The 243,858-nt window shown below is 50.9% G+C and overlaps 11 protein-coding genes, 1 long non-coding RNA gene and 1 other non-coding gene across 20 annotated transcripts; 7 read left to right on the forward strand and 6 right to left on the reverse strand.

Moving 5' to 3' along the window:
* Positions 1–6,301: 6,301 nt before the first annotated feature.
* DELE1 (DAP3 binding cell death enhancer 1) lies at positions 6,302–22,808 on the forward strand. The gene is made up of 11 exons (XM_088173910.1): positions 6,302–6,417; positions 6,508–6,619; positions 6,911–7,031; positions 7,332–7,475; positions 13,681–13,736; positions 15,350–15,443; positions 16,162–16,304; positions 17,156–17,314; positions 18,116–18,208; positions 21,445–21,601; positions 22,409–22,808. The coding sequence occupies exons 1-11, from the start codon at positions 6,317–6,319 to the stop codon at positions 22,663–22,665; spliced, it is 1,437 nt and encodes a 478-aa protein (XP_088030036.1). The 5' UTR covers positions 6,302–6,316; the 3' UTR covers positions 22,666–22,808.
* A 2,304-nt stretch (positions 22,809–25,112) lies between these two features.
* On the reverse strand, positions 25,113–37,848 carry PCDH12 (protocadherin 12). Its single transcript, XM_014889598.2, has 5 exons — positions 37,800–37,848; positions 32,862–35,608; positions 32,346–32,440; positions 31,098–31,309; positions 25,113–26,279 (listed from the first exon to the last, which is right to left on the reverse strand). The coding sequence occupies exons 1-5, from the start codon at positions 37,846–37,848 to the stop codon at positions 25,915–25,917; spliced, it is 3,468 nt and encodes a 1,155-aa protein (XP_014745084.2). The 3' UTR covers positions 25,113–25,914.
* Positions 37,849–43,406: 5,558 nt separating this feature from the next.
* On the reverse strand, positions 43,407–44,458 carry SMIM33 (small integral membrane protein 33). The gene has a single exon (XM_088173911.1). The coding sequence runs from the start codon at positions 44,448–44,450 to the stop codon at positions 44,073–44,075; it is 378 nt and encodes a 125-aa protein (XP_088030037.1). The 5' UTR covers positions 44,451–44,458; the 3' UTR covers positions 43,407–44,072.
* A 2,669-nt stretch (positions 44,459–47,127) lies between these two features.
* On the forward strand, positions 47,128–65,288 carry ECSCR (endothelial cell surface expressed chemotaxis and apoptosis regulator). Its single transcript, XM_088173966.1, has 11 exons — positions 47,128–47,227; positions 56,113–56,154; positions 57,084–57,146; positions 58,426–58,542; positions 58,982–59,035; positions 60,795–60,842; positions 61,422–61,520; positions 62,292–62,390; positions 62,919–62,955; positions 64,040–64,139; positions 64,646–65,288. Exons 1-11 carry the CDS (start codon positions 47,176–47,178, stop codon positions 64,652–64,654), a joined length of 720 nt encoding a protein of 239 aa, XP_088030092.1. The 5' UTR covers positions 47,128–47,175; the 3' UTR covers positions 64,655–65,288.
* A 1,970-nt stretch (positions 65,289–67,258) lies between these two features.
* Positions 67,259–82,391, forward strand: DNAJC18 (DnaJ heat shock protein family (Hsp40) member C18). The gene is made up of 7 exons (XM_014889609.2): positions 67,259–67,382; positions 67,486–67,631; positions 68,898–69,083; positions 72,759–72,871; positions 74,585–74,694; positions 76,339–76,511; positions 79,955–82,391. The coding sequence occupies exons 1-7, from the start codon at positions 67,345–67,347 to the stop codon at positions 80,077–80,079; spliced, it is 891 nt and encodes a 296-aa protein (XP_014745095.1). The 5' UTR covers positions 67,259–67,344; the 3' UTR covers positions 80,080–82,391.
* Positions 82,392–86,057: 3,666 nt separating this feature from the next.
* Positions 86,058–90,842, forward strand: PROB1 (proline rich basic protein 1). Its single transcript, XM_088173927.1, has 4 exons — positions 86,058–89,095; positions 89,288–89,560; positions 89,639–89,946; positions 90,022–90,842. Exons 1-4 carry the CDS (start codon positions 86,058–86,060, stop codon positions 90,840–90,842), a joined length of 4,440 nt encoding a protein of 1,479 aa, XP_088030053.1.
* Positions 90,843–91,863: 1,021 nt separating this feature from the next.
* On the forward strand, positions 91,864–93,235 carry MZB1 (marginal zone B and B1 cell specific protein). The gene is made up of 4 exons (XM_014889610.2): positions 91,864–92,134; positions 92,396–92,502; positions 92,620–92,724; positions 92,802–93,235. The coding sequence occupies exons 1-4, from the start codon at positions 91,937–91,939 to the stop codon at positions 92,974–92,976; spliced, it is 585 nt and encodes a 194-aa protein (XP_014745096.2). The 5' UTR covers positions 91,864–91,936; the 3' UTR covers positions 92,977–93,235.
* A 56-nt stretch (positions 93,236–93,291) lies between these two features.
* Positions 93,292–97,558, forward strand: SLC23A1 (solute carrier family 23 member 1). Of its 2 annotated transcripts, none has more exons than XM_014889608.2 (15): positions 93,292–93,443; positions 93,882–93,953; positions 94,099–94,203; positions 94,295–94,452; positions 94,527–94,615; positions 94,692–94,759; positions 94,913–95,094; positions 95,195–95,315; positions 95,417–95,573; positions 95,711–95,858; positions 95,976–96,081; positions 96,159–96,288; positions 96,453–96,596; positions 96,702–96,797; positions 96,902–97,558. In XM_014889608.2, the coding sequence occupies exons 1-15, from the start codon at positions 93,408–93,410 to the stop codon at positions 97,147–97,149; spliced, it is 1,860 nt and encodes a 619-aa protein (XP_014745094.2). In that variant the 5' UTR covers positions 93,292–93,407; the 3' UTR covers positions 97,150–97,558. The 2 variants fall into 2 exon arrangements, with proteins under 2 accessions (XP_014745094.2, XP_088030038.1); XM_088173912.1 differs by having other exon boundaries at positions 94,102–94,203.
* Positions 97,559–99,122: 1,564 nt separating this feature from the next.
* On the reverse strand, positions 99,123–107,161 carry PAIP2 (poly(A) binding protein interacting protein 2). The gene is made up of 4 exons (XM_014889613.2): positions 107,026–107,161; positions 103,535–103,700; positions 101,349–101,528; positions 99,123–100,245 (listed from the first exon to the last, which is right to left on the reverse strand). Exons 2-4 carry the CDS (start codon positions 103,670–103,672, stop codon positions 100,180–100,182), a joined length of 384 nt encoding a protein of 127 aa, XP_014745099.1. The 5' UTR covers positions 103,673–103,700; positions 107,026–107,161; the 3' UTR covers positions 99,123–100,179.
* A 1,749-nt stretch (positions 107,162–108,910) lies between these two features.
* Positions 108,911–134,410, reverse strand: MATR3 (matrin 3). 4 transcript variants are annotated; one of them, XM_014889607.2, is made up of 15 exons: positions 134,323–134,410; positions 125,590–126,689; positions 121,280–121,341; positions 120,741–120,782; positions 120,387–120,490; positions 119,195–119,247; positions 118,602–118,727; positions 117,894–118,019; positions 117,520–117,690; positions 116,157–116,288; positions 114,943–114,986; positions 114,078–114,468; positions 112,159–112,552; positions 111,447–111,568; positions 108,911–109,982 (listed from the first exon to the last, which is right to left on the reverse strand). In XM_014889607.2, exons 2-15 carry the CDS (start codon positions 126,478–126,480, stop codon positions 109,932–109,934), a joined length of 2,709 nt encoding a protein of 902 aa, XP_014745093.2. In that variant the 5' UTR covers positions 126,481–126,689; positions 134,323–134,410; the 3' UTR covers positions 108,911–109,931. The 4 variants fall into 4 exon arrangements, with proteins under 4 accessions (XP_014745093.2, XP_088030040.1, XP_014745092.2 ...); XM_088173914.1 differs by lacking the exon at positions 134,323–134,410 and adding an exon at positions 134,155–134,245; XM_014889606.2 differs by lacking the exon at positions 134,323–134,410 and adding an exon at positions 133,958–134,108.
* Positions 134,411–136,709: 2,299 nt separating this feature from the next.
* On the reverse strand, positions 136,710–138,166 carry LOC148222064 (uncharacterized). The gene is made up of 3 exons (XR_015807042.1): positions 138,034–138,166; positions 137,549–137,730; positions 136,710–136,952 (listed from the first exon to the last, which is right to left on the reverse strand). It is a non-coding gene; the product is annotated as an uncharacterized LOC148222064 (long non-coding RNA).
* Positions 137,095–137,298, reverse strand: LOC148222065 (small nucleolar RNA SNORA74). The gene has a single exon (XR_015807130.1). It is a non-coding gene; the product is annotated as a small nucleolar RNA SNORA74 (small nucleolar RNA).
* A 10,180-nt stretch (positions 138,167–148,346) lies between the features above and the next one.
* Positions 148,347–240,843, forward strand: SIL1 (SIL1 nucleotide exchange factor). Of its 4 annotated transcripts, none has more exons than XM_088173916.1 (11): positions 148,347–148,408; positions 155,922–155,994; positions 169,531–169,645; positions 171,761–171,896; positions 198,156–198,279; positions 201,930–202,026; positions 206,655–206,846; positions 211,981–212,102; positions 236,335–236,431; positions 238,580–238,744; positions 240,392–240,843. In XM_088173916.1, exons 3-11 carry the CDS (start codon positions 169,541–169,543, stop codon positions 240,740–240,742), a joined length of 1,389 nt encoding a protein of 462 aa, XP_088030042.1. In that variant the 5' UTR covers positions 148,347–148,408; positions 155,922–155,994; positions 169,531–169,540; the 3' UTR covers positions 240,743–240,843. The 4 variants fall into 4 exon arrangements, with proteins under 4 accessions (XP_088030042.1, XP_088030041.1, XP_014745103.2 ...); XM_088173915.1 differs by having other exon boundaries at positions 148,352–148,408; positions 155,922–156,231; XM_014889617.2 differs by lacking the exon at positions 155,922–155,994 and having other exon boundaries at positions 148,353–148,408.
* Positions 240,844–243,858: the final 3,015 nt, after the last annotated feature.

The following is a 243,858-nucleotide window of genomic DNA, read 5'->3' on the forward strand; positions in this document are numbered from 1 at the left end:
CTGTCACCAACATCCCACGGCCCAGACAAGAGGAGAGGCACTAAAAAGGAGGCAGAAGCTGACAGAGGAACGTTCCTAAAGGTAATGGCAGGATTGACCATGTCCACGTGCTGCTTGTTTCATTACAGCTCTGGGCACGCAGCTAAGAGAGGGCTGTTAAGTTTTAAAGCCTGACTTAACAAGGACTTGCTGAGCACCTCAGCCTGAATTCACAGCCCTCCCTTGTGAAAAGTCTCCAGGAGTGTTTGTGGAAGCCCAGAAATAACTTTGGTGGACCATTCAATTAGAGAGAATCAGCAGGCAGGGCTCGCTGGCCTCGTGGCACGGCTCATCAATCAGGTTTGCTGTCACCGTGTCTCTTCTCATAGCAGTCACCAGAAGGCTCTGAGCTCCCTCCCAATCCATGTGACATTTACTGTCAGGGGCTGTCAACACCAAGAGATTCTCCCAGGGCCTCTGAGTTCATCACAAAGCAACGAGATCTATCCCCAGAGCTCTGGATTACAGTGACTGACTGAGGGGCTTTGCAGCTCTCAGGGAACAGGCAAGCAGCAGCACCAGCTACAGCCCAAATATCTTCGTTTTCTTCTTCTCTTTTCTTCCAGTACAACTGCTCCAAGAGAGGTCTCAGGCAATGTGATTAATTGGCCTTCCTCAAAAAATATCCCTTATAAACTTATTAAGAGAAAGCTGAGATTGTTTATTTGGAAATTTCGCCTTCCCATCTTTAGCATTGATCCTGCCTCCACTCTCTGTTTAACAACGTAGTGATCTAGTGGAATAAAATTTATAAAACTTAATAAATTGCAGTTGGCAGTATTGACAGAGTGTGTATATGCACATTTGGGTTTGTATGAACATATTATAAGAAATCTAATAAAGTAAAACAAACACATTTGCTTTGTCTGTGAGCTGTGAAACGAGATATCCCCTGTAATTACACTGGTTGAAGAATATCTGGTCAAAGGGGGATGGTGCGATTTTTGGCCATAAATTTCTGAGTTTAGATTAAAAAAACAACTATTATGTATCAAAGCTTACACGGTCCACTAAGTTACTTTGCTCGAGATGCAGAAAAATAAAAATGCAGATGAAACCTGAAGTTAGCAGGAGACCGCTACAAGACAAGAGGAACCAGCTCCAGAGAATAAAGTTCCAGTGCCAAATGTGCCTCAAAAAATAATCAACACCTTGGAAATACATTCATTTTTTCCGCACTTTGAGAGGGGATGGGCATTAATGAGTGTCCAAGCCAGTGACTGAAAGAGTGATTTCAGCTACAAAGGTTTTTAAAAGAACTCACAATGTGTTTAACCTTCTGGAACTTTCACTTCTATTTTTAGCTTCCTTTCCACAACCAGCCTGGTTCCCTCTTCCAACCAAAATAAATATATTTCTTAAGGAGCACGCTATTTATTTCCCTCAGGAGCAAAGTATTTATTTTCCTACAATTATCATGATAACAAGCAGAGTTTTCTCAGCCCCTTCTGGTGTGCTCTGTGTGCTGCTGACCAGCAGCTGAGCCCAGCAATCCAGGCTGCCTTCCATCCAATTTACAGCTCATTTACCCCATGCTAAATACCCCAGCGTGGCAGAGCCCAGTAAATAACACCCATTGCTCTCCCCTTGTGCTCTGAGCCAGTCTCATCACAGAGGCAATCAGGTTCCTTTGGCATAATTGTCTTTAAATCCATCCTGACTCTTCCAGGTCTTGCTAAAAACAGCGTGCAGGAGAAAGCTCCCCATCACCTTCCAGACAGTCAGGTTAAATCAAATGGTTTAGAATTGTCCAATCCTTCTTCTTACCCTTCTTATAAAATCCCAGCATGGTTTGGGTGGGAAGGGACCCCAAAGCTCATCCAGTGCCACCCCTGCCATGGCAGGGACACCTTCCACTGTCCCAAGCCCTGTCCAACCTGGCCTTGGATGCTTCCAGGGATCCTCAGCTTCCCCAGGGCCTCACCCCCCTCTCAGGGAAGAATTCTGCAGCGAGTGGATGCTGTTTGCCCTTTCTCAGTCAGCAGAATCCTCTCCTGATTGCTGTGACCCTGCAGTGACATTGGCCACGTCCCCCACCGCCCCTGGGTGCACAGAGCAAAATCCCAGCACCAGCAGGCAGAAAAACTGCAGCAAGACACTGCACCTGCAGCCACCCCTCAGGGTGGTCACCTCCTCCTCCTCTTTAATGTCCTTTCCACTCTGCCTTCAAGCTGCAAGGACACAAACTGGCTGAGCTGGGCAAGCCCAGCAGCCCAGCTCAGGTGGAACAGTCTGAATATTCTCCTGCCTCAGCCTGAGCCACTCTCTCTTCAACATTTCCTCCTTCAGCCTCGTTCCTGCACAGCTCTGAGCTTTTCCAGCTCAGCTTTGTCTTGCTCAGGACAGGTCCCTTCATGGAGTCCCAGCCTGGCTCAGGTTGGGTCACCTGGTGCCACCTCCCTGCTCCAGCAGGGCCATCCCAGAGCTGAGGGCACAGGAATATCTGGAATGTCCCCAGGGAGGCAGGGACACTGCACAGCCTCTCTGCACACTCTGCCCAGGGCACAAGTTCTGCCTCCTGGGCAGGGGCAATTCCTGGGATCAGCCCCTGCCCCTTCCTCTGGTGCCACTGCTGGGACCTGGAGCAGAGCCTGGGACTGCTCTGACCCTCCCTGCACACGGGGACACACAGGGACAGACAGACAGACAGGGACAGACAGACAGGGACACACAGGGACACCCAGGGACACTCAGGGACACCCAGGGACACACAGGACTGGGGCCCCTCTCAGCTGGGGCTCCTCTCCAGGCTGAGCCCCCCCAGCTCCCTCAGCCTTTCCTGGGCACTCCAGGGAGATTCCAGCCCTTGCTCAGCTCCAGGAGCTCCTGTCCCTGCTGTGCTGAGGATCCAGGGCTGGGCACAGCACCCAGAGGTGTCCCCAGGCCTGGGCACAGGGACAGGATCACCCCTGACCTGGTGGAAAAGCACCCCAGGATCCCTCTGGCCTCCTTGGCCACTTGGTCCTTCCCTGCAGAGCTGCTTCCTCGTCTCTCAGCATCCCCTCACCATCCATCCATCCACCCATCCATCCATCCATCCATCCACCCATCCATCCATCCATCCATCCATCCTTGATTTTCCTTCTCCAGTGTCACAGACACAACCACACAAGAGCACCATGAGCACTGCAGCTCCCAGGGAATCCTCACAACAGGAATCCAAGCAGACCAACTCTGCTCCTGCCTTGTCACAGAAAAGACAGAGAGCATCCCTCACCACCTGCCTGGGGACTTGAAAGCAAACCAGGACCAAAGCATTAAAAATTCAGTGATCAGCTGAGAAGATGGTGGATGAACCAATATCAACAAATGCAGGTTCAGTTTTTGGAGCATTAATTAGTAGTATCAACCTGATGAGCGAGAAAATTAAGGCAAGATTATAGAGTGGAGATGCTGATATTTCTATTTTGCATGTAATTTTCATCCCCAAACAAACTGTAGTAGCTTAGCAAACACCAGTCTACTAACATGAGACAATTACAGACACATTTAGTGAAACAGGCAACTAAATGACTTTGTAATTACACTATTAAACCAAATCTGGGGTGAAAAGGATAAAGGATTTGTGTCCCATATGACACCAGAAAAACAAAACAAACAAAACAAAACAAAAAACTGAAAACAAAACAAAAAAAATTAAAAAGCTGTGGAACACCAAGAGAAATTTGGTGGTTTAAAGCAAGTGTTTAGGCTGATGAAGGAGAGCTGGAATTAAACCTGCAGCCATTCAAGCATAAACCACAGCTAATACTGAACAAGAATTCTGAGCTCATAACAGGAATTACCAGCACAGAAAACACCACATTCCACAAAGAGAGACAACTGCTGGAATGACCAAGAATGTCTGTGCTTATGGAACAAAGAAATAAATGAGAGTGTTCAGCTGGAATTAGCAGGGCAATATTCCTACTCCTGGTGGAAAACCAGGTTGAGGAGGACATGAAGCTGATTTTTTTTCTCAGGCTGGCATGGCGTGGTCTCTGTTGGGTGCAGCTCTGGGTAAGGAAAGGGCATTTTATTCAGTTTATAATGCAATAACAGAAATCCTTCAGCACTCCCCAATGTTAAGGTGTGGATAATATAAAATTCCTGTATTTTGTCACCCTCAGGGCTCAGGGAGCACTCACAGACACCCCAAAACTGCAGGAACAACCTGGCTATGACAAGCCTATCCATGTTTTCCAAGGAGGAGTTATCCCCCACCCCAAACGGCAGCAAATCCCCAGGGACTCTCCCTTTATCCCAAAATAGTTTCTTTCCCCCATGTGCAAGAGGCTGATCCAGACAGAGTCGAGGTATTTGATTTATTTACAGTTCCCACTTTAGCAAACAAAGGCATCAGTGTTCACTGGCTGCGTGTCACTTAGTTCTCCTATTAATTAGTATTCTATCTTCTGTTGGTTAATGAGTCTCTCGCTTCTCATGCTAATTAGTCCCACGCTCAGTCTTTCTTTTCTTTTGGGTCAGCGGTTTCTTGGGCTATGGGTCAGTGGCTGTGTCCTGCCCCTGCTGGAATTACCTTCTACCCACTCTGAGCTGATTTCAGCCCCGTTGCTGAATTGGCTTTATCAGTTTCTTCCTTATCTTGTGATCTATAAATTCTGCCATGTGCCCACCATAAGTGGCACATCCTTCTTGTCAAGATTTCTCAACCTCCCTGGGGGCTGAGGTCACTGAAAATTGTCCAGCACTTGATGCCGTGGGTTTAAGTTTTCTGTTTTTCACAATCTCTGCTGCTTAGTGTGGAACTCTGAAACTTCACATGAGGTGTTGGTGAGTTCTCTTCACAGGGGACTCAGACAAAACAATTCCTTTCTAGCTGGACAATCAAGGACAACTGGCACCCAAAAAGCAGAAACAGCAGCGAGGGAAAGGGGGCAAGGCAGGGGCTGAGACTTCATAGCCTGGGGCTGTGGGTGGATCATTGACCCCAATGTGCAGATGAACCAAAACTGATAAAAGTGTAAAACTCGTGCCCAGGATCCAGCTGGGATTTGATTTGGGTGTAGCCCTGGCCGGGCTTTTGCACTGCTCGAGGTGAATCCTTTCAATAAATCCCCATTTTATTCCTTTCAATAAATCCCCATTTTATTCCTTTTGCTCTCTCTGGTCTCTGTTCCAGCTCATTCTTTCCAGGCAATACCCTAAACCTCGGACATCACTTAGACCTTGTTAGGTGCTATTTGTTCCAGGGATTAAATCTCCCTTCTTGTTGATATGGCTTGAAAGCATACAAAGATGAAGCATCAATGAACATCCTTCCTTAATTTTAATTTATTCCACATTCTGCAACAATAAGGCAGCACGCTGTTCCATAACTCCCTTCTCATTCCCTGATACACTCTGGACAAATTGTTAACTCTGAAATATGTCAGCATCATTACCAAGGTGACCCCACCAACAAATCTTTCCAACACCTGGGCACCACGTAGAGCTTGTGAGCCGCTGTTTCACGGATTAAATCACCCTTCTTGATTAGGCCGGAAAGCAGACAGAGATCCAACACCCTTTCTTCAGAAACCTTTTATATATTCCGCATTTTGCAGATTTTCCCGCCGTGTCCTCACGGGACATCCCACGCGGGCGGCGCTGTGTGCGCTCCATGGCGGCGGGGCCGCTCTACCCGCGCTCTGTGGTGCTGCTGCCGCTCTATCCCCGTTCCACGCCGCTCTTTCCCTGCTCCGTGGCGGTGCTGCCGCTCTGCCCGCCCTACTTTTAGCCACCCTCACGCCCGTTGTCCGCCTGTGTGCCCGCTGTCCCCCTGTGTGCCCGCTGTCCCCCTGTGTGCCCTCTGTGCCCTCACGGGACCTCCCGTGCGGACGGCGCTGTGTGCGCTCCATGGCGGTGGAGCCGCTCTACCCGCACTCTATGGTGCTGCCGCCGCTCTTTTCTCGCTCCGTGCCACTCTATCCCCGTTCAGTGGCGGTGCAGCCGCTCCGCCCGCCCTCCCTTTAGCCGCCTTTCATCCCCGCTGTCCCCCCGTGTGCCCTCGGTGCCCTCACGGGACCTCCCGCGCGGGCGGCGCTGTGTGCGCTCCATGGCGGCGGGGCCGCTCTACCCGCGCTCTATGGTGCTTCTGCCGCTCTATCTCCGTTCCATGCCGCTCTTTCCCTGCTCCGTGCCGCCCGTGCCGCTCTATTCCCGCTCCGTGACCGTGCTGCCGCTCCGCCAGCCCTTCCTTTAGCCGCCTTTCATCCTCTGTGTGCCCGCTGTGCCCGGTGTGCCCGGCCGCTCCGCCCGTCTCTATGCCCCGCGCGTTGCCGGCGGGGCGGGGGGGATGTGGCGGCTGCTGCTGGGCCGGGGTCGCTGCGCTCCCACCCCCGCCCGTCCCGCCTGTGCCCCGGGGCTGAGCGGCGGCCGCGGGCACAGCCCCGAGCGGTGAGTGCGGCTCGGTGAGTGCGACTCGAGCGTTCCCCGGGCTGGCGGCGCGGCCTCACGGCTCCCGTCTGTGCGCGGTTGTTGTTACAGGGCGCCCGCGTGTCAGGATGGGCCGGAACGAGGAGGAGGAGGAGGAGGAGGACGGCGGCAGGCACTGCCAGGCCTGGTGCCCCGCTACTCCGTGCGGGAGGCCGTCACCTGGGTGAGCAGCAACACCTCGGGGCGACCCCCGAGCGGAGAAGGGGCCGGGTGGGAGCGGGACATTCCCCGCACGGTGTCCCGGTGGGAACGGGACATTCCCCTCACAGTGTCCCGGTGGGAACGGGACATTCCCCTCACAGTGTCCCGGTTTGGAACGGGACATTCCCCGCACGGTGTCCCGGTTTGGAGCGGGACATTCCCCGCACGGTGTCCCGGTTTGGAGCGGGACATTCCCCGCACGGTGTCCCGGTTTGGAGCGGGACATTCCCCTCACGGTGTCCGCTCTCCGCAGGGCGCTGTGGGCGCGCTGCTGCTGCAGCTGCTCCGGCAGATCGCCTGGCTCCGCTCGCTGCCGGAGTCCCGGACGGAGCGAAGGCTTCCCTGGTGTTCCTCGCTGCCCTCGCAGCCCTCAGGTCAGCGGCTGTGGCCCAGGGAGGGCGGCGGGTGGGATTCCTGCCTGGTGGTGTGTGCTCAGTGAGGCTGGGAGAGGCTGAGAGCCGCTCTGGGCCCTGGCAGAGTGTCAGGAGAATCTCTGCTTCTTAACAAGTTGATGCAATCCCACGCTATGTGCCTTGAAACCTTTGTTTTCCATTCTGGATTCTGCCGCACGAACTTTCCCCCCTGCTTGTCGGTGTGGTCAGAGGACACTGAGAACATGCACAGCCCCGTGTTGTCGCCTGGAGCAGACACGCTCTTTGTGCTCTGTGTTACAGCAGTGGCTGAAGCCTCATCCAGCTGTCCTGGCCAGCAGCTGGGCTCCCAGATCCTGCAGAAAGCAAGTGCAGAGGCTGTAGCAGAGAATTCCTCCTCGGGCATCCCCTCAGGGCGAGGAGAGAGCCAGCCCTGGGCAGAAGCAGGTATGTGCCATGTGCTGCAGGGCAGGATCCTCGTGGCACGAGGAGCTGGGAGCTCCTCCAAGGCAAGCTCAGAGCCAAGGAGTGTGTGCAACCATTTATTAACACCTGGGGAGGCAGGTGAGAGTGGAAAGGCAGAATTTCAGAGAGATGAATCAGAGTCCAGAGACAGGAGGAGAAAACCTCCTGGAGGCAGAGACAAGGTTGTGCTGTAACACAGGTGACAACAGCTTTGCCAGCACTGCTCTGCCTTAGCAGACTGATTGCAGCACCCAGTCTTGTTCTTTTATTGTGGACAGATGTTTGCAGCCAGAAGGATTCAGGAGGATGCTGCACCATTCATCTGGTGTCCATGATGTGAAACTGAAGGAATTATTCCCTTCCTGCAAGATGAGGATGCATTTCTGAGCTCTTCTGCCATAGATAAGACAGTGGAAGGAGGTATCAAAGACATTATTAAAATGAGTTTTATAAAAATAGAAAAGATAGACTCCAACAAAATTGAAGTCTCACCCAGGAAAGCTTGTCCTACATAGGGAATTTAAAGTCACACCAAGGAAGGTCACAGCTCAGCAGATACAGAAGCCCTGATAATGGCCTCAGGGAAGTTGTTGGGAGCAGGAAACCTGCTGGAACAGCTGGCAAGGGGACAACATTCAGTAGTGGTGTAGAAGAGGCACATCAGGAAACCACCCCCAGATGTTGGCTAAATCACAGGATCACAGACTGGTTTGGGTTGGAAGGGAAATTAAAGCTTTTCTTGTTCCCTGCCCATGGCATGGGCACCTTCCACAATCCCAGCCTGCTCCAGGCCCTGTCCAGCCTGGCCTTGGACACTTCAGGGATCCCTTCCAGCTTCTCTGTGCCAGAGCCTCAGCACCCTCACAAGGAGGAATTTAAATAATGAAGGTGCTGCAGAAAAGCTCAGAGCTGCTCCCCATTTTTTGCTTCCTTCAGAATTTTGGCTTCCTTCTGTGCTGATTTCAGCTACTGCCCATCACTGCTTATCAAACCTTCTCCTGCCAGAGGTTACCATTCCCATCAGTTGGCAAATGGGGCATTTTGTTTCCATGTCTCCTAATTAACTCCAGGAAAACAGCCAGGTTAATTTACCTAAACTGCCAATTAGACTGTTTAACCCATCTGCTTTAGCCTGGAGCATATTAAGAAGCACTCCAGCACTGGCAGGTGACTGGACAGGGACCTCTGGGAGGAGTGGTGGGAAGAAGGGGAGACAGCAATGCCTGCAGTTGGCACAGCTGAACATCCTGGAGTGAATGTGTGTCTGACAAACAGCTCCTGCTGAGAGTCAACAGGAAGAGCTTTTGGGCAAACTGATAAATTGAACAGTGACAAGTCACTAAGGCCACGTGGTCTTTGTTCAGCTGTTCTTCAGAAGCTGGGAGATCACTGAGCCTCCAAGGATCATCTGTAATCCCATGTTCAAACCTGCTCTGGGGCCAGGGGTGTGAGCACTGACAGATTGCACAGCTTGGCTCTTAAAAAGGGGTGGATGGGTGTTGGTTTGAGGCACAGAGCTGCAAAAAAGGTGATGCTGGTTTGATAGAAACTCTGCTACAGGATAGAGATGCTGGGATGAGTGGGCTATATCAAAGGTCTTGGAAGGATTTAGGAAGCCATTTCTCAGGCCAGCTCGCTCCCTTGCAGAGACTTGAGAGAGTTGTAAATCTATTAAGACTTCTTTGGAGAAGTCAACAGGCATGTGGAGCAAGATAATCCAGCTTTTAGCTTTCCCAAAATCATCCAGACAGGACCAGAGCCAAAGCTATCTAAAGAATTAAAGCTGATGTGAGGGAACATGGAGGGCTTACTCTTGGGCTGGTAACTCCTTAAAGCACAAGAAAGTTTTCACAGTGGAGAGCCATTACTGTAGGATTCCCCTGTCCTTTGTTAAACCTGTCCTGTTCAGCACAGTCAGCAGCGATTTGGAAAAAAAGAGGTGACAAACGAGGCAGCAGAAGCAGCAAATGACACAAAATTCTTCAGGACCGTCAAATGTGAAAGTCAGAGGCAAAGATTGCAGGAGAACCAAAGCCAGGGTAATCCCCAGGTAGGTTAAACAAATGTGCACAGGGGAGTGTGGCTGTAAATACACAGGCAGAGTGAGGAGTGTCAAATTAATAATTGTCTTGCAGAGGGAACATTTAAAGTCACTGTGGATGTGCTTTTGATAAGGTTAAGTCAGTGCTCGGCAGCAGTGAGGCCAATTAAATGTTAATTATGGTGAAGGAAGGAGCTGAGGACAAGGCAGTGCTGTGGGTTCATGTGAGTCTGGGATGCAGCCACGTCTTGAACACTTAAGGAGAAGACACTGCCTGAAAAACAGGGACAAAAATGCAGAGAAAAGATGACAGGGAGACAATTACATCCAAGCACAGACTGACTCTTCAGCTGAAAAAAAAAAAAAAAAAAGTGGCAGAGAATGTGCTGGGTGCTCTGTGAAACTAAAAGTGTTGAGAGAAAGAGAATAGGGACAGTCTTTTTCATAATCCTGATATCAAAAGGCAGCACAGAAGGGTCAGGTAGCAAGTTCAGAAAAAAGCAAAAGGCATTTTGTGTTTGGCCAGCACCCAGGTAAATTGTGGAACTCGCTGCCACAGGCCAGAAGTACAAACGGGTTCCAAGAAGTGATTAGGTAAAATTACACTTTGAAATGAGACTTAATTGGTCCAGCCAAGCCTCCTGCTCAGATCACAGAACAGCTGATTGCTGGAAAGTTCTGCCAGGGAGAGCGTGACTTTATAATCCCTGCTCCTCACCCTTTGTGCCCAAGCATCTCCAACTGTCACTTGTCAGAGATAATATATGTCAGAAATCATTTCATTTTGCTCCATACTGAAGTCCTCGGGTTACATTCCACATTATGTTGTGCATCCATTTTGTGGGAATTTATGGAGAAAAGTCAGGGAGGAAGAGATTTGGTAATCTGCACTGAAGAGCCTGAAAAAATGCAAGGTTTTGTCATGTGAGAAATCCTGGGAATCTTTCCGTGGAAAGTAAAGCTTGATGATCCCTTTCTTTCACTACATTTTGCTTTCTACAGAAAAACCTGCCTGAGGTACAGGATTTTTTTTTTTCCCCTGGTGTTTAGCTACTGAAAGAGGGCGAGGCTGACAAAACGAGGATGCAGCAGGAAGCTGGGGAGAGCAGAAGGAAGGGAAGGACAGGCACCTGGCAGAGGATGCAGGGGAATCTGGTGGCAAAGCCTTGCCATGAGAGCTCAGAGCTCAGGGTGCAGCAGAATGTCCCTCCCCTGCTCCAGTTTGCTGCTGCCAGCAATGGCAAAGGGATCTTCTGGAGAGAATTCCATGTCCTTCCCCCTTCTCTGGGTGTTCCAGTTCATTTCCACACTTGCTGGTGCTGCTCTCTCTGTGCAGTGACAATCTGCTGTTGTTGTGGCAAAGATCTGTGGGGTGGATCCCAACATCTCAGCTTTCCACAAGAGCCATTCCAATTTTATTGGAGCACAATAGAAGGAGGATGCTAGGATCAAAATAGTAGGATCAAAATCTGTTCCTTTGTTTAAAAAGCAAACTCCAGGAAATTAACTTAAAACTTGCTTTAAAAAGCATTCTGGATATTGCTGCAGCAAGTCCTCAGCTCTGTGTTCACATCTTATTTTTTCCATGCAATTCCTGCCTCACTCAGAGGCTTTTTGCTGGGAGTTGAAGGCACAGAGTGAGCAAGCAGGTGATTACAGCCAGTCTCAGTGTTACAGCAGCTGAATGATGCCCTGGGGAGTTGTATTTTACCCCTGGCAGAACTGTAAAATTCGTTATTTCAATTCTGAGATTACAGACATTGCAAAAGTGTGTTTTCATTTCAAAGCACAATGAAACCAATTGGAAACAGTGAAATTTTCCACGAGGCAGAAACGCTGGATTTTGGCCAGCTCTTGTTGTGACTTCGTTCTCGTGGATGTTTTGGGATGAGCAATCTAGGCTGTCTAGGAGAAGATTATTAATTCCTCATTTGGAGCTAGCTGTGAGCAACACTTGATTAGTCCAGGATGAACAGTGAAGAGAGACAAAAATATTTATTAACTGCTGAAGATATGAGCGTTGGGCACCCAGAGCTCACTGCAAGCTGCAAGACTGCCTGGAAAAAAAAAAAAGAATGTGCAGTTAATGCTGCATCATAGCTTGGGTTTGAAGGAGGAGAAATAAAGTTGTACAAAAAAATTCCAGCTGTGATATTCCCATCTTTTTAACAGAAGCTGAAGAATAATTTGGCTTGCCCAGCCTCAGAGGTGATTCTGAGGGAATTCAGGTCTCCCAGAGAAGTTGGGGTTGCCCCAGATCTCTGGAAGGCTCCAAGGCCAGGTTGGAGCAGCCTGGGGTGGTGGAAGGTTTCCCTGCCATGGCACTGGGTGAGCTTTAAGTTCCCTTCCAACCCAAACCTGGTCTGGGACTCTCTGATCCTTCAGGAGCTGGGTGTCAGGATCAGTTGGTCCCTGTGCTTTTTTCCAGATGTTAACCCTGATCTGTGGGGATTTGAGTGAAGAGGGGTTTCCCATGGTAGAGGGCACAAGGTGCTTTGCAGGCTGAGAGAATTCAGAATTAGTGGCTGTTTATTTTTCATGGTTCAGTGGTTTGTCCAAATTACAACATTTTCACAGTAAACCAGGAGTCTCTGATTTAGGAGTAGACATCTGTGCAAAATGTACAGTTTCTTGAAAGTGTGGATGTACTAATGCTGTTTAAACAAGTAGTGGGAGAATTCTTAATACAGACCATTTTTTTTTCCATGGGATTTGCAGTTGTTTGTGTGGCAAAAACCCAAATTACATCACGAGGGAGATACACGATAGAGCCTTACAGTGAGAAATATCAGATAATTTGATGCCTGCTCTGCAAAGAAACAGCACAGCTAATAAATCCACAGATTATACTATTTTTGGTGGAATGCTGCATAGGAATTCTGTTTGCCACAGTGATCTTGCTTGTTGGGTGAGTGGGACCTGTCCACATAACACACATTTGAATAGAGCCAAGGGGGGAATTGTTTCTCTGGGAATAATGAGGCTGCAGCTGGCACGGTGTGGCACAGTGCAGGGAGCACTCCTGCCTGCTGCACACCTCATTGCTGCTGCTCATGGAGCCAAACTGTGCCAGGAATCCAGGAATCAGGCCCTAAAAGGACATTTTTTTTTTACTTTACTCACACAGCTTGAGAGGAAGAGACACCTCTGGCTCGGAATGATCAGGCTCCAGCACCTGGAGTTAAATGTCCAGTGGGATCCAGCTGCTTTATCCAGCAGGTTAAAAATCCTTGGCCTCAGGTTGTCATCTTTGTGCAGGTCATTGCCCTGTCACAGCAAATGCCACTGTAAGCAGTGCCAGCACAATCCTGCTCTGAGCAAGGTGGCTTAGCTCAGGCTGGAGATGCTCTGTCAGATAATTGTGATTGAAACTGGTCACAGAGTGGCTGTGTCAGTGAACCTGAGAGGGATGATCATGCCCTGGCACAAGCAGAGCTGTGCCCTGCAAGGAGAAGGAGCTGGGGAGGCAGCAGCTCAGCTGAGGGCTGGCTGGGATGCCCTGGGCAAGCTGGGAGCTGGATCAGTTCTGAGGGGACAATGTCACCCCTCCTGTGACACTGCTGAGAGGGGCTGCACCTCAGTAACCCTGTTGGAAATTCAGGAATAGCAGCAAAATGTCATAAAATTAACCAAGGCTGGCAGAAAAGTGCTGCAGTTGAAAGACATGAATGGTGCAGTCTTTTTAGAATCACAGACAGGAATCAAGAGGGGCTGATTAGTGGTGTCAGGACTTTCAAAAGGAGGAATTGGCTTTTTAGTAAAGAAGAAAAAACCTAGAAGAGCCAGTGCCTGGGAGCAGAAACCCAGAGTAGAAGTACTTTAATTTGAAATGAAGCACAGAGGTTTAAAGCAGTGATTACAAGTTACTGGAACATTTAGGAGAAGCAAGAGATTCTCTACTTCTGGTGTCTTCACATCAACACCAGGGGCCTTTCTGGAGGAGCTGCAGCCACACAGGGCTGGATTCCAGAGCTTGCTTTTGCTCCAGAGCTCAGATTATTTGGGATTCCTCCTGGTTCTGATGTCCCTCACTGAATGGGAGATCAGACCTTTAGGAAGGAGCTATGGAATAGGGAGGATGAGAAGAGGTAAAGATGCAGCACTGCTAAACTTTGCTTTTTTGTTGGATTTTTTTTTTTAATGCAGGGGAGTTCCAAATCCCTGTGAGCTCCAGGGTGGGGCCAGTTCTCCACAGTGCAAAGGTAAGGTTTCATTTTCCATCCCCTCTGTCTGCAGCTTCCCTGCAGGAACACATCCCAGAGCTACCCCAAGCACAGCCCTCACACACAAGGGGAAAAAAAAAAAAAAAAAGGGGAGATGGGATATACTGACCTCTGCTTTAGCCAGAATATTCCAGGATTTACAAACTGCCTTCCCCATCCTTTGAGGTATCTGTGGAGCAGCACTGCTGGCAGAGAAGCACTGAAAGAAAATGACAAGAAACACCAAACCAAGCAACCAAACAAAAAAATAAATTCAGCAGCACCAGTGTGTTCTGTGGATTTGCATTTTGATGCAATCTTTCACTAGGTGATTACATGCTGTTGCTATTTTGGTGTTTACCAGACAACCCATGACTGAGGAAGGTGGTGTCACTCCAAATGCTGCAAATCAGGGCTGGCTCTTGTCTGGTAAAGAGGGAAGCACTTGGGGCTTGAAGAGAGTGCATCAGCTCGAGAGTCACAAGGCCTTAAATTATATTATTGTTCTTGTTGTGATTAAACCTGCCAATTTTTTGCAATTCACATCTTAGATGGAGATAATTCCCTTTTTAAAAAAATTGCTCGGCTGAGCAATCGCTCAAGGACACTGTGAGCAGAGAGGAGGTAAATTCAGCTTTTACAGAGTGAGGAAAATTCAGTTTTTAGCAGAGTGACTTCCTGCAAAAGGCACCAAAGGGCAATTTGCTTGATCTGCTGAGGGGGTGAGCGTGGATCTCCCCATCCTGGGAGGTGCAGGGCTGGAGGAAGAGCCTGGAGCTGGGTCATGGAGCAGCCCCAATGGAGCTGTGGGTGCCAAGGGGCATTTTCCCCATTCCCCGTGGAGCTGGGCTGGGCTGAGCCCCCTCCCAGAGCCCAGGAGGGAAGGGTTTGGCTGTGCCCTGCAGAGTTTCAGCAGCACTGGGCACTGCTCAGTCCAGCTGGGGGCAGATCTCAGGTGGAATTGGGTCAGGCACATGCAAAAGTGTGAGGATGTTTTGGCAGGGACTCTGCTCTGGGTGTCATGTGGGGGAGGGAGCAAGGAGTAATGTTATTTTTGGAGTGGGGAGTTGTCTTAGAATCATGGAATATTCTCGTTTGGAAGGGATCCACAAGGATCATGAGTCCAGCTCCCAGCCCTGCACAGACACCCCAACAATCCCTGGCAGCAGTGTCCAAATGCTGCTCCTGGAGCTCTGGCAGCCTTGGGGAACCTGCTCAGTGTCCCAGCACCATCTGGAGGAAGAAACTCCCAAAATCCAGGCTGAGCCTGCTGGCTCAGCTCCAGCCATTACCTGGGTGCTGCCCCTGGGGAGGAGCTGCACTCTGCTGTGAGCAGGATCAGCTATTTACTGAATTCTCAAAGTCCTGATGATGCCTGAGAGGCTGCACCAAGTTCCCTGGCCAAGAGGGCAGGGCAGGAATGTCCACCCAGCTTCCCCAGCGAGGTGGCTGTGGAGGACAGGAAGGTTTTTGTGTGGGCACATGACCTCACCCTCCTGATGACTGAACTGCCATACAAACAGGTCTCACTTGCTTGTTTTCCAAGCAAGAATCTCCTCTAGGCTTGATATGATTTAGCTGTCTTTAATAGCTTTTTTTCTCTGACTCCTCAGGGTGACCCAGCTCAGCGAGGGCATTTAGAGGAAGCCGCTTTCCAATTGCAGCAGATTTTCCGAATTGATATTTCCATTGCCTTGAATATCCTTGGTAATGTGGAGTTGGTTTTGTTTTGCCCTTAAACCACAGGTTTCTCATCTTGGAGGACCTCCAAATGGTTGCAGGTCTTGTGAGAAGGCAGGGATGGCAAATACCCAAGCTGAAGCCTCCTTTCAGCAATTTTAACTGTGCTTGGAGAGATTTATTGCCCTTTGTCCCATCGTGCCACCTGATTTATCTCAGCATATTTCAATCCAGGCTTGCTTGAAGTCTGCACTGTTGTCCTGACATCTGTAGTTGGAAATTAAGCCATCTCTGTCTTTTTTGCAACACAAGATGTCATATCCTTGTATCCCTTCTTTTATTGTCTGAGCTCACAGTTTTCCTGGCAAGCTGAAAAAGCAATTGCAGGATTGCAACTCTAAGAAAAGCAGAAGGAAGATGCAATGAGCTAAGAAAAGTTCCCTGCCCTATATACACCACTAGTTGCAGCACTGAAAAGCAACTTGTTTCTGTGTGAGCCATACGTGGTGTTAGCCTGTGATCCTTCTCTGCCACGAGCCCAGAAAAATCCCTAAAATGCAGTGTTGCCATTTTTCTTAGAGAAACTGTGGAGTGAGGGTTGGTGAGCCAGCTGGAAATGGCCCAGAGCACTTGGTGTGAGCCAAGGAAGGCCCAGTGGCTGTGGGGGAGGTTGCTGCAGTGGAGGCTGGGTTGTGGCTGGGTGCTTTTCCCTGTTTTCCGTGGTTTTAGGCTGTGTTTTCCTCAGGCATCCAGAGCATGAGGGCGGGGCACTGCCGGGTGGCTTTCACCTGCTTCAAACTGGCAGCAGATCGAGGCTACAGCAAAGCCCAGTTCAACGTGGGGCTGTGCTATGAGCATGGCAGAGGCACAGAAAAGGACTTGGAAAAGGTATCCAGGGCCTGGGGGTCGGGTGTGGGCAGCACACAACAGCAGAGGGGTCTGTGCTGGGTGCTTGGAGCTGGGTGGGAAAGTCATGGGATAGCCTGAGCTGGAGGGAACCCACAGGGATCCCAGATCCAGCTCCTGGCCCTGCACAGACACCCCAACAATCCCACCCTGCATCCCTGGGGGTGTTACCCAAACCCCTCCTGGAGCTCTGGCAGCCTCAAGGCCGTGCCCATTCCCTGGGGGCTCTGAAGACTCAGTAGAAAATGCTGGAAATAATAAAAATTACAGCTTTGCAGAGCTGCTTTCAGTGTCACCAGTCCCCTCAGAGAGGTGCTCTGAGATCCCTTTCCTTCAGCTTCTGAGGGTTCTCCAGGTGCACAGGCTGTGCTACCAGCACCCAGCGGGGTTCCAAGGAGAAACCTGTCATGTTGCTGTATTTAAGACACCACTGCACATCCCAGGGCTGCTCAGATCTCCAGTTTGGCTCCTGCAACTGCAGCCTGCCACCTAGTGCAAGCTGGCCAGCAGCTGCTGGAGCTGGGAAAGAGCTGCAAAGGCAGCTTGGTTTGAGTCATGGCTGGCCCAGTGCCACCCCCTTCAGCTCAGGGTGTCTGAGTGGAGCAAGGCAGGGGTGGTTCCACTGTCCCACCTGACCCAGGTGATCTCCAGCAGGCAGGGTGGTTCCAGAGCTCTGAGATAGTCACAGTCCACTGTCACCTAACCCAGTTCTGGCATGGGAGGGCTCTGGGGAGGGATGCAGCTTGTGATGGGTGTAGCCAGGGAGGTGAAGCTCTAAGGGAGCCATGCCATGTTCAGGGCATGTTTTACCTGGGTTTCTCTCTCTCTCTCAGGCAGGTTTTTATTACTGCCAGGCAGCCAGCAGCCACCACCCCATGGCCCAGTACCGCTATGCCAGGTTCCTGCTCCAGCACGGCCCTGGCAGCCCCTGGGACAGGCAGCACAAGGCTGTGACACTCCTGGAGCAAGCAGCAGGGGCTGGGATCACAGAGGTTGGTGTCCACGGGTCAGAGAGCTCTGACTGAAGGCTGGGAGCCACATCCCAGCAAGCAGCATGTGGCACTGGGAGGAAAAACCTTCCAATGTATTTGTCCCTGCTCACAGCAGAGGGGTTGGAACTAAAGCAGCTTTAAAGTCCCTTCTGACCCAAACCATTCTCTGATTCTCTGTTGATATTCCTGGCAGTGTCTGGGAGACAGCCCTGCCTGCACACAGGGCCACCGAGCCATACATTGGTTGTCTGTTGTTAATGGAGCTCCTACATTAAACCTTTGGCTTGGGAGAGCTGTGAAAACACAGCTCAGTTTTCATCTCCTCTCAATTCCAAGAGTACAGGTCGCTGTGCTGGAGGAACTTGCAGTGCTTGAAGCAAGAACAGATCCTCATTTTGTATCTGTGACTTTCTGAGATGACTCATCTGTGCAGATCTGTGTCTCCTGCCCTCCTTTCCCACTGCAGGAGATGCATTTAGGCATGTGCCATCTCATCCTGGGAATGCCAGGCTGGCAGTGCCTGTGCCTCCTGGAGCTCAGGGGGTGCATGTGCTGGATCTTGGGGACAGGTCACCTCCCTGGCTCTGACTCCCACAGCCAGTTTGCAATGATACTCTGGGTCTCAAATGTGATTTCTTTGTGTTTACTGTGTCATGCTGATTTTTCTTCGGGCAGCCCTGCCCAGGCAGGGTCCTCACCACCTTGCCACAGTAACCCCAGCATTTGAGCAGCTTGAAAAATCAGTAAAAAAAACGAATAATTCAAATCCTGGCTGATCTGAACCGTGTGGTTTTGTTGCAGGCACAGGCTTATCTTGGAGTGTTCTACATGAGGGGGCTGAAGCCCCAGGAGAAGAGAGGTCTGAAGTACCTGCTGCAGGCAGCAAACAGTGGGGTAAGGGATCCTGCCAGGATTGTCTTCAGCTTGGGATCTGCAGGGTTTCAGGGTTTCTTTGGAATGGGAGTGAGTGTCAGGATTTTACTGCCCAGTGTGAAGGGACAGAGTGGAGCCTTGGTGCCTCTTGAAGAGGAGATAGGGCCTGGGCACAGACCCCACAGAGACAGCCCTGTTGGGCTGGAGGAGTTCCTACAGCACCAGTGCCTGTGTGCAGCTTCCAGAATTGTGCAGCTTTCCCATTATGGAGCATCTACACCCTCTTCAGTCAAAAGCTTTCACTACTGCATCACTGGGAGAACTTCATTGTGTTTATCTCATATCTGTTCTTCAGAATTGGCCCATTGTTTCTCTCCTTTTATAGAGAGGATGGAAAGACTATTTCTGGATTTATTTTTTTAATCCAGACACCTTTAACATACTTAACCTTTAACTGACTTAAACACTTGAATGTCCATTCAGCCTTCCCCCATTGTTGCTTTTGTCTTCACAGGTCGTGTTAGACCCCCAAGAATCTTGCTTGCACTTTCCCCAAGTGGCCCAGGCTTCTCTTTTTTGAAGGGCAGTGTCACAGTGTGGGCACAGCACTCTCCTGAACCCCCAGCAGCCTTTAGAGGAGCAGGAGTTTGGATCCCATGTCTTGCAGCCAGGCTTCTGCATCCCACAGTTCTCTTTCTTCCCATTGTCCCCTTGTTTTCAGCTGCATTGTAATGGCCAGAGTTTGTTGTTTTGTTTTTTTTTTTTCCTGAAGAACTTGTTCATTTTAACGTCAGTTCCCACAGCTTTTGTGCAATGGAAAATAATGAATAGCTATTGCCTGTTCTGCTGGCTAATAGTTGTGGTTGTGGTGCCCTTTAGTGTGTCCTTTCTGAGTCATTTCTTTTGCAGGCTGCACAGTGCTGGTTTAGTTTGTGTCTCTGTGTAGTTAAGCTGTTCTACTTTGCTTGTCAGTCTTCTGTCTATTTTTCTAATTCTCCTTTGACCATTTTAAGATGCTCAGACTAAAAGTGGACTCAGGATGGAGGTATGCTATGGATCTCACATAATGAGCTCCTCTGCTTTGTTCTGCATTCCCTTCCAATAATTCCTGGCCCTGCTTGCCCTTTTCCTGGCACTGAGCAGTGATGAGATGGTCTCAGGGAGCTGTCACAGTGTGAAACCCACATTTCTTGCTATAAGCACTACTTTGCATTTGGCAATACTGGTTCCTTTTTGTGTTGCCCACTCCTTAGTTGTGTGAGATCTTCTTTCATTAATTCTTTATAGTAAGTTTGACCATTTTGAATGGTGTGACATCATTGTAAACTTTCCCACTTGGGTTTTCACCCTCTTTCCAGCATGGAGACACCCTCAGTCTGTTGGGACAAGGCCTGACTTACCACAGCAGCTCAGACATCACAATACTCAGTATTTAGTTCTAAATCTGCTAAAGATCTCTCCTAAGCTTCATCCTTGGCTTCTTTTTTCCCAGCCTGAGGTTTATGCTGAACAGTGTCACACTGAGTTATCCCATTAAACAGATGATTGGCATTTACTGGTAATGCCTTAACAACCCCAGATCTGGCAGGTAACTGCAGGCCCTCAGGTGCACCCCTGCCTTGTTTTGGTCAAACTTCTCAGACCCCAAGCATCCTTCCCCATCTCTGCTGCTCAGTGGATGCTGCAGAGCCTCAGCCTTGAGGCCAAGGCTGATCGTGGGTCCCCTGATTGTCCCCATTTTCCTGGGAGAAGAGCTCCAAGGGCAGGTTCATTTCCCATTACCCTGGAGCTGGAATTTATGTTTCGTTGGCTGAAAGAACACTGGGTATGGATGAAGCAAGGACAGCACTGTTTAGAAGGAATCCAGGAAAAGGAAAACAGCACAAAAAGTCATGGATTCAGCATTTCTCTGGGTGTTCTCTCTGCTGGAGCCGAGCTGGGAGCTCTGACAAGTGTTTTTCCAACACCAGAAGCGTGTTCTACTTTGTTTCCCACTTTTTATCCTCCTGATTTCCTACATGCAGCCACAGAATATAAAGCCCTATTAAAGAGTTCTGTTTCTCATTTCCAAGGGTGTCACAGTCACTTCTGCCCTGCTAATTTGAGGATCTTTCCTGGCTCCAGTCTTGGCTCTGAGGTGTTCATCCTGGGAGAGATGGTGCTGCAGCTCTCCTGATTGAACCCTATCTCTTGTCACAGCTGAAGTGCCAATCCTTCAACTTGTTTATCTCATCTCCAAAGGAGTTTATTGCTGTCATAAACTGAGACTTGCAACATTTTGCAAAGCACCCACTCACTGAGTTCTTCACTTGTCTCTACCAGCTACATCCCAGACAGCAACACTTGCAATATGTTCTTTTCTCGTGGCTTTATTAAAACTTGCTACTTACTTGTTTTTTTTTTTTTTTCTTTTTCTTCCTTCTTCTTTTTTTTTTTTTTTTTTTTTGCAGAGCCTTGTTTAGATCATGTTTGTGGCAGTCACACTCTTCAGGTTGTGCTGCTGGAAAGGTCTGAGTGACCATGAGTCCATGCAATCTTTTTCATGTCTTCAGGAGTGACATCTTGCTTTCCTGCTCTCTGACACCCTTTGCCTCCCACTGGATCTCAAAGATAAAGTGCCCAGCTGACACATAAACATGTAATGGGTTTGGATTTGCCTTCACTGCAGTGCCAGCCTTTGCTTTCCAGTTCATTCCCAGCAGTTACATATGTCTGAGTGGTTCAGGTGCTTTTTCTCTGCTGCATATTTGCTTCATTTATTTCATCTCTGCTGCCTGAGATTTCTTCTGGACTAGAATGAGGTGGGGCTGAGCAGGAGAGTGCTGCACTCTTGTGTTAAAGGGGAATTTCCCAACCCTTGGCAGCAAGTGCCTCTGTGCCATTTGTGATGTTTTTCCAAGACTTGGGCTTGACCTCTCCTGGGGCAGTCTCAGGGTGTGCTCGGAGTTTGGGTGGGATCAGGATGTGACACTGCCCAGGACACCTCAGCTCTGACCTCTGAGACAACTGGGATGCTTTGCAGAGCCAGCTGCTCCTTTGTTGCCCTGCCACAGCCCTGGGTGTTGAAGGGAAATCACTGAATTTAATTGGAAAGGGATAAGAAGGAGCAGGGCAGAGATTCTGCTGCTCTCCAGGGGACTAAATTACTGAAGAGACAGAGCAGTAAACTTACCAAGATGACCAAAGACAGAGCAGTAAACTCTGAAGAAGGTGCTAAAGTCTCTCTGTTTGCTCTCCTGGGCTGGTGGCTGTGCCAGGATGCCCAGAGCAGGTTCCACGTGGGTGTTTGCTACGAGCAGGGGCTGGGAGTGCAGCAGAGCCTGGCAGAAGCACTCAGGCACTACCAGCAGTCGGCAGCTGCAGGGAACAGGCAGGCCCTGGAGAGACTGCAGGCCTGGGAGCAGGAGCTGCAAGGTACCAGGGGTAGGGGACTGCATGGGGAGGTGACCCCGTGAAAATGGGGCTTGTATTGCCAGGGGAGGGGTGGCACAGGGCCACAGAACAAAGGAGTTCTTTGTGTTGTAGGGAAGGCACCACTTCTCCTTCTCAGCTCTTCCCAGTGCAGCTGAGAAGCTGTTCCCATAGTGTGATGTGTCACAGAAGCATTTCTGTTGGAAAGACCAACTGTGTCCTGGGGGACACCAGGCCCACTATCACCAGCTGGGCCAGGAGGGGATTGTCCTGCTCTGCTCTGCTTTGCTCTGCCTCACCTCCAGTCCTGCAGGCACTTTTGGGCACCACAGACATTAAACCATTAGAGAGTGTCCAAAGGAGGCCACGGAGATGGGGAAGGGTCTGGAGGGGAAACCTTGTGAGGAGCAGCTGATGAGACTGAGGGCAGAGCTCATTGTGATTTTCAGCATCATCCTAAGGGACAGCACAGGGCCAGCTCCAGCATCTGCTCCCTGTGACCAGGGACAGGACCCTGGAATGGCTGGAGCTGTGTCAGGGGGGGTTCAGGTTGGACACCAGGAAAAGGTTTTTCACCCAGAGCATGGTTGAGCAGTGGAACAAGCTCCCCAGGGCAGTGGGTACAGTCTGAGTTCAGGAAGCATTTAGACATTTTAGGTCTCAGGTGGGATTGTTGGGGTGTCTGTGCAGGGCCAGGAGCTGGACTCAGTGATCCTTAGGGGTCCTTTCCAGCTCATTCAGTGGTTCTGTGGTATGATCATGTCCAGCCTTTGCCAATGTCACTAACACCTTGTTTGTCTGTACTTTCAGATGTGCACACAAAGCATCCGTTCCCTTCAGGATTAAGAGCCTCCTCCTCCAGCCCCAATTTCTGGACTATTGAGCCTGTGTCTGCAGGTCTCCAGAGCAGCCAGCCAGCACAGTGTGGCCTCAGGCTGCCCCAGTCCTGGAGCACAGGCAGGCTGCACGTGATGCTGCTCAGCAGTGCAGGGTGGAGCCACGCCCTGGGAGCCAGGACGGTGCCACTGGAGCTGCAGGGCTGGGAGCCCCAGCAGTGCTGGCACTAGAGCAGGCAGCAAGTGACACAAGCAGGCAAGAGGGCAAGGAACCAGGCTGGCAGTGAATGGAAAGAGAAAACTCTCTGTTCATGGAACAGGAGGTATTTTTAAATACCTGTGGTTTGAGAATAAACCTTGTGATATCTCCTCCATCACCAAGTCCTCTTCTCCTCTTACCTTCCACACTTCTGCACCTGCATTTCTGTATTAGAGCCAAGCTCTGGCTGCCCCTGGATCCCTTGAAGTGTCCCAGGCCAGGCTGGATGGGGACTTGGAGCAACCTGGGACAGTGGAAGGTGTCCCTGCCATGGCAGGGAGTGGCACAAGACGAGCTTTAAGGTCCTTCCAGCCCAAACCATTCACAGTGGTGTGATCTGGGGTTCTAATTCCAGTAGCCCTGCGTGTCCTGCTCATGGTCCCCCAGGGAGGTTTACAAGCCACCATATGGGGACATTGGCAACTAACCCTGGGATTGTCCTGGCCCACACCCTCTGAGGCAATTGTCTCTCTCCAAGTCCCCACAGTGCCCCTGCTAGCAGCACAGCGTGGGCTGGCTCTGTGTTGCCATCATGACAGTTTTAATCTGTTTTCAAACCTGGGCAAGCAAGAGAGTGAGTTCTCATCATTAGGGCCCAGTTTTTATGGGATGTGACAGATCCCACCTGTTGTAGCAGTGAGGTGACATCTGTCCAGGGCCATCCTGCACCGTGGCAGTGTCCTCCTGTCCCCACTGCTGCTCCTGCAGCCCTGGCAGGGAGCTGCTCCCAGGGGAACTCCTCTCTGAGACACACTGAGCAAGGTTTGCTTCACAATCCATCGTGTGCCTGTTTGCTGAGCACTTTGCCAGCTCGTTTTCAGCAGAGTGGATAAGGGATGCTCCCAGCGGGGAGGCACCGCTGGCAGCAGCAGCAGCAGGCAGCTGGTGTGCTAATTCCTTCCACTGGGGCAGCTGAATCCGGAAAAAGGCATTTGTTCACACCAGTCTGAACTGGTTCAAGGGCATCTGTGCAAACTGCCCAGCTTCCTGTGGCCCTGCTGCTCTTGTGGAGATCAGCCTTGGCAAAACAAAGGCAATGGCCCCATCCTGAACTTCTCCATGCAGCAAGGGAGGGGCACAGCCAGCCCTCAACACATCTGATTGTTCTCCTGGTCTGCTCTCTCCTTCTGCTCAGACCAAACTTTCTTAGACCATTTCCTTTATCAAGCAGGATACAAGGAGCAGGAATTTCCTGGGGTGGATTTCCTATGCTGTGATAATCCAGAGCCTGCTTACACATGGCTCAGGATGGGAGAGGGGCTGGGGGGGCTGGAAGCAGTTTGCAAAATCAGGAAATTGAACTAAGAGGGAGGAATTTGTCTCCTTTTAAACCTGCTTGTAATGAGGTATTTTTGTGTAAGGATTGTCTTCTAACAGGGACATCAAAGCAACTTTGCAGAGGGAGATGTGAGGTTGTGCTGGTGTTTGTCCCTTTGCCTGTGCTCCCAAGGTGCTGAGGAATCCCCCAGGGCTCAGTCACAGATTCCTCCCTCATGGTTTGCACAGCTGCATCTCAGTTAGAATCTGGCTCTCTGACATTGTTTTGGTGCAAGAACCTGTTCTGTTTGTAAAACAAACCAGCAAGAGATTTGTGTTAGCAGAGCAGCAGCACGAGCAGGCCAGGCCAAACCCATCCCTGGATGGATGCCAGACATGGGCTCATCTGTAAAAGCATTTTGGAGACTGGAAATAAAACACAACATTTGGGATATTAAAAAGTCCACCTGGGGAAATCTCACTCTATTCCTCTTGTCATTCAGTCCCAAGAGCAACAGGAAGGAGGAACTTTCTCATTTACTCTGCTTTAGATGATCTGTGTTTGTCTGGTGCTGTGGCTCAGGTGTGTGTACACCTAAAGCTGAGAGCTGTCACCTGCAGCTCCATGGGGAAGAACAGGGGTGGGATAGCTGAGATGGTCCAGGAGGGCCCAGAAACCTTTCCCTGCCATCCCCACACTGCATGAGCTCGTGGTTCACTGCCCTTCAGAGAGCACAAACACCTCTGTGCTTCCTCCTTTGTCACCAATATCTTGGTTTTCCCACCCGTGCTATTATCCCAAAACTGTCTTACAGCTCCCAGACAGACAGATCAAAGTGAAAACCCATAAAAAGGGTGAAACTCGTGACTGAATATTTCAAAACAGTGTTTTCACACTTCCCTTTTCCCAGGTTACCTTTGGCAGACTCCAGCCATCTGGTGTCTGCTTTTGGATAAGAACTGTGCTCCAAAATCCAATGGCCTCAAAGGAGAGAAGAGACTAGAATGGAACTGTTAAGGTTGGACAAGTCCAACCCGTGATTGATGCCCACATTGTCACCCAGCCCAGAGCAGAGTGCCACATCCAGTCCTTATGGAGAAGGAAGCTGTGGGCACTTGGAGCAGCCATAGGAAAGATGCCAGTGCTGATTTTGGGGTTTTTACAAAGTGCCATGTTCTCTGTGGCAGAACCACAGAAGCTGGAAGGACCCATGGGAGAGACAACAGGCACATCTCCCCTTCCCCAGCTGCCACTTCAGGCTTTCTGCACATACATTATGTCAGCTACAGTGCTGACAGAGAGGGTAGTGTTAGAAAAAAAAAGGGTTTTATTTAAATAACTGAAGCCCTGGAGCCCAGCTGCAGCCATGTCCATGACAGGTATTTTCACAGTCCGTGATCACATGGATGTTCTCACTGTGCTGTGCTTGTTCTCACAACCCCCTTGCCTGGGCCTGTCCTGGGAGGAAAGGGCTCTGCTGCTGCTGGCTGGGATGGGAGAGCAGGGTGGGAGAGGAGGAAGACAAGGCCAGGCAGGTGGAGGGCAACTAAAGCTGAAAATCAGAAATTCCATGAGGAGAGGCAGAGGAAAAAACACCTGTCTGGGCATGGGTCATGCAGTGACCCTGCTAGGGCTGGGGCTGGGGTTGTGCACCCCAAATCTCTGGCTGTTGTCTCCCTACTGGGGATGGGTTGTGCATCCCAAATCTCTGGCTGTTGTCTCCCTACTGGGGATGGGTTGTGCACCCCAAATCTCTGGCTGTTGTCTCCCTGCTGTAGATGGGGATGGGTTGTGCACCCCAAATTTCTGGCTGTTGTCTCCATGCTGGGGATGGGGTTGTGCACCCCAAATCTCTGGCTGTTCTCTCCCTACTGGGGATGGGTTGTGCACCCCAAATCTCTGGCTGTTGTCTCCATGCTGGGGATGGGTTGTGCACCCCAAATCTCTGGCTGTTGTCTCCCTGCTACATCCCTGGAGCAGCGTCCCCCAGGCCCAGGCTGTGCCCACGGGCTGAGAGCTGCCGCAGCAGCCCCGCGCTGCCCTCGCTGTGCACCTGCACCTTCTGGGACAGGATCATCTCAAACAGGCTGCTCATCTCCGACAGGAAAGTGCTGGCCAGCCTCGTCCCAGAGCCACCAGGGTCAGCCCCAGCACCTTTGCCAAAGGTCTCAAAGGTCCTCGGTTTCTCCTGCCTTGCAGCTTCCTCGTCCTCAGGTGAGCAGGGTGAGGCAGGGGTGAAGATGTTGTCCTTGTAGCTGCTGGTGAGGGGCAGGGACAGCCGAGCCACCCACGCTGGGTCTGCAGCTGTCAGCCTCTTGAGGGCCAGCTCTGGGGAGGGACAGCACAGCAGAGAAGAGGATGGAGGGAAAAAAAAAATAATAAAAATATTGATAAATGAAAATATCGACATTCAAATTGTAAGCAGATCACCGTGCAAACCAGCAGCTCAAAAAAGCCAAATAAAATAGAACTGGTTTGAAACTATTGGTTTTGGTTTTAGTGTAATAACCATTAGAATTGCAGTGCATTCTCATTTGTTGCAGTCTCAATTGGCACTTCACTAGATTGTTTGCAAAGCCTGAGAAGGGGAGGGTTTAGGACTGGCTGAAGGGGAGCAGACAATGAAAAGCTTTCCAGGGGGAAGTGTTGGACACAAAGATAGTGGAGTTCCCTTCAGGGTCACTCCAGGGTGGGAATTTGCTGCTAAGGAGGCAGATTGAGCCCGAAAAGAAATGGGTTATTGTGAAAACAATAATAGCAGAATGAAATTGTGGATTCTAATAAGCACAGCTGGATGGTTGGAGACTGGGACTGAACAATTGAGCTCTAAAGTAGTTGTTGGTGGATTGGAAACAGCTGAGGAGCAGGGGGAGCCTGGGCTGGGGGCTGGGGCAGCCTCCTTAGTGCACCAATAATTCGATTGTGGCCCAAAATGGGCAACTGGAATCACACAGAGGATTGGTCAGGGAGGCACAGCCACGGTGGATTGTTCCTGGGTCTGATTAGGGGAATTATACACAAATCTGATTATCCTGCTGTGGGAGAGGGAGCTGAAATGACACCAGCAGGGAAAAATCTGGAGATGAAACCAGGAGTGATCCAGGCTGACACAAAGGAGACCCCAAGAGCTGGCGGTTGCTGCTCCTGAGGAAGCAAATGCTCTCCAGGGATCTGCCTGCAACCTGTCATTATTTTGAGGAGACAAGCACCAGCAGAGGAAATCTTTGTGCTTAAAATAGTGCTGGCAAGAGAAGAAGTGATTATAGCTGTCCATGAATAAACATCTCCTGGAAAATAAAGGAAAGACCCCATAGCAGGGAGAGCCTGGAATAGCTTCCTCGGCAGACAGCAGGAAGGGGAACAGGGATTCTTGTTGTTTGAGGCAGCTGGTAAACAAAGAGTCCGTGCTGTGGTGCACAGAGGCTGCATTCCAGCCCCTCATTGTTCCTTCCCAAAGCACATCCAGACCCTCAGAGGGGGTTCAGAGCAATCCTCAGGTTTGGGAAAAGTGTTTGGAGCAGCAGAACCTCTCTGGGAACAAAACCCAGCAGTCCCAGGGTGGCGGGGGTTGGTGTCACTGTCATGATAATTGTGTGGGTGTGACGAAAAAGTGGCATCTGGAAGGAGGGTCCCCATTCCAATGCTCTTATCCTGTTAATTCCAGAGGGTGATCAACACCCTGCCACAGCTGGGAGCTGGGATGTGCAGTGAGACACTGGGACAAGGCTTTGCTCCTTTTTCTCCAGAAAACAACTGCCCCGGGGTGTGCTGGGGAGGAGAGCTGGCACTCCATCCTGAACAAGGAGAGAAGGGCAGGCACAGCCCTTCGATTTTTGTTTCAGCTGGAGCCACAAAATTCTTTTGCGTTGCTTCACATCCAGAGTTTCACATCTCAGTGTCTGAGTGGCAGTGACTGCTCCTGGAGACAGCACCTGAGTGTGCTGCAGGTTTTGCTGTCAAATGTGCAGTTCTCTCCTCCCCAGGCTGACAGAAGCCACTTCATTCCCTGAATATTTGTCTGCCTCAGCTCTGGAGTGGGGCACAACTGCTCTGCTCTCTGCAGGGAGAGCTGGGCCACGAAAACCTCATCATTAGGTATGTTTAATTTGACCAATAACTCTTTACTGCCTTGTTTTAATGGTGTTTGGGGAGCAGGGGTTGTTTTTATCATCCATAAACTTCTATCTCTCATCTGCTGCTGGGAGTGCTGTGGGATCAGAGCTAACAGACGGTGCTGGGAGTTCATCCCGCAGCATCAACAATCCCAGAGCTGCCTGGGACTGCAGTTCCCCTGCTGGGAGCAGCACAAAGGCCCAGCCAGCCTCAGCCAGCTGTTAGGATGCTCCTGAGCACCAGCAGGGCTTCCTTCCTCCCTCTCAGGATGCGAGGCCACGGCTCTGTTTGTGTTTGGGAGAGGAGGAAGGAGCCCAGCGGCTCCGGCTTGGTCGCCTTTGTGGGAAGGTCTGGGCTCCTGGGGAGGGTTTGGGGAAGGTTTGGGGAAGGTTTGGCAGGTCTGGGGTTTTGGGGATGGTTTGAGGAAGGTTTGGGGAAGCTTTGGGGAAGGTTTGGCAGGTCTGGGCTCCTGGAGAGGGTTTGGAGAAGGTTTGGCAGGTCTGGGGATTTGGGGATGGTTTGAGGAAGGTTTGGGGAAGGTTTGGGGAAGGTTTGAGGAAGGTTTGGCAGGTCTGGGGTTTTGGGGATGGTTTGAGGAAGGTTTGGGGAAGGTTTGGGGAAGGTTTGGCAGGTCTGGGGTTTTGGGGATGGTTTGAGGAAGCTTTGGGGAAGGTTTGGCAGGTCTGGGCTCCTGGGGAAGGTTTGGGGAAGGTTTGGCAGGTGTGGGCTCCTAGGGAAGGTTTGGGGAAGGTTTGGCAGGTGTGGGCTCCTAGGGAAGGTTTGGGGAAGGTTTGAGGATGGTTTGGGGTTTTGGTGATAGTTTGGCACCCTTGGAACAGAGCAGCCCCTGGGCATGGCCAGCAGGAATCCACACAGCCTCAGCATTCCCTGCTGGCATGGAGCAGGCTGCCCAGGAGAGTGGTGGAATCATCATCCCAAAAATGGGGATGTGGCACTGGGGACACGGGGCACTGGGGAACAATGGTCTGGGAGGGCTTTTCCAGCCCTATGGATCCTATGGAATTCCAGGACTTTGGCCAAATCAGCCTCAGCATAGCCCAGATTTTCTCTCCTTGTGTGGGCAGGGCTGGATCCAGGGCAGCTCCACCAGTGCCTTTTCTGGGATCAGGACATGTCAGTGCACTGGGATGGAGCTGGGCTCCTCTTTGCTCCCTGCTCTTGGCTGCAGCACCTTGGAATCCGAGGAAATTTTTAGGTCTCAGCCTTTCCTTTGTCTGCTCTTTAGTGGAATAAAAGAGCAAGGAGGCAAAGGGGGAGAAGCAGCAGGTTCTGTGCCTAAGGAAGAGCACCAGAAATGCCCAGCTCTGGAATTCAAACCACCCCAGCAGCAAAGCTCAATGAGTTTCCCTTCTGTGGAGGAGCACGGAGGCTCCACAATGAGATTTCTGCTACAGGACATGAGTCAGCCCAACTCTTTCAAATTGAAATGCCAGGAGAGGAGATTTTTAGAACAAATCAATAAAAGGAACATGTAGAAAATGTCAGGCCCAGATGGTATTCACCCCGGAGTGCCAGAGGAACTCAGATATGAAATTGCCTGGTTTATTAGCTGCTGTTCATTAACTACTGCTTCAAATGAATGCAGGATCAGAGGGAGGGGAGGTGGAAATGGTGACAGGAGTTTTTAAACACATGAAGGTGAATCCAGCCCAGGTAGATTTAGAGAAATCCTTCTGTGCAAGGCTCAGCAGAGAGAGCCACGGAGCTGCTGCTCCCAGAGGACGGACCTGACATTGTCACATGGGGAACTGTGGTCTGGAAATTTGGAAGGGCTGGATGGAGAGTCCTGGATGACTCTGGACAAAGGATGGAGGGACAGGACACAGGGAATGGCTTCCCACTGCCAGAGGGCAGGGTTAGATGGGATTTTGGGAGGGTGGGGAGGCCCTGGCACAGAGATCCCCCTGGATCCCTGGAAGTTGGGATTTTGGGACTTGGAGCAGCCTGGGATGATGGAAGGTGTCCCTGCCATGGCAAGGGGAGGAATGGGATGATGTTTAAGGTCCTTTTCAACCCAGACCATTCCAGAATTCAATTCTGTGAAGGCAGAGGCCACCTGAGCTGGTGGAACAGCACCAGCCAGGCTTGCAGGAGACCTGAGCCTGCCTGAATTTACAGCCAGGTTCTGTAGGGACTAATATGTGTTAAAAGCTGGGAAGTGAGGGCAGGAATAATTAATCTTCCTCATCAAGGGAGGTCATTAGCAGAGTCCCAGAGTATCTGCTCAACACAGTGATAAATGACACGAAAAGGGAACAATGTTGGTGTTGACGCCACTAAAACACCCAAGAGCAGAGGGTTACTGAAGGACCTGATAATGCTGAGTGCCATGAGCAAAACGTGGCTGGTGAGTTTCTGTGTCACCAACTCTCAGATAATTGTCCCAGGGAAGAAGAAGCTGTCATGTGTTGATGGCTCTCCCTCCACGCAGAGGGGGGATTTGGGAGTCACAACAAACAAGGCTCAGAGTGGAGCTTGGGCAGGACAGGAATGAGGAACAAACCAGAAAACCTCCTGGTGGAGAAAAGCAGAAAAGCCCCAGTGGATCCTAAACACCACACACAATTCTGGTCACACCTCCCAAAAAAGATAAAATTAGCAGCAGGTTGGTCAGGAGATGAAGAGGAAAGAGGAGCCCAGTGGGGCTCTGAGGGTAGAGAACATCTTGAGGGCTTTGACAAGGACAAGTGTCCACCTTTGTGTCCACCTTTCTCACTCTGCATGGACCAGGAGACCATAAAGAGAGAGCTCAGAAACTGGACCACAGAGACCAAGCCCACACATCACTAAACCCTAAACCCCAGCAGACACATCCATGGGAGGGAAGAGCAGCCATAAACACATGGCAAAATCCAACGTGAAGCTCAGCAAGTCCCTGGGCCTGGTACCAAAATCCTGGGATGCTCCAGACACGCTGCCCCAAGCACTGTGATGTGCCCTGGCTGCTGCACCCCCTGCATGGGGTTAGCCCGGCTTACCTGAGCCCCCCCAGCCCAGCAGAGGTCACCTCACCTGCCTGTGGCTCCAGGAGGGTCTCCAGCTCCTCTCCCACCAGCTGCTGCACCGAGAGCTCGAAGGCGCTGTCGCAGTCGCGGTCGCCGGCCTCGCTCTCGCCGTGCCCGCTGTCCTTGGTGCTCAGGCAGTCTGTGTCCACTCCTGTGTCCACTCCTGTGTCCACTCCTGTGTCCAGCCCCGTGTCCAGCCCCGTGTCCAGCCCTGCAGCCCTGCCAGGGGTCACGACACCCAGGTCACTGCAGCTCCCTGCCCCAGTGAGCTCCATGTCCCCAAAATGCCCCAGGAGCCCTCCCCGTGCATCACTCACAGAACCGAGGGCACTTTGAGTGCCCATCAATTAATGAGTTTTGGGGCTTTGCTCCATATTTCTTATCCAAAAAGGGTTTTTTATCCTTCTGCAGCAAGATCATAGAAGCACAGGAGGGTTGGAGGGACCTCAGAGCCCATCTCATCCCACCCCCTGCCATGGGCAGGGACACCCTCCACAACCCCAGGGATCCAGGGGCACATCCTGAGCAAACAGGGACCTGCTGCCTCCTCCCCATGAGTTCAGAGGAGCTTCCCTCCTGCAGGGCCAGGTGAGGAGCACCCCAGATACCCTGGAGCTGCTCTCTCTCCCTCTCCATCCTCTGCAGGTGACAAAGGTGGACAAAGCTGTGTCTGCCCATGGCCTGGCCAGGTGGGGACAGGGGCACGTGGCAAGGCAGTGATGAAGGCTCAGCATCCTCAGGAGTGTGCACCCAGAGCACACAGCAGCATTGAATGGGAACACCATGAAGTTTGGGGCTATTTTTGGCACACAGCTGGGATATCTCAATGTTTCCAGCCCTGCTGCAGTTGCTCACTCCTCTGCCCCCTGGCACAGGGTCAGGAGTCCCAAACATATTGCCAGGCACTAAGAAAGTGTCCAGAGCCATGAGAACACTCATCCTTGTGCTGCTGCCTCCAGAGCTGGGCCCCTCTGTGCTCCTGAGCACTCAGAAACACCGGAGTTCTTGGCGAGGGATGGTTCATGAGCACAGAGGAGCTCAGGTGAGGATGGAGGGACCTGCCAAAGGTGCCCCAGGAAGGAGGCAGAGAGCAGCTGGATACCACTGGGAGCCAGGACCAGAGGAGCACCACCAGCCCCTGCAGGGAGAGCCTCCAATCTCAGGGGTGAGGCTTTTCCTTGTGTGTCTCTGCCCTCAGAGGTTTTGGACTGGTGGGGCTGGAGCAGGGAAGGGAAGTGCAGGGAGCCAGCCTTACCTGCTGCCGTTCTTGGCCGTGTACTTGTTTCCCCTGTAGTTTGTTTTGGGCTGGAACTGGCCCTGGTGCAGCAGGGAGAGCAGCTGGGAGATTTGCTGCAAGGCAGGAAAAGCCTGTTGAGCCCCGGGCTGGCCACTCAAGCTGCTTCCTGCCAGGACATCCCTCCGAGCCCCACTCCCGGCCTTTTTATAGCGTTTCCTCCTCCTGCAGATGGCTCAGCATCCCCACACCGGGGGAAAAACAAGCCCTGGGCAGCCCACCTGGGCCTCTGAGCTTCCCCTGCAGCCCTCCTGCTGTTCCCTGCTGCCCAGAGGATTGTCCCTTCTCCCTGTGCCAGCCCCACTCCCGCGTGTCCTGCTGGGGTGACCCTGGCTGGGGAGGGTTGTTCAATCACTGCCCAGGATTGGGGGAAGAGAAGAACCAGAGACCATCAGGTTGCACATTCCCATCACGCCAGGGTGGGCAAGGCAGGGCTGGGGGTGCCCCCACCCCGGGAATGCCCCGAGCAGCTCCTACCTGCACTGGGGGCGACTCCATGGCGAACTCCCCGGTCGGGCTCTGCTCTGCCAGGGCCACCAGCGACAGCCGGACCAGGCTCCTGAGGATCTGCTGGTGGGGCTGGGGATGCCCCGGTCCCCCCACACCCAGAGGTGGCTCTGGTGGCACTTGGGGCTCTCCCATGGGTGGCTTCACCAAGCTCTTGCCGTGCAGTGATGCCTCGGGGGGGGTCACAGCCTCCTTCACCAGGTGTTTGGGTCGGTGGGGCTGGCACGGCCGGCGCTGCAGGATGGGCAGCTCCAAGGTGCCCTGCTGCTCCTCGGAGCCTTTTTGTGTCCTCTGGTTCCTCAGGGTCCTGTAGAGAGTGGGTGTGAGGTGGAGAGGAGCCTGTGGGGACGCAGGGCTGGATGTGCCAGGCTGCTCCTCCTGGCAGGGCTGGGGAGGCTCAGGATCCCGGGGGCGTCCCCGGAGCAGAGGGACCAGGTGGATGTCGGCCTTTTGGATCTGCCTGTGAGGCTTCTTGAGCTGGGGCTGCCTGCGGGCATCCTCTGCCTCCCTGCAGTTGTAGGCCATGCCCTCCTTCTTGTCCTTCTTGCGTAGGGACAGGGTCAGCGCCAGCAGCAGCAGGAACCCGCCCAGGAGAGCGGCCAGGCAGATCAGCAGCACCACGGGGAGACTGGGCCAGCCGGGATCCTGCCCTGACATCTTGGAGAAGGCTCCGTGACGCCGGAAAAGCAAACGGAGCCGAGCCAGGGAGTGCAGGGGGGTGTCCCCATGGTCACTCACCCGGACCAGCAGCTCCCGCTGGCTGCCAGCCAGGCTGCTGGCATTGCTGGCATTGAGGGACACCTGCCCCAGGAGGGGGTCCAGGATGAAGAGCCCAGCGTCTTCCCCACCCACCAGATCATAGCGGAGAGCCCCGTTGACGCCAGAGTCCACATCCCTGGCCACGATGGTGAAGAGGAGGGGGCTGCCAGGGCACGACACGAGAGTGGAATTGGTCACTGCCGCAGCCCCCTGGGTGCTCCCGTTCCCAGGGACCACCCAGCAGCACCCAGTGTCCACATTGACCAGCACAAAGAGCGTGGCCACCCCTCCCACCAGCGCTGGCGAGGTGATGACGGGTGCGTTGTCATTCCGGTCGAGCACAGCCAGCCTGACCGAGATGTTGGATGCCAGCTTGGGATGCCCTCCGTCCTCCGCTGTCACCAGGAACTCCAGGCTCCTCACCTGCTCATAATCAAAAGCTTGGAGGGCAAAAACATCCCCAGTGACGGGGTCGACCGAGACCAGCCCCAAAGCAGCGGGGTCCAGCATCCTGTAGGTGACCTTGCCGTTGAAGCCCAGGTCGGGGTCGGTGGCACGGACGGTGAGCAGGAAGGCGGGAGCCTCGCTGTTCTCAGCCACAGCAGCCTCGTAGGCGACCTCCTCGAAGGCAGGGGCATTGTCATTGACATCGCTGATGCAGATGGTGAGGTGTTTGAGCACGGCCAGCGACAGCTCCCCCATGTCCCTCACCAGCAGCGTCAGGTTGTACTCGGCGCGCCGCTCACGGTCCAGCGAGGCGTTGGTGAGCAGCGCGAAGCTGTGGCTGTTGGTCCTCATCAGCCTGAAGTGCTCGTAGCCCTGGCTCAGGGAGCAGAGCACCTGCCCGTTGCTCCCCGAGTCGGGGTCGCTGGCTGTCACCAGGGCCACGAAGCTGTCCTTGGGCAGGGCCTCGGACAGCACGGGCACGCGCGCGGCCCAGGTGACGTGCACGTCGGGAGCGTTGTCGTTGACGTCCAGGACCTTGACCAGGACCTTGCAGTGAGCTGGAATGGGGTTGGCGCCCAGGTCCCGCGCCTGCACGTCCAGCTCGTAGGCGTGGGTGTCCTCGTAGTCCAGAGGGAGCCTCAGGAGGACCCTGCCCGTGCGGGCGTCGACGCTGAAGGTGCTCAGCACCTCGGGGGGAGCGTGCCTGCTCAGGCTGTACTCGATCTCCCCGTTGGGACCCTGGTCGGGGTCGGTGGCCGTGACCGTCACCAGGAGGGTGCCGGGCTGCGCGTCCTCCGGAACCTCCACGCTCAGGGAGCTCTCCGCAAACACGGGGCTGTTGTCGTTGGAGTCGAGGACGGTGACTTTAATCAAAGCAGTCCCTGATTTTGGCGGCTCCCCGTGGTCAGTGGCCGTCAGCACGAGGTCGAAGGAGGAGTGCAGCTCCCTGTCCACCTCCTTCACCACCACGAGCTCGGCGTGCCTCGTCCCATCGGAGCCGGAGACGACCTCCAGAGCAAAGTGCTGGCTGGGGGAGAGGGCGTAGGAGCAGCGGGCGTTGGGGCCGGCGTCGGCATCCAGGGCTCGATCCAGCGGGATCCGAGTGCGCAGGGACGCGCTCTCCGAGATCTCCAGCTCCAGCTCGGCCGTGGGGAAGCGCGGAGCGTTGTCGTTGACGTCCAGCACCTGAACCTCCACGTGGATCAGGGCCGGGCTCTGAGAGGCCAGCACGTCGAAGGACACCCAGCAGGGATCACTGTGGCGGCACAGCTGCTCCCTGTCCACCCTCCCGGCCGTGCTGAGCACCCCATCCCCGCTGCCCACGCGCAGAGGGAACCTCCCGGGGGTCTCCATCAGCTGGAAGGTCTCAGCCACCTCGCCGCTCTCACCACCCTCGAAATGCTCGGCCAGGCTCCCTATGACGGTGCCCGGGGGCACCTCCTCCAGCAGCCGGTACCTCACGGTGAACGTGGCCACCTCCTGGGCGTCGGCGCTCAGGAACAGGTACCACCACCAGAGCGCCGGCAGCCGCAGCGCCGAGCGGCCGAGCCCCAGCACGCTGCGGGCAGAGCCCCCGCGGCCCCGCCGCGCTGCCACGGGCTGTCCCTCCGGCCACCGCATCCCCGCAGCCTCCTCAGGGCCACCGCAGCGCCTCGCCATCCTCTCCCATCGCCGGGTGAAGCGGGCTCCAGGTAGAGATGGCACAGGGGATGTCACAAGCAGAGCTGGTGGCTGTCCCCTGAGCTGCCATCACCGGAGATCCCCCGGGCAGGGACAGCCCGAAGCGGAGGGAGCGTCCCCGGAGCAGCCAGGCTGGCCGGGCTGGGGATGGACATCCTATGGAAACCACACCTACAGGAAAAGGGAGGACCGGGCTGGTACAATGCCGGGGCGGGGTGGGGGCTCGTGGGGGGGACGGTGTGGAAGCGCCCTCCGGTGCCGTCACCGCTGTCACCTGCAGAACACGCTGCCCAAAAAGCTGGGATTCCTGCGGTCCCCCACCCGCCACAATCCTGCTTCAGGAAGGGGTGATGGACTCCTGCTCTAGCACTGACCCAAAGCCTCGTTCCCCACACTTTTACATCTCAGGCTTTGACATATTCTCATTTCGCCTCAATCCGAGGGCAATCCCTGCTCCTTGCTCTGCCTTCGGAAGGCGATGTCCCCGAGTCACCTCACCCAGCGCAAAGGTGATGATGTCACCAGAGCCAGCGGGACACACCAAAATGAGCTGATGAATCAGCAGGAGCGCGGCCACACCGAACACGGCCGAGGGGAGGAGGGAGGTGCTGGCGGACACGACCTGTGGCCGTCCCCGCATCCGTCTGTCCTGGCTGCTCCTTGCCTTGGCACGGGCTCCATCCCCGCTTGGCTCAGCACTGATTTCCCTGGCGTCACTCCTGCACCGTCAGATCCCTGCTTGGCCTTATTTCAGCACCTCACCTCGAGCTCCCACCTTCAGGCTGCCCAGCTGTTGCACCGGTGTCACCACAGCTGGCCAGCTGTGCACACACAGGTAGAACAGCCTGGACGTGTTCCATGTGCTCCTCCCGAGCCTGCGGAGCCCCCGGACCCCAGGCTGGGTTTGCTTTGGTGTCCAGGTGGCTGAAGCCTTTCAGGACAGGGAATTTTCCTTATGGAGCAGCCTCAAGGTGTGGTTGGAGCCCCACCAGCCACAACATCTTCGCGTCCCCACACCCCCCAAGCATCCTCCAGCAGCCTTCGGTGTCCTGACCCCACCTCACCCTCCTCTCCTGCTTTCCCAGCGTTGACGGGCACCCCTTGTCCCCCCATCCTATTCCCATCCCTCCCACCTCCCCTCACCGCTCTGGTTTTCCCAGGTGAGGCTCCCCCATCCCCGCTGCCACCACTTTTCTTTGTCACGGTGGGTTTTGATTCCCCAAAGAGCAGCAACACCAAAACCACCGCAGTGCCAGGAGCTGGTGGGAGGAAGGGACGGTGCCACGGGGGGTGGCCGGATTTGGGGTGGTCGCTATTCCTGGGCTCGGCCCCAGCTCCAGGTGACCTTTGCCAACTCATTTCCCTGCTTTGTGTCGCGTTTCCTCCTGCGCAGCCCGGGGCTCTCCCGGAGGGATGATCCCGCTCGTGCCCCGTCGCTCCCGCTGCCCGCGGAGCTCCGGCTGGAGGAGCGGATGTCTCCCAAACCGTGCCCGATTTTGGGAGGGGAGGGGAGGTGGGAAGGCCACTTCCTTCTGCTGGGACTCTTATCCCTCCAGCTTGCTGGCTTTTTAATTTTTTTTTTAAATGCTTTTCCTTTTCAGGAGTGGAACAGAAGAACCGCTCTGGAACATCACAAGGGGAAGGAAATAAATAAAACCCCCAGGATTGTGGGGATTCCCCGAGGAGCCCCGCGTGGGGTTTCCTTCTCCCATCACTTCCCAGTCCGACTCAGAACAAGCCGATCTCCCCCAGTGCCCCGTGTTTAACCCATCACTGCCCACAGGAGGTGAATTCCCCACGACTCCTGCACCCACCTGCCAGACCTCACCTGCTGCCGTCCCCACCCCTCAGCTGGGAGGATCCCAATCCTCCAAAGCGCTCATTTTCCTCCCCAAAGACACGGCCCAGGTGGGATTTTGAGCGCCAGTTTGCTCAGGGAAAGGCTGGGAGGAGAAGTCGCTGTCACCAGGCTGTGACCCCCCCCTGAGCTCTGTCCCCAGCTTGGCTGTGCAGATTCCAGCCCTGGTGACAGGTCTGGCCTGTCCAGGAGGAGCCGGAGGAGCTCCTGCATGAATTATTTATGATTCTTCAGGAATAAATCCCTCCAGGCCCGGCCTGTGACCCCCAGCCATCAAAACACTCCCAGCTGGCAGGAGGATGCTGCAGAAACATCCCTGAGCTGCAAATCAGAGCCGTGGAGGAGCTGGATAAAGTAATTCTGCAGGAAAATGGGAAAGAAAAACGGGCTCGAGCTGAGACTTGCCAGCAGCACCGGCAGGGAAATGAGATCTGGTGCTAAAAACAAAACGTGTCTCCTCCTGTTTCCTGTTCACACCCCGCAGGCTCCCGACGTGCTTCAGGACCTCCGTGGTGGCTGTGAGCACAAAATTCCCCCTCTAAGGTTTAGGCTGCACTGATTCTTTCCGTTTAAAGCTCAGAAAGAGCCCCAGGTACACTGAATTCGTACAGCACTTCATGCATTCACTGTGTGCTTTCCTTCAGCTCCTGCCCATGGATTTCTGTGGCCCCCCAAAGGGGAGGAGGACATTTATCCTGGCTGGAAAAACTCCTCTGCTAATTTACCCAGAGCCTGATAGTTTTAAAACTTCTTTGCTACTCCTTCTCTGCTTATGCTTTTGGGGCAATCCCATATTTCAAAGTTACTCCAAGAGAAGATGAGGAAAACCCAAACCAGCCAAGGAAGGAGAACAGCAGTGACCAGCACAGAGCAGCACCACCCACACTCTGCTCTTTCCTTTCAGGTCCTGCTGCTCCCACAAACTCCTCCACCCCTGCTGGAACAGGTACCTGTGCCTTGTGATGTGCTTTATGTGTCTGTCTGCACGTGGGTGCACATGGAAATGGGGGGATGCAAATGGAGAGGCCCCAGACGGGACCCTGATCCCATCAGTGCCCAGAGCAGCTGGAAATGCCATTTTCAGGAGGGCAAACCTGGCTCCTCTGCAGCTCGGCTGCTCTCCAGGCTGCAGAGCAGGACGTGGGCACACCCTGAGCTCCCAGGGGTGCAGGGCTGTGCTGGAGGCACGGCTCTCCCTGCCCATCAGCTGGCAGAGAGCAGCACCACCAGGTGATTTCGAGCTCCACCGCACAGCTGGAGAGCTTCAAACGTTGTCATTTTGGGCTGACACGGTGCTAGCCTGGGAGCAGGAGCTGTGCCATGGCACAGCAGGGAGCAGAGGGCAGCTTCAAATGAGACTGAAGAGGCTTTTTCAAATCCAGACATTTTCTCTGATGAAGACAGGCTGAGAGCTGGACAAGAGGAGGCTCCAGGCAGATCTCAAAGCCCCTTCCAGTGCCTGAGGCTGCCAGAGCTCCAGGAGGGTTGGGACGCTGCTCCCAGGGATGCTCAGGGTGGGATTGTTGGGGCAGGACCGGGGGCTGGATTGCTGATCCTTCCAACCGTGGATATTCCGTGATTCTGTGACTTTTCAGCCCTTCAAAAAGAGCCTCTGCTCCTCTGGAAGTGTCACTCCCTTTTCAGCAGGACAGCAAAGAAAACGAGGAGGGTGAGGTGCAACTGCACAAAGGAGGTCCAGGGCTGAACCTGGGAGGCTCCTGTGGACCCTTTCTCAGGGAGAAGGAGGTGATTCCCCCTCCCACAGCACCTACAGAGGTGGAGGAACCTTCCCTTGGGGTGCTCTGGCTCTCCCTGAGCTCATCCCCATAAAACCAGCAGGTGACACCGGCTGAAGGCGACCTCGTGGTGCCACCTGCTCATCCTCCAGCACCACCACCAACCACCTGGGTGGCTCCTGGGTGGCTCCTGGGTGACTCCTGGGTGGCTCCTGGGTGTCCCCCAGCGGTTCCTCCCCGGAGCTCCGAGGCCATTCCTGCTCTCTGCAGTTGGATCTCTCCACCACGAGAGCCCACTGCTGCTCCGCGCTGCTCTCCGCCGCTGTCCCCGCCTGTCCCCGCCTCAGCCCGAGGGGCTGGGGGGTGCTGAGACCCCCAAAACCTCCCCACGGAGGGGCCGGGACCCCCCTTTCCCCGCCGCCCCCAGCCCTGCAGGTGATGCTGCCCTGGCTCCCCTCCATCCCAGCGCTCCCTCCCTCGGATCTCGGGTGTTTCCCTGGGTTTTACACGATTTTTTTGGGATGTTTCCCCCGTTTTTACACAGTTTCAGGGGTGTTTCCCCCGTTTTTACACACTTTTCGTGTATTCCCCGGGGTTTTACACCATTTTAGGGCGATTCCCCCGTTTTTGCAGTTTCAGGGTGTTTCCCTGAAATAGGGAAATTTTAGGGTGTTTCCCCCGTTTTTGCAGTTTCAGGGTGTTTCCCTAGGTTTCACACGATTTTAGGGTGTTTCCTCCGTTTTAAAAAACTTCTAGGTCGTTTCCCTGAGGTTTTACACGATTTTAGGGTGTTTACCCCGATTTTCTACATTTTTAGGATGTTTCCCTGGGGTTTCACACCATTTTAGGGCGATTCCCCCGTTTTTGCAGTTTCAGGGTGTTACCCTCGTTTTTACACATTTTTTTGGGTTTTTTTCCCCTGGGTTTTACATGATTTTAAGGTGATTCCCCCGTTTTTGCAGTTTCAGGGTGTTATCCTCACTTTTAGTCTATTTTAGGGTGTTCCCCCCCTTTTTACACACTTCTAGTGTATTTCCCTGAGTTTTACACGATTTTAGGGTGTTTACCCCGATTTCCCACACTTTTAGTGTATTTTCCTGGGGTTTTCACTCTTTCAGGGTGTTTCCCCCGATTTTGCACAGTTTCAGTGTCTTTCCCTCGTTTTTACACAATTTTATGTTTTTCCCTGTGTTTTAGGGTGTTTCCCCTGGGTTTTACACGATTTTATGGAGTTTACTCCGATTTTACACACTTTTAGGGTGTTTCCCTGGGATTTACACGATTTTGCACATTTTTAGGGTGTTTCCCCTGCGTTTTACACGTTTTTAGGCAGCTCTGCAGCATCACGAGTCCCCCCCAAATTCTGCTGTACCCCACTAAACCCTGCTCTAGGAGGGTCATAAATTCTCCTCCCCTCCTGCAGGGCAACACCTCAATGAGGAGGGAAATAAAACGGGGTGCAGGCGATCCTTGATGAGGACAGAGTTAATTATCGATTAAAGCAGCAGCTCCTGAAATCTTCCCCAAGCTAAAACCCGGTTTTGAGCAGAGCAGCTCCTGCCTGAGCAGAGGGGACGATAAGGAGAGTTATTGTCGCTCCCTGCTCATGAAAGGATTATTATTAAGGAGGGGAAGAAAGTTCTAAATGAAGTAAATTGGGCCAGGCTGGGAGTTTGAATAGACAGCAATAATGTTATGTTAATGTCATGCACGGCTCTGCTGCTCCAGGACCCTGAGGTGTTTTATAAAGGTAAAAAAAAGCAATTCTGCGAGCAGGCACAGGGAGAGCCGGCCAAAGAGAAACGAGGAGAAGCTGTAAAAATGATGTTTTATTGTGTGGGAGAAAGCAATGAGTTGAGATCTAACCCTTGATGTCCTTCTGGAGGAGAAAGCTGGCAGCACATTGTGTGATTTAATTGGCTGCTCTAAGTCTTACACTCATTTTTTTTTCCTGTGCTCCAATATCTAAATTTCTGGTTGCAAATGGAAGAACTCCCCAAGGCTGGGGTTTCAGGGCTGGATTTTCCCAGAGTGTAGAAGGGGCTGCTGACAGGATGGGGCATGGGACACCCAGCAGCAGCACCTTGGATTTGATTTTAGTTTGACAACCCAAAACACCTGAACAACACCCCCTGTGCTGCCCAGGGTGAGTGATGGAGCTGGGCCACAGCACACTGTGACATAAATCAGACCTTTACGAGGCCCCAGTGGCTGCAAATCAATTAAGTGCCAGCAATAATTACCCGTTTTGTCTTTCTCTTTATTAATATTTGGACTTTTTAAATCTTTTCTCTCCAAACACGATGTTTCCCTGCTGTGGGTGTCCTTCAGAGGGAGCTGCCAGGAAAGCTCCTGGTCCTCTAATTAAAGGATTTGTGCTGGATGGAGCTGCTCCCTGAGCAGGAATGACACAGCCACCAAAGCTGGGGATGGCTCTGCTGCCTCAGCCTGGGCAGGTGACACTGGCTTGGTGTCCCCAGGAGGAGGGTGCAGCCTCTCTGGGTGTCACTGTGATGGTCACAGGGGGGTTTCTCCAGCTCAGATGTCATTTAAAGAGATCATGGATTGGTTTGGGCTGTAAAGGACCTCAAACCCCACCCAGTGCCACCCCTGCCATGGCAGGGACACCTCCCACTGTCCCAGGCTGCTCCAAATCCCAGTGTCCAACCTGGCCTTGGGCACTGCCAGGGATCCAACAGCTCCCCTGGGCACCCTGTGCCAGGGCCCTAATTAATTCTTAATTAGGAGAAGTCCCTGGAGGTGAGGATCTCCTCAGGGGTGCTGTTAGGGATGCACACACTGCAGATGAAACCCTCTTTGGACATGGAAAGGGGAGCAGGACTCCATGATTTCCATTGGAAATGACAGCCCTTATCTCCTCTACCACAACTGTGGGAGGGCTGATAATGCCCTATCAGCCCTGGGAAACAAATGGGAGCAAATTCAAAACACAAAACAACGCTCCCAAAAGGTCATATAAATTATATTTGTTGTGGAGACAAAAAGTTTCCAGCAAATGCAACCACTACCCAGCTTTAAAACAAGGACAGGGCTGGAAAGGAGTGAGAGGAGGGATCCTGGAGCTGTGCCATGTCAGGAACACCCCCCAGCACCTGCAGGAACAGGTAAAGCCCATCCAGCTGTGCCCACAGGGATCTGTGCAGGGCTCTGGGGGCAGGCACAGTCCTGGCTTTTCCTCAGTGGGAGAGGTGGGAGCTGTGACTTTCTGGGGCTGTCCAGCAGAATAAATCCTTGTGGAGGATCTGCTGCTCCCTCCCCAGGCACTGCAGGCACCACGGGAGGAGAAACTGGGACTGGAGAGATCCCAGTGCCTGCAGCAGCAGAGAGCCCAGGGATGGACAGGGACCATGGTCTGACACCAGGGATGGACAGGGACAATGTCCTGACACTCCAGGGATGGACAGGGACCATGGTCTGACACCAGGGTTGGACAGGGACAATGTCCTGACACCCCAGGGATGGATAGGGACCATGGTCTGACACCCCAGGGATGGACAGGGACAATGCCCTGACATCAAGGAGGAACAGGGACCATGCTCTGATAGCCCCAGGAGCCTGCAGGGCTCTGTGTCCCTCTGTGCCACCCCAACAAGGTTCTCCCCAGGGTGACACAGCCACCTCAACACCACCCCACTGAGGGTGCCAACCTCACCTTGGGACATCCCAGTAGCCAGGGATGGGGACAGAGAGATGACCACAGTGAGAGTGACCACAGTGAGGGTGGCCTCAGGTCCCCCCATCCATTTGCACAGAGATGCTGCAGGCTCTTCCCCTCAGGTGCCAACACCCCCAGATGTTCATCCAGCTGTGATGTGCCATTATCACCCCTCTTGCCTCTGCTGTGTCACGTCCACTGGGGACAGGACACGTTGTCCTCTGTCACTGGCCCCACCCCACACGGAATCAGGATCTGCATCCTCTGCCCTGCTCTCCTCCGGCTGTGTGCCCGGGGGGCTGGGGGGTGGCAGGGGCAGGACGATGCTCCAGCCCCCCCGGGGTGGGAAAGGGGGCTGTGGCACGGAGCAAAGAGGGGCTGGAAGTTTCTCTGTGCCATATAAACAGTGGAACAAGGACGTTGTGAGTGTGGAAATATCTTTCACTGGAAAGCGATTCCAGATGATGCAACTTCCAGCAACTGCCAGGGGCTGAGCACGGCCCCAGAGCTCCCCAGCTGGGGCGAGGAGCGAGGCAGCTCTGCTGGCCACTCCCAGGAAGCGTGGGACAGGTGAAACCAGGACAGGTAAAACCAGAAGAGATGTTAAAACTGTCCCACGTAGGCTGAGCCGTCCCAGAGCCTGGGCTGAGATCCAGCTCCTGCCTGGGGACAGTGACACCTCTGGGCTGGGCTTTTGGGGGCCAGTGGTGGTCACTGAATGTCCTGGCTGAGCATTCCTGGGGTCAGACACAGCTCTGGGGTGGTGCAGCTTCCAGAGGGGCTCTGCAGGGACCCTGAATGTCCTCGATGAGCATTCCTGGGGTCAGACACAGCTCTGGGGTGGTGTGGCCTCCAGGGGGGCTCTGCAGGGACCCTGAATGTCCTGGCTGAGCATTCGTGGGGTCAGACACAGCTCTGGGGTGATGCAGCCTCCGTGTGTGAGCAGTGACGAGTCCCAGGACACACGAACATCCCATGGCAGCTTTTCCAGCAGGACACATCCCCTGAGCCCTGGCCGGGAGGTGTCACAGGTAGGTGATCTCGATGACATTGGGCTCAGCAGTGCCGTGGGGAAGGTGATGGCTGCAGGAGCAGTGGCAGGTGACCCCAGCCGAGGGCAGCTTCCCTCGGGGCTCCAGCTGCCTCCAGCGGGTGAGCAGCACGCTGTCCGTGCTCTGCCCCATGGGCTCGTGGTACAGCGTGACCTGCACGGTGCGCAGCTGGGGCCCGTAGTGCACGGCCAGGACGATGAGCACGGCCAGCAGCACGAACACCACCACGATACCGGAGATCACGGGCAGCGCGTCCGACCTGCGGCTCACGCTCCTGACGATGGACACGGGGGTGAAGGCGGCCACGTCGGGCGGCTGTCGCAGCTGGCTGCCCGTCACCGAGGCGTTCATGGCTCACAGGGCTCACCTGGCACAGGGACACCGGGTGACCACCGAGCACAGCCCGTCCCTGCCTCACCTCCCGCCCTGCTGGGATGATCCCTGAGTGTCCTCCGAAAGGGGAGATTTGGGGGTTTGTGGGATGCCCTGCATCCCCTCGTCCTGGGCTCTCCCCCTGCGCTCCCCTCTCCGCCCTCCAGCCCCACGGGGCTGATCCAGGAGCAAATCCCAGCGGGACCCACCCCCGTCAGTCATCCCTGCCGGGGACCAGGGTGGGGGCGACAGGAAAGGGAGGCAGGAGAGCCCTGCCAGCCCCTCGGGGTACCTGGCCGTCCCTGCTGCCTGGCAATCATCCTCTCCGGCGGCGGGCTTGCGAAGCTGCCGGCGGGGCGAGCGGGACGAGCCGCCCGATTCTCTCCGCTGAAGGTGCAGCCGGACTCACCTCGGAAGTTGCCACGTCACGGCCCGGCCCGGCCCGGCCCGGCCCCTCCGGGACTCCCCGGGCACGGGGGCAGAGCCCGCTCATCCCGCGGGCAGCGCTGCCGCCGTCCCTGCCCGCTGCCACATCAGCGCTGCCACCCTCCCGTCCCCGCTGCGGGACAAGGGCTCCTTGTCTGGGGACAACTCCCCTCCCTCCCTCCTTCCCCCTCTGGCTGCAGGAAACCTCCTGGCGGGGCGTGAAATTCGAATGTGGTGTAAAAAAATGTCCCGTCGTGCGTGTGAGCTGCTGGCACAGCCCGGCGCGGTGTCCCCAGGCTGTGTGTGTCCCCAAGGATGGCACAGCCCCGGGGGTGACGGTCCCTGCCGGGGGTCCCGCTGCTGCAGAACCAGCACGGCTGTGGGTGAGCCCACGGGGAGATCTGGATGCTCTGAGCCTCCGGTTCCAATCCTCGGGGATTTTGGGGGTTTTTCCAACCCAAAGGATTGTGTGAGCTGCTGGGGGTCACAGCGCCACGTCAGGGCTGGCACATCCCTCCCCTCACACAGGTACATCCCCCTGGCCCAGGGGGGCTGTGTGTCACACCCTCTGCCCCAGGAGTGACCTCGAGCACACCACAGGGCAGAAAACACGGATCCCTCAGAGTTCCAGCCGTTACAAAACAAATCTTCCCATCCTTCCACCCCAAAACACCGCTGTCCTTACCTGCAGGCTCGCAGCAGACAGGCTGGGGTGACTATTTGGGCTCTGTCCCTCCTGCACGTGGGGAGGACAGGGTAGGAAATGCCTTTTCCACCATCCAGCCGAGCATCCAGAAGAGATTTAACTGCGTGTGAGCTTCTGGGTATTTGTACTCATTTCAGGATTCAGTAAAACCTTAATCTACAGCATAATCTCTGAGCATCACATCTGTGCAAGGGACAAAAGCATGGTGGGGGAGCTGCTGGCAGGGGCTTTGTCCCAGCAAAGGCAGCTCTGGAGGAGCCTTGGGCCTGCTGGTTTTCCTGGGGGCTGGGAGGGGTTGGAAGAGACCCATGGAATGTGAGGAGCTGTGCCATGCACGGGGGATCAGTCCCTGCAGTCCTGCTGCTGTGTGCCAGCTGTGGGAATAAGGATCCTGCTGGCAGCACTCCACGCAGTGAAGGAGAATCTCCTTTGCTTTGGCTGAGGCTCTGTGGCTTTTGGGGGGCTGTGGAGGGGACCCCTCAGACCAGGAGACAGAATCCTCTGGGTTTGCATCCTGAACACCCCCACAGACCCCCCGAGAAGGACACGGGAGCCTTTCCTAGGTGGGGACACTAAAACTGCAAACGCCCCCTGACATCCATCAGAACCTGTGGAGTTCACCCTGGCACAGGCAGGACCAGCACAACACAAGGTCAGGGCCAAAAACCCAAATTCCTGAACCCCTCGGGCTGCATGGGGGCAGAACCTGCCCAGTTTTCCAGTTCCTCCCCTTCTCCAGGGACTGGGGATGGGGTGGGTCCCAGCCCAGAGTGTGCTGTGTGTCCTGCAGGGAGGGGAGGCTGTGCTGCCTGAAGGGGAGCATCCCAAAGCCACCATCCCAAAGCTGGCATGTCCTAAAGCCATCATCCTAAAGCCACCATTCCAAAGCTGGCACGTCCCAAAGCCACGACCCCAAAGCCACCACCTCAAAGCCACCATCCCAAAGCCACCATCCTGAAGCTGGCATGTCCCAAAGCCACCATCCCAAAGTCACCATCCCAAAGCTGGCACGTCCCAAAGTCACCATCCCAAAGCCACCATCCCAAAGCCACCACCTCAAAGCCACCATCCCAAAGTCACCATCCCAAAGCTGGAATGTCTCCAGACCCGCTGGAGCTGCCCAGGGGGGCACAGGGAACGGGGCCGGTGCAGCTGCTGAGCTGCCCTGACCCCACAAGGAGCAGTTATTCCTAAATCCCCCGTGGATGTGTAAGAAACCCTCTCTCAGGTGGCGGGGATGCTCCTCCAGCATCTCTCAGCCCAGCCAGGCTGATGTTGGGGGAATGGGACATTGGGGACACCCTCCCACACACAAAACCCAAAAATCGCCAGCACCCAGCAGAGCATCCCTCCGTGCCGGGAGCCGCATCCCCGGCAAAAACCCGGCGAGGTTTCCTCTGCGATGTCTCACATCCTCCCCGGCCATAAAGGGCTGAAAAACACAGTTCCCCTGTGGATTCAGCCCCGTTTCCTGCAATTCTTCCACAGGAAGCCGTGGCAGAGCCGGCGCGGGCAGGCGGATCGCGGCTCCGCTCGCTCCCGGCATGGCCAGAGGCTCGCAGCAGCGCCGAGATGCTGCTCCCGTCCGTCCATCCTCTGCTCGGGCTCCTCCTGCTGCTCCCAGGTGAGCCCCGGGGGGGTTTGGGGAGGGGGAGGAATCAGGAAAATTAATCCACCAACATCACAGGTTTATGTCCAAAAAGGAGTCAGAGGAGTCCTTTGTGCTTTATTCGAATAAAGGGAGAGGCCATGGGACATTCCCCTGGGGTCTCTCAGATTTTTGGAGCACTCACCTCCCTTTTTATCCCAATTTCCCTCTCTCTTTCCCCATGGGCTGAGGTACTGGAGAGGTCCAGAACTTCCCAGAACACCTGATACCTGAAATTCCCCTCTAATGTATAACCCTCCCTTTTAATTGTTAATTCTTACAGAATTCATAATTTTTCCCCATTGCTTCTTTCATCTTTTGCTATCCAATTTCACCTTTCAATATCCAATCTCATTTATCAGCAAACCTACAGTTTGTTTGTAAAGGCAAATATCTTTTTTTTCCATTCATCAACCAGTGGAATCCTTCCCATTGTTTCTTTTATGTCTCAGTGCTGGTTTTACCAGCAGACCCACACCTTGTTTGGAAAGACAAACCCATCATTCCTCTCCAAAATTAATTTTTCCTTTTAATTAATCCCCAAGGAACTGGGCAGAGGTTGGAAGGTGTGGGAGCTGCCATTGGGAATTCATTCAGCCTTCCAGCTCAGGGGTGGCAGGAGTCACCCTGAAATGTGAAAATGTGCCTTTGTCAAGTTTTCAGGGTTGGTTTGGCAGTGCTGAAAGATTTGTTTCCCGGTTAATGAGGGGAGTGTTGCTGCTGAGGCATTTGGACTAAGTGGCTTTTGTCAAATAAGGTGGAATGTCTCAATGTACAGGACCGTTTTTTTTCTTCAAAAATACTTTTTATTTGCGCTTTTCCCTCTCGTTCATAGAAATACAAAGCCCACGTGCAAGAGCACACCTCGTCCTTGCTGTAATAATTCTGCTGCTCTGGGGGAATTCTGCTTTAACTTCTCTCTCCCATATGAATCGAGGTGTGGGATGAAGGAGCTGCTTTCCTTCTCCAAAGGATGACAGGTTGCTTTTCCCTGCATTGTCAGGCCCCTCTTGCCTTGCTGACAGCTGTAGTAGCTGGGAGCTGGAATACATTCAAAGGAATATAAAATAATGTGTCTCCAACTCCGAGGTTTTATCATTAAACCATAGAAATTGCCTCGGGTTACAGCCACTGTGCTGGTAATAATGGGATTTCTTAAAAGGCAGAGAATCATAGAATGGTTTGTGTTGGAAAGGAAAGATCACCTCGTTCTGTAGAAAATAGAAAGCAATTCGGTTTGTAGCTGAATAATTCCAAGAAATAAGAGCACGTGGATTGGAAATTTTCTCTCTTCATTAGAGGACAACGCTGCTGCCTTTGTGCTGGGATCAGAGCAAGGATCACATCAAGGGGTTTGGCCACCCTGTGACCCTCCTTAGTGCCCACCCTGAACTCTGCTTGTCCTCTGAAAACTCTCTGGGATGGTTTTTATGGGACAGGAATGGCACAGAGGGGGTCAGGCCCGAGGCACTGCCCAAATTTCCAGCTCCCACCATGTGGAAGGGATGCCACCCTCCATCCTCCAGCCCCCACAGCATCACTCTGTCCCCCCAAAGCCACCTTTGAGTCTGAGACCAGGGGCAGGGACACAGCACTGCCACCAAACCAGCCTTGCCTCCCTCTTCTGCGCTCACCCAACAGCCCCAAAATGGATTTTTCATTTCATTTGTAATTTTACAGCCCCCGGGGAAGCTTCTGCAACAAGGCAAAGCAGCAGCTCAGTGAGAGGGGCAGTGATTTCCCAGCATGGGGAATTCCTGGAAAAGGAAATTAGGGGCTCTGGAACAAGGCTCCCCACCCTGGGGGAGGTGGAGGTGACCTGGAGGAGACAAAAAATCAGCACAAACACCTGCCTGGTCCCACACAGGCTTTTCTTGCTTTTGTTTGGTGCAAATTCAGTGTTTTATTAATTTATCCTTTCCTCAATTAAACTTCTCCGTTCTCATGGTTATTTCTGAAGGGACGTTCAGATAAGGGAGGTTCAAACTGTTATTTCGAAATTGCTGAAGTGAGAAGGTCTGGTACATTTCCAATTTGTTTTTCCTCCCCCCAGAAACACTTAGCAGAAAATTTATCCAAACAAACCTTTTCCTATGGACCCTTCCCATTACAATGGGCAGGCGTTTTTCCACACAAAAGATTTCCAGTGCAAAAATTCCTCCTCAAAGCTGGTGAAAACCCAGCAGGATTTCCCACTCTTGTTGTTGTTCCATCCACTGCTCCCCTTATCTGTGCCACAGCCTGTGGATGGATAATGCCACGAGAAATGTGGTATTTCCAAAGCAGAGACGTATTTTGAGATATATTTTTGAGAGATATTTTTGATATCATCAAAAAGAAGGGGCGCAGCTAAAGGACAGGCACCCACATTCCAGACTTCCATCCTCAAACCTGGGCATCCTAAAGCAAATTTCTCAGCCAAGCCCAGGCCTGGTGGTGAACAAGGAAGAGAAAGCAGGAGGTGGTTTGGAGAAATGTTTGTTCACACAACAAACTGCTCCCTCCGGTAACCTGAAACCCTTGGGTGACTCTGCAGATCCGACTGCAGCAGCTTCCAGGAATTCTGTCCCTTTTACAATCGGTGAGTCAACAACAGGTGTCCTTACAGGAATGCTCCTGGCTTGGGAATCCAGGCTGGAGAAGGGGGAGCTGGCGCTCCTGCAGCACCAGCAAAGCCCCAGCTCGGAGCTCTCCTGGCTCCAGTTCCACCCAGCACGACCCAAAACACCTCAATTAGGGAGAAGTTCCCATCTGAGCCCAGAGCAGGCACCAAGATGGGCAGAGGGGGAAGGCTGGGAAGGCTGGGGGTGCTCACCTGGACAAGGAAAAGATCCAGGGAGAGCTGGGGGTGCTCACCTGGATAAAGAAAAGCTCCAGGGAGAGCTGGGAGTGCTCACCTGGGGAAGAAAAAGCTCCAGGGGGGAGCTCAGAGCCCCTTGCAGTGCCCAAAGGAGCTCCAGGAGAGCTGGAGAGGGACTGGGGACAAGGCATGGAGGGACAGCACACAGGGAATGTCCTTAAGCTGGAGGTGAAGTCTCACCTGAGCAGGGCAGAGGGACAGAATCCTCGCTTGCCCTGCTGCCCACGCTGTGGGGATGTGAGATATGGGGGATACATGAAGAGTCAGGAAATGTGGGAATAAATTTTGGGTCACTCACCCAAAATCCGGCCTCAGGTGAATTGTCAGGCCAAGGTGATTTAACCTGGCTGCAGCTGTTGCTTCTGTGAGACTGGAACCTTTTCCAAGCAGGGTTATCCTTCAACTGCTCCCCTGGCTCTCAAGCCAGGACACTCAAGAAAAGCAGGTGGAAAGATCAGGAATGATGAGAAATCCCTTTAGGAATTTAGGAAGGAACCCTTTCACACCCTTGTGTCCTGAACCAGTCCCAGCAGATCAAATTCCTGCTTGCTGGTTCATAAACACCATGGAGCAGCACTCAAATAAACCTGGGGGATCTCACAATTACTGGAAAGAGTCATTAATTTGGGAAGAAACTTGGGAAGTCTCTTCTGTAAAATTCTTTGAGCTCTGCTAATAAATAATATTATTTTAAAAGTGTAGGTAGGCAAAGAGCACAGGCTGGGCTCTGGGCCTGGTGGTGCCCCCATTTTTCATCTGCACTGAGCATGGAGTGATTTCCCTTCCAAAATCCCAGCTCCAAACCTGAGGAGCAGCCCAGGAGAAGGACAGGACCCAGATGAGCAGGAGCAAACCCAGAGCTCTAAAATCAGCAGAGGAGGAGGAGAATGGAAGCAGGGGAGCAGCTGGGAGGGTGATGGAGCAGCAGCCTGGTGGAGCAGGAGAAAAGCCAGGCTGCTTTTCCTTCCAGGAACATCCCCTTCACATGGAAAAACCAGCACAGGGATGCACAGAGCTGCTCTGGGCTCGCTGCTTCCCCACATTGTTCATCTCCTGGGTTGTTTTCTACATCCAAGTGGGTTTGAATTGCCTCCCACTGAGATGTGCATCCATCCTGGCTCAGCAGAGAGGAGCATGGAATGTGGTGCTTGGAGAGGATGCTCAGGCCCAGCCCTTGAGGACGGGCAGAGGAAGGCAACGATTAATTCTAATTGCTGATGAGATCCGGGATTCATTCCTGGCTCTCTAAACTTTCCATAACACTGGGACTGAGTCATTGCAATTGAGAACAACTTGGCAGCCAGATGCCAACCCCCCCATGCCATTTGGGACTGAGGCACTTGAACATTTCTGTGGATGTGGCCCTGATTTGGGCTGTCAGTTTTGCATCCCTGCAGAACAACTCCTTTCCTCTCTCTCCACAATTCCCACTCCACCTGTTCTGCTGTGAGACCCTCAAGGCACAGACACCTTATTTAGGCACTTAATAAAACAGGACCTAGGTTTTGGCAGAGCTCTCTGCTTTCCAGATTTCCCAAATGAGGATTTTTTTTTTCCATGTGGAAATCCTAAGAACCGGGTGTTGCTCACTGCTGCTGTGTTTCACCCAGGAAACAGCTGCACCTGTGTTAAGTGGTTGGGTTTGGGTTTTTTTTTTGTCTTGGGTCACCTGACAGAAGTGCCAATATCTGAGTTTCAAAGCCTATTTTTAGCTTGCTGGGTCTCTTTTCTGAAAGTGTTTTCAAGCACAGAGGTGCAGCCCTGCCCCGTGGGCTCTGCAGGTGGGACACCCCCAAACCTGCCAGGGGAGGGTTCTCTGTCACTGGGGGTAGGTGCTCCCTCGCCATCAGCACTCGAGAGTGGACAGGAGCAGCTCCTGTGACTCCACACAGAGCCAGAGATCCCCCCCAGTGACTCCAGCCCTCTGTGAACACAGCCTGGACACCTTGAGCCTCATCTAGAAACCCTTCCAACAGCTGGCTCAGGTCTCTATAAGAGGCCCTGGCAAAGTTTGGGGGTTTAAAGAAGTTCCTCTCTTTGGTCAGCAGCTGGAAAAAAAACATGCTTTAAATGTCTACAATTGCCAAAAAGAATACCAAAGCAGAAATACCTAAAATTCACCTGTCTTTTGGTTGACTTCGCTCTCTTTGTGCTGAGGAGTGAGTGGGGTGAGCTGCTGGCTTTGGAAATAACTCAGCTGCCATGAGAGAAGACTCCAGATCAGTCTAAACACACCTAACCCCACAGAAAATCAACTGTCCAAACCAGAAATCCAAAATTCTCCTGTTTACCCTGCGGAAAAATAAGCCAGGAAGCAGCGAGCACCGGCTGGGAATTGCAGCTGCAGCTCCCAGGCTCACTGGGACTTCCCCATGACAGCACAAAGCCACATTTCCCATCATAAATCCCTCGGCCAGCTCCACCCAGGGCTGCACAATCCAGCTGTAAATCCTTTGCACCCAAACACGCAACAAACTCCTTGGCAGTGCTCGGCCTCGTGGCAGGGCTTTGATGTTTATTGCAATTCCAGCTGTGCCTGTGTGATTATTGCTGGGAGCTGTTTCTAGAGCCAGGCCTGTCCATGCTGGCAGGGGATGGTTTCCAGCTCCAAAATCCCCCCGGGATATCTGCAGGGAGCAGCCACACGTGCCTTTGTTCATCCCCATCCTGCTGCCCAGCCCCACAATGGGAGTTTGGTCTCATCCTGCTTTGCACTGATCCATCCTGCTCCTGATGATGCTGAGCACCGTCCCCAAAAGAAAACTGCCAATAGAACAGGATTTTTTGCTTATTTGAGTTGGCAGGGAAGGCAAAACAAGCAGCAGCAGCCAGAAGTCAGAGCCAGGACTGCTGTGCTTTGGAATGAAGCGTGGATGTGTTTAGAGAAGCCAGGGCTGTTTATTCCGGAGCAGAATGCCAGAAGGGGATTGTTGGAACCCTGACTGCAACCAGGGATCTCCATCCCTCAGCCTCTCCACAGCAAGAGCAGGGCGAGCATCAGCACAGCCACAGCAACTCTGGGGACTGAGCAGTGGGAAAAAAACCCTGCTTTTTTATCTTTTTTGTCTTTTTTTATCTCTTAACCACAAGGTTTAGGTTTGCAAACAGAGAACTTCATTGTGCCCCTCAGTGATGGGATGAGCTGCAGGGAAGAAAGTGTTGAGTTCAATCATTTCCTCCTGTCCAAGGGATGCTGGAGCTGGCCCGGGGATGGTCCCATCAGGGATGGCAGAACAGGGCAATGTCACCTCCTCACCCTCAGCTTCCTCCCATCCCCATCAAAGCTCTCAGATTTCTCCTCATCTGCACCAAAAAGTGGTGGAATGAATGTCCAGCTCAGCACCTTCATCCCCCTTTTCCTTTGGCAAAGGTTAAGTGCAGGCAGCAGCTCCTTCTCCAGTGATCCTGGGTGCTTCCACATGCCACGTCCATGAAAAACCTGGGAACATTTCCATAAATGTGCCACAGCTCGTTCTCCCCACAGGAAAACAAGACAATGGGTCCTGAAAAGGAATTTTGGAGAAAGAGGAACTGTTTGAGTCTGGCAGCTGCTGGAGGACATTGAACCCCCCATGATGATCTCAGCAATTCATTTTTTGTGCTGAATTAGAGAGTATCTTAAGGCATTTTCAAATCCACATCCAGAATCATCCCCCTTCCTCAAAAGAAGCATCTCCACTTCTTTAATTTTTCTGTGCCTAAACCACTCTTTTTTTCCCATGACATTAATTGATTTAGTAGGTGATGGCACAGCTGCCCAAATCCCTGTCTCGTTTAAGTTGTTCTTCAAAACTCCCAGGGAAGGATATCCCATAAATTCTCCAACACAAGCACTCCTAGCACCTCACTAGTCCTGTTCCTATTTCCCAGCCTCCTTTTTCCTTGCTGCACATAAGGATCCTTGTTTCCTGATCCTGCTGCAAATGGAGTTAGAAAATGTGTGATTAAAGATGTGATCCTGTCTCCTCTTTCATGGATTGAACAGGACAGTTTGCCCAGTAAATTAGAACAGAAAAACATGGAAAAGGTCTCAAAAGTCCAGTCTGATTTCCACAGCCAAGCCGTGTCTGGGAATAAACCACATTTTATTATGTATTCACCATGGTTTACACACTTCCTGTCTGGCTGGGATCGTTGTCATAAAGCCTCGGCCACAAAAACAATTCTGGCTCCAAAGCAATTCCATGAGGAAAATGAGATCAGTCAGATCTCAGTGCACCCAGAGGGAGCTGAGGGTGAGCTCTGAGCCAGGACCACCCTCAGTGCTCAGGGTCTCCTTCAGACACCCCTCCCTGCAGGGCTCAGCCTCCCCCAGCACCAGCAGCTCATGGACCTACCCCAAAATTCATCAACATCACCCCTACAGCATCAAATCCTGGAATCACAGAGGGCTTTGGGCAGGGAGGGACCCTAAAGTTCATCTCATCCCATCCAGGGACACCTCCCACCATCCCAGGCTGCTCCAAGCCCAGTGTCCAGCCTGGCCTTGGGCACTGCCAGGGATCCAGGGGCAGCCACAGCTGCTCTGGGCACCCTGTGCCAGCCCTGCCCACCCTGCCAGGAGAGAATTTCTTCTCTATATCCAAACTAACCCTGCTCTCTTTTGGTTTGGATCCATGGTGAGGTGTTGCAGGTGAGACAGGTCAGAGCCACAGGGTTTTCAAAGTTTCTGGTCCCCTCTTTGGTGAGAAAGGGGGCCTGGCAGGAGCTCTCTGGCAGCTGATCTCAGCCCAGGAGAGATGAGAAGCAGCCTCTGCCCCCAGGGGAGGGCAGGTTCTGGCTGGAAATGGGCACTGCTGTGCCCTGGCTGGTGCTGCCGGGCTGGACCCTGCCCTGCACCCTCTCCAAAGGCACAAGGGAACCGTGTGCTGGAAGGATTCCACCTTCCCTGCTGTCCCTTTCTGCCCAAATCCCTTTTGTCCCGTGGGACTCTGCTCAGAGGGATCACCAGGGGAGTCGGATTCTGCTGCTTTCTGTACCTGTGGTGTCATTTCTTTCATTAAACTTAACCACAGAGAGCACCAGGGTCACCAGCAATGACCGTTTTTAAATCCCAATTAGGATGTGCATTCCAGCAATGACACACTCAAAGTCACCTTCCCAAAGTTAAACCAGCTGGGTTGGATTTGAGCATTTAAAGTGTATTTACGTTTTCCAGGTCTTGTCCTTGAGCATGGGACATTTCTTTCTCCCATATTCAAGGGCAGCATTTTTAATTGGCATCTCATCTAAACCCTTAGACGACCTTGAAAGTTCCTTTCCAAACCAAAATATTCTTCTCTGTGATTCCATGAGCACAGGACTCTGGAGCTGGGGCTTAAAGGGAAACATCAGGGGTGCTGAGAGTGGGAAATGGGAGGGATTGGGGCAGGGATGCTTTGTCATGAATCCAGAAGAAAAGCAAAGAAATAAACCAAACAAAACCACCTTTCAGCTGAGGAAATGGGGACCCAGTGAAACTCCTACAAGCTTGTATGGACTCCAGGAACACCCAGCCCTACAGGGAAGGCAGCTCCTGAGGGCAGCAGCTCCCTCCAGACTCACAGCCCCAGGGTAGGAGAACAGTCCCATCAGCTCCTGAAGCTTTTACAAAACCTCATCCATCCATTCCTTAAGGTCTCAAGGGAACAAAGGGTTTAAATGTGAGTCTTAGCTCTGAAGAGCCCCAGAGCACAACTCACAAACCCTTCTGTGCCAGGGCTGAGCTGGGGCAAACAGCTCAGGGGAGGGAATGACCCCATGGATTTCTGTGGCCCCCCAAAGGGGAGGAGGACATTTATCCTGGCTGGAAAAACTCCTCTGCTAATTTACTCAGAGCCTGATTGTTTTAAAACTCCAGTAAAACTTCTTTGCTACTCCTTCTCTGCTAATGCTTTTGGGGCCATCCCATATTTCAAAGTTACCCCAAGAGAAGATGAGGAAAACCCAAACCAGCCAAGGAAGGAGAACAGCAGTGACCAGCACAGAGCAGCACCACCCACACTCTGCTCTTTCCTTTCAGGTCCTGCTGCTCCCACAAACTCCTCCACCCCTGCTGGAACAGGTACCTGTGCCTTGTGATGTGCTTTATGTGTCTGTCTGCACGTGGGTGCACATGGAAATGGGGGGATGCAAATGGAGAGGCCCCAGACGGGACCCTGATCCCAAACTCCCATCCTTTGAGGGATCTTCTCCCAGGATCCTGCTTCTGCCTGCCCCATCCATCACCACTCACCCCCAGATCTCCAGGGCACATGGAGGCCACTGTGCCTCAGTGTTGCCTGGAAAGGCTGAGCTGGAACAGAGACCAGACAGAGCAAAAGGAATAAAATCGGGATTTATTGAAAGGAATGAAATCGGGATTTATTGAAAGGATTCACCTCGGGCAGTGCAAGAGCCCGGCCAGGGCTACACCCAAATCAAATCCCAGCTGGATCCTGGGCACGAGTTTTACACTTTTATCACTTTTGGTTCATCTGCACATTGGGGTCAATGATCCACCCACAGCCCCAGGCTATGAAGTCTCAGCCCCTGCCTTGCCCCCTTTCCCTCGCTGCTGTTTCTGCTTTTTGGGTGCCAGTTGTCCTTGATTGTCCAGCTAGAAAGGAATTGTTTTGTCTGAGTCCCCTGTGAAGAGAACTCACTGACACCTCATGTGAAGTTTCAGAGTTCCACACTGAGCAGCAGAGATTCTGAAAAATAGAAAAGTTAAAACCCAAGGTATCAAGAGGGTGACCTGGCTTGGCTCCCTTTTGTGCAGAAGGAGCAGGGCTGTGTTCCAGGAAGCCTGGGGAAAGCAGAGGGATCCTTTGCTCCCTGTTTTTCCCCAGCTGTTTCCAGCATCAATGGAGCTGGTCCCTACAGCCACACCAGTGACAAAGCCTCTCCTCATCTCCTGTTCCCCTCTCACCCTTTCTGCTCCATCCTCCAACCCTCCTTGTGGGATCCCAGCAGCCTGGAAATGTCACCTCTGTGCCTCTGCTTGTGTTCCAGGTCAATCCCAGCCTGCAGCACCCAGCCCTGAAGCAAAGAACCCTGAAGCAAAGAACAGCTCAGGTAATGCTGGAGACTGGGGAGAGCAGCCTGGGGACACCCCAGTGTGGAACTGGTCTGACTGGGCCACCCCCCAGGGCTGTGCAGGGGACACTGGTGGGGAGGAAGGAAATGTTGTGGTGTCAGAGCTTCTGATCCAGCCAAGCCACCCCACAGGGATCAAGGTGTGAGCAAAGCCAGGGGGGGATAAAAGTCTTCAAATTGAATAGGGAGAATGAGATGATCACAGAGTGGAATCCCAGAATGGTTTGGGTTGGAGGAGACCTTAAAGCTCATCCCATTCCCTATGAGCAGGGACACCTTCCACCATCCTGGCTGATCTTTAAGATCCCTTCCAACCCAAGCTTTCCTGTGATTTTTGACATGTACAGAAAACCAATTACACAAGAAATTATCTCCCCAGCTCCAGATCCACATCTGTTAGTGTCCACTTGGATTTCTGGAGACAGATCTCTTCCTGCTATGTTTCAGGAAAAAAAAAATAAAAAATCTAAGCATAGCTACCCTTCCAAAAGATCCCAAAAATATCAAGGAATAAGATCTCAAAAAGATTTCTGCTTCTAAGCCTTGCAGAAAAAAAGAAACTTATACTTAATCCTAAATTCCGATATTTCAGTGAAGCATTTGGATAAAGGGAGGGAAAAAACCCATCATAGAAACCTTGAAATCATTTCACCATTTTCTCAATTTATTGGAAAGCCAGGAGCAGTCTAGACAAAGAATTTGCCTGTAAATTCCCAGCTGGTGATCCACCCTTTCCTGCAGAGGGATTATTGAAAACTTTTCCCCTCACCTCTTGCTGTGGATCAGGGGCAGTTTGGAACAGGTTGAGGCAGAGGATGGAGCCTCCAAACCATTTCCAGAGCTGAATTATTTGTGCTTGGAGACTCTCACTGAAATGGAAGGTGAAAGTTGGCATTTCAGAACACGAGGAAATCATCACGTGGCTGCCAGGCAGGTCAAGTGTCTGGTGACAAAAAAACTTTTCAAGTTTTTCACCTTCACTTTTCAAGGCAGGGAAAAGCAGCAGTGGCCAAGCCTGACTTTCTCCAAGTGTTTGCTGAGCTCTGCCAGCTCAGCATCTCCTCACAGTGAAAAGAGCAAAAGGAAATTCCAAAGTGCAAGAGCTCCTTGACTCTGGGCAGGATGGAGGCTATTTCCCTGCTTTCCCTAGCAGGTTATTCCTAACTCTGGAGGAATTTGAGGGCTCTGCAATGGCTGTGCCCTCTCCAAGCAGTTTCTGAGCTGACTTTTTTAAAGTGACACCTCCGTTTCCCTACAGAGCCATCAGTAACAACAGCATCACTGACCGACCTGAACCTCATCTCTGGGGGCCAAAATACGACAGCCAAAACCTCCCCCACCCCTACAACAACCCTGGCAGCAACCACTGAGCGAGGTAAGGATGGAAAACTCAAATATTTGCTCAGGCAGGACCTGTCTGTGCCTCCCTCTTTATCCAAGCCAAACTGCAGGCATCAGAATATTGGGCTAGTCCACGTTGTGCTGGTTGTTCAGCAATTCTGCAAATATTGAATTTTTGCTGAAAGAGCAGCTCATTGCAGCTGCCCAGATGGACACAGCCAGGCCAAGGCTATAGCAGAAAATCCAGATCATGCTTTATCAAATATTGGAGCAGCTCCAGCCTCCCCAGGCTCACCTGTCAGGTACACTCTGAGCACTCACACCTGGCTGATTGGGCAGCCTGATGTCTGTCTGGAGAAAAAGTTATCATGCAAATAAAGATTTTTACACCATGGACACCCAACAGCTCTCCACAGTAGAATTTTTAGTGGCTTCCCAAATTAATTGTCCTTTCCCATGTTTTCTTTATCTAGATGATAAATCCAGTGGAAACAGAAGCACAGCAGCTCCTCCTCCAACACCTCAAGGTACTTTGTCCTTTTAGAGACTAATAATAAGATCAGGTAATTTGGTGGCAAATCAAAGAGGTTCTCCAAGCACAAGTCATTTTTTGGGGGGTGAGCCATCCAAAATCGTGTCTGGTGTCTTTATCAGCAGTGATAACACATGAGATAAATGCTCTTAACATCATTTGCTGGGATGAACTTGAGCAGCTGAACAATGGATCTATGTTTAGGAGAGGGGAACTCTTTTAAAATCTTCTTAAATAAATAGAATTTTGCTTTTGACTGTTTGCTTAACCCAGCCTGTAAGCACAAACTGGAGAATTCAATAAGAGTTTTCTCAGAATAAGGGCAGAATCCAAGCGACTGGAAAACTGAAATCTGACACTGAGCTCATCCTCCATTAAAAATTCGGCCTCAAAAACCTGCAATGGTCAAGAAACTGCTCTGCCTCTCCAAGTCCCTCTCAGATATTTAACACAAGAAGGTGAGGAAGCTGTGGTCAGCTGTGCCCACACAGATGCCCACCCAGCAGGGCTGTGCCCAGCCAAGCTCTTTGCTCAGAGCAGATTTGCTGCTCATGCCAGCCCTGATTTACCACTCAGAAGCTCCACACATCTTTGCCTAAAAGTGCTGATGCTTCCAAAAGCCAGGTCTGCCCTTGTGTGAGACCCAACGTTTTCCAGGGATGGGGTATCCATGCCAGGCTTGGCAAACCACTGTGGCTAGAGGAACAATTTCAGAATGAAACAAAGAATTCGATGAGTGGAGAAAAAAATTGTACAGCAGCAGACCCTGCTTCTCCAGACTGTTCTGCTCCTTGTGGCTTCTAGATTTATTGTTTCATGCCTTTTCTCCTTTTTCTTCTGGCTTTTGGCAAAATCCCATTCCAAATCAGGGATGTTTGCTGTGGGACAGCACCTGGGTTCAGTGTCACACCTCTCCAGGCACCTCATCCCCTCTGGCAGCCCTGCTGCTGGAATGTGGGGATGGGAAAACAGGCAAGAAGATCCTACCTGACCTCCAGATGATCTTTCTGAAGCTCTGAAATATCACTTTGAGTCTCCTGGCAGGGCCTGTAGCTGCTCATTAAGGTCGATGCAGACACTCTGGCTGTTCAACAACAGCCTGGAGGCAGCAAAGGATGTTTTTCCTCTGTACAAGGGAAACACAGAGCCACACTTGGGCTGGTTTTACATTTCCTTGCACAGGCACTGGAAGCAGCTGTCACAAAGCAAGCAGCTTCACACAAGCCAGTTTATCCCACTGAGAACTGGAGTCCTTGCTGGGACAAAGCTCTGTGCATACACACATGGGGTACAAGTTAATTTATTGGTTGGTTTAATTACTTCTAGATAACCCAGCGTATCAAATCCATTCATTTCAAGCCCAGAGACAAGCCAAACACTCAATCCACACCCACACTCTGCAATATTTTTCCCCCTAATCAGACTTAAAGTCTCAGTGTTTATGACCTACAGCACATCCATCACTTTCCCAGCTCAGTCTTCCAGCCTTGTTTTGCTGTTTCTGCCTCAAACCTGGGACTGCAGACCCTAAAGAGTTTACAAAGGGTATTTGAATTTTGGTTCTCTAGGTTTCCATGGAAAATAGTACAAAGTAGGTTTGGTGGGAAGCTTTTAGTATGGAGGTGGGAGTATTAATTCCATGTTTCCCCAGGTATCACCAGCATTACTGTGAATCCATTCTCCTCTCCATTAATTCCTTTGGTTCCTGGATGTCACTGGAGGTCAAGACTCACATTCTGTGTCTCTCTGTGCAGGTCAGGATCCCGTGAGGAACGAGAGCATCACCACATCAGCAACTCAAGGTGCTTCCTCCTCACACATTTCATATTCCACATTTGACATTCCTCTGCACAGCCAGCAGCAAGGCCATCACAAAGCTGGCTTCAAGGCAGTGTGGACACCAGAGATTTCCTGAGGGGTGATGAACATCCCAAGCAGCCCTAGAGAGGCTCTGCAGGAACAGCACTTCAGGGCAACCTCTCGAGCCTGGGAACAGCAGGAAAGGTGCCAGCGATGGCAAAAGGTTCTAAAAGGAGGGAGGCTGGAAAAATTCCCTCCTCAGATGAAGTGCCAGCACTGACTTTGACCTTTCCCCACCGGGGTCCCAGAAGGAAACGCTGTGGGTGCTCTCAGCTTGTCCATAAAAGGGGCCCCACCCCAATGATTCCACACAGGTCTCGCTTATTTTGCTCTTAAGATTGATGAGCCTGGCCAGGATCCAAACTTGGATCTTCAGTGAAGTGCAAGTGAGAGTTAGGGCCTCTAGCAATGCTAGGAATGCTCTTCCCAGCTGTGGGAGAATTTTAATATAAAATATATAAAAATAATATTAATCTATCCATAGACTCTTTTATATAAATCTACCTTTCTCTTCTCTGTAGGCACCTCCAAACCCATCACCCCAACACCCAACTCCTCCAGCCACTTGCCTGAGCCCACCCCAACAGATGAGAAATCACCACTGACAGTGGCAGCTTTTGGTAAGGATTTGGGGCAGCTTTTGGTAAGGATTTGGGGCAGCTTTTGGTGAGGACTTGTGTCACCCAGGGAGAGGAGGGGGCTTTCTTTCACCAGGCTTTGGACACCCCAATTCATGAGACCCTGGCACAGAGTGCCCAGAGCAGCTGTGGCTGCCCCTGGCAGTGTCCAAGGCCAGGTTGGATGGGGTTTGGAGCAGCCTGGAACAGTGGAAAGTGTCCCTGCCATGGAATAGGGAGGAATGGGATGAGCTTTAAGGTCCCTCCCAACCCAAACCATTCCAGGATTCTAAGTCTGAGGGATTCTTAGCAGGACAAATTTCCTGTGCAAAGAATTGTTTGATTGATCGAGGCCTGATGTCAGTATCAAATCTACGCTTGATTTAAAGTGTCCAAAAGTGGTTTATGGGACAGATAACATCACCCACAGCTCCAGCTTGTCTCCCCCTGTTACATGACTTATTTATCTGGCTTTACACACTTTTGGGATAAGATTTACCAACTGTAGCAGGAACACACGGACTCTTATCAATCCCCAGTGTAATCAGCTGACTTCTGCCTTCCTGGCACTGCCTTACCAATTAATTATTTATTGATTAAGTATTCATAGCAGCCCTTTGAGGTTAAAACACAGGAGGATAAAGCTATTTGTTCTAACAACTGTTTGCTTCTCTGCCTATTAGGAACCGTGCTCACATTAATGAAAATATTGATTTTTTTAGCCATGTTTTGATGTTTCTCTGCTACTCAGACGGTTCTTTCCTCCACCCCCAGGTGTCATCAGTTTTGTTGTTATCCTGATAGTGGTGGTCATCATCCTGGTCAGCGTGGTCAGCCTGAGGTTCAAGTGCAACCACTCCAAGGACTCGGAAGGTATTTGTCTGGGGGAATCTGTGCCTCCCCAATCAACAAGTCACCAGTTTCCATGTGGATCTGGCAATTCCTAAAAGATGAAAAATTTGAAAAGCTTACACAGTGGTGGGGAGGTTTGGAAGGTGGACTGGAACATGGATTGAGCAGTCAGGAAGGCAATGTGACCTGAGCCCCAGCCCAGCCTGGTCTGGATGTGGTCTCAAATTTCCTGCAGCTCAAATTCCAAGAGGTGGGCGGCTCTTCCAGCAAAAATCGTGGAGTTTGACACTCCTTTTCCTCAGGAATCCCATTTCCCACGGAGCAGTGCCCAGCACAGGGCAAGGCAGAATCTTTCCTAAAGCCCAGCAGATCCTGCCTGTACATCCCCTTAGCTGAAGGGTTTTCCCGAATAAACTCCCAAGTTTCCCCCATGGTGTCTCAAATCTCATTCCCATTTCATTTATATCCCTGCACCAAGTAATTCAGAATAGAGCTGATCGATTTGATGATTTCTCACCTCTACATCACCACCTGCTTTTCTCCCCCCAGACAAACAGAAACCAGGAAGCTCCATGGTGTCAGAGAGGTAAGGCTGCTCACACCACCCACATCTGACTGAGAGTGCCTGTTTCATCTCAGAGCTAATTTTAGCAAGGGAAAGAGTCTGCTTTGGTTATTTCAGGTGCAAGGAAGCTTGACAAGACATCTTTGAGAGAGTTAGAAAAGCAAAGTCAGCTTTGATAACACCTCATCCTCTGATAGAGACACAAATAGAAGACCAATATTTAGGGGGCTCTGCACTGAGAGAAGACTCAAGGCAGATTGATTGTTTTCCTTGTCTAAATAGAGCCTCGAGGTCTAAACTCGAGTTTCTGGATCTCAGAGCAGTCTTAGGTAAGCCCTAAGATGCCCATTAGTGTTTCCAGTGAGAGCAGGACAAAGGAGCCCCAGTTCAGAGACTTTTGGAAGAGAAACATGAAGCACAGAATGGTCCATCAGAAGCCCATGGTCCATCACTGCTATTCCAGAGAAGAGGCTGAACGTGGGAGAAGAGCAGGAAATAAGAGCTGGAAAGGACCAAAACATTTTTGCTCCTATTTTTCCATCTGATGGTTTCCCAAACCCTGCTTTGGAAAGGGACAAGGGGCACGGGGAGCAAAGTCTGTAAGATTTTAAGTGCCAAATTTGCATCAGCATCAGTGGTCACTAAATACTCTTAACCTGAAGGCACTGAGGCAGAACATGCCAGAAAATGGGACAGTACTCCCTAAAGTTCCCTGACCCCCAAAGTCATCCAGCCTCCACTGGCAAGGAATGCACATCCCAGCACTCAGGGTAGGAAAAAAGGGGAATTCCACCTTCCAAAGCCTTGTAACCCACTGTGGATGGGCCCAAATCAGGACAGCAGCTCAGTGGGTGGTGGAAAAACCAAATCTGGTCCCCCATACCAGCCCTGGCCTTGCCTCTTTGCCTCCAGTTCTTCTGTGCAAAGAAATTTTGTCCCTGAGGGTGTCTGAGGAACACCTGGACGTGGCACTCAGTGCTCTGGTCTGCTCAAAGGTCGGGTTTAGTGATCCTGGAGGTCTTTTCCAAGCTCAGTGACTCTGTGGTCCTGTGATTCCCTCTCTTGTTCCCCAGATTAATTAATTATCTCCTCCTCTCCTTGGCAGCTGCTCGGCAGACACAAGCCAGAAGGGGAACAGCATCACTCTGATCTCCATGAAGAACATCAACACCAACAACAGCATGAGCTACCCCCCGTCAGAAAAGGTTTTCCTTTTCAGCCTTGCTTTTTAGGGAATCAGCTGGGGATCATTTCTCTGGCTGGATAAGAGCATGCCTTGAGGGATTTCTTTGCTCTTTTATTCCTTCAGAAATATGACAAAAACCAGCTGTCACCAAACTTCTAAAGGTCCAAAGTGCTTTTCCAGTGAGTCTGGTGAAAAGTTTGAGTGCTCACCTCAGGTTTACCTGGGCTGGCTGAACTCGAGGTGCTGAGTTTACCTCATGTACCCAGGTGACATCACCTGTGGCCAGCTGCAAAGCTGGAGGGGTTTGCCATTAAAAATGAAGAGATTTGTGAGAAATCGAGGTCTCACCCTCCAGCCCAGCTTATCCACTCCTGCCCCACAGGTGGTTGAGTGCTCTCAGGTCCATCCCACATGAGAAATTTTCAGTTGTTTTGGAGCTGGGACTGATTTGGGAGAACACATTTCTCTATTCCTTTTGTCAGCCCAAGCAGGCTGCTGATGAACCACTTTTTGTTCTTTTGGCAGGTGCTATGAAGCCAAGAGCCCAGGGCTTGAAGCTGACACGTGACAACCAGCAGTGGCTTTCTAGGTTCTTTTTTTTTTTTTTTTTTTTTAATTTTTGTCCTTCGGGGAAAGAGCAAGGGTGGACTTTATATATAAATTATTATGTCCTTTCTGATCAGCACATTTACAGTAGTGTCCTACATAGCTTCCCCACCTGGGGCCTAAGGGCTTTCTCCAGTTACAGCCTGCCACGCTCGGTGCTTGATACTTAACTCTATTTTTGATATGCCTTCAAACACTCAGATAATTCCAGCAGCAAGAAGCACCAAAGCACCATCCACTCTGCTAATAAACCTCTGCCTTACATTAATGGCCTTTATAGTCAGTGCCAGGCAGTCACAGGCTCGTTAATCAGCATAGCCCCACGTCGAGCCAGACCCGAGGCTGGGAAAGCCTGATCCGAAGCTGAAGGCCTTAAATGCCCAAATTCTGGGTCAAATCCCAGCAGGGCTGCTCCAAGCCCCTTATCCCCAGTGCCCTCATTGTCCCCACAGCAGTGGGATGTCACATCCACCTACCTCACAGGGTTGTTGTGAGGCTTTGTTAATCCCTGTCTGTAAAGCGTTTGGAGAGCCGTGAATTAAAGGTGCTGCTGAAATGCAAATCACCATCTTAAACACTTTATTATTATTATTAATAATAATAATAATAACAACAGAGCTTCAGGAAGGCAATTCGTTATCTCCCCACGTGCTCAGAGGCTCAGCTGAAGTGTAAGGAACAAAGTCCCAGCTTAGAGCAGGGGTTTATCTCAGTCTACAATGAATGGTCACAAGCAAAATGCTGAGCTCCTTCAGCTCCTGGATTGTGGCAGCCCAAGTTTGCCAGGAGAGCTTCCAGCATCTTCCACCACTGCTTTCCCAAAGCTTCCCAGCACCAGGAAGAGCAGCATCCCCCTGTGCAATGCAAGAGGCAGCTGTGCTTTGCAGCTGGCAAGGAAAAAAATTCAGCAAGAAAAAAAAAAAAAAAAGCAACATTTTCAAAGCTCCTGTTAAGAGCCAACGCACTTTTAACCTCTGAAATCTGCGCCGGGTAGTTTGATAAGTTGTTTCTTAATAAATGAAGCTTTTCTGGTAATATTTATGAAAAGCCAAATGTTGTCATTCACCCAAGCTCCATCAGACTGATGAATTTGTTTAACACAGAATTCCAGATAATTCCCAGTTGGATGGACCCAGACAGCCCCAGTTCCCAGAGACCTGTGACTCCACATGGAGCACAAGAAGAAGATTTTGAGTGAAAGCAAAGCTTTAACAAATCTCCCCGGACCTCTGAGATTCCAAAGGATCTCAGCACTGCTTTACTTTTCCTTCCTTTGACCTCCTTTTTCCTTCTTGAGGGTCTATAAATGAGGGTGGGTAGGGCTGGCACAGGGTGCCCAGTGCCCCTGGATCCCTGGCAGTGCCCAGGGCCAGGCTGGACATTGGGACAGTGGGAGGTGACCCTGGCAGGTGGGATGAGGGGAAAACACCAACAGCATTTCAATGATGAAGAAAATCAGGAAATGTTTTGCAGTGTGGAGCTGGAACAGGACACAGCCCTTGTTATAAATGAGAGACAAAAGTCTCGATATTCAGCAAAATTCAGATTGCTTTATTTGATATAAACAGAGCAAGCAGCGTTGGGGAACGTCCACGCTCCACCCAACCTCCGTTTGCAGCCTCTTCTTATACTGTGGGTTCTCGTTGTAATCAATAATCTTTGGTTTTTTGTTGTCATAAGCAGTGGTGGTTGAATAAACATCCTTGTAGATCACCACCAGAGAAGTTCTGGGAGTCTGGATTTTGGGATAGGCAGCACTGATCAGACAAAGGCAGGAAGGGATATTGGGAAGGCTGATTTTGCAAGCCGATACAACTTATTTGGAAAACATAACATAATATAATGTAATATAATACAACATAATATACCATAACAAGGTGATTTTAAACAGAATTATTTTATTATATAATTTCCTTTATCTAGTGTCCATACTTCACTTCAGAGCTTAGTATTCCGGTTTACACAAACCCCAATGCTTTTGTGATTAACACGAATCTTTTATCAATTACCACACTGATGTGCTGGGGTGATGAAGACAAAACAGTCCCGTTCTAGGTAAGAACTCAAGGACAGTTTCTCCAAACTTCAGGCCCTAAGCACAAACTCCTTGGAAAGGTGGAGGGTGGGTTCATGCAAATTAACCAGAACCTATAAAAGTGTAAGATTTGGTGACCAACCCTTTCCTTTCCTTCCATCTTGGAGCCATCCGGGCAGGGGCCACCACTGTGGCACTGATATTGCTGGGGTGTGGCTTCTGTAGGCCTTTCGTGGGCCTCACAATAAACATCCATTTTATTCTCCTTAACTCTGTGTGCAGCCTCTGTTCCAGCTCCTCAAGGCCTCACAATAAACATCCATTTTATTCCCCTTAACTCTGTGTGCAGCCTCTGTTCCAGCTCCTCAAGGCATCACTTTCCTGCTCGGAACATTCCACAGTTCCATGACATTCCACCGTTCCACCATTCCCTGACCTCCCGCTCCCCTCAGAAACCCCCCTCCCATGACGTCACCGCCCTTCGCCGTGACGTCACGGGCCCGCTCCCAGCAGCCCCCGCGCACAAGATGGCGGCGCGGGGCGGCGGGCGGTGAGCGAGGGGCGGCAGCGGCCGCGGGCCGCCATGACCTACACGGCCGAGCAGCTGGACGGGGTGCAGCGGTGAGCGGGCAAAGGAGGAGCTCGGGAGGACGGGGGGGAGGCGAGGGAGGAGCCCGGGGAAAGGCGGGGAGCGGGCCCGGGTTAACCCCGTGTGCGCCCTCAGGATCAAGCGGTGCCGGGATTACTACGAGATCCTGGGGGTGAGGCGGGACGCCGGCGAGGAGGAGCTGAAGCGGGCGTACCGCAGGCTGGCCCTCAAGTTCCACCCCGACAAGAACCGCGCGCCCGGAGCCACCGAGGCCTTCAAAGGTGAGGGGGGGGACAGCGCCGGAGCCGGGCGGGGTTCGGACACGGCGGCGTCTTCACAGAACCCTGCTGCGGCTCGTGCTGCAAAATACACATCTTCCCTTAGAAACAACGGGAAATGCATCCCAGGTCTCATTCCCTGATAGTTCTGAGGAGCTTTGCAAGGTTCTGGAGGGTCACAGGGAACGGTCTCTACACTGTCAGAAAGGATAGATGGGATATTAGGAAGCAATAATTCCCTGTGAAGATGCTGAGGCCCTGGTACAGGGTGCCCAGAGAAGCAGCTGATCCCCTGGATCCTTGGAAGTGTCCAAGGCCAGCTTGGATGGGGCTTGGAAGAACCTCGTCAAGTGGGAGCTGTCCCTGCCATGGCAGGGGGTTGGAATGAGGTGAACTCCGTTGTTCCTTCCAACCCAAACCATTCTGGGATTCCATGATGCTGAAGAAGGTTCAGAACTTGGAACTGACGCTGCCCATGCAGCAAAATTGGGTGTTTGTCATCAACTGCTCCTTGTCATGAATAAATTGTTATTTTTATATATATGTATGGGAGTATGAAATTGCATCCCATGTGCTGTGTCTGGAGTTCTCAGCTATGCTGCAGTGTCTACATCACCCATATTTCCCCTTTCCATGCAGCCCAGCAGGAGGAAAGCAGGTGATTCATTCACAGTGTGTTAAAACAAGGAGCTTCTGGAGGGCTCTTCTTTATTTGTTTGTGTTTGGGTTGTATTTCTTTATGAACTTGTTCTGTCAGAGATCAGAGAAGAAGATGAGCCAAACAAGCACTTCTGAGTGGCTGGATGTGAGATGTGAAATAGATGTGCCACACAGCTTCAGGAGCATCTCTGCCAGCAGGAAAAACTTGGGATAGCCCTGTAATTTTAATTGGTCCCTGCAGTTATTAACTTTGTGTTAATTGTATGTGGGACATGAAGGTGCACTCAGACCAAACTTGCATTTGACTTGAGCTGATAAAGGGCTCCATTCTCACCCAATTTCTTGGCTGAAGTGGAATTAGTTTTACAAATATTTCAAGTTTCTCCATGTACTGGGACACTTTTTCTCCTGGCATCAGTGACAGCAGGAAATGGTTTCCATCACAGGTAATGCCAGAGCTGTTACACATCCTTTGTAAAAGCAGCTCAATCTTTGGTCAAACACAAATTCCCTAGGCTTCTTTGGGCTTTTGTTTTGTTTTTTTTTGCTTCTCCACTTAGAAGAGTGTGAGCTGTGGGGATGTAACACTGGTTTTAATTCCCTCTCCAGCAATAGGCAACGCTTTTGCAGTTCTGAGCAACCCTGAGAAACGGCTCCGCTACGATGAGCTGGGCAGTGACCACGAGCACGTCAGCACTGGCCAGGCCAGGCACTACAATTACTACACAGAATTCGAAGCAGACATCACACCAGAAGAAATATTCAATGTGTTTTTTGGTGGGCACTTCCCTACAGGTCAGTACCTGTCTGCAGTGGTTTCCAGTGGACTGATAAAACTTGAGGGAACAGCTGGAGCTGGGATAAAGCAGGGCCAGGCTGGATTTTGGGAGAAGGTTCTTCCCTCACCCAGAGGGTGCTAGGCACTGCTCGGGTTCCCCAGGAATGGGCACGGCCCTGGGGCTGCCAGAGCTCCAGGAGGGTTTGGACACCACTCCAGGGATGCCCAGGGGGGATTGTTGAGGGGTCTGTGCAGGGCCAGAAGCTGTATGATCCTTGGGACTCAGCATATTCTCTGATTCCATAAACCATGAGGAAGTTCAGCTTCCCTTGGGATTGCTCAGGGAATACATCTGAAAAGAGCAGAAACCTTTTCACATTTGATTTCTGCCTTTCTTTTATTCCCTCCATCATCTGAAGCCAGTAATGGTATGGGAGGTAAAACAGGGTGTGAATGAGAAGGGATCAGAGTTGGTTTTGATGGTGGTTGGACTCATGACCTCGGAGGTCTTTTCCAGCATGAACAATTCCGTGACTTGAGGCACCTGACAGCATTCCAGGCCAGCATGGCCCAGCTCCTGGAGCTGTGGTCTCAGGGGAAGCAGGAGCTCCTGTGCCTCACAGCAGCCTGTGCTGTAATGAAATTACAGCCTGCCAGGAGAGGAGCCAGGATCAAGGGGATGTGCAGGATCCAAGAGATGTGCAGGATGAAGGGATGTGCAGGATCCAAGGGATGTGCAGGATGCAGGGATGTGCAGGATGCAGGGATGTGCAGGATCCAGGGGATGTGCAGGATGAAGGGATGTGCAGGATCCAGGGATGTGCAGGATCCAAGGGATGTGCAGGATCCAGGGGATGTGCAGGATGAAGGGATGTGCAGGATCCAAGGGATGTGCAGGATGCAGGGATGTGCAGGATCCAGGGGATGTGCAGGATGAAGGGATGTGCAGGATGCAGGAATGTGCAGGATGCAGGGATGTGCAGTGGGAGCTGTACCTGGAATAGCTCCATGCATGCCCCAGCCCAGCCTTGCCTCTTGGATTTGTAGGAAGAATTGATCCTGCAAGATCAGTGGATTAAAATGAAATCTGAAAGGTGTGAGGACTTCAAGGGCCTTCCTGGCAGCATCTAAGGATTTGCTTTAGCACTCTTGGGGATTTTCACCTCCAAAGTATCACACAAAGTGAGTTACACCCCAGTTACAATAGCCTGCAGACACACAGATGAGTAGTTACTTACTAACCCTTGCTGTGAGTGGTGCATTTGCAGCTAAGGGAACCTCAGATCCCAGACTTGCAGCAGGGGATTTGCAAAGCCAGCCTCAGCATGGTGTAATTCCAGCTGGAGTCTGCAGCTTTTCCATCTCTGACTGTGCAAGGAATTGCACCTGGATGTGCCCTTTGTGGGACATCACCCTCATGGAATGGGCCTGTGGGGAACAGGGATGCTTGGAGTGGAAGGTTTGGATTAGGGTTATTGGGTTTGGGTTAGGGTTATTGGGTTTGGGTTAGGGTTGTTTGGTTTGGCTTAGGGTTATTGGGTTTGGGTTAGGGTTGTTTGGTTTGGGTTAGGGTTGTTTGGTTTGGCTTAGGGTTATTGGGTTTGGGTTTGGGTTATTGGGTTTGGGTTAGGGTTATTGTCAGTCCAGTAGAATCTGGAGGAACCACCTCTGTCCAATAGGGCTTTGCAGTAATTTGTCCCCAGATTTGTGTGTAGAGTCAAGGGGGAGGCAGTTAGGGTTAGGATTAGGTCTAGGGTATGGGTTAGAGTTAGTGTTATGACTGGGGTTAGGGTTAGGGTTAGGGTTAGGGTTAGGGTTAGGGTTAGGGTTAGGGTTAGAGTTGGGTTAGGGTTTGGGTTTGGGTTAGGGTTATTGGGTTAGGGTTAGGTCTAGGGTTAGGTCTAGGGTATGGGTTAGGGTTAGGGCTAGGGTTAGGGTTAGGGTTAGGGTTAGGGTTAGGGTTAGGGTTAGGGTTGGGGTTAGGGTTGGGCTTAGGTTTAGGCTTAGGCTTAGGCTTAGGGCTAGGGCTAGCCTTAGGGTTGGGGTTAGCCTTAGGGTTAGGGTTTTTGTTTGGGTTAGGGTTAGGCTTAGGCTTAGGGTTAGGCTTAGGGTTAGGTTTAGGCTTAGGGTTAGGCTTAGGGCTAGGGCTAGCCTTAGGGTTGGGGTTAGCCTTAGGGTTAGGGTTTTTGTTTGGGTTAGGGTTAGGGTTAGGGTTAGGGTAGAAAATTGAGTTGCTGTGGGAGGAATTAGGGTGCTGAGTTTATTTGGCAGACTGGCATAAAAGAGATAATGGGAATTTTTGCCAAAGTAGCAAAGGCTTAGAAAATAAAAATAAATTTTTTTAGCAGTGGGTGTTGGCACTAAACATGAGTTCCCCTCTGGGCTTTGTGGGCATCTTTATGGCTTTGTTTTTACTGAACAGTTCTTCTCTATGTATATTCCATGGAAAAATAGTTAAATTTAATATGTTAAATGTGATTGGACTCAAAGGAATCTCCATGTGTCAGAGTCTTTCAGTTGTAGTGAAGAGAGAGTTCAAGTTCTTCTGTTAAAAAATAAATGCACATGGAACAAAAGAAACTGCTGCCTTAAATTCTTGGAGAAACTTAAAATTTGGGAATCTTTTTTTTTTCTAAGCACTCCTATAAAAGCCATTCTTCTTTTCCCACACTGGCTGCTTCTTTTCACAGCTTGATAAAACCCTGTCTGAGCAATGTTGAAGGATAGAAAGAAAGTTTCTTTTTTCCCTAAAGAAACTTTCCTCCTTGGAGCCAGCCTGTCTTGGCTCGCTGTTGGAGCTCTGACTGCACACATGCCTGGGGCTTGGAAAATCTTTGAACAAGCAATGGAACAGAGATTTTGATACAATAGCACGGGTCACCTTTGCCCAGGTTTCTTGCAGGATTCTTTGGGAAACTCAAAAATAAAGGACGGGATAAGAGTATAAAATAATGTGACATCTTCCCCAGGGCTTAAAAATAGTTTTGCATTTCTGTTGTGATGATAAGCCACAGATTTCAATTCTCTAACACAAAGACATTCTGAATTTCAAAAGAGGAGAGTACAGCTCTTATTAAGATATTCATATGGTGATAAAATCAGATCCTGAGCTTCACATTGAAGCAGCAAATGCTATTTTTCCCTCATTTTAGATTTTTTTAAAATAAATCAACTGCATTCCATGTGCAAGAAAGAAAATCCTGATTTGTTCTCCTTTTTTACTCTTTTTAAAACCTCTTTCTTTATTATGAAATAATTAAGTGAAATTATTAATGGCTTGGAGGCAGAGGACTTAGCAATGAGGGTAGAAGAAGACCACATTCAATAATTATGGGAGCCCATAATTCACAGCCTGAGCCTGGTGAAGCAAATTCATTGTCCTGCCACAGCCTTGCAAGTGAATGTGACAAGAACAGCATTAAAATATGAGATACAATCATAAAAATCAGAACATGTTTCTGCAGCTTGATTTAAATTAAGATGGATTGAAGCACGCTGCAATTTCTCTGGTAGGATTTTTGGAATAACATTGTCGTGGTGTTTTAATTCTGAAATGGTTTTTGTGCTTTTTACTCTGAGATGTCCCAGCTGTAATTCAGGCTGTATAAACCCGAATAATTGAATAGAAAGTGAGGAATTCAGGTGAGTAGCAGATGGGTGAAACGTGAGTGTGTGCTGCTTTGTTTTTACAGGGAATATCCACATGTTCTCCAATGTAGCCAGAGATGCTCACTATTACCCACGGAGGCACCGGGCTGAGAGGGCGTGGACACAGGAGCCAGAGGAGGAGGAGCACAGGCCACAGGTAGCCAGGAGGGGACATCTCCTCACTTTCAATATTTAAACACCTCAGCAGGGTGAGGGAACAAACCCTCCCAGGCTTGAGTGCTCAGTGTTTGTCCTCAAGCAGCCACAGGGATGTTTTCTTTGTCACCGGGTTGCTGTTGTTAATCACTGCTGTAAAGATCTTTTGTATTTGGAGCACCTCAGGCCTTTCTGTTTTCTGTCACTGAGGGTTTTGCTGCTTGCTTGCTTTTTGCAAGCTCCAGTGCTTGGTAATCCCAACAACAATTAGTCCAAATGAGGATTGGTGATGGATGTGGAAGCAGTGGTTTGTCCTCAAGGTGGATTTAATCCTTCAGTAAATGAGCAGCCAGGGGCTGCACAGGCCTCTTCCAGCTGGGGACAGGATGGGCTGGGACACATTTCTGCCAGCTGAGACTTCAGAGGAGACACAAGGTGTGCTTTGTTGTCAGTGCACATACACACCTGGCACCTGCCTTGGCAAGATCTTCCTCTGGAGACAGCCTGTTAACCTCCAGGGATCATTCTCCAAGGAAAATCAGTTTTTCCTTGTGGGTCTCAGGCTTAGAGAAAATAAAAATCTGATACAGCTGACAGACAGCTAAGCTGGGGGAAGTGAATCCAGCTCCTCACTTCAGGAAGGACACTGAGGGGCTGGGATGTGTCCAGGGCAGGGAATGGAGCTGGGAAGGGACTGGAGAATTCCTGAGGGAGCTGGGAAGGGGCTCAGCCTGGAGAAAAGGAGGCTCAGGGGGGCCCTTGTGGCTCTGCACAACTCCCTGACAGGAGGGGACAGCCGGGGGGATTTGGGATCTGGGAACAGGGAACAGGGACAGGAGGAGAGGGAACGGCCTCAGGCTGGGCCAGGGGAGCTCAGGGTGGATTTTAGGGAAAATTTCCCCATGGAAAGGGTGGTCAGGGATTGGAAGTGCCCAGGGAGGGTTGGATCCCCATCCCTGGAGGTGTCCCAGCAATTCCTGGAGGTGGCACCGAGTGCTCTGGGGACAAGGTAGGGATGGGCACAGCTGGGACTCCATGGGCTGGGAGAGCTTTTCCAGCTTCAGTGAATCCCACATCAGGAATCCTTGTTGCTATCCCATGGCAGAGGGCAAAACCTAAATAGCTGAATATTGTATTTTCCTCTGGATGAGAAAAGGCATTTAAAGGCAGTTTAGAAAGGAATGGAGGAGCAGAGGGAAAGATCAGTGCTTTATCTTTGATAGTTTCCACTCTTTTGTTCTGCTAAATTAATCCAATCAATGAAAAGCCCCAATGTCTGAAGTTATACTGCATGGGAGCTCTTAACCCTTCAGTGCTCAGCCATCAAATGCAGGGTTTGAGCAGAGGCTGAGATTTTTACAAATGAGAGCAAATTGGGAGGGTGCAGGAAAACCCTCTAAAAAAATAGGGAATTGCACATGGGAATTGCAGGGTGTTCCTGCAGGCTGGACACTGACAGGTACAATACTGCTCTGGGCACTGTGAAGGAAGGGGCAGAGGAGAAGATAATAGAAAGAAAATTGTGTTTAAGAGTGTTCTGATATTATTAAGAAAGGTTTCTTAAAAATTACAATGTCTTCCCTCTCAAAATCCTAGAGTACTTGCTCTTTTTTCTTTGAAGCTGTTGTTGATCTGTGATTGATAGCCTGGCTTCTGTGAACAGATGCCTTTTTCCATCTGTATTTTCTTGACTGCTAATCCTTGTACTTTTCAGAATTCATACTCTGCATTTATCCAGTTGATGCCAGTTTTTATCATCATAATAGTGTCAGTTATCACCCAGCTGATGGCCACCAACCCACCCTACAGCTTATTCTACAAATCGTAAGTCCTTCAAAACCACATTTTTTCTGCTCTTGCTGTTTGCAGTGTGGAGGCAGATGGAAGTTGGGTTTGATAGCAAAATTCCTGTTAATGTTCTGCTCTTTAGAGAAGGGATAGCAACAGATAAGGGAATAGCAACAGCCTGCACTGGTGAGTTCTGAGCACTGTGAAATTTGGGGAGCTTTAGTGCACAGGATGCTGAACTGAGCTGGCATGGAATGGTTTTGCACAGTTATACAACATGGGGAGTGTGGATGTCAGTCAGCCTCTGATCTGACCAACCCCCAGAATCTGTGGCAACTCTGAGGTTGCTCTGAAAAGCAGCTAAAAAATGAAACCTGTGGTTTGCAGTATAAATCCAAATCTTTTCTGGAGCACGAATTCCATTGGAAGCTCAGCAAATCATTAAAGCCTTGAAATGCTCTGGTTTAACCTCTCAGAGGAGCAGAGACCTGGGGGCTGGTGGGCTCTGGGAGCAGGAGGACCCCACCAGAGCTGCTGTACTGGGAGCTTGTGGGGCAGAGGAAAACCCCCTGCTCTCAGCATCCAGGGCTGCAGGAGGGACAGAGCTGACCTGGGCTGGCCCAGGCTGACACAGGAGAGGGATTGGGAGGTTTGGGACAAGCAGCAGCTCCAGACAGTCCCTTGTTCCCTTCCAGGACTAAAACTGCTCAGGCCCAGCCTTGCCCTCCTCCCATCTGCCAGAGCAGCCCAACACCCCTCAGCATTTTACCACACAATGTCAGTGTGAGGCCCTCAGAAAAGAACAGGAGGGTGGATTGGTGTTTTTAGGGTGGGTTGGTTTTTGGTCTTTTTTTCCCCCAGGGAGTGTTTTTGCTATCTGCCAGTCCCATGTGAAACCTCCCACGCTGCCCCCACAGCAGCTGAGCTGCTTTTCTTCACTCCCTCCCCTTCTCCTGGTGATGGGAGACAGAGCCTGGTTCAGAGTTAGGATCTTCATCTAAATCACAGCCTTCAAACAACTGAACAGCCTAAAAACTAAAAGAAATTGGGGACACCTCTGAGACACAGGGAAGGAGAAGGAAAAGAAGAATCCAGGCAAAAGGGGCAAGCAGGATTCCTTTGAGTAGAATGTAACCTTTGTGTTTTGGCTGCCTGCCTCTCTCTGTGGGCAGTGATTCGAGCAGAGGCCTGGGTATTTTGGCTCAAATAAGGAAATGAACTCCAGGAGTGTGGTTTAACCCAGTGACTGTGTCAGAGGGGCTCATTCTTCCTACAGGGTATTTTCCAGCCTGTTCCATGCTTCTCTTTGTTTCCTGGTGATTATAAAACCCTGAAGAAAAGTGTAACTGGAATCTCCCCTGCTAAATTTTATTTCTGCTAAAGGATCCAAATAATTGGAAAATCCAGATCCAACTGCATTGTGCCCTAAGTTTTTATAAACCCTGGGATATTTTCCAATGGTTGTGGCAGGAGGGTGGATTCTGTTTGTACTGCTCATGCTGTTCACCAGATTGTAATTTCCTGACTGGATGGTTGAGGGAGCCATAATCCTGCAGAAATGAACTGTACAAGCATTGCTGTAAATATTTTCCTCTGGAAATGCTAATATGGAGAAATAGCTCTTGATTTCTTGAGTTCTGAGCTGCTGAAACATCTGATTTCTCCCTGCTGCTCCCACAGGTCCATAGGCCACGTTGTCAGCAGAGAAACAGAGAACTTGCAGGTGCCTTACTATGTTGATAAAAACTTTGAAAAGAATTATCAAGGAGCAGAACTTCAAGAGCTTGAGAAAACAGTTGAGAAAGATTACATAGACTACATTCAGACCAGCTGCTGGAAGGAGAAACAGCAAAGTAAGTTATTTCTGTCCCAAGGGTGTTTCAGGGGCTGGGGGTGGTTGTGCCTCACAAAGCTCTGCTGTTTTTAAGCCTTAGTTTCCAATCCTTGTAACATCTCAGCCTTGCACTGGTTTAAGGTGTCTCACATCTGCTCTTAACACTGAACTTGCTATTCTTGAGATCTGTCAAAATCCATTTTAAGTGATTCTGAGAGATGAGTGAAAAGTAGACTTCACCATTCGAGACGCTTTTTTTCCGCTCAGGTTTTATGCTTGAACAACTCTTAGTGATGTTTTGAAACATTCAACCCACCACATTTATGTAGCCCTGACAGATTGCTAGGCTGGAAAAGATCTTGAGACATCACCTATTCCTATGTTTCCTTTGCTGGAGCAGAATCAGTTTTGCTTTGATTGGCTCCACAAGAAGTTCCTGTAACTTTTTCCTTCACATTTCTCCAGGAGAGTCCAGAGCGTGTCCAGGTGCTCTTGGCTCCCTGGGCTCTGTTCCTGGTGTCAGTTTTCAAAACATGCTTCCGTGGTTTGGGTGTTATTTGCATTTTCTATCTTTAGCTGAGTTGGAGATCATGTTTTTCACCATTTTCAACTCTTACAAAAACAAGAATTGAATTCAGAAAGGAAGAACACAGATGTGAGCATTCAAAATTGTTATTTTCACTCCGCCCCGAGTGGATCAGTGGCACAAATAAAGTCATGTTAACCCCATATTTTATTGCTTGTTAATTGCTACTCATCTGGTTCATTTGAAGAGACAGTAAATTCCTGCTGCTTGCAGGATGGTAAGAAATAACAGAAATCACAAGGAGGAGCTTAGGCTGGGATGTTGTGACTGGTTTTATTCACTGATTTTATTCACTTAAAGAACTCATCAACTTCAAATGAGTCAGCAGTGAGTAGTGCTGTGTGTAAAGGAAGATGGAACAAGTTGTGTCTGTGAATGCTCAGGAGCAGCATTTCACACACTGGTGGGGGTTTTCAATTGCTCTGTGCAATTATCAGAACAATCCTCAGCCCACTGCTGAAAAGTTTTGTTTTCAGTTTATCTAAAGAAGACTCATTTAATCCTAAAGGAGGGGTGACAATAGTGTTGCTGACTCCAGGTTCTTTACAGGTATTTGATGGGAAGGATTGTTTTTGGCTTATTTTACTATAAAAGTTACCAATCCTGCTTTTAAAAAGAAATAAAAAGATGTAGGCTCTGAGATTAGAAAGGAAAAGAAGATATAATATAAGACCATCAAAGTCTCGAAGTTTTTGATTTGTGAACTTTGAGTATGGCAGGAGCAGCCTCCAGGGATAATGGATGTTCATACTCATAAATGTACATTTGCTAAAAGGGGAGAGTTTATTTCTTACAGGAGATTCCCTTGAATTAACCTGGTGCAGCTGAAAGTCACCACACTGTGACTTTTCACAGAGAGCTGGAGCTGAGGAGAGCCCAGCCCCAGCGAGGGGACAGGGTTTGTGAGTCTGAGAGAGCCCAGGATCAGAGAGGGGAGATGATCCAGCCTGCAGTGCCAAGCCCTGCTCCTGCAGAGCTCTGTGCACTCAGGGACTGTGTTAGTCACCAGCTGCAAATACATTTACAACAGCCACAGTTAGCATAGCCTAAGGCCACAGTGTCATTTAAAAACTCACATTTTCAGAGTGCTTCCCATCCAGGCCATAGCTGAGACCGGCCTGACCTTAGGACAGTCATGTTTATAAAAATAACCCCTGAATACAGGATGGAGTGCTGGGGAAAAGGTTCTGCAGATGCTGAGGCAGTTCTTAGTCAGCTGTTGCTGCACAGTGTTGGTCCCTTAATCCTTGCTGAAGTGTTGGACTCGGTGTGGTGAGCTCTTTGTCAGTTGAATGTCTATTTATAGTGCATTTGTTGTGTTTACTGAGGGCACGTTTCCCTTGAGCACCAGCAAAACAGACAGAGCTGAGTAGTTCAGGAACAGTTTGGGGTTTAAAGTCCTTGATTTTAAGACTTGAAAAGCATTACCTGGTGTCCAACAACCTTGAGGAAAACCTTTAAAATATTGGTAACATAACCTTGGTAATAAGTGATATTGGATTGGTTGTACCTTGTTCAGCCAGTCAGTTTTATAGTGCTGCAGCAGACTCCTCAGCAGAGCAGAATGTGGAAGTTGGGTGTGCTGTGGCTTTGGGTCTTCTGAAATCTGTGGCACAGTTAAGTTCAAAAAGCACATCCCAGGTTTTACAGGAGATGGTTCAGCTGGGATGGCTCAGTTGTGAAGTGAGGCTGCAGAGAGGTCACAAGGAGGCAACTGAAAATCAGGATAAGTATCACAGAATTATGGAATGGTTTGGATTGGAAAGGGCCTCAAAGCTCATCCAGTGCCACCCCTGCCATGGCACCATCCCAGGCTGCTCCAAATCCCAAAGTCCAACCTTGGACATTTCCAGGGATCCAGGGGCAGCCACAGCTTCTCTGGGCACCCCGTGCCAGCCCTGCCCACCCTGCCAGGGAGGAATTTCTTCTGTAATATCCAATGTAAATACAGTTGGAATTCAGCACCTCCTTGAAGAAAAGGCTTCAAAGGAACTACTCTGGGAAAGATTGAAACCCACAAGGAGCAAATGTGATGGAATGAACGCTGTCAAAAGTGCAGGGAACAATTTTCCCCAATTGAATAAATGTAAACTGAGATTCTCTAGTGCACAACTCCAGGGACAATTTCTGGGCTCAGGGACAATTACCTGAGCCTGGATTTTACTGGAGGTTTGACAAGGCTGTGCCCAGCACTGCTTGAGTGGCATTTTGGTTATAAACCTGTAAATGGATTCCTGCTCTAAAATGAGCTCTTCCTGCCTGTCAGTTTGTGAAGCTTTTCAGTGAGTGGGAGGAGGGTTAAATGGCTTTAAATTTCAGTGGGACAGAGGACGGAAGGCATGAAAGGATCTATTGAAGTTCTTTCCACTCTGAATAATTTTGTAGAATGAGGGGCTTGTAAGGTGTATAAAAGCTCTTTGAAAAATGGAGTGTCATCAGGTAGCCTGTGCTTACGGAGATGTTGACCTTTTCAGAAGTAAATTACTGCTGTTCTCCTCGGTGCATCTAATCCTGCAGCCAAATTATTCTGCAGGGAGAAACTTATATTAAGACTTCCTCAGCTAATCAGCAAAAGAAACTTCTGTGAATTACTGGGAGGAAATAATTTAAACAATGGGATTATTTCGGTTGTATGTGGCTTTTGAGAAGGAAGGGGAACAAAATGCAAAGTACATTTGAGATTGTTAATGAAAGGGCAGGGAGGCCTTTCAGGCGAGTCCCTTGGGTAGCTGTTCACCTTCCTGGCTTCAGTACCCAGTACCCACCACAATTAAAATTTAAAAGTGCCACAAGGATAACAAAGCACTTAGAAACAGTTCTTTAAAGGAGAGGCTCAGGGCTTCACCCTAATGCATCTTTTTTCTTTCATTTTTCAGAGTCTGATTTGTCCAATTTGGCCAAGCTCTACAGAGATGAGAGGTTAAAACAGAAAGCAGAGTCCCTGAAACTTGAGCACTGTGAGAAGCTCTCCAGTCTGATTGGGATGCACAAAGGGGGCTGACCAGGACGCACACACACACCTTCTGTACTTTTATTTATTGCTGTTTTAACTTAAGTTTTTTTTTTTCCTCCGTGTGAAAAGGGAAGGAGTCTGTTGTAAAGAGTCTGGATATTGGAGTCCCTCCGCAGGGGCCAGCACGAGCTGCAGGGCTGCTGTTTGCTGTAATATATCCTGTACATTCGATTTGGTTCCAAGGACCAGTGGCACTTTGTAAATTCATTCCCCAGGGCACGCCCTGAGCTCGGACCCGTCTGCCTGGGTGCTTTGTGTGCCCTCCAGGCTTTGTGTGCTTCCCAGGAGAGCTGGCTCCTCTCGGCTTCCTGCCTTTCCCCGTGGATCTGCAGCTCCCTGGATCGCCGTGCTGGGGCTGGGTGTCACCTCCCCGTGTCCCTCGGGGCTGTGTCACAGAGCTGGGGTGGTTCCAGTGCAGGAGGGACAGTCCCTGCCCCAGGGGAGGCACATTCCCAGCTCTCCAAGGGAGGGCTGTGCCCATCCTGACACCAGCATGGCAGTCTGGGAATTGCACCCATTCTCCAGTGGCTGCCTGGAAGAACTGTGCTCATTCCCTCCTCTGTTTCCAGTGGCATATTTTGAAGCTGGCTGTTCCATTCTGATTTTTATCTGCACACTCCCCCAGCTCTCCCCAGGGCCCTGCTTTTTTCCAGTACAGTTCTCATGTAGCATATTTTTACTCTGTTGAGCAGCTATGAATGTTTCACTTTAGACATGATATTGTAAAGAAGAAGATCCATGTGGCAACGTCCTGGTTTTTCTTGATCCTCCTTCACACAGCCAGGCCTTGAAGGGCAGGTTGGTGCTGGGTTGTCTTTGTGAGCAGCAGACCAGAGTTAGGCCAGAGTTAGGCCAGAGTTAGGCCAGTGTTGCTCCAGCTGAGCACCCCCATGCAGGCTGGTGTTTGCCCTCCATGGAATGAGCTGATTTTCCAGGGAATTCCTGCCCAGGGTGGGGGCTCCCAGAGCAGCACTGCTCCCCTCTGGAATGGCAGTCAGGGACACCTGAGCAAGGCATGCCTGAAACTCGAGTCACACAGGATGCACAGGTGGCCTTGGCTGAAACCTAGGGAGCAAATGCTGAGAAGTTTGGGAAATGCCAGGATTAAACCTGCCTTTAAAGCTCAGAGTGTGCTGGGCACTGGTGCAATGGTGTAGGAGTCCCACTGGATGGACCTGGGAGTGTTGTCCCCTCCACGTCCCTGTCCCATCCATTCAGCTCTGAGAGGTTTGGCAGGAAAAAAGAAGCTGGAAAAAAAAATAAAAACTATTTTTCTGGGGTCTGCACAAAGGTGATGGGTTGGTTTGAGGTCTGGTGCTTCTGTACATGAGCCCTAAACATCCCAGCTGGGAGAACATTCCAGATACAGCAACAGTGCTGTGGTGGGATGTCATAAAAGAGAAAAAAAAACAACATAGTGACTCTGTAAATTGCATTTTTTTGCCCCATTTGTAGGAAACCTTGTTAGGAACATGGGGAAGTTAAGTAGAATTTTTTGAGGTAGCTGAAACAGGAGAAGCACCGAGAAAAGGGCATTTTGAGGGGGTTGGTGTGGAACATTCTTAGTGCCAGATTTTAAGGGCAAAAATTGGTGATGATTCCAGTTTGGTGGCTGGCAGAGCAGGCAGCCTTAATTCTGGTATTTCCCCACTTTTGAGCACGAGTGTACAAAAAGTGAAAATAATGTTGCTTTTTATATATTAAATAGCTTGTAGAATATCTTAGAAATCTACTAAAATGGTTGGACTTCGTTGCAGGGTTGGGATCTTCCCTGTCATTCCTGTGAGGCTGTAGAGGGATGCAGGTAGGGAGACAAAATCCAGCGAAAATCCAGCGACTTCCCGGACTCACAATGTCCTGCACGGAGCTCCAGCTCCTGCACAGCGTTTTGCACTGAAACCAGATTGTACCTTTCATCCAAAGACCTCGAGAACCTGATGGACACCTCCTGTGGGAAGCACAATCGGCTGGGAAATGCAGGAGGGAGGGAAAAACATCCCCAGAAGCAATAAGTGTTTTTTGTTCCTAAGCAGGGTCAGGGTGCTGTGAGGGAGGGATGTGGCGTGGGTGACAAACTGGACAAGTTGTGTTTGTGCTCCACAGGGAGAAGGAAAATCCTCTCAGGAGCCGCCGATGTGGAAACGCATCGCTAAAATAACCCAAAGGGTATTTGGGATTCTGTCTGTGGGGCTCTGACGGGAGGAGAGGGTGTTCCTGGCTGCACCAAGCGCTTGAACGCCGGTTTGTGTGTGTGTATATATATTTATTTATTTTTAAATTAAAGACGTGACATCGCTGTGCCTGTCCGTGTGCTCCGAGCCTGGCGCCGGCAGGGTTGAGGGGGATGGCGGGGACGGGTCGGGGCCTGCGAGGGGGAGGACATGGGGTATGGGACACGGCCGAGCAATTGGGGTCAGGATCGGGGCTGGGATTGGGATCGGGATGGAGATTGGGATCAGGATTGAGATGGGGATTGGGATTGGGATCGGGATGGGGATCGGGGACTGAGCCCCCCCCTCTGTGTGAGGGGAGGGAGGGCCCGTGTGGGCGGGGCCTCGCTGTGGGCGGGGCCTGTGTTCCCGCCTTCACTGTAGGGGCGGGGCCTGTGCGGGCTCCCAACGGGAACCTGAACGGGAATGAATGAGAATGAACGGGAATGGGGCTAAGGGCTGGGAATGGGAATGGGACCGAGGGTTGGGAATGGGAACGGGAACGGCAATGGGAATGGGACCGAGGGCTGGGAATAGGACTGGGAATGGGAATGGAAATGGGACACAGAACATGGGACATGGGACATGGGACATGGGACATGGGACATGGGACATGGGACTAGGAATGGGAATAGGACCGAAGACTGGGAATGGGACACAGGACAAGGGAATGGGAATGGGACATCAGACATGGGGCACAGGACTGGGAATAGGAATAGGACCGAAGACTGGGAATGGGACACAGGACAAAGGACTGGGAATGGGACATGGGACATGGGACACGGGACTAGGAATGGGACACAGGACAAGGGAATGGGACCAAGGGTTGGGAACAGGAACAAGGGCTGAGAATGGGACACAGGATTGGGAACGGCACTGAGGGTTGGGAACAGGACATGGGACTGGGACTCAGAATGGGAATGGGACAGAGGGCTGGGAACGGGACACAGGACTGGGAACAGGACTTGGAACGGGACTGAGGGCTGAGAACAGAGCAGGGAGTGAGCAGAGAGCTCCAAATGGAGCTTGGAATGGGACAGGTGCTGGGAACAGAACAGGGACATGGGACAGGGAATGGGGCGAGGGCAGGAGCAGGGGTCTGGGAGTGGGGCTTGGAACAGGACGGGGTCTGGGACAGCCCTGGGACAGCCTGGCACGGGTGGGTCCCTGTGTCACACAGCGCCTGGGGTGTCCCAGTGCCTGAGCTCTCAGGGGCTGCTGCCGTGTCCCGAATCCCCAAATCCCTCCTGAACCCCAGAGGTGGCTCTGGAAGCCCCTGCCAAGCTGGGCCGGTGTTTCCTGCTCCTCCAGAGTTACAAAAAGTAGCTCCAGCGTGGGCGAGGCACATCCTGCTTTCAGCAGCTAAAAGCAGCCTTCATCCTCCTCCTCCTCCTCCTCCTCACTGCCCGTGCCAGGCTTGCCTGCACTGAGGTGAGCACGTACCGAGCTGGCACGAAATCCAGGTTAATAAGCAAGTGCAGTGGTGAGGCCACAGGCAGTATCACACTGGCTTAAACATAAATCAGTGTTTAATGAGCAAGTCTGGCTCAGCCGGGGTCCACTCGCTGCTCTGCTCTGTGTTTGTGCTCCCACACACAGCCCGACCTGCCCGGGGTGCTGGCAGGGGCTGCTTGGGGCTGGCAGGAGGAGCCCGGGGGTCTCCCCATGGCCTCCAGACCGAGGGACAAACCCAGGAGCAGCCCGAGGAGCTGCAGGTGCTGAGCATGGCCTGGCTTGGCAGGTTGGTTCTGCTGCCATCCCACAGCACCCCCAGACAGGTTGTTCATGGCATCCTTGGGATCACAGAATCACAGATTGGTGTTGGAAAGAACCCCAAAGACCACCCCCTTCCACTCCCCTGCCATGGGCAGGGACACTTTCCACTATCCCAGGATGATCCAGGGATCATCATCACTTTCCACTATCCCAGGATGATTCACAGCTGCTCTGGGCACCCTGTGCCAGGGCCTCAGTGTCCTCACAGGGAACAATTCCTGCCCAATATCCCCCCTAACTCTGCCTTCTATCAGTATGAAGCCATTCCCTGTGTCCTGTCCTTCCATCCCTTGTCCCCAGTCCCTCTCCAGCTCTCCTGGAGCCCCTTGAGGCTCTGAGCTCTCCCTGGAGCCTTCTCTTGTCCAGGTGAGCCCCCCCCGGCTCTCCCAGCCTCACTCCAACACCGTGCTCAGCACAGTCCTTGCTGCTGCTTCTGACACCCAGGTCCTGCTAAAACCACAATGGTCACAATGACAACAGCTGTGACAAGTGACACAACAACACCGGAGGCTGCGAGGGTGGCAGCAAAGCAGCACCGGACACCCGGCTGTCTGTCCGGTGTCTGTCCACTGTCCATCCTCTGTCCATCCCCTGTCCACCCCCTGTCCATCCAGTGTCCATCCAGTGTCCATCCCCTTCCCAGCTCCCAGTGGGTGCTGTGGGAGGTTGGGATGGCCCAGACACGCCCGTGGAGAAGCCAGGTCAGGGACAGTGACTCCACCACTGCCCTGGGCAGTCTGTGCCAGTGCCTGTCCACCCTTTCCGTGAAGAAAGGGATTTGGGAGTTTGAAATCCCACATACACACTCTTTCTTGCACAAGGCCAGCCCACCAGTGAGCGCTGCCCATGGCAGGTCCCCTGTGGGCACAAATGCCACCTGCAAGCCCAGCCCAGCTGGGCAGTGAAGGGTTAAGTGCCAGCCCAGCTCTTGCGGGAAGCTTTCCTCTCATCCTTGCCAAGGTTTAAATTTAGTCCCTGCATGAACCCAGAGGACTTGGGCATCAGGTTGCTCCGGGGCTGGCAGTGCTGGGGAGCACCTGCTGCTGCTGTTTCAGGGCAGAAATTCCCCCAAAAGCTGGGACTGGGCTGCACCAGCAGCACTGGGGGTGGGCAAACTGCAGAGACCCTCGTGTCACCCCAGCCACCCCACCACTGGCTTCCCCAAAAAAGCCACATGGTCGCAGTCCTTTGGTCAGCTCCTGTGAATCCCATGGGTGCTCCATGCTCGGCTTTGCTCATCCCAAGCCTTGGGTTTGCTGCTGGCTGCTTGGATTAGCTATGGGGAGCTCCTGCTCGGGGTTTTGGGGAAAGCCCGGTGTGGATGCACCATTGCTGTGGCGCGGTGGCACCGGGAGAGGAGCCGTGGTGGGGATGGAGCTGCAGCTCGGGGTCCTGCCGTGCCCTCAGCACCGGGGATGGGACATCCCCAGAGGGCTTTGCAGGTCCCCCTGCCCCGGGGCAGCCCAGGCTGGTCCATGGGATCACACCCCCGGGAGCTGTGTGGGGTGTGGGGATGCCCTGTAGGATCTGTCCTGCGGTTTGGGGCGAGTGGAGTGGGATGAGGGACAGGGATAGGGGGCAAGGATGAGAGGAAGGGATGAGGAGCAGGGATGAGGAGCAGGGATGAGAGGCAGGGATGAGAGGAAGGGATGAGAGGAAGGGATGAGGAGCAGGGATGAGGGGCAGGGATGAGAGGCAGGGATGAGAGGAAGGGATGAGGAGCAGGGATGAGGGGCAGGGATGAGAGGCAGGGATGAGAGGAAGGGATGAGGAGCAGGGATGAGGGGCAGGGATGAGGGGCAGGGATGAGAGGCAGGGATGAGAGGAAGGGATGAGGAGCAGGGATGAGGAGGAGGGATAAGGGGCAGGGATGAGGAGCAGGGATGAGGGGCAGGGATGACGGGCAGGGATGAGGAGCAGGGATGAGCCGGCGGCCCCCGGCAGGTGCCCGAGGCTGGGGGCGGCGGTGGCATCCCTGCAATGCGCTTGGCACCGGCCGGCCCGGCTGGCGCTCGCCGAGTCCATGTGATCCGGGGCTTGCCCTGTGCCGCCGCCGCCGGGTCCCGCCGCCGGGACGGCGAGGGAGCCACAAGGTCGAGCCCGCGGCCCCGGCAGAGCGGCCCCAGCCCCGAGCGGGGCTCCCCGGCACCGGCTGAAGCCCCCGGGCTCCTCCGTGTCACCATGGCCCGCGGGAAGAGGGACCCGGTGCTGCTGTCCCCCGCCGAGGGCGAGGGTCTCCGCACGGCTGGGGACGGCCGGCGGTCCGCAGAGGAGGAGGAGGAGGAGGAGGAAGAAGACGGACACCTCCCGGGGCTGCCCCGCGACGACCTCACCAAGAGCATGTCGAGCTCCTCCGTGTCCTCCTACCACTCCGCCCTGTGCTCGGAAGGCACGGAGACCTTCAAGGACTGCCTGGAGTTCCTGGACGAGGAGGGATCGGCCGGCCGGGCTGCCCCGGGGCGCTGGGCTCCGGCGGGGGCCCCCGGCGTGGCCCCGCCGCCCGGCCCCCTCGCCCGCCCGCAGCGGGCTCAGCTGTCCAGCGCGGCTAAGAATAGCCCAGCTCCGGGCCAGGGGGGCAGGATGGGTCCCCTCGGTGGGGACCGGCAGCCCGTGCCGGCCGCGGCCGCCGCCGGAGAGCCGGCCGTGCCCCGGCAGCCCGGAGCGATGCTCGCCGGGGTTCCCAGCGACTCGGACGAGGTGGACGGCGAGGTGCAGGCGCTGACGGCCAGGGCTTTCCGCAGCCTCTCGGGGCTGCCCGGAGCTCGCCTGGACATGTGCAGCTCCCACACCTCCTCCAGCCTCTCCAACTCGCTGTCGGAGGACGGCGGGCGGCCGCGGCGGTGGGCGGCGGGCGCCGGGGAGCTCCGGGCAGCGGGGACAGCTCTGCACGGCAGGGTGGGCTGGCCTTTCCCCGGCGGCCTGGACGGGGAGCTGCTGGGCAAGGAGCAGTTCGAGTGCGTGGACGTGGAGCTGGAGAGCGGCGAGGCCAGGAAGGGCCACGGCAAGAAGAGGACGGTGCCCAAGCGGCAGATCCTGCTGAAGAGGAAGGAGAGGAAGGAGACGGGCTTTGGACCGCGGGGGGATGGCCCAGCACCGCAGCCCCCCGCCAGGAAGGAGCCCCCCGGCAAGGGCAGAGCAGTGGGAGAGGACTTCAGGCTCAACTACCAGCAGTTCATGAAAGCGGCGTCCCTGGGCACCGACAGGACCAGGGCGGCCTCGTGCCTGGTGAAAAACGTGCTGGCCAAGAAGATGCAGTACGAGCAGAGGATCAAGATGGAGCAGAAGGGGCTGCGGGGCAGCTCGACCTCCTCGGGGCCGTCTTCGGCCGGCACCGACCTGCTGGGGGATGGTCTGGAGGGCAAGTCCAGCTCGCTGTCCCGCTCCGACTGCAGCTTCTCGGCCGAGGACCTGCGGGCCGGAGCGATGCCGGTGGCCACGGCGTCCGCGGCCAACGCCACCACCACCACCAGCCATCCCACCAAAGGCGTGGTGCTCAGCGAGGCGACGAGGGAGACTGTCTGCAACCTGAGGAAGACGTTCAACGAGCTCAACCAGAGGATGAAGTACCAGGAGGTGCTGGAGGGCCGCTGGCTGCCCGCGGCGGCGGAGGAGGCCAAGTCGGAGAGGATCTGCTACCAGCGAGCCCGCGCCTTGTTCGAAGCCCAGCCTGGGGTGGGGAAGGTGCTGGATGTCGCCCCCCGGTTTGCCAGGGCTCCGAGACCGTGGCCCAGTTTGAAGGAGCGAGCCATCGGCCCCATCCATTCCCAAACCTTGCCCTTCAAGGCCGAGAGCCGGGCGCTCCCCGCAGCCCCGCCGCGCCGCCCCTTCGCCTCCTCCCGGGCGCAGGAGGCGAGGACCCTGCCGAGCCAGCCGGAGAAGCCACCATCAGTGCCCCGCCGGCCGCCCAGCCCCGACATCCCGGCCCCGCGGGGGTCCCCTCCAGCCGCGCCCCCCAAGCCAGAGGAGAAGGGGAAGGGGCGCGTCCCGCAGCCCCGGGACGTGCGCAAGCTGGTCAAGAGCAGCTACAGCCTCAAGTTCGGCACTGCCGGCGCCTCCCGCGGCACCGCGGCACCGGCGAGCAGCGGGGATCCTCCCGCGGCCACCCCTCTGGTCATCCACTGCACCTCGGTGCGCCGGGAGCCAGCCCCGGAGCCGGCGGCTGAGGAGGTGCTGGTAGCCCCCGGCAGAGAGGCAGCCCCGGCGTGTGCCCAGGGGCCAGCAAAGCCCCCCGGCAGCCGGGCCGCGCCCTCCCACAGCTCCCCCATCAACATCACCAGGGTCCAGGCCACGCGGAGGGGAGCGGAGCCGCCGGCATCGCCCCCGCGCCGGGAGCGCAGCGAGCTCCTGGTGCCACCGCGGGCCGAGCGGGTGCCACACGTGGAGACCCATCTGCACGTCCTGGTGGGCCGGCCCGCCCCGGCGGCCGCGGAGAGCCCCCCGGGTGCGAGCAGCGCGGTGCTGCGAGCAGAGAAGACCGTCCTGCTGCCTCCGCCAGCGAGCAGCCCCGCGGAGGGGAAGGAGCTGCGCGGCCGCGCCAGCACCGGAGCGCTCCGAGCTGCAGAGGGGCCGGAGCCGCTGGGACAGCGGAGCAGCAGCGGGGACAGCCGGGACAACCGGGACAGCCGGGACAGCCGGGAGCCCCGAGCCGGCGAGCAGCGGCAGCCCGGAGGCCGGCGGGTGTCGGTGGGCAGCAGCGGGGGCTCTGCCGGTGGCACCGGCCCCGCCGCCCCGCTCCGAGCCGGGGACAGCAGCACAGGCTCCCCTGGGCGGCTGCAGGAGCACAGGGAGGCCTGGGAGCGCTCGCCGCAGTGGCCGGCGGCTACAGAGCCCCACCCGCCCGCTGGCCCGGCAGAGAACTCCAACTACTTGGCGATGCCCGAGAGAGCCCCCAAATCCACGCTGATGCCAAAGCTGTCCTCGGTCCCCAACCCAGCCAGTGCATCCTTGGGGACCCCCTTTGTCCCCAGCCCGGCCAGCGCCTCTTTTAGGGCTCCCTCAGCCCCCAACCCAGCCAGTGCATCCTTTGGGACCTCTATGGTCACCAACGTGACCAGCTCATCCTTTGGCTTCCCATCAGCCTCCAGCCTGGCCAGCACATCATTTGGGACCCCCGTGGTTTCCAACTCCAACAAGTCTTTTGGGGCCCCTCTGGCCCCCAATGCATCCAGCACATCCCTTGGGAACTCCTTGGTCCCAAATCCACCCAGTACGTCCTTTGGGTCCCCTTTGGTCCCAAATCCATCCAGTGTGTCCTTTGGGGGCCCCTTGATCCCCAATCCATCCAGTGCATCTTTTGGGAACCCCTTGGTCCCAAATACATCCAGCACATCCTTTGGGAACCCCTTGGTCCCAAATCCATCCAGTGCATCCTTAGGGAACCCCTTGGTCCCAAATCTAGCCAGTGTGTCCTTTGGGTCCCCTGTGGTCCCAAATACATCCAGCACATCCTTTGGGAACCCCTTGGTCCCCAATCCATCCAGTGCATCCTTAGGGAACCCCTTGGTCCCAAATCCATCCAGTGTGTCCTTTGGGTCCCCTGTGGTCCCAAATGCATCCAGCACATCCTTTGGGAACCCCTTGGTCTCCAATCCATCCAGTGTGTCCTTAGGGAACCCCTTGGTCCCAAATCCATCCAGTGCATCCTTTGGGGGCCCCTTGATCCCAAATCCATCCAGTGCGTCCTTAGGGAACCCCTTGGTCCCAAATCCATCCAGTGCATCTTTTGGGAGCCCCTTGGTCCCCAATTCATTCAACACATCCTTTGGAAGCCCCTGGATCCCCAATCCATCCACTGCATCCTTTGGGTCTCCCTTGATGCCAACTCCATCTAATGTATCATTTGGGTCCCCCTTGGTCCCCAATCCTTCCAGTGCATCCTTTGGGAACCCTTTGATCTCCAATCCATCCAGTGCATCTTTTGGGAACCCCTTGATCCCCAACCCAGGCTCAACCTTTGGGTCCCCCTTGGTGAGCAACCCAGTCCCCACTTCCCTTGGGCATCCATCAGTCCCCAACGTAGCCGGCTCTTTCTTTGGATCCCCTTTTGTCCCCAACCCAGCCAGCGCCCTGCTGGGAACTGGTGCCTATCCCCTTCCAGGTGGGGAAGTGCCCTGGAGCAAGCCCAGCCCTGAGCCCCCCGTGCCCCGACCCCCCGAGGGCCCGGCTGCTGTGGATCCTCCGGCCCAGCCCCACCTGGAGGATGCTCCTCATTTCCTCCGGAGGAGCGATGGCCCCTCGCCGAGTGGGAGGAGCAGGCAGAGCCCCCCCAAGCCTTTCTCCGCCCCTCTGCCCGCCCAGCGGAGGATGCTCGTGGATCCCAGCAGCGGCAAGTGTTACTACATGGAACCGCCGCGGCAGCCCCAGATGAAAACGCTCTACGACCCCGAGACCGGGCAGTACCTGGAGGTGCTGGTCCCGCCGGTGGCATCACCCACCGGGCTCTACCAGGCACCTTTCAACCCCCTGCTCATGGCCCCGGGGGTCTGTAGCCCACCCTATGCACCCTACAGCGGCTTCCCGGGGCTGCCGGCACCGCCGCCCCCCGCCCCCTCCCCGCCGCGCCCCTCGCTGCCGGCTGCCGACACCCCCGGGACCCCCGGCTCGGCTCCCAAGGGCGAGGGGCCGTCCCCTGCCGGGGGTCCCGATTGTGGCTACCTGGAGAGCCTGTACTACATCCCCACGGGGATGCGAGCCAGCCCCGGCCCCGAGCAGCCCCCGGGCCAAGCCAGCCCCGCCGCGCCCGAGGGGTCTCTGCTCCGGATGTGACAGGAGGGACCCGCGGGGATGTCCCCTCCCCTCCCTCCCATGGTCGGGCTTAACCCAAAATGAGCATCACCCCCTGCCCACGGCTGAGCGGGCAAAGCCCCCGGGTGTAGCGAGCACTGGTTGGACTTCAGTGGCTTCTCATGGAAATGGGGACAAAAAAGGTTTTTTCCGGTGTGAGCACCTGGCAGCCCTAGGGGGACATGGGGGTGTGGGACCCGGGCAGCAAAGGCACCACACAGGCCCTGCTTGCCCCTGTCCTGCCACCCCAAGGATGACCCCGGCTTGGTTGGCACGGGGGTGGTGATGGCCTGGCCACCCCCAGCCCCGGCTGCAGCACAGACACCCCAAAATAGTAATAAAAATGCTGAAACAGCTTTAAATCTGCTTATTCATCCTGTGCTTGTGTGGTTTGTAAAGGGAGGTGAGGGGCTGACACACTTGGAACCTGCAGTCCGTCTGTCTGTCCTGGAGTGTTCACTAGAAAAAATCCCAGTCCCTGGAAGCAGGAGGGGACCCCAAAATCCAGACCAAACCCCAGCCCTGAGCGCCAAACCACAACCACGAGCCCCAAACCACAACCACAAGCCCCAAACCCCAAACCCCAGTCCTTAACCCCAAACACCAGCTCAGAACCCCAAATCCCAGCCCTGAGCCCCAAACCACAACCACGAGCCCCAAACCCCAGTCCTTAACCCCAAATCCCCAACCACGAGCCCCAAACCCCCACCCAGCCCCAGCTCCTATAGGCTCCCACCATCCCTACAAGGACTGAGGATGGGGAGAAGGGATCAGGCACTACAAGACCGAATTACAGCAAAAACCTCCTGGAGAGGTCGGGGACACCCCACTCACATCCCCCCTTCCTGCCACGACGCCCCAGCCGGATGCAGGTGTGTGCTGGCCGCGCCTCAGCGCCGCTCGCCAGCCCCGGGGGGTTTATAGCCACCACCCTGGGGGGTTTATAGCCACCACCCTGGGGGGTTTATCGCTTAATAGCCACCGCCCCGGGGGTTGTTAATAGCCCGCCCCGGGGGTTTATAGCCACCTCCCCGGGAGGTTTTAGCCACCACCCCGCAGTTTCGGAGCGCAGCAGGATGCGGGCGGCGCTGGCAGCGTGGCTGGTGCTGAGCCTGAGCCTGCTGGGGGCCACAGGGGCCCAGGGCATGTGCGGGGACCCCCCCGCAGCCCCGTCCCGCTCCATCCCCGCGCCCCAGCTCAGCCCCGAGGAGCGGCTCTCGCCCCACATGCCCCAATCCCTGCGCTGTGACGCCTGCCACGCCATCGCCTTCCAGGTGGGGACGAGGGGGACAGGACACCCCGAAAGCGACAGTGACAACTCTTGTGGGGTGGCTTCAGCCTGGGGAGATGCTGCTGCTCCTCTTGGGCACGCTGCTGGTGGATATTCCCCATCAGCAGCTTAAAAATGCTTTTTGGGGCTCCTCGCTCCTTTTGGGGCCGCACAGAAGGGGGTGCAGACCCCAGCCCCGTTCGGGAGCAGGGTCACGGACAGGCTGCCACCCTCACTGCCCGGATTCTGCATTTTTTCACCCCAGATCGAGGAGCAGCTGAACAAGGCAGAAGGGAAGGCGGGCAAGAAGGCTCTGAAGGAGTCGGACTACATAGAGGTGCTGGAGAGGAGCTGCTCACAGGACTGGGAGAGGTGAGCGGGGTGCCCCCAGGTACCAGGGGTCAGAATGTCCCTGGGTGCCCCAGGGATCAGAGTGCCCCGGGGGTGTCCCCAGGGACAATTTTCCCTCTTACCCCCCTCTCCCCGCAGTTACGGGGTGCTGGAGCTGGACGGGGAGAAGCGGCTGTCGGGGCCGGGGCTGCCGAGCCAGCATCCCCTGAGCGTGCTGGTGTCGGGGGGACCGTGGCCGAGCAGGTAAATCGGGGTTTGGGGGTACAGGTGAGCCGGGCACTGTCCCCTCGCCTCCAGGTGACCAGCGCGGCTCCTCGCAGGCTCTCCAAGCTGTGCCACGGCTACGTGGGCGAGCAGGGCGAGGCTCAGATCTACAGCGCGCACCGGCGGGGCTCGGCCGCGCTGCGCCAGCTGCTGTGCCACGGCGACAAGGGACCCTGTGCCAGCCAAAAGGAGCGGCCCGACCTCCCCAAGGCTCTGCAGAACGAGCTCTAGCCCGGCACGGTTAATGCTTAATGCCCCGGTGACCTTCGGAGCCGACTTCGTCCCCGGCCGACACGCGTGCCGGGAGGGAGGTGGGCGCCTTCCCCCTGTCGCCTGTCGCCGATGTCGCCGCTGTCGCTCGACGCCCGGCCCGGCCGTGCCCGCAGCAGCGCGGACTCGATCCGGGAGAGCTGGGAATTACTCTGTAACCCGTGGGCTCTAATGTTTCACCACCGCGCGGGTGCAGTCCTAATTAAAGGAGTTAATGGCTGATCCGTGCCGGGGCTGCGTTCGCCGGTTTCACAACCCCCAGCCAATGGTCGCCCTCCCGCCCGCCGCCCTTGCCACCGCCACCGCCCGGCCTTTGGGTGACTAAAGTCCTTCCCACGGCCATAAAACCGCCCCGAGCGGGGACATCGCCGCCGGGGACGCGTCGCCGGAGGATGGGGACCCGCTCGGGAGACCGGGCTCAGCCCCAGGTGAATGCAGGCGCCGTCCCTGTCCCCATCCCTGTCCCCATCCCTTGCCTTCCTCGGCGGCATCCCAGGGCGGTGGGGAGGGACGTGGCCAGTACAGGGTGAGGATGCCCCGCTGGGGTTGGCAAAGGCCAGGGTGAAACCGGGGACTGCGGGGAATCCCGGGACCGAGGGGACGCGCAGCGGCTGGGGCTGGCTGTGCCACCTTCCCCATCACCCGCAGGGGGATCCCCCTCCGCACTTTCCAGGAATAAAACATCATGTGGGGATCCGCGGGTTTGGGAGCCCAGAGCCCTCCCGGGGGTCAGAGCGGGCACAGACGGGGGACACGCCAGGCCATGGCCCGGTGTCACCCGAGCCCCTCAGAGCAGAGCCCGGCCCCTTTCCCGAGGGACACCTGGGTCCACACTGACCCAGCTCCCTCCTCATCCTCACTGCCAGAATGGGAATTTGGCTCTGGCCCCCGCGGGCTCCCCGCACGCCCCCGGGAAGGAGCTGCCTGCGGCGGGCAGGGTGAGTACCGGGGCACCCCGCGGGCAACCCCACACCCCAAATCCGTCTGTGACACACCTGGGGATGGAGCCCGGCCAGCCGGGACCCCTCCCACCCTGCGGGCACGGGGGGTCCCATGGGGCAGGGCTGAGCTGTGCCCCCGCAGCAGGACCCCGGGGCGGGCACCAGGCCCCCCCGGCCGGAGCTGGACATGCTCTACAAGATCGAGGACGTTCCCCCCTGGTACCTCTGCATCCTGCTCGGCTTCCAGGTACAGCCTGGGAAGTGGCAGACCCCAAATCCCCGTTCCCCGCGGTGTGGGGCACCCCCAGCCCCTCTGAGCCCCCCCCCCTCGCCCCCAGCACTACCTGACCTGCTTCAGCGGCACCATCGCCGTCCCCTTCCTGCTGGCCGAGAGCATGTGCGTGGGCAAGGACCAGCTCACCGTCAGCTACCTCATCGGCACCATCTTCACCTGCGTGGGCATCACCACCCTCATCCAGACCACCGTGGGCATCAGGTAGAGCCGCGGCCCCGGCGGGCGCCCCTGGCCAGCCCCGGGCCCGGGTGCAGGGGTCCCTCTGTCCCCCCCAGGCTGCCCCTCTTCCAGGCGAGCGCTCTGGCCTTCCTTGTCCCTGCCAAGTCCATCCTGGCCCTGGAGAAGTGGCGATGCCCTTCTGAAGGTGAGGGCAGGGGGGTGCAGGGGGTGTCCGGCTGCTCCCTGCCCGCCGGGACCACCTCACCGCCCTTCATCCCCAGAGCAGATCTACGGCAACTGGTCCCTGCCGCTCAACACGTCCCACATCTGGCATCCCCGCATGCGAGAGGTACATCCACCGTGCCACCGCCCTGTCACCATCCTGCCACCGCCCTGTCACCATCCTGCCATCTCCCTGTCACCTCCCTGCCACCGCCCCGCCACCGCCCCCGCGGCACCCAGGCTCCCTGGCAGGTTGCTGACTCCCTCTCCTGCCCCGCAGATCCAGGGGGCCATCATGGTGTCCAGCCTGGTGGAAGTGATCATCGGGCTGCTGGGGCTGCCCGGAGCCCTGCTCAGCTACATCGGGCCGCTGACTGTCACCCCCACCGTGTCCCTCATCGGACTCTCCGTTTTCCAGGCGGCTGGTGACCGGGCTGGCTCCCACTGGGGCATCTCTGTGCTGTATGGCGTGGGGACACGGGGGACAGGAGGGCAGGGGTGTCCAGCACGGAGGCGGGAGGATGTCAGGGCCACGAGGGATCCCGTCTGTCTCTCCCCCCAGGACCATCTTCCTGATTGTCCTGTTTGCCCAGTACCTGCGGCAGGTCGCCATCTGCGTGCCCGGCTACCGGCGGGGCCACGGCTTTGTCCTGCTCCGCGTCCAGATCTTCAAGATGTTCCCGGTAGGGACTGGCTGAGAGCATCCCGGGTGGCCCGAAATTCCCCCCGGTAGCCACACGTGGGCTCGGAGCGGTGCGGGAGGGAGCCGCTGTGTGCCCCGCAGATCATCCTGGCCATCATGCTGGTGTGGCTCATCTGTTACGTGCTGACCCGCACCGGAGTGTTCCCCAGCCGGCCCGAGGAGTACGGATACAAGGCCAGGACTGATGCCCGCGGGGAGATCCTGTCCGTGGCACCCTGGTTCCGCGTCCCCTACCCCTGTGAGTACCCGGCAGCCCCGGAGCCCCCCGATACCCCTTTGCCCCTGTGCGGACCTGGTGCAGCATCACCGGGGCTGGGGACACACCCGGGGGGACCCAAAGTGTCGCCAAGCCTGACCCGCTCTGTCCCCGGGCAGGCCAGTGGGGGCTGCCCACGGTGACCTCGGCAGCCGTGCTGGGCATGTTCAGCGCCACGCTGGCGGGCATCATCGAGTCCATCGGGGACTACTACTCCTGTGCCCGGCTGGCAGGAGCACCGCCGCCCCCTGTGCACGCCATTAACAGGTAGAGCCGGCTGATCCCCCTCCGTGGTACCTCCCTGCACCGCGGCATCCCTGGAGAGCGGGCAGGGATGCTGCAGGAGAGTGGGATGGGCGCCAGCCCGACCGTGCCGTTCCCCAGGGGCATTTTCATCGAGGGCATCTCCTGCATCATCGCGGGGCTCCTGGGAACCGGCAATGGCTCCACATCCTCCAGCCCTAACATCGGCGTCCTGGGCATCACCAAGGTACCGGGGCCGGGGAGGGCTCCCGGCTCTGCCGGGGGGCACGGGCACCATCACCCGCTGCCGGTGTCTCTGTGCAGGTGGGCAGCAGGAGGGTGATCCAGTACGGCGCCGGGATCATGCTCCTGCTGGGCACCATCGGCAAATTCACGGCGCTCTTCGCCTCCCTGCCCGACCCCGTGCTGGGCGGGATGTTCTGCACTTTATTCGGTAACTGCCTCCCCAAACCCGGAACGCTGCTCTGGGCAGCCCCGCAGCCCCTTGGAGAGCCCAGGGGTGCAGGGCGGGTTTGGGGGGGACGGGGGCTCCTGGCAGCCCCCCATGCCCAGCCCAGCGAGGGCACCTTCTCCTGCATCCCGCGTCTCTGCCGGCAGGAATGATCACGGCCGTCGGCCTCTCCAACCTGCAGTTCGTCGACATGAACTCCTCCCGAAACCTCTTCGTGCTGGGCTTTGCCATGTTTTTCGGGCTGACGCTGCCAAACTACCTGGATTCCCGCCCCGGGGCCATTAACACAGGTACTGTCCGCCACGGAGAGCCGCAATCTGGGGAGTTTGGGGACAGAGGAGGGCAGATCTGCCCCGCCCCGGGGGAAAATCCGGCTGCTCACAGCATCCCCGCAGGTGTCCCCGAGCTGGACCAGATCCTGACGGTGCTGCTGACCACGGAGATGTTCGTCGGGGGCACCATCGCCTTCATCCTGGACAACACCATCCCGGGTAAGGGCAGCACACGGGGAGGAGGAGGCAGCGGCTCTGGGGGAGATTCCTGTGGGTTTAGAGGGGATGGCAGGGCCGGAGAGTGACAGTGGACATCCCCGCAGGCACGCAGGAGGAGCGAGGGCTGGTGCAGTGGAAGGCAGGAGCGCACTCGGACAGCTCGAGCAGCGCCAGCCTGAGGAGCTACGACTTCCCCTGGGGCATGGGCGCCGTGCGGAGGAGCCGCTGGCTGAGAGCCGTGCCCATCTGCCCGGTGTTCACCGGGTTCCGAGCCCGGCCCGGGGCCAGGGGCACGGCGGCCGCGGAGGGCACGGAGGGCGCGGACGGGGGCTCGGTGTGCACCAAGGTCTGAGCCAGGGGAGGGTCCCCGGAGGTGCCGCCCCAGCGCCGGAGGAGCCGAGCCGAGCTCCCGGGGGGGTTCTCGGGGCTCGGGAGAGCCCAGCAAAGCCAAAGCCAAGACTGCGGGGCTGGGGAAAAGCAACGCTGCTCTTGGGGGACACCCCCAGCTCCGGGGTACAGCCGCGCCGTGCCATGCTCCACCTGAAGCTTTAGCGGACTCACAGCCAGCCCGTCAGCGAGAGCCCCGAGGCCACCAACTCCCCCTCGGGGCCACCAACTCCCACCCGGGGCCACGGATTTTGACGCTGTGCCCTCGGCTCCGGCGCGGTGACCCAGCGGCTGGCACGGGCTCTGCGTGGGGCAGTGTCCAGACCAGCGTTAGGAAGCCTAATTTAAGGTGATACATTAAAAAAGATAAAATATTCAAGAGCACGCTCCGCCAGTGTCTCTGCTGCCGTTCCCTTGTCCTTTGTGCTCCTTTCCCCGCGCTCCTCCCGAGTTAAGCTGGATTCCTTCCAGGTGGGCTCTGCCCGAACCCTGCGGGGGAGGCAGCTCAGCAAACCCTCCCTGCTCCGGGAGCGCTGGAGCGCTGGCTCTGTGCTGGTGACACTGCCCTGTGTCACCGGGGTGCTCTCAGCTGCAGGCACAGAGGTGGCTGACCCCCCCAGGCAGCGGGGTCAGGCCAGTCCTAGGCCTGGATTTAGCACCAAAGTTGAGCTGAGGTTGCATTGCACAAGCTTGTCACAGTGACACCGTCACACACTCACTCCTCAGCCTGGGCAGGGAGAGAAGTGAGAAAATCTGTTAGAAGTGAAAATGTGGGAAAAAAAAAAAACCCATCCAAACTTAAAATAAACCCCAAGGGATGCAAATACAACCAGTCCCCACCTCCCACGAGCACCAGCCAGGCTCTGAGCCCCCTCTGGCTGCTGTCCTGGTGCTGGGGCTGTCACAGTGTGTGACACCTCCCTGGCCAGCTGGGTCCCCTCTCATTTCCTTGTCCCCCAGCCCACCCAGCACCCAGCTGTGGCTGGAGCAGGACTGAGAGGAAGCCTGGGGGCAGTGCCAGTGCTGCTCAGCCCTGGGTGCCACCAGCTCTGCTGCAGTCACGGCCCAAAGACAGCAGGGACAGCAGCAACTCCTTCCCAGTGAACATCCCAGGGCTGTGGGACACAGGAGAGGAATGAACCCAGAGCCAGGAGAGGGATGAACTCCACATGCTGGCTCCTGGGCATCAGGTGCCACCAGCCTGGGGTGACGGTGGCCAGGCCAAAGCTCCTGGACGAGCTGCAGCCAGGCAGGAGTGGCTGGTGGAACTCCCACTGCAGACAGAAATCAGCTGTGTGTCACCTGCTGATCGTTTTCTTCAGGTGCTCGAGTCTGAACTCTCTCCATGTTAATGGAAATCCTGGAGGAGTTTTCCAGCTCCCGGCATGGGAAGGGAAGCAGCTGGGGTAACTTTTCTCATTTTGCAGAGCAGCAGCAGCAGGGTTGGAGCAGCTGAGCTCCCCCAGCAGGGAGAGGCTCCTCCCGGAGCACACAGAGCTCGTTCTGCTGCAGGGAAGGGCAGAACCTCACCCAGCTGGGCCCCTTTGGTTTAATCCCAGCTTAAAAAAGAGATATTAACAGCCAGGCCAGGGTTTGATCCTTGTGGGCCCAGCTCAGGATATTCCATGGAGTGGATGGGGCTGGAGAAGCACCAGCAGCAGCTCCTGAGAGCCCTCAGAGGCTGGGAACACCCACAGGGAAAATGATGGGACAGCAAGGAGAGGAATAAATCCCATCCCTGGAATGGATGGACAGGGCTTGGAGCAGCCTGGGACAGGGCAAGGTGTCCCTGCCCATGGAGCTGGAACTCTGAAGTCTCTTCCAACCCAGATTCCATGAAGAGTGCAGCCTCAGCCAGGATCCATCAGGTTCCCTGCTCTCCACATGCTGCCAAGTGAGTTCCCCTGCCAGATTCCCAGTTATGAGACAGCCACCACATCAGTTCTACTATTATTTATTTTTTTAAATATTTTTGAAAAAATATAATTTTTTTACAATATTTTCAACTTAAACACTATTCACACTGAACACGTATGGCAGCTTAACCTACCCAAATATGAAGTTTAAGAAGCCAAAACTGTTCTAGCTTTATTAAAAGAAGAAGAAAAAAAAAAAAAACAACCAAAAAAACCAAAAATAACAAAAAGTCGTTGTGCTGTAGACTATTGTGTAGTGATGATTAAACAAAGCAAGGGAAAAGCACCACTCAAATCACTAATGCTGGGGTTTGCCTGGTTAAATCCAGCTGTGGGAAGTGGGATGCTAAGGGTTCCATAGGCAGTGCTATGTAGGGCAGCTGCTCTCGGCAGGAACTGTGCTGGATCTCACAGCTCCCCGAGCTGCAGGGCAGGGAAGGTTTCTAAAATGACCACACACTGCAAAGGACAGGGAACTGCTTCTCCCAATTGCCTGCATGTTAGTTCAGGAGCTGAGATCTACGACTCTGTTCAGGTCTGTGAGATTTGGGTTAAGCTCACGCTGTTGCCCAGGATCATGATGTTTTGTAAGGGGGGGAAAATTAACATTAGTAACAACACTGATACCTCAAAGGAAAGTTAGCTAATTTGCATAACAATCAGATCTCCTCACTTTCACCTGGAAGTTAAGGCATTATCAGGTGCAAGCTAGCACCAGTTAACACATCTTTAGTTAAAAACAGACCATTCACCGCAAATTCCAAGTCCTGTTTAAAAAAAATCAGAGTCTGCAGAAGGTTTTATTAACGTGGTACTTTGTCTCAACTTGACTGGTGCTTCTTACCTCACTGCCTCCTTCGCACAGAGCCAGGGCCCAATTATGTTTCCATTAAACTTTTGACAGATTTACTTAATAACAGTCTCAGCACTTTTATTGAGCATGCAAGACTAACAAAACTTTGGCAATGCATAAGTGTAACACAGTGACAAGAAGAGAGAGCTTTTACAATTAAATCTTCTAATACTGGCTTCACAGTGTGGAAATTGTGCTACATCCACCAAAAGAGGGCCCAGTCTACTCAAATGTTTAAGTACTTCACCCCAGGAACAAACTCCTTTGCGTTTGGATTCAGATTACTCTTGACCTGAGGAAGGGAAGAACAGAAATCGAGGTGAATCATTATTTTCAGCTTCCATTTTCAAGCTGAAGACAATTAAAAGGCAAAGGTTTATGGATTTAGAGTAACAATCAGGTGTGCAACAGGCTTCTTACACTTAGCAGCAGTCAATAATCCCCAGAAAAGCCCACTCCTCTGTGCTACTCCCTGAGTTATCCAACCTTCCTCAGCTCCACCTGGAGTGAGGGCTCAGGGAATAAGCAGCAAACCACAGGCATGCACCAAACACAGCAGCTTCCCCTCATGCTGAAATAACCTTTTCTCAAGTTAAGCTGTTAAAACGTGCCATGAGGTTTTGAAATTTTGCTTATTTAAGCAAGAGGTGACTTGTTCCAGGAACTTGAGCCACTTCTGGGAATTTTCATGTGTATGAGCACTGTTATTGATTTTTGACATGTCTCCCCTTGGCAGGCTGCTGCTCCACATCCTGCAGTTCGAGGTGGGCACCAGCACCTTCCAAAGGAACTCTTTATCACAAAGAAATGGAGGATTAGGCTTTTCTGATCTTCACTGGGGCTGAAACTGCTGCCTGCAGCTGCTTCAGCTTGGAACAAGGTCTGGATCTGAATGTCAGAGCAGTTGTGTGACAGGATTGTGTGGGGTCTGTGCTCTGGATTCCGTGAGGGAAAATAAGCACAGGCTGCCCTTTCCTTGGAGCTGAGCTCTGCACACAAGTCAGATGGCAAAAAGAGGAAAATAATCACAGCTGGGCTGCTTTCCCCTTCCCTAAAACTGCTACAGGGACCTGCTGTGGTTCTCCCAGTCCCAAACAAACCCTGGGACAGGGCTCAGACAGCCCAACATCAGCGCTGACAGGTCCCAACGACCCTTTTGCAGCCCCAGCTGCACTCAGTGCCCTTCTTTCACAACATCCCACCCACTCCTGGAGCTGTGCCATGGGCTGGGAAAGGCTCCATGTGAGTAGGAAGAAAGGCACATCCCATGAGGACACATCCTGCCCTGCACAGCCAGGCAGGGTTTAACAAGGAAAGGAGCTTCTCCTGCCATAAGCAGCAGTAAGCCTTGCACAGAGACTCGAGCTTTAGAAAAAGGATGAGAACTGAGCTTACCACCAGGTCCTCCAGCGATGAGCTGTCACTGATAACAAGGTCATTGAACTGGTCCTGGATTTGATCCATTGTTTGTGGGAGATCACGGGCTGGAATAAACCATTCATGCTCCTCCTCCTCTTCCAGCATCTCCTGGAAACAGCGCTCGATAAATTCTTCTTCCCACAACTCCTCTTCGATCTGTGCAATGAAAAGAAACTGCTTCAGCACCAGAGCTGCTGTGGGCTCTGCTGTGGGGGTTTTCTTGCCAGCTGTGTGCACCCAGCTGAGCTTCCCAGCTCCCCAGCAGCACCCCAGCCATGCAGCAGGAGGGACATGAGTGCTTTGTCCCAGGGACAGGCAGGAAAACACCTCCAGCTCCAGCTGCTTTGTTTGCAGCTTGTTATGACCTAATGGAGAAGGAAAATGTAGGTCCTAAGCAAAAATTTCAGCTGTACCCACTGGTCTGGACTGAGCTCGCTGCAAGTATGAGGAAGGGAGCTGTGCCAACACACAGAGCCAGGAAACACTCCCCAGGAAAGTGTCCTGTGGGACTCCTGGGGAAAAAATAACCCCTGCCTGTCACCTGGAACAAGCAGCCTCTTGCTGTTGGTGTGTGCTCAGCCACAGTGCTCTCCTTGGGAACCCCAAGCTGTCAGGAATGCAACCCTGCTGTCCTGGGAGCAGCACAAACCAACCCATGCAGAACTGACACGCAGTGCAGAGATTAAAGCACTTCCCCTTGGTTGTTCAGTAAACGAGCTTTGCAGGGAGCTCATCCTACAAATTTTCCATGTCCTGCATCAGAGTGTTTGAGAGTGGAAAGCAGGGAAACAGAAGCTGGTGTGAAAGACTTGCCCAGACACAAGGGAATGGAAAAACGATTCAGGACAGATTTAGAAGTTCACTCAGCTTCAGTGGAAGCTCGAACAAGTTTTCCCATCTATCCTTTGCTCTGAAATCAAACACCTCCTCAACCCTGGAGTGGAAATTCAGCTACCACAAACACCAACTCAAAAACATGAACACCACATTATCAGGACAGCTGTGCAATCTGGGTCTTTGCCCTTGGGGCAAACACACCCACGAGCTCACCTGGTGCTCAGGGGAACAGGGACTCATCCCCACGTGCTCTGAGGCACCGCCCAGGCACTCCAGAGGCAGGGAAGGCTGACTCAGTGATTCCCCAGAGCAGCACTCCAGCCTGGGTGGCAGCTCCAGGAGGCACTGCCTCCCTCCTGCAGTGGGCACACAGCCACAGGTTCCTGTTACACAGGGCTTGCCCAGCTCCAGGGCCTTGGTTACAGGCCTGAACCCCTACAGGTGCCTCCATGGCAGCTCCAGCAGTACTAAATAACATTTCATTCCCCCAATAACTGGAAATTAGGACTGCCTGGTTTTGTTTTCCAGCTCCAGTTTAACCTGCACAGGCTCTCAGAGGGCTGTGTCTGCAGCAGCAGGTGAAAAGGCTGCCCCAAGTGTTTGTCTGTCTGAGCAGGACCCTTCTCCCCTCACACTCCCACTTTTCCTTTGCTGACAATGGAATCTGTGCCTGAAAAATCATGGCACAACTCAGCTCCTTCCCAGAGAACTACACCCCCAGTATGCTAACTGTGGGACAGTTCCCAAGTGGAAAAAGCCACCAAAACAATGCAGTGAGTGGGGAAGGGACTCTGAATGAGCTCAGTGCTGCTGGCACCCTGAGCATCCCATGCTGGTGGCTCAGCATTCAGCACAGGCAGCAGCTATGGATAGCACAGAGCAGGCTGGGAATGGGAAAGGGGTTTGGAAAGAGGTGAGCTGTTCCCAATCTCCAGAGCAGGAGAGAAAAGGTTGACAGAGGAAGGTTAAGGCTTCCTTTCCCAGCCGATGGGGAAGGGAGCTGTAAGCCTCAAGTATTAAATGAGCAGCTCTGTCACCCAGCAGTGCTGCTGCCAAGGCAGGTGTGCAGCTGGAATTCCCCAGCTCAGCACTGGGACACTCAGCATGTCTGCACATGAACACCTCCCAGGTGCCACATACTTCTGTCAACTCTCTCTTTTCCTGCAGAAGCAGGGAATTAATGGATACATTAGAATGTGCAGCACTTCTTGCATTTCCCACCAGGACTGCAGAGAAAGGGAGACCTGTTTGCTCCCCAGGATCACTCAGAGAGCAGATCTGAAACTGTCAGTGGTGGACCCAGCAGAAAGCAGGGGGTGACTTGCCTGCCTGTTGAACTCCTCCTCGTTCTCCATCCACATGTACTCAGCAAAGGGGTTGTCATCCTCGTGGGAGTGCCCGTTGATGATCACATCCTCGCTGATGATGCTGGGGCTGGTACTGCTGCGACTCGGGTCCTTCATGGCTGCCACGCCGATCCCAAAGCTGCAACTGAGGAGGGCAGCGATCAACACCTGCACATCCCTCACCTCTCCCCGAGCCCAGCCCAAGGCGAGGGAGGCCGCACCTGCATTTGGAGGCTCCAGGCAGCCTCTGAGATCACAGCGAGGAGCGGCCTCACAAGCACCGTGCCCATTGTGCACGGATCCCGGGGACAAAAGAATTCCCCAAAGCCAACCTCGCAAAGCCAAGCACCACGGCCAATGAAAAGTGACAGGAAAAAACAGGAAGCACACGTATTTGCCAGCAGGAAAATATTTAAACGTTCAAAAGGAGAATTTGTTTTCCAAAGCGCTTTTAAGTGTTGTGTGGGACGGCACGAGCCAGGTTTCACAGCCTTTTCCTGCTGGGAAACCTTGCAGGGAGCAGGAACCACGAGGAACTGACCCTGCACAGGGCCACCTGGAAATCTGTGTGTTCTGAGGTGACACAACACTGCTGCCCTCCCTGTGCCCAAATACACAGATCAACACGGGAAAAGCTCAGTATTTGTTGGACACTAACACCGATAGTATCAATTTTCTATAAACAGAATGCAAAGTGAGGCAACGTCTTCGAAAACCTGACCAAAAAATCCCTGAGTCAAAAGTCAAATTTGATTGTTTTTCTCATGCTAAAATTCACAATGGAAGTTGCAGCAGTGAGTGAAAATATTTTATTATGAAAACAACACTTCAGCCTGTTGTCTGCATATCAAAGAGTGACTTCTTTGGAGAAGTAGGTATCAAAATACAACCTTGTTGTTACTGAAGTACAAGGGCTTATCACCCAGCACCTCACATTTTCTCTTTGCATTCCAGTTGGTGCTGTTATCTACAGAATTAATGCAAGTTTTGGTTCAGAACTCTTGATAATACCAGCTAAAAAGCTGCCACATCTGAGTGACCAATGAAGAAAAGCACAAAGAAGAAAAAAGGAGCCTGCCTGGCTTACTCTGTCCCACGTTTTTCCAATCAAAGGCAAAGCTCAGCACGGAAGTCACTGCAGCTCCCTGGGAAGTGCCACAAATGGGAGCAGATCCTGAGTATTCCACGAGGGAAAGCAGCTTCTTTTTGATGTTCTTTCAAAACAAACTTGCTGAGGATTACTGGCAGCATTTACATAAAACAGGGAAGGACGCTGAGTTTAACACCCCAATACAAGCTTGAAATTGCTTTAAGCCACTTCAGCTGTTTCCAAGCCAACACATGGGATGGAGCACAGGAATAAAACCTAAAAAAAAAAATTAATTTCTTTTTCTCCTCTTTTACTGGCATGTGTTTTCACCTTCTCTTCTGTGAAGCTACTCTTGGTATTACTATTTTCCTGAAAGGAACTGCCTCAGCAGTGAGAAAGTCAGGCAGCTTCTACACGAGGGTGACTGTACCCAGACAAGTCCAGAATGGTAAAAATAATTTTAAAAACCAACCCAAACCCAGCAAACCAACCCTACTTGTTTGTGTAAAAGCTTGCAGGGTTAATTTGTTGAATCATGGGCCAGCTTTCCCATCTCTGAAGCGTTCCCACTGGACAGGAGCCCCAGCTTTAGGAGGGAGGGAGGGAGGGAGAGAAGCTCAGCTTGGACCAAACCAGCTTTGTCCACCACTCCCAAAAATGATGGGGATGATCTTCAAGAAGGAGCCAGGCTCAGCCTGAATATTTGAACTTTATCTGATGCAGCCCTCAGTCCATTCCTGCCTTTCCCACAGGGAAACATTCCCACACTCACTGATCCTGCAGGAACACGGAGGGAGCCCCAGGCTGGTCCCTCACTTGCAACACTCCTGGATTTAATTTTCTGCAGCTTCCAAGAGAACAAATAAACCATCCAGAACAAATAAACCTTCTCATTCCTCCACTCCAAGACACAGAGCAGGTTTCTGTGCTCACGTGTGGGGACAAGCTCAGTCTCGTTTTACCAGTACTGGGTACAAGCTTTCCAGTCAGGGAATTCTGAGGGGGAGAGCCAAATGCCACTTCAGCCTTGCAAAAAGTCCCAATCTAAGCAGGAAACAAGCCCCAGTGCCAGGCTACACTGCTGCTGGGAATAAAAATAACTCATTTTCCATCTGGGAGTAGGTGGGAAACACAGAGGAGCTCAAAGCTCCTCACTCTAGAAGAGGAAATGTAACAGTGGCAGTGCTAAGGAACAGAAAACAGGGAGAATTCTGCCACGGTGACACTGCGAGGTTCTGACCCAAGTTCCTCCGGGATTTTGGTGTGCAGTGGGGGTGGTGGAGCAAGCACACTGCAAGTGCATAAGACACTAATAAAAACCAGAATTTTTATCTAAGGAATGAAGACAGAAATTAAAAATCCTGTAACAACAGGCTTTCACTTAGCCTTGTTTTCTGTATGCAGCGTGGAGCTTGTTACTCCAGAACATCACTAAGGCCCATTAATTCACCCATTTCCCTGATTTTTGCTGCAGTTACAGCTATGGAGAGCCCCTGACCGACCATCATTAAAATTCAGAGCTTTGTGACTGAAGAGTCGCATTTAAAACCCAGTCACGAAAGAAGATTATCCACTGCCTTCTCTGGAGGTGAGGTCAGGTCTAATTCCATGCAGCAACCCCAGGCCCTTAAAGGCCACAGAAAAAAAAAAAGAGGCTAATTAAGTATAAAAATAACGATATTTGTTTTCAGCACCCAAAAATAACACGGGAATGGTTTTAGTGGGAGCTGAAGATTAAAGGAAGGTGTTCTAGAGCAACTAGGGCAGGAGTCAGCGACTTGTTTATCAGCCGATGATTCCTCCTGCGAGTCGGCAGCGCCGGCCCAGCTCCTCCTTATCTATGGAGATTAGCACACGGCTCTTATCAACGGAGCTGATTACAACCGTCTAATAATTATATTCGCCTAATAAACAGATTTCTTAATCAAATTCACGCGGGACGCCAGCGCTATCTGATTTAAACGCTTCCAAGTGCTGCGCTGGAGGTTACCGAACGCAGCCGCCTCCCCCGCGCGGGGCTGGGCCGGGGGTTGCGGGAGCAGCGCCCGGCACGGACGGGGCCCCTCGGCGGCGGCGGGCCCCGCTCCGGGGCCATGTTTCGGTAACAGCGGAGCGGTGCCGTCGGTAACCGCGGTGTCGGTAACCCCGGCCCCGCGCGGGCGGTAACGCCGCGGGGCCGCCTCCCCCCCGCCCCCGCTTTGTTCGGCACCAGCCGCCCCCGCAGGCCCCGGATGGCGCCGCAGACAATACCGAGGGGCGGCCCCGCCGCGGGGGGTGGAGGCCGCGGCCCGGCACCGCCTCAGGGGAGGGGGCGGCGCCCTGGAGCCCCCCGCGGCGGTGCCGGCGGTGCGTGGCCGGGATCACCCCCCCGCTTTCTCACCTGCGGTGCGCAGAGGAGCCGCCGCTCCGCCGTGACCCGCCCGGACCCCACCGGACCCACCGGCCCCGCTCCGCTCCGCCCGGTCCGCGCTCGGCCCGGCCCGCCCCGCTCTGCAACACACCGCCGGACCTGACGTCACTTCCGCCAACGCCGGGCTCCACCCCCTTTCCCCCGGAAGTGGCGGCGGCAGGAGCGCGCCAGGCCGCAGCACCGGCGGGGGGGCGGCGCGCTGCACGCCGGGATGCGTAGTTTTTTTCCCCGTCTCTCGGCGCGAGGTATGCTGGGAGCTATAGTCCCGCACGGCGCCTGGCGGCCATTTCGCGCGGCGGCGCGGGGCACGCCGGGAAGCGCAGTCCGGCGGGGCGGCCGCCATCTTGTGGCGCCGGTGGGGAGGAGGCGGAGGCCGAACAGCCCCGGTGCTCACAGAAAGATCACCGGACACCCCCGGTGCTCACAGAGGGGGCTGTAACATTCCCCGGTACCGGCACCCCCAGAGTCCCTCGGGACAGCGGCTGACCCGGGAGGCGCAGATCCCTCGCCACTCTGAGGGAGAGCACAATGGAACACCACTCCTGTTCACAAAGTGATGCAGTTTTATGGCTATCAGAAAATTGGACATAATAAATATTCCTTTGTAGTACGTGCCGAAGCTCCAGCCGCATTTACAAAACGGGTTCAAAAAGCCATTTTTATTCTCTTTTGCTTCTCTCCCTTTTCCTGAGGGGAAGGTCCATTCCCAACCTCAGAGACAGAAATCACACATGGACAGAGTTAAAGCTCATTGATCCATCTCAGGAACCCTCCTTCAGCTGGCAATGCAAAGGCCCAAGTGTGTGTTAGTTCATACTGATTTTATAAATCACCATTACCAACTTGTTTTCAGGGCCCCAGTCCCTCAAACACTGCAAAATACCCCAAAGCAAGCATTATTACTTTAAAAACTGAACGTAGTATTTCAATACGTTAATCTTAAATGACCTTTGAAATAAATTATCTGCCACCCTCAGAGAGAAGGGGTGCCTGGTCTGCAGCCAAGGCAGAGGAACTCGACAGCTTCTCAGTGACAGCAGAGTGACAAATGCCACTCTAAACGGGGCTCCAAGCCCATCCTTATGGCTTAAAGCAGAAATAAGTGCCTGTGATTTCTTTTAGGGGCCTCAGAAAGCTTTAAGATTCTGTCAGTGCCTGACATTTAATCCATTTCCTACAAACCCAAACACACTTTACATGCTAACGAGCGTGGTGTACAGAGCAGTAACTGCTCTGTGCACAGGGATGAGTCACTGCACGGTGAGACTTTAATTTGGATGTTTGTTTAAACAAACCCTGCACTGGAGCTGCTCCTCAGCACTTCTCCCCTCTCCAGGGTCTCACAGAACTTAAGTGAAGAACAAGTGGCTCAAGCTCTGTAAAGGACTGCACCCCCTTGGGTGAGGGTGCAATACAAAGTCACAGCTGGAAAAACGAGTTCTCGAGGCTTGACTTGCACACAAGCCTCTGTCCTGTGCCTGCTGGGTGTGTCTGTAATGAACAACATTGAAACTTCATCAACACTCAGCCTGCTGCATCCCAAAGCCAGGCTCAGGCTGGAAGAACTGGCCCCAGTTTGCTTTACCTGCATGATGAGAACACCCCAAAACTCCAGAAATAAAAGTGTCAGCAGAATATACCTACCAGGTTGTAACAAGTGATGTTTTAATTTGTTTGGAAATGCAAGGGGGTTTAGGGAAGAGAAAGAAGAGTTATGCAGGAAGCTGCTGAAGCACAGGTGTTAAAAACATGCACATTTTAAAAAGAGGTAAAAGTTTTGCTGTGGTGGTGTGACACAGGATAAAAAGTTCAGCAGACACACTGGTTAACATGCCAAACATCTCTAACAAATCACTGTGGTCTAGCTTTGTTTATTGGGAATCACTTTAGTAACCTGAAGTCACAAATAAGCAGTAAATAACAAAAACTACAGATAAACACAGGTTACACATGCAAATCCTGTTCACATCTCACATGTGCAGGTACATTAAGTGCACAGTTCTAAAGAGTCTTGACAAAACCAGGTTTTAACAAAAAAAAAAGGTGTTAAAATGCAGGTATGAAAACTTCCATGTGAAGAATATAAAGATACCTTTGTCCCTTTCAGGACTCCAATGCTGCTTTGATATACCAGAGATGTACAACAGCAACGAGATTCAAGTAAAAGCAGGAAGAGCTCAAGGAAATAATACTGGTCAGAGAATGGGCATTTACTTCTCACTAAAAATACACAGAATAGCTGAATAGGAAAGTCTAGCAAGAGCTTAGGAAAAAAAAAAAATCACAAAGTTGTAAAGCTGACTAATCACTAATTTTCCTATTTGCTATAGATAACAGCAGTGACATTAAAAGAAACTGCAATTCAACATTTAAAAATGCAACTTACATTGAAAGACTTTTCCAAAGTGAAATGCAATGACAGCCTTACACTCAAAATTAAATAGCTGCTAGGCTCAGACCAAAATACGGAATGTTCTAGATAAAATAAAAATACAGTATTACTTTTCATTTTTTATTCAGAATGGAATTGAAAGACAATTTCTGAAGCTTGAAAGTAGTAAGTTTCATTTAAATGCAGTTTTCTTCTCATAGATGAGCTTTCCACAAGGGTGCAGGATTTTTTTTTTTTCTGTAATAGCTTGAAGTGTCAAAACGAAAAGTTGTTGCCATTCTCACATTAAGAACAAATTGTTGTCATTAACTTAACTGCATATGCTTTTTGCTACAACATTTAACACATGAACAGACCTATAATGCCTACTGTATCTCACTAAAACAAAAAAGAATACAGTATTGCCATCTACTACTTGTACTGCTTTTAAAAAAGATTAACATTAAAAACAAAGCCACGTTTTCCTTACATCCTTCCTTCTTCTTTAAGCTTCTTTTTTTTGCCTGTAGTCTTCTGCCATTTTATCCAGAATTTTCTGTTGAAAGAAAGCAAGTTATATTTGGGATATATTTAAAGAGTTTCTCATAAGCACAACATAAAGAAGATAAATCCAATTTCCAAGTTTAAAATCTGTGACCATTGAGTGCAATTGCAAAGGTCATAACTAACAAGGCTGGCACTTGTCCCTGCCCTGGACTGGAGCTGTGCTTGGCAAGCCAAGGGAATTCCTTCCCCTTTTGTCATGGACTTGTGACATGATTGTGCCACTTACCTGGGTGGAATGTGCCCTCTACAGAGGCAGGGACACAACATCCCCCTCCCTGGAGAAGGGTTAATTTGGAAGTCTGAGCAATTTGGTATCACATCAATTCACTTTATTTCATTTTTCCTGCTCTCCAAGCAAAGGAAACTCCCCAGCTCCACAAGGGCCACTGTGAAACAGAAGCTGAATTTTCCCCTTCCCTCCCCAATTCCAAACCCCACCATTGTCACACAATCACTCACAAGCACCTCACTGAGCATTTCTGCCATGGAAAAAAGCAAAGCAAATCATGTTTCATTCAAATAATAAAGCTCAAAACTTGGCATCATTTCCCCCCCTTCCCTTTTTACATCAAAGATTTAATGTCCCATAAGCAGGTAATTTAATGGAAAAAAAAAAAAACAAAAACCAAAACAATGCTATGGTGATGGATGAGGTGGATTTTCTTCCTACAAGATCCTGCATGGGAACTGATTTTCTGATCTATTCCTTCACATGTTGTTTGTTTGGTGACAATTTTTGTGCCATCTGCCTTCCTGGGCTCTCTGTTTATTCAGGGGTTCCCTGCTACTGCAAGAAGGCAAATATTTGAATTATGAGGTGCCATATTCTCCTTCTCTGTGGAGCTCCTGGGTTTTGCTTTCAGCTCAGGGATCAGCTGCCCTGAAATGCATTAATGTGACACTGCAGGACTATCAGAATTCCTCTGGGATTGCTCTTTCCTGGAGGTCATGTTTGCAGCTCACAGTATGAGGTTACAGCAGCAGCATTGTCACTCATGCAATCATGTGATACCTCATCCAGTTAGAGAATGGAAAAAGTGCTCACAAAATCAGAAGTTGCAAAGGTTTTGGGGGTTTTTTTTAACATATAAAAACTTCATCTTAAGCTTTGTTGACTGGTTAAAAACACTCTCAGAAGGACAACTGGAAGGGATCTGGGCCATCTGGATTTACTCTGCATTGCTACTTTTAAGCCTGGCCTTATTCCAATTGGAATTCCCTCTTGAATCCAAATTTACAAGATAAAAAAATGCTGGAGCCCCTCTTTAAACTGTGTATTCTGCATATTATTTTAACAAGATGAAGTTTTGGAGAGGTCTATCTAGAGTTAGAAGTTACAGAGGAAGCCAATTTCCACTGCCTGAAAGGAATTTTTTATTCTCAGTCCAGTCTCGTTGAGCTCTATTCCCCAGAAAGAATCAAGCCATTTAAAATGAACAAGTTTTTGCCTTACCTTCAACTTTTGATAATGAGGAAGGCTGCTGCAATGGGTCTTTTTTGCAACATCTTCATTTGTGTAGAACAGGGAACACAATTTGCAATAAAACCCTGTTTTGGGTACCACATAATTCACACCTAGAGGAGTAAACACCACAAAATAAACTAAGAGATCTACTCTACATCATTTCTTTTAATGTTATATGTCATTTCAGCTAAATCTTAAAACCATAATTCACATTAAAAGCTGCTTTATCTTTAAAAATCTGTTTTAGTTTAGTCAAGCAGGGGCCTAGTAGTAACTAAATATGTGCAGGCTTTTTTTTTTTTAATTTAAAAATCAACCTTTCAGATTAAGGGTCCATTTTATTGGTTCTTTCAAGAACTCACAACGTTTTGTCATCAGTTTTGGAGTATTTAATATGACTCTGAACTATTATTATCACTGTTGTGCTTTGTGCTAGCAATTGAATTTGTGTTGCTAAAAGAAACCTCTTTCAATTTCTGCCTAAGGAAAGGGTTATGAAAAACGCTATGAAAATAAGGAAAAAAAGGAAGAAAATACTCAGTTTAGGGCAGGAGTGAAGAAGAAGAAGGGGAAGGAGGGGGAAGCCCTAAAATGAAAGGCTATGGGGCAATGCATTGCCAAAAATAAAAGTCAGATGAAATGAGAAATGCTACTGTGATGCACAGAGACATTTTTGGAGAAGAACTGCAAACAGCCTTACCCACAGGAATGTTTGGCTGGTATGGCCCAATCCTGAACTCATCTGGGACAAGAGCTTTCTCCAGGACACTCTTTGTTTCCTGCTCACCCTGGGGCTCTGTGTTTTCCTGGGTGTTTTTCTCACTATCCTGTGCTGTGGTAGCATCAGAACCTTCCACGTTTTCAGCCTTGGCGTTCTCTTCGCTTTTGGTGCCGTTTTCTAACGTTTCACTCTCCTGTTCTGCCTCCTCCATTTTGTCCACCTTGATCTCTGCCAGGCTGTCCTCGTTCTTGCCCGCAGCCTTGGCTGCCAGCCCCGATTTGCGCAGTTTCTGGTGGTCCGAATCCTCCTCGTCGCCCACCTCGTCCAGGGTGACAAATCCCTCCATGCTGCGGGGGAATCCGCCCACGTAGCGCTGCGGGGACAAGGGGCTGGGTCAGCTCAGCCTGCACCGCTCCCCCAACACCAACATCTGCTCCAAACTGCTCCTGCTACAGCTGCCTTGCTCACTCAAGCTGTCACTCGAGGTTTAACCTGCTCTTTTTGTACCTCACAATCAAAGATTTCCTTTCACAATAAATTTTTTTTTTTTTTGCATCAGGAGTGGTCACTGTTTCACTACAGCAACTTAAGAGCAGAGCCAAAACCACTTCAATTCTCAAGCTGAAAGTTCTTTTAAATGAGTTCCTTAAGTGAAAGTAGCTCTGGAGTGCACAAATTTTGTTTCTATTTGAGTACTGTAAAATCCTTGAATTCACGGCCTGAATAAAAGGTAAAACCTTACCAGAACTATTCTGTCCCTTCTAATAGTATGAAAGCATTAATGGTATCAAAGTTCATTAAAAAGAATTAAAAGCTCTTTTCAACCAGTAGAAAGCTTAGAGCATCCATATTAAAACCACTAAAACACAAGCAAAACCCAGCCCAAACCCACCAACCACCCAAAATGTGAAAGCTTCTGAAAAAATCTGGGTTTCATTAGAAGAGGGACTGTCGAAATTCTGAATTTTTGGAAATTCTCCTGCTGATATGGAGATATCACTACTCCACATACTTAACAGCAACTGTGAGTGGGACTGAGGCAGCATTAGCTTTGTGAACGTGGGTCTTCAAGGAATGAAATTTGGGTTTGAAGCAGTTTATCACAGCCCACATACTAATAAAGAACACAAAGAAAACTGGGAAATGCCATTTGCATGGCCAGTACCCATCTCAGCACCATTAACCACGTTCCTGACAAGGATCCCCCAGAACTGAGATCTCATTCATTAATCAGGAACATGTGTGTCTTGCAAAACAACATTCCAAGCCAACAAATTACTAAAACTTTGCACACTACTCCACAGAACCGAGTTTGATTAACAAAGCAGGTAGGACAAAAACCCCACAAGAGTGTGGGATGATGGGAAGGGAATTCACAGCAAGCAACTGGAAACACCTTGAATCCATTTCTTTTTTTCTCCAGTGGCTAACTGCACATGGCCCTAGCTGCCTCTCAGTGTAAGGTGTAGCTGTACATGCAGCTCTGCCCTAGCCCAGATTAGCCTCAAGTCCCCCAGTACATTATTTTTTCAACATCATTTCTGGGTTCATGGGTAACTACAGACAGCTCTCTGAGAAACTGCTCAGGAGAAGAGAGTCTCTGGCTAAGTATTAGCCAAAAAAAGGGTGAGGAGAAAAGCAAGCAAATCCCCAGCAAGCAACAAGGGTAGAAGCCCACAAGTTAAAGGCTCCTGTCAAAACACAACCAGGGACTTGTAAGTGAATCCATGTGCAAATGACATCCAGTGAGATCTTCCATTTTCTTCTTAGGAGCTTTAACTCCTCCACAGAGGTGTTTTAAGGACCCCCCCAGGGGAAGGTCTGCAACACAATGTACATGGTGTGCTCCCTGAGTTACACTGGGCTTCCCCCACTCAGCACCTCACTGTGTGAGTTACCTTTTTAAGCTTTTTCTTGGCTGCTGGAGTGGCTGCAACATTCCCCTCAGTTTTTACAGTTGCATCATCAGGTGTGTCCTTTTTTTCCTCAGTAGCCACATCAGTTAAATTGGCAACATCTGCATCCTCTCCTGCTGAGCTGCCACTTTCTAACAGTGCTGCTGCCTCCTCCTCATCCACCAGCAGCTCATCTTCAGACTCCAGCAGTAAACTGGGCTCATCTTGCTCTGCCTGTTCCCCACTTTTGGCACCTGAAGGTTCAGCAGTATCCTCCTGCTTCTCCTCTTTTGCTTTTTCTTCTGTATTGCCACTTTCAGGTTTCTGAGCAGGTTCTGTTTTGGACTTCTTATCGCTGGGAGAATCTTTGCTGTCTGGGGAATAGGTTCTCTTTCTGTGAAGAACAAAGAACATTGCTGCTTGTAAACCTGAAGAGAGCCCAGAAATGACTAAAGAAGATCATATTTCTTTAGGCAAACCTGGAAACTACTGTGGTAACTTCAGTTCAGAAAATGGAAGGCTGAGGGAAACCCTGAAGGACACCATTCATTCTTCAAACACACCAAAGGCTGCTCCAAGGAGAAATTACCCTTACAAGACAGGACAACTGCTTGTGGGTTTAAATTGCAGGAAGGCAAAGCTAATTAGGGACTGCAAAGGATTTCCTGAGGAGCCTGAAGAGGCTGTGAAATCTCCAGCACTAGAGGAAGAGGGTGGGTAGCATATTTGAAACATTTCATCTCTGGGAACAACCACCAGCCATTTGATCTCAAAGCTTGCCTGATTCTTTGGTATTGTTTCTATACTCTGAATAAGGTATTTTCACATTTCTTTTCAACAACATAATGCTTTAACAATAGGAAATTACCTGGTTTTATCTTTTTTCAGCAGCTCAACTCCTTTGTTTGGAATCTAAAATAAAATTTTAAAGAATCTGTGAGTCACAGCAGATTATGACTTCTACAACTGCTGCAGCATTAATTCAGACCAGGATCCAATCCAGCCAAGTGCTTCCAGCTACATTAATCCCCACAACTCTGCCACCCACCAACTGATCAGTAAACTTTTTATTTCATCTCAGACAGGACCTGACCAACCTAGAAATCCCCCTGCCATAATTCACAGTCATTATTCAACACAAAACAAACGGGATATCCTGCTCCAGAAAATTCACATACAACTCCTGGTATGTTTATGAACCAGAAGCTCGTAGTACTGGCACACATCAGCCCTAAGCTGTACTTTCCTCCCTGTCATTAGTGGAAAACCTTCAGCAGGCTGCCACCACTTCACCTGTTTCTGAATTAGTGACCAGGAAATGTCACCTGTAGGCATTAACAAGGAAAAATATTCCAACTGCCACCAAGTGCAGCAGTAAGATTTCTTCATGCTCCACAACAAAGCTGATGTTTCTAGGAGACAGCCTGACAGTTTAGATTTCTCCTGCTTTTATTATCCCAGAACTTTATTATTATCACAGAATATTCTGGGCTGGAAGGGACCCATAAGGATCATCAAGTCCAGTTCTTCAGTGAATGGCCCAAAAGGGTTGAACCCATAACCTTGGCATTATCAGCTGAGCTCGTATCAGTTTTCTACCAACTGTCCCAGTCTGATGAATAAACACCTATAATTGCAGGAATATTATCCTGGTGTTATGTAAAGAACTCCCTTCAGTCAACCTTTCCCTCCTTTATATATATGAGCTGCACAGGCAGAGGTGCAGTTCTGATATATTTTAAGTTTTCATAAACCTTCTTCATTTTCAAAGAGGGGGAAAAAACCCAAGGATCCCACATTAGAGAATGTTCTAAATGGAGTAATTTTCATTAAAATCTACATGATTTACTCCAAAATCTGAGTTACAGTAACTGTTTGGGTTTTGTTTCATCTGAAAGGAATATCCTTTAACTTTTCCTCATAACCACACTCGTGCCAAGAAACTGCACTTGAGGAGCCAGAAAAGATGAAAACCAACTGTTCAATTTTACATGCAACTCTTGAGTCTTCAACAAGCAGTGGCTGGCATCTACCTCCCTTTACATCTTCAACTACAATTAAAAAAATACCAACACTCCTTACCCTTAACACCAGCTTCTTGTACTTTTCAGATAAATCCACTTTCACACATCTGCCTTGGAACCAAAGGGCTTTGTTGGCACAGTGCTCAACCATGGCCAAAGCATCTTCTCTGGTCTCCATCTCAATAAAGGCCTGAAAAGATTAAAACATATTAAAAAGGACTCAGAATCACACAACACTTTTCAGGCAAAGTTATTTAACTTAAAACACAAATACTGAAACAAAATTATGAGGTTCAAACACTTGAACATTTACCCAAGTGCTCTACAAACCCCAGCTCTTCAATTCAGAACATCTCAGAGACAGTTCTGAAATTCAACAGGCATTTAAATAATCTGCCAAAAAAAGTCACCATAAAGTAAAATATGATTTAAATCAAAAAGTATCAGCACAATGAAACTTATTTAGGGCTGATGTACCTGGGAATTTCAGGGGAGCTGTGAGACTACCTCTTGTATTTTTTATTTTTGTTTTTTTTGAGAGAAGTCTGAAACAAAGGCAGCAACTGCTGCTCCTCCAGCTTTGTGAGGAGATGCTCTTGGGAACGAGCCTGTGGCACGCTGAGGTTGCTGAATGAGCTTTAAACAAACACATCTGGGCTGGAGCATCCTTGCCAAAAAACTGAAAGCTGTTTCAGCAGCCAACTTCAACAGTAAAGTGATTTTGTTTTTCCAGTGAAATAAGGTCGGGGAGGACTTCCTAGGGGTCACACAATAGTCTAGTAATTTTTCACTTCTCAAGTGTGGCATTAGGGGATTCAGGCACCCATCTCTTTGAAAAAGCAGTGGAACTTCCTATTTTACTCAAGGGAGAAATGAACTGGGACAGCAAAGCTTAAAAAAAAAAAAAGGAAGAGCTGAATAGTTTAAACTCCTGTGTATTTATAGAAATCATGCCCACACACATCCAAAGCATTTCACTATACACATGCAATAGTCTGACTTCAAACCTTTCTTTTCCAAGCTAGAAAAGCACAGCAGGACTGCTTTTGTTTAGTTTTAAAGAATGAAAAGTAGAGGGCAAATAAAAGAAACATGTAACAGTGGAATATATTTATGTTTCACAGGTAATGGTTTTTCAGCCCTAAAAAACCAATCCCAAGGCTCCACAAAATCTGCATAATCAAATAATTAAGCTTCCATGTTAAAATTCCTTTTTTTTTCTGGTTTTCTGGTTTTTTCTGTTTTTCCATGGACATTTCACAGGAGCCCCCAAAGCAAACCCCCACCTAGACAGACCCCAGGTTATTTCCAAACCTTTGTCAGAGCACAAAGTCCACACATGGCCCAGCTGAAGGGGGGGGGGGGTGACATTTCACAATGAAACCCCTTCAAAGCCTGTCCCAGGGGTTCCCTGCACTCACCTGGCTTTTCATTCTCATGAGGATGTAATTCTTGATCTTGCCATAGGGCTCAGCCAGTTTGAGCACAGCGTTGTCAGAGTAGCCAGAGTGGGGCAAGTTGCTCAGGTGGATCACACGACCAAGTTCTGGCTTTGGTGGTTCAGTTTTTTGGTCAGGTTTACCCTCAGGTTTCTAAAATTCAAAGGGAAAGACATTTTTTCTGGTTTTGGTGAGGTTGCTAAGATTAAAAGGAAAGCCATTTTTTAAGACCTATATATAAAATATACATGGGTGACTGTCCCTTGATTAATCTTAAACTTAAATGCAGCAGCCTCATAACACTGAGTGCCCCAGATTAAAAAAAGGCAATGCTAAAAAAAGCAGAAGTGTTTTACCTTTATTCTCTTGTATTTCTGTGACAAGTGGACTCTGACTGGTTTACCAAACACCAAGGCAGGTGTTGTTGAATAATATTCCACTGCAGCCTGGGCATCTTCAGTGGTTGACATTTCAATAAATGCCTGAAATCATACAGAATCAAATTAAGTGCTGCTTTTTTAGCAATCTAATTTTGTTTCAAATTTTCAAGCTCTTTCATGCTTCCTTTTAAAAATAACTGCATCAGAAATGAAAACTGCTTTTTGATTACAAGTTCTGACCCGCAGAATTTGGCACAAATTTCAGATACTTTACTTAGATGCACAAACAGAACTATTTTGTTTGTTGACATTCCACCTAGATTAGGATTCAAAACATTCAATTGCTTCCTGCTTTCCCCACTTCTTTGGGATTGCTTTATTTCACACTTCAAAATAAGACACTTCATAAACACAAAGTAAGACCAAGTAAGTTTTCAGATAGTTTTAAAACAAGAGCAGAATGTGGTGCTGTTGAGAAAGTAATGAAGAACCAACCAGGAGGATTTTTCAAGTGAAAATGCAGTAGTGCAGCATTTCTAGAAACACATTTCTCCTTCCCCACATGCCCCTGATGACAGATGTGCTATCTCACTGGTGGCTGAGCAAGTTCTGTTAAAAAAACAAAATTCAGACTGACACAAAGCCCAGCAGAGACACCAGCAGTGCCCTGGGACCCAAGCTTACCTCATTGATTTTGTTTAGAATCAGATGATTTGTGATTATCCCAAAGGGTTCAACGAGCTGAAGCAGTTGATATCTCAGGTTCTTTCCCCTCTGGAAATCCATGATGTGCACAACTCTGCTTGTTTCCTGTTGAAAACAATGCATGAAAAATCTGGGTACCAGCAAACCTAAAGTCTGCTTTACTCTGCTCTATTACTCTGTTTAAATTTTTTAAAATTTTCTTTTCTATCTTCACTAGTGACCAAAACAAGATCATCCAGAAAAGGCACAGAATTTCTAAGGATTTCCAGAGCAAGATGCCTGCCATGCCAAAGCTGCCTTTCCTTAAGTTCATTTTTCACAGCTTCATCATGAAAGGAATGTCTAAAGAAGTTCTGTGCAGTATTGGAGTAAATATTTTGTAGAGTAGTCAACAAAATAAACCCCCAGTCTCATGCCAAAGCTTCAGTACTTCCACACAAATTCTAAAATATCACAAAGACAATTGATTAAAAAACAACAACCCAAACAAAACCAACACCTTAAGAAAGCAGAGAAAAATAGAAAAATTATACAACAAAAATGTGAGTTAGAAGAAGAATTTCAATACTAACCACTCTGCCCTTCTGCATGTGCCTGGGTCCTTGCATATTCCCATTTCCAGCTCCTTTAAGAAATTAAAAAATGAACAAGCTTAGTTCAACCTGTAAGACTGGGATTAACATGTCTCATCACAAGTTCTTAAAAGAAATGTCACTTGTAAAACCAGAGTGAGATCAACTTCTAAAAACTAATTATTTCATTGCATTCTAAAAAGGCTTTTTATTTATTTCAGAGCTCTTGAAACTTGGGATCCTCATTCCTGCTCCTTCTCTTCACTCTAAGATTAGAAAAAAGAGCTGCATTTATTGCTGTTCAGGAACAGCAGAGAGCAAGCCCACTGGAAAAAAAAAATCGTGTTTTAAGTAAGATTTGCCAGAGGAAAACTTCTCTGTACACAAAGGATGTGAGATTTCTTTATTTAAGATTCTCTTTTTACAACTGAGAGTTTAGGTTCTAAAACATCACCAATTCAATCACAATATCCATTTAAAAAGCAACAGACATGTAAGTAAAACCCCCTTTCAAGTAATTTGGCCTACAGTTAAATCTGAGATATTTTGAAAAAATTAATTTCAATATTATTTTGAAAAATTAGGTGTTATTTTAATGTTACTAGGTATGAATGCATCTATCACCTAAAAAGTGTCTAGAACACTTGTACTCTGTCAGGATATCCAGGTAAATGAATTGGTTTTGCTCTTTTAGTCATTTGAACTGTCTAAAAGGTAGGAAATGAGCAGCAGGCAAGAATCTGATTCTCAGCCTAAGAGGCTTGCATCATCCATCTTCCCACTTCTCACTTGCTATTCCAATTTATTTCTCAAATTCACTTGAAAATAGGGGGGAAAAAACACTTAGGACACTGATTTCTTACCAGAAAACTCCACCAACATGTAGCTACTCAGAAGACAAAAACTTCCTACATAGGGGAAAAAAAAAATCCAAGTACTCAACACGAGTAGATTGATCTCAGTTAAAAATCACCAGCCAGAGGGAGTGGAAAGCTGGCACAAAGGTGAAGTGTGGCAACTCAGAATCAGTCTTTAGTCCCCTGGCCAAAATATTTCAGTTCTAATGCTGAGAAAAATATTTTGTTTCGTTGTTTTAAAACACTGGTAGCAAATTAAAACAAGGATTTAAAAAATATGGAAAAAACCTAGGAAGAAATGAAGGCTGGTGAAGTTAGGTGCCTGCTGAGGTTACCTCTGGGCCCAACAGGAGGTCCCCCAAGGTGGAATGGAGGTGGTGGTGGTCCCAAAATTCCTGGTGCAGGATTTGTAGATTGCTGCAACATAAAGGGATCACCCCTAGAAAGAGGAGAAAACACAGTGTCATTTTAAATCAACAAAATGTGAAACTTTCATTCACCAAACACCTGAATTTCTGCAGAGTTTCTATTCAGACAACTCAGGCTACTTTTACTGCTGCCCTTCAGCTGGAAAACAAAGGGAGGAATCCATGTGAACCAAAGGAAGTGTTTGTTTCATATAAAATGTTAGGAACATCCTCAGCTTCAAATGAACAATTATAAATATATCAAAATTAATTCCTACTTACATTCCATGTCCTGAATCACTGTCAGGATTCCATTCTGGGTATCTTAAAAGAAACAAAATTAAAAAGAAAATATAAGAAGGGTGCAATCTCCTGTAGCTGTGTAACACAAGCAGCAGTACCTGGAGGTGTAACACAGCTGCAGCACTGCAGCCCCAGTGCCAGAGCCGTGAGCAGCACTGACAGAAATGCTGCTCTTCAGGACAAACTCTCTACTGTCTGCAGAACTGCTCAAAAAATGCTCAAGTTGGTATCAATAATTAGCAGTTAAAAATCCATTGTAATTTTAAGTTATATATACACATCAGGATTCCACAGCTATGAACCCTTTTTGTCCTGAAGATGCTCCAAGCTGGTTTTATTCCCTCCACAGGCACAGTATGTTTTCTAAACCTTTGTGCATCACTCGTTTAGAACGAGGGAACATGGTGAGCTGGAAATGACCCCCAAGGATCATGCAGTCCAAGTGGTGGCCCTGCACAGGACACCCCAGAGTGGCAGGCTGTGCCCTCCTCCCCAGTTACTGTATTTCCAGTTCATACATTTCGAGCAGCAGCTGGCAGCGGCGGCTGTGAGTCGCTCCATTGATGTGATGGTTCCACTCCTGCAGCAAAGTAAACAAGGCACAATTAGCAGCCAAACACGGGAACCTTTCCCACAAAGGCCTGGCCTACAGCACAGTGTCTTTGCTAAGCTGGAGTTTGGCAGATCCAGAGAGAATTGAATCTGTTTGTGGTGCTTGGACGCTGACACTGGACCTGCCTCTTCCCTGCTAACCTGGCTCAAAAGGTGTTGGGCTGCTCCTGCCTCAAGAGTGCAAAACTCCCTGCAAAACTCCAGGCACACAGGGCCATGGCAGCCTTTGCAACTGAAGGCTTTTTTGTTTGTCTTCAGGCATTTCAGAATTTCCTCTACTCTGCTTCATTCCTCAGACTTCTATAGATTAATATGAAATAAACACTCCAATTTTTAGAACCGTAAAGAGGCCAAGAAATTGCACGGAATTCAGAAAGGAAAGACTAAAAGAAATCTAAGTGCATAGCTAGGACAAACTAGAAGTATACAGGTGAAATATAAAATATATAACCACTAGAGGGGAATAATAAAGGAAAAAAAGCAGATCTAAATCAAGATGGTATAAAGGAGAAATAATGAATTTAAAGCAAATTATCTAGGTAAAACTCCTCCCAGCTCTGGTTTTAGCACTAGAAAGAAATGAGGGATTTCTACTTTTTTTCTGCAGTTACTTATGTTAGTGCCTGATCTCTGTACCTTTATACTCTTACAAGTGAGAGCACAAGTCAGTGCTTTATTGAGGTCTGTGAAGTGACAGAAGCTCTGGAGTTTCCCTGCTGCCCATCTGGGAGGCACAGCCTGACCTTCACTCTGCTGCTCCTCAGGGAGCAAAGGGACCAGCAGAGATAAACGGGGGAGAACCATTCAAAAACCTTGGAGCTCAAGGTTTTCTCTAAATGAAGGTTTTTCTTATCAGCCACGATTTCAGCTATGAACACAAAGTGAACTGATAACTGCTTTATGTGGCTCTTCTTACATGTCTGTTCCTGCTCAGCACCCACAAAGGATTTCTGCCTAATCCATCATTCCAGGTTTTTGGTCCCTGCCACGCTACAGCCATCCTGGCTACAATAAGACATTCCCAAAGCTCACTGTAGTGTTTCCATATGTTAAATGCCTACCCTTCACTTCCTATAAAGGAGAAAAATCTGGATTTAAAGTCTCTCATAAAGTACTACAATATTACTCCATGATGCTCCTGACACAGAGCAAGATGAAGTCATCCCTTTTATCAAGATGTAAAATGAGAGCACCACTTTTTCTTGTCAACTGCACAAGATGTAGGCTCTGCAACTATAAATAGGCTGGCAATTAGGATGAAAAATACCCACCAAAAAAAAAATAAAAAATCTATGAACCATTCAATATGAAGTTTCTTCAGTTCAACACTTGCTAGCAAGTGTTAGCATTACACTCTAGGAGAGTCCTTTAAACCCCAAACCCCTCTGAATTTGGGGGCACGGTCAGTAAAGCCTCAGTGGCTGGTTCTGCCAGACATAGTATGCTTTGAAATCTGTCTCAACACAAAACTCATGTACAAGTTATCTGCAAACTACAGGCCAAGTTTGGGAGATTTAATTCTCATTCAAATGCTTTTAAATTAGCAAAAAAATGGGGATGTGATTATAACTCCAGATTTTTCTTGTCCCCAGCAAACAATGTCAGCTCATCTGCATGAACTTTTCATGACACAATTCCTAATCTGGATTCCCTTTGCTGCCTGCACCCATTTTGGAAGTGTCCCTTCCCCAGGGTTTTTGGGGCACCAGGTTATTTGTATTTACAGGAACTCATTAAAAAGCTAAGAGAGAAAAAGCTGAATTTCTGCAAACCCAGCTTCCCCTTTGGCTCAGTTGATGCAAGCCAGAGGACAAACTGTTCCTCAGAAAAATGAGGCCACACTCGAGCACCTAATTTTAGGCAGCCCTCCCCCAGGGCCACAGCCAGGTTCTCCCTCTGAGATGAACCAGGTTCAAGTGTTTCACCTCCAAATTCATCTGCTCGGGTTGCCTCAGCTTTTATCTCTGGCAGGAAAACAAATCCCTCCAAGTTTAACACCTCATTTCCTGATAAAGGGATCAGCATTGACAAAATGCCTGAAGTAACTGGGGCACAATTTACTTCTCAGATAGGAAATAAGCTCGGCCTTAAAATATTCGCACATCAAATTAAAGAAGCAATTAAGAACATCACTAAAATAAAAAAAAAAAACCACCAGAAGACTAATCTGCTAATTTAAGTTACACTAAGGATGTTTAACACCTTGCTTGCACTTAAAATACACATGGCTTGATCAAACACTTGTAAAAATCTCTGATATTTTTTTTTGGAGGTGGGGAAGATGAAGTTCTGTTACTACAGTAATGTATTTACATAGTCCCAGCTATGAAAAGCATTCCCTTTCTGCTTTCCATAAATTTCGGTTCAAATCAGGTTACTTTAAAAGTTTGATTGGATTTTGTGGGAGACATAAAATAAGGAGCTCTGTAATGGTTGGGTATGCAAAGCAGAGGAAAGAAGGAGAGAAAGAGAAAAATTCTTGTGGTGACATGATTTCTGAAATCAGAAATAAAGCCCCAACTTGGGTCATAAGAACCAGATGATCCAATCACAAATATTTTATTGTGTACTAGCAGTTTTTAAGTCAAAGTATATTCCTAAAAAAAAAAAAAAAAAGTTGTACATGTTACAGAAGAGGTCAGCCACTTAGGTTATGCTGTTAAAAAGAATTTGGTATTTCTCATACCTGGAAAGGCATTTCCATGTGGATATCCTTTCATTAGATCTGCACTCCAAAGCACACTAAGAGCCACGAGTCTTTAAAATAAAGAGCTAAAAAGACCCCTACTTACAGGATCACTGGTTGCCATCTTCAAGGGCCTCAGAAGTTAATGTTTTCAATCTAACCAAATGAAGTCCTTTTACAGACCTGAGCATGGCAGCTAAACTGTTAACACTCAAAACTTCAGTGAAAATACACGTCAAACACAGGAGACAAGAAACCTGGATTACTGTATTTTATATCAAAAGTAATTAAAGCAACACAAGTTCATAAACTGTCAGATCAGGTGGAGCCATACAGCGTGTGCTCTAGAAGTGGTTTGATCCTTTCCTTGCAGGGACAGAATAATTCTTGTGTTTCAAAAAAGATCAGATGTACAGAACAGCACTTTTTGAGAGGTAACTGTAAAGAAATGGTTAGTAACAGCAATTGCACATCGTATCAATTTTACAGTAATAGCAGGTATTACGTTTTCAATTGAAGGCCTTCGAGCTAATTAGCCACTAATTGTGACAAGAGGGGCACCGTATTAGCCAATTAGCCAATTAAATTGCCTAGTATCCTGGAAATCAGCAAGATGAGTACATTGGAAAAGGTGCAAGTGAGAAGGCTCTGGAAACACCATCTGAATCACGCTGGGTAAGCTGCTCCCTTGGCAGAGCTGCACTGGATAAACTAAGAGGGAAGTCTCAGCATCACCGAACACACCCCAAGATCCACTCTACTGTGAGCCAAGTAAAGAACACTACTAGGAACACAGAGCAGGATACTGCAACAGCAGACTGATTGCTGGGAGAGTCTACAGGGATAGATGCAACATGTGACAATAAAAAGTGAGTCTGAAGTGTTCTAAGAAAGTTGTGAAAAAAGGAGAAAAATGACGACAAATTTCAGCCATAGTATGAGATAGAGTGTTAAAGTGAAATTAAAAAGGCAAGAATGAGCTAATCTAAAACGTGGTTTTTTACTTTTGCAAATAAGTTCCAGGGCTCTACATTAACTCTTTCCCTCTGGACAGGGAAAAAGCAGAACTGTGCAAGAATGCATCTTAACTACATATAAATCAGCAATCAAGACAGATGTGGAGGAGAGCTGAAACTAGCTTCCGGAATGGCACAGCAGATACACTGCAAAAAAACCCCAAACCAACAAAAAAAAATACCAAAACCCACCCCAAAACTGCTTGAATGCCAGATGTTTGTGGTTAAGAGAACATGTAGATGTAAAATATAAACAAGATATCCCAGTAGATGATAGCTGTTTGACTTGAAGTTAAGCAATCTGGGCAAATAAAATACATTAATGTAAAGCCCTGGTTTACAATGTTTGTCAACAATTAACCTTGCAAATAAACCAAGTGCCTTTTTCACTCTCAAACCAACTTTCAGATCATTTCAAAAGCAACCAGGCCATAGAAATAATTAAAGAAATAGGTAAAAACAGAACAGATACTACAACGTAAAGGAAAATAGAAGCATCTGGTGCATAACTCACCTTATTAGAATGAACTGGCATATCACATATAGAGCACAGATGGGGATAACCCTTCGGTAAGAATCCATGGAAGTCTTCAATATTGCTATTTGGAGGAGCACCTCTCTTTTTCTCAAAGAGAGATCTCTCGGGACCAGGACCACGACCCATTCTGTCATACTCACTGTCAAATTTATGATAGTTATGCGAAGTCTCACCATAAAAAGATTCATCCCTACACCTTTCTCCATCTCTCAATCTGTCATCTTCATAATCCATTCTGTCATAATAACCAGATTCTTGAGAACGACTTCCATGGTCATAGTCAACCACTGGGTTGAGACTAGGACCACGATCATCAAAGCTATCTCTTCTAAAATGCCTTTTTTCTTCCCAATCATCCCTAGGTACTCTGTATGGTGGTTCCCGTGTGGATGATCTGCCATCTCTACCATAACCTTCTTCAGCTCTCCTCCTTTTAAGTTGTAGAAGGATCTGAGGCAAGTTTTCAGGAGTGATCTTGTCCTCGGGATAGCGACTCAGTTCATCTAAGTCTCTAGAAGACAGACCAAAGCTGGCCAAAATGTTTGTGGCCTGGTCTGCATCTCCACGGTGCTGAGAAGACAAAGGGAGCGGACCTCTACTTCCAAGGTTAAATATAGACTGCAAATTATGGGAAGAGGTACTACCAGAAGACAGTGCACTATGAGATCCTTGTTGGTTCAATGAAGAACTCATTCCAAGATTCATTAAGCTAGCAAGGCGTGCAGTACCCTGGTTCATCCTTCCAAGAGATGCTGGCATATTTAAAGACTGGGTAGCAGCAGCAAGAAGGCCTATTCCTGCAGAGAGGTCACGCCCATGACCTTGGGAATCCCTACTCAGAGATGACTGCTGGAATGACTTGGACATTGTAGAACTAGAGCTTGTCTACTTTATGGATCAAAAAAAAAATTTCTTTTGGCTTAGTGTTTTTTGGTTTTTTTTTTTTTTTTTAAGATGGCTGCAAAGAGAGCTCACACTAGAAAGCTAGGCAAACTTCACTTCAAAAACGGTAACGCCAAGAAAGAGGATCAATAATGACTGCAGATCTTCTTCAAGCTGAGAAACACCAGACAATTCTGTAGAAAAACAAGCAGTTTTAGTCATAAATCCCTTTAAACAGATGCAGTTTTAAACTTATGCATCATGTTGATCTAAAAAAACATTAAAGATCTCAATCTTACAAGGCTTTTATCACATAACAGATTCAAGAGGTACCCAGAGCCTACATATATTATTGCAGATAAAAATACAGCAGTGTTTCCTATACATGCTACTCTTCTTCCACAAAAAGCTACTTTCACACTGAAGAAAAGTGAATTTCAGAAGTTTGCGATGTCTGAAAGCATCTATAAAGTTTACTGACATGTAAGCCTTGATCTCTGGTTAATGGCTTTGTTCATACCCTACATTACTGTACTCTGTCTGTGAGAAGAACATAAAAAACTCAGGCCCATAGAATCCAAGATGACTTTGGCATATAACACATATTTGAAAATGAAACCTGTACCACCACAGAACAGGACGAAAGGAAGTTAAAAGTAACTGAAGGCTGGGCAAAAAGTTTCTGCTATAAGATCTGTAAATAAGACCAAACATAATATTCAATCTTTATGCAGTCAAATTCCAATTACTGATGTGAAGACAGATGTGAACAAGAAAAACAAGTTTTACATTTGGCAGGAAGTAAACAAGACCTCTTGTTCCAATTGCAGTTACGCTGCTAACAGCATTTCTGAAGGGAATCTTTACTCTGTTACATGGCAGCTGTGACATCAGCCTGCACTCTCAGACCTCAAACTAAACAAGGTCAGGCTTAGTGCTGGGATGGGAGAGCCAAGGAAAACCCTGCTCGTGCAGGAAGAGACCCCAGTGAGTCAGGAGATGGCACCACATCCCATGGCACTGCCTGCCTGGGGCTGGCACTGACACCGTGACCACCTGTGGGAGTTAAAGCTCCTAAAGCTCCTAAACTGCTCACAAGAGAGAGGTGACTCTTCAGTGTCCCACTAGAACATCAACCTAGCACTCCAATATTTGGTTCCACTGCACTTCCATGAAGTTTAAACTAAGCAGTCTATCAATCTCCACAGCACACTGCAACGAATATATTTCATAAAATGTTCTTTTAGGGCAGAGCAGAAATAACTGCAATACTTCACCCCATCCTTCTCCAGCCTTGGGACACACACACAAAGCTCAAAGCAATTCCACACGTGTGAAAATATCCCAGCAGGAATAATCTGTTCTCGGGTCCCTGATTCCCAGTGTGGGCAGAGCAGTTCTGCTGCTCCAGCACTGCCACTGAGGAGCACATCAAACACAGAATCACTTGGAAAAGAACCAGGCACAGACTGCACAGCTGCAAATGAAGTCAGCTCCCAAGAGAACAGGTAGTTTGGGGAGGAATGGAAAGGACAAAATGAAAGCAAGGACTTCTCCTTGAAGAGACCAGTTCTGCAGAAGGCAATGGCTCTTGTACTGGAAACAGAAGGAAAAAAGTCAAGGTTAGAGGTTTATCCCCACTGCCTGCTCAATCCACAGCCTGTTCCAACAGTGCACAAAGCTGAAAAGCACTTGGGTTTTCTTTCTCAGTAGCAGCATGTTACAAAATTATGCATTTATGGAAAAAAAACCAATGGATTCCCTAAAAAATACACAAAACACGTAACTCACACAACTCCACCTTTGCAAAGTAACTCCTTTATAAAATTTGCTACATACTCTGTCATCAATGCATCTAAACTCATTTCAGCTACGTTTTTAAAATTCACAAACACTGGAGTCACTTAAAAGGAAGCTTAACTGTGTGACATTTGTTAATAAGAGACTGAGAAACATGGGGATGAAAAGTTTGAGAGTTCTGAGGCAGAAGACAGAAAAAACACTGCAGAAAGCTTCAGAGGAAAACAGGAACACAGGGAGAGCATACCAGGTGAATTCTAAGGGAGATGTCCCAGAGAAGGGGCCACACTGGAGGGCACCTGAACAGAAAGCATTGAAGAAGTCTGTTGTAAAAATCAAGACACTTTTGAGTTTAAACAGAGAGGAACTCTAATATTCACATGGGTACTATGCTTTTATCTTACATTCATGCAGTGTTCTTCAAAGCACTTTTATGACAATTTTACAAGTTAATCCTTACTCACTCCATTTTTATACCTCAATTTCCTCCTAGTTCATTCACACACTTTCAGAAGGATTTGAAGCTGAACTTACTGGGTTCTTCATAAAATGAAGTATTCCAGAGAGCTTTCTGAGCCTGACCCTGCAGCAATTCCACAGACAGCCTTGTGGTCAGGACAGGCTCACTGTGTCCTGCTGGTAGTGCAAGGACTCACACTATTCAAGTTTCCACTAAATCAGGAAAGTTCTCCACTTTTCAAAAACACCCTTTATTTGAACAAATGCTCCCTAATCCTCTGGTCACAGCTGTCAGCTGGCAGTTCATTGTGTGCTGCTGCAGAGATTAACAGGGAACAAACGCCATGGCAGCCGTGCTGAGACCCCACAGCACAACCACACCCAGGGAAGGGCAAAGGGAAAAATAAAAATAGGAAAGATGGGAGAAAAACCAAGACAAAGACACAGACAGGGACAATCTTATGGAAAAGCATGAAGTGGGACAGGAAGACAAGTGTATGATGAAGACACAGCACACGGTGCTAGTCAGGAAATGCCCTACACTCAATTAGGTACTGAGTACTTTAATTAACAAGTTTGAATATCCTCATAAAGTCACTAATTATCACACCACTCGCTCCTAACCAAGCCCATCCAAGAAGTGGGGGAAGAGCTCTACCCTCACACCCAAAGGATGTTTAACTTCCACAGGGTCAGGTTGAAGGTGATGCTAAAGCAGCAGTGCCTGTGATTCCATGGCAGGATCTGCCAGGGACACGGTGCCATGGAGCAGGGCCAGCTTTGGAGAGAGGTGCCATCAACTGAGTCACAGCAACAAGATGGGTAGGACTGAACAGAGCTGCCTGAGAGCCAGACACGAGTCAGCTGAAAGTGTTAGCTAATTGTTCTCCACTTAATTCTGAAATTAAGGATTTACACTGGGAACTGATAGGCTTTCAAATACACCTTTAAGATCTGTGGACAGAAATTTGGCCGTATTAAGATTTGAAAATATATAATATCAAGCAATCTCGAAATAAGTTGAAAGTCAAAATGTTATTAGATTTCCAGACAAATGCAGACAATGAAAACAATTTGTATCTACAAGTTGCAAAAGAGTTTTCTTTCTATAAAGGCAGACAACAAAAATAAGGAATTTGAATCCTACAAAGCCCAAAATGAGGCTGATTTTCAAACACTATAGAAGGTTTTTCTCTTAGTGTAAAACTGAACAAATCTTTTCAGTAAAGCTTACAGAACTCTTGCTCCAATATTAAGTTTGACCTGAGAACAGTTTAATTCAGTGAATTCTTGCAATATATTGATTATGTTGAACACAATAACCTCAGCTTGTCACCTTTTATGGAACACAAATAGGCTGAAAATAAGTCCCCAGCTCCCTATTCCTTTTGCCACCTTCAGGGGGTTTTAACCTATTCATAGTTACTGTCATTTGAATGTTAATCTTGTTCTTTGAACAACTCATCTTTTACCCATTCCTCTTCCACTATTTACAGAAAAAAAGTGTTAAAAACGAAAAATAACTTTTCACTTTCTAGTCAGTTTCACTTCAAAACACATTGAATTAGAACAAATAAATTCAATTACGGTAAAAACATGAATTTATCTACAAGCTGAAAAGCACACCCTCATTTTTGTAAGAATGCAATGCTTTTGCAGACCATGCACCCTTGGGAAAAAAGTATCAGAGAAATTTTTGGAAGTCTGCTTTTTGCATAAACATCTCTAGGTCTTCCTCCTCCTCTCTTACACATCTTAATCAGCGTGGCAATTCTTTCTGCCACTGGAGAATTCTTCTGCTTCTTCTGGAATCTAGCTGCAGCACATCATGGCAAAAAGGGTTATTGAGGGAAGAGATGTGGAATTTGGACAGGCAGCCCCCCATGCTGCTCTGAGACTAATGGTAGCAAAAACAAGAACTTGTAAGGAAATTAGAAGCAGATGTTATCTAGTTGCTGAATGACCAAGTACAATGGATTTCAAATCCAAGGGATTAACTTTTGGACAATACAGAAAAGGCCACTGTCTTTGCAAAGCAAAGGAGGAATTGCCCAGCAGCTTTAGAGAAATGCAGATTTTGGCTCATTTCAGCTCCCAGTGTTCAGAGTGGTTATTTCATATTGCCCTTGAGAAAAGCACTCATCTTGTTCAAGCCACCCCAAAGGTCAAGCCCTCAGAAACTTCAGGAGCACCTGGCACACAGGACTCACACTTTTTCTGGGCACAGATTAACCAGTCTGTTTCAGGCACAACAACTGGAGGAGTTTCTGTTCTCAGGATTATGTTTAGCTTCATCCCAGGGACTTCTTTGATCAGAGGAACACAAAATAATCCGAGAGTTGAAGTGACTGGAACAGAGGATTTCTTCAGAACAGGGAAGTGTGACATCTGAACAGGCATATTTACAAATGGGAATTAAAATGACTGGTTTAGCAATCAAGAATCTTAAAAAGACTTCCAGTTTTCAACATCTGAATGCAAAAGGAACAGAAAAGAAGTTGGTTTCCTATTTCTGCTTATTATATAATTTAATATATTCAGCCAGCCCTCTTTTCTAAGAGGTGCATTTAAAAAGTGCATTTATTCCTTTGCAGAAACAGAAGTGGAAAAAAAAAAGATTCCAGGAACAGTAGAGAAAGAAGGCAAAACCCATGTATTTTTGGGAAGGGAAAGAAGCCACACCCAGAAACAACAGGTAACTGCTGGCACTGTGGTGACCACACCACAAACACCTACATGGCTTCCAGCCATTCCTTTCTATTGCTTTCAATCCCTGGCACCTTCAGAGCCCCCACTCTGCAGTAAAACAGAGGCACTCAGGTTCCTGCAGCTCCCAAAAGCTCCATGGAGCCAACAGCAGAGAGGCTCTGCCAAAGGCAGAGTGTGTGTGGAATGCTGTGGGATTTCACTGGGGAACTCTGCTAACACAACAAGGACACAATCCCCTTCATCCCCAGCTGCTGTGGGGACCAACAGCCCCCTCAGACACCAAAACTGTGACATCAACCCCTGAACAAATCACACCAATTTGATAAACAGGTCATACAGAAAGCGATTCAAATGCACATCAAACTTTACCATTAAAAAACCAAAACCCACACGAGTTCTGTGTTCTGATCTGGTAAACTGAATTTCTGCCTCCAGGCATTTCCAGGGCTGGGATAAAATCCTGTTCTTTCCCAGCTGAAATCCTGCTTGAGGTTGCAAGTAATATTCTAGCTGCAGAGAAAAATCAAGGAACTATTTCACTGGTTCGGTGCTCAAAATAAAAACCCTTTTGTTGAAATTATGACTGCACAATATGGTACTTAAACACTCACAAACTAAATTAGTTCAGAAATATCATGAAGTATTTGCTTTTGTTTTCAAGACTTGTTGACTCAGAGAGCTGATGAAGAAAGGAAGCAGCATTGAGGCTACAAAAAAAACCACTCATAAATTACCAAACTGAATGGAAATAATTTCATTGCAGCTCTGCTTGCAACAGCTTCTCTCCTAGATTGCTGAGCCACACGGAAGCCTGTCGAGCACCACATTAAAAAATACCTTTGTATTCACCAAATCTCTCAGCAGAGACACGTGCAAGTCACAGCAAAGGGCAGCACACAGCTTTTCCTAATTCCTCACCAAATTAATGAGTGTTTTTATTTAAGTGCAGTCCTGAGTAAACCAAGTGGCTAAAATATAACAGCTGAATGGAATTTCAGCCTGGAGTCCCAAACTCTGACTCTTCTTTCCCCTCCTTAATGGATTTTCGGTTTTTATCTTTACAAACACGGATATCCACATTTCAAGGGCCCATTTAGGAATTTCTCTGGGGTTCTTTTCACATCATTTAGTTCCAGGATGTAACACCAAGAGCACAATGCAGAAGTACAAACACTGGCTTATCACTTCACAAACACATCCAAGGCCTCAGAGCCAGTATCCTCACTCAGAATTCAGTCATGAATCATTCTGGGAAGTTCTTTTGATAAAATTCAAGACACAAGTTCACTAATTTCTTGGAGATACAATAAAAGTGTTAGTATGTTCCACTACATGTTATAAAAACAATTTACCATTTTGGCACACTTGAAAACATGTTTCAAAATGTGAGAAGATTAAACCACTGATCAACAGATTCTTTGTAATGAAGCTTCTGAAAACGCACCCTTTTCTTCTCCCCATGAAAACTACACAGACTGCTTTAAGAAACTTACATTTTCGACCAGAGCTGCTCCCTACTTATCTGACTCCACGAAGTCAGGACCACCTACAGTTCGAAAAAACTGAAGAATTTAAGGCTGAGCAAAAAGAATTAAGATCGTTCTGCAGTTTGAACCACTATCAGATACTTTTTCCCCAAAGGTCTGCATCGTGGAAAGAAAAACAGCCACACATTTGGAATCTGAGGGATGGTTCAGCTTTCCTTCAACAGCATAAATGCCTCATTTATCATTTAACAAGGCAGTTTTTCAGGCTCCCAGAAAGTTCTTTTCAACTTCTGCTTGTTTTCAGAATAGGTGAACTTTCTATCTCTTTCCTCAGGCTCTGGAAGCAGAGTATGTACATTAAAGAAACGGAACGTTATCAATCCACCACAGGAAAAAAGAAAAAAAACATCCCTGCAGCTTGATTTGTAACCACAGCCTGAATTATATGAAAGTGAAACTGAGTAGAAAGAGGGGTCAAACGGCTGCCTGCACTGGCAGGATTCTTGTCGCTCAATTCATTAATTCTTAAAGCCAGATGGGCATCAAAACCAGCGGTTTTAGACTCTAACGGCCTTCAGAGAGTTAAGGAAGGAGGGAGGAACGAGGCCGCCTGCAAGGCCCCGGCTGGCGCCAGCAGCGCTGGCGGAGCGCAGGGCAGAGCTCCGGGCACGGGGAAGCGCGGTGGAGCCGGGTCACGGCGGTGGAGCCGGGTCACGGCTGCGGGGCCGAGCGGCGGCCGCGCTCCCCGGGCTCGGGGGCAGCGGCGGCGGGGGGCGTCCGGGGCTTTGTTCGGGCCCGGCGCGGCCGCAGTTCCGGTTGGCGGCAGGCGGGGGCGCCCCGGGGGCCGCGGCACCGGCCGGGCCGGGCCTGCGCGTGACCGCCGCGCGCGCTCCCCCCACCCTCCCTCCCGCCCGCCATCCCCGCCGCGCCCCCCACCCCTCACGGCGGGGCGGCCGCCGCTGAGACACCGAGATGGCGGCGGGCAGGGGGCGCGGCGCCGCTCCTACCTGCGGGCCGGCGGGGACGGAGCGCGGCGGCGCCTCCCGCTCGGTGCGACGGGGGAATGGGAACGGACGGACGGCGGGACTGAGGGAGGGAGGGAAGGAGGGAGGGAGAGAGGGACTGAGGCGGCTGCGCGAGCCCCGCGCGCGCCTCGCCGCGCTCGCGAGAGCACGCCCGCCCGCTAGCCCGCCCGCTCACGTGCCCGGCGGCGGCCGCCCCGCTCGGCTCCGGTATCGCCGGTGAGTCCGCGCCGCTCCCGCCAATGGCCGGGACCGCCCGCCCCGCCCGCCGTGAGGGATGTGGGGTGTGGGATGGGGACGGGGAGGAGGCGCCGCCGGTACGGCTCTCGCGAGAGGTGGGGGCCGCTCACCCTGCTCTCGCGAGAGCGCCGCTGCACCGCGCGCCGCCAGCCCGCCGCCCGCGCCCCGCTCATTGTCCGCGCTCCCGCGGGGCAGCATGGGAAGGCGCGGGGGGCGGAGCGAGGCGGGGGCCACGCCCCCCGGGCGGGAGGAGTGCGGGGCGGCAGCGCGGGGTCGCGGGTTCGCGGCTCCCCTCAGCCGCTTCTGGGCCGCGGCAGCGCCGGCACCGGGGTATCCGGTGTGTCCTGGATATCCTGAGTATCCTCTGGTCCCCACGCTGCTCTCTGTGTCCCAGAGCACGCTAAGGGACACCCAGCCCAAGGCCGCTCTCCTCAGCACAACGCGAGTGTCACCGTCGCTAAAATATTCAAAATTGCGCTCTCGCTGGCTGTGAGGCGCGGTAGAAGATTCTGGTAAAAAAGCCTTGCAGCCGATGTGCGAGGCTGTGCTGTTCCTCTGATCCAACATTGCCACCTTGTGCTGGATGAGGAGAGGTCCCTGTGCTGCTGCACTCCTGAAATCCGTGAGTTGTCACCAACGTACTCCTACAGCCCCTCAGGTATATTCATTATTTGGATTTCTTTCGTAGTCGACATCTTTCTTCCCTATTTAATTTTGTGGCTAAGGAACCGGTCTCTCCATTAGCCTGGGAACCGCTGGGTTCCAGCACCTTTATGAAGGTGAGGGTGTGTACGTGAATTCAGGGAAAGCTCCAGGGGAAAGGAAAAATCTGCCTCTTTAATTCATCACAGGCTGGTTTTTCTTCTCTGTAAGTGGCTGGAGAGCACAAGGAAACAATAGGTATTTTAGAAAAATGGAAGTGGTGCACTATATGATTATAATAATAAGGAAATGCTCAGAGAACAATCACAAGAAATCCAGCTCTTAACAAGCTCAGGGTAAAAAAAACAATTAAGTGCTCAAAAACAAGCCCATCAATCTGAGTTAACAATCCTCCTGTGCTGTGGTGCTGCAGAGCAGTAAAAGCAGAGCAAATGTAAAGCAATCCAACCACTTTTGCCTGGTAGAAATCATATACAGATTGCAAAATGTATGGTGCTCCTAAACAGAACCATAAATCACTTGGACATTTCTCGAGTACAGATGCAGGTCCTGCTCCATTTCCTGGCTTTATTTCACTGCCAGTCCTGGACCTCATGAGTTCTCTCCCAATTCTCTTCTCTCGAGGCAGCAGAGCAGGGCTGAGGTCTATCATTCTAACCTTTATCAGTCACCCCCGTGCTGCAGAAGGAGCTGCACGGTGCTGACTGTCCCCTTCCTGCTGGAGGTGACACCCCAAGCTCCAGACTCCCAGCCTGTGCTTGTGCTGACCACAGGAGAACCTTCAGGACATCCCTATTTTTTATTTCCAGTTGTGCACAAAGCTGGAAGCTTGGACATGCCCCAGTCCAGAACCCCAGGGAGGAGCTGGAGCTGCTGGAGCCAGGCCAGAGGAGGCTCCAGGATGAGCAGAGGGATGGAGCAGCTCTGCTGGGAGGAAAGGCTGGCACAGCTGGGATTGTTCACCTGCACAGGAGAAGCTTTGGGCTGAGCTCAGGGTGGCCTTGAAGGAGCTGCAGGAAAGATGGAGAGAGATGATTGCCAGGGGATGGAGGGACAGGACACAGGGAATGGATGCCCACTGCCACAGGGCAGGGCTGGCTGGGATACTGGGAAAAGAGCCCATATTCTCCATTTTTTGCCACTTTTGGGAATACCTGGTCCACCAGCAGAGCCCCTTAACAGCGAGTGTTCCTTGGCTGCCAGCAGGCAGGAACCCCCACTGTAAGGGCATTGGGCACCCACCTGGGAAAGAGAAAAATTGCTGGGCACAACATAAATCCATGGGGAAACCTTGATCAGTTTCGCAGGTAGGATTTGTTCCTACAGGAACAACAGAACTCAGGCTTGAACCAGGAAAAAACCTTTCCCTAATGTTGAGTATTTTAGCAAGTATTCCCATGTGCAGTGTAAAAACTCTGCATTCAAAGCTCCGGGGATTCAGGTGGCAGAAGGGTTCATGGCTAAACATTTAGGCAGTCTCAAGATATTTAAGGATTGTTTCACAAACCCAGGGTTTCCCAGAAGACTGCATGGAATCCAAATGGATCTAAATCTCATCTTGGAGAGAGCAACACACTCCTTTGGTTCCAAGTTTTGCATTTAAACACCGTTTTTGTCTGAATCCCTGTCTTGCCCCTCCCCACCAGTTCTGATATATTTGCATCTAAATCAGCCTTTTCCAACCTTCCTTTGTGGGCTCACTTCCCCCCAGGCCTAGGGATGAGAGCTGGTGCCTCACTACAGCCTCTCCAGTCTCCCACAGGAATTCAACACCACTCTCAAATCCTGCTGCACCAACAGCCTTGGAAGACAATGAAAAACAAACTGAGCAAGCTTAAATATAAATACGTTTAATTGAGATCGTATAAAAATGTATTTTAAAGTAGTGAGAGATTAACAATAAATTGTACATATAATTCTTGTTCCTACATCCACATCCTGAAAACAAATTCTTCTCCAGATGCCCCGTTTAAGCTGTGGGCTTCAGGTTTCCATCTTCCCAACACCTTTCAAAGCAGCACTGACAGCTTTTCTTCCGACCACTCCTGCTGCTCCAGCAAGCCTCACACCGATTTACCTGTAATAAAAACCCAATAAAGACAGTTGAAAGGAGAAGCCCTGTTCAACCATTAGCACAAAGCAGTTAATTAGGTGATATTAACTTTTATATAAAAGATGCACACTAAAATATCTGCAACAGAGTTTTCCATTTTCTGCGAGTTGTCTGCATCCAGACTAGGCTGTTAACTCCACGGGCAGGAGTTACTCCACTCTCAGGCATGCAGAGTGCTGCCAAAACCCGGCACCACCGAGTGCCAGGACGGCCCTGCTGGTGCCAGGACAGCTCAGCAGCACCTTTCTCTCCCAGCAGCATAACACTGGCACAGGCACTGAGCAGCCACGGGCAGCTGACTACTGCTGGGAGAAAAAAAGAACAAAACTAGGGCCTTCACAGGGCAGAAATAAAGAGGCACCTCTCTGGTGATGCCTTCTCTCATCAAGCCTTTATCCAGCAAGAGCAATAGATAAGCTAAACCTGTTGCTGGATAAATCACGTTATTTCCACCTTGAGGACCTGAGGCTAGCACAGGAGGCAGCAGAGGCCTTTTAGTTAATTCAAGGCAGCAAAATAAACAGTTTTGCCCATTTCCACTTGTTGGTTCATGGTCACACCTCACCCACGTTGCTCCAGAGCTCTGCCTGTGCCTCACGGGCAGGATATCCCTTCACATCTCCTCTTCAAGGCTCCAGTGCCCTCCTGGAGAGGATTCCTTGGCTGTCCCAGCACAGCTCAGCTCAGGGGTTTCACACACGACGGGGCTGAGTCACCGCGATCTTCCACATCGGCTGAAGGCCTAAAGAGAGAACAGCAGAAACATCGTAAATAATCCGTTAATTCTATCTGTATTCATTCAGATCGACAGCAGCAACACGGCTTGTGGCAGAGGACAAAAGCCAGCAAACCGAGCAAAAGGCTGAGGAATCAGTGCTCGCAGCTGAGCAACACCCCCAGTCCCGGGGATGCAGAGTGGCCGGTAGGCAGAAACAACTAAATAAAAAAAAAGTGATTATTTCATGTGGTGCCTTCCGTCCCCAAAACCCCGGAGTCCAGCCCCGCTGTCCTCACCACCCGTCCCCTGTCTCTGTGCCCCCCTCACCTCATGGCGGCGGCGGCGCCTCATGGCGGCCCCGGCCCGAGCAGAGCCGCTCCTTCCCCTCACGGCAGGGATGGCAGAGAAGGGCTATGGCCGAGCAGAGCCATTCCTTCCCCTCACGGCGAGGGGCCATGGCCGAGCAGAGCCACTCCTTCCCCTCACGGCGAGGGGGCCATGGCCGAGCAGAGCCGCTCCTTCCCCTCACGATGGCGGAGCAGAGAAAGGCCGGGCGTGGCCGCGCTGCCGAGGTGATTCCGCAGGCACCGCCCCGCGGCTTCGGCCGCTCCCCCCGGGGCGGGGAAAAACCCTCCATAATCAGTCACAGACCGGTTTGGGTGGGATTTTAAAAATCATCGCGTCCCACCCCCTGTCATGGGCAGGGACACCTTCCACTATTTCAGGTTTTTCCAAGCCCCGTCCAGCCTGGCCTTGCACACTTGCAGCATTCCCGGCAGAGCCAGAGCAGGATCTGTGGAAGAACTGAACTCAAGCAGCAGCTCATGGGAAGCAGAGGGCTGGTGATTTGTTTCTCTGCTTTCCCCTGATGTGTCCCACTTCAGGCACAGGAGATACAAGTGTCAGCTCAGAAACAGCTGCCAGCAGCAAAAAACCCAGTTCTAAAATAAGCAGAGAATAAGTTGTGGTGCTGCTAAGTGCCTCGCTGGGAGAAACACAATTCCACACCTTCCCTGGCCTCCACTGGATGCCTTAACACCAGCCCAGTGCTCTGTGTATCCATGTCTGGGCACAGCAGTGTAACTGTGACCTCCCTCGCTGGGGATCCATTCAAAGGAAGTTTTTCTCTGGGCTTTGTGCTCCAGTGAGAGGCCTTTCCAGAGAGCCTGGCATCCCTCCCCCATGCTCCTCTTGTGCTTATGCTCTCAGAGCTCAGCAGTGAACTCAGCTGGAGCTGTGCCTTGCCTCAGGCAATCATCCACTCCAGCTCTGTCCTCTTCAAGTGCTTCACGGTCTATTTTCAGCCCAAGGCAGGCAGCTATTCTTCCTGGATGTGGGGTGCTCCTCCCTGGCTCAGCCTCATCCTGCCTTGTCCTGGGAAGCCCTGGACACGGCTGAGTGCAGGGAGAGAGGCTGGTGCTGAGCAGGACTTCGGTGCTTCCCCTGCCAGTGATGAAGCTGGGGAGGAACAGGGATGCCCAGTGCTGAGCACAGCACAAGCTGGCTGGTGGAGGGACAGGTAAGAGCAGACACAAAGCACTTCATGCTCTTGTTCCTGGAGGTCTCACTGCCCAGGGCAAGGGCACACAGGGATGGATGTGCCCTGTGCCCACACAGGGATGGATGATGACTCTGCTGAGACCCTAAGCCACAGCTTCAGTTTGGAAGTTGTTTAATTCATCAGCACAGCATGGGGCCCACATTAATATGCTTTGTCTCTTTTAACAAGACATTTTCAGCAGGATTGAGGAGATACTTCAAAAGCTTCCTGAATGCCAAATACCAGAACTCAGCAACTCTCAACTCAGGACCAGCCCCTCACTTCCCAGTATAATCCCCTCTGTGTGCACAGCTTCTCATCTGCTTGCTGGCCTTGGAGGGGGGCTCAAACAAAGGCCTGCACATCATTTGTGAATTTAGGGTGAAAAGCATCAAACCAGATGAAACACAGCAGCTCTGCCATGGGAATGAAGCCCTTTTCTGTCACAGGAATGTGCTCTCTGCAACAGTTGCAGCCAGTCCCTGTTGTTCATCTTGGCTTGGTGACAGCTAAACAGATCCTCCTTTTCTCCTGCAAGTGTTGTGATGGGGCTTGAAGAGACTGAGATGCTTTGTTCCAAGCCAGATCAGAGATATGAGTTACTACAAAACAAAAGCCCAGCTAGCCTTCAGGAGAGTTCCTCTAGTCTAGACACAGCCTCCCCTGAGCTCCCTGCATCCCAGCACAGCCCTGCAGCTTGTGTTCAAAGCAACTCAACAGGCTCCAGAAGCCTGAGTAACCCCTGTCGAGTGAGTGCTCTGTTACAGCATAAAGGAGGAATCACATCTGAGTGATTTGCTCCCATAAATTAGCAGGATGGGTTAAACCAGGACATGAGCACTGTCTGCTGGCACAGTGCATCCACTCAAGAGATCTGCACTGGCATGGAGCTATAGTGCTTCAAAATTCGTGTGCTCCAAGCCTGGGTTGGGACATGCCCCTGTGTAACCAATGTCTGCAGCTTCTGTGGCAGCCAGAGATCCTTTACTGTCACCTCAGCCCTGAACACAGCCGTGCCCAGGGCTCCCTGCCTGCCCCACCTCCAGCTCTGGCACTGCAGGCTTGGTGCTGTGATCCTTCTGTACTGAGCAGATTTTGGCTCAGATTTGGCCACACCATCAGTCACTGGAGAAAAAGACAGAGTGGTAGCATGGGAAGAGGAAGAAAATTCAGTAAACCTATGGAAGAAAAGATTTGTGGATTTACATCATCATTTAGCATGATGGTCACCTCCAGCCCCACAGCCAAGCAGGTTTGGACTCTGGTGAGAACTTGTGGTGTCTGTCACAGCTGGGACAGTGACAAACACTGCTGTGGTGTTTGTGCTCACACTGCACTGTGAGTGACACCAGCCTGGTGGGGCAGCCATGGCCTCCAGGCTGCCCTCTCCTCTCTGGGGAGATTCAGCACTCTCTGCACCCAGGCCAGGGCAATCCCAGGCATGAGCACAGACTGGGAGAAGAGCTCACTGACCAGCAGAGAAGGACTTGGAGATGCTCCATCTGCTCTGGAGCCAGGCTGGGAGAGCTGGGGGTGCTCATCTGGAGAGGACAAGGCTCCAGGGAGAGCTCAGAGCATAAAAGGGTTCCAGGAGAGCTGGAGAGGGGCTGGGGACAAGGATGGAGGGACAGGACACAGGGAATGGCAGGGCTGGATGGGATTTTGGGCAGGAATTGTTCCCTGGCAGGGTGGGCAGGGCTGGCACAGGGTGCCCAGAGCAGCTGTGGCTGCCCCTGGATCCCTGGCAGTGCCCAAGGCCAGGTTGGACATTGGGGCTTGGAGCAGCCTGGGACAGTGGAAGGTGTTCCCAGGCAGGAATAAAATTATTTTTATGGTCTCTTCTGACCCAACCCATTCTGTAATTCCATCATCTCCACAGAGGGCCCATTTCCACTTCCCCACTGCCATCACAAGATGGCATTCCAGACCTAAAAGCTGAGCTGGCTCAGCTCATACACAGAGATCTTTCCCAGGCCCTGGGGTATCCAACCCCAGAAGAAGCTGTGGATTTAACCCTGCCTGCTGAGCTCCTCTGCCAGGTCTCACCCTGACACTGCCTTTTAATCACATCCTAATGCCAGGGCTGTGCTTTAATCACCTGCACTGAAACACTGCTGCTGGTACTCCACAACCTCTGAGCCACCTAATTGCACTGCTTTAAGCCAGTTACACTTTTGACAGTGAATGGCATGCAGAGCACTTTAATCTTGACCTGCAACACCTCCAGCTCTTGCAGGGCCTCCTCTGCCCTCGAGGAGACACTGCTAATCAGACCAAGCCAGGATGTTTTTTAAAACATGGACAAAGGGAACCAAGGGCAAATCATGAGCGAAATGAATCTGAGTCATTTTGTTACAAAGCACTGTTGAAGGTAGAACTGCCTTTTCTTCCTTTTCTATGCCTGAGAATGATTTGGGAGAGTAGTGAGAAGCTTTTCAATAATTTTAAACTTCAAAATAATAACAAAAAAAAAAAAAAGAGAAATCATTCATCTTAGATAGGTTATTTTGAGTGATGTGCTTAAAGCCCTGGTGCAGTGTGTTATCCCCTGTGTCTGCTCCCACGTGTGAGTGGGTGCTCCAGGCTTCATCCACCAGTTGCTCCCTGCAAGAAGAGCCCATGATCCAACCATCTCCTTCCCTGGCTGGCCAAGGGCCTGCAGCCTCCCACCAGGGCTTGGTGCCATGTGCTGGGTGCCAGCTCTGCCAGCACAGCTCCTGGGGGTGGCAGTGGGGCAGGATGTGCTGCTCAGCTGTCCTGGAGGCTGAGGCTGTTCCCTTACCATGGAGCAACCTTGCTTGGTCTTGTCAGAAAAATTAATCTACAAACACCAGAGGTTAATGTCCAAAAATGAGACAGAGGAGTCCTTTTTCTTTATCTGAATAAAGGGAGAGGCCATGGGCCATTCCTCTGGGGTCTCTCAGATTTTTGGAGCACTCACCTCCCTTTTTATCCCAAGTTCCCTCTCTCTTTCCCCATGGGCTGAGGTACTTGAGAGGCACAGACTTCCCAGAACACCTGATACCTGAGATTCCCCTCTAATGCACAACCCTCCCTTTTAATTGTTAATTCTTATGGAATTCATGGTTTTTCTCCATTGCTTCTTTCATCTTTTAATATCCAGTTTCATTTATCAGCAGCCCTACAGTTTGTTTGTAAAAGCAAATATCTTTTTCCATTCATCAACCAGTGGAATCCATCCCATTGTTTCTTTTATGTCTCAGTGCTGGTTTTATCTACCAGCAGACCCACAGCTCGTTTGGAAAGACAAATCCCTCATTCCTCTCATTCTGGAGGAAGGAGCAGTGGGGAAAGGTGACAGACCCCCCAGTCAGGCTGCCAGAGGGGTGTGCACCAGTAAGGGCAGTGCCCCCCTGGATGTGGCTGGGCAGGGGTGTGCCCTGCCTGTGGGACCCTGCACCCCTCTCCCCTTTTCTCCCCCTCCAAGCCCACCTGGGTGTCCTGGCCCTGTCAGAGCCTGGTGTTTTTCTTGTTCAAAATGCACTCGAGGAGCCTGTGCAGCTCCCTCTGTTCTGGCCTGAAACTGCTGCACAGCAATTTCTTTTTCCATTTCATCTCTGGCAAAGCCCTTCAGCTTTGCTCCCTTCCTTTTCCACCCTCCTCTCCTCCTGCTGAGCTTCTCCCTGACCCAGTGTCCTTCCCTGGTGTCCCCTTCTGTTCCCATCTCCTCTTTAACTCTCATTTTTCTGCCCTCTCTCTCCTTCAATGCTCAAACCCAGAATACAGATCACAAACCACAAGCTCTGCTATTCATCTCCCAGCTCCTAAACCACTTTCTCAGTGTGATAAATGTGCTAATCCTGTGCAGAGGATCCTCTAGGATGCAAACCCTGCAGGGATCCGTGGCAATCTCATGGCATCAACCACAGGGTCAAACGTGCAAGGGGGGGTTGCAGCTGCCTTGCCCTGAGTGTGGGCACCACAATCAGCTCCCCTTAGGAATTCAGACCTGCCAAAGCTCACCAAACACTCCTGGGTGCTTCCAGTGCCCCACCAGCTCTCTTGGCAGCAAGGAATTTGCTTTAATTCTGTGAGTTTTATAAAGCCTGACTCAAATCCCAGGGATTTCAGGCAGTGCTGACACCCAGAGCCCTGGGATCAGGTGCTGGGGACACATGGGTGGGCACATCAACCCAGCATTTTAGAGCAGAGCTAACTAGGAACAGTTTATTCCATTAAGAAAAAAGGAAAAAAATATCATTCTTAATTAGGACAGAAACCCCCAGATAGGCTTTTTTAAAGAAAATGGCTAAATATACCATTTTTGCTTTGATTTGAAAATATTTTTTGCTCTTCAGACTGTAAAACACATTTGAATTGATGATGCATTTCACAGCAAAAATACATCCCTTTTCATCTTGAAAATGCTGAAATGAGTTGTTACAAAATTTTCAACATTTACCCCCTTTCTTAAAAAATAAAATTTTTAATTTAGATGAAATGTCTTTCTTTTTTTTTTCCTAATGGGAAACTCTTGATTACATTTTTACCCAACAGCTCTAATTAGAAATAACAATTACAGTTGATTCTTGGTGGGGTAATAAACAGCTGGACTGTGCAGCCCTCTCTACTCTGGGACTTTCAAACAAGCCCCAACCCTGGCAGTTTAGCTTTCTGCAACATTTTAGCCTTGTCTAGTCACTGGAATTTATTTTTCTTTCTTTTTTCCCCTACCCTTTCTCCTCTGAGGGTTAGTTTTTACCAGTGCAGCATCTCTAACAGTCAGGGAACTTCACAGTGAGTTGAGATCACATTGATTTCTTGAGGAAGAAGCTGCATACTAATTTTTTTCCTATTTTTCTCCCTCGAGGAAAGCAGGTAACAGCTCCAGGAAGGATTTATAGATATTATGTTCACCTGCTGCCTGACAGGGAAGTCTGAGGTCGGTGAGACCATCATGGACACGAGGAGACTTTGGCTGGTGTGCTGCAATGCTGGAATTGCTGGGAAAGCACGTGGGATTAAAGCAGAACAGGTAAACCTGACAGAAACATCAGGTGAGGATCAGGGGATGGATCAGTCCATGCCATGCTGCCAGAGCTTCCCCCTGCCTCCAGGATGATCCTCACAATCCCCCAGCTCTTGGGGCAAGTGGAGCAGTGTGACTGGAGAGGGATTGGGGTGGAGGGGAAAGAAAGATGTCAGGCTGCTCTTAAACCCTCAAACCCTCTGTTCCAGACACCCAGGCAGGTTTGTGCAGCCTTTGCAGGCAACCTCCAGAGAGCCAAGAGGCTCTGGGGTGTCCTCCTTCATGAAACCAGTGTCCCCAGTGCCACTGTGACTCCTGGGCTGCCTGTCCAGTGCTTTCCATCGCTGCTCATCCCTGTGCTGGCTGTGAAGGGCTGATCTTCTCTCCCTGGAAACGAGCCCACGACTTCAGCCTGTGCCACCTTGCCCCTCCCACTCCCCTGGCACGCAGTTATTACCTTCCTGTACAAACCTGAGGTAGTATTAAACGAGAGGGAGGTTTTCATACACAGATGTCCCTGTGATTAATGGATTAAGAGATTCTGTGCAAATTAAAGCCTTTCTTCATACTTCACACATCCAGCTTTTCAGCTGTTGCTCTTTCCCTTCTAGTCCTTTACAGAAGTCCCTGTGGGCCTTGTTTGCCCCATCCCTTTTGCTGCAGTTTTCTCCCCACAGTGACCCAGGGATGTGGCTGGCACTCATTTTCCCCAAAGCCTTCACCCCACTGAGTCCTGGGCAGTCCCTGCAGGCCCAGCTTGATTCCTATCCAGGAGAGACAACCTCTCTAATGGTGGCATCCTTTCAGAGGGAAAAGGGCAACTGAACCCTCTGGATGGCTCTGCCTTGCTGTGTTAAACAGCATCCCTGGCTTTTCTCTGGGTATTCCCCCAACTAAAACTACTTGCAGGTACTTTTAATATGAAAAAATCACTAAAAACAGAGAGTTACCTTTTGAGGGGCAGCACTGTGAGGCTTCACAGTAATGGCATCTTGTGACTAAATTTTGTTTTTTTAAATGTGCAGTTATGTCTCTGGGAGTGTTTAGCACCAGTCAGGTAATTTCATTTGTGACCAAATTTGGGACATGTTGCCACAGCTGAGCTACTGGAGAAGCCAAACAGCTTTGAGGAGAGGAGCCTGGTGGCTTCTAGATGAGCATGTGGAAGTCCTGGGCACAAACCCACACAGATTTTCCTGAAGAAAATCTGAATTCCTTCAAGGAAGGGGTTTAACCAAGAGGGAACAATTCTATGAGGAAAATCTGAATTCCTTCAAGGAAGGGATTTAACCAGGAGGGAGCAATTCTATGAGGAAAATCTGAATTCCTTAAAGGAAGGAGTTTAACCAGGAGGGATCAATTTCATGAAGGAAATCTGAATTCCTTCAAGGAAGGGGTTTAACCAGAGAGAACAATTCTATGAGGAAAATCTGAATCCTTAAAAGAAGGGGTTTAACCAGGAAGGATCAATTCCATGAAGAAAATCTGAATTCCTTAAAGGAAGGGGTTTAACCAGAAGGGATAAATTTCATGAAGAAAATCTGAATTCCTTAAAGGAAGGGGTTTAACCAGGAGGGATCAATTCCATGGAGTGCAGGACAGTGATGCTGTGGGACCAGGACAGGGACTCTGTGCTCATTAACACCCTTGGCACTAATGAAGCCCAGGAGCAGCTGCAAGCAGAGCCAGCTGAAGGATTCCTGCTGCCTCCCACCAAATCATCAATTACCTATCTGCTTAGTCCTTTTCTTCATCCTTTTACAATCTAAATAGCACATTTTATAGTTGCTGCTAAGTGATGTGATCAACATCAATTACCTACTAAAAGAGAATCAAGTCTTGATTTAAAATTAAGTGCTGCATTTTCCCATGTTCTTTATATGTAGCCAACAGAATAATTGCAGTGACATAAAAACTAATTACACAACTCCACAATTAGGCCTCCCTCCTAGTGCTGTGATTGTCTTTAAGTATACTGATGAAAAATTAGTCCCAGTCCCAAATTACTCTCTCACACCCATCTTCTCTAATACCTTTGGAAAAAGCCTTCCACCCCATCAGACCAAAGAGAGGAACTCGAGATGCAGAGGGTAATATATGCAGAGTGTATTTTCTTATCTCTTTGATACGGTTTCAGATGTGGGATTTGGTTGGGATTGCCCAGGGATGCAGCAGTGCTCCTCTCTGGATGGACTGAGCATCTCAGTGAGGCTTCCCAAACTCCCTGGTGGCTGCTGTGCCATCACCCTGAGACAAGCAGGGAGAAAATCCTCTTCCCAGTACCCCAGCTGACATTTGGGGCTCCTGGGCTGCAAGCAGAGAGCCCAGTCCAGCCTGGCTGCCAGCCTTGGGCTTGGTGTGTGGAGCCCAAAAGGAGAAGGAAGAGGCTGGAGTACAGCAAAGACCAGCAGTTACACCCAGGCAGCTGCCTGAGAAACCATAAACCCCAACAAAAATCATAAGCATCAATAAAGCTTTGGTACACTCCTGACAGGCTTTGAGGGATTTGATTCCAGATTATGTTTTTCAGATGTTTACAACCAACCTGGAAAGACTGAAAATATTCAATTACTGGCATGGAGAGCTGAGATTTGCTTACAGTCAATCTCCTGCCTCCTGGATCTCTGTGGGTGCCAGCAGTGAAACTCAGCATGGGTGAGCAGACCTGTGGGGACAGTGACCCAGGGACAGGTCCCCTGATGTCGCTGAGAATCTTTCACTGGATAATTAAACATTGCAGGTTTGATTTTGGGGCTGGCAGGTTGGCTTTGGCTGCTGTGCAGTGGATCCCATGGCCTGTTCCTCAGGCACAGCCCAGCCCTTGCCAGGGAGGGTTGCACAGCTCGTGGCTGTCGATTTTCCATCATTTCTGCAGTGCCATCACTCAGTCTCAGTCGGGAGAGGGGTGGGAAATGCTTTGGCATGATTTTAATCAGCAGAGTGCTTTGAGTGAATGAGGTGAGGGGACCAGTGAGCTCCCTGTGCCTTCTCTGACTTTCTCACCTCATTTCAGCATCAACCAGGGGTGCCAAGGCTGAGAATTTACACCCTTGTATTTACCTGAAACCTCACTACCTTCCTCAAAACCTGTGAAAAATAAACAGGGTGGTGAAGTAGCCTGTGGCAGGGACGATGTGATGTGTCTCCTGATCACTGTGAATATTCCCTCCTGATCCCCAGCACCCATCCCAGATATCCCCACCTTGTCCCCAGCCCAGAGCACTCAGTGCCACCACCAGGGATGGGGATCCAAACCTCCCTGGACAGTTCCAGTGCCTGACCACCTTTTCCATGGGGAAATTCCTCCAGAATTTCTCCTAACACGATGCAGAGAGGCGCCCCCAGCCAGGCAGTCCCATCAGTCCCTTCCTGAGGGACAGATCCTGCAGGGATCCTGCCTGCTGCCCGGGACACGCCGTTCCTACAGCCAGGGAGGCCAGAGCCCGCCCAGCACAGCCCAGGGCCAGACCTGGGACACGGCTGAGCCCGGCCTGGGACAAGGGACACGGCTGAGACTGGCCCGGGACAAGGGATGTGACTGAGCCCGGCCTGGGACAAGGGATACAGCTGAGCCTGGCCCTGGACAAGGGACGTGACTGAGACAGGCCAGGGACAAGGGACACAGCTGAGCCTGGCCCAGGACAAGGGACATGACTGAGACTGGCCCAGGACAAGGGACATGACTGAGACTGGCCCAGGACAAGGGACACAGCTGAGCCTGGCCCAGGACAAAGGACATGCCTGAACCCGGCCAGGGACAAGGGATACGGCTGACCCCAGCCCAGGACAAGGGACACAGCTGAGTCCAACCCAGGACATGGCTCAGACCGGCCCAGGACAAAGGACACGGCTCAGGCTCAGCCCGATCCGAGAAACGGGACACGGCTGAACCGAGCCCGGCGAACGCAGCCCAGGACACGGCCCGGCCGGGGCAGCGCTGCCTCCTCACGGGGCATGGGCGGGGCCAAAGCCAGGGGGCGGGGCCAAGGGCGGTGGTTACCGAACATACCAGGCCAGGGGGTGTGGCCAAGATTGAGGCTGTGCTGATTGGTCAGGGCTGGCCCGGGGGCGGGGCCAAGGGGGATGAGCAGGGTCAAAAGCGTCGTTGATTGGTCAGAGCGGCCCAGGGGGCGGGGCTGCTGGGTCGGGCGGAGCGTGCGCAGTGCGGAGCGGTGAGTCGGGGTGGGGGGGGTCGCGGTGGGAGGCGCTGCTGGAGCCCCGTCAGGGCCGGGCCGTGACTCCGGGTCGGGGACCCGCGGTCGGGGATGGAGCTCTGCTCCCGGCCCCGTGGGCTCCGGCCGCTGCCTCCTCTGAGCTGCCCTCGTGCGAGCGGAGCCGGTGGTGAGGCCTTGCCGGGCTGAGAGCGGCCGGGCCCGGGCCGGCAGGACAGGTCCCTGCCCGTGTTTGCAACAGCGACCGCAAACGCGCGCCCTGTGACGGGCACTAAGGCACACACTGAGGGCAGGACACGGATCCCTTACACATAAACATAAATATTTACACGTAAGTTTCCTCCAAAGGGCAGAGTTGGATCCTGCCTGGAGCACGAGTGTGCTCCAGCCTGCTGTGTGCCCAGGCTGCTGTGGAATAAAAACGTGCTGGAGTAGCTCTGGGATATTAAATTGGTTGTTTCTTCAGGGTGTGCGCTCTGTAACACGAGGTCTGAATTTTAAAACTGGTTTAATTGTTTTGGTACAAGCCTGCATATGGCTCTCTGGCTGGAGAACTGGTAAAACGATGCGTTGCACAAGGCCGGGAAGGGAACGCTGAGCAAATGGGATTTTGTATATAAACACTGTTTGGAATGTTGCCTTGAAATGTTTAAGTTCAGTGGTTGACTAACGCTTGCATTGGGAGAGATCTTTAACAGAGCTGTGCTGCCGCCCACCTCGGGAGGGTCTGGGTTTATACCACGTTCTGTAGACACAATTTCTTAGGTCCAAGTTACTAATTCTGCAGTGTTTTTTCGCTAGAACTAACCCAGTCCAAGTGCGGCACAGAGGCAGAGCTGCCTGCCCCGCTGTTGCTCAGCTTGCCTGCCAAGGGAGGAGAATCTGCAGGGGCATTTCTGTGCTGGAGCTGTCTGTGGAAGAGGCTGCTCCGTGCACAGCCCAGCAGGAACCTTTTAAGTGCAGATAAGTCTCCAGAGGACGTTAGAAGACGATGACACACCCTGTCATTTACAGAACGTGCTGCCGCAGTGTTCTGTGATGTTCGAATTCATTTGTTCTCTGGGAGTAGCATTGTTAAGGGATGGACTTCTAATTTTCTCTCTTTTCTTTTCCTCAACCCTGCCTTAAAATGACCCAGCCTGGGCCCACTTTGTTTTCCAGCAGCCTCTAGGGCGTTTCTATGGTGGAAATAACCAAAATACAGTCCCAGAAACTTCAGTGTAGGAGTCCATCTACCAGAGGTGAGAGAGCAGTGTTGTGATTTCCTGGAGACCGCTGTCTGTGTGACCATGTATTTATTAAATGTGAAGGGATACAAATACAATTCTTCGGAAGAAATCAGCTGGAAACAATTGCTGGTGAACTGTCAGGACAGCCTTTGAACCCACAGTGTTGTCCCTGTGTCCTGAAGCAGCACAAGAGCAGGGCTGGTGCTACTGCCACCATCATCTTCATTTTTACATGAGAATTCCTTTAGCCTGAGCAATAAAACACCTGGAAAACTCCAGCACCCCCAAACCTGTCTCTGTCTGCTTCTGCTTGGGTTGGGCAGGTGGGGTTGAAAGCACAGAAGCTATACCTTGAGAATTTGTGAGGTGGTGGATTATTGGGATAAATTTAGGGATAACAGTCATCCTTTCTATATGCTAATCCTCTCTGCTACGACTCCTCCGTGGCTTTTATAACCCACCTCAGCTCTTACACTCAGCATTCTCCTCTGAGAAGCAACGTTCCACTCGTGAGAGGTGAATCAGCTTTAATTAAGATTTGTCGAGCTCTTTGTTGATATGTTCTCAATAGCTGGTTGCTATTTTTTTTTTTATGAACACTCAGATATTCTTAGCACCTGAAGTGGGAAGTGACACAAAGCTGGGGATCTCTGGGAAGCAGCCCTGCAAAGGGAGACAGCCTGTTCACCGAGGCTTTGTCAAATCCATCCTGGCTACAGTTCGTGAGGCAGCTCAGCAAAACCCCAAATCCCTCGGAGTCTTTGGGAAATCTCAAATGTTCCTGAGAGCTAAGCCCTGCTTTTGCATGAGATTTGTAGCTTTTGCCCCCTTGCTGGATTTCTCCCAAGCTCTGCTGGTTGGGTTTGGTGCAGCTGTGTTGTGCTGGCACCAGCTGCTTTGTAACACCTTGTGGCAATGGCTTCAGTGGCTTTCAACAACTTCAAATTGGGGTGTCTGGGGTGGGCAGGGCTGGGTGATGGCCTTTGTGGGCTTCAGAGAGTTGCTGGGTGGGGTGGGGGACAGGAGGGAAGCAGGGCAGCATCCCATTCCCTGCTGGTTTCTCTGCTGTAGCAGCGAGCTGCAAATGAAGCTTGACGAGCTGAGCTTCATTTGTGAGGGATAAGGGAAATGGTCACGGTGCTGCTGGGTCTGTGTTTGTGTGGGTGCCCCTCAGCAGGATGAGGAGCTCTGTTGTATTTTGGAGAGGAGAATTTGTTCATTTGGCTTTGGCACTGCTGGAGGAGAGGAGATGGAGGATTCTAAAATGAAATGTGAGGCTGGAACAGCCTCCTTGTCCATGGCTCTGTCCTGAGCCAGGTGAGAGATCCTCAGCTCCAGGCTGGGCACTGGTGGATGATCTGTTCCCTCAAGTTCCCTCTGGGCCTTGATGGAATCCCAGGATGATGGAATGTCCTCAGAGAGCCTGACAGCTCATCTAACTTCCCCTTGCAGCAAACTGAGCTGCCAGTTTGTCTCTTGCCTTCATAGAACGAGGAGCCCCATGGCTGGCTGTTAAAATCTGAGAGCTGGTACCAGCCCTGGAGGGAGCAGGGATGGAGAAATCCCTCCCCAGCTGGTGTGGGGCAGCATTTTCTGTGCTGCTGAATGCTCTGCTGCCTGCCCAGACCCTCTGGTCAGTCTGTCACTCAGAGGTGACACCCAGCACAGAGGCCAGAACTGGGCATTTTCTGTTCTGGATCACAGAGTGATGTTCAGCTCTTTGGAGCTCTGGTGCCACAGCACTGGCACATTTAGTCTGGTCCCCAGGTTCCCTCTGCCTGAAGAGGTTTTTGTTTTGTTTGTGTACTTGATCTCTGTTTGTGCTGTTTCCAAGTGCATTTCTTTGCATTGTTTTCCTTGATTTTCTTTCTATTGATTTGTGGGTGTTTTGGGAACTTTTTTTCAGTTTATCAATTCTGATCATGACCTCCAGAGTGCTTCCAGCTCTTAACTCCTGGGCATCCTTTCAGGTTTTATAAAAGTGCCTTCTCTTTCGTTGTTCAAACCATTAATGGAAAGGATGAACAGAAGCAGACCTGGGCTGAGCTCCCAGGGCCCATAGACAGGGATTTCTCCTGTGGTGACAGGGAATTGCTGACAGCCACCCCCTCAAGTGCATGGGGTGGACTTGCTTTGGTTGTTCTTTTTTTTTTTTTTTTTTTTTTTTTTTTTTTCTTAGTTAATAATGAGCACTGGGCCTCATTAAGATGAGCTCACCCAGCCCCAGCTCCTCTGGCTTTTGAAAGCATCAGATGGATAGAGAGAAAAGCTCCTCTGTGCTGGTCAGGGTGTGATGGGCAGGTGTCTGTAGGGGAGGATTGTGCTCTCTTTCTGAAGGCTTAGGTCATTTTTAAGAGCTTTCATGACCATCCTTTACCTGGAGCTTCTTGCTGGGACTGGCACAGCTCTGAGGCAATCCTCAGCAGTGGGCTGGGCATGGGGGAAGTTGTGTCCAGCATCTCCTGCTCCCCTGTGTTTCTCCATAGGTCTCTCCTCAATAAGAGCTGAGTTTGTCTGTATGTGACAAAGGTAGTAAAAATACATTTTTCTCCTCAAGCAATTCCAAGTTCTTTGCGTGGTTGCTCTTCTCTGGAAAAGATAAAACTACTTGCTCTGGAGAAATGAATGACACTCATTTTTATTCCTAACTAGTGTGTGTCACGGTGGGAGTGGTTGCAGGATACCTCAGTGATGCTTCAGCAAGAGCAGTTACTTGAGCTGAAATAAATTTCATTGCCCAAGCAGGAGCAGCTCTGCCCTCCCTGAATTCTGTGAGTACTGAGCTGCTGGGCTCAGCTGCCTGAAGTTTTAGAATTTAGAATTTTCTCAAGTGCTCCTCCACCTGCTATTCCATCTTTCTTTGCACATGGGTGGCTGTGGGGTGAAATGTGGGCCCCACCAAATTTAAGGACAGCACAGATTCCCCTGTGGTGTTCACATCTTTCTCCTCTCCAGGCTGGTAATTTGTGGTGCCCAGCTGTTCACCCCAGCTGTGCTTCAGGGACACCATCAACAGGATGGAGACCCTGGGCCCTCTTTGTTCTCCTGTACTGGTCCATGGCTGATGGTAGAGTCATGGAATCATGGAATATTCTGAGTTGGAAAGCACCCACAAGCATCACTGAGTCCAACTCAGTGGGTGTCCTGACCTAATTTCAGCTCCAGGGGAAAAAATTCAGGCTCCCAAAAACATTCCTATGGCTTCTGTAGGATTCTTCCTCGCTGTTCTCCAGGGGCCTGAGTGCTGTAGTTAAATATGGATGGAAGGGTTGTGTTCCACTCTGGATTGCAGCTGAATCTCAGTGGTGGATAAATTGCATCCCAAGTCTAGTTTGCAAAGCCCTCTGGGCTTCATGGGCTGCAGGAAGCTGTGTTTTATTCTAGATGTGTGTTTGCTGATAATTCTGTAGGATTTGCAGACAGCAGGTTGTAAGAGGCCTGATTATACTGGTTCCCTGTGCAGTCAGACTCTGCCCAAATAATTCAAGTGCCTGCTGCAGAGAGAGGGAAAGGAAGATGGAAAGATGATTTAGAAATCTCTGGAGTTGATGGGAAGAAGATGCATGTGTTGATCTGAAGGAGGTACCAAGCCACGTATATGCCTTTAAACATCTAAATAGAAGTCAGGATTTTTTTTAATGGTTGCCTACTTTAAGCCCAAATAATTCCTTTAACGAGAGGTTTTAAAGGTTTAACTTAATTTTAGAATTTTTATTTCAGGCATACTTCCATAAAATTAAGTTTTTGAACGCAGAATGCTTTAATGTCTTCTGTGTTGCTGCTCATTTGCAAGAAATCTCTGCACAGTTATTTCTTATGTACCAGTTAAATCTATCAGCCAACAGATGTCAAGTGTAGCAAAAATGCTATAATAATATTATGGTCTAATAATAGTTATAATGATTCTAATTACCTGGTGCAGCTTCAGAGAGAGGCAGATTGAGGAATGAGTGCAAAGGAGGTGTTTAACCTTGAACTGCAGAACAGGGCACTTCCAGAGGTGCCTGTGCTGCTCCCCCTCCTCCCTATGGGACATCCCACTGCCTTGATTTCCTCCAGCAAGGTGGGAGCAGCTCTCTGCTGTGTTTTAAATGCTCAGAGCTCATCCTGGCTGTGTTCAGAGGATGAGCAGCTTTCCTGCAATACCTGGGAGTGTGAAGCCTGCTCGTTTTTAACCTCTGTGTGCCCTGCTCTTGTCCTGGTGATTGTGGCACAGATTGCTCCCCTGTGCTTGTGCTGCTCTGAAGGGTCAGGAGAGGCTTTGCCCCGGCCTGGGAAGCACAAAGCCAGAACTTGTGATGGGAGAGATTTGGGGGTGTGCAGGGGAGGGGCTGGGAGTTGTTGATCCCAGATCCCAGTTGTTGATGGAGAGGCTTTGGTAGGAGAGCACTGGGTTGGTGCCTGAGTGCTGTGCTGGCCTTGCCTTGGACAGTGTGGCCCCACAGAGCCTTGTCACAGTCTCCTTTCCCACTGCTCCATGTGCCAGTTCCCTTTGTTCCATCCCTGCCGTTTCCCCCGTTCCATCCCTGCCATTTCCCCTTTTACATCCCTCCCAGTGCCCTTTTACCACCAGATTTTTCCTTTAGGATGAATCCTGGCCTGTATTTTCTGTGTCCCTGTGTTTTTTACCGTGTCCCTGTGTGTTTTTTTTTGCCGTGTGCTGTTGGTGCCTTGGGGTCCCAGTGCTCGTTGTTGCTGTGCTGTGCTGGATCCCCTCGTGTCACAGCTGCTGATTTTAATCCTGTGCCATGCAGGGGTGAGGAGTCCCTGGTTCACAGAGCAGCAAGCTCTGCGTGGGCTGCAAGTTGACAGCTATCCATGATTATTTGCTGAACCTTCTTCCTATAAATAATTGATTCACAGGCTGATGAGAACTACAGGAACTTGTCTCTCAGTTGCTCTCCCTGGCATGGCAGCAGCTGGAAATCTGCTGTTTCCCTATAAAATGGATCCAGAGGTGCCAATGCAAGGTTTTCTTTATTTCCAGCTGCTCCTAGACATGCTCTGCTGCTCAGATCCCTGCCTGCCAACACCTGCAGCACACCTTGTGCCAGGGCTCCTCAGGGGACAGCTCTGCCACCTTCAGCCTCCCCTTTGGGGATGTTCAGCCTCTCCCCTTTGGGGATGTTCAGCCTCTCCTTTGGGGAGGTTTGCCTTCTTGCTGGAGTCAGTGTGTGTGTGTTGATGCATCACCATGGAGATGAGGCCCCAGGAGCTGCAGGTTCAGCCTTTTCCAGGCTCACGTGAAGAAGGATGCCCTAACGGGCTCCTCTTATTTAGGGAAAATGATTTCTTGGAGTAAATAAATCCTCAAAGAGCACTTGGCATCAGCCCAGGTGCGATTAAGGAGAAGATCTCTTGGAGCCAGAGCTGTGAGGCTCATGCAATATTCACTTGCTTTGCTGTGCCCAACACTGGCTCACTGACCCAGCTGTGCTTTGCCTTACCCCGAGATAACAAAGCTCCTGTTGCTTTTCTCCTCTCTGTGCATGTGTTTCTCATCCTGCCACAGCAGCTCCTTCCTGCATCCCTGGCCTTGGCCACTGGGTGTCCAGGCTCTCAGGGCTTCGAGGCTTCACTTCCATGGTGCTGCTGCTTTGGCCAGGTTTGCAGAGGACGTGGAGGCTGCACTGAGCTCTCCCCCATGCACAAACACCTCTCTGGGTTGTGCCAGCACACCCCAAAACCCCGTGTGAAATGCTGACGTTCTTGGGGAGTCGGGGACACTGCCCTTTCCACGTGCACACTCTTTCCTTGTCCAGTTTGTGGTGCACAGAACCCTCCCAACAAGGGCTGGAGGAGCCCTGTGGCACCTCTGCCTCACTGCCTCCACGTGTCATTCCAGACTTCATCTGTAAACATCTCTTTGCCCTTGCTAAAAAACACTGTCTCTTAATTTCCCTCTGCAGGAGTATTATTTAATTTGTAAGAGTTTTAGGCCGTTATTTGAAAAATCCGATATGAAGCTGTATTTCATTTACTGTAATGATCCACTAATGCAGGCATATTTCAAAGGCAGGCGATGCAGTACTGTGGGGTTTAATTAAATTTTGTTTTTCAAGTAAGCATCAATAGACAGACAATAACAAATGGTGGACAATGTGCATACAGAACAAAGTCTCTTCATTTCCCTTTTCAAGACTGTGGAAGAGAAAATGTATAACCCTTAAAATGGACTTGGCCTGCTCACAGCTGCTGCTTTAGTGTAGTTAACTCACTTCAGGAGGAGTATTTTCTTCTTACTCTGCCTTTAATTAATTTTCTTGCTCTCTTCCTGCCCACAGAATAAACTGTTACACTGTGGAAAATTTCCAGCAGGAGCCGTGGGTGATCCAAGTGCTTCAGCAAGTTCTGGAGGTAGTTTTGAAAGCTGTGTTGGTACCCGGTGTGTGATGGCTCCTCCAGATGGGCCCTCCTGAGGCTGACAGAACAGAAGGGCTGGCTGTGAGGTTCCTGTCTCTGGGAGCTGGACATGGCATGTGCCAGCCTTGGAAAAGGAGGGGAAAATGGTGTTTTTGCCATGCTTGTACTCCAATCAGGAATCAGCACGTGGCTCTGGAGTGCATTTTGTTCTTTTCTCCCAGCAAGTGTGGGGTAAGCAAGTACAGAGTGTGTGTGGGGAAGAGTTCCAGGCCAGCAGGAGGTTCTGGGAACCATCCTTGTGCTCACAGCGTGGCACTTGGACAATGTTCCTGGCTAAAGACATTTGTCAGTGGTGTGTAAATGGGCTCCTTCGTTCAGATTTGAGGAGCAGGCTGAGATGGGGTGGCTCAGGCAGGTTTGGTTTCCTCCAGGTGTCTGGAGAATTTTCCATTACTCAGAATCAGAGTTTGCTGAGGAACCCGATGTGAGTGTGACTCCCACTGCACTCCAGCCCTTTGATTCTCTCTGAAATCTCTCAAAGGCAGAGAGCTGAAAAAAGCATGAATTTTTCAGAGGAAGAGGCTCCATTCAGAGATGTGAGTTCAAGCCATGTTCCTGGGTTGATGCCCAAAGCTTTGCCTGTTTAACCTGCCTTCAAAGGCTGGGGGCAAGGGCTGTGCCTGGAGCTGGCTCTGCTTTCCACCCCTGAGCTGGGCTGGATCACAGTCCAGAGAGCTGCTGCCTGCAAACTGGAGCCTGCAAAGGCTGGGATGCTGTGGGAGCCTGGCTGCTGATGTCTGTGCAGCTGGAAGTGCCTGGAAAGCATCTCTGTACATGACAGACTGGAGTCTGCACCCTCCTCCTCCTCGCTGGGATCTTGGTGTCACACTTCCCTCACTCCAGGCACAGCCTGTGCTTGCTCCTTGCTGGAAGCAGTGCTGGGGATCCTGCACAGCTCTCCTGGTGCTGGGCTGGCTCAGTCTTGTGTTCTGAGCTGGGTGAGAGGCTCCTGCAACAATGGATGGGGTCCTGTGCCAGTCCCCATGGCTGGGCAGGAGTCCTGCTACAGATAAAAAGAAGTTTAAATAGAACTCCTCATCAGGCACCAGATGCTCTTTAAATAAACTGGAAAATCCCCACCCAGCTGAGGTTTGTGCTGGCCCTGCTAATGCCAGGGGAATGCCCCATGCCTGATTCCCTGTCCTCCCCTTGTTCCCTGCTTTAGGCTGCCAGACTTCCCATTTTGTCACCTCTGTTTGTTGATAGGCAGTGCTGAGGTTGTGCTGCTGGGGTTTGGGGCAGGGATTTGCTTTCTGGTGACTTGAAGCAACACCTGCAGCTTCTGCTGTGCTTCCTTTGCCCCTCCTGCCTTTCTCTTTGCCATAAAATAATCTCTGTCCAGCCAGGAACCTCGGGCCTCTTGCAGACTCACTTTTCTGGAGCCATTATCCATCATCTGTAGAAGGAGTGGCTTTCCTGCCTATGGCAGGGCTCAGGTGGCTGCTCCCACATCTGGAACATCTGGAGGCAGCAGCTGTGCCCTGGGCTGAGGGAATTGCCCTCTGTGCAGACCAGGGAGTGCTTGAGCCTGGTCTTGGCAGGAGCAGGTGAGCAATTTGGGATCCTCACAGGACTGCTGGCATGGTTTATTCTGGCAGGAGTGTCCCTTGCAGTTTTAGGGGTTTGTTGTGCCCAGCAGGATCACAGATAAGGACATGCCCAGCCCTGTGCTTTAGTGGTTCTTGCAGGACTGTGCAGCAAACAGAACCTGAGAGGGGCCTCAAGGCAAGGGCACAAACTCAATGCATGGAAACTGCAGTGGTGCTTGGGAATTAATTTAAAAAAAAAACCTCTAAGACTATTTAAAAGGAAAAATTAGTAACCTGTAGTTCAGTGTGAGGGAATCCAGGAGAGCATGTGCTGGCTGGGAGGGAAGAAGATGACTCAGACAAGTGATAATCCATTGCAGCCACTTGACACATCCCAGGCCTCCCTGGCATCAGCGAGGTGCTGTGCAGTTTCTGGATGATAACTGAAACACCAAATCCTTGTTCCTGCTGGTGGCTGCCTGGCTGGGGGTGCTGATGTCTCACCACTGGGGTGTGCTGGGCTCCACCAGCACTGGGGGCTGGCAGTGGCAGCTCATTTTCCTTGAATTCCTCCTCTGGAGTTTGGCAGCAGCCTGCTGCAGGGAGCACCGTGGCCTCAGAAGAGTTGATTTGATCTGACACATGACAAATTGTTTCTGCTGGCGGCTACTGGAGGCACAGGCTGTGAGCTGGCAGGGCTGGGACGGGGAGGAAGGCACGAGGATGTGCCTCCTCCTCCTCCTCCTCTTAGGGAACATCAGCAGGGAGTGTGGCTTTGAACCCCCTGCCACCCCAGCCTCCCTTCAGCTGGGTGATAATGGTGTTTTTTGCGGGATTTTTAACGCTGTTTGTGTGCTGCTTGTGGTTCTGTGGGGCAGAGCAGAACCTGTGGTCTGGAACCAGACCCAGCTGCCATTAAAAACGCTTTGTTAAGTTCCTTTTTTTAGGACACCCTTTTAGCTCTGCAATGAGGAGCAGAATATTACATTCCTCAGCAGAATAAAAAGTACATGTCCCCTGTGAGATAGTGTAAATACATTTTATCTGTTCTATTACCTGCAGTTTTCAGAATATGTCCCCTAAGCATTTTAATCTTGTTTTCCAGGGTTGTCTCAGGGTGAGGAATCGCTCCTATTTGCAACTTTGGGAATGATTACTTGTTCATTAATATCTTCCCTTTCCTGCTGTCCATCTATTATTGCTTCCAAGAGGAAAAAAAAAACCTCTCAGTAAATCTCCACCAAAGCAGGGCTGAGTGCCTGATGAGACAGAGAATTATTGTGTGCAGGGAGTGAGTTCCTGGGAGATCACCCTGGAGCTCTGAGTGTTGATGTTCCATGCCCTGGGGCATGCAGAGTGCCCAAGTGATGCCTTTTCCTTGGTCTTAAAATGAAGAGCCAGACACAGTTAGGGGATAAAGGGTTTTTAATCTCGGTATTTAATAAGGATCTTTGCCAAGGTGGAACACCCCAAAATCACATGTACAATTTATAGACCTTGCACATTAGCATATTTACCAAAGATACCTCAATGAGAGGCTTGAATGAGTAGTGTGATATCTCCATATTTCAAAGTATTCCTCTCTAGATGGGCCTAATTTTAATTTTAATTTGGAGGATGTATTTTGGAGGGGAACTTGGTTTCTCAGGACAACGTGGGGCTTTCCAACTGGGAAGCCTTTAGGATGTTTGCTTTTCTGGCCTAACAGAATGCCAGGTTTATGCTAAATTATCAGACTTAGAGAATTACAAATATGCACGTTAAGGGCACTGGGAATACATAAAAGATGTATAAAAGAAAAGGCAAAAAAATCATCATGGCATCACAGGTGCCTGGGCTGGCTCCTTGCTCCTTGCCCTGGGATGAACAAGCATGTGCCAGGGCAGCCAGGCACAGCTGGAGCACAGCTGGAGCACAGCTGGAGCATGAGGGCGAGGTCAGGGCAGCTCCAGCACCCGAGCAGGGCTTTGCTCCTGCTCTTTGCCTGCAGGGCTGTTATGAAACAGGAGCAGACAATGCAGAGCAGTTCCTGCTGCCACGTTTTGTCCAGCAGCTAAAAGCCAGTTCAGAGGGTTTTGTGGAAGCCTCGTTTGCTTTGGTCTTTTTTTTTTTTGCTCTTTCTTTAAGTAGAGACTTAAAAGAGCTGGAGACTGGAGGCCAGTGTAATTATTATTTCTTCCTGAATAGCACAAGAAATGTACCGTTTGTTCCATAAATGACAGGGTCCTTGCCTCAGAAAACATATGCAGCCTGTTCCCACTGCTGCTCCCTTTGACATGTGAGGAGCTGCCCCTGCCTGCCTCTGGGTGTGTGGAGATTTCTCACTCCCTCACTGGGGTGGCTGCCAAAACTTGTCTGGACGTGTGACATGTGACTGGAAGTCACTGGAACAGCCTGGATTCACGGAGCAGCTTCATTGAGCTGGCAGCTGATGGCTGGAGAAGAGCTGGGGCTCAAATCTGTGTGCAGGAGGGGACAGCTGAGCTCTGTGGCCATCCTGGCAGAAGCACAGGCGTGGTTTGGCAGAGCTGTGGTGGATGTGCCACGTCCCCACCTGCCATGGCACCGCCAGGATGCTCAGGCAGCTGCTCAGGATGTTCTGGTGTGTGACAGCAGAGGGGAAGGTGCTGCAAGTGCAGCTTGGATCAGAGCTGAGGGTGGGAACAGCAGATTTTGAGCTCTTGGCTTTGCCAATCACCCTCCAGCAAACACCAAGACCTACAGAGTGAAGGTCCCTGTGTCCTTGGGTGTTTGCAGAGGCAGCAGGGACAGTGACAGCCAGCACTGTCAAAGGAAGAACCCTCTGTGGACCTGTGCTGCTCAGCTATTGAGAGATGCCAGTCCATGAAATGGCTCCTTCAAGAGGATTTTCCTCCTGAGTGTCTGCATCTCCTGCTGTTGCTCTGAGCTGAGAAGCTGTGCATTGACTGGAAGCTACTGAGGTTACAAACAGAGTGATTGTCCCTTGGAAGGGAAAAGGGAGGAAACCCACTCAGTCCTGGCCACATCTCTGTTCTCCTCCTTCCTCAGCACAGGTTTGGGAGTGCTGTGGCTGAGGGCAATGGGATGGAGCTGAAGTGGGCTCCTGAGTGAGCAGGGAGCCTGGGCATGGAGGGAGCTTTATTTCCTCCTCTATTCTGTGCCCATAACCCATCAGTTCTGTGTCCATGTGAGAGGAGCCCTGTGCTGCTGCAGGCATTCACACAAAAGCTGCTTCATAACCTCTGCTGGGATTCATGAGACATTCACAGACAGGTTCTCCACTCAGCCAACATTTTATCAGGATTTAAGGCTGAGGAGCTCTTTGAAGCACTGCTGAAGCCTGTTGTGCCATGACAAGGTGGAGATGAGTGCTGGCATTTTCCATTCCCCAAGGAAAATGCTCTTTTGCACGGATCACAAGCTGTGGCTCTGCTGCTGTTTGAAGAGACCAGAGGGATCTCAGATCCACAGTGCCACATCAAAGTCTCCCCTCTGAAGCTGGGGAGCTCCAGTTCCACATCCTTCATGTTTGGGCAGCAGAAGGAAAGAAGATCCAGGAATGGCTTGGGGGGATCAAAGCTCTGCTTAGAGGCTGATGAGGCAAAACTCCAGGATGGCAGCAGGGAGGACACAAACCCTGCAGAAGATCGGGGCCATCTGATAACAGAGCTGCAGAGGGGCCTGGGACACCTTCTGCTCTGCTGCAGGAGTGGGGCCAGCATCTCCCCCCGAGGAGACAGACCTGCAGGGTCCTGGCCTTCACTGGAGCCATTCCCTGGTGCCTGAGGGATTGTTTCATTAAAAAGAATGCTGCACCATCACCTTTCAACTGTTTTCTCCATACATTGCTGCAAGTAACATCTAAAATAGCTCTAAAAGGCAACAAACCATTCCCCAAAGTAGGGGTGGCAGATGAAGAGCAGGAGAGGGAAGGAATTCTGTTCTCTTTCAGTTTTCTGTGTCTGTGCATTTGCTTCTGCATTTGCAGCCCTTGGGGCTGGTTTTAATTTAAATTTCCTTAGGAAAAGCCCTGCTGAAGGCATGCTGCCTGCAGTGCCTGCTGTTCTGCTTTGGTTTTGTCCTAGGGAAGCTTTGATGCTTGGGGAGCAAGAGTTGCTTTTCAGTCTTGGTGGGAAATGCCTGGATAGAGGAATGGCAACCACCCAAGAGTCACTTCTGGATGATGGGACTGGCAGCTCTCCCTTTGTGATCATTTATGTCCCAGGGCTTCTTTAACTGCTTAACAAAGTCATTCTCTGCAACCACTGTGAAAGGACCAGTGCAGGGAGGAAAAAAACCCCAAACTTACATCAAGCTTTTCATCCAAGCACAGGAAGATGTTGCTGCTGACCCCAGTGGAAGCAGCCTTGGTTTTAACCTTGGTGTCTGTGCTGGGAGTGGAGCAGCTGAGCCCCAGCGTGGGCATTGCTGTGTCTGGATTGATGCAGGGACTGGGGACAAAGCCAGGACTGGTCCTGAGGACAAAGCCAGGACTGGTCCTGAGGGAGCCTGTGTGGCAGCAGGTTGTGTTCATCCCCAGAGAACTCCTTATTCCCCTTCAAGGTTCGAGATTGGCTTGCTAGGGCTTTGTTCCAGGTTTTGGTTTCTGGCATCTCCTCACTGGGTTTGACCCACGAGATGGATCCCAGTGGCCTCTGCCTTTTTAACTGGGAGCTTGCCACAAAACTGGAAGTGTGTGGGAGCTGAGCCAGGGCTGGACATCCAACCAGGCATCCCCTGCAGTCCATCCTGGGTTGTCACAGGGAGTCAGAGCTGTCACCACCACCGGGTGCTCTGTGGAGAGGTGAGAAAATGCATTTTCCATAAAGCTCATGGCTCCTGGTGGATCAGCAGGGCAGCTGGAGGAGTCCTTTGTGTGCCCACTGTTGGGGCACCTCTGTGCCAGGTGCTCTGCAGGGAGGGCAGGGGGTTTTTTCCTTGGCTTGAAAATCCCCACGGGAAAGCTCCAGGCTGAGCTGGGGCTGGCAGGGAGGGTCCTGGCTGGGATATACAACCCTGGGCAGGGATGGTTGTACTGGGCAGGCAGAGTGGTGGGAGTGCTGCTCTGGGTTTCTGTAACACTGAGCAGGAATTTTGCATGGTTTTTAACCTCTTAATTGAGTTTCTTTACAGGGAAGCAGGCATCTGACAGGGGAAGGAGGTTGTTATTCCCTGTGAGTGCCACGGGTGAACAGCAGGAACTTGGAAAGTACAAAAAGCTGTTTCCAGAGAGGCTGGGAATAAGCCAGTTAAATTTTTGGCAACTCCTGGGCCCAGCTGCAGTGGGACATCAGGGTTCTCTGGGACCTTGTTAGTGCAGCCTGTGCTTTCTTGCCTGTTAGATTCTCCAGGCTTGGGAAAGCAGAGGGGATAAAAACACACGGAATGCTGGCAGACTCCTGGGATGGTGTGAGGCAAGGTGTCACCTTGCAAATAGGAACTGCAGGAAAGGGAGGGCAGAAATCATCACTTATTGTATGTGCTGTGCATGGGAAATTGCAGCCAGGAGTGGGAGGAGGGAATAGGTACAGGCAGGATGAGAGGTGTTTTTGGCTGGGGTTTGGGGTGGTGGGGAGGTGAGGAGGAAGGGGAAAGCTGCTTCAGGTCAGGCAGTGTGACAGCTTACAGAAAAATGTTTGTCCTGAGGGTCCCTGCACTTCTCTCATCTCCAGGCAACTCCTAAAACCCTAAACTGGTGCAAATCAGGGCTCTGGTGTGGGCTCAGAGGTCCCTGCCAGCCCCATGGCTCAGAGGAGCAGCAGTGTCATGTGGTGCAGAGCCCTGCCAGAAATTCAGATAGATGCTCTGCTGATAAATAATAAATGATAAATTCAGCCTCTGATCTCTGAGGCACACTGTGCTGGCAGAGAAGATCCCCCAGCCTGGGCTCAGCAGTCTGTGTGTGTCATGGAGGGTCTCAGGGATGCTGGAATTGGGGACTGGAGTGTGACCCCCTTGTGCCAGGGCTCCTAAGAGGGGTGGGCAGGGTGAGGGCAGCCCTGCTGAGCCTTGCAACCCCCCAGGCACGAAGCTGTGCTCCTCCCCTCCGGAGAGCAGCGTTTTGTGTGAATGCAGCCTGCTGAACCAATTAATTAAGTCCATTGAAATGATAGACTAAACGATTCCCAGTACAAGCAGCAGGGTCAGGGTTGCTGTGGCTGGGTAGAAAGGGAAATTCTGGCTTTGTCCAAGTGATGGACACAAGAACTCCCTCCTCTGCTCTTGGGGGAGCTGTGGCAGTGCTGGTGAAGCTGCTGGTGCCAGGAGCTGTGTCCTGGCACTGCTGGATCATCCCTGCCCTGCTCCTGGCCCCTGGGTGGTGTCATGGCCAAGCTGCTGCTCCAGGGGCTGATGTGAGCTGATGGCTGCACAGGTAGCCTGCAGGGCTTATTAATATTTATTGTTATTATTTGTTAGCAGTTGTTACAAAGGTTTGGTGCATGCCAAGCTCTGTGAACACGTGTTTGTGCTGTGGTTATCCTGTCCCTCCAGCCTGTGCCCTGTCACAATTCCCTGCTGTGGCCTGGTTCCAGTTTGGAATGGGAGTTTCTGCTGCAGGAGCTGCTCAGGCTGAGCCCAGCCAGCCCAGTTTATTCCTGCAAACCTCAAAGCCTGCCTTGCTGTGTGGGTTCTCTGTAGGCAGCAAGAAGGTGTTCCCACAACTTTTCCCTTTGTGTGGGAGTGTTTTTAACACGCCAGAGCAGAGTCCTGGTGGGAGTAAATGGTGAGGAGCAAGCAAGGAGAATAAATGTTTTTTAAAAGCAATTTCATAAGAGACATGAATGGAATGGCCTTCAAGGCAGCTGCACCCTCTCCACTGAGATCCTGGAGGTGGGAAGGTGCTTGCAAACAACAAAAACTCCCTGGGCTGCCTTACCCTGGGCTTGGTGCCCAGGTGGGACCCTCTGGCAGGGCTTGGGGCTCTCACTGCAGTGGGCTGGGGATACCCACTGGAGGCATGGGGGTGCCTGGAGAGGCTGCCTGGAACAGAACCTGGGCAATGTTAAAGGAATAAAGCAGGGATTTATGAAAATTCCTTAATTTATGAATGAATTTATTAAAATTTATTAATTTCACCCTGGGCAGTGCAAGAGCCTGGCCGTGGCTACACCCAAGATGGACTCAGAGTCACGAGTTCTCACACTTTTATCAGTTTTGGTCCATTTCCATTTTGGGGTTCATTGTCCAATTCCAGCCCCAGATTCTGCAGTCCCATCCTCCCAGATTCTCTCCTCCATTCTCTGCTGTTTGCTCTTTTTGGGGCTGAAGCTGCAGCTGTCCTTGGTTGTGGGGCTGGAAAAGGATTGTTCTGTGTGCCTGAGCTGGGAGGAGAACTTGGAGCACTTTATATGAAGTTCAGAGTTCTATCCTAGTACAGTACAGAATCTGGAAAATATGAAAGCTAAAACTGAAAGCATCACCTGGAGGAGCAGAGCTGCTGAGCTGATCCCAGGCATTGACCTCAGGTGATGGGGAGTGCAGATTGTCCTGCTTGACAGCACAGGGCTGTGCAGACCCAGCTGCTGACTGGGGAGGGGGATTGATCTGTGACCTCCCAATAATCCTCTGTGACTTCCCAATAATTCTCTGTGGCCTCCCAATGATCCTCTCTTTGCCCAGCAGCTGTTTCTCCTAGGCAAGGCTGGATTTCAGCTCCAAACCTCCTTTGTCCTGTTGGTGCACAGTCCAGTCATGGAGCAGGGGCAGCTCACAGGATCTCCCAAATTGTCTGCAGGACCTGAGTGCTCCTCACACACCTGGGCACCCTCTTGCTCAGAGGAGGGACATTGCAGGTCAGGCCAGCTAAATTTCCTTCTCTTTCTCCGTGGCACTGCCCGTCACTCAGCCTGTCACACTGATGCCACCATCAGAAGGACATTGTGTGTGAAGGGGATCTCAGCTCTGTGTCATTGTGCTGAGAGCCTCTCCAATCTATCAGCCTTGTGCAGGGCTGGCTGGAGATCATTCCCTGAGCTGCTGTTGCCCAGGAAACTTCTCCTTGAGCCACAGAGGCTGTGAGTGCCAGCCTGGTTTGTGCCATGGTTCAGCTGGAGGTGCCAGGGCTGTGCTCCTCGAGGGTTCCCATCCCTGCCCTGTCCCCAGCCAGGGAGCTGTGCCATGGTTTGTGCTGGAAGGAAAACTTTGTGCCTTGTCATCTCAGCCAGGGGTGGCCGTGTGGAAACCTGGCCTGAATTAATTGATTTTTTTTTTTTAATTAAAGGCAGTTTTGCAAGGCTGCAATAGCGATCCTGCTCCCTCGGGTCATGCCTAGATGAAAACAAGGAGTTTTCATAAATATTGTTATTGTTTATTCTTAGAGATAATTGGTATTTTTGTATCAGCAGCAAGACCAGGACAGTGACAGGACTGTCCCCTGTGCTGGGGGACACCAATCCTGTGTCCAGGTGTGAGCTCTGGTGGCAAGGAAATCATGGAGGGGCTGGAGAGAATCCAGGGCAGGGGATGGAGCTGGGAAGGGGCTGGAGAATTCCTGAGGGAGCTGGGAAGGGGCTGGAGAATCCCTGGGGGAGCTGGGAAGGGGCTCAGCCTGGAGAAAAGGAGGCTCAGGGGGGCCCTTGTGGCTCTGCACGACTCCCTGACAGGAGGGGACAGCCGGGGGGATTTGGGATCTGGGAACAGGGAACAGGGACAGGAGGAGAGGGAACGGCCTCAGGCTGGGCCAGGGGAGCTCAGGGTGGATTTTAGGGAAAATTTCCCCATGGAAAGGGTGGTCAGGGATTGGAAGTGCCCAGGGAGGGTTGGATCCCCATCCCTGGAGGTGCCCAAGGAATTCCTGGAGGTGGCAGGGACAAGGTGGGGATGGGGCACAGCTGGGACTGGATGGGTTTGGAATTCTCCTCCAACCTCAGTCATTCACCATTCTGCTTCCAGCTGGCTGCAAAGCCAGAGGCTGATGCTGAGGAGCTCTGGGATGTCTGTGTGCTGTCCTGGAGCAGCAGCAGCTCAGAATTCAGAGGAGGATCCAGCAGATCTGCTGGATCACAGGACAGGCAGCGTGGGCACAGAGCCCTGGCAGCAGCAGCATCATTAATGACATGTGCTGCTCTCCCAGCATTGATGACATGTGCTGCTCTCCGTGGCTCCCTCTGAGCTGTCACCTGTGACCGTGCAGCTCCCCGGGCACAGCTCTGCCATCACTGCAAATGTCCCTGCTAATGGGGAGCACAACTCCTGGCTGTTGTTTCCAACGGGGATTTCTGGAGCTGTGGAGCAGAACCTCCCAGCCAGCATCTCCTCCTGTGACAGGAGGGTTACTGCCAGCAGGGAGATTTCTCAGAGCCTGATCCTTTGCTCTTTGCCTAGTACCTGATTTTGTTTGACAAAAAAGGATCATTCAGGAAAAAAAAAAAAAAAAAAAAATCAGCCCCTCCACTCTGCACAAGGGGAATTTTGTGCCTTTCCCAGTCCCCAAAGATGCCCTCAAATCCCAACAAAATTCCCTGTGCAGGTGGGGTCACCACGAGCATTCCACGTGGAGCTCCTGTCCTGCCCTCTGAGTGTGGCTGTGAGGAGATGCCAGCCTGTGCTCTGCAGCAGCTCCAGAGCCCGTGCTGCCTCCTCCTGCCTACCTGGGACCGAGGCAAAGTGCTAATTGTTGTGCAGATGTCATCTGCCAGGCAGGCAGGAGGCTGGAGGCTTGAAAGAGGCTGTGCTGTCATTTGCTACCAGCCTCCTCTTACACGTGAGCTCTATTTTTATTGGGAGTGTGCGTTTGCTTTCAGCCACTGCTTTGTTGAATTTTTCTTTTTCTTTCTCATTTCCCCCCCCCCCCCCCTTCTTTTTATTTCCAGGCTTGCAGATAAAGTTTGAAGGATGCATCTATTTTTCATTATTCCAGTTTTGCTACTTGTTTTATAACTGAAAAAAAAGAAAAGCAACAACTCAACCAAACCTGAAAACCTGTTTCCTGTGTAAAAAGCAGCAGTTTGTTCTGAGATGAGAGGGAATTGTGTGTTGTGGTCACCCTGGGCTGAGATCATGACTGTGGCACTGTCCAGAAGGACATGAAGATCTGGGAGCAGGGGGAGTTTGAGCTGTGCCCTGAGCTCTGGGGGTTGGTTTAAGCCTGGCTTTGCTTGGCCATGTCCCAGGAGAGAGATGGAAGCTCTGGCCACAGGTTAATTGATGAAAATAGGGAGCTTTTCTTCTACTCCAGCTGGGGTTTAATAAGGGCTGGTGGGTCCTTGGGGTGGTTCTTTGACCCTTTAGAAACGAGGAGGAAGGAGGAAATGGGAGGTGATGCTTTCCTGCACTGTGTGAGTCAAGCAGGGAATCTCATTGCTCAGGGATGCTGTGGGTGGCAGAAATCCAGATCTGTTCCAAAACCAATTAATGGGAAAAAAATAAAAATCCATGAATGTGGTAGAGGTGGCTCAGAGGTGGAGGCTGCTGTTCAGGAAGGTCCTGGCTCAGGAGATTTTGGAGGATTCAGGAATACCTGGGATGTGGTTACCTCTGCTCCCTGCTCTGCCCATCCTGGCCAGGGGGATGTGGTGGGTTGCTGTTGCCCTTGTGTTCAACCTTCTGATAATGAACAGATAATTTTTATAGTTTCTCACACTCTGTTCTCGTAAACAATGAATGTTTTGCATTCCTCTTTGGAGGAAGAGAAAATGGATGGACCTATGAGGTCAGAAGGTATTATCCTCACTGTCCAATCCATGGTCACTGTTAAAATTCTAGAACTAAACATAAAATGTAAAGAAAGTGTTTCTTTTTCCTCAAAGTCACCGAGTGTAAGTGCCTCTCCTTCTGTGTCATTTGCTAACAGGTTGCTTTTTCTTTTTCTGGCAAAAAAAAAAAAAAAAAAACAAGCAGGGAGAGGGAGAAATACCAAAATGGAGAGACAAGGCACCGGTGGAAGGGTGGAAGGAGAGGAGATTTCCCTCCCTGTCCCTGAAGGCTTCAGGGGACAGAGGCTCTGTGGTGGCAGGAGCTGCTGCTGGGTGCTGCTGTGAGCAGATTTTCTGCTTTGTGGCACACAAAGTGATCGCTTCGAGGAGGAAAAAAAAAAACCTCTTCTCTCTGATGGACAGCAGGGCAAGATATTTCGGACTGTGTGTAGGGGAGGAAATTCTTCAAAACCTGGATGGGAGTAGGAGCAGACTTGATGGAGGGATGAGTAATGAAGGAGTGTTTGAACGGAACTAATCAGTCCCATCTTCTTCCAAAAGACCTCATTTAGTTTAATTTAGCAGCAGTGTAAATTTAGAGCCAATCAAAGGCAACACTTGTGCAGCCTGTGTGCTGCTCTCCTGAGCCCAGCACTGAGCTGGGGCTGGATCCTGAGCCTGGCCTGGCACTGGGGGCACCCACAGCACCAAAACTTTTTTTTTGTTTGTCCCCTCGGTGCTGCAGCAGGAGCTCTGTGGTCACTCAGGGTGGCTCTGTGCCATGGTGCCACAGCTTTCCTGTGAGCAGCAGGGGAAGCCTTGTGCTGCAGGAACCACCGAGGGAACCTTGCTGACCTCTGCAAAATGTTGTTTTCCTCAAGAAAAACCTACATATGGATTAGGTAAACCCCTGATCCTTGGACAGCTGGTAGTTTTGTTTAATTTGAATTAACACAGCTCAGAATGAGGCACAGGCAGAAAAAGCCTTCACAGGATTGCACTGCTTTTTATTTTTCCCCTGCAGTTGGCATCCACGGCACTGACACGGTGATTTTAAACAAGTCTTGCAGGTCTCCTCATATTTTCCAGGAGAAATATTATCCCCTGTGGGGTCAGAATCAGGTGCTTGGCATTACCTGTCACAAACCCCATTAGCAGAGAGCCTGGTCCCCCCCAGCAGCCCCGTGTCACACCTGGAGGTGTTGCCTGCCTGCCATGTCACACCCCTGAGCCCATGCTGGGTGGCAAAATGTTGTGTAAAGAGCCCTGAAACCTGTGAAAATGGCTCAAAAATACTGATGGGTTTGTTTTGCTTTGCATTTCAGGCTGGTGGCGATGTCTGGCTGGGCTGGGCTCCTCTCCATCACTGCCAGGGTCACCCTGCTGCTGCTGCTGGGCTCCCTGCTCTTCTCCTGCTCCAGCCTGAGCCAAAGAGTGCCTGTAAGTTTTGGCTGCTCCAGCTTAATGAACATAAATTTATTAAAAATACGCACACTTATTGCCTACAAGGAAATGCCCATTGTTCTTTCTGCTGCTTGAGTGATGAAAACAAACCCAAGAAGGGTTCTGCTGATTTCTGTGTGAGTTAATGAAAATGGGGGCATTGCAAAGCAACCGTGGCCAGGCAGTGACAGCAGCACTTAAATGAACCAAGTCTCATCCTTTTATCCTTACTGAGCATTTAAAGCCCAGCTCTTTTCCTGAGCTGAGCTGGTAAACATCAGCTGTCTCCATTATGTGTTTGAACAGAGCCAGCACTGGGAGGCCTGGTGGTAAATTTTCAATAGCCTGTATCACTAACTCCCTCCTGGATAATCACAGAGCCCTGGAAATCAGCTAAGTAATAACTGCTCCACTCACTCCTCTTTAGTCCTGTTGAGTCTTGGCTGGGAAAATGTTAACATTGATTTTCATCTGCACAACCTGAGCTTTTATGGCTGTGATTGTTCCTGAGCTTTAACCATTTGTTATAATTTGAACAATTCCAAGCCCCTGAAAAAGCAGGAGCTCGGATCTGGTTTCTCGTGGGTTTTCTGAAATTGCAATCCCTTCCCACAGCTGAAATAAAAACATTCTGTAGGTTCTTCAGCCATCTTTGCTGAATGAATTGTGGATTTTTTTTTTTTTTTTTTTTTTTTGGTTGGGAGAGACTTTTATGATCATTGAGTATAACTTTACCCCAGCCCTGCCAGGGCCACCACCAGCCCATGTCCCCAAGTGCCACATCCACGCTGTCATTGCTACCGTGCCTGTTTTGCTCAGGTTGACATTTTCTGCTGCTCAGAAAGATTCTTCCAGGCTGGGAACAGATATTTATATGCAGAGCATCCGAATTCTGACAGAAAATATGCATGCATTTTTATTTTTTTTTCCCAAAGAGTGGAAGAACTGAAGGCAGAACGTGTCCCAGAATTTCCAGTTAACCTCTGAATTTACTCACGTTCTTCCCTTGTGAAAACATCCTAAGGATTAATATCCAAACACTTCATGAAGTGAGCTGTAACTCTATTCTAATTGCCAACAATTAGGACTAATCATTCCCTGCAGGGTGGTTATCTCAAATTCTTCAGTGGTGACTGAACTGGTGATCTCAGAAGCTGAAAATGTTCCCTTCAGCAGGCACTGAGTGTGGGGATGCTGAGCCTGGCCCAGTTCCTCTGGTCCTGTTGGAAGCAGAAGAGCCCAAATCCAGGTCATTCCTGTGCCCTTTCCAGAGATTTCTGTGACTCCCAGCATCTCCCTGGGGAGGATTTCCATTAAACACCGAGGTTTTCCTCACAGCAAGGAGAATTTTTTTTTTTTTTTTTCCCTCACTCTTCTCCCCTGTTCTTCCCTTGGTGGAACATCAAACCCCTCGTGCTGGCTGCTCTATCCCACACCTCTGCCATGGAGGTGGCGAATAAATCCCAAATCATTGTTTTAAAAGATTTGGAGAACACTGGGAGAGGGTGGAGAAGAGGATCCTCACATTTGTATCATGTGGGCAACTCGGTGTGTTTTTTTCCCCGTGTCCTATTTTGGAAATAGCTGAACTATTTTAGCTGAAATCTTCTCTAAGCCTGAAATAAATGCATTTAAGAAAAAAAAAAAAATAAAAAAAAAAAATCCCCCAAATCAACCAACAAGCCTTGAGGCAATTCCACTCGTGTGGAAAATTTCAGTTGAAAAAAGTTAAAAGTTTGACATATTTTTAGGCAAGGTAAAATGGGGTCTTCCAACATTACACAACCCTAATAATAGCCAGGGCTCCTGCCTCTGACTGAAATACAGGTGAGGCTCTGGGAGAGTGGTTTCAAACCTGCAACCTGCTCAGGAATAGGAAATAAGCTGCCTTGCTTTGTTCAGCACAAATGTCATGCTAGTTATGCATGTTTAACCTTTAATATACTTTAAATCTAAATTTAACCATGTGGAAAGAATCTCGGATGTCACCAAAAAAAAAAAATTAAAAAAAAAAAAAAATCTGCTGGCGAGGGGAAAAAATTTTGTATTCTCAGCCAGCACTAAATTACCCAGATGCAATTGCTAATGAGCTGAATCTCTTCTCTCCAAAAGGAGTTTGCCCTTACAAAAATAGAAGAGAGAGACATAAAAGATGCCAGTGGGAAGGAGCTGGTGACAGAGGATGACGCTGATCCCGAGGACCTGGAAGTGTTTCACCCCACGGATCAGTGGCAAACCCTGCGTGCAGGTAAAGCTCTGCATGGTTTTAGGAACCCTCTGGAAACCCCCCTGGCAGCACTGACAGGAGCTTTGCAGAAATTCCAACCTGTTTGTTCCCATGACAATGTGTGCTGCTCACTTTATTCTTTTTTTTTTTAATTATTTATTATTATTTTTTTTTTTGTTTAGAGCTAGGATTAACAAATATATGATAGAAACTTCTTTTTTTTTCTTGTGTTTGGGCTTGGTTGTTTATTAAATTTTATTAAAAAGTACAGAGCATTCAACAACACTTGTACCTACTTGCTAGAAGCCAGGAAAAATGGAGGAAGATTTTAGCTGCTGTAAGATTTCTTAAACAGTCTAATAGAGAATTAATACTTGTATTATTTATCTTTTTAACTTAATAACTAAATTCTCATCACCTTTAGTGTGACACTAATTGACCAACTAGAAACTACTGCTTAAAACCCACAAAGAAGGAAGAAAAGAAGATGGACACTGAAAAAGACAACACCTAAAATCCTTCATATTGTTCCATGCTCATTCCTGTATAAAAACTTTAAATTTAAAATCCTTTACCATGTGAAAGCACACACTTCTGATTTATTAGACACTTGTGATTTTAACTTCAACTTTAACTTTTTAATTTTAATTTTTAACTTCAACTTGTGATTTTAACTTTAACTTCATTACTTACATTTAGAAGCTGTCTCCAAGGCTTTGGGTCCAATGTTCTCCATGTCTCCAGTGCCAGACAGCACAGAAAGCTCAAAACCCCCAGGATTCTGGGATTTGGTGATCATTTAAAGAGAATTGGTGGCCCAGGGCAGGGGCTGTGGGCACTGGTGGCTCTGACAGTGTCTGTCAGTGCCCCAGAGCCCTTTGTCTTTTCATTTTTCCAGGTTTTATAACATTTCCTGGCACGTGGATTCCCAGGTCTGCTGTGCCCCACTGTGGAGCTGATTAGGAGCTGTCACTGGAGCACTGCTCAGCTTTTTAACAATGCCTTTTGTGTCCCTCAGCTGTTTGAAAGCTACCTTTTATTTCCATCCGTGCAAACCACAAAAAAAAAAAACCCCAAAAAACCCCTCTTCCTTTTCAGATGTGCCTGGGACTGTGTGGTGAGAGGAGCCCAGCAGAGCAGCTTTGGCCTCTGTGTGCTGGGAAGGCTCTGGAGGGGCCAAAGCCATTCAAACACACCCAGAAATGCAAGTGTGCATACATATTTCAACAATTAGCCTGGCTTTGGGGTCCTGGTTAATCCATTTGTGCTTTGGTGTCCTCATGTTTATGCAGGTGTAATACCTTCCCACCTCACAAGGGTGAACTAAGTAGTAATTAATTTTTATAAAGTGCTCTGAATTTAAGAGCTTTATCCTGTGCTCAGTTTTATCGTGGAATGAATAAGTATGGGTTCCATTTGTCTTGAAATTTCTGCCAGCTATAGCAGAATGACTTTTGCAAATGTAAATCTTTGTCTAACATGAATGGCTACAAAAGCCCCTGCTTTCCACAGAGCTGCAGTGTACACTTATATTCCATTTCTGCCCCATTATGTATGGCAGGCATGTGGTGTCCCTGCTCATTATTCAGCCTGGCAGATCCCCACCAGCTTTGTTGGAGCAGAACATGTACACACTTGCAATCATTAGAAACCTCATTGCAGGGTTTGTTCTCCTTCTCCACTGCTCAGGTGCCTTATTCCACTTTGGTTTTGTAGTTGTTCCATGTTGGGCACATGCAGTGAAGGGCTGGTGCTTGTCAGGATTCACAGAGGAGATAATTCTGGTTCCTTTTGTAAAGACTTCCCTGGTGTCCTGCCTCATGCTCTGCCTGCTGCAGGTCCCAGCACTGGGGATGTGGCACAAAGAGGAGCCTGCCTTGCTCTCCTGCTGCCAGCCTGGGCTTGTGTCTCCTGGGCTTGTGTCTCCTGGGGGTTCCTCTGCAGTGAAATCTCCCTGAGGGTTGGCACTCACACCTTTGTCAGGAAAATTCATCCACCAACACCAGAGGTTCATGTCCAAAAAGGAGACAGAGGAGTCCTTTTACTTTATTGAATAAAGGGAGAGGCCATGGGACATTCCCCTGGGGTCTCTCAGATTTTTGGAGCACTCACCTCCCTTTTTATCCCAATTTCCCTCTCTCTTTCCCCATGGGCTGAGGTACTGGAGAGGTCCAGAATTCCCAAACCCCTGATACCTGAGATTCCCCTCTAATGTACAACCCTCCCTTTTAATTGTTAATTCTTATGGAATTCATAGTTTTTCCCGTTGCTTCTTTCATCTTTTGCTATCCAATTTCACCTTTCAATATCCAATCTCATTTATCAGCAAACCTACAGTTTGTTTGTAAAGGCAAATATCTTTATCCATTCATCAACCAATGGAATCCATCCCGTTGTTTCTTTTATGTTTGACCTACCAGCAGACCCACAGCTTGTTTGGAAAGACAAATCCCTCATTCCTGTCACCTTCAGCAGGTGTCAGCCCGGGCTGGGGACCCTGGTGCCAGCCTGAGCCCATCCCTGCAGCCCTGGCCCCGAGGTTTTCCCAGCTCTGGGCTGGGCAGGGGCTGCCCTGTGGCTGCACAGGGAGGCTCCTTTTGGTCCTGCAGCACAGCCAGCACCTTGGTAGAGTCCCATCCACTGCTTCTGCATCTTGCCATGCTCTCCATCATCTTCTCCACGTGGTTTTTACTCCCTGGCAGCCAAGCAGGGCCTGGCTGGGCTCAGGATTTTGCCTTCTGCTGCCCATCTCTCCAGGACACCCCACTCTGTATCCCCATGGCAAACTGGGCCAGCCTCTCTGGGGGAAGCAAAGTTTGAGTTTAAAATCTGGATCTGCACTTCTGAACGCTGGCAGGGAGTTTGGAGCTGCGTTTCCCCCATCTCACTCGTGTTTCAACTCATTCTGAGCTCACACAGGACTTTTGTGCTTCTCTACAATAGTGCAGCAGCTCATCTTTTATAGATGTATTCCCACTTTTCCTCGGCTGAGTTTCTAGTTCCCTGTTGCTAATTGCATCAATCCACATTTCCACCGAGGCTGCAGCAGTGTCATCAACCTGTAACCTGTCAAACCCCATCCCCCCCCTCCCAAAATTCCATTTTTATTGTATCTGTAACGCCTTGGGTGCCTGCTCCTCGCTGTCTACAGAGCGAGCTGGATTTTGATCAAGTGCTTCCTTGCACTTGGAGCACACTTCAAGCTGCTGGAGGTGGCTGGATGCAAACACAGAGAGACAGTTGCCCTGAGAGCTGTGCTGCTGTAATCTGGAAGCAGGATCACTTGTCTCTTCTGCCAGGCAGCGGGAGCTGACGGCTCAGGGAAGGTTGGTGAAACTTCTCAAAGCCCTTTAACACTTCCTTAGGCGTTGCTTTTCTCTCACTTGGCACTAAATAATGCACCAGGTGCGGGGCTCACACTGCAAAGTGCCTCAGAAAAGTTCCCAGCACCTCTGCTCTTGGATTTTTGGCATCGTCTGTGAGGCTTTTCCTTCTGTCCGTGGTTGGAGTCCTGCAGGATTTTTTTGGGGTTGTGGGATTGCAGAGTCCTCTGAATGAAGGTTCACACCCCCTGCTCATGGGCAGGTCACTTGTGGTCACTGTGCTGCAAAGAGAGAGAAAGGACAGCAGCACACACGGAGCTCTTTGGGGAAAAAAGGCCAATTTATTGTACAGACAGCCCGGATTTAAAGTGTGTCAGTGCAGCCAGGACAGGACAGGAGCTCATGGGACAATTGGGAAAAACATCCTTGGGACAGCACCTCAGGATGTGTCCCACGGGAAAGACACCAGGGGTTAATGTTGGTGATGAATTCCACTCTGTTTGTCACCGTGTTGTCACCCTGGGAGACTCCTCCCTAACTGAAGCTGCAGTCAGCTTGTCAGCCTGGGAATGGAGCTGAGAGTCAGGAGAAATCCAGGCCTGGAGAGAATTCCCAAGCTGGAATTCCCCAGCTCTGTGAATGTGTGTGTCCACAGTCACTGTTCCACCACAGAATTTGTTTCAAATTGTTTTTCCTCTGCTTTTTCCTTTTTCCTTTCATAATAAACTTTCTCCAGGTGATAGCACCCTTGGGAACTCTTTTTACTTTTGTCATTTGGGCTCCAAATTTCACAATATTTTGTTTAGCATCCCTGATGATGACTGAAAGTTGGACTGCTCTGACCATTTGATCACTGAGCAGATTTTCCACCCTGCATTAGGATGGGAAATTTCCCACCCAGCAGTGGCTCCTCTGGGAAGACTTTGCTGTGAAGATTCAGAAAAAGGATATAAGAGGCAGGGATTTAATTGAGAAAGGAAAAGGGTGTTAATCACCCCCCCAGCAGTGATGAGTGGAGAGCTGGGGCTGCACAGGGCTCTGCTCTGCACTTTGCTGCTCCCTGATGTGGCAGAAACCTTCTGGCAGGTTTTCCAGCTGGCAGTTGGGAGTTAATGAGTCCAGTTTCCAATCCAGATGGACAAGTGAGAACCTGCTCTGCCCAGAAATATCCAAATATTTACAGATTGCTCTGCAGTGGGGCAGAGCAGCTGCCTGCAGACTGGAGGGATGGAGCAGAGCCATGGTGCAGCCTGCATCTCCCTGAGATCCAAACTCTCAGGATCTTGGCTGCACCTTCAGCTGTGCTTAAAGCTTTTCCTTGCAGAGCTGAACCTGCAGTGACTCCCCAGTGTTGGTGCTGCCCAGAATAATTTCCTGAAGTGCCTGATTCTATCACAGTTAAAAACCAAGGAGCCATAGCTGCTGCTGCTGCTGCTCGGGCTGCCAGAGTGAAGCTGATGTGAGCATGCAAAGATGAAACCACCTCATGTTCAGCAGGGAGCCAGTGATGCATTGCTTGGCATTTAAATATCCATGGCTGCAGCTCCCGAGTATCCTCAGGCTGTCTTTGCTGCTCCTCCTTGTCACAGGTCTTCTCCTGTCTCATTTGCTGCTCAAACGAGGTTTTACACCTGTGGGAACACAGATCTCGAGGCAGCCACGCTGGGGAGGTGTTTTCAGAGTTTGCTTTGGAGGACTTGCTGTGCAAAGAACAGGACTGAGGATGGGGAATAGGAGATTTTGGTGGTCAGATGAGGCAGCGCTGCTTTAGAGTGAGAAGAGTTTTTAAAGCTGGGGGAGGAAGGATGAAGGGGGGATGCCCTGGGCTCAGGAGTCTGTCCCACAGCCTGTGGTGGCTGCTGAGGGTCCCCTTACACTGCTCTGTGTGTCCTGCTGCTCCCTGGGATGTCCTGAGCTGCAGCAGCTCTTGCTAATTGCCTTCCTGAATTAATTACTGTCCAAACCATTGGCTTTGCACTGACCTGGACCTAACTCAGCCAGTGGTGGGCAGGTCTCTGAAATATTTATGGCAGCAGGGCCAAGAGAGGGCTGTGAAATACAGAGTGAATCCACCAGGGTATGCTGGTTTTTGCAAAGTTGGACGTGTCTAATCCAGGAAATGGGAGCCTCATCAGATCAGCACAGATTTGCATATAGAGGCAAGGCAAATGGAATTTTTCAAACCTCATCTGTACTAGATGAAATGGATTTCTTTATAAAATGACTTGTTAGTGATGTGCAGAGGGGGGAAATCTCGACTCTGGAGTTGTTATAATCTTGCCTGACCAGGGACAGGAGAGCTGGAGGATGATTCCAGCAGGTAGGAAAGGCCAGGCTGACTCGAGAGCAAAGGTTCAGTGCTTGGAAGCTGAGTTATGTTCCCTGGTAGCTCTCCCTCTGCCTGCTTTCAATCTGACCTCTTGCACAGGAGGCTTTTCATCTCCTGAATGCATCTTGTGCCTGTCCTTTTTATTGCCAGCTGCCTTCAAGGGTTCCTCTCTCAGCCTCCTCTCCTCAGGGGCACTCCCTTGCCTCTCACCTTCACCTGCCACGATGCTCCTGCCTAATTCTGGGTCCTTGGCAGAAGTGCCAGGGCTGAAGCTGCAGGTGCTGCTCCTGCCTTGGGTGTGGGGCAGTGCCAGGCACACCCAGCACGTCCTGCATGTCCTGCCCCTGCTCTGGGTGGGGTTTAAGCTGGGCTTTGCAGCACTCAGGAGTGGTTTGTCACCAGTCTCTGTTTTCCCTCAGAGCCAGGATTAACAGAAACTGAGACTGAGGCAATTCTCGTGTTTGGGCTTGGATGTTTATTATATTTTATCAGAAATTACAGGAAGTGTGACAGCACCTCCAGCTCCTGGCTACAAGTGGCAAAAATGGCCCCAGCTGAGGCTGCTCCGAGGCCTTTTAAAGCCAAACAAACAAAAACAAATTTAACACCGACATTATTGATCCTTTTGACCCAATAATAGATTCCCACCACCCTTAGAGTGACATTTGACCAACCAAAGGTCACTGCCTGAGTTCTGTGGAGAAGAAGATGAACAAAGAAAAAGACACCACCCCAAATTCTCCATCTTGTCCCATATCCACCACTGTCCATAAAAACCTCACATTTAAAACTTATTACCCAGTGAAAACACACACATTTAACACACCACATATTCGTGATTTCTAACTCATTATTCATATTTACAAATCTTCTCCAAGGTTTCAGTTCCAGAGCAGTGTTGTCCAGGGGTTCTGTGCCTGGAAACACAGAAACCTCAAAAACTCCAGATTTCTGAGATCCAACAGGTGGAAGTGTTTCCCTTGGGGAAAGGACAGGACTGGGAGATGCTGGGACAGTGAGCACACAGGGGGTTCCCAGCCCTCTGCTCTGTTTGGAGACACAGCACGAGTGTCCCTCCCTGCAGCTCAGCTCCAGCATTTCTGTAATGAATTGGGTGTGGTCACTGCTCTGCGAAGAGAGAGAAAGGACAATTTTTGGGGAAAAAAGGCCAATTTATTGTCCAGACAGCCCGGATTTAAAGTGTGTTAGTGCAGCCAGGACAGGACAGGAGCTCATTGGACAATTGGGAAAAACATCCTTGGGACAGCACCTCAGGATGTGTCCCACGGGAAAGACACCAGGGGTTAATGTTGGTGATGAATTCCACTCTGTTTGTCACCGTGTTGTCACCCTGGGAGACTCCTCCCTAACTGAAGCTGCAGTCAGCTTGTCAGCCTGGGAATGGAGCTGAGAGTCAGGAGAAATCCAGGCCTGGAGAGAATTCCCAAGCTGGAATTCCCCAGCTCTGTGAATGTGTGTGTCCACAGTTGGGAGCCAGTTTTTGCCCCCCAAATGCAGGTAAAACTTCTGTCCTGTCGTTTCCAGAAGTGGCAGTGTCCTGGCAGCTCTGGTGTGCTGAGAAGAAGCCCTGCATGTGGGTTTAGGAGCAAAGTGGCTTGGGGTGGGTTTTTGGCCACTCCTGTCCCTTACTGGTCTGCTCTTACTGGTTTCATTAAACAAACTGGTTCCAAAAGGCTTTTGCAGTGATGCTCCTTCTGCCAAAAACTATCTGTGCTTCTGAGCAGCCAGAATAAATCCTGCAGCTTCTGTGGCACACGGCCACGGGCTGGGCTCTGGGACACTGCCAAAACAAGGGAGCAGTGCTGTGCTTTCAGGAGCCAAGCCCTGCTGGTGGTTTGTGGAATTCTGAGCCCTGCAGGATATCCCAGGGGACCTGGAGTGGTCACAAACCAAGCCATGAGGAGCTGAGAGCCAAGCAGTGGCTTTAGTGCAACAGGAGGAGGTTCAGCTGCAGCTTTCAGAGTAATTTCAAACTTCTCTTTAACGCTGCTCAGGCTGCTGGTGGTGTAATAGCAGTAGACATCAGCAGTGGGAATCATTTCTGTGCTTAAATTTACATTGTTTGGTGGGGGAGAAGTGCTTTGAAAGAAGAGAGACTGTTTCCCAGAGAAGACATCTCTCATTCCTTTCCTTTATCTCCTCCCTGCCAAGCTGTGAGTGTGTGAGAGGTGCTTAAATGAGTGCTGGGTGATGAGGAATACCTTGCTCTGCTTTTTATGTGCAAGCAGGCTGTATTTTCTGCAATAACTCCAATAACCTTCTCGTGGCTGTTTAGAAGGATGAACCTCATTAAAGAAGAGGTATTTAATAACAGGCCTATTTTTATCTCTGTCTTTATCTAACAGTCTGCACATTTATTTCAAGCTTGTAACAGTGCTTTGGAAGAAAAATGTTTTCCCTCCTCTAAAATGTTTTGGCAGTGCCTCCAGCCTGGGTTATCTTGAATTTCCAGTTTGGCTGTCATCCCTCCTCCTTCCAAAGCCAGCAAGGCACACCAGGCTCCAACATTTTCCTTGGATATTATGGGAACGTGGTTTCAAAACGTGGGACTTTGGGTCCCAGGGTCCCTGAAACAGTTCTGGAGGTTTGATCAAACATAATCACAGCAACTCCCTCAGCCTTCAAATGTGTGATCTTGTGTGGGACAAGCACTGCAGGCATTGCAGTGTTTGCTGCAGGATGTGGCTGACCACAAGCTCTGGGGCTCAGGCATTCCTGCAGAAATTTTTTTTTTTTCCCCCCCAAAATTTGTCAATTTTATTCTGTAATTTCATAAATTAAAGCCTGGCCTATAGATATCTTGCAGACATTGTGTTCCCAGCCCACTCTCCTGTATTTGCTGGCATTTCCTGCATTATGTACATCCCTAAACCACAGTTTTGCAGCATTATCTTTTTCCATAATTAAGGAATTTGTACGGTTTGGCTCAGGCCCTTCCTCCCTGCAGTTTCCCCCATAGGCCAAGGCCTGACTTCCTGAAACTTCCCCAGGACTGATTTTGGGTGGCCAAGGACAAGGTCAGAGGCTTTCCAGGCACTCAGCACAGTCTGATGGCTCCTGTGAGGAATATTTCACTTGCTCCTTCACAGCTCTTGCCTGTAAATTGTGCTCTTGCTCAGATGGGGCTCCAGATTTTTTTTTTTTCCCCTTTCCTAGGTTATTCAATTTTCCATACATTTATTTATAGGGTCACACAAGCAACAAGTTCTGCTTTTTCCACAGATCCTTCCAGAGCCACGTGCTGTGCCTGCTCCATTCTGGTGTAAAAGCACCTTTGGTTCTCTGAGGAAAACTCAGAATATCCATCCAGCTGTCTTGAGTGAGCGAGGCATTTTCTCTGAACCCTGCCCTCTGTTCATTTCAGAATCTGCAGGGAATTTGGGACATAAATTAAAAAGCTATTTGATGTTCCTTGGGGTCTTGAAGCTGGTTTTGCATTTGTTCTTCCTTGAACGCACACTGAGACAAATGGCTCTGCTTTCCTGGAGCTGCATCCTCGGGAAGCTTCTGAGTTAAAAAATAAATATGGCTCTGTTTTTCCAGCCCTGCTTCACCAGTAAAAGCTGGGGGAAAGAAATGTAATCTCCTTGGGTCTGTCCTGATGTTTTGTAGAACTAATTCCCATTTATTGGAAGAACTCTTCCACGCTAGAACCACGTTTAATTTTTTATTATGTGTTTACATTTTGGAAGGAGTAAGGGCGGTGCTGTTGGAAATTCTAATGAGGGACAACATTTCTGATTCAAAAGATCTTTCTTCAGTCCAGAGATTCCTTTTCCTCTCTCTCTCCTCATTTTTCTGCCTGCTCCTAAAGACTGCAGGAAGTTTTGCTTGGGTCATTCACTTGCAACAGGATGTTATCTGAATCCAGAATTAATGTATGCAGCCTGTCACTTGGAATTGCTGCTGGAGAGCTCCCAGGGTTGCAGAGTCCTTGCAAGAGGCAAGAACAGGAATGTGCCTGTGATCCTGTGAGGAACACAGAGCTGTCAGCCTCTCCCATCACTGCAGGGTGTGAATAAATAGATCTAATCAACAATTTACATGTTAGCCCCAGACCAGGTGTTATTTTTAGGACGTATCACTCAGCCCAAGTGAAACCTCTGCATCTGGAGCTGTTTCTAAAAGCACCTCTGAGTGATCACCCGGGCTGGATTTTAAGCTGCATTTACATTTTGATAGAATCTGCTGCTTTTCTTATGTGAAACAAAGCCCACCTGATCTTCATTAATTACACTATCATTTCACCTGCTAACCAGGGTGCTGCTAATTACAGTTATCTCCCTGTTCCTCACCAGATAATTCCCAGAAATTGTTATCCCTGCCTGTATCTGGATTAGCTGGAGCTGTAAGGAGGTGGCACACGGTGATGGGTGTTACAGGTGGAGTGAAGGTATTTATATTATATTTATATTATGTTTATAGCCTGGCTGAGGGGAAGCTGGAGGAGTGGCTGCTGTCCCCTTTGGCTGTGCTGCTATTCCAAGACACCTCCACGGCAAAAACATACAGGAAACTCTGTTTAAACATGGAAAAATCTGGTTAGTGAGGGTGAGAGCTCTGGCACATCCCAGAGCCTCCTGAACACAGGGCTGGAGGCTGAGCAGGGGTGATCCCAGAGGTGTTTCCAGCCATCAGGGAGTGTCTGGCAGTGCCTTTTTTAGGACCTCATGGTGGCTTTTGTTGCCTTTTTTATTCTGGAGAGGACTAAGGATGGTTCCCATGATTTCTTTTGTGCCTTCTGCAGTACAGCAGGAAACCTCCCCATTCAGCATTCCCAGCTGCTCTGGCACGAGGAACCAGGGGTCCCCTGGGTCTCCATGGTCCTCCCTGAGATCTCTGGTTCTCCCTGAGGACCTGTGGTTCTTCATGAGCATCTCTGGTCCTCCATGGGATCTCTGATTCTCTTTGCTTCTCCCTGAAGACCTCTGGTCCTCCATGAGCATTTCTGGTTTTCCTTGAGCATCTCTGGTTTTCCATGGTCCTCCATGAGCATCTCTGGCCCTTCATGAGCATCTCTGGTTCTCCATGGTCCTCCCTGAGGATCTCTGGGTCTCTCTGAGGATCTCTGATTCTCCATTAGGACCTTTTGTTCTTCCTGAGAATCTCAGGTTCTCCCTGAAGATTTATGGTCCTCCATGAGCATCTCTGGTTTTCCATAAGGACCTTTGGTTCTCTATGAGAATCTCTGGTTTTCCTTGAGGATCTCTGGTTCTCCCTGAAGATTTCTGTGTCTCCATGGCTCTCCATGAGGATCTCTGGGTCTCTCTGAGGATCTCTGATTCTCCATGAGCATCTCTGGTTCTCCATAAGGACCTTTGGCTTTCCATAAGGACATTTGGTTCTCCATGAACATCTCTGATTTTCCTTGAGGATCTCTGGTTTTCCATGGTCCTCCATGAGGTTTTCTGATTCTCCATTAGGATCTTTTGTTCTCCATAAAGATCTCTGTGTCCCCATGGCTCTCCACAGGGATGTGCTGATGCCTTGCCCACAGCTTGCTGTGACAGCAGGCAGTAATTTCTGGTGGCTGCTCTGCTGGCAGGGCAGGGATGTTCCTGTCCCAGCAGGTCCCTGAGCACACAGGAACCACCCCCCAGCAGCTGCTCCTCCTCTTCATCACTTCCAGGGACAAAACTCCTGCCCTGCAGAGCCAGCAAGGAGAGGGCAGCACTGGTTTAATCGTTTATTAATGTTTATTAATATTATTAATTTATAACGGCCTGCTCTGCCACCAAAGCTGTGTGCTGGCTGCAGATGTTTGGGGAGGGCTGGCCCCACCATTAACTTGTCAGGGTTTGCAGCACTGGCAGCTGGGGAGAAAACTGTTATTAAGTGTAACGTGGCACCTTGGAGACAGAAGCATGGGGAGACAATAAACACAGCCTTCCATAATGCCATTTCATGGTGTCACTCCTCAGAATTTATTAGGACTTAGTTTTGCAGCCATGCCTGCAGCCTCCTGTGCTGGAATCAGTAAATTGTGTTCATTATCTCCAGCACTTGCTCTGACCTGCTGTGTTTTACAAGGGAGGAGACACTGGAGGTGTGGGGACACAAAAAGCAAATCCAGCAAATTTTCTGGGGTTTGCTGGGACACCCCAGGCAGTGCTGGGCTGTGGGGATGGACCCCAAATGTGATTTGGGGGACTGAGGACCTGCCCAAATCACCAGAGTTCCACAGGGAAGGAAGATGCCAGGACACCTTGGAGCACATTTGTCACTCCACTGTGGGACCACTCCAGCAGCCTTGGATGTGCTGAGGATGCTGGAGGTGGAAAAATGTTCACAGGAGCTCCCTGAACTGCAGACAGGGAGAGGCTACACCCCTGCTTGGTGTGCCCTTGATGCAGCATTTCCAAATGAAAACACAAACGAAATTCTGCTCCTTTCTCCCATTTTTTTATCAGGACAAATCCCAGCAGCAGAATGTTTGTGTAGCTTCATCCTTATCCTCAGCATTTAGGTCCAGGATGGAGGAAAACAAGTTCAAGCCCAACCTCCTGATAATTTATTATGTTCCTTGTGCTTAAGGGCAAAATTTAAGTTGCCAAAAGCAGATGTTTGCATGCTCTTTTTTTAGCTCTCAAAGTACTTTCTGTGTGCTTGATTGATGGACGTCCCTGTTACATTAATAGCTGGGCTTTGCAGAAAGCTGTTATTACCAGGAGAATCTGGTGTGGGTTTCAGTTTTTCTTCTTGCATTGAAAATCCATTATTAATGTCTTTTTGAGGGGAGAAAAAAAAAAAAAAAAAAAAGGTTTCAATTCAGGCATTTTGCTTTGCTTTCTCAGGCTTCTTCTCAACTGTCTTCACTGAGGTGCTTTTAAAATCAATATTACAAGTGTTCTTTATATTTTACTGAGTGGTTGAGGGTTTCTGCGTCTTGCTATTGATTTCTGATTGTACTGCAGGACATTTAAGTGCACACGAGTTGCTGTGTGATGGATAACTTCATATGTGTCTTCCTAATCATCACTGAGCTGCCTTCTGCCTGTTCCCTGGATGCTGCTGCTGAGCCTGGAAGGCACCAGGAGAGCTCTGAGTGCAATCCTGAGACACCAAACTTGTTCATTGAATTTGGGTTTGGCTTTCAGTCAGACACAGGGGTTACATGAGGCTTGGGGGGGGTCTCTTCTTTTGTGTTTTGTGAATTTTGCAGAGTTCTTCTGCTCTGGTTTTTCAGGCAGCTTTGTGTTCTGTGTTGGGGGAGCATCACAAATCATTGTCCTGCTTTTTGTGGGGTGGTTGTAATTCACCTCCAGCTTCAAGCACTGATGTTGTCCCTTGGGGCAGCTCTGCTGGCAGATCTCAGCGTTTCAGAGGTGCAGAGTCACTGGATCCCAGAATGGTTTGGGTTGGAAGGGACCTTAAAGTTCATCCCATTCCCAGCCCTGCCATGGCAGGGACACCTCCCACTGTCCCAGGCTGCTCCAACCCCAATGTCCAGCCTGGCCTTGGATCCAGGGGCAGCCACAGCTGCTCTGGGCACCCTGCCAGGGAACAATTCCTGCCCAGTATCCCATCCATCCCTGCCCTCTGGCAGTGGGAAGCCATTCCCTGTGTCCTGTCCCTTGTAAAAATCCAAGCCTCCATGAAGTAAGAGAAGCACAAACTGCATTTGGAGCTGCTGTAAAATTGGATTTACAGACAGAGGCTCTTGGAGCACATCAGCCCTGATGGCACAATGAGTGTGAGAGCTCGTTGGCACCAAAGGAGCCTGTGAGCAGTGACATGACTGTGGCCAGCACAGGTTCCCCAAAATGTTTCCATGGCTCTGGGTGGGCTGTACCAGGGCAAGAGCTCTGTGTGTGTGGGCACAGCCCTTCCCAGCCTTCCAGATCTGTGCCAGCAGGCAGGCTGGAGTGGGCTGGTGTACAGGAACCTCTGCTGGGTTGGGTTATCCTCAACAGGCTCCTGGACCTGCAGCGTGGAGGCTGCACTTGGCTTCTAAGGAATTGATTATTGCAGTTTGTCTGTCCGTGCTGGGGACCAGAGCAAAGAGCTGGCAGAGGAGCTGGTCCAGGGCTCAGTTTGTCCATCCATGCTGGGGACAGGACAGACACCAACACAGGAGCTGGTCCAGGGCTCAGTTTGTCCATCCATGCTGGGGACAGGACAGACACCAACACAGGAGCTGGTGCAGGGCTCAGTTTGTCCATCCATGCTGGGGACAGGACAGACACCAACACAGGAGCTGGTCCCGTGTCCCAGGGGAGCAGCAGGGCTCGGTGGTGGCAGCACTGGCAGAGGGGACAGGGACAGGGGAAGGGACAGGGCTGCCGTGCATAACAATGGACAGGCTCTGACCTTGCCGCTGAAACTCACTTAGCAATTCTGTTGATGTTCTGGAAACGAAAATATAATTCAGGCCACCTTCTCCTCCAAGCTGACCCTGAGAATCTGGGAGAAGAGCTACTGAATAATTAGGGCTTTTTTTTTTTTTTGTCTTTTCCTTTTTGCTGGAGTTACTGCTCAGTGTTGAACTGTGCTCTAAAGTGTCATTAGTTCCCTTGAACTTACTGGTCTGAGTGTACTTAGCATTAATATAATTAGGTAAATTGCAGTCTCATTAATCACCAGGGGCTGTGGCACATCTCTGTCGTGCTGGTCTGTGGCTTGGCTGGTGGGAAGCCCCTGGCCAGGGGTGGAGGCTGCCCCTCTGTCCTGTTTTAGCTGTGCTCTGTGTGAGTGTGACCCTGCAGGACCTGGAGCATTGGCCATGACTGCAGGGAGCAGCTTTGTTACCCCACAGGACAAAAAAAGAAGGGTGGGTTTGTCCCGAGGGAGTTTGGCTGGACCACATCCTTGCTGCTGCCACTCTAATTTGGGTCTGTGGGCTCCCAAAATGCAGAACCCAGGCTCGTGGCCTTGCAGTGAACACCCAGAGCCCGAGCTCTTGCTGCAGGGCTGTTTGATGATGCTGTGCCTCTGTCTCTGTGGCAGAGCTCTCAGCCTTCCTGGCAATGTAAATTCTCCTGGCTGCATGCTAAAATTACACTGAGTTATTGATTTATCTTTGAGAGGATTTCCTTCCCCGGGGACATTTCTGGCTGTTGTAGTGATTTAGTTCTTCTGCAAGTGCAGGATCTGTGGCAGAGCAGAGCCACCCTCCTGCCCTCCTGCCTTCCCTCAGGCTTCCTCTGCAAGCTGATTTCTGTTCCAGGGCTGGGACAAGGTTACATGGCTATTATTTCCCTGTAACCACTGCAAATCAAAGGGCATTTTCAACTTTCCACTGCAGAAGCTGCAAGTTTGGGACCAGCCTTTGTGCCCTGGCCCCAGCATCATCTTGGGCACGTCTCAAACCCAGCTCCAAGGCTGGCAGGTGGGATGTGTGGAGCTGTGCCAGCTCCTGGGAATGTTTTAATTCCTCAGAGTGGGGATGATGGGAGCAGGATTATGCTAACACTTCTCTCCTAAAGCTGCAGGCTCCAGCCTCTCTTTTCTTTGCTTTCTATTGACTCACCATGGAGCATCTCTGAAAACCAGGCCAGGCAAGTTCCTGCTGGTGGTCCTGAGCAAGCAAAGCCAGTTCTCTTCTTCCACCACCAGTTTTGTCCCTTTGGCCCTGAGGTCACACCCCACAGCTGGTGAGCACCATCAGTAGAAGGACCTGACCCTTCAGGACATGGCCAAATCTCAAATTTCAGTTTCACCTCCTCTGTGGCTGGAAAATGCCCACTCTGTCCTCGGGTGAAGCACGTCCCTGTGGGTTCTGTATCCAACCCCACAGTGGATTTGGCACCAATCTCAGCTGCACACTGATAAAATGTGAGGCTGCTCATGTGTGTGGTGTTATAAAACAGCATCCACCAATTAGGCCCAGGGAGAACATCCATTTATTTTCCTGCAAACCAAGTGTGGCACAGCTCCTTCCTCTCCCAGTGATCTATCTGTGAGATAAAACACATCTTTAGTGTCTATCTTAAACACTGCAGTGTTGACAAGTTCTCTTGACAGAAATTAGGCTAATGTCCCTTACGACTGCGTTAGCTGTGGGAACAAGGCTTTAAATTGAAGCTTTGCAAAGCTCTATTCCAACGTGCTCTCCAAGGCATCTTCTTATTCCAGCTTTTATGATCCAAATTTGTTCTCACTCTGGCGTGGCAGCAGGGCTGGCTCCTTCCCATCCATCCTGCTGGTGTGGCAGCCAGGTGGGATTTGGGCACTTTGCAGTGCTGAGCTGGGCAGTGCTGCCCAAACGTCCCCCTCGGCTCTGGGGGGTGCTGGTGCTGGGATGGGGGTGAGAGGAGCCAGCTGCCACACGTGGAGCAGAGATGGGATCCAAGGGAATCAGCTGCACTGTGCCAGCAGCACAGTGTGTCCTGAAATGCTCCCACTGGGAGCTGCAGCTGGGAGGAGAGAGAGTTTGTGTCCTACGTGTCTTGTCTTTGTGTCTTGGTTTGAAAGACAGGTGTCTGCCAAGAAAGGCAGGAGCCTCTTTTTAAAATGGAGAATGTAAACCTCCTCCCTCCAAATTATTATCATTTTGAAATTAAGGGGCTCTCAGGCAAAGATATGGGAATGGGAATAACAGTTCTTTACCAGGAAAATTAAAATAGCAATCCAGTATTGCAGAGAACAAACCCAGAGCAGGGGCAGAGGGAGAATCCAAGGTGCCCCCGTCAGTCAGTCAGGGTTGGTGCAGTCCCATTCCATGGTGGCTGCATCCTCCTGCAGTGACAGATGTGGTTCTGCTGGAGCAGGGCTCCTGCACAAGGTGCAGTTTTCCTCCAAAGCTGCAGGGATGATGTGCAAGGCTCTGGTTTTCCTCTGGGATCCAGTGGGAAAAGGCTGCTCTGCTGTTCCAAATCTCCCCTTTGATCTGGGTAGGAAATGCTCGGCTCCTGCCCTGGCTGGAGCATCTCCCCATGGGATGATGGAATTTGATCAGCCCTGCCCTGGGACTGCATGGCCATGAACAGGAGAGATCTCCTGGAGGGAGGATGGGCTGTGGGCAAGATAAAGAACACTGCAACAGCTGGGTGAACAGCTGGAACAGGAACAGCAGAGATCCCCACAGAGATCAGGATCACTGCCACAGCTGGGTTAACAGCTGGGGACAGAATTCACACTTTGGGGCACATCCTGTATTACAACCTAAGACACTTTGCAGTTTCAGCTCTGAGTGACAGGCTCAGGAGCTGAGGACAAAAACAGTGCTGAGGTCTGGTCATGAGCACCCCTGCTTGAGCTTCCCATCCTTCCTGGAAAATAATTTCAGTTTTTGCTCCTTTACCCTCCTCGAGCTGTGCACTTTCAGCCTTCAGCCTCGTTTCCAGCCATGATTAACCATGGCCATCTGAGACCTCCTGATTCTCACTCTGGTGTTGGTCCTGATGGATTATCCCTCCCTGTGGTGTCCTTTCTGTGCCTCCACATTGCCAGGTTCCTTGGTGGCCATTTCATGAGTCCCTGAGACAGGAGGAGAGGCTCTCTGAGAGTGACAGATGTGGCATTCACGATGGTTGATGATGTTCTGGAGGTGCTAATCTCCATCATAGCAAAGAAACCAGTAGTGCCTCTCTCAAAAAAAAGTATTAAATGCCTAAAATTCCACAAAATTAATATCATCCTCAGTTCCTTTTGTCAGGTTCTCAATTCTCCTGGTCAGCTGCCTTGTCCTTCTCTGCCCACGTCCTGCATTGATCTTCTCTGAATGTATCCAAGCCTTCAGCATTCCAGATGGGCTTTCTGGAGTAACAAATGCACCTGAGGGATGACAATTATTGAATGGATTGTAGCATTGGCTTGGAAATAAATAATGGAGTGAGTTGGAGAGGGATTAAAACTGGCTTTTTAAAATAAGCTTCTCGTGGCTGTTGACTTGGGGCCGTGGTGAGACAGAGGTCACTGGAGCCTGGTGTGTTTGAGAGATGAAATATCAGAGTGAGGCTGGATACCTTTGGTCTCTGTGTTTCTTCTGCTAAGACCTTTGTGGGATTAAACTCTCTAAAACTGCTGCAGTTCACAGGCTTCGAGCCCAGTATCAGAAGGAAAAAAGAAATCAAGTGTCTTGTATTGAATCCTGAGCACAGGGCTCCTGCTGCACCCGGGGCTGTGGTAACTCACTGCAGTGCCTGCCTCGAAGCAGAAGGCTTTGCTGAGAAGGTGAAAACAAACATGTTGTGCCCACTCTACAAAAGGACAGCCCTTCTTCTTCCTGCCCTGTGGGTTTTTTTCTCCCCTGCTGTGTCTGCTGCTGTTGCACTGCGAAAGGAGGGAGGTGGGAGGGCAGAGCACTTGTTGGAGGAGCTCTGTGCCACAGAAGCATTTCCCCATTGCAGCAGCAGAAACATCAGCACATGTCTGTGATGGAGGCACTGCACTTCCCTCTGAGCCCTCCTGTGCGCCCTCCCTTCCCTGAGATCCCTCCCCAGGCACCTCGCTGCCCTCCCTCCACCTTCTCCTCCATCGTTTCCAGACTTCCCAGGGGCACCCCATGGCCCCAGGCTGTGCCCTGTGTGTGACAGACACCCCTCCTGTCTCCATTGTCCTTCCTGTCCCCATAGTCCTGCCTGTCCCCATCTCTAATCAAGGGTTACTTAGTGGAGAGCCCCTTCCTTGTGAGGCTTTGTTCTCTGCTAGCTGGGGATTGAATCAGGAAGGAGGGGTTGGATTCTGGCATCGTTTTAAAAACGTTTCCATTCTCTTTGCTGAGGGGAACAAATTACAGAGGAGACCTCTCAGCGCTGGGACAAAAGAGTGGCTCTAAAACCCTTTTGTGTTTGAGCTGAAGGGCTGATGGATGGTGCTTAAAGACGTGGTTATTGCAGCAAGGTTGGCATTAAAAATCACAGGGTGCAAGAAAATTCTCCCAAGAGTTACTGAGGGTGGGGTGTGTCCTGTAACCCTGCTTGTGAGGAGGGTTGGGGTTTTGGGTTTAGGGTTAGGGGTTAGGGTTGGCATTTGGGTTTTGGGTTAAGGGTTAGGGTTTAGTGTTAGGGGTTAGGGTTAGGGTTTAGTGTTAGAGTTTAGGGTTTGTGGTAAGAGTTAGGGCTTAGGGGTTAGGGTTTAGGATTAGGGTTAGAGTTTAGAATTTAGAGTTTAGTGTTTGTGTTTAGGGTTAGAGTTTAGGGTTAGATTTCCTTAACACCCCAAAAGGTTTAGGATTTAGAATTTAGGGTTAGAGTTTAGGGTTTAGGGTGAGTGTTAGGGTTCCTTAACACCCCAAGAGCTCTGTGGCATCAGCCCCAGGAGAGCAGCAGCACAGCAAGCAGCACTGGGTCACTTCTCTCATGCTAAATGACAATCTGGAATGGGATCAGCCCTTTTGGGGTGGCATCACTGCCTGTGGCAGCGGGGCTGGAAGTGGATGATCTGTTAGGTCCCTTCCAACCCAAACCATTCCATAATTGTTTCCCTGCCCCTGTTCAGTGGGATTCAATTCCAACAGAAAGCAGTGCTGCTGCTCTGGGATGTGTGAGGAGCCTGGGCAGGGTCACTCTCGGTGTTGTGTCACTGCAGGGTGGCTTTGGGGCTGTCCCAGGAATGCCTTTGCTGCCAGCAGCAGTGCTGGGTGTTGAACAGGGCACAGATCCACCCTTGGCAAGCCTGAAGGCATTTCAGATGGATTCTGTCCCTGCTCCACTGCAGCACGGAACAAAATCCGTGTTGGAGGAGATGTCACACTTGGACATCACCGTTGTGACAGGATATTTATTAACATAGCTTGGAATGTCACAGAAAGGCTTGTCAGATAAAGCAACCAAGTGAAGTGTCTTACATGAGACTTCCTTGGTTTCCTCGAGGTGCTTTGAACTCTTCATTCAGTCTCTCAGCAGTTCAGCCCATTCTGGAGGACCCTGTGTGACATCTGTGGCTTGGGCATCAGGCCCGTGTGTCTGGGAGCCCTGGGAGGCAGGAAGAAGCAGCAGGGACAATTGTTTGCTCATTCTATAAGGACAAAACTCCTCCCTGTAGGGTCTCCTCTGCAATGCCAGGAAGAGAAGGAATCTCTGTCCCTGTCAGCCCTGTGGGTTATGGTCACACAGAACAGGGGTGATGAATCCAGGCTGCCACAGCAGCACTGGTCACTGCAGGCACAGGCAGCAAAAATCCAAAATCCACTTCAGCCAGAGCTGGGCAGTGCTGGGACATGTGGCAGTAATGAGCAGATGGCACTCAGTTCCTTCATGCAGAAAAAGCCAATTCTTTATTCACATAGCTCATATTTATGGGAAATATCCGAAGGCAGTGTGTTAAACCCAATTGGTCAGCAGTGAAATTCAGTTTATTGCTTGGTAAGGGCTATTGTATCTGTCTATCAGATTTTCTCTCCTTAGATATGTTTACATATTTTCTTCACTGATTCTCATGGGACAGATTTCCTGGTTTTGCAGGTCTGAACAGTTCTGTTGTCAGAATAGATTGTTGTGCTTAACTGACTTTCATGATTTTTCTTTTTTCACCTGGGAAGTAACAAGCTAACTGTTAGCTTAGCTGGAGTAGCAGGGTTAAACCATATTTTACAAGGCCTTTATTTTACATTATCTCCACCTGTGTGCAACAGGGAGAGGTGGCACAGTGGCACTGGGCCCCATCCCCTGCAGAGCTCATGCTTTAGGGACAGTTTATGGACATGGACAGCATACTGTGATTTTATAAAAGAGTTTTCTCTATAATTAACTGCACTAGGTGACACTGCTGTCACTGGTTACCTGAGAAATCCAGAGGCTGGTGCCTCTCAGAGGAGATGCTGTGCTCAACAGGCAGCTGTGGCTTCCAGCAGTGAGAGCTGCACAGGGAGTGCATTTGTGAAATGTTTCCTCCAGCATCACAGGAGTTTGTACTTGCAATGTGCACACAGGTTCTGAGCCCCCTCCCTGCCCGGGGTGGGGGTGCTGGGGGTGCTGGGGGAGCTTCCAGGCTCTGAAACCTCTCCACCAGCTATCAGGAGGTGACATTGAGCTTATTAATGACATTTTCCAGGGGCATTTAATTGGGAGGAGCAGTGAGTGCCAGACAGTGAACTAATGCAAAAAGCTGCAGCTGAGTGAAAAAGGAACAGAAAGAAATAAAATGAGATTCAGGCTCTGGGCCTCCTCTTCCCATCAGTAATCCATCTCTTCCTTACCTGTGTCTGCTACATATCTTCCTTTTGTGTGTCAAAATGTTCTGTTTTGATGTAACAAACAATGTGGAGAGTGGCAGGATTTGCCTTTGTAGGGGAAAAAAAACCCAGAAGCAGGCATTTCTGCTTCCTTGCTGAGCAGCTGTAACCAGAGCCTGGGGTCAGGGCGTGAGCTGAGCCCCCCACACTGGGCCTGGCTCCTCTCTTTTCCTCTGAGCACCCTGGTGTGGGACATCCCATCCAGCCTGGGGTCAGGCACAGTGTCCCCTGTGTGCCACCAGCCTCAGCCAGCCCCCAGCCCCTGGTGGCTCCTGGAGCTGGGGATGCATCTCTGGGGAGCTCTGCTGCTCCAGGGATTTGTCTCCTGGTGGTTTTTAATCATCATTTCATTAACAGAGAAGGTGCCATCAGATAACTTGTTGTGGGTGCTCTGGCAGTGTGATCATTCTGATACTGCAGCACTGCTGCTGTGTTTTGCTGGAACATTCACATATTGATTCCAGATTTCTTTGCTGCCTGCACTAGAAACAAAGTCCCTTTTCCCTCACTCCCTTCGTGGAGAGAAACAAAGAGTAAAGGAAGGTAGATGTTATCTGGGGCTTGCTCACATAGAGAGGTAATTTTTGAGAGCTGCAGAGCCACTCACTGACTCATAACTGGGGCTTGTTTTCAAAGCCTTGATGGATTTTTGAATTCTCTGACAATGGCAGACAAGGATGCTCACCTGGGGACAAGCCCCAGGGAGCTGGATCACCTTTGTTCTGCTTGCTCCAGCCTTCCCAGGGGACATTCCTGTGCCAGGGGACACGGAGGTGCTGCAGGGGAGAGTCTCCTGTCCCTCCCGGGCTCCTCTTGTTGGGCAGTCTTTGTCCAAGGGGTGGGGATGGGCTGGGATCATTGGGATCCATGGGATGGGATGGGATGGGATGGGATGGGATGGGATGGGATGGGATGGGATGGGATGGGATGGGATGGGATGGGATGGGATGGGATGGGATTCATGGGGTGGGATGGGATTCATGGGGTGGGATGGGACCCATGGGATGGGATGGGATCCATGGGATGGGATGGGGAAGGCACTGCCAGGAGCTCAGTGGGTGACTGCACAGCCTTGCTGGGAGGTTTAGGTCAGGGTGTGATGTCCAACTTGCTGTGCAGAGCTGGGGCTCAGCCCTGTCCCCATGCTGGAACACAAACCCATTGTGGCCAGCAGCATTGTGGAATGATGTGCTGGAAAGGAGCAGGAAAAGGAAAGGATGAAACCTTTCTCCTTCAGTGAGGAAACACATCTGGTCATCTGGCTGGTCTAGAAAATGAGAATTGGGTTTTTTTGGATATCACTGCATATTCCACACAGCAGCCCTCTGCTTTTAGTAATGCACAACGTGCCTGATCCCCCCTCAGTTGTGAGCCTGGAGGAAGCATGTCCTGTTCTCCATTTGTTTATTTATTTATCATCTTGTTTTCAGCCTCTGCAAAGCTTGATATTGGTACAAAGCTTGGGAAACGTGCACAGAGCAGAGTAACAGATAGTTGTGATTTGGTTACAAGGCAATAATTTAAGTGGACAGGTTTAGCTGATAACATAAAGCACACGAGAGAAATCGCTTCGGTTTATAAATGTCAGCAGAGCCCCTGCCAGGGAGCTGCTGCCTGGTGCTGCTGCTCCAGCCAATATATTATAAGGAGATATAAACAGATGTCTGAAAAAATCTGGCTGACCAAGATTAAAAGAATGGGGCTATAAATTAAAGTCTTCCTCAGTGTCTCTTTAGGAACTTTATGGACAGAGCACATCCCAATAAACGAGTGCTGATGCTCGTGGGGATCTCCAGGTGCTTTGGGCTGCAGAGGCAGCACCCGGGGCTGGGGACAGCTCGTGGGGACAGCAGTGACAGTCAGAGACCAGAGCCTGTCCTGGCGCTCCTGCAGCTGATAAAGGGATTAAATCAGAGCAGGAATAACACCATCCCCGCAGTGCTGCCACAGGATCAGTGTCTCCTGCTTGGAAAAGAAATGTCGCTCTGCTTTGACATTTATTCCCAATAAAAACCTTGTCATTCGTGCAGTGACAAGGGTTTTATCCTCTGGGAGTGCTTTAGCTGTTGGACACTCCTTTTAGCTGAGGGATTGAGGGGCAGGGGGGTGGCATAATCCCAGCACAGGCACTGGGAGCTCTGCTCAAACCCTTTGATCCATCATCCCAAGGCCATGCAGTGACACCTGTCCAAACTGGGATTGGGACGTGAGGGAGGAATTGTTCCCTGGCAGGCTGGGGATGGAATTCCCAGATTTGCTGTGGCTGCCCCTGGATCCCTGGCAGTGCCCAAGGCCAGGTTGGACATTGGGGTTGGAACACCTGGGATAGTGGGAGGTGTCCCTGCCGTGGCAGGGGATTGGAACAGAATGAGCTTTAAGGTTCCTTTCCACCCAAACCATTCTGTGATCTTATTTTTAATTGATTTTAATTTATTGTAGCTGTGGTTAAAAAAAAAAAAAAAATCCCAAGAGTGAGATATTTTTTAGCTGGTAAGGAGTCCAAACCAATTGTGGGGGAGTGAATTTGCTGTTCCCCCTCCACAGCTGTGGCCCTTCTGGCAGGTTTGTGGAGGGGATTTCACAGCTATTTCTACTCACTGGGTAGTTGATTTAGAGCTGGGAAATTAATTAGAATGGAAACTCTTCTCTCCCTTTATGAGGAGCAAGGGATGAGGTCTGGCAGCTGTAGGATTTGCAGCTCTCAGGGAAGAGGAACCATTCAGCAACACATCCATGCAGTGCCTACCTGTGGATGCACATCTTTTATTTGTCTGAGGTGCCAAGGAGAAAAAAAAAAAAAAAAAAATGTTACCAAATGCCTTAAATATAGGCGTGTTTTTCTATATTTTTAATTGAGTTTCATTTCCCCAACGCAGCTTAATGCAAACAATAAGTAAAAAAATTAATTTCTCTCGGGAAAAAGCTATTAACAGAATGATTCTGTTTTAGCAGCATGTGAAGCTGTGTAATTGCTTACATATGTATTGCTCCAGTGTGTGCTCCCAGTTGTTGAATAGTATCAAATTATAGGAATCAAAGAGAATCAACTATTTTTAAGGGAAATGTCTAGAAGCTACATACTGAAACATGATTAAAATTCAGGATTTCCAGCTTACTCGTCTAAATCAGCAATTTTAATCACATTATTCAAGTCCACCCACCCTCAAACACAAATTTGACTTCAAAATACCCCAAACTAAATAAGAGACAAGACCTTCCTTGAACAGCTGGAACATTTTAAAGTGGCAATGTCAATCTTCCTGTTGAAAACAGAGATGTTTTCCATGGTTTATTTATTAAAGCACAGTGTTTGTCCTGCTGTGCCATGAACCTGGGCTGCTGCTCTGAGCAGCGAGGAGAAATCCCTGGAGCACCAAGAGCTGCTTAAATCCATCTGAGTTTTGCTCTGGGGTTGGGATGCTCTTGGTTAAATCTCTTTTTGTGTGCAGAGCAGGAGCAGGGAGGGTTTGTGTCCTGGCTGGAGCAGCCTCTGTCATTTGGCTGTGCTGGGTGTGGAGCTCTGAGCACCAGGTTTGCTTTGGTTTGCTTTGATTTCCTGGCTTGCTGAGAATAGAAATGGGAGGGCTGAGCCTCCCTGCCCTGCTGGATGTGCTTTCCCTTTGGATGATTCTCTGGAGCAGAGCCCATCCATCATCCCCTGTGCTGAACTGGGCTGGGCTAACCCTAAGCCTAAGCTGGGTTGTGCTGAGCTGGGCTGGGCTGGGTTTTGCTGGGCTGGGCTAACCCTAAGCTGGGCTGAGCTCTGCTCTGCTGCCCTGACAGGGACTGTTCCTGGCTGTGTGACAGCCCAGAGCTGCTGCAGCCACTGCTGAGCTGTCACCTGGCTGGCCCAGCACTGGTGTGACATCCAGGAAAGTCACTGGTTTTATGGGGAGGCACCAGCTCAGCCTTTATTCTGCTCTGAGTGCATCCATGGCTGTGGAGGAGGGGATTGTCCTCCCCCAGCACTCCATGGCATTTGATCCTACAGCAGCTGGGGCTGGAAGGGCCCTCAGAGCTCATCCCCATCCTCCTCCTCCTCCTCCTCCTCCTCCTCCTCCCCATCTCCTGCTGCACCAGGTCATCACTGCTGTGCTTTCCCTGTCTGAGCCAGGGACAGCAGAGCTGAGCACGGGGTGGTGATGGCACCAAAATCCTGCAGAGCCCAGCTCCTCAGCGTGGGAGGATGCTCCCAGACAGCCAGAGATGAAAGGTCCTGTGTGTCACAAGTTCAAGGTCCAGGAGGGGGATGGGATCTGTCCATGGAAAACATTCCAAGTGTGGAGGAGCCACCTCTAGCCTGTCCTCCCATCGTTTAAGGTGTGAGATAATCACACCTGTCCTCTCAATGCAGCTTCCAGTGGACAGGAATGATGGAGAGAAAGAGAATCTGCCAGAAAGGCAAACCTTATCCTAATAGGAAATCCTCCCAGATGGATTTTCCTGCTTTTTCTAAATGCATTTCTAGCTACTGGATGACTACAGGGTTTGAAATGTTTCTGTCTGAATTGTGACAAACATCCCAGTCTTATGTAGGAAGCACCAGGTCCTTTGATCAGGGAAATGTCTCTTTGGTCTTGAACAAGGAGGGATCAATCCAGAGCTTTTTGTCTGTGAGTACATGTATTTATTGTACAAAACAATTACCCTTGTCTTCACTTCCCTTTGGCAGGAGATGCTCCCTGTCTCCTGCAAGCTGTTACTCTCTCCCAGGTATCTTTTTAGGTTTTAAAAGGAAGAGAGAAAGGCAAGGCTGAACAGGGATTTCTCCTCAGGAGGGAGGAGGGTGAGCAGCTGTGGTCTGTCTGTCCATCTGTGAGCAGCTCTGTGGCTCTTCAGCTGCAGCTGGGCAGGCAGAATTCCTGCATTAACAGAAGCAGAAATGCCATCAAGAAGTAGCAACCAAATATTGCCTCCTCTTCACCCCAGTGCTGGGCTGGGCTGAGATGTGTTGTGGTGAACTAGTGAAAAACACTCTGAATTTCCTATCTTTTCTGCATTTAAACCCAAAGCTTAATGTATTCTGTGTATTTTTGTTGGCAGATAGTAGTGATCATAAATTCCTTTTAATACAGTATTTCCACAGCAGCACAGCCTTGATGTACCTGGCTGCACTCTGCAGGAGGCTTTGATTTCCCTTTGGCAGCTGCATTTTATTCTGCCTGCCCCAATCAGCAACAATTCCCCTTTCTCCAGGCAGCCTCCAAATCCACTCCTGGTGTGGAGTTTCAGTGCTGTCCTGGGACCTGGGCTCAGGGTTCCATTTCCACTGGGGATCAGAGCCAGCCTGGCAGCACAGGAACATTTTTGGTGGCATTTCTGGGATGGAAAAGCAGCACTTGAGGGATGCTGGTGGATGGGAGGGGGTTAATGGTGGTTATCCCACTCCTCACTGTGTGGGGTGAAGCTTTTCTCCTCTTCTCCCAGGGAGCAGGACGTGCCTTGAGTTGCTCCCAAAGCTCTGCAATAACCAAAATCACCTTTGTTTGCAGGTCAGGCTGTTCCTGCAGGGTCACACGTGAGGCTGAACCTGCAGACAGGAGAGAGAGAAGCCAAGCTCCCAGACACAGAAAATGGACAAAGTGGCACGAGAGAAGAGAGGAGGAGGAGGAGAAGGTACAGACACACAGGGCACTGGGTTGGGTGGGCTGTGGGATTCCTGCCTTTTATTAGAGGCCAGGTTCCCTGGTGCCCTCAATTACTGCCTCTCCCTGATATTTCATTGCTGGGTTAGGAGTCAGCAGTGCTGAGAGCAGAGCCCTGTCCTTTGTGCTCCCTTTGGGATGCAGGTGGGAGTGCCCCGAGTGCACATTCAGAGACACCTTCATGGCATTGAATCCTTTGAAATATCTGCAGCAACTGGTCTGGAACTTTCAGCTTTCTGAGCTGAGCCCTTGGGATCAGCTCTGAGGGGCTGCCAGAGCCCCTGGACATCACACCTTCCCTGAGCCCACCTTTGAAAATGTGCTGGTGCTGGATTTCCCCTTGGAACCCTCTGAGCAAAGACTGGGGTGGTCACTGTGGGGGGATTTCTTTCCTGAAGCCTGTGGGATTTCCCACCGTGATGGGGATGCTCAGGGAGTGGAGGGCTTTGGGGACAGCTGCCAGCAGCAGGGACATGGGCAGAGTGAGGATCCTGGGCACAGGGCCATGCAAAGCAGGGGAGGGGAAAAAGGCTTTGGAGGCTCCAAGCATTAAACATCAGCCACCCCAGGTCCAGGTCCCACAGTTCCCAAAGCTGTCCCGAGCACAAAGGTGAGTTTTACATCCCCCTGCCTGATGCTGGCTCTTGCCCAGGAGTCCCTGTAGCAGCAGGAAGGGTGGCAGAAGTTTCCTGCCTGCTTTGGTGACACTGCTGTCAGAGCCCCTCTCCCTGCTGGTGACAGCTTTGCTCTTGGGGACACCAGCCCAGGAACACGAGTGCTGGGTCAGTGGGACCCCCCTGCCCAGGGACCCCCATCCCTGTGGCTGTGCCAGCACCCCCAGGCACCCCCAGGGACCCCCAGCCCCTGCAGCAAGAGGAAACCACAACTGTGCAAACGCTGCCCGTGCCCAAAGGAATTACAAAGACAAGCGAGGTTTTAAAAAGAAATCGTATTTATTTAACAAAGATCATCAAAACATTTTTACAGAACATGTTTTGTCATAACAATCTATAGAACATATTTACATGGAAGCCTATGCAATAACAATCTTCAGAGCCTGTTCACTAACAATCTTCAAAACTTATTCACTAACAATCTTCAAAACTTATTCACTAACAATCTTCAAAACCTATTCACTAACAATCTTCAAAGTGTATTCATTAACAATCTTCAAAGTCTATTCATTAAAAATCTTCAAAGTCTATTTGTTAACAATCTTCAGAGCCTACACATTAACAATCTTCTAAAAAAACTCTAAATCTTATAAAAAACCTCTACCATGTAGAACATATTTACAGAGGGGTCATATCTGGCCCATATTCCCTATCAGTCCAGGAAGGAAGGAAGGAAGGAAGGGAGGAAGGAAGCAGCAGACACTTCTTGAGCACCATGTCCCTGAGCAGGGCAGGGGAGCCAGCCAAGCCTCAGCCTGGGCACTGCCCGGGGACAAGGCATGGGAGCATCTGCCTGTCCTGCTCCTGGGGCTCCATCTTCATCCCAGGACCATGGGCTCTTCCTCATCCTTCTCATCGATGTCCATGGCCTCAGTGTCATCCTTCTCATCGACCTGCATGGCTTCAGTGTCATCCTTCTCATCGACCTGCATGGCTTCAGTGTCATCCTTCTCATCGACCTGCATGGCCTCAGTGTCATCCTTCTCATCTACTTCCATGTCCTCAGTGCTGTCCTTCTCATCGACCTCCATCCTCTCCACAGCCTGTTTCACGTGCACCTCCATCACCTTTTCCATGTCCTTCACCATTTTCACCTCCATGTCCTCGCTGGTGTGTCTGGCAATCTGCATGAGGCAGCACAACCTCACCTGGGGTCTGTGTCCCCCACCTGCATCCCCACAGGGCTGCAGCCTGTCCTGGCACTTGGGGGTGTCCTCCTCCCTGGGGTGGCACTGTACCTCCACAGGGACAGGAGTGCTCATTCTGCAGGGATTGAGGCTCCAGTCCAGGCAGCAGGAGAAGTGCAGGCAGCAGGAGCAGCTCAGCACCGAGGGAGAGAGCGAAGAGCGAGTGGGCACTGAGCGCTGGCAGCAGGTGAAGTGACTGCTCTGCTGCTTTCACCTCCTGGACCTTCCACCTGGAACGTTCTGGGTGCTGTGATGTCACAGAGGTGTCAGGGCCACTCCACCATGTGATATAGATTCTGTAGAATGATCAAATCCTTGAATGGTTTGGCTTGGAGGAGACCTTAAAGATCATCTGGTTCCAACCTGAGCATCTTCCCAGCACCCCAGGGTGCTGCAGAGCCTTGGCTGTTCCTGGGGATGGGGCACCCACAGCTCCCTGTGGCAGGGACAGCCACCCTCCCAGTAAAGAACTTCTGCCCATCATCAAATCTGCTCCAACTCTTTCATTTTAACCCATTCCCCCTTGTCCCAGCTCTACAGTTCCTGAGGAAGAGTCACCCTCCTGCTTCCCTGTAGCCCCTTCACTCATTGCAAATTGAGGTTTCCACACAAGCTTCTCCTCTCCAGCCTCACCGGCCCCAAATTTCTCAGCCTTTCCCCATCAGGGAGATGCTCCAGTACCCTCAGCAGCTCTGTGGCTTCCTGAGACTCTCAACATCTTCACTGTGAGCACGGGGACATCATCCTGGACATGTCCAACCACCCATGCAGGGCACTGGCATTGGGAATTGCCAAAGCTTGGGAGCTCTGTGCTTCCCAAAATTATGGCCAGAGGAGGAGAAGATGAACAGGAGCAGTGTAGGGAGCCTGAATCACAGAGATGGAAAATTGCTGCCCCTGGGTGCCTGTGCAGTGTTTGTGGAGGGTTTCCATGATGTGGATCTCTTCTGGGGCTGTGGGGGTGTTTTTGGTGGAGGAAAGTCCAGAAGAACATTTCTGATCACCCATGTGTAGGAAATGAGAGGTGGAATTTTCCCGGGATGGGAAAGGAAGGAGATGGTTCAGTTTCTGGAAAGAGCAGCCCAGCAAAGCACTGGCACAGCCACAGGGCTGGGGGTCCCCCTGACCCAGCACTGGGTCCTGCTCCTGGTGTCCCCAAGAGCAAAGCTGTCACCAGCAGGGAGGGGGCTCTGACAGGAGCAGAGCCACCAAAAGCTGCTCAGGGCATGGAGATGTTGCTCAGCTTCCCAATTCCTCAGCAGCTGCACTTCCCTTCCTTCTGTGCACGTGGGGCCCAGATGAGCACTCCCTGATCCAACAAGAAAGGTATAAAGATCAACATTTGGAATTTCTGTGTGGATTTACCCTTGCCCTGACTGTACAATGCTCATAAGCTGAAATCTCCAGGTTGAAGCTTGCAAGCCCTTAGCAATGATTTAGTGGCACCTTTTGGTGCTTCCTTTCCTTCCATTGCAATGTGAAATTCCGAGGTTTCAGTTAATCAGCTGTTTTTATTGTGGTAGGACTTGAGATTTTGGGTCAGCAGGCTGATTGCAGACCCCTGATTGCCAAGGTGAGGGGTCTGCAAACCCCACACAGAGCCCAGCACTCACCAATCTTTTCTTGGTGGTTTTTTTTTTGTTGTTTTTTTTTTCATTCCTTTCCTCGTGGCCTTAGCCATTGCTAGAATGTCACAGTGAAAATAGAACAGAGGCAGTTCACTCACAACATCTCCTGCTTTGTTCTGTTTCTCCTGCAAGGCTGGGCAAGGTTGATGTCGATGCAAATTCATTCACATCTGAGGAGCTCAAAAAGGCCTTGGCTAAAATGAAGGCAAGTGAGAAGGCAGAGAGGAAGGTGAGTTTCCTGTTTCTAAAACAATGCACAGTGCAGGGATGTGAACACACCTTGTTAGACACTGCAGAAATAGGATGGTTAAAATGATCAGAAAATACTGTGCAAACTCATCTTGTGGTGAATATGGACCTGAAATACTTTTGCTAACCCATTAGTGATGTTGCTCCCTGGCTTTTCTGTGTGAATCTGTGATTCTGTGAGTGGTGTGGGTTGGAAAGGACCTCAAAGCTGATCCAGTGCCACCCCTGCCATGGGCAGGGACACCTTCCACTGTGCCAGGCTGCTCCAAGCCCTGTTCAAGCTGGCCTTGGATAATTCCAGGAATCCAGAGGCAGCCACAGCTTCTCTAAACAACATCATTTATCTGTTTCACTGCTGCTCAATCCACAAAAATGTCTGCAGCCCCAAAGGAGACTGGATTGCAGCCCACGGTTTTTATAAAGGGAGTTAATTCCCTTTCACTGCCCTCTTTGCTTTCTGTTCCCAACCTCATGCCCTGGATAGCAAAACCCAAATGGCCACGGTGAAGCAGGGCTGAAATTTCCTTACACCAGCTCCAAATTGTCCATTTAGTTACAAGCAATCCCCAGCCCCAGGTAAAGAGGTGGGATGGTGTGTGATTCATCAGGTTCATCACAGCCCCTTCCTCCTCTGCAGCATTTCCTGAGCCCTCACTCCTCCTCCTGCCTTGGTCTTGGCTAAAATGTGGTCATGGGCTAAAAATGTGAATTTTGGGTGGAAAAAAAGCTGCAAGTTTTGGTGTCACAGAAAGGCTTTTCCTCCCTTGTGTGGCAGCAGGGCATGATTTCATTTGCTGGGAGCAAATTTCCATGGCAGCCTTGCTGATTGATTGCAGGGCTGCTGGAAATGAGGATCATTGAAATGCAAAAAATTAGTGATACTCTATTAGGTGAAAAGAAGCCATATTTTAAAACCCCCCCCTGTTAGAAAAGCTTTGGTCCCATCAGCTGGGCTAAAAGCAGCTACATCTAATGGACCTAAAATATTCCATTTGCAGTCACTCCTGCAGAGAGCAAATCCATCCTTGAAGGCTCTGTCAGAGGAAATGGAATTCCACTGAGCCCTGGGATGGGGTGGTGTTGATTTAGGGTAAATTTAAGAGGAAATTCTTGAATAGTTGGGTTTTTTTTGTTTTTTTTTGTTTTTTTTTAGGAAATAGATTTAAGTATTTTTGTTATTTTTTAATTGTTTGGAGAGATATTATTTTTTTGGTGAGAAGTGGGAAAAAAAGTGTTTATTTAACAGGTCAAGTATTTTTTTAGTATAAAAATGAATAATATTAAACAGTAAAATTTTGTTGTTGTTTGGAAGAGATGATAAATTTAGAAGAGTGTTTTTTGTGGGTTGTAGTTTGGTTTATTTAGTTTGTTTTTAGGTTTTTTGGCGTTGGGAAATGTCGTGGCTCAGGCCAGGTTTGGTGGGTTATAGGTGTGAGTTTTTGGTGGTTTTTTGAGTTTTTAGTTTACAGTAGGTTTGAATAATTTTAAGAAAAAGAAAAAAAACAAAGTATAGTTTAGGATTTTTTTTTGTTGTTTTAGTTAGTTAGAAAAATTAACTAAAGGTAAAGGAGAGGTTTTTTGTTGTTTATTGTAGATAACACAGTCTGTGAAGCATGAGGGGGAGCAAGTGCCATTTCTGATAACAAACTTTGCACTTTTTCTCTCCCCCTTTATGTAGTTTTAAACCTACACAACTCAATATTTTACACTAACAGAACGAACGATTAAAAACAGAATTAAAAAGTCACTTCTAAGCAGGTGGGTGTGGTACCTGTGCTAATAAATTAACATTCCACTGCTCCCTTGGCTTTCCCTGCTGGAAAAGCAGAATTTCTGCTGGATTTCTGCTCCCTGATGGGGAGCAGGATGTGCAAACCCTGCAGGGCTCGCTCTGCAGACAGGCACATTTTGCTTTTTGTGACAAATCCCTTTCCAAAGGGGTTTTTTTTTTTGTTTTATTTTTTCCTTTTTCCTGTCCTTGGGGCAGCCTGGCCTCTGTGCTGCTGCTGTCCCCTGCAGCAGCAGGCTGTGTCCCCAGTGCCACCAGTGCTGTTAGTTCTGTTATTAACTCGGCTATTACTGGGACTTAATTAACTTAATTAACCCTTGGAAGGGCGGTAATAAGGCCCACAGCAACACGGTCATATTTCAAGATAGGAAAGTGTGGACACACACATTTATAGAGCTGGGGAATTCCAGCTTGGGAATTCTTGTCAGGCCTGGATTTCTCCTGACTCTCAGCTCCATTCCCAGGCTGACAAGCTGACTGCAGCTTCAGTTAGGGAGGAGTCTCCCAGGGTGACAACACGGTGACAAACAGAGTGGAATTCATCACCAACATTAACCCCTGGTGTCTTTCCCGTGGGACACATCCTGAGGTGCTGTCCCAAGGATGTTTTTCCCAATTGTCCCATGAGCTCCTGTCCTGTCCTGGCTGCACTAACACACTTTAAATCCGGGCTGGCTGTACAATAAATTGGCCTTTTTTCCCCAAAGAGCTCCTTGGGTGTCGCTGTCCTTTCTCTCTCTTTGCAGAGCAGTGACCACAGGAAAGAGACAACTTTATTCTAACACACCTTGCTTAAATACACTCAGGACAGGAACTCAAGAACAAAACACAGTCCATTGGTCCAGAGAAGGTAACACCACGTTCCCAGGCTTTTCTCACCTGTCCAGCAGGTGTTTTTATCTTTGTTTTCAATTCTTCTCTTCTGTTTACATTCGAGAAGAGCAGCTGGCTTTGGGAAAGAACCCAGCAGAGCCTGAGAAAGCTGGACTGGAAAAATCCTCACAAGAGGTTTTACAGGCACACCACCAGAGCTGCTGTTCCTGCAGACCCCTCTGGGGTCTCTGACACATCCTCTCCTCCCCAGCTCGTGTTTGTGGCACTCTCCTGTGGTCACTGTGCTGAAAAGAGAGAGAAAGGACAGCAACACACACGGAGCTCTGTGGGGAAAAAGAAATAAAATAAATTGGCCTTTTATTGTCCAGCCAGCCCGGATTTAAAGTGTGTCAGTGCAGCCAGGACAGGACAGGAGCTCATGGGACAATTGGGAAAAACATCCTTGGGACAGCACCTCAGGATGTGTCCCACGGGAAAGACACCAGGGGTTAATGTTGGTGATGAATTCCACTCTGTTTGTCACCATGTTGTCACCCTGGGAGACTCCTCCCTAACTGAAGCTGCAGTCAGCTTGTCAGCCTGGGAATGGAGCTGAGAGTCAGGAGAAATCCAGGCCTGGAGAGAATTCCCAAGCTGTGATTCCCCAGCTCTGTGAATGTGTGTGTCCACACTCTCCTGGTTCAGGGCAGCCCTTGGGGTGCTGTTACAGAGAGGGAGATGAGCTGAGCTCAGGACAGGCTGGCCAAGCCCCGTGGCACAGCTACCCCCAGTTCATCTCTGCTCCTTCTGCTTCCCTTTGGGACAGCTCCTGTCCCCACACCTCTCCCTGGCTGGCAGAGCCATCCTGGAGAGTGTTCAAAGCCTGCAGTGCTGAAAGCATCTTTGTCTTGGAGTCACTGGGCACTTGGGGCTGGATGGGACCTCTGGAGCCTCATGTCCAGCTCCAGAGAGGCTCAGCTGTAAGATCAGGGAGGTGGCTCAGGGCTTTTTGCAGGCAAAAAGATAATTTTTTAAAATTTTTGGGGTTTTTTTTTTGGGAACACTTTTTTTTGAGAACATCCACTTGCAGGCAAGCAGAGAACAGCAGTGCTGCTGCCTCTGGGCTTGATGTTGAACTGGAAGGAAATGGGATGTGAAAATGATGCACAAATGGTGCAGAGATGTAGAAATGGTGCACAAGAGGTCTGTAGATGTAGCAGTGGTGTAAAAATGGTGTAGAGATGTAAAAGTGGTGCACAAAGCTCTATAGATGTAGAAGAGATGCACAAATGATGTAGAGATGTAGAAATGGTGTATCAATGGTCTAGAGATGTAGAAGTGGTGTACAAATGGTCTGTAGATGTAGCAGTGGTGTAAAAATGGTGTAGAGATGTAGAAATGGTGCACAAATGTTCTATAGATGTAAAAGTGGTGTACAAAGGGTGTAGAGATGTAGAAATTGTGTAAAAATGGTGTATAAATGTAGAAATGGTGCACAAATGTTCTATAGATGTAAAAGTGGTGTACAAAGGGTGTATAGATGTAGAAATTGTGTAAAAATGGTGTATAAATGTAGAAATGGTGCACAAATGGTCTGTAGATGTAGCAGTGGTGTAAAAATGGTGTAGAGATGTAGAAGTTGTGTAAAAATGGTGTATAAATGTAGAAATGGTGCACAAATGGTCTGTAGATGTAGCAGTGGTGTAAAAATGGTGTAGAGATGTAGAAGTTGTGTAAAAATGCTGTAGAAATGTAGAAATGGTGCACAAATGTTCTCTAGATGCAGCTGTGGTGCACAAAGCCCCACTGCTCTCTCACACTGTGGGTATCTCACAGGTCCCTGGGCTTCCAGCCCTGCCCCTCACCTCTGAATCACAGCAATAAATCCATGGGCACAGCCAGCCACGTTCCCTCTGCAAATTTGGGGCTGGGGATCCTTTCTGTGTCTGCCTTGTCTCTCTCTCCATCTCCTATCTCACATCTGGTTTCCTCCTTCTGTTTCCAAGGCCAGGGAGGAAGAGGTGAGGAAGAAGTTCCGGCCCATAGAGCAGCTGAAGGAGGAGTTTGAAAAGCTGAACATGAAGATTGAAACAGATTATGAAATTATGGTTAAATTAATCAGCAAATTCAACAGCTCTGCCTCCACGCTGGATGAAAAAGTAGCAGCACTTTATGATCTCGAATATTATGTGCACCAGGTAACAAGAATGCCTCGGTAACTACCGTGTAAAATCCAGGGGATACGGTGTCATAAACGGGGTTTTATTTTTCTTATCGGTATCAGGTAATACAAATTGCTTAATTACCATAATCCTGGGACAATAACAGACAGCAGAGGACTAGTGCAGGCTTATTTTATATCCAGGTTGGAATTAATCACCGCTCGTGCCAGGAGCCAGCAGTATCCTGGTGCTTGCCTGATTTGTTGTCTGTTCTCAGGCTGGTTTTCTTTTCCTCTCTTTTCCCTCTTTTATCTGCTTAATGTTACAAAATGGGGTTTCAGCTGCCATTTTTGGGTAAGTAGAGTGGTGGCTGCTAAGGAAATAATTATTTCCTCTCTGCTTCCATGGAATGCTGCTGTTGTTGAGGGTAGGTGTCCTTACATCAGTTCACAGAGAATATCTTTGTGCCAGGGAAGGCAGCAGCCCCCCCAGAAGCCCCTGTTTTGTCCTGGTGTGAGTAAGCAGTGCCATGCAGTGCTAATTAGCTCTGGGTGAGGGTGAACATATTTCCTGGAATTTCACTTCCTCGGGTTTGTGCTCACATTTTTTTCTCCCCCCCCTCTCCCTCTGATGTCTCTTGCTCTGCTTTCAGCTCACACATTCCCTCCTGCCCTTGGATGCAGCTGCAGGCTCAGAGCTCAGCTCTGCTCCCCTGGGCTCGGTGCCTTCCTCGCTGCCACCCCTGGAGGGTGTCTGGGCACCCAGCCTGGGACTTGGCTTCTCCCTGCCCCGTGACTGGGAGAGCCTGGAGTGCACTGGGAGAGCTTCCAGTGGCACTTTGGAATTCCAGAGGCTGAATGGGACAACTCCTGGGAGGTGCCAGTGCGAGCCCTTTCACTGGAGCAGCACTTGTTGAACCAAATGTGGCATTTTGGGGGCAGGTAGCTGAAGCGTTGCTGCTGTGACAGAGGCAGTCCGTGTGCCAGCTGACAGAAATGTGATTGCCAGGGCTCTTTGTCTCGAATTTCCCACCCTGAATCGCTGCTGTGGGCATGCACAGGCTGCCTTGCTGTTTGTTCTCCCTGCTTTTGTGTCACTGACGGCATCTGTGTGACTCAGAGAAAAACTGGGAACAATGGGCGCCCAAAGAGCTTCGTGTTTGTACTCGGGGCTAATCTTGCCTGATTAAGGGTGCTAAAAAATCAACCCCTAAATGCTCTGGGGTGCTTTGGATTTCAGCTAAAAAGCAACCCCCAAACGCCCTGGGATGTTTTGGATTCCAGGTAAAAAGCAACCCCCAAATGCTCTGGGGTGCTTTGGATTTCAGCTAAAAAGCAACCCCCAAACACCCTGAGATGTTTTAGATTCTGGATTCCAGGTAAAAAGCAATCCCCAAACTCCCTGGGATGTTTTGGATTCCAGCTAAAAATCAAACTCCAAACCCCCTGGGATGCTTCGGGTTCTGGATTCCAGTTAAAAAGCAACCCCCAAACCCCCTGAGATGCTTTGGGATGCTTTTTTTTTTTTTTCTCGGGATGCTTTACATTCCAGCATAACAGTCGGCACTATTCCAGCAGAAAAATCCCTGCAGCACAGGATGGGGCAAAGAATTTCAGCATGGCAGAGGAGCAGGGACTGGAGCATCAAAGGGAAGCACATGCAGCATCAGAGGGGTCAGAGAGGGGGAATGGCAGGAGCTGGCAGGGCACAGAGGCTCTTTGTGTGCCCGTGACAGCGCTGCTCTGTGCCCGCGCTCCCGGGGCAGATGGCTGGGCAGCACCTTCTCGTCAGGCAGGAAGCTGATAAGAAATATGACTTGTCTCTAAGCCAGCGTGGCTTTTCCTCCTCTTTCTTCTTCCAGTCAGTTGAATGCGTCCAGAGCATTATCTCTGCTTGGGACTGACTTTAGCAGAGCCGGCTTAATGTAATTACTGAACAGCAGCCAAAGGACGCTGGTGCTGCATCACCCTGGAGGGGCTGAGCTGTCAGGGCTCCTCTGCAGCGAGCCACAGCCGTGCCCTGGGAGCAGGGCACCCTGCAGCTGTGGGTGACCCACCTGTGCAGGTGCCACCTTGCCCAGCCTCCATCACAGCAGTTCTGTGCCTTGGGTTTGTTTTTTTTTTCCCAACTCTTCATCTCCTGGGCATCCTCTGCTGCCTCCGGGGCTCGGGATGGCACGGGATGCCCTGTGGAGTGGGAGATGCCATGCCCTGGAGGGGACATGCTCTGTGGCATGGCCAGGAGCCCCAGGAGCAGCGGGCTGTGTGCCCTGGCAGCCGTGGCTGGTGGCCAGCCCGGGGAGACGCTCCGTGCTGCCTCTGAAGAGTCACCCCAAGGGCTCTGCCTTTGCTCAGATGGCTCTTGCCAGCTCTGCTTTGCTTCTCCCCAGCCGTGATTCAGCTTGGCATGTTCAGGAGGCTGTCCTGGAGAAGGAGCAGGGGAGTTTGGCTCGCTGGGTTGTCTGTAACGCATAAAACCCAAATGCAAATGTGGAGAGGGCAGAGCGCGGCTCATAAACAGCATCCACGGTGCTTGCACAGCAGTGTGCAGAGCCAGGGCCCTTCTCAGGCATCACAGGCTCCTTCTCTCAATTATTTACTCTGCTTATCTTCCTCCCTCCTCTCCTCTGACATGCCACACCATCTCTCTCTGCTAATTTCCTCACATGCTGCTTTCCCTCGCTCTTGTTTTCCAACATTTTCTCTTCCCTCCCTATTTCCTTCCTCCTCCAATTCCAACCTGCTCCCTGAATAGCTGCTGTCATATTTGCTCTTCTCCCACCGCTCCCCTCCCCTGCTTTGCCTGTGTACTTTACTCGAGAGCTCTTTTGATCTTTGGTTTTTCTTCTGTGCCGATTGCAGTGGACTGAAGTGAGGTAGGAGCTGCTGCCTCCCAGCATCTGCTGCTCCCCAGAGAGGTTAATACCTTCAAGTTGTTAAGTTTGGGGATTCTGTTGGTTTTAAAACAGTGAGTGAGGGAAGGAGCTCTCACGACAGACTCTGGTTAAAAAGGATAAACACATTTTCAGCATAAGCTTGACAGCACAATTTCCATTCTGCAGTTGTGGTGTCTCACTGATGCTGGGGCAGCACCAAGGACTCTGAGGTTACAGCAGTGGCTGCTTTGACCACACCAGGTGCTGGATGCAAATTCCTGCCTGTCCATACATTGCAAATTCCTGCCTGTCCATACATTCCCTCTCGTGCAGAAGTCAATGCTGATTCCAGCACTAAACCAGTTTTTACAGAGGCTGAGTAATAAAAGGACCCACTGGCAGCCGAAATTGGGTTGCTGCACGGATTTCTTTGTAGACAAAGAAGGGTCTGCAGAAAAGTGAGAGATCTGGCAGGCCTGGTTTATAGGGACAGTTAAAAGAGCAGCATCTGAAAGGGTACAAAAGCTGCTGCAAATCCTGAATCAGCCCCAGCAGACGTGCAGAGAGCAGCTTTGCAGAGGCCCAGGTGAGTTTTGTCCCATTGGGGAGCAGAGATGAGCTGGAGCTCCCCAGGCCCTGCTTTGCTCAGTAACGACAGACCCGTAGGACACAAAGCCTCTTCCTCCTCCTGGCTACCTGAAATACCTGACTTCGGGCCAATTTTGATGAAGGTACATGGCTGAGATAAATATAGCACTGAGCATGAAGTCATTGACTAGAAGAGTGTCCCACATGCCCTGCATGGCTCGTGGTTTGTCCTGTCCCACCCCATCAGGGGGTCAGCTTGCCCTGCTGATAACTCATTTTTATCTTCTGTTTCCATCTGCCAGCGATTGCTGTTGTCTCCCTGTCTTTCAGGCAGGAGAAATGTCGAATTTCTAAACCTGATTTTTCTGTGCAGGCAGTTCTGAGCATTCATCAGATCCCCTTTTAAACAAAAAAAAAAATTAAAAAAAAAATCATTGAATACCAAAATGCATCGATTTGACTTTGGACTGAATTTTGTACTTGAAGCACTTTGTGCTGTTTCTCTAAATGTTGTCTGTGAGCACTCAGAGCCTTTTCTGATCTCCTCTCCAAGAGCAGATGCCCAGTGGGGCTGTGCCTGGCTGGCCCCTGCTCCACTCAGAGCCAGAGGTTGATGAATCCCCACTAATGTGTCAACTTTTCCCTACTGCCAGTTAATCCATTATTGTTTGCTTGGAAAAGTCATCGTGGGGCAGCTCCTGCTGACCCCTCCAAGCAGGGACTGTTTTTTTTTTTTTTCTTTCCTTGTCCATGGGAAGGTGTTGATGGAACTCATGGAGAGCTCCCAGAGCTCCTCACTGCAATGTGTGCACTCTGTTGGTGCTGGCAGGCTCCTAAACATCCCTGGTGCTACAATTACAGCATCAATTAATTACTGCATTTGCAAAACACGCCATTCCCTGGGTCCCCAGTAAAGGCCTGCTCAGGGGACAGCAAAGAGCTGGAGTTTTTTGACATCAGCAGATGTGTGGAGGTTTTGGCACCACCTGAATTACCAGAGCAATGTGTCAAGAGCACTTTGGATAGCTGTAATCAAAGTATTTGAGTTTCCAGGGATGCTTTCTGTGTGTGACAATGTCCTGCCACTGTGGGGACACTGTGCCTGTGCAGCCCTGACCTTGCTGCTGTGGGCAGGACCGTGCAGAGCTCAGCCATTCCCTCGGGATTTTCAATTCCTTTAAAACTGCGTGCTGGTTTGATGCCTCGGGTTGTAGCTTTTCTATTTTTCAGAATCTCTGCTGCTTAGTGTGGAACTCTGAAACTTCACATGAGGTGTTGGTGAGTTCTCTTCACAGGGGACTCAGACAAAACAATTCCTTTCTAGCTGGACAATCAAGGACAACTGGCACCCAAAAAGCAGAAACAGCAGCGAGGGAAAGGGGGCAAGGCAGGGGCTGAGACTTCATAGCCTGGGGCTGTGGGTGGATCATTGACCCCAATGTGCAGATGAACCAAAACTGATAAAAGTGTAAAACTCGTGCCCAGGATCCAGCTGGGATTTGATTTGGGTGTAGCCCTGGCCGGGCTCTTGCACTGCCCGAGGTGAATCCTTTCAATAAATATATTTAATTATATTTTATTCCTTTTGCTCTGTCTGGTCTCTGTTCCAGCTCAGTCTCTCCAGGTATCAGGTTAGAGCAGGATGATGGGTGTGAAGGGAGGTGCTCTCCAAGGGAGGTTTGTGCTGACAGGACCTTTTCTCTCCAGGTGGACAATGCCAAGGATTTCCTGTCCCTGGGTGGGCTCCAGTTGGTGATTGAGGGGCTCAACAACAGCGAGGCCTCTCTGAAGGAGCACGCTGCCTTCGTCCTGGGAGCTGCCCTGTCCAGGTGAGACTGCCCTGCCCAGGTGACACCTGCCCTGCCCAGGTGACACTGCCCTGCCCAGGTGACACTGCCCTCAGCTGCCCTGTGTGCCTCTCCTCACATCTCTTGTTTTATTCCTGATGCCAGACACTGAAAGCTGTGCTGGGACACGCCACAGAATTGTCTTGTGCCCTGCCCAGCCCTTGCATTATCCCATTGTCCCCTCTCAGTGTGTCCTCATCTTGCTCACTGGGCATACCCACCACTCATGTGGGGTCACATCTAGGATTGTTTCTCGACTTCCCTGGGTTCTCTGTTTGTACAGAGTCCAGGAGGGGAATAATTCTCCCTCTGTCCCCTGGCCAGCCCTGTCTGGGGGAAGATGTGAAGGAGGGAACAGTTACAAACACCCCAGAGACCACTTTGTCCTTCCTCTGCCTCGCTCCTGAGCTGCTTCACGATGGCAAGGTGCTGGTTTGAGCAGCTCCTGTGATCTCTAAGTGGCGTTTGGGCCCCATGGACACGTGGCTCTGACATCAAAGGGGTGTTGATTCCACCCCTATTCCCTTCCAGGGGTCAGGAATAGGGTCAGCAGGCAGAACCCAGGGGACACTGACTGCAGGATGTTTGGGGTTCACAGGAAGGATGTGCTGTGCCTCGTGGGCAGTGCTGCAGGAGCTACCCTGGGGGCTCCAGAGGTTTTTTTTGGTGCCTCCTTTTTCATTGATGGGTTTGGAGGCTTTGCAGGGGGGGTGTGTGTGAATTTGCACATTCAGAGGTGCAGAGGCTTTAGAAATGCATTGCATGGACTCAAACTTCAGGATCAGAAGTGCAGAGTGAAAATTGAAGGTCAGGACTGTTTTATCTGCATATTTCTACACCTAAAAATACAGTCACCTTCTCCAGCATCATAAATTATTTATGGCTTAGTCTAACACATGGTCCACAGACCTGCATTTATTTGGCAATCCTGTGTGCAATGCAGTTGGGCCTCAGCTTCTGGGGCCTCGTGGACAGGAGCAGGAACCCAGATTTACACCAGGAAAGGATCCAGGACCTGGTCTGAAACAGAGCCTGACTTAGTGATGACAGGAAGAGACATCAGAAACAAGACCTGCTCTTCGTGCTCTGGTGTATGTCAGTCTCTGAAACAATTCTGGAGTGAGTTTTGTGTAGACTCTTTGTACAGAGAACATCATGCAGAGGGTCTGGGAGCATTTGCAGGTAACCTGTGAAATGACAGGGGCTGTTAAAGAGCTTCTCTCCAGATGGACCTGCCATGACATAGCCAAGACCCCAAAATTTCATTGTCTCATGGTACTTGACAGTGCAGCAGTGGCCACGAGAGTCCCACTTTTGTGCAGCATTTCTCACTCAAGTGCAAAAATCTTCTTTGGAGAGAACCTCTCATCTGATATGACAACATTAAACTGCTGCTTTGTAAACTTGTGGACCTTTTTTCTTTGAAGGACATTCTGGCAGATGGTAATTTGGAGTGGTTTGGATGATACATTGTCTGAGAGCTCTGTTCCAAAATGTGAGGGATATTATGCCTTGGTTTGAGTTTGCTTTTCCTCCCCTTGCTGTGCTTAAGCCTTCTCAGTAGACACCTACATGCCAACTCGTCTGCTGTGTGCTCACTGCTTAATTCATTTGTTCATACATTTTCTCAGCTTACTCCATGCTCTAGTTAAACTGTTGGGGGCATTTCAGGTACTTCACACAGCATTTTGTGTTCTTCTGAGGGCTTGTTGTTTATTCCCTCCCCTCCTGGTTGTTCCTGGGAGCCTTGGAGAGCTGGTAGGGTTTTCCAGTAAATCCCCAGGGGTGTCCCAGCTGCCTGGGCTGCAGGGACATGATCTGCTCTGTGCCTGGGGCTGGGCTCAGGTCCTGTGCTGGATGCTGAGCCTGGGCAGGGGCAATGCTCTGTGGCCACCTCCCAGCTCCCTTCAGCCAGGCTGGCTCGGGTTTCCAGCCAGGCAAACATTCCCAGAGGGAAATCAGGGCATGATGGCAGCAGAGCCTGGCATGGGAGGTCAGCAGCTCCTGGCACAGCCCAGCCTGGCAGCTTGGTGTTGTCTGTACAAGTGTTTAACTCAGGAGGAATCCACAGGACACTGAGCCATTCCAGACGTGCCTGGGTCACATCCAGAACTTTGCAGCTCTCAGAAATACCCAGATCTTCTCCAGATCTGCACTGTCCTTAGCTCAGGTCAGGGATGGAACAGGGAACCAGCCTGCACATGGTCCTGCCAGGACCTGGCTCAGAGCTCTGGCTGTGCTGGAAGCTCTTTTGGATAAAAGGGTTTTCCAGGGGGTCAGCATTGAGCCAACACACCAGGGGGGCTGGCCAAGGCTTGGATCAGCAAAGGCAGGAGGAGGAGGAGGCACAACAGGGCCAGCTCAGGATTTCTCCTTCCTGATATTGCTCCTGTTTATTTGGCTTGAGGCAGACCTGAAAAGCAGCCACAGCTCAGCATGGTTTGGACCTCAGGGCACAGAGACCTGGGTGCAGCTGCCAGGACCTGGCCTGGCATCCATCTGTGAGCCCCTGCCACGGGACAGGCAGATTTCTTCACCTGACAGCGAGGAAATCAAGTTTTCATCTCATGTCTCTCTTATGTGTCCTTCACTTGAGGCATTTGGGTTTTAATTGCCGAGTCTGTGACCAAATCAAACATTGTTCCATCTGGTGGAGTTCTCTGAGCAGTGCCCCTTATTGCAAGTCTAAAACCTCATCACATTCTTCCTGGTTTTAAGCCTTTAACAAAATGTTTTTCCATTCAGCAGTTTGCAAAAGTAAACTTCATTTGAACAATCCTCAAGTGCTCTGATTGCAAATAAAAGTTAAATGCACTAACAAAAATAATTGCTAGGCATGTGGGGTTGTGCATTTAGGTATCCATAATTCACTAACACTATATGCCAATACACAGCATTATCTGGATTTCCAGTGATTGCATTAGCATAAAAGCATGTTAGCATTTATCCTGTGGTACTAACATTTAAATATATATAAGTATGAAATATTAAGAGCCAGCATTTTGGAGGCAAGTGAAACTACTGTCTGTAAAATGTTCCTGCACATTTTGAAGGTACACTCCAGCATGTTCACATGACAATCAGCATTTGCACCATTGGGTCCAAACATTACAAAAATGTCAATGTTTTATGCAAAGAGGAGCTATATTAAGCTAAAAAAGATTGCTGATGAGAGAAGTGTCTTCTGATGTCCTCTGAGCTATTTCCAGGCAGCATCTCCCTTTTGTTGTGGCACAGCCAGGCCTCTGTGCAATCTGTATCTCCATGTTTCACAAGACTGCAAGTGTTAGCCAGAAAGGATTATGCTTGTGATTAAAACCTCCATTTTTGAAAACTTTACCTACAGGAAACGTTTTTCCACACCAATAATTTGAACGTTTTAGTATTTTGTAATAAAAGGATTTTTGTAATCCGTTTAGAAGGGGAATAATAATTTCTGATGAATGCCTTCTTGAAGCTTTATCCCAAATGCTCTTGGGGGTGAGTTGGAGGTGAGGATGGAGAGAAGTTCAGCTGTGGGACCTGCAAGGCAGAGGGAAGCAGTTTGTATTTCATGGGGACAAGGCAGAAAGCTCAGAAATGAGATTTTTGACCTGGCCAAAGTGGGGAACTGGGGGGGCAGCCACTCGTGCAGCTTCAGTGAGAGAAACTCGTGGCATTTTGGGCAGACCTTTAACAACCCACCCAGTGGGGTGGCCAGGGACAAGGATGTCCCACTGATGGTCCCGTGGTTGCCACCTGCCCTAGAAGGGCCCAGGGCAGTCCCAGCACAGCCTCTGCCCACAAACCCAGCACTGCTGGGCTCCCACTGCTCCCTTTTGGCCCTGAGTGCTAAAATAATGGACTAAAGGCTTGGGAGGAAACTCATCCCTGCTGACAACTGAGGCACGATCCCATAGCAGCACACAAGAGTTTCCCATGGATTGTTCAGCTGGTTTTAATTCAGAGATTAAAGCCCCTGAAGGATCCTGAACATCCCATTCACCATCATTTGTGTTACCCAGCTCTGGGGCTCACTCAGAGCTTGCCCCACATTGGTAAAGCCAGGAGAGACACAAAATGGGTTTTTGCTTCTCAAGAGAAGCTCCCTGGGCTCTGTTTCCTCCTGCTGGGGTGTCCAGCAGAGCTCAGCACCTTGGTTCTGCTTTCCCATTGTGTTTCCTGAGGGATGTGGGAATGCTGAATCCTTGTCCCTCAGTCCCCTGGTGGTTTCCATTCCCCAGGAGTTCCCTGCTCTGCTGGAGGAGCAGCAGCTCCTGCAGGACACCCCTGTCAGGAGGAAAGAGCTTCCACCAGATTTAAGGGGTTTGAGTCAGGTCCAGCTGTGCACTGAAACTGGTTGGTGCTCACTGGTGTTAAATAACACAGAGGCCCAAGCAATAAACCCGGGAAAAGTAAAATTAAAGACCTTGCTTCGATGCTGTCTTGTAAGGACATAAGAATTTCTGTGCAGAGAAATAAATCTGGTTAGCTTAACAAGCACTGTCCCTACCCATTTATTTCCAATCCATCTTCATCCCTTCCTCCTCCAGCTCCTTCTCCTTTTACATCCTGCAGTATTTGCCCTTCTCTTTATCCCCTTCCCCTGATTTTTTCAGGGGCCCTCGTTGCCCACACCATGTGGTTGCCATCTCCCAGTTGCAGTAATTCCAGTTCCACTCCTTGACTGCTTATAATTTCTTCCTTTGAAGATTGTCTTCTCTATTTTTATTTGAACCTCCTGACTTGTGTGGAGTTATCAGCCTCACTGCACTTAATTTCAAATTAATTTGATTGGGTCACCTCAATTTTTTTTCTGTAATGATAATGAACTCAACCTATTTAGCCTTTCCCCATTATGAATAACCTTAACAAAAAACTGCAGTGCAGTATAAATGGGTGTTTCATCATTGTGGTTAATTACACAGAAGAATAAATCCCTAAACATTTTTCAGCCTCTGAAATCTAACAAGGAAGTGTAATTAACAATTAAAGAGTAAACTTTCATCCTTGTGCTCTCAGGAAGGCAAGGAGGGAAAAGTCTAGAATCCAAAGTTCGCTCCTGGGTTTTTGGGGGGAAATTTTTCGGGAGAGATTTTTGGGGCAATGCTGATGGCTGGGAGTGGCAGAGGGTGGGCTCAGCTCCTTGTCTCGTGCCAGGTGTGCTTCCCCAGGTGTCAGAGAGGGGACAAGGTGGGACGGACCCAGGGGCTGGGTTCGGGCTGGGGACATTGTCCTGTCTGTGCAATATGGGAATTCTGGAGAGAGCTCTCAGGGTTGGTGCTGTCAGAGAGGATGGGATGGGATGGGATGGGATGGGATGGGATGGGATGGGATGGGATGGGATGGGATGGGATGGGATGGGATGGGATGGGATGGGAATGCTTGGCCTCACATCCCTTGTGATGTCCCCCTTGGAGCTGAGCTCTGCCCCTTTCCTGGGCTCAGGCAGGTCACCTTGTCCCCCTGTGTCCTTTTCCCACTGCACTGGGTGTCCCCAGAGCCTGCAGGGGCTCCTCAGTGCACTGCTGATGTTCTAGGAGCTGAGGGAGGTGTCCTGCCCCATAAACACAGCCCCACAGAACAGCCAGGGCTGTGACAGGCGTGGGGAGCACCAGGAATCTGCTCCAGCAGAGCTTCAGCACGAAGGGAAAGACTCATCACAGCCAGCTCATGCATTATATAAAACATGTTGTTTCTGTCTCATCGTGTTTAGTAAATGCTCTCTGCTAAAGCCTTTGAGTTATTGTGCTGGTTTCCATTTAAAATACATCTTCAGCCTGGTTACCTAATCACTTTCTGCCCAAAAAAACAGCCCAAAATTGCTGTTTGCCAGTGCAGACGTGGTTCTGTAGCTGGACACAACGTGCATTCCTCTGTGTCTTCAGCCACTATTTATTCATCCTTTTGCTCTCACAACGCCCTGCCAGGAGGCTGGAGCCAGGCAGGGCTTGGTCTCTCCTCCCAGGTAACAAGGACATGAGAAAACAGCCTCGAGTTCTGCCAGGGGAGCTTTTAGATTGGGGAAATTTTTTTTCTCTGAAAGGGTTGTGAAGTACTGGAGCAAGCCTGGAGGAGTTGAAAAGCCACACAGATCTGGCACTTAGGGACACTGTGTAGCAGTGAACACGGTGGTGTGAGATTAGTGGTTGAACTTGATGATCTTGGATGTCTTTTCCAGCCTAAGTGACTCTGTGATCCTGTTTTCTGTTTTTCCTTTTTACCACGGCCTGTACACTCTGCTAATGGCTTCACAGGCTTCAAAGATTTTTCCTCCCTAAGCACCTACATGATTTTCCTGACCTGCTGTGACTTTCCCAGATCTTGGCACGTTCTCTGCATTCCCTCCAAGCAACAGGTGAAAATTCTCACCAAGGGGAGGTCCCTGCACCTGCCCTTGGCTCAGGGTGTGGCTGTGGCAGCCCTTGGTTTGTGATTCCGAGGGGGCTGGATAAAAAGCATTGAGTGAAACAAAGAATGGGAGAGTGGGAGAGGAACAACAGGAGTGGGGAAATGCAGGTCCAGCCTCAGTGAGTGCTCCCAGCAGGGTTTGGGGTGGATTTTTATGACTGCAGCCAGCTGGCAGAGGGATGTTTTGGGGCTGCCCTTGCCTCTCTTCTGCATTTAGCCATGTTTCCTCCCCCACTGCTCTCCTTGTGCTGAGGAGAGGGCAGCAGAGCTTTGCTAGAAGGTAAAATCACACAAAGCAGCACCTGCAGGCTCCCGTGGCACCCAAGAATGGCCCTGGCTGTGCTGACTGAAGAGGGATCAACCTCATTTCCAGGCTGGCATCTTCCAGCCTACCTGGCCTCCCCATACACTGCTTTGATAACTTTTCTCTCATCTGTCTGTTCGTGTGCTTAAAGATTCACTGAAACAGGAGATTATTCATCCATGCAGGCAGCTCCTCAGGCCTTCCACCAGATTGCTGCCAACCTCAGCTGCTTCCAGGCTCTCCAGGTGTTGGAAAGAAAACAACAGCTTACTGGAAATGAGAAACTCCTCATCGCTGTTAACTACTTGTTCTTCCCTCAGGTGCTGACATTCTTCTTGTGAGCTGGGTTTTGGTGTCCCTTTGTTTGAGATGATCTTTTTCCTGCTTGGAAGGAGGTGTCCAGCAGAGGTCCCGGGATGTTTTTTTGGGAGGGGATGGCTCCGTGGCTCGGGCAGCCCTGCAGTCTCTGAGCCCTGATGCTCAGGGCAGCTGTCTGTGCCCACCTGATGTCCCTGGGGAGCCGTGCCAGCCCCTCCCTGGGGGCAGCTGGGAGTCCCCAGATGAGCTGGAGAAGCTCTCAGAGCTGCTTCCCAGCGAGCCTCAGCCCCTCCACGCCACTGCAGGAGCCTTGAATAGATTTGAAAACTAATTTGCTGCTCAGAGCATCAATAGAAGCACGTCACTTGTCCTTTCTGCTGCATTTAATGAGTTTCCAAGGTACTGCAGCCAGGCTGCCATCAAAGGCTCTTGGCTTCCATCAGAAGCCTCGTGGCCCTCAGCACTCTGCTCTTCTCACATCTCACATGTCTCTGATGAATTCAAGGCAGAGCACATCGTATAATTTCTTGAAACCATCCTTTCCAGACTGTCTCTCCTTTTTTTTTTCCCCTCTGAATGTCTTGAGCACAGGGGATGGGAGAGGGGAAGGGCTTTTCCTGCAGTGTCAGCTGGAGCCCAGGAGAAATGTGGGTCATGCAGAACGTCCTGTCACTGCTGCTCTGCACAGGCACAACCCCCTCAGTTATTCCCTCGTGGTGCTCACCACCACTGTTCCCTTCTGCTCATCATCCTGGAGCTGGCTTTGGGCATCCCAGCCTCGGCTGTCACCACCTCCATGGGGCTGAGGAGGGAGGGGACGTGCCAGTGACAGCCAGGGGACAAGGGCACAGCCCTGCAGTGCCACTTCCAAGGGACAGGCCATTAATCCTTAGCTGCAGCTGCCGAGATCAATAATTGGGGCTGTTGTTTTGTATAACCCCAGCAGAACAAGGTGGGAATTGCCTGATTGAAGTGGACAGGATTGCAGAGGAAAGAGCACAAAACCCAGGTGCTGACATGTCCGTGAGGTTTCCCTAAGCCTTGAGCAGCTCCAGCCTGCCACACCCGATGAACCACGAGGGTTATTTGGGTTTTCTCTGTTCCTGTCAGTGCCACAGGGAGGGTTGGAGAGAGTTTCTGGGTTCTGAACTCACAGGTTACCTCCCTGTGCTCGGAGGCTGCCCACGGGAGCCTGTGTGAGCTGCTCTGCGTGCTCCTCCTCTGCTTGTGGAAGCAGGTTGTGTCATATTTCCATACATTCTCCCTCCCCTAAATATGATTTTTAGCTTGTTTGTGTGTCTTGCAACGAGCAGGAGCTCACCTGAGTTGTTTTCCAAATTAACACCCCGCTGGTTTTTCTTAACAAGGTGTTTTTCCAAGCTGAGAACAGTAACGACTCTGAGATATTTTTCTTAAATGCATTTTCTTCTCAGGTACTTCATATTGAAATCTGTCTTAATTTCAGTTCATCTAGTGTGTGAAAACACACGGTGAGGCATTATTAGTCCCTGAAGGAATAAAGACAGATGGAGCCCAAAATGGAATTTGCTTTATGATTAATTGAAACCTTCGAGAGTGCAGTCAGGAGTCAGGGCTTGGTCCTACCCTGGCAGCACCTGGGGATCAATTCAGCTGGCACGAAGAGCCCAGGGGGACACACACAGATGTCACCTGGCAGTGGCAGCCCCGAGCTGTCCCCTCCTGGTGGAGGAGGGCGGGGTGGCCCAGGTGTGGTTGGTTGGGATGATGTGTTTGGGTAATGAGCTGCTATTTCTGCCTCCAGCCTCCCTGTGCTGGTGGCTCTGGTGTCCCTGCTCCGAGCAGAAAGGAGGGGAACACTTTGAGGAATGCCCCAAAAAATTGGGAATGTGGAGGTGTGGGAGTGATGTGGGGTTTGGGATCTGCTTGGGATCCTGCTCCATGTTTCAGCATGGAGCACAGTTTCCTCAAAATTTCCTCAAATTCCTCAAATTTCCACAAATCCTGCCCGGTTTGCTCAGGTTTCCCATCCTTGCCTGTGAGAGGGAAGGGAGGAATGAAGAAACACCGGGTGGTTTTGTGTGTGGTGGCTTCAGCATTAGTGGATATTTCTGGGTCTGTAGCCACATTTTCTGCTGGACAGGAGGAGGAGAAGCTGTTGCAGAAAGGAGAATTCTCCATCACGTTTTGGGAGCAAGTCCTCCCTGTGCAAACTTGTTTTGCTGCTCATGGTGGTGCCTTCATGGTCAGCATGAGCAGCTCTGGAGATGCAGCAAGTGAAGGCAAAGTTGGGTTTTTTGTTTGGTTGTTTTTTTGGTTTTTTTTGCTTTGCAAAGGCAAATCCAGATCCTGGAGCTATGTCAGTATTTCTGTTTGGAGAGGACATGAAGGGGATGGTCAGGGGCAGTGGTGGCACCCCAGGAAATTCCAAATTTGCCACTTGGTGCTCAGTGCTGGTCTGTGCTGCCGTGGTTGTGCCAAGAGAGGGCTGTGGGTGCCTCCCCCGAGGCAGCTGAGTGGGGCTGAGTGCTGAGAACAATTTAAGGAAGGATTTGCTGTGGGAAGCTGAGATTGGCTGTGGAGATCGTGGTTTAAGGTGTGGATGTGCCTGGGGGCCGTGGCTGTGTGTGCTGGGCAGGTGTGTGTGCCCTGAACTGGGACAAACTGGGACAAACTGGGTAACAAACGGCATCCATGGGTCCCTCAGCTGGCAAAAAAATACAGATGCAACCAGGACAGTGTTTTCACCTTCCTGTGGTGCAGGAACAGCCCTCCCAGTTAGGAAGGTGATTGGGACCTTGCTAATTGTCCTGATGAGTGGGAGCACTGATGGAAATGAGCTGATCCTGCAGATCTGAGCCAACTCCTGGGACATCATACCCAGCACGTCCCCAAACAGCCAGGTTCAGTCACTCTGACAAGAGCAGTTTGATTTTTGTTATCCCTGAGCCCCCCTAGGATGGGAGCAGGTTTGCTGGGGTGGATTTTGTACAGGGGGGAGGTTCTGTAGCTGAGTTTTCTCTGCAGGACCTGGCCAGAAGTTGTGGACAGACACTCTAGGGCTGCCGTGAATTTTCTTCTCTTCCCTGGGGGCTCTGGGGATTGCAGATCAGCGGATTGTGGATTAGAGGATCAGGAAGTAGAAATGCATTTTTCATTCTTACGTTGCACACTAATGAACTGACAAATTTAATTTCTTTAAATCCAGCTATTTCAGCTGGAATTGGCCAAGTCACCTTCTGTCTCTTCTGGTACCTGGAGAATGATGCTGGGCCCGATGCCCCCTAAAACAGAGGAAATAAAAATGGAATAGATTTTGATTTTTATTGCATCCCTCCGTGGGGAGGGTCCTGGTTCCTTGGGCAGCCCCTGCACTGTCACAGCTGGGATTTGGGGGACACTGGCTCCGTGTGCCTCTCCTCCAGCTGCACTGTTCCCCAGGGCTGAGGCAGCACCTCCCTACCCAAAAGCTGTGCCAGGGAGAGCCGAGAGCAGCAAAAGGCGTTTGTGTGGTTCAAAGGCTGACGGCTGCGCTGTGGGACCCCGGAGGCGAGGGAAGAGCACATCCATCATTACCCAGTCACCACTCGGAGCTTTCAATGAGGACTAAACAAAACGGCCCTGCCTTTGCAGAGCAGCCTTTATTCCTGCGCTCTGGGATGCTGAAAGTGGGTCTGGAAGGCGGGGGCCTCTCAGCAGAATCCAGCAGAGCCGTGGGCCAGCCCCTGCTGGCAGAGCAGGGCTGGGACATCCATCACTGCCCGGGACTGATGGACGGGTTTGGGGCCGTGCCGATAATATCTTGATTAACAATTAACGCGATGGAAGCGGGAAATGCATCCCGTTCCTCGCCCCGAGCCGACAGGTGAGGATGGATATATGTTGCCTGGTTGATTGCTGTGCCTTATTAGAGCCTATTTAGGGTTGATTGAAAAGCAGAGGCTTTGTGTGAGGAGAGACCTTTAATCTCCTGGCAGAGCCAAGTGTGTTTCCCATCAGGAAGCGTTCCTTCTCTGCTGCTTATCTCTAACCCCCGCTTTAAACCTGAGCCTGGCAGAGACCAAAAGAAAGGCAGGATCAAAACAAAAATAATTGGGATCGTTGCCTTCTGTGGGCAGCCTGAACCCGTTTTTCCTACTTATCAGCTAGTTATTCCTATAGAACTCTTGCAAGAGACAATTCAGCAGTTGCAGCATCTCCTTGATGAAAAGCACTCCAATGGAATAACCATGGCAACAGTTGCTGAGGGCTGGCGTGGCGAGGGACAGGGATGTGCTCTCACATCTCCGAAGGATTTGGGCCCAAATTCCCTGACAAATGGCACTGCTGAGCCCCGGGAGTGGTGCACACAGAGCTCTGTGTGCTGGCTGTGGTCCTGGTGGGGTCCCAGCTTGTCCCACTGGAGCCAGTTCGAAGTCACGTTGTGTTAATGGTGGGCATCCTCCCCTCCTGGTGGAAGGGGAGCTCTGAACCTGAGAGCTGAGAGGGAATCATCAGGACACTCAATCAGGAAGGAAAGGCCAAGGTGGGGACCTCAGAGAGGGACATTCCAAAGCCACAGAGGGTTTCCCAGATTCTGGATGCTCTGGGGAAGGCTGTGTCTCTCTGCTGGTGGTGCCAGAGACTGGTATGGATAATAAACACTTGCCGTGTCTAATTTCAGAGCAGCTTCTTCTTAAACCGACTCTAATTAGTGCTTGATGCTCTACGGGAGAGGTGACAGAGGTGGAGTTTGGGCATTTCCCTCGCAGAGTTGGCCCTTGGGGCATGGCAGAGCCCGGAGGGTTTGTGCCAAGGGTCCCTCGCCCCTGGCTCCTGCTCTCCCCTTGCCCAGGGCTCTTCTGAGTGCTCACTGTTAGGGCCACCCATGTCCCACTGCTCTCCAAATGCTCTGCTCACCGTCTCGGCTTATTTTATGGGATGAAGGCTCTCAAGCAGCTTTGTGGGCAAGGTGGTGTTTTTGTTAGGCACTATTCTCTCATCGTTGTCTTCCTTAATTAGACATCGATACGGCCGAAAAGTAAAAGAAGGGAAGTTCAGCAGAAGAAAAGAGGAGCCTGTTGAAAAGCAGCATTTGTACAGATTTCTGAGAACAGGGCAATAAATACTCCACCTCTGCTTTATAATAATAATAGGCAGATTAAGTATCTCTAAAAATATAAAATAACGTGGGCCTGTTTGGAATAGTCAACATCCTTATCAGCCTGCTGCCATCTCTGCAAACAAGTTTCACTAGAGATGCTGGGCATGATTTTCAATGGCTCAGAGCAGCTGTAGCTTCTTTGACTTCAGTGAAAAGTCTGAGTGCTTGGCACGGCGGCAAACCAAGCCTCTTCCTTTCTGCTTCAAATTGGGCCTTGATTCTAAGTGAGATGAATTTTCTCCTCCTGATAATTCTGTGCATCTGAAGTGATTACAGCTCTGCGTGAGTGCTCTTTTAGGAGATTTCAATGCAGCGTTTTCTTCCGTCTTAAAAAGGTTCCTTCAAGCCTTATGATGCCGGAGATGGGGGGTGAAAAAATAAATCCTGGTGGAAGCCGTTACATCTTCCTATGCAGATGAGAGATTAAAACTTGTATTTTTATAAAACACTCACGGGGCTAAATCGGAAAAGTTCTGTCGAGGCGAGCGGGTTTTGGCTGGTGGGAACGTGCTGCTAAATTCTTATCTGGCGGTGGGGAGGCAGAGCAGGGAGTGGTATTATTTGGAGTTCTTAGAGAGTGAGCTTTAATGTTTGCTTAACTCCACTAAAAATAGACGCCACCCTCTTTTCCTAATAGGCGGCATTTGTCACACTTGATTCATTTCCTCTCCCAAACTGAGCCGCTCCATGAATATTCATCTCTACTCCCCAGGAATCTGCCTGTCCTCACGAGTTGTACTCTCGAGTGAAACCTTCCAGGGCTCCCCGGGAATACCTGGTGGCATCCGTGCAGAATGGATTCCTGCCATGGATTCCTCCGAGCAGTGATTGCTCCTCATCCCTCTGCGGGAGCCCCTGGACCAGTCTCCCGTTCGTGTTGTCATAGCAGCGCAGCAGCGCATCGCCCGCGGCTAAATCTCCTCTTGCTAATTGTGAGATGCGAGGATCACTTCGGCAGGTTTTTTTTTTTTTTTTTTTTCTAGCGGGGATTAGGCCAAAAGGTCCCTTCTGAACCGTGCTGAATGCGGTTTCCTTCAGAAGACACGAGAACTTGGTGGTTAGAGATGTCTGACGAGGGAAGCTTTGTGCAGCAGAGGCAGAGCAGCGCTTACAGAGCTCTCCCATTCATGCTCTGCCACTGCTTAAAGCAGAAATGCCAGAGGAGGATGTAAAATGCTTAATTCCTCATTAAAGAAGTCTGTCAGTGCCTCAGACCTTCTAAACTCGGGGGTCCAGAGCAGGTGGAAGGTCCCTGGAATGGGAGAAATCTGAGAAATCTGCTCCTGCCTGCTGAGTGTTGGGGAAGCAGGGATCAGTTCCTGCTCAGCACCACCAAGGAGGTTTTCAGGCGTGTGCTACAAGAGTTTTACAGGTCTGCTCTGGCGTTGTGAGTGAGAAATGTGCCCAGCAGAAGGAATGATCCCATCCCACCTTTCCCCCTGCGATGAGCCCACGGGTGGGTAAAGAGGGCACAGGAGGCAGAGGAGGTGATTTCTGCTCCACCCTGAGGAGTGATTTATCAGCCAGGATAAATAATAACCTCCGTGCAAGGCTCAGCACCCCTGTCCTGGCATGGAGCAGCAGTGTGGGGTGGCTGTGTCGCCCCCAGGGATGCTGGCTCAGCATGGCAGGATGAGCTGCAAACAATCGGCTCTTCCCATGTTCCCGGGGATGGGGATCAGCTGTTCCTGCTCCCAGGGCCCAATTTTTGGAATGCAGAGGGCAGATCTGTCCCCTGGGCCTCTCACTGGGTTTATTCCACAGTGCTGAAATGCAGCCAGGATAATCCGTGACCTATCCGTGGGCAGGAGTGGTGTTTGCAGAGAATGAAGAGAGACAAAATAAATCCTCACCCACCTCAATCTCACCCCCAAAATTAAAAACTTCCCTGGCCAAGTCCTGCAAAATGAGTTTTTGTTGTTTGTGCAGCGAGGAGCCAGGTTTTTAAAGGCTGGCTTTCAATTTTACAGCCGTTTATTATAGGCATGAATAATTGCTGGCACGGTGCTACCACTGCTGTTGTTTGCTCTTAAGGTTGGGCCAATTACATATGTAAGCCCTTGATTTACAAGCAAAAGCAGAACTAAAGTAGCTTTGTGGCCTCCATTTCAAGAATGAGTGATGTGCCCACGGTCAGCTTTGGGCTCCCAAATTTGTGCTGTGAACACAGAGGTCCATGGCCATGAATGTGTGGCCCAGATTGTCCAAGGCATTGTGTGACCAGGCTGTCACAGCACAGCGTGAAGGGCATGAACAGGGAGCAGTGTGTGAGGCCTGGGAACCTGCCCAGACTCATCCCATGGAATGCTGAAGGATTGTGCTGCATTTGGGGAATTCAGAGCCAACACTCAGAAAAGAGAGGGAGCTGGAACTGAACGGAATGGTTCTGCAAGATGGACTTAAACAAAGCCTGTCCAAGTTTCCCGGCATGAGAACTGGTCTGTCTCCAGCTCCTGCTGTCCAGTCAGCCCTCCTGGGAGAGGAGAATCCCAGAATGGACCTAAAAGCCCATCCCATCCCATCCCATCCCATCCCATCCCATCCCACCCCCTGCCATGGCAGGGACACCTCCCACCATCCCAGGCTGCTCCAACCCCAATGCCAGCCTGGCCTTGGGCACTGCCAGGGATCCAGGGGCAGCCACAGCTGCTCTGGGCACCCTGTGCCAGGGTCTCATTTTCTTCCCAACATCCCATCTAACCCTGTCAGTGTGGAGCCATTCCCCCTTCTCCTGTCCCTCCATCCCGTGTCCAAAGTCCCTCTCCATTTCTCCTGGAGCCCTCTAGGCACTGGAATGGAGAATTCCATTCTTCCCCTCTTTCAGCCTATGTCCAGAGCAGAGGTGAATCCATGCAATAGCTGCTATCCATTGTGGAACTTAAAAAGCTGATTGAGATCAGATAATTTTTTCTTGCTCTTGCACAACAGGTAGAGGATGGGAAGGAGGTGTGTCAGTGTGATGACCATTCTCCATGGGGTGACAGTTCCCAGACATCACCCACAACTGCTGTGACCTGCATTGCCAGCGTGGGGAAGGTGTCACCGTGCTGTGCTGGTGCCGTGGGTGAGGTGGGGAGCCAGCCCAGCTGAGGGAGGGTGAGGAGCTGTGCTCATCCCCCCTGGCCTGCTGTCCTTGCTGCTGGGGGAGCAGGAAGGGCAGGATGTGAGTAAGGAGCAGGCAGGATGTTTGTGGACGCTGATGTCATTGTCACAAATCAGTCGTGGATGTTGTCAGTGGAGGCCAGCGTGTCACACCCCAGGGGCTGGCCAGAGGAGCATGAGGCACTCGTGTCCTTGCTCATCCCACAGCAGGTGACATCCCAGCCCTCCTGCAGGGCTGGTGTGGTCAGGCCATGGCCACGGCCACCTCCCTGTGTGCCCAGCCCGGCCTCAGTCTGAGTCCTGCTGGTGGAGCTCAGCTCAGAATCAATCTGAGTCCTGGTAAAACTCAGCCCAGGATCAGTCTGAGTCCTGGTAAAGCTCAGCCCAGGATCAGTCTCAGTCTCAGTCTCAGTCCTGGTAAAGCTCAGCTCAGAGATGCTCTGCCCCAGCCCAGCCCAGGCTGCTCCCACGTGGAGTCCCAGCCATCCACCTGTGCAGGACGCCCTGGTGCAGGACCGTGATTTCTGCAGGCATTTCCTGAAGCTGCTGAAGGCAGAGACATCCCCAGGTCGCCCAGGGCTGGCAGACCCCAGGGCGTGCCCGGTGCCCCTGGCACAGCCCGCGGGCAGCAGAGCCGTGGGGAGGCACAGCCAGATTTGTTTACGAGGCTGCAGCCGGCCGGGCTTTCACATCCCAGCGATTCCTGGCAAGCCTTGGCTCCTCCTGCGCCTTCACAGCCCATGTGTGAGCTCCTGGTGGTGTCACCTCCCCGTCCTCTCCTCGCAGAGTCTAGCAGTGGGAAGTGATCATCACAACTCACATTTGCCTGGCGTGTGTCTTTCCACAGTTGCAGAGTGTGGAATGAATTGAACTCTTTTCCTCCTTCACCTTCCCATCCAAGCTGTTCCTGGGTGCAGCAGCTCAGCTCAGCTCAGCCCAGCTCAGCTCAGCTCAGCTCAGCCCAGCTCATCTCAGCTCTCTGAGCTTCCTTCTGCCCTGGGGATGGATCCCTCCTTCCTGCCTGCCACAACCTGCCTGCGTGCTCTCCCTTGCAGAGATGTTGTTTTGGGCTTTTCCTAACCCTTTCCTTGCCAGGCTGAGGCTCTCTGTCCACTCCCTCCTCCACTGTGGCAAAGGAGGGCTTTTTATCTTTACCTTGAGGGTCATTAAATCTTAATTAGCACGTTGGCTTTCTTTGTCAAGGTATCCGCTCTCTCCATCCATCAGTGATGTAGGGCACACTGCTGGCATTCTCTTCTTCCTGCATAATGATCTTATTCCACTGCATCTTTTATGCAGAATTTTCCCTTCTGGAAGTGCTCCCCTCCCTGCTCCCACTCTTCCCGAGCACCCAGTTCAGCTCTGGTACCTGCCATGACTTTGTTTCTCACACCTGCATGTGAATTCTTTGCATTATTCCCATCTTTTATTAACTACCTTGATCATTTGGGCTCTTTGGGAGTTTGATTCAGGCATTTGTAGGCGTTTCCTTCACTCTCTCTCTCTGAAGATGAGATCTGTGTCACCCAGCTTCAGTGCTCCTATACGAGTGTCCACCTGAGCTGGATATCCAGGCTCCCTCTCCAGCCAGGGACAGGGAATTCTCCAACTGGCAAATCATCCCAGCTAAGGCAGGAGTCAAAGGCAGCCCCATCTCCCACGAGACAAAGCATCTTTTCTGCTGACCTTGAATTCCTCAGATGCTTTTCAGAACAGATGCAGCCCCCTTTAGAGTGACCCTAAAGCTCTGGGCAGTGGATTTGCCTCTCTGGGTTAGCCAGGGCAAGTCCCATGGGAAAACAGGCACAAGTCTCCAGGGATGAGCAGACCACAGGTCAGGACATGGTTCTGAGGGAGCCCAGGCAGCTTTTATGGGCTGGATGTCTTAATTGTAGCTGTCTGATGTTAACAGAGATGGATCTGGCACTTGGAAAGGTTTGGGGAAATGTTTTCTTTTTAGTTTGCATTTAGGAAATGTAAAGGTATATAGTGAATGTTTAAAAACCAACAGTAATAACAGTAATTATAGGTGGGCACAATTTTCTTTTATCTTTTAACTGAAGTTGCTAGAAAAAAATGACTGCTGTGCTGATAGTTGGCAGGGACACTGATGTGAGTACCCACTTGTTTCTGAAAAACGCTGTGGGATTTTTAATGACCATCAGCAGCACAACCTTGATTTTTAAATGTCATCCTAAATGTAGCAGTTACAGCCTCCTCTGCCGTGGCATGTGGGTGGGTGAGTAGGGATGAATCAGAAAGCAGAAAGAATTGCTGGTGCTTTCTGTGGCTCCCAAGTTTTCCTCGAGGGCTTCCCACCCAGGAACTGGCTGGAATTGTCCGTGGGTTGTGTTGCAGTCCCTGGTCCCGTGGCATCTCCTGCTGTTGCTCTCCCCTCTATTAATCCGTGATTAAGTCACTTGATGTAGAATGAGCTCATCAGGTTTCTTCAGGAGCTGGTATTCCACAGGATATCCTCTGTGTTTATCAAAACAAGATAAATGAAAAAAAAAAAAATAAATGTTTCCTAGCTTTTGCAGATGCAGCTTTTCCATTCTCTCTCTGGCTGGAAACATTCCCCAGGCTTGGCATTTGCAAGATGGTGATTTGCTTTTGTAAATGGAGCAAAGTCCTGGTTTTGAGTCATGACTCAGTGAAACAAATCTACTTTTATCGACTAAAACGATTCTAATAGCACCATTAAACCCGCTGGGACCGGGAAGGGCCAGAGTCACGCTGCAGTGGGGGGGACCCAGCACCTTCCCTGGCCTGCCAAGGAGTGAGAAAGGCAGGAGCGAGGCTCGGGAGCGATGGGTGGGAGTTCAAGGAGCATCCCCCGCTCTCCCGCCGGGGTAGCCGGGGCTGCACCGGGCGGCTGGGAGCGGATGGAAGGCTCGGGGACGGGAGGAGCTGCGAGCAGATGGCAGGGTTAAAATAGGACAGAGCTGCTGCTGCTGCTGCAGCAAAGGGAGAGGAGTGAAATGCCTGTTCTCACACTTGGCTTTGTGTCTCGGGGAAAAGCTGCCGAGTGCCTGCGCTCCGCTGGCATCCCCAGCGGGAACGCGCCGGGCGAGCGCTCCCTCGCCTTCCTGATATTATTAGCGCTTGTCTTAAAGAAAAATCAGCTCAAATGAGCAAGCAAACAAATAAAGCGAGTAACAATGGAAGGGCTCAGCCTCGGGCCCCCTTCAGCATCTCTCGGGATGATTAGTGGGATGTGTCACATCGGCACCGGCGAGCGGGAGCGCTCCGAGCCCCGGCTGCTCTTGTGGTGCTTCCAGACAGATTTTCGCAGTGTTTTCATCTCACCTAAGGCGTGCGAATGGGTTCTGTTGAAATATCCGAGTGACTCGACGTGCCTGGAATGACGCCCAGAGCGATCCGGCAGACGAGGGGAGGAGAATTCTGTGCAAAGCCGGGGGTCCCAGGGGCTCCTTGGGGGCTGGCAGGGACCTCGGGTGCTCTGCCACCATCCTGGACCACCTCAGATGTGCAGCAGGGAGGGTGGGGGAGTGCAGAGAACGGGGATGTGAGGAAGAGGAGGAGCAGGGAGGCAGCAGCCAGCTCTCACACTCGCACCCCGAGTGCTGCCGGTGCTCCTGGGAGCACTTCAGTCTCCCTGTCCATAAATCAGGGCATGCTTTGAAGGCTCTGTGATGAACAGCACGGGATGAGCTCGGAGCCGTGCTATTAATCCTGCACTATTCTTCTCGTTCCTTGCCGTGTTGGGATTTTAAAAAAAAAAAAAGGAATCCACGCGGTTTTTGCGGGCTCTGGCTGAAACAGCACAGAAATAAATAAGTTGTGCTCACACTCGTTTTTATTAATGTAGCTCCTGATGAAACACAGCCCATCCCTCGGCACCGATCCGTGTCTGACCTACAGTAAATACCAGGCTTTCAGGAATCCCTGGGGAGTGTTTTGTAAGTGTGGCACACAGAGCCATAAGGTTGATTTACCCTCAGAAACAAAGCATCCGTTTGGGTGATTGAGCACTGGGGGGATTTCCTGGGATGCCTTTCCCTGTGCTCTGTGGAGCACTTGCCTGTACCTACCTGGAAGGATCAATCGTTCACCAGGCTGAGCTGGAAGAGAGCTCAGGCCGTTCTTGTGACCACTGCAGGTGGGACACGAGTCACCCAGGCCAGCCCTTGTGTCCCAGAGGGGTGACAAACCCCCAGAGTGGCCTGCACATCCTTCACCATCAGAACAGAGAAGTCAGGCTGACCTTGAGGGCGCCGACATGGGGATGGCAATCATCTGAAAATCCCCAAACTTTGCATTTTCTCATGAAATAATCTGTGGGCTGTTGATTAAACCCACAGGAGCTGAGCTGTCATCTCGGGCTCTTGAAGCTGCCCTGGTCCAGGTGCAGTTCCCCCCTGGAGCAGCTCAGTGCTGTCCTTGGAGCCAGGGGTTCGTGCTGGCACTGAAATCCAGCTCAGAGCTGGCAAAGGCAAGGCTCAGGAGGAAAGAAGGGCTCTGGGGGTGTCCTGCTGGGGCAGTGAGATTCCTGCCTGGGCTGGCTTTGGGGCTTTGTGTGATCTCCTGTTTTCGTGGGAGCGTTTTTTTTCCTCCAGCTATAAATAGAGCCAGTCAGTTTGTTGTTTGTGTGTGTTCAGCAGAACAATCTGGTGTGATTGGTTTTGTTCTGGCACCTGAGATTTTACTGCCAGAGTTGGTATTCACTCTGCTCTGCTCCCTAGAGAGGTGAGGAAGAGGAGGGGACTCAGTCCTTGTGTTCCCATTGCTTCCTCCGTGCTTTGGGCAGCTCCTTCATTCTGCTGACTCACACAATGCCCCAGCTCCTGCATCCCACACCTGGAATTCTGGGTCCCGGCTGCAGGGGCTTTCTGCAGCCCTTCGAGGTGTCTTGCTGCAGCAGATTTGTTATTCTGTATTTTTATTTAATTACTTTTACAGCTCTTAGCGTAAATCGAATTATCCATCTGTTACGCTGCGTTAGGGCACCGCAGCTCCTCGGGTTTTTTCCTGTTCTAAAACACTAAATTAAGCCCAGCCTGGGCTCAGGTGAGCTGGGTTTCCTCCCTGCAGGGCTCCCAGTGGCTCCTGGGCACACCAAGCCCTGCATTTCCAGCTCACTGTTGTGACTGCCAAGGGCCAGGACGAGGTAATTCCCACTTCCATGGTGTGGCTGGGAGCTGTGCTCCCAGTTAACCCCGATGTCACTGTGTCCCCAGGGAGCCTGGGGCTCTCTGATGGGATGTCACAGCCCTCCTGCTTTCAGAGGGGATGCTGGAGGAGCTCACCTCTTCCTGTCTGGGACACACATACATGGTTGGAAGCCAAGCCATGGTTGCCCCAGGTGCCTTCCACGCTGTTCCTGCCTCTCTGGCATGGTTCACACTCCCAGGTTTGAGTATCAGCCCATCAGAACCACAGAGCCACGTACTCAGCTCCAATTTATTCTCTGCAGTTCCGTTCTCCTCTTAGCAACAAATACTCCATAACCTAATTGCTCATTAGAGGCCGTGCTGTGTCCCTGTAATCCAGGATGTCACAGCAGCTCTCCCAGGGACGCTGCTGCTCCCCTGCCACGGCAGCCAGAGCCTGGCTTGGCAGAAAGTGAGAAGGCAGCATTGCATTGAAGTGGAGATTTTCATCTTCTTGGGGATTTTTTTTTTATATCTCTCCTATATTCTGGGCTTTTCAACATCTAACGTCGCTTTCATGCTTCACATCTTTCATATGAAATTGTTGTATTGTGTTGCCTATTGAAACCCGGTTTTCCTTTTGTCAGGTTTTCCCCCCTCACCTCTGCTTTCTTCTCTGCTGTATTTTGATCGGTGTAACTACTTAGGGCTCCATTTTTCTGGGTGGTTTTTAATCTCCTTAAGTCGTAGCTCTGAAGGCCTTTGTCTGTGATAAACTCAGGTCTGAGCTGGTGCTTGGAGAAGAGGATTTTTAGGCCAGTTCTGCTGCATGCAGCTCTTTGGGGGAGGTTTTGGGGGTGACTGTGCTTCATCCCTCCTCCTTCTCCCTCCAATAGTCACAGGCAGCCTTGGTGCCATTGGGATTATTTTATTATTATCCTGTATCTCATATTGTGCATGCAAATGTCCTTTTCCATAGCTTGGGACTGTGGAAAGCCTCAGTGAAATGAGTGTTTTGTGAAGGATTCACCCACCCTGTGCTCAAGTAGCAGAGCCAGGGGGTCATTTTGGAGGGAGGGGAGGCTGCAGGGCTGCTGATATCGAGTTGGCCCAGTTATTGTCCTCTGGAGAAGGAAGGCAGGAAGTTTGGGAGGAGATGTGGATACCTGGGAAGTCACGGGTTCAGAGCCATCTGGCTCACTGCAGCTGCTCCATGGTCATTTCCCACAGGGATAGTTCATGGCCAGAGCTTGGAGTGCAGGAGGAAACTGTTCTCCTTATGTGTCCCTTCTCACTTGAACTGTTTTAATGCTTTTATTTTGTTTTTTGGGTTTTTTTTTAATTCCTAAACCTGCAATGTGAAATTCAGTCGTGCAAGTATTAACGAGCTGCTGATCACCCTGCCTCTCTCTTCTGCCCTTGTTCAGAGTCTCAGATTTACAGCTCTACTTCAGGCTGGAATTACTGACACCGTAATGATCTGTTTTATCTCTCTATCTATTATTTGTCAAATAATTTTAACATGAATTTGCTTACAAGAGCTGTCAGAAATCCTCCAAACACCGAGCAGGATGAAGAAGTCATTGGCCTTTTCAAGTGTGACCCTGGTTGTGTTGCTTTGTTTCCAGGGCTCACGAAAATGACCTTTTCCATTGCCTGTCAAACTGTGACCCAGGTGTGAGGCTTTGGGAGCCCCAGGAGTCACACAGGGCACATTTCAATCCTGTTGGTTCGCTCTTGTTTTCTCCATTAACAGATTTTGGACCGAAAACCAGAGAGGGGAAGGGAAAGGGCGGGGGGGAGGGCAAGGTAAGAGACGCTGCCTGGTTCTGATCCTCAGGTTACAGCACAAGCTAAATAGACTACACTAAATTTTTTAGGCCGTTTCACAGACTTACAGACTTTGATCCCTGGCTTTGATTTCCCAGGCGGCCCCGCAGAGCTCTGGGTCTGGGCTGAGCCCCATTAAGCCCCGTCTAGCCCGGTGATTATCATTCCTTTGCTCCAGCACCGGGGCTTTCATCAGAGCTCAGCTCTGCAGCCCCGCTCCCCGTGGCTGGGGAGGTGCCAGGGCAGGAGGAGCTGTGCCAGCAGCCGGGCAGGGCAGCCCCTCCATCCCACTCCCTGCCTGCTCCTTCCCCACCTGGCTTCAGCAGGATGCCCAGGAGAGGAGGTCATCCTTTCTGTCCCAAGGTCTCAAGCAGTTTCTGCAACAAGCAGGCCACCAAATAAATATTCTGTGTGTGTGTCCTTGTCAGAGCAGTAGAGATGAGGGCATTTGCCTGCCTGCCCTGCTCTGTGCCTCCAAGTCCCCAGGTCCCTCCACACCACTTGGTTTGCTTTCTTTCTTTTTTTTTTTTTTTTTTTTTTTAATTTAAATCTAATTTTGCTGCCTTATTGTAAGTTCCCACCTAACTCCAGAGCTGCTGTCGCCTCGGGGCTGTGTTGCTGCTTTTCAGTCTTCCCACACCCATCTCATGTGCAGACTGCAAAAACTTCCAGAAGTCTCTCCTAAATTTGTGCACTTGGGCTTGGCCTAGGGGGAGTGGAACAAGGAGTGGAACAAGGATATCTCTCAGCAGAGAGCCCTCTTCACAAACTCCTTCGTCTGCAAAGTGGGAAGTGCTTCCATTGCCAGTGACAATGGCACAGAATGTGGGCAGCAGGGCTGGGAGGCACCAGGAGCACAGCTGTGCACATCTGGAGGGGCTGTGCTGTGACCCCCACAGCCAGGCTGGGCCCCCCCCCAGAGCAAACTGGGGCTGTTTAGCACACAGGGAATTTGTGTGCATTTTGGGAAGAGGCTTGTGCTGAGTCCCTGCAGCCTGTGGATAGGGGCTGGTGAACCTCATCAGTGCAGCACACCCCAATCTGTGCCAGCACTGCAGCATGATGGGATGTCACCACAGGCTGGCCCAGCCTCAGACTGCCATTTCAGTGACTTTTGTGGCAGGTGCCACCATCCTGTCTCCATGAGCAGATTAGCACGGTTGAATTTCCCGTGCGAGCGCTCCACAGTCTGCCTCATTGTGTTTATTTTCTTCAGGCTGCTTTTCCCTGGCCTTGACAGTGTAATTTGTACAGATCTCTGCTGAGTTTTCCAAACCTTCAAACGAGCTTTTTTGTTAGCTTGAAGCCAGGACCATTGATAGCAGAGACAGAGCAACAGGAGCATTGAGGAGCCAGGAAGGCTCCCTCACCTCCGGAGCTGCTCCTTGGCAAGAGCTCCATGGTTCAGAGATTTTAATTAGATCAAATCCTCCAGGTGACCAGCCAAGCATTAAAAGCATACCAATTTCTCAGTTGTGTCTCTTGCTGTAAGAGTTTTTATTATTTATTTTAGAGAGATGTGACAAAAGAGCTTGGATGTCCCAAATGTGCCTTTTTCCTTGCATGGCACCAGGAGGTGTCCAGCCCAGGGGATTGTCCTTCCAGTGCACTGCTGCTCAGCAAAGTGCCTTCCTGAGAGCTGCTTCTGCACTTTGTCTGGTCTCCATTGCCCAGAGGGGCTTCCGTGTGAAATGGGATCCGATTTTTGGAACACGTGCTGTTGGGGCCGTGGCTGTGGCTGCAGGTTTGGCTGGAGATGAATGAGAGCCTCCTTTTCTCCATCTGAGTCCCTTTCCCAGCTCCCTCAGCCTCTCCTGGTGTTCCAGCCCCTCCCCAGCTCCATCCCAGCCCCTCAATGCCCTCCTTGCCATGAGGGTCCAGAGCAGGACACAGCCCTCGAGGTCCCCCAGCAGTGCCAGCACAGGGGACAGTCGCTGTCCTGCTCCTGCTGCCAGCCCAGCGCTGCCCAGGGTCCCTCTCAGCTTGCCCTGCCCCTCTCTGTTGGTGACCTGCCTTTTGCTTTCACCCCTGCAGCAACCCCAAAGTGCAGATCGAAGCCATCGAGGGGGGTGCCCTGCAGAAGCTCCTGGTTATCCTGGCCACAGAACAACCCCTGGCTGTCAGGAAGAAGGTGAGGAGTGGGGCTACAGAGCTGGGTTTGTGCTGAGCTCCGTGTGAACACCCTCAGGACATCACGGACATCTGGGCACTGTGGGACCCCCACTGCTCCCCACTTCGCTCCCCGGGCTGCAGGAGGGGGGTCCTGGGTACCAGACCACCCCAGCAGCACTGCTGGAGCCCACGCTCCCCTGGCTCAATGCCAGCAGTGGCACACACGGTGGCTCTGCCAGCCCGTGGGGACAGGGCACAGTGCCCCAGCTCCTGGGGGGCACAGCTGAGGGTCCCCATGGCAGCACAGCCATCACAGGCTGACAAACACGGGAGCTGACGTTTGGAGGAGCTAATTGCTGCAGCCAGCCCCGTGTCCTGCCTTTGGCAGAGGCTTTGGAGCAAGGAGCAGCACCAAGAGCCCCCAGGCAAATGTGCAGCGCTGTCCATCGGGCTGGGGGCTGCCTCGCCCCCTCCCTGCCTCTCTGCCTCCCTCCCTGCTCTATTCCCTGGAGCATGAGATCCCATTACCCTCATTTCAGTGTGTGATGCCACCTCTGTAACATCACCTGCCTGCTCCCAAACCCCCAGCCCTGTTTCCTCCACAGGAACCTCCTGCAGGAGGGGTCCAGCAGGGTGGGGGGACCACTGGCTCTCCCACAAGAAGCCCCCAAAATTATAATAAAATAATACCCTTGGACCCTGGTAAGAGCCCTCCAGCAAGTGAAAGGCACAGGAGAGGCTGTGGAACCCCATTGCATTTGGCCGTGGATGTGAGGAGATGCCAGGAGATGCTCCACACTCAGAAACTCCTCCCAGGAGTGCCTGTGGCTCAACCCAGAGCTGCTTTTGGGGTGGGGAGGGCTGGCTGGGCATGCAGGGCTCTCACAGCATCACTGTGAACCACAGTCATTCTTCCCAGTGAAGCTGAGTGCATGGCCCTTGCAGAAATGAGAGGGGTGGGCTCAGCATTGTCCACACAGCTGCACGAGACCCTGCAAGGCTGAACCCTCTTTCCAGAGGTTTTAATTCCCAGTTCCAGTGTCCTGTGTGCCCAGACTGGATCCCAAGGCCCTGCACAGCCCCGGGCTCTGGCTCCGATGGTTTTTCCACCCCAGTGCTCCCAGCCCTGCACGGCAGCGAGGCCAAAAGTGCATTTCTTGCCTCTGCCATCCTCTGGCCTACGACTGGAAAGGGAGACAGCAGCATCTCCAATTCACCAGCAGCAGGGCGGAAAATGGGAAATAGAAACAAGCGGGGGCGGGCAGGACATGGCTGTCAGCTCGGATCTGTGCTGGCCAGGCCCCGTGTGAGGAGCGTGTCCCCTGCCCCGGGCCCTCCCTGTGCCACCACGGCTGTCACTGTCACAGCCAGCCAGCCTGACAGGGCTGGGCTGGGCTGCCATGGCCCCTCATGGTCTTCTCAGCTCCATGCCAAGGGCCTGGGCACTGCTGGGTGCTGGGCTCTGGCTGTGGGGATGTGAGACTGCACCCTGGCATGGCCTGTGTGGGGCTGGGGACATCATGGCATTGTCCTCTGTCTGTGGGGAACCCTGACATGGCCTGTGTGGGGCTGGGGACATCATGGCAATGTCCTCTGTCTGTGGGAAACCCTGGCATGGCCTGTGTGGGGCTGGGGACATCATGGCAGTGTCCTCTGGCTATGGGGAACCCTGACATGGCCACTGTGGGGCTGGGGACATCATGGCAATGTCCTCTGTCTGTGGGGAACCCTGACATGGCCTGTGTGGGGCTGGGGACATCATGGCAATGTCCTCTGGCTGTGGAGCTATGGGGACATCACCCCCAGCATCCAAATCACCCCACAGGGATCAGGCTCTGCTGTGCTGGACACTCCTCACCCCATCCCATGGCTGGGCTCTGTGTCTGTGTGTGCCTCACAGGGAGAAGTGATGTTGTTGGGTCAGCTGGCCCTCAGTGGCAGCCCAGACTGGGGTTTGGATGGATGTACCCAAGATTTGGCAGCCTGACAGAGCTGGGGAGGATTGGGATTGCAACCAGGACTGCTGGAGGTGTCCCTCAGCAAGGAGAGGCTGGGATGAGATTTCCCACGGAGCTCTGCACAGAGGGGCTGGAGCTGTTTCTGCTGTCCCCAAGGGCTGCCATCAAGAGGGGCCGTGCCACATGATCGCCCTCTGTGTCTCCCCCAGGCTCTGTTTGCTCTGTCCTCCATGCTGAGGCACTTCCCCTATGCCCAGCAGCAGTTCCTCAAGCTGGGAGGGCTGCAGGTGCTCAGGAGCCTCTTCAGGCACCAGGGGATGGAGCTGCTCCGTGTCCGGGTGGTGACGCTGCTCTACGACCTCATCATGGAGAAGGTGAGAGCTGGGGTGGCACTGCCCCCCTTGCCCCCAGAGCCAGCCAGGCCTGAACATCCTCACAGGACGAGGATGAGGAGGAGCCAGCCCAGCAGCAATGAGGATGAGTCCCCTCAGCCCCTTGGCCAACACCAGAGTGCTGGTGGAGCCCAGAGGAGCTGAAACCTTTGTTTGCCTTCAAGCCACTGCCACCATTTCCTCCCAAGGGTGTTCCAACAGCAGGACACCCAAGGCCACGAGTAGGAAATGCTGGCCCTGGGCTGTGGTGTCCCCCAAGGCCAGGGGACAGGCCAGCACTGCTGTGTCCCTGCCTGCCAGAGAGCCCTTTGCCTGCTGCACGTCCCTCGCTGGAGCCCAGCCCGCCACGTTCTGTGTTTTATTTTCAAATACCCTGGATTACTGCTGTAAGTGTCAGTTTAAAGCCTGTCTTTCCTTGCCATGGCTTGTTGTTCAGCCTGTGCGTTTCCCTGACTCCAGAGAATGGGAATTAAATCCACTCTGGCTCGGTTTATGGCCAATTTGCCCTGCGGATTATGGCTGCTCTAATACCTGGGTTGCAGGCACGGCAGAGCAGCACCTCTCTGTTAAATCAGTTATTTTCCAGGAGACTTTGTAAAGGTGCAAATTATTTTAGCAGGTCTGAAATCTTATCAGGTGCTGACTCTAACATGATCCTGTCAGCTCTGTGGGAAAGGAGCAGACGAGGGCGTTTTGACTCCAAGCATTCCCGTTTGATCCTGCTGCCCCTTTCCCTTTGGCAGCCCCATCTGTTCCTGCCTCTGTGGGTCTGGGGCGGGCACAGCCTGGCAGATTCTCGGGTTTATGTTAAAACAACCATTTTTAGCTACTCTTTGGATTGGGAATGCTGTACCCTGGGTGTTGGGGGGCTGCTCTGAGCTGGGGTGGCAGGTTTGGGATGGGCTGGGTTGGAACCATAAACCAACCTGGCAGCTCTCAGTGTAAACAGGAGTCCCTGGGGCTCTGAACAGCTCCTCCAGCCACGTTCCTTCCTTTTCACCCCAAATCCTGCCCGCACTTCAGCAGGCAAGAGGACCAGGAGAGGGGAGGTCTCCTTGGTGTTGTCCTTCCATGTCCGAGTCTGGAAATTTCACGCTATCAAAGCCTCTCCACCACCAGAACCCCAAAGGGCTCACAGGGGGATGTGGGGGGAGTTTCCCTCATCCCCCTGGCCCTGCTGCTGCTCTGGGCTGGTCCCTCTCTCTGTCAGGGATGCAGCCCCTGCAGAATCTCAGTACTGGGCTTTCCTGGCTGTGGATCAGATCTCTGGCTGTGACCAGAGACCCCCGTCTCTGGGAGGAGCAGTGATGATGTTCTTTAGGTGCTGCGGGCACACGTCAGCAGCAAAAAGCATCAGAGCAGAGACTTGACGAGTCCTGCTGAGCTTCCTGCCCCTGAGTCCCCTCCCAGGCCGTGTGACACAGAAACCCCCAGCCCTGGGAGTTTTCCAGGGTGGACAAACAGCCCCTGTGGCCAGGGAGTCAGGACACAACCTCGGTTTGGTGTTCCGTGGCAAATCCCTGTTCATGGCAGGTGGTTCAGGACACACACCCTCCTCTACCGTGTCACCTCCTGGGAGCAGCTCCTCTCTGACAGGGACATTAATCTGTGCTCCACCACTTCCCACAGATGCTGCTTGAGGACTCCCAGCACGGAGAGCAGATGGAGGAGAAAATGCAGCAGTACCAGCAGGTCAGGCTGGTGCCGGCCGTGGTGGAGCAGGGCTGGTGTGCCCTGGTGCCCAATCTGCTGGCCATGCCCGAGCACGACACCCGGGAGAAGGTGCTCAAGCTGGTGGGGGTGCTGGTGGCGTTCTGCAGGGAGCACTACAGGGGGGACAGTGCCCTGGACACCGCCCTGAGCCTCCTGCGCAGCGAGTACGAGGAGCTGGCGGCCCAGGAGCAGAGGGAGGGGGACAAGGATGGCTACTTCAGGGAGCTCCTGGGCTCTGTCAACACCATCATCCAGGAACTGAGGTGAAGCCCCGGGTGCAGTCCAATTCCAGGGAATTCAGGGTGACAGCAAGTTTGGATGGTACCAGTGCAGGTGAACTTTGGAATAAAATGCTGGACTAAACGAGATCTCAGCACTGTGTGCCAATAATTTGGTTATTAAAATACATTGGGGCGTGGTGAATGTCTTGTTTTCATGGAGAAACAGAGGTGTGCAGTGCAGGGAACAAGCTGGGGGGATTTGGGATTTGCAGAAAGGGAACAAGTGGTGTTCCCACGGGGGGCTGTGTTTGTGTCACTCCCAGGAGGGGATTTTTGAATCCCTGCACTCCCTCCAGGCCTCCCAGAGCCCAGCTGGTCCCCTCCATCCCACAACCCTTGCAGGGCTCTGCCACCACCAGGGTGGTGGCACAAATGCCACCAGATCCATCCACCCCTGTGACCCTGCAACCACTGGGCTTTGTGCTCAAATATTTGTGGCTCCCATGTGCAGTGTGTCACTTGTCACTGGTAAGTAATAGGGCTAATTATAACTACTGATTGTTTTTTGATCTTTCTCTTTTTGGGGTTTCAGGCTGTTTTGCTGGCATTAATTTTTTTTTTCCTATTTTTATCTGAAACGCATTTCCCAGCCAGCCTTGCCAAGGCTTTGCTTTGTAGGTTTTGAAAAAATTCAGACATATCTGATGGTAACAAACAGCCAGGACAAGCATGGGAAGGGGCTTTTCTGCTGGAAACCTGAGCCTCTGGAGCGATGCCAGGTGAAGCAGGGATCCAGCAGAACTGGGGAGGAACAGCACAGGGATTTCTCAGGCCTGGCCTTGTCACTGTGTCACAGCTGGATTTAAGGTGGGGATTTCCTAACACCTCTTTAGGGGAGAAAACCACCAGCAGCCCTCCCTGTCCAACCCCAAAGCCAAAACCTCACTCGTTCTTCCTAAAAATCTTAAACCTGCCAAGTTTTTGAGCAGGGGACGCCTGTGCTGGCCCTGGGGCTGGGGGGTGCCCGTGGGCTTCCAGGGCAGCTCAGGAGGGAGCAGGTGGTGGCTCCTGGTCAGTGCCACTCAGTGCCAGCCCTGGGATGGCCCCTGTGCCTGGGATGGCAGCAGGAAGTGCCCGTGTCCCCAGCGAGGTCACCTGGGCTGTTTCCCACACATCAGCAGAGTGACACAGCCAAGGACGTGGAGCACTGAAAGGAGGCCAAAAAATGAGAGCAAAAATCAATTTCCTGGCAGAGCTGCTCCTGAGGCACTGGGCCCTGGCAGGGCACTTGTAGGGCAGAGGCTCTGTGAGGTCCTGGGCAGTGGTGCCTGGGCCTCCCCTGGCAGGGACAGGGACAGGGACAGGGACAGGGGACAGGGGACAGGGACAGGGGACAGCCAGCCCTGTTGTTCTGCAAATCCCCCAAATTCCTGCAGCCTCCCCCAGGCACAGAGCGAGGCAGGGCTGGAGGGGCTCCAGGGTGGGGGGTCCTGGGGCAGATGGAAACCTTGGGAAGGTTTCACTGGATCCCAGTGCAGGCCTGGGGGGTGGGATGGGCACTTCCAGCTTCTTTTTGGAGCCAACAGGATCCCCCCACTCCTCCAGCTTCAAGATGGGTCAGGTGTTAAGTGCTGGAGTCACAGAGCCAGGAGCAGCTCCTGCCCCTTCCCCTTCACCCACAGGAGCACCAGGGGGGCTGTGCTGGCTCAGCCTGAGCTCCCCAAATCCTGGCACCCTTTAGACACCGGGCTGTGCCACCCTGGGACACTCCCCATCCTCCAGCACTGCAGCAGCTGATGGCCCTTAATGGATTTTTCCTTTTCTCACCCATTTGTTGGGGTTTTGAATGCACTCAGCCCTCCCAATCCTTTCTCAAGTTGTGTGTTTGATGTTTGGAGCCAGCTCGGGGTGTCCCTGTCCCCTCTTTGACACATCCCAAAGGCGGAGGGAATAGGGACAGCTCGGGGTGGGGAAGGCGCTCATTAACGGGCATTAAATCGTGGCACGGGAACTTCACACACAATTAAAGCGGCATCAATTCAACGCGGCTCCATTCACCGCGGAATTGAATTAAGAGCACTTGAAATCTGGAATAAGACTTATCTCCTGAGGATTTAATGTGGTTTCACTAATACACTTTAGAAGATAATGGGTTCATCTTCCCGACATCCCTGCACTGCCAGGTCTGCCGGGCTCTGGCACAGCCTCAGCACAGCTGCTGCTCCACTGCACTGCAAGAAAAAACCCCAAAACTCTTCAAATCACTGCAAAAAACCCCAAAACCCCTGCAGCAAGTGCTCTGGTGTGTTCCAGGGGGTGCTTGAGGAGCAGGGAAATCCCAGAGCCCTTCCCTGCCCGAAGCCACGGCGGGTCCCCCATGCCCAGGGAGGGCTGGGAATGGGGAAAGTGGGGCTGGGTGGGGTCGGGTGGGCTTTGTTGGGGTCTGAAGAGTCCCCGGAGCTGTCCCCGAGCCCGGCATCGTCCTCCGGCAGCGACAGCGACGGCACGAGCCCTTCCCCAGCGCTTAATTACACGGAGCAGTAATTACTGCAATTCTCTCCAATTGGCTCCCTAATAAAGTCACGGCTCCGCTGGCGGCCGGAGCCCCTCTGAGCGCTGCTCCAGCGGGGCTGGAATTCCCTGGCACAGCTGGAATTCTCTAGCACAGCTGGAATTCCCTGGCACAGCTGGAATGCCCTCCAGGGCCGGAATTCCCTGCCAGGGCTGGAATTCCCTCCAGGGTCGGAATTCCCTGGCACAGCTGGAATTCCCTGGCACAGCTGGAATTCCCTCCAAGGCTGGAATTCCCTCCAGGGCTGGAATTCCCTGGCACAGCCGTAATTCCCTGCCAGGGCTGGAATTCTCTAGCACAGCTGGAATTCCCTCCAAGGCTGGAATTCACTCCAGGACTGAAATTCCCTGGCACAGCTGGAATTCCCTCCAGGACTGGAATTCCCTGGCACAGCTGGAATTCCCTACCAGGGCTGGATTTCTCTAGCACAGCTGGAATTCCCTGGCACAGCCGGATCGGTGTTTGGAGGTTCTGAACTCCTGACCGACCTTGATTTTGGGATGTTTCTGAACAGCCCCGAGGTGCCAGGAGCGGGTTCTCTCCGGGATGAGGAATTCCCTGCCCTGCCCCAGGATCCCCAAGCACTGACA

Source organism: Sturnus vulgaris, chromosome 15 (assembly GCF_052056855.1).
Source record: "Sturnus vulgaris isolate bStuVul1 chromosome 15, bStuVul1.hap1, whole genome shotgun sequence".
In the NCBI taxonomy this organism is placed as follows: Eukaryota; Metazoa; Chordata; class Aves; order Passeriformes; family Sturnidae; genus Sturnus; species Sturnus vulgaris.

What these genes read in the sequence shown, in the direction of transcription:
- PAIP2 (XM_014889613.2), bottom strand. Translation starts at nt 103,672, where the DNA reads ATGAAGGACCCGAGTCGCAGCAGTACCAGCCCCAGCATCATCAGCGAG. An exon ending in AGGAGGAGTTCAACAGGCAG is followed by an intron (nt 101,529 to 103,534) that starts GCAAGTCACCCC and finishes TTCATTGCACAG; the next exon opens with ATCGAAGAGGAGTTGTGGGA. An exon ending in CATCGCTGGAGGACCTGGTG is followed by an intron (nt 100,246 to 101,348) that starts GTAAGCTCAGTT and finishes TCCCTTCCTCAG; the next exon opens with GTCAAGAGTAATCTGAATCC.
- MZB1 (XM_014889610.2), top strand. Translation starts at nt 91,937, where the DNA reads ATGCGGGCGGCGCTGGCAGCGTGGCTGGTGCTGAGCCTGAGCCTGCTG. An exon ending in TGCTCACAGGACTGGGAGAG is followed by an intron (nt 92,503 to 92,619) that starts GTGAGCGGGGTG and finishes CTCTCCCCGCAG; the next exon opens with TTACGGGGTGCTGGAGCTGG. An exon ending in GGGGGACCGTGGCCGAGCAG is followed by an intron (nt 92,725 to 92,801) that starts GTAAATCGGGGT and finishes GGCTCCTCGCAG; the next exon opens with GCTCTCCAAGCTGTGCCACG.
- DELE1 (XM_088173910.1), top strand. Translation starts at nt 6,317, where the DNA reads ATGTGGCGGCTGCTGCTGGGCCGGGGTCGCTGCGCTCCCACCCCCGCC. An exon ending in GCTGCCCTCGCAGCCCTCAG is followed by an intron (nt 7,032 to 7,331) that starts GTCAGCGGCTGT and finishes TCTGTGTTACAG; the next exon opens with CAGTGGCTGAAGCCTCATCC. An exon ending in CCAGCCCTGGGCAGAAGCAG is followed by an intron (nt 7,476 to 13,680) that starts GTATGTGCCATG and finishes TTTTTAATGCAG; the next exon opens with GGGAGTTCCAAATCCCTGTG.
- SIL1 (XM_088173915.1), top strand. Translation starts at nt 156,110, where the DNA reads ATGGCATGTGCCAGCCTTGGAAAAGGAGGGGAAAATGGTGTTTTTGCC. An exon ending in GTGGCAAACCCTGCGTGCAG is followed by an intron (nt 171,897 to 198,155) that starts GTAAAGCTCTGC and finishes CTTTGTTTGCAG; the next exon opens with GTCAGGCTGTTCCTGCAGGG. An exon ending in GAGAGGAGGAGGAGGAGAAG is followed by an intron (nt 198,280 to 201,929) that starts GTACAGACACAC and finishes TTCTCCTGCAAG; the next exon opens with GCTGGGCAAGGTTGATGTCG.
- MATR3 (XM_014889607.2), bottom strand. Translation starts at nt 126,480, where the DNA reads ATGTCCAAGTCATTCCAGCAGTCATCTCTGAGTAGGGATTCCCAAGGT. An exon ending in TGCCAGTTCATTCTAATAAG is followed by an intron (nt 121,342 to 125,589) that starts GTGAGTTATGCA and finishes ACTTTGCTGCAG; the next exon opens with GAGTGGAACCATCACATCAA. An exon ending in CCAAGAAAAAGCTTAAAAAG is followed by an intron (nt 112,553 to 114,077) that starts GTAACTCACACA and finishes TTGTCCCCGCAG; the next exon opens with CGCTACGTGGGCGGATTCCC.
- PCDH12 (XM_014889598.2), bottom strand. Translation starts at nt 37,848, where the DNA reads ATGCAGGAGCTCCTCCGGCTCCTCCTGGACAGGCCAGACCTGTCACCA. An exon ending in CAGGCCAGACCTGTCACCAG is followed by an intron (nt 35,609 to 37,799) that starts GGCTGGAATCTG and finishes CGGCGCTCTGGT; the next exon opens with GGTGGTACCTGTTCCTGAGC. An exon ending in ACGGCCAAGAACGGCAGCAG is followed by an intron (nt 31,310 to 32,345) that starts GTAAGGCTGGCT and finishes GACCCCTGGCAG; the next exon opens with GGCTGCAGGGCTGGACACGG.
- DNAJC18 (XM_014889609.2), top strand. Translation starts at nt 67,345, where the DNA reads ATGACCTACACGGCCGAGCAGCTGGACGGGGTGCAGCG. An exon ending in TGGTGGGCACTTCCCTACAG is followed by an intron (nt 69,084 to 72,758) that starts GTCAGTACCTGT and finishes TTGTTTTTACAG; the next exon opens with GGAATATCCACATGTTCTCC. An exon ending in CTGGAAGGAGAAACAGCAAA is followed by an intron (nt 76,512 to 79,954) that starts GTAAGTTATTTC and finishes TTCATTTTTCAG; the next exon opens with AGTCTGATTTGTCCAATTTG.
- ECSCR (XM_088173966.1), top strand. Translation starts at nt 47,176, where the DNA reads ATGCTGCTCCCGTCCGTCCATCCTCTGCTCGGGCTCCTCCTGCTGCTC. An exon ending in GGCAGCAACCACTGAGCGAG is followed by an intron (nt 58,543 to 58,981) that starts GTAAGGATGGAA and finishes TTCTTTATCTAG; the next exon opens with ATGATAAATCCAGTGGAAAC. An exon ending in CCACTCCAAGGACTCGGAAG is followed by an intron (nt 62,391 to 62,918) that starts GTATTTGTCTGG and finishes TTCTCCCCCCAG; the next exon opens with ACAAACAGAAACCAGGAAGC.
- SMIM33 (XM_088173911.1), bottom strand. Translation starts at nt 44,450, where the DNA reads ATGAACGCCTCGGTGACGGGCAGCCAGCTGCGACAGCCGCCCGACGTG.
- SLC23A1 (XM_014889608.2), top strand. Translation starts at nt 93,408, where the DNA reads ATGGGGACCCGCTCGGGAGACCGGGCTCAGCCCCAG. An exon ending in GTGGCGATGCCCTTCTGAAG is followed by an intron (nt 94,616 to 94,691) that starts GTGAGGGCAGGG and finishes CTTCATCCCCAG; the next exon opens with AGCAGATCTACGGCAACTGG. An exon ending in AGATCTTCAAGATGTTCCCG is followed by an intron (nt 95,316 to 95,416) that starts GTAGGGACTGGC and finishes TGTGCCCCGCAG; the next exon opens with ATCATCCTGGCCATCATGCT.
- PROB1 (XM_088173927.1), top strand. Translation starts at nt 86,058, where the DNA reads ATGCGCTTGGCACCGGCCGGCCCGGCTGGCGCTCGCCGAGTCCATGTG. An exon ending in GCCCCCAACCCAGCCAGTGC is followed by an intron (nt 89,096 to 89,287) that starts ATCCTTTGGGAC and finishes TCCACCCAGTAC; the next exon opens with GTCCTTTGGGTCCCCTTTGG. An exon ending in CTTGGTCCCCAATCCTTCCA is followed by an intron (nt 89,947 to 90,021) that starts GTGCATCCTTTG and finishes TCCCCAACCCAG; the next exon opens with GCTCAACCTTTGGGTCCCCC.